Raw genomic sequence first — 247,150 nt, 5'->3', positions numbered from 1 at the left:
GGTTAAAGGAATACAGGACAGATATAAACTGATCAGGGTTTTGCATATTCCTTATTTTAGCACAACATATAATAGCACATGCACACACACATACACTGCAGAATATTCTATGCTATTTTAGTAAACAGAATCTGTGGGTCTACTTGGCAGTACAATCTGCAGTTTTCATGACCAAGACTTCCTACTAAGACCATAAGAAAGGCCCTGCTGGATCATACTAAAGGTCCAACTAGTCCAGCATCCTGTTCTCATGGTGGCCAACCAGATGCCTACGGGAAGCCCACAAGCAGAACATGAGTGTACATATTGTTTTATGCTGTAACTTAATCCTTTATTGTCGACTGTATTGTATTGCTATGTATTTTAAATTGTATTTTAAATTGTATTTTACTGGAATTTAATTGTGTACGTCGCCTAGAGTGGCTTTGGCCAGATAGGCGACACAAAAATTAAATTATTATTATTATTATTATTATTATTATTATTATTATTATTTAACAGGGCTCTCCTGATGTTGTTCCCCATTAACTAATATTCAAAGGCATATTGCCTCTAAAGTGGACATAGAACAAAGCCATCATGGCTAGTAGCCATGAATAGCTTTATCTTCCATGAATGTGTCTAATCCTCTTTTAAAGTCATCCAAGTTGGTGGCCATCATGACATCTTGTGGGAGCAAATTCCAGTTTGACTATGATCTGTTTAACACACAGTTTAACTACACTGCATTTATAAGATGGAAGGATTGATCAAACAATCATTGTAATCACTTGGTGACTACAGTATCAAGGGATGGCTTCACCCATCATCCATCACAGAACAAGCACCATAGGCAGAATTCTCATATCGTCACCAATGGCACCTCAACTGGCATCTTTTCAATTGTGTCAGTTCCTGTTCCTACATCAGCTTCAAAACTCACCAAATGAGGAGAGACATTTATGTGTGAATCAGACTTAAATAAGGCAACAGGGTATGTCACGAATGATTTGCCAGAAGAAAGTTGGCATAGGTGGACATTTCATTTAATGTAGAAAGGGAAGAAAAGGGCAAATTATGATGGTCCAAGAAAAAAACTTTTCAAAATTAAGATTTGAGGAAAAAGAAGAAAGGAGATCTGCTTAAACAGAGGGAGAGTTGGACTTCCTTAAGATTAAAATTACTCACCACTGCAGAATCGGTGCTGATAAAGCTCATGTGCCATTCTTTCTGATAATGTCCTGAGCGTCAGCCATTTCTCCTGTTCCACATTCTGTGCTGTGTTGGCATAATGGCTGCCATTATCCTCCTATCTAGGAGAAAGTCCTATTGCTTTCCATTACGCTATGCTGGGGCACCAGTATTCACAAATTCTCTTGACATATCAGATATAAATCAAGTAACTGCCTCATAAAATAAGACATTAATTTACAGTGCTTCATTTTTGGATATCATGGCTCAGAACTATCAAACTATGCCATATTTCTGGGCTGTTTCTGGGAGGGTGGGGTTTAAAATTAATAAATAATAGTCAGTGATGAGTCTACTTGTTTTTTAAAAAATGGTTGTCATACCCCCTCATAATCAGGAGTGTGATGTGTGGGGAAGTGGGACTTAATATTTCTTCAGGTACTATAATCCTGCCAAAAATCAACCTCGAAGCAGCTGTTCCCACTGTGGAGGAAAGCTGTTGTTGGTGGGGTGCACATATCCTTCCAGGACAAATAGCAACTTTGGGGTTGGCACTATGGTGTGAGTGTGTTGTGGAACATAGGAAGCTGGCTTGTACAGAGTCAGACCATTGGTCCATCTAGCTGTCTATTGTCTACACTGACTGGCAGCAGTGTAGGGAAACCCTAGATTGTCTAGGGCTTCAGGATAGCTGGGGATGGCATAGCTGGTGATGGCAAGGACTGAACGTGGGACCTTCTGCATGCAAAGCAGATGCTCTGTCACTGAGCTACAGTCCTCCAGTTCCTGTTTAAAAAAGCAGATATGTAATTTAACGTATTTCCTAGTTTGACCCTTACTGTTGGCCCAACAGGCAAAACGGTTTCACAACTGGCATGGTTGGTTCAATTTTCTGTCATTGTGTCACACACGCAGAGAGATGACACACCTTCCCCTTTTCTTGGGGTCAGCAGTGGCAGACCCTACCAGTTCTTAGGCTGACTCTTTCAGTGTCTCAGGTGAGCTGGCTAGGACCCTAGATTCAACCCAGGGTTTGATCGACTTTTGGCCTAGGTCTACTAAGAGGAAATATCTTCTTGGGTGTTCACACCAATGTGAGTTTGCAAACAGTATAGGCATTTAAATAGGCAATACCCATTCTGTGTGTGTGTGTGTGGGGAAACACCACAGCTGGTTTTATATTTACTCTAAGGTGCTCAGAGAAATTTCTGTTATGGATTTTGTTTTTTGAGATTGCTATATTTTTTGGCATTGACGAAAGGAGAATTAACTGTCCTTTCTATGGTACGCCACTAACATTTTGAGAAACATTTTGAGAAACAAACATGCTGGTATTTAGTATTACATATCTGGATTTGTGGGGAAGAAACCCTGGGGCAATTTCTGGTTGGTTGTTTTTTCAGTGTGCCAATCCAACTTCTTTTTTTCCCCTTAGCCAGTTCCCTGGCTAGTTGGATACTGGTGAAAAGATTATCGGACTGTAAACTAGACTTCATCTTTATTGGATTTGAAATTGTTTTTATATATGAGGTTGTTTTAATTGTTGATGTTTTTACCATTAAATTGCTTTGAGATATTTTACAGGAAGTGATTAATAAATGGAATGACATAAATAAATAGATTTGGAACTGCTGGGGCATACTTATACATGTCTGCATCAGAAATATACAGGGTGATGTCCAGTGTTAGTCATACTTGGCGACCCACTGAAACAAGAGGTTCTACTCTGAATATGATTCATCTACTCTACTCAGAGTTTGATATCACTGTAATGTTTTGGAATCGCAACACAGCCAGAATTTTATACCACACCTTGTGGGTTTGGATGGCCTTATTAGGAACCTTCCACTGAACTGTACTAAGTGTTCATCAATTGCAGTTATCTTACATGGTATGAAGGACTGTGGGAGAGCCTCACAACTGAGATTAGACTGACTCCAAAAGCTGAATTGGTAAGCTTTGTTCACTAAAAATGCTATAATGAAAAATCCAGTTTTATTGGCTCACTAGTTTAGTTCACATTAAAAAAAAAGAGAGGTTTGTAACTGAATTTTATAAACCTGAGGGAGTGGATTCCTGCAATGTGCTCTACATGGGGCTGCCCACGAGGACAGTCCAGAGACTGCAACTAATGCAGACTGAAGCAGCCAGAATGCTAAGTGGCATATCTACATGAGACCATATTGACAGATTCTCAAAAATTTGCACTGCCTGCCTGTTTGTCACTAGGCCAAACGCAAGATGTAAGTATTGATGTATAAAGCCCTAAGTGCCATCTGAGGGATCATCTCTCCCCATATAATCTTGTCTTGGTTTTGGGATCATCTGGAAAGTCTCTTCCCATAGTGCCGTCATTGCAGAAGATGAGATCAGTGACTTACTAGACCAGTCTCAGCAATAACACTGCAGTTATGAAATTCCATCCCCTCCAAGCTTTGACTGATTCCAACTTTGACTATTTTTTCTCTTCTGCAAGGCCTCTTGAACAGAGCTTGGAAGCAATTACTTATAAGTAAATAATTACTCGTAATTCATTACTTTTTTGAGGAACAAGTGGGTAATTCCTTTACATTTTGATTGTAATAGAACGAGGAGTAATTTTATTACTTTTGTGGAGTAATTGTAATGTTTCCAGCATTACTTTGGGGCATTACTTGGAGGGGAGCAGGGAAAGTCTTCTGCTCCTCTGATTTGTGGATGAAAATCATGTGCCTCAAACTGGGCTTCTGTGCAGCTTCGCTCTTCCCTCATGTTCTGTGGGTGGGTAGGAGGCGACGAGGGAGGAGGTGGAGAGTGAGACGGGGTGGAGAAGGTGGAGAAAACAATTGTTTAAAAAAATGGATGGTGGTGGTGAAGAATGGAGTGGAGGGAAAAAGGAACAGAGGGTAATAACATGGATAAAGCAGAAGGAGGCAGCAGCAGAATGGAGATAAAGAACTGTGAAGGTGAAAGATGACAATGTGTGTGTGTGTGTGTGTGTGTGTGTGTGTGTGTGTGAATACTGTGTTTGCACTTGGCACACAAAGTGGCTTCCACCACCCAGTCTGGCTACTGTGCTGCATTTGCAGTATTTTAACATTTTTGCATCTCAGGGGAAAATGTTTGCTTGAGTTGAGTGTCCCTTAGTTGGTGGCAGGGCAGGGTCTGGGAGGTGGTTAAGTGAGAGAGATACGCTTGCTGGCTGAGGGGGGGGGTGCACTTGGTTTGATGTGCAAAGGTCTGAGTAGTGGCCTCTGCCTCCCTCCCCACCTCCCTTACCAGCGGAGAGACCACCATTGCTATCTTATGGATAAAAAGTATGATTCTACTACCTCTGTATGTGTGTTTATTTTTAATGTTGTTTTAGGCTACTTAGATGTGCAGCAGCAAAGGCCAGCGCCTTGTAGGCGTTTTTTAAAAAAAGTAACTGAAATGTAATTGTAGTGATTACTTTTGAGAAAAAGGAATCAGTTACTTTCAGAACAATTGTTATTATAACGGTAATTACTACTTTTTTGGGCCATGTAATTGTAGCTGTAATTTATTACTTTTTAAAAGTAATCTTCCAAGCTCTGTTCTTGAATGAGCTGTTATGTGCCCAAGAGTTACTTGGCTGTGTACTGAGTGATAAATATTGGGTTTTCCATGCTTATGACCTGCCCCAAGATAGCGTGTGATGATGTGCTGGATATAAATTCCATATCTAACTAGCTAACTAAGATACTGCCCCCCCAATAGTGAATTTACACATATATTAAATAGTGATATTAAGAAAGGTGGGTAATTCAATGCTCTTTTCTCAAAAGGGATTAAAAGAACAGATTCTCATCTAAGTATATGTAGACTTGAAGAGTATCTAATTAATCTGAGGGCACTGTGATCTCTACCACTTTATGTGCTGTTTTCCAGTCACTGCAATAGGGGTAGAATTGACCCCAAAAGATGTAAGAATAAAAACATCAAATTTTACCTAGATTTATGAGAGGAGCTTCTGAAACATTGCATGGTAATTCAGACCCCATCGCCATTGAGGAATATCTAGAATACAGAGCTGTAGGACACAGATACAAAAGTGTAATGCAGTGTAATGCAGAACAAGTGCTATGTGACACCTCATCTGTACCATGGAAAGGACACCTTGAACTTGGGCTGGTAGCAAATCGACAACCAGTGCAGATTTCAGAGCAGAGGTGTTATGTGCTGACAGGGTCTCACTCAGGTCAGCAATAGTGCTGCAGCATTCTGCACTAACTGCAGTGTTATACTCCCCCTCCCCCACTGCTATCAGCATACATTTGACCCACATCTAAGAATGAGACGACAAACATCAGTCTCCCAGTACAGCTCACAACATCCCCAATTATCTTGAATGTCCTGTGCAATCCTAAGCATGTCAATTCAGAAGTAAACCCACTGAGTTCAACTGGACTTATTCCCAGGGACGTGTGTATAGGATTGCAGCCAAAGATGCTAATTCAGTCATGGCCACTATTGCATGTCTCAGTATTGCTTCACATATGTATACATAATAACCTTTTTGTGACTCTACTCATGTAATCAGTGTATAAGAACAGAAAAATTGCCAGAGCTCCAGGAACAATTTTAATCCCCCTCCCATTTGGCATAAAATTGTAAGAAATCAGTACTTAGGTGTCATATGGAATTGACATGTTATTGTTATATGCCTTCAAGTCAATTACCACTTATGGTGACTCTATGAATCAGTGACTTCCAATAGCATCTGTTATAAACCACCTTGTTCAGATCTTGTAAATTCAGGTCTGTGGCTTCCTTTACGGAATCAGTCCATCTCTTGTTTGGGCTTCCTCTTTTTCCTCTCCCTTCTGTTTTTCCCAGCATTATTGTCTTTTCTAGTGAATCCTGTCTTCTCATTATGTGTCCAAAGTATGACAACTTCAGTTTCATAATTTTAGCTTCTAATGACAGTTCTGGTTTAATTTGCTCTAACACCCAATTATTTGACTTTTTTGCAGTCCATGGTATGCACAAAGCTCTCCTCCAACACCACATTTCAGATGAGTTGATTTTTCTCTTATCTGCTTTTTTCACTGTCCAACTTTTACATCCATACATAGAGATCGGGCATACCATGGTCTGAATGATCCTGACTTTAGTGTTCAGTGATACATCTTTGCATTTGAGGACCTTTTCTAGTTCTCTCATAGTTGCCCTCCCCAGTCCTAGCCTTCTTCCAATTTCTTGACTATTGTCTCCATTTTGGTTAATGACTGTGCCAAGGTATTGATAATCCTTGACAAGTTCAATGGCCTCATTGTCAACTTTAAAGTTACATAAATCTTCTGTTGTCATTACTTTAGTCTTCTTGATGTTCAGCTGTAGTCCTGCTTTTGTGCTTTCCTCTTGAACTTTCATCAGCATTCATCTCAAATGGTTTCTGGTTTCTGCTAATAGTATGGTATTGTCAGCATATCTCAAATTATTGATATTTCCCCCTCAAGTTTTCACACCTCCTTCATCTTGGTCCAATCCTGCTTTCTGTATGATATGTTCTGCGTATAGATTAAACAAATAGGGTGATAAAATACGCCCCTGTCTCACACTGTTTCCGACTGGGAACTAATTGGGTTCTCCATATTCTGTCCTTACAGTTGCCTCTTGTTGAGAGTATAGGTTGTGCATCAGGACAATCAGATGCTGTGGCACCCCCATTTCTTTTAAAGCATTCCATAGTTTTTCATGATCTACACAATCAAAGGCTTTGCTGTAATCTATAAAGCACAGGGTGATTTCCTTCTGAAATTCCTTGGTCCATTCCATTATCCAACGTATGTTTGCGATATGATCTCTGGTATGGTAAGAACCTTTGTTGTAGAATTTTGAGCATTAGTTTACTTGCATGGGATATTAAGGCAATAGTTTGATAATTACTGCATTCCCGGGGATCCCCTTTCTTTGGAATTGGGATGTATATTGAATGCTTTCAGTCTGTGGGCCATTGTTTTCTTTACCATATTTGTTGACAATTTTTTGTCAAATTTTGGACAGATTCAGTCACAGTAGCTTGAAGCAACTCTAATAGTATGCCATCTGTTTCTGGTGATTTGTTTCCAAGTATTTTAAGAGCCGCTTTCACCTCACATTCTAAAATTTCTGGTTCTTTATCATACGGTTCCTCTATTAATGAATCTGTCATCCTTGCATTTCTTTTATATAGTTCTTCAGTGTACTGCTTCCATCTTCCTTTTATTCTGTCTTGGTCAATCAGTGTGCTCCCCTGTTGATTATTCAACATCCCTACTCGTGGTTTAAATTTCCCTTTAATTTCTCCAATTCTTTGGAACAGGGCTCTTGTTCTAGCCTTTTTGTTGTCCTCTTCTATTTCTATACAATAACTATTGTAATAGTTCTCTTTGTCCCTATGTACTAGTCGCTGTATAGTTGCATTTAGGGTTCCAACCATGTTTCTATCTCCTTTTGCTTTTGCTTTCCTTCTTTCTTTAACCATTTTAAGAGTTTCTTCAGTCATCCATTGAGGTCTTTCTCTCTTTTTAACAAGAGGTATTGTCTTTTTGCATTCTTCTCTGATAATGTCTCTGACTTAATTCCATAGTTTTTCTGGTTTTCTATCAACTAAGTTTAAAACCTAAAATCTGTTCCTTATTTGATTTTTATATTCTTCTGGAATGTTATTTAAATTGTATTTTGGCATTATGATTGCTTTGTTGTTCTTCTTTAGCTTTACTCTGATTTTTGATATGACCAGTTCATGATCTGTACCACAGTCTGCTCCTGGTCTTGTTTTTGCCGAAAGTATGGAACTTCTCCATCTTCTGCTACCAATTATATAATCAGAAATTAATAACTATAGGCCGGTAGCAAATGCTCTATTCCTGGGCAAGTTCCTAGAACAAGTGGTGGCAGGCCAGCTCCAGACACTCTTGGATGAGACCGATTATCTGGATCCATTTCAGTCGGGTTTCAGGCCTGGTTTTGGCACGGAACAGCCTTGGTCACCCTGTATGATGACCTCTGTCGGGAGAGAGACAGGCGGAGTGTGACTCTATTGATTCTCCTTGATCTCTCAGCAGCTTTTGATACCATTGACCATGGTATCCTTCTGGGAAGACTGGCTGAGTTGGGAGTGGGAGGTACTGCATGGCAGTGGTTCCACTCCTTTTTGGTGGGCTGGCTCTAGAAGGTGGTCCTTGGGGAACATTGCTCAGCACCCTGGACTCTCCAGTATGGGGTTTCGCAGGGGTCAGTTCTGTCCCCCATGCTGTTCAACATCTACATGAAACTGTTGGGTGTGGTCATCTGTATGCTGATGACATGCAACTCTATTTCTCCTTTTCATCTTCTTCAGGTGAGGCTGTCAATGTGCTGAACCAGTGCCTGGCTGTGACAATGGACTGGATGAGGGCTAATAAACTGAGGCTCAATCCAGACAAGACTGAGATGCTGCTAGTGGGTGGTTCTTCTGACTGGATGGTGGATGTCCAACCTGTCCTGGATGGGGTTACACTCCCCTTGAAGGAGCAGGTTTGTAGCTTGGGGGTTCTCCTAGAACCATCGCTGTCACTTGAGGCTCAGGTAGCCTTGGTGGCACAGAGTGCCTTCTACCAACTTCGGTTGGTGGCCCAGCTGCGCTCCTGTCTGGACAGGGATAACCTGGCTTCAGTTGTCCATGCTCTGGTAACCTCCAAGTTAGATTACTGTAATGCACTGTACGTGGAGCTGCCTTTGAAGATGGTTCGGAAACTGCAGCTTGTGCAAAATGCAGTGGCCAGATTGGTAACAGGGACCAGATGGTTCGAACATATAAAACTGATTCTGGCCCTGCCTGTATGTTTTCGAGCTTGATTCAAGGTGCTGGTTTTAACCTATAAAGCCTTACATGGCTTAGGACCACAATACCTGATAGAATGCCTCTCCCGACACGAACCCACCTGTACACTCCACTTAACATCCAAGGCCCACCTCCGGGTGCCTACTCAGTGGGAAGCTGGGAGTCTGGCAACAAGGGAGAGGGCCTTCTCAGTGGTGGCCCCCAAATTATGGAATGATTTGTCTGACGAGGTGAGCCTGGCGCCAGCACTGTTATCTTTTCAGTGCCAGGTCAAGACTTTCCTCTTCTCCCAGGCATTTTAGCATGTGTCTTTAAATTACTCTTTAAAAATGTGTTTTTAAATTTATATATTTGTTTTTAATATTTTAATTGTTGTAAACCACCAGAGAGCTTTGGCTATGGGACAGTATACAAATGCAATAAATAAGTAAATAAATAAATAATCAATTTGATTCCTATATTGACCATTTGGTGATGTCCACGTCTTTTCGGTTGCTCAAAAATGTTTGCAAGAAACAAATTATTGGCTTTACAGAATTCAATAAGTCTTTCTCCTGCTTCATTTCTGTCACCTAAGCCCCATTTCCCCACAATTCCTAGTTCTTCTGTGTTCCCTACTTTTGCATTCCAGTCCTCCATGATTATCAGCACATCTTGTTTTGGTGTATGATCAATTTCTTTCTGTACTTCTGCATAAAATCTTTGCAATTCCTCTTCTTCTGCATTTGCCGTTGGAGCATTGTAATGTTGATACGTTACATTTCTTGTTTGACAATTTCTAACTTTTCCTGGTTCATGCTTCTCAGATTCCATGTTCCTAAATTGTGTATATTGTACACAATAGGTACATGGAATTAACATGTTTTGGTGAAGAAAATGCTTAGTGTAACTCCTGGGCCCAGGTAATTCAGCTCTCCAATTTATTTGCATATGATACTCCTGTATTAAAGATTAAGAAAAAAATGCAAAAGCTTATTTATCATAACCACTAGAGGGCCATTTTTGGCTTTATTTTTATCCATCTGAGAAATCTTGCCAACTTGCCTGGTTTTAATTTTATCCTCACAATGTGCTAGAAATGAAATGATTTGAGGAGGGGAGATGGCTCAAATTATCCTTTGAATTTCCTTACTACAATTCTAGTTTATATTTTTCTATTAATTAATTAATTCATCATTAATGAATTAATGATCAGCCTTTTACGTGTGTGTCAAGGCTATCTACAAACATAAAAACAGTTTTTAAGAGAGTACAAAAATCAATGAAGATAAATGAACAATACAAGAGAAACATTTTGTTTATTTTGGAGGGAGGAACTGGGGAAAAGTCACATTGTGCAAGCAGGAATCCTTGGGCTGGCTTCTGCTAGTCAGTGCAATGAGTTAGTTGAATATGGCCCCTATATCATGGATTTAGGGAGTGGGGAGCAGGATTAGTAGCCTTTATTAATATCATATTTGATGGTAGGATAGTAGAGCTTTTTTGTGTGCTTTGACGATTCACTGCAGTCCAAGATATGGAAGGCGTATAGAAGAAAGAAGCCTTTTCAGTGGCAGCCCCCTGGGGACCCCTCCCCAAGAAGGCTCGCCTGGCACCTACTTCAGTGTCTTCCTAGCAGCAGGCAAAGACCCTTTTAGTTTCTCAGGCCTTTTAAACCAAATTTATTATTAACATTTTAACCTCTGAATTTCACAATGGTGGTTTTGCCTTTAGGAGGATTTTATGGTCCACTGTATTATGTGACTGCTGCTGCATTTGTTGAGCAGTGTTAATCTGGTTTTACTGGAACTATGATTTTGTCATGTTTAGTTTGGTGTCCAGAGACCCTTAGTTACTCACCATCTGATAACCATACCGTGCCATACCATGCCACACCACACCATATTGAACCAGGCCACTTGATAGTGCATGATAAAGTTTTATGAAGACCTTGGTGCATTCATTACTTAGAATAATAAAAATAATAGTAAAATAGATACCTGACTTTTTGCCCCTATTTCAGGATCCCAAATCGTTGAAAAACAGGAAAACGATTTTATGCCCCTGAAATTAGCTAAGCAATTTCACTAATTCTTCTAAACGTATGTCACCAAGACAATCTTGCTTTCTCTCTTTAATGTGGGAGGGATAACTCAAGTTTCTGGAAAAAGTAATCTGTTCTATGTTTTATTCCCCCGCCCTCTGCTACCCAGACAGGACTTTAAATATGTATAACAGAGCCATATAAAAACACAAGTAGCATGTTGCTGCATATTCACAAAATGAAGTTGCCCTCTAGTGGCTAATGAGAGTAAAGCCGTTCAAACCCCATTCCCTTCTGGGAAAGAGAATGGATTTGTTCCACGTCTGTCCCCTCCTCCCTCTCCCCAACTCTATTCCCCAAATAGCTCAGAGGAAAATTCTGCACTGCTACTAAAATGAAGACACTTCTGGGATAAGCAGCCCCAAAGGCAAAGAGGACCTTTAGAGAAGAGCATTTGTACATTCGGCCTCAACCTTCTCATATTTATGTTTAGGAATTCAGAGCAGCTTTCATAAAGGATCTCTCTCTTTGTGCATACTAGTGCTGGTCATGTGACTGCCATCTGGAATCAATGAGGATCCCATTCACTGGCTGAAATACAGGCGGTGGTGTGTTCTTTTTGTCCTGAACTGTTTTCCCAGAGATAACTGGAGGATTATTTCATCAGCAAAATATTTTCAGGACGGGAATGGACTGGAACTGATCTGAAGCTCCTTCTTTCCACACCCTTTCAAACTCAAGTAATATCCTCCCACCAACAAACTCCTCACTTCTAGCGTTGCCTGAAGAATGTAAGATGAATCACCCGTGTTTGAGCCAAGAAGATTGTGGTAAGACACAAAGGCCATATGAACAGTGCAAAATGGGAAGAGCCTCTGAGTATATACAAAATACATTTCCTTCACCATTGATGGGCAGCGTACACTTCATGTGGTAGATGAGCTTGTCTTTCATAGGACACCCTAATGAAGATGTGCATCTGTAAAAAGAAGTGAATACACAGTGTCATTCTGTATGTGCCAAGGAACTGGGCTTAGCCCATGATCTCTGGGACATGTCCACTATATATTTATGGACAAATGTGTTCTCTTAACATATTATGGGCATAATATAAGTGTAAAAGTGTCTAACTGGGGTCTCCAACATGGGACCCATGGACACCTTGGCACCCTCAGACACCCCCTTGGTGCCCACAAAGGCCCCCTGTCCCATTTTTTTAACATTAAGGGTTTTTTCCCTTCTTGTTGTGATATTTGGGAGGGTTTCCAGGTTTTTGGTTGTGTTTTATTTGTTCTGGGGAGAAATAGGTGTTTTGCCCGTTAAGGAGGGACAAAGTTAAGAGACGTTGCCAGTGTTTATGCTATTGAAATGGGTGCCCAAAACTTTTCAAATGTGCCCCTGGGCCCAAAAACGTTGTGGACCACTAATCTGTCTCTTGTAGAAAGTGTAAAAGCGTTTTCATATCCTGCTTTGCTCCATTCAGGAGATAACACACTTGTATGGTTTGAAGGCACTCAGGAGATGAGGTTGTCTTGGTGGAATTAAGATGCTGCTGAACAATTCAGATGAGTCCTTGCCTTGGAGCTGATCTTGCTTCCCAAAGAATGCAAAGGTGTTAATTCCCCAAGTGGTTGATAGAATGAACCAAAATGGGAAGATGGGTTGCTCATTCAGAAGAAGCACAGCAGTGCACTGTTACATGCCTACATAAAACTTTAAACACTTGGATTCTTCGAACATCCCCCATTAATATTAGGCAGGTGCTTTTGTTGTACTGTTTTTGATGCCTGCTTAAAGCTTGTGCTAACAGAAGGTTAGGATGAGGGTCTTCTTGGTGGTTGCTCCATGGCTCTGGAACTCCTTGCCAAGGGAGGCTTGGCTAGCCCGTTTCTGATTACATTCCAACAGCAGCAACTAATTTTTATTTAGTCTTTTCACCCATAAACTGACCTGAAAATACATTGTAATTGGGTTTAACTGGTTTTGTTTTAGCAATGTTTTCTTTACCTTGGTTTTATATTTTTTCCTTTGTATTTTACTCCTGTTTAATAGTATTTTTATTATATTTTATTTGTATTACTTTTGTTAGTTGCCTTGAGCACCAGATGGTGGAAAGGCAGGCGACAAAGGGTATTCTGCTTATATCACTGGTCTTTCTCTTTCTCTCCTCTTCCTGTGTGCCCCCCAAATCTGCTTCAGAAGAGCTACGGAGGGGGGAAGGTGAGGAGAGGAGGGGAAACTTCTGTTGTTGCATGAGCAGAATTTTGTTGCACGAATGGCACAGCAGCATTGGATACAGCCCAAATTTAACAAAGAAAGTAGTAGTAAAATTATCCATAGCACACATTTGGAAGTAAATTAACAATTAACAACAATCTCTTTATACTTTACGCAGAAGAGTTGCAGCTCCGCAGTAGAGCACCTGTTTTGTAAGCAAAGAATTCATTTCTCAGTATCTCCAGATATGGCTGGGAGACGCTTTTGCGTGAAACCCTGGCGAGCCACTGCCAGTCAGTGCTGACCGCACTAGGCTAGACAGTTAAATGGTCTGATTTGGTATAAGGCAGCTTCCTATCCATGAGGTGCACTTTACATGAAAACATGTTTGTGAAAGCAAGCACAAGCTAGGCTGACTATCCGAAGTATTTAATGAACATATGCCAAACCCCAAAATGTTCAAAAGCACTAAAAAAAGTTTTATGTAAAAGCTTGCTGTGGTAGCTGAAGTTGAGCAAATAGGTCATGCAGCGTGATCCTGTGTCATAAGTCCCATTACATTCAGTGGGTTTTACTGCCTGGTAAACCTGCCTAGGATTGGAGCCTTAAGCCATTTTCAATGTGATACGTTGTATTGTTCTATATAGTTCAGTATTGGCATCCAGGACACTCTAGGCATGGTATAAAAGTTAAGCGGAAACGGGACATTATTAGCCTTTGAAGGATTTCAGGGTAAAAAACTAAAAGGTGAATAAAATAATATACAAAGTACAAGGTCTACTTTAAAAAAACAAACCAGATTTGAAGATTGGTCAGAGCCAGCTCCATGTTTCTGCCCCCCTCCCAAAAGCAGAAGCCTCTTCCCATTTTTGCCTAATGCTTCTGTGATGCATCTCTGCCATCATTGCCTCCCTACCGATCAGGTGGGCCAAATAAGGCAACTTCTGCTTCCCACCTCTGCAGCATGCCTGCCCATTCCTGGCCTAGGCTATTTATTTCCAGCTAGGCTGCATTAGCTGGAGGAGGAGGCATCACATGGCAAGCAGTAGCAGCTTCTGCTATTGACGGAAAGTGAGACTGATGGAAAGAGAGAGAGCGATGAGCAACCAGTGATAGCAGAGCCATGATTGTCTCCAGCTTCTTTTGGGCTGACACAAACCCAAAATTCTGGTCAGGATTAGCATAGCTAAATCTTAACACTCAGAATCCCATTTTTAAAAAGGAAAGCCCAAGAACAACAGAGGAAGCAGGGCACAAATTGCATGCTGTCCTTTCTCATCTTCTACAACCTACTCACTAAGGGAAAGGAACGATGTCCCGGTATCTCCTGTCAGCAGTGAGATTTAACAGGAATCTGGCCATGCCAGCTGGTAATGTCAGGTCTGAGACTGACCATGCCCTCTACCAGCACAAGTGTACTTAGCACAGTCATAATCTAAGGGTAATTTGTAAAGCAAGGGGGGGGGATCGCTGGATCGTCACCTTGTAGCGGTGAGTGGGCTTGCATGTTCCAATGAACTCTGTGAGGGATGCCGTCGGGAGTCACGTACTCCCAGCAGGGTCACCCTTGGCGGTAAGGTCAAGGGAGAGGAACCAGACAAAGAACAATCTAAGAAAGTCCTCAACGGCAGAACAGGCGGAGGATAACAATGTGTATGTTACAATGGCTGTGAAGGCGGATGAAGGCTGCAGCAGATAAAAACTTCCAATCGTCGTGGTGTCCGTGCCATTGGATCAAAGCATTTTCTGTCAAGATTGTGTGTTGATCGTCATGCACCGATCTCCCCACATAAAACAAATTCACGCACAGGTGTCTTCCAAGCAAAGACCTTATCTTGGAAGACAATCTTACTCGGCCACGAGTGATTGCCAATGAATGAAAAGAATGAATTTGTAAAATGGTTCAGCTATGGCACATGCAGGAGTATTATTCATTTAGCACAAGGATATAACTTATTAGATTAAGGGCAAAGGAATAGAAGCACTTGAGAAGAACTGATTTACCCTGATCCTCTGTTCAAACAGTAACTATTGTAAAATCAATACAAAGCAAAAAAAACCTATGAACGTAAAGATTCCTTTCCTATTAGGATGAACAGGATCTCAAGATTCCCAGTGACTTTGCTGAGCCAGGGAAAAGTAATTGTTCTGCTTGTTTGAAAGTCAATGATTGACTCCAAAGGAAGTGTCTTAGCCAGCAAGTTTTTTTTTTTGGGGGGGGGGATTCTTCTAGTATGGTAGTCCTGAGAAAATAGACCTTATTTCTACAAGGATCAACTTAGATGAGCTATACATAGTAATGGAGTTCTGAGGAATCAATGCCTTGGAGTGGGAAGCTAGGAAGCACTTCCTGTTAATAAATTTATATTGCCAGTTTTCAATGTACACGGTGTTCCAAATTTGTTAGAATCTTGTTTTAAACCATTCATCAAATCCCAGTGCAGCTGTTCTACAACTGCCCACAACAGTTAAAGCTGTAAATGTGTTCAACACCTGTGCAATGCCAACTCCTCTACCGCCCCATCATACTTTTCTGGATAGATCCCATTTTGCAGCGAGTGGGGAGATAAAACATTTTAAGGCAGGACACTTCTGTGATAGGTTTATCTTCTGGCAGGTAGCAACTGTCCTATCAAGTCAGTTCCTGTAAGATGACACAGAGACAATTCAGCAGGACTAGCTTCAGGTGCCCAGAGAACTTCCCTCACACACTTGCCAAACCAATCCTGATTGAACATGCTCTCTGATCTCAGGACAGCTAAAAGGTGCATCTGAATCTGTCACTCCTCTTCTGACTTGCCTTCCAGACTGCCATTTTAGGCATGGTTGTAGGAAAAGTGGGCTGTAAACTTGTGGTAGCATCTGCCTAGAAAGTGGGCCGGAAGAGAGCTCTTCTTCAATCTTATCTGCTCTCCATCTACTCAAAGGCTAGAGAAAAGCAGCAAAGCAAGAAATCCTTTTTCTTTCTTTGTAGCTGAGCTCAGAAACTGAGAGGAAAAAAATCTGTAATGAGTGCTAGAACATGCTTTGTGGAGCACACTCAGTTCACTGGGGGAAGCTGCTAGATTCCTCTTTGTCCTGTCTGCCTGAGTGACTTAAGTGTGTCCCGTATTATTATTTGATTTCTTACCCTTTTCCCATGAGGTCCCAGGCCAGATTAAAAACACAATTATTAGAAATAGGGTGGGCCCTAAAATATGTATCTCAGGTGTCAAAGGCCAGGTAAAAAGGTGCATTTTCAGCATCTGATGGAAACTATATAATGAATATGCCAGTTACATCTATGAGGTGAAGGAATTCCACAACTTAGGGGCTGCCACAGAGGTTGCTTTCTACCCAAGGGGTTCTATATCCTGCTGCAAAACTCCCAGTTCATTCAAGGAACCAGTGAGGGTAGAAACAGCCTAGCTAGCTCTCCAAATGAGTTGAAGGCAGTGGATGTGATTGCAGGAGTCAGGAAATGGGAAGAAAACTCCTATATTTGGCCAACACCCTTTGCTGGGAATTTTACTAGTATAACAAAGAGAGAACTTTGTCTCTATTCTAGTAGACAGTATTTTACCAGGGGCTGCATATGGTGGAGTTATTGGTGCCATATCTTCCAAGAAACCTCTGGGCCTGGTGCAGATGGACACTAAAAAGCCAAATACTGCTCATTTCATTTATGCTAGCTAGGCATTTATGTTTGTTACATTTAATCTTTTTCCTTGAAAAGAATATATCACAGTTTGAGAAAGTTGATATCAGTTTCAACAAAGCATAAGCAAACCCAGTCAAGACAAAAGTATTATTTATTATTTATTTATTAAACTTCTATCCTGCCCTTCTTCACAGTAAGAGCCCGGGGCACCTAGGATGATAATATATTTTCTAAGCCTTTTTGAGAATTATAAAGTTTAAAAATAAGCTGCTTGATTCCTCCCACTGTTAAAAACAGACACACACACACTGAAAAAGGTTTTGGTTTTTTTTATTCAAAAGTTTTCAAAAGAAACAAAACAGAAAAAAGCTAACGATCTAATCAAATTTACAGTTCAAAAATGTCTTTTGGCATTTAACAACAAGTCCTAGGAAACAAAATGACAGAGTATCTTGAACCGGACAAATAAGTTACCACTGGCAAGTTTGTGGCACTAGTAAAACAAAAATAAAAAATTAACTCTCTTGATCATATAGATATCTCTATGAAAATCTTTTTTTTTCAATCTGTACAAAAAGGTCTTTCTTCATAAATTATTTTTTTTATAATTTAATGGCTGTCTACTATGTGATGTTTAAGTAACTGATTATTTCTTTATGTACAGAGGTTACATTTTGCAAATCTTACCCAGATAATGAGTATGGCACTTAGTTCAGACTTTTCCAGCAGCATCTATTCCCGCCCTCTAACTCAATGTTCAGCTAATTGAAAGAAAATATCAAGTAGCAAATACCCCCTGCCCCCCATCTTCTTCCCCAGCTATAGGGAAATACACTGGCTATAGGAAATGAGTTGCAAGAAGTCTGAACTCCGACAAAGCAGTCAATTCCAGGGAGCGTAGAACCAATACCACCACAACTTTTTTCTTTTTAAAAAACAAAAAAGAAACAAAAAGAAACAAAAACACATTTCCTATGACTATGTAATTTACTAGAATCTACACTTCTCAGAGCAGCATTGACTTTTGAAACTATGAAATGTCACTGACATCTGTACTTGAATACTCGCATAAAATTTAAAAACTAAAAAAAGTGAAAAGAAAGAATTGCTTAGGCCTAGCTCCTGAGCTAGGATGATTTGGTCTGTGGTAACAGGGAGGGCCAGCAACCTGTCCCATTACAAAAGGAAATAAGCCTTGAGGTAGATAACTGATCATACACAGTTGACCAGACAAGTACACGGTTTTGGAAGACAACTTAATTTACCATTTGATTTAATACACATGCAATCATAATAAAATGAGCTTTAATAGCAGTGAGTTTATTATCTAATATGTAAAAGTACAAATAACAGTGTATTTGTGAAATCAGGAATTTCATAGTTTCAAAATTGTTTTTCTTCTTCTTTACATTTAACACTTGTAGTGATGACGTAAAGTGTGGCACTGCTTGGATCCAAGTCTTCCTTCATGCTTTTTTTGTTTGTGTCCATACATCAATTAAAAATTATAAAAACCTAAATGCAAATGTACAAAAAAAGGCACATTCTTCTAACCGCAAACTGGTCCGGCAAAAAAAATTAAAAGAGTACAGAAGACGTAACTGCTGAGACAAATCAGGATTATTGGTTACTGGCTCTTTGTTCTTTGGTAAAGTTACCTTTAAAAAGTGCCAAGTCTTTATTTACCTAATATAGAGAGCTAGTACCCAATCTAGTATGTTTTCTACTTACATCTCAGCTTATGTTTTGAAAAAGGAAAGTCTTTTAGCTTTTGCCTTTGCTGTAAAAGCAAATGCTTCTATTTGCTGCTTTTCTGCACAGCATCATTCTAAAGCACTATCATTACTAGAAAAGAAGGACAGAAACATTCTGTGGATTTCCCACCCCCAAAACACCCCCACCCTAAAACTAGAACATCAATTAGCTTCTGGAAAAAGGCAAAAAGTTTTTTTTTTTACATTGCATCATACAGCAGAGTTCCTAACTAGCAGAGGAAAACTAATCGGCATAAGGCCTTACAAACAATTTATCCTATTAAAATTTCCCCAGTCAGAAAATGTGTTTCACACACAAAACATTTCCCTATCCCCAATCTTGCATTTCACAACCTTACATTATTATGTGAGAAAAAAATCATTAAAAACACCTACTACACATTTTTAAAAAGCCAATTTTTTCAGCAATTTTGACTACCTGTTAAAAGCCCTATCCTGCTGTTTTACAAGGCATAATAGACCAGCTCATTTGGTCAAAAGCATTCTACACCATTAGTTTGGACTACATACTGAAACAGCTACAGCATTAAAAGAGTTAAGGCAAATTGGAATTGATAGAAAAAGGATAAGACAAGTCACACTACCTTAAAAGAAAAAAAAACAGAAAGCTATGAAAATAGACACTACAACTGCAACACTGCACTACAGCAACACTCACACGGCAAGCACAGAACATCGGCATGGATGTTTTACTAGTTTAAACTTCAAAAAAAACCTTATACAATAAAACAAAAATAAACATAAACCAAGAGACTGATTCTGTCATGCACATGGACATGTCTCCATTGCAATCTGTGCATGGCCAGATTTTTAAAATTTATTTATATTTTTTTTGTGTCATAACACTTGATAAAAAATTTCATACTAAAATAAACCTGTTCTAGGGGGGAACGCAGCTACTAGGATGAATTTAAGGATTTTTCTTTTTCTTTATGCACCTTATAGAACTTATAGCAAAAATAGTTTCAGTTGATTTCATTATAAATAACGTTTTCAAGAACCTGTGCAAAACTGTCAATAATTTCTAAAGCACAATTGATCAGTAAAATCCATGATTGTTTCAGCCTTTGCATCCTTCTCTAGGCAAGGTTAACAACACATTTCTGAAAGAAAAAGAAAAAGAAATTAGAATTCAGTTCTACACGTCTCATTCACAACATTCAGCCTGGGTATACTAATTCTGGAAAGACTTTTTTTGAGTTGCAAGTCCAGAAATCAAATTCTGATCTAGAAGATGTCTGCCTATGTATGTATAAGCAAGTTTCTGTGTATGATTATTTTGTCCAAAGGGTCTGTATTGACGTTTCCCAGGGCTGTATGAAGCATGTATAACAGAGGAACTACACTTATCTGAGGCCAGAGACCGAATCCAGGTCTTTCTTTCCCACGTCATCATCCCCTAGTATGCAATCACCATTATTAAAGCAGGCAAGGCCTCCTGTGCAGGCCAGAGCATGTTGTTGTGAGGCAAAGTTACAGTAACAGAAAGCGTTTCAAAAACAAATTTTGCAGTGACAATACTCAAATGTGTTGAAGATGTTTTGAATAATAGGTTAGTTCAGAAGGCAGCAGCCAGATTACTAAATAGGACTGGGCGCATTAGGATTATATTACACTGATGCCATGGAAGTTGCATTTCCAGGCCCAATTCGAAGTGCTGGTCTTGACCTCTAAAGCCCTTCATGACATAGGACAAGGATAACTGAAGGACCACCTGTTTCTGCATGTGCCTACCTATATGTTAAGAGGTTGAATTGAGAGTCCTCTGCAGGATCTCATGCCTTTGGAGGTGAGGTGAGTGGCTACCCAGGGAAAGAGCCTTCTCAGTGGTGGCACTCCAGTTATGAAATGTTCTCAGAGAGATCTGCCTGGTTCCTATTTTATTGTCAATTTGATGACAGGCAAAGACTTTTCTATAGGATCAGCCTTTCCTTTCCCACTCCTGCATTAAAATATCATTTCCATGTTCAATCAGCAGTAAAGTATCTTATATAGTCTTAAACACAAATGGCTGCTATTTAGGTGATACTTTTACCTAACATCTTATTGTAAAAATGATTTAATGACTTAGTAAACTGTTTAAATTCAGATATAATAATATGCCTTTGAAGACAGTTGAGAAACTAAAGCTAGTGCAGAATTAAGTAGTCACATTGACTGGGACCAGAAGGTCTAAACATATTAGTGATTCTGGCTTGACTGCACCAGCTACCAATTAGTTTCTAGGCTCAATTCAAAATGCTGGTTTTGACCTGTGAGGCCTTATGCAGCTCAAGAAGACAATAATACCTCAAGGACCCCTCCCTGTATGAACCAGCCTAGACCCTGCAGTCTTCATCAGAGTATCTTCTCCATATGCCCCACCTGAGGGAGGTGTGCAGCTTGGCCACACACAAACAGTAGTGGCTCCCCATCAACAGGATATTGTTCCTAGGGAAATGTGCCTGGCACCATCATTATCACTTTTTAGGTACCAGGTACCTTTTTATTTACTCAAGCCTTTGATAATTAAGTTTGCCCCTATGGGGGCGTTCATCTGGGTAGGACTCGTCCTTGTTAATGTGTTATTTGATGAGCATTTCATGTAATTTTATATGCATTTGTTTTAATTTTTTTTGTTTTGTTTTATCTGTGGTATTTTATCTTAAGTTGCTTTGGGGACTTTTTTTTTGTACAGACTAACAAATGTAAGAGATGATGATGGTACTCGCTGGAACAGCTGCCACATAGGTATATGGGAATTGGTCAACGATGCCATGAAAATTACAGATCTAGCAGCTCAGACCCCCAAACAATTCATTGAGAATTTGCCGCAAGAGCCATAAACAGAGAACTCAGCAGATCACTTTATCTGGAGTCATTAAGTCACTTTTACAGTAATATTTTTCTGTCATTTACCTGTCATTCTACCTATATTCCGTAGAAGCCAGCTTTAGTAAGTCACAGATGTAGCGAAGATATTCAGTGTTCCATGGCATCCATGGAACATGCACGCAACTTCTTAGTTTGTTGCACCGTTAAGTAAAACTCAAAAATCAAACTGGCTTCAGAAAGTGATTAGTACTGTCTGAATACCCTTACATGAAAACAATTTATTTTCAAAGAAACACAGCACCAACTTTACCTCACAATTACTTGCTTTGCTGATAAGTATATGGCGAATGATCACTGGATGTCTCTACTGTAACTTGCTGTTGACCACTGGCCTCCTGTAAGAGAAAAGACTGTAAGCAGGAAAAGGGATTCCAGCCATCCTTCAAATTTAGGAAAGGATGGTATTGCTCCTAGTCTAGCCTAACATGATCAAGTGTGTGTTCAATGGAAAACATTAGTGTGGTGTCAGAGCACATTTTATACAAGGAAATGCAACAAAATGCATTCTAGTATCTTACATACACAGTGGCAAATTATGAGCTCTGCGATTACAAAGGGTAAATTTGTCTTGAGTCCCATCATTGTCCTTATAGAAGGTTTGCATGTGTACCTGAAGAGTTTTTATCCCACCCTTTCTAACCAAAGTGCTCAGGGTGGCAAATGTAGGATTCCCATCAATGACATTCTTTTGCCTACATTGTAGCACTGATGCTATTTTAGCAAATGAAACACTGAAACAATGTGTATGGTACTTACCTCAACTGGAACAGCTGCTGTCTGAACATGTGTATACTGGGGTATATAGGCTCCTTGCATAGCTGTTGTGGCAGGCATGTACTACAGAAAAACAGATTAATACATTCAGCTAATTGAAACTAATAAGCACAACAGATAGCTGGATCCAAATGAAATGTGAAGAAAAGGAAGGTAAACCACCAGGACCGTTCCACAAATACTTTCACAAAAGTTCAGGCTGTGATATAATAGATAGGTTTGGTCTACAACAAACAGACCATCTTTGGATTCAGGTCCACTTTTCTTGTGCAGTGCTCTAGCATGAAATGTAAAGCAGCCCTTCAATGAGTGCCTTCCTCATGCACTAGGGTGCCCTTGGATACAATCCCACGTTTTCAAAACAAAGCAGCATGGGATTTTGTTTTGCTTTAGAATGTAAGGAGAAAAAGATTGGGTCTTCTCACAATGTTCTTAGAGTGATTTTCTAAAGCTAAAAAAAGATGTTGGCAAAAGAGAGAGGTCCATTTTGCAGTGCCAGTTTTACAAGCAGACAATAGGATGAACCGTCATCCAGTCCCAGATCTCTGTGGATAGAGGAAGATCAGCTAGATTCAGCCTTCAACTCCTCAAACCTGTCAATGACAGCAATGTTCCCCTGTTAAAGATAAGATTGTCCCTAGCAGCTGAAAGGTAAATGGATGTGTTGCACAGAAAAAATGGGTTTATAATGAATGCACAATTACTGGTCAGTGAAAAGACAACATGCCAGATGGAAAACTTTAAATGACTTTCCTATAGATTAAATATATAGTAAATATGTCAGCTCTTTGTGGGGCTTATCATTAGGTCTTATTAGAATTGCTACATACTGTTCCAGTACTGCCCAATGAAAGGTGACTCATCTGCTGTGTCAGTGGACTTATCATTGATGCAGGCTGCAATGACATGGTATGGTCCATAGAAGGAGTTAATACAGCACCCTGTAAGAGTGAAAGAAAAGTATTTCAGAGTACAGCGCTAAAGTTATACATAATTTTTGTTGGTTTACACTTCCTGAACATAAGTTCTTTGTTCTTTTGCAAAGGTGCATACAATTAAAACACTTTTTTGATAGACAGCAAACAGGATGGTGTGACAAATACAGTATTAGCAAGATCCCCCCTGTGGTCAGAAGAGACTTATGGATGTACACAAAAGCCTGCACATACTGGTTTTCAAATGGTTGGCTGGGCTTTTCTTCAGAACGCCCTGTGTTGAAAGAAGCTGAAACTTCTACTCTGATCTGCAGTTCATTAATGGGATAACTGATTACAGTTGACACAATTTAACCCTCTCAAGGTAATAACATTTATTGTATATGGGCTTGTATGTATCCACTGTTACAGAAGTGGATGTCCATAAGTGGAAAAGCTGCTTTGCTTAATTATCAGCAATTCCCCTCACACATTCCAAGTACAGTAGGGTCCTGCTTTACAGCGATTCGCTAATACAGCGGTCTCAATTAGACACAATTAGACTAAAGCGCCACTCATACGGCACTTGTTCCGCTTTTACGGCGGTTTTCGGGCATTGCGCGCCATTCTATTCAATGGGTTCCACTTTACAGCAGTTTTCGCTTTACAGTGGGGGTCCGGAGTGTAACCCGCCATATGAGTGGGGCCCTACTGTATTCAGTGGGGCTCCCCTGACTCTCAGGAAAAGCATGTGTACTGAGAAGGTAGCAAAAAGACCTACTTTTCTCATGTTGGATTCAGCCTGTTATGTGTTACAACGGAGGCATGAATTTTAATTGCTACAGTAGGGCCCCGCTTCTCAGCACCCTGCTTTTTGGTGTTCCGCTAATACGGCGCCAGCGGGGCGATCAGCTGGAGGGGGGGCTGGAGCTCCCTGCACTCCAGCTGATTGCGCCGGAGGAGGGGAAGATCAGCTGAAGTGTGCTACTGACAGTGAGACTGTAGGCACAGACTGTAGGCAGACAAAAACACACATGGTAATTGTATCCATGGCTTAAACTTGCTTTTCTGTGAGCACCTTTCCCCCCAGACAAAATGTAGTAAACAACAACAACAACGTTATTCCTGCTTACAGAGGTTGCTGTCTTTAATACCAGGTGTTTCATGCCCCTGCCTCAAAGGAAAAAGAAAACAGAGGTCATCATCCCCAACCTCCTCAGCCTGGAATAGCTCTCCAAGAGTAAGTGGTTTGAGGGCTGTGACGTTTGTGTCTGTCCTGCCCGTGTGCTTCCCTAAAGCATCCGGCTAGCCAACATGAGAGGCAGGAGGCTGAACTAACTTGAAGTTTGGTCTAACCTGGCAGGGTTGTTAAGTTCTGCCAACAGGACTTTTTCGTGCTAAGTCACTTGAAGATCGCTGAGGTAGAAAGTTAAAACACAAAACACTGTGCTCCACAAATACTGGAAAAATGTTCCTGCCCTATAGAATGCAAGGTTCTTTTAAATTAAATTCAGTGTCAAGAAATGTGCACAGAGTGTTTTTTCTAAACAAGACCCCAAGCATTAGTAGCCACAGACAGGGAGCTTTTGTCTGTCAGAACTACACATCTGGGTGGGGGTGGGGGTGAGGAGCCAACATGTTGTAGCATAATATCCTGGCAATCTTAATGTCTTGGCATTAATTGCCTTGCCTCCCATTTACATATTATTTTGGAACATTTGTTAAGTTCTATCATTGCGTTTGTGAGAGATGAATCAAATTATTCTAATAGAAAGTATCAAAAGAATCTAAGAGTCCAAGACGATCACATCAGCTCTCATAGGTAGAAAAGAGCTGCAAGGAGATTAATGCCAGCACATTTTCTATGCTAGATTCTAAAGTGCTATTGTTTGCAAGATACAAGATACACTGCATACATTAACACAAGAAACCTTTATTTGTATTGTTACTGCTATATGAATACAGCTCTCTTTTTTATCTGCTACGCAGTGGTACAATGCAGGAGACAAATGTATAGTATATGTAATATTTATGTGGTAATGGAGCTTAGTTCTGTATTGCTCTGTACAGGTGCACACATAAGCTTTAACAAGAAATTTTAATTGTCTCTTTTACCTGGGGTAGGGCCATAACTCAGTGGTAGGACACCTGCCCTGCATGCAGAAGGTCCCAGGTTCAATCTCTGGGATCTCCAGGTAGGGCTGGGAGAGGTCTCTGTCCAGGAGAGCTGCTGCTAGTTAATGGAGTCAATACTGAGCTAGAAGGACCAATGAATGGACTCAGTATAAGGCAGCTTCCTTTTTATCTTACCTCTTTCTAGTAAATATGATTTTGTACAACAGGGGTGACCCTTCAGATGTTGTTAGACTCCTATGAGCCCCAACTGACATGGCTAATGGTCAGGGATGATGGGAGAGATGTAGTCCACAACATCTGCAGGGCCACAGGTTCCCTGCCTCAGTTGCACAGCTTTCTACCTCCCCCCCCCATTATTCCTTTGTCTTCCACTGGATGTTGCCAGAATCAATTTACCAGCCAGCTATCAAAATTCTGCTGCTCAGGCAAACCTTTCAGAAGAACTTTTGTGCAGCTGTTACCAGGCTACAGAAAGTCATACTAGCTGCATATTATTTAGTGTGGGGACTAAGAAAGAGTGCTTACCAGGGAAAGAATTAACTAAACAAAAATGGGGTGCAAGAAAGAATATGGACCCAAATCAATTCCAAGCTGACAAAGGAGAAAATATGCAAACTTACAGGATGCTGCATTATATATGGTTGTGGCTGCATCCATGAAGGGCTCTGCACCTAGATTTAAACAAAAAACAAGCAATTTAAAGAAAAAATCTTCAAAACTTTAATGTATATTTTATACAGATTTCAAAGTATCATGCTTTGATCTTAGCAAATTCTTGCACTAGCCTCTATTGTTGGCCAAAAGTGGCAAGACTCCCAAGAACCTTTTTGGTAGCATAATAAGGAGGAAGCTGTAGCTACATCACAGTCTTCCCCCCCACACACACACTTTTTTTTTTTACACTTATTGGTGAAGTTCTTTTGAACTGCTGTTTATAGACCAAAAAGAAGCTCTTAAGATCTGGGATGGAGGTGGTCAAGTACAGAAGAACCGAAACTGAGGAGGTGTTGCCTTTGACTCTTCAAGTTCTTTCTTAGGAAGAGCTGGAATGAAAGGGCTGATCAGTCTGATGCTGGCTTTGACTCAGCATGCAGTGAGCTGAAGAATACTGACAATCCTACTGTGACATCACAAAGACAGCCAGAGTACAGGATGTGATCATCTCTGTATGCTTTTCTAAGAGAGCACGGAGAGGGAGTGGTTCTGTTAAGTGGTAACATCTGTTTCCTCTTTCTCCCACTGACTGAGATTTGCATTATCAGAGACTGCTTGAGCCCTGGTAGAGTGCCCAACTTTGATGGAAGGTTAATGCTAGGAGATTCTTATAAATATGCTCAACAGTCATTCTGCTTCTATTTAGGAAGGAGTGGAAATCTGTCTTAAAGGAACAGCCAGTTGTCAAAAGTAGAGCTGCAAGAAACTGCGGAGAATTGTTCCTGAGGTCTGATAAGGAACATCTAGAATTTTTTTCTGGGGGGGGGGGGGATGAAAAGAAGCTGTTCCATAAAATACAACTGCAGCCCCTGATCCCTCTTTGTCCTAATAACTAAGCCAAGTGTTTATAGACTGGTTTTCTGCTCAATTAAGTACTGATTAGAATTAGAATAATGTACTGAGTTGGCAGTTTGGTAGGTTTAGATCCTGACTGGGAAAGTATGTAGGTAGCACTTGCCTTCAGAAAAACACACACAAATGAGGACCTGAAATAAGAGGACAGCTGTAAATAAGAACATAAGAGCCTGATAGATAAGGCCAACAGTCAGCTAGACCGGCATCCTGTTCTCACAGTGGCCAACCAGATGCCTATGAGAAGTTCGCAAGCAGGACCTGAGCACAAGAGTACTCTCCCCGTCTGCGGTTTCCAACAACTGGTATTCAGAAGCATGCTGCCTCCAACCATTATGGCTAGTAGCCATTGATACCCTTTCCTCCATGAATTTGTTTAATTCTCTTTTAAAGCCATCCAAATTGGTGGCCATCACTGCTTCCTGTGGGAGTGAGTTCCATAGTTTAACTATGCGCTATGTGATGCACCCTTCTACCACTGCCTCCCTCCACCCACCCACCTGTACACACCCCTATGGAGAATAGTGGAGAACTTGAGGTAGAGGGATGGAAACTGTCTTTGGACCTCACCCATCATCTTTCACCACATGCCTGTTCGAGTCCTCCCTTGGGGTGGAACTTATAGGCAGTAGAAGGTTGGGAAAGTTGTCAACATATCTGAATGGGATGTGATTCCGACTTTCTCAGGATTTCCTCACATGTCAACTCCAATGAGGAAAGAAGGATCTACTGTTGTCCTTGGGACCAGCACAGCATTTAACCTATCCCAGCCCTGAGGACAGCAGCAGGATCTTGTGTTGGCTGAGCAAAGCTCCCTTCCCTTAAACCAAAGCTATTTCCTCTTCCAGTGGCCCAAATGTTAACGCACACAACTTTGACCTCTGCTACCACAGCTATTTCCTGGAGGCATGAGGGAAGTGTGCATGTATAATCTTTAGCCACAGCATTTCAACTCCACTTCCCAAACCTTTCCTCTTTCTCATGTTCAGTGTCTACCTGTGTCTACATGGCTTTAGGAGAAAGACAACAAGAGACTCACAGGGGTAGAGAGTGAGCAGAGTAGAAGGATTCCCCTCCCCCTTTTGACAATCCCCCTATGAAGAGTTTGGGGCTAAACGGTATTGGGGTGAGCTTGTTCACCATCTCCTTTGGTTCTGAGCCCTTGTAGTGGCCTTCCTTGGGCTCAGGGGGATAAATACAAGCTCTCTCCCCTTCAATGCTACATCCATTATGGAGTCTTATGCTGAGTCAAAGGAAAGCAAACAGCAGGCCATTTGCTTCCTTGCAGCCATCCATCTTCCAATGCAGACTGGCTGAGGTCTTGAACCTGTGTAGTGCTCTTTAGAGAAAACTGAAGTGTACATTTTGTTTGACCTGAACCAGTTTTGAGGATTTACCCTGCACATGCAGAAAATGTTATAAGGTGTTAAGCAAGCTGTCTTTCACAGAAGCTTGTTTTGCTATTACTCTTCTCCTTACTGAGAAAATGTTCTGAAGATTCCCAGGGTTCTCTGGAACACAGTTCAATTACCTCTGCCTTAGAAATAAAATTAAGCAGCAGGAGCTTTTATTTCATCATCACCCATCAGTTTCAGTTCTACAGGAAAACAAGAACACTTCACCAGCAAGTTTCTTGTTGGGAATTCATGTAGAATTCACATCAAGGCATTGTGGAATGCAGTATCCAGCCATTTTTGTCATTCTACACACATACAGCCAGAACCAGGAAGGAAAACATAAGAATTTTATCACTCATCTTGAAATGCAGACCTGGTATGTAGAAACTGGAGAAGCAATATATGGCGTAATAGATGTCTGAGTGATCATTCTGTTTGTTGCAATACTGTACGGTGAAGGATAAAACCTAAAAAAAACCCCAAACACATTTATTAATATCTTAAATGGATGCCACAGACTATCTTATATTTATTAATATAAATGTCTGATTGTACATACCCATTTTGTAAAGCAGCTGTAGTTGGATCATAAGTAAGTGTCATTCCAGCCTTTAGGGAAGGGAGAAAATATATAATCAATGAGAAGACAGGTTACCACCCCAAACCAAAACATTAGCACCAGCCCATCTGTCTGAAATAGTCAAAGTTGCTGCACTGCCAGCATAGCCTTATGTTTTGTGAAATTTTGTTGGCACAAGCAATATGCACTAAAGCAACCTGCTTTGGAACTTATTTATTTATTAAAGATTATAGATCCAGGCTTCAGGATCCTCACATGGACATGGAGCTTGAATACACAGACGCTTCTCCATTCAGTGCAACATTAGGACAGTTTTGTTTCCTCTACTGCACTGCATTGTCCACTCTGAAAGTATGCACTGGTGTAACCTTGGAACTCTGGATTGGTCGATGTGCGCGCGCGATATATAATGATTTTATCCATTGTACGAGTTTTATTATTTTTATGTACTCTGCTTGGAAACTTCGGTAATTGAATGGCACATAAATCCATTTTGAGGAGGTGTTGATAAAGACTCAAAAAGAGCCTGCATACACAGAAGGTACAAGAATGCAGTCTAAGAGTTAAATTATGCATAATGGCATGAAAGGGTCTAGTAGGAGCAGCAGCAACCTTATAGAATCTCCTTTCCTAGGGAAATCCACCTGGCTCCAATGTTATTTGCCTTCAGATGCAGGTTAAAACCTGGCTTTTAAAACAAGTCTTCTGGAGTCAGTGAAGCTTACACTTTTTTCTTGATAGGGATGATTTCCTGCTTCACAGTGCCTTTTCTGATTAGATTATAGCATGCTGATTTGGTTATAGTTTGACTATTTATCTTCTGTCTTTGCTGATGTTTTTATTGAGTTTGGGTGTGAGCCACTAAAAATTATTTAAGAAAAGGTGTTTTTTTTTAAAAAAAATAGAAAATAAATATGCTCTTAGAAAGTATTAAATACTTAAAATATTTTAATATGCAGTTAAATATATCAAGTAAACAAGTAGAATGAAGGGTTGTAAAATGCTACTGCACAACACAAGTGGGTGTCAAGGCAGTATATCTTTTTGCAACTATTATTTTCTTAATGCACATACACACACACAACTAACTCAAGGTTGAAAGGAGGACTTACAAGTCTCACCTCGCCTTCTCGGTGCCACGCTCTTCCATTCTGTATATATTTGTTTTGATTCTGTCTCTTTTTTTGTCCTCCGTCTGCAAACTTGCACAACAAAGGTTCTGCAGGAGCTAAAAAATGAAACAAAAAACAAATCTCTTAGGATTAACATACATAATAGTCTCTGGGATTTCAAAACGAATCTTAAAAGTTGCTGCCTATCATATGAAAAGATGTTACTACCATCTTCATGTAGCCAATTTCTCCAAATTAATTTGTATGGAAACCGCAATTGTTATGAGGAATCAAATATTGGGAATTTTTAATCTTTGATTCATCTCAGTGAACCAGAGTTTGGAAAGCCGGCAACAGCAAGGATTCCTGGGAGACAGCCCCTCTGTGACCTCTGAGTACGTATCTTGCAACCCTGAAGGTGTAGACTTCCTGACTCCTATGGAAATTTGGGATTTGTCACCCAGTAAGAATAGGTGCTCCTTTCAAACAAACGAAATGTTTATGATAATCTAAGCCTTTGGAGGAGACAGGATTGCAGTCGTTATCTGGGAATCCCTCAGGGAATGGTTTCTGGAAAAAACAACACATTCCCTGACAGGATTATCCTTAATTCTTTCATTATTCTTATTTATCACGTCCACATCCCCCTGGAGACATTTACATTGGGTTTACTTTGGCGTCAGTTTAGTTAGGAAAAGGTATAAAACATGAGGAGTGAGAAGGGGTGGGCAGTTCCTCTTCTGGAGGGCTCCAACCGCTGCTTTTCTTACCAACGCACGCTAGCATCTTTGGGACAATTTCAGAGCTATGGATTTGGGTGAGAACTTTCAAATCTGGCGCTGGTTACAAAGGGCGGAGCTTTTGCTCATTGGGCTAGATACGAAAGTCTCTCTCTCTCAGCTTGAGGCTTGCAGCAACTCTCCAGGAAAGGTATATGCAACTATCTGGGCCTTTTTCTTTTCTTTTTTCTTTCTTTCTGTGTGGGTGAGCTTAATGTGAAAGTGTTCATAGGGTTAGTCTCTTTGCTTTAGTCTATCCAGTGTTGCTGAATGAATGAATAATAGTTAGAAAGCTGCTCATTGTTAACTGCAATTGTAAACTGCAATATTTTTCCTTGTTTCTTCTCTTAATAAAACCACTCTTTATTTTACTTTCAGTGTGTGTCACTGGGTTAAGGGTAAATTTATACATGCTCTGGGGGTGACGTGCGGGTAACTCCAGCAAAAGATCGCTTGATAGGGGAACTTGCATTTCTAGTGAGCTCTGCTCATGAGGAAGTTCAAGGTCCCTTCGTAACACAATGTTTCGATACACTGGATTGCACCCAGTGTTCCTTATTCACAGTGTACGTTTTTTGCTTTATTTTAGTAGGCAAAGGTGCTCCATAACATCCATATGTGAACGTTCCTCAGTTATTTCAGTGAAGGTCCAGAGTTGCAGAGGGATGGATATACACAGCTGCCCCATTCACTGATTTGATTTGGGAAACCTGATTTCCTATGAGCTCCACAGATGCATCAGATCAGAGAAAAATCTCTAAGCTAAAGGAAAGGTCTGCAGTGCTGAATCAGTTTTGATGTTACGATCCAGAAATGAGCTGGACAAATAGTTCTCACAGAACTTTCCCCTTTTAATAAGCTTCTGGTACTAGATACATTGTAAACCACTTCACACATACACTTTCCATCACTTTATAACTAGCAGTTATTCCAATTCAACTCCATCCAAAAATACTGAGAGAAAAAAAGTTCTACCTCTGGTATTAAAACTGCATTGGCTTATTCATGCATGCACTTACGTGAAAAGTGCATGCGTGCAACAACCCTTACCTGATAGTTCTACTGAAATCAGTGGGGGTTATTTGCAAACATATAGTTTTAGAGTATGGCTGATGCCAGTCACTGAAATGAAACTTAAACCTGTATGGGAAGACCTAGGACTGACATAAAATGGCAATTTCAAGCTACAAGTTCAGTTTTTAGCTACAGGTTTATAGTGCTAGAGGAAGGCCTGGAGGGGGTGTGGCTCCCTGATTAGCCAAGCCAATCAGCTGTGAGTCTGGCTTTTAGAACACTGACAGTTGGTTCTTACTGAGCATGCCCGATGTTATAATAGACGTCAATATTAAATTTCTTTAAATTATTTATAATCAGCCATGCACTTTTTAAAACTTTTAAACTGCAGAAGATGAAGGTCAGAGTATGGGGCAAGGCCAGTAATAGGATTACAGGTACTTTGTGAACATGGCTGATTTTTAATTAATTTCAACAAATGATGAGACTAATGACAGAAAAAAGTCCAACAGGGGTCTGGATTTCCCCCCTCTTGTTTTATACTTTGAACTCTCGATTCTCTCTGAGTGTTTTGGGTATTGCCATGAAAACTTAGAGGGTTAAGCGTTTCTGAGTTTAGGGCTATAACTTTTGTTATAAGGTTTTGTTTTGAAATGAGCTTATGGGAAGCAGCAGAATGGCATGGGGGGTATTTCAATTTAACATTGCTTAATGCAAAAAATCCATGCTGGCTATAGCATACAGCCACTCTTGTGGGTGTATCAAAAAGGGGATTAGATGTGGCAGGTAACAGTAATAGGACATACCATATTTAGTCTCCCCTGCCCTTCTTTACTATATCTGCTCCTGCACCTGGAGTACTGCAGCTTGTTGAGGAGCCAGAAGGTTAAGCCAGTCCGCCCTGCCCCGGAGAGCAACTGTAAAAAATTTGCTACAGCTATAGCTGCTTCCAGGGAGAATCCAGTTGTATGGGATCTTGTTTGTGGATAGCAGCTGTGTTTGTGGTTGAACACAAATGCAACTCATGAATGTATAAAGTGTGATTTATGGTGTGCCTGGGTTTCTTTGTTTGTTATTTTACATTTTTATTTATTTATTGTAGTTTTGAATTTGCATTGACTGTAAGTTTATTATATTTTCTTCTGTATTATTCTGTTCCTTGCTTTGGGGGCCTTGGCCAAAAAGTGATATAAAGATAAACTGGTGATGATGATTAGATGAATTAATGGGGGATAACGCTATCAGTGGCTACTAGTTAAGATGGGGAAGAGCATTACAGCAAAAAATCCTAGTTCCTCATATACACTGATGAGGCCTGAACTGGTGGTAAATGATGATTGGTGGGGAAGAACAGTGGGAGACAGTTGTGGAGCTCAGATGATCCTGCGTTTCCTATAGGCATCTGGTTAGCCAATGCAGGAAACAGGATGTAATCCAAAACATTCAGAGAACACCTGGTTGGGGAAGGCTGCTTTAACGTTATCTTGTAGCTACTATGTGCTGTACCCGAGAGTATGGCCTGAGAATGAAACATTCAGAGTGCTTCAATTAGTGCGCTCCTGGTGATAATGCAATGTATCCATGCCTCTAAGAAATTCTAAAACTGAAGTATCCATATATTTTCAAAACCAGTTGGGCTAGCTACCTTAGGTCTGTTTGCATAAGCATTTCCTGATCTGCTTCCCGCTATCCTGGAGGCCTGACTACCTTTCCTATAAAACTATTCAGCTAAGCTGCACTATGACAACATGCTTTTCTTAAACATATGCTCTTCCACCCACACCTATTCAATGCCATCTTCTGGCTTCTCAGTCCTTATAATGTTTTCCCCACTGAACCTAAATTCAACAATTTACCCTAGTTTCTGTGGGCTGCACATTTAGTTTGTGCATTGTGTGCATTTATCACTTGTCCTTCACCCATGAAAAGCTTTGCTAATGGTACAGATAGATCAGCACCCACCTTTCCTGAACATGGAGTGGTGCAATGCCAAGAAACAGAGGTAAGACCAAACAAGACAGATGATGGGAGCCAGACATCAGGCTCCATAAGCAGAACAAGGTAGGCTAAAGGTAATGTGTATGCACACACATGTAGGTATAAAGGTAAGGAATATGGTGCCACAGAAAGTGGCTTTGATGACCTGAACTGAGGACAAGCTTATGCTGGATAGAACTCTTATTATGGTGGTTACACCGCATAGGCTTCCAAGGGGGAAAATCTGCAAGCGCCAAGTCAACCACAAATAACCAACCATTCAAAATACACTGGGGTTTTTGTCCCATAACATCTGGGAAACTGCTACAGTTCAGTGGCAGAGTGTCTGCTTTGCATGCCGAAAGTCGGCATCTCCAGGTAGGCTGGGAGAAAATGCTACCTGAAACCCTGGAGAGCCACTGGCAGTCAGTTGACAATACTGAGCTAGGTGACCCAAAGGTAGCTTCCTGTGTTCCTATCTGCCAACAGATATAAATTCTCTGCATTTATGACTTTCTGAGTCTCACTCTAGAAGGAGAAGCTCTGTATAACTAGTCAATTCGTTTGGACCTTTAAGCACAAAATTATAGACACATAAAAACAGCAGTCCAACTTAATGCTGGAACCCCTTCTTTGCAATTAAAAACTTGGGTCTACACAGGTTCTTTATATATTAGCAAATACTTATTTTCATGATGGGCAGGGTGGAGAAATTGCCCATAACACATGCAGGGCCTAGGGTAGGGTAGGGTGGGGTGGGGCCAAGAGGGCCATTTGGCCTGGGCTTCAACCGCAAAGGGAGCCTCAAATTTAGACCCTTGTTAATTTTTTTGTCATTTAAGTTTCACAACTTGTTTTTATGTGCTTCAGATCAAGATGTGACACACACTGTCAGCTAGAAAAGCATTTTTTAAATAAAAAATTCAAATTATGTCACACTTTGTTTGGTGCCTTATTTTGTTCTTGTGTGTCACCATTGTTTTATTTTTATTATGGCTAGGGGCCTCACTGGACCTCTGAGAGGGTTTGACCGCATGGACATGTGATAGCCAAGTCTCTTAATGTCAGGGAAACGAAGTGAGGGCCCTACTACAGTATTCACAAGTGCTGAACTTCTTCCTTCCCAGCCCCCCTGAATGAACAGAAAGGGAAACAGAAAGGTAGAGAAACATCTTCAGAGCTACTCATGGGCACCATTTAAAATATGACAGAAACTGCCCTCACCTTCCTGGTGTCCTAGTTTGAACTATTAGCGTTGTCCTTCCTAACAGCGATACTAACTTGAAACCATATTTGTCACTAAGCCTGCTGCTTATTTATATATACCAATTGCCTTCTAAGGACAAGGACGCTGATCAAGGTTAACTCCTTAATAGGAGAACTCACCGTTTCTTAGTATCATAGCAAAGATTCATTTACCTTTCCCCACCAAACCGCATTCTCTTGGTCCGAGTCAGACCCCTCAAACATGGCTGACTGTTTCAGTTAACCCTGCATCTAAGCAACAGGCATTTGTAGTAACATGGAAAAAGAAAACGTACTGAGAGGATCACGGGAAATTCTACACTGGAAGCCCATTTCAAAGGGTGTGTGGCTACCAGCCATACCCTGCAGAGCTAAACAAAAAGCAAGCATGTGATATGGGCCCCAGGATATAGGCTGAAGGCACGTGAGGCCATGACCTTGCTGAAGCTAAGCAAATCTGGGAGATTGCCTGGGAAATTGCATGTATGCTGCCTTGGGTTCCATGATAGAGGAAAGGCAGGATATAGATGATAACAAATAAATATTTATATACTACCTTTACTTAGATTCTTACTTCACCTAAATCCTGCCATGATGTTACTATGTCTCTTTCTTCCTATAGTATACAAGTTTACTATCCCCAAAAAGTGGAAGAGAAGCACTTTTTAATTGGATAGTAAATTTCCCCTCTCACCCTGCTCTTCTCTTCTGGCTCTTTGGTCATATTAATTTAATCCTCTGCTACCTGGCACAGGTTGATAGTGAAAGGTATAAACTCCTGGCTTCAAAAGGGCCCACAGTAAGAAGTGTGATAAATTATCATTAGCTGAAGCTTTCCATAATAAGATGGGTTGGGACTCTCACAGTAAGCAAATGAATAAAAGAAACTGCATTAGCAGCAGGTCCTATGGGTTTTCTAAAAGCTAGTTTTTGCACTGGAAACACAAATTTTAGATTGTGTGTGTGTGGAATTGTAGATTATCAGCTTCATCTGATTCTATATTTGGGTATCAGCTCTTCTAATGAAGGTTCACATACAGTGCTACTGAACAAGCTCACAAACCCACAGGGAAAGGTGACTAATTAAAAACAGAAGCCTTATTTGTTCCCCTCCCTGCACACCTTATTAAGAGCAATGTATAGCAGTTGTGAAGGTGTCTCCCCCAAACCAGAAACTGAGTGTAACATACTCCTTTAAAGCACAGGAATGGTCAAAGTAGCAATGGCCCAAATTCATGTCTTTAGCCTGGCCTCATTTGGTTTTTCAGAAAATGGGATAATGCTTGACTAACGAATGGCTATTCAGCTATCTCAATAGTCTAGGGATGGATAGGGTGACTTGGATGTTCATGCAAAGGTGTATGAAATAATCTTGGGGCTAAAAGCCCTCTAGCACAAAAGGGGAAGGATTCAAGGGGAGGAGAATAAAGAAAGCTTCCTTTTCCTGAAACTTCTCCCTCACAATTCCCCCAAAGGCCTGAACAAGGGTCCTGATCCAGATTAGAACAGATGGTTCCTGTTCAGGGCTCCAGACAATCTGCAACAGGACCCTCGTACTGCTGTTCACACTCCTTTCAGATTTGAGGATGTTGAGCCTCAGCTAACCCAGAATGGACAGGGAGGGGGGAGGCATGAGTTTCAGGCACCTCCGCTGCCAGAGGAAGCAGAGTTGGGAATTGTTGAGTCTGAGCAGGACCTTGCGGGAGGGGGTCAGCCTGCACACCAGCCCGTTCCCACGGGTACCGCACTCTCCGAGGAACAGAGCGCGCCGCCCCCAGCTGATGCAGAAGACTTGTTGGGGGAAGCTCCAGAGACAGTGCCAGCTCCTCCCTTGCCAAGCAGTTCCCAGGAGGATACCAGTGTGGCACAGCCCCCTGATCTTGAGCTTGTTGCTCAGGAGCAGGTGTCTTCCGATGAGCCGTTTACTTGCACCCACGCTTCAGCCTTGTCCTTCCGGCTCTGGACGGGACAGAGGATTACGCAAGTTCCACTTGTATAGTCATGTTACAGGAATCATTAATTTGTAATTTTTCAGAAGAATACAAGAAACCTACCAGAAACTCCTGATGGTGTTTTAATGAATTTTCCATTAAAATGAGCAATCACTGCTTCACATTTTTCTGTTGATTCCATCCTGCGTAAAAGATGAAAAGAGATAACTGTATATTATTAACGTGCACATTTTTGTTACTGATTAGGACACCACAAAGGTTTGTGCACCCCCTTTCTCCCTTTACATGCTGCAACAGAAGAAGAGCCTGTTGGATCAGGCCAGTTGATCTAGTCAGTCCAGCATCCTGTTCTCACAGTGTCCAACCAGATGCCCATGGGAAGCCCACAAGCAGGACCTGAGTGCAAGAACACTCTTCCCTCCTGTGGCTTCCGGCAACTGGTTTTCAGAAGTATACTGCCTCTCTGTCGTGGCAATGCCTTTCCTAGTAGTTTGTTGGGAAATCATAGTTTACGATCACATGCAAACTGGGCCCACTATAGTTTTCTGACAGATAGGGAGTAAACACCACATGAGCGCAAGGCTTATGCATGTGATGTCAAACCATGCTCTGAATGCAAAAGGTCCTAGGTTCAGTCCCTAAGATCTCCATGCATGGCTGGAAAATCTCATGTCTAAAATTCTGGAGAGCTCTGGAGATAGCAGACAATGCTGAACTGGATGCACCAGTGGTCTGACTCAGTATAAAGCTTTCAATGGTTTGGAATTATGCCTAAATGCCTCAGTCTCTCCCTCTCTCTCTGTATAGCACATCTGCATAGGAACTTTTCATGTCCTTACAATGATGCTATAACACTACAGGTTGGGTTTCCTCCTTGTTCTGCTATGCAAAGTATGCTACCCAGCCCCTGCTCCTACACGCTCCATGCAGTGCTTGCACATTTGGCATGTGTGTGAGAAGGCTGTTTTAACTGCAAGTTTGGAAAAGATACATTTGGGGTGAGATTGATGCTTTCCCCCATTCCACATGGTTTCCCCCCCAGTGGTCAGCCTTCACATATCAGGAAAATTAAAGACTGAAAGTAGGCATTCCAATACAAATGTTTTTCTTGTCACAAAGGGCAACCATCTAAAAAGAAAATTCAGTCTGTCATAGCTATCATGTTCTAATACAGTTTTCTTTATTCTGATTAACAGGATTCCTGTGTATGTGTTTACTAATTTAATTCAACACCATACATTACTTCTGGATACAAATGTCAATACCGGGCTTTTAGAATAAAAGGTGGTTAGGACAGTTCGTTGAGAGGTTGCTGCATTGTCTATTGCTTAATTGCACTATTTTAATTTGTTTTATTAATTTATTTTAAGTGGATGTTAAATGTTTTAATCTTGCTAATGGTTTAATCTTATTTTAATGTAGAATTTTGAATGTTTTAATCACATGTATTTATGTTGTTGTAAGCCGCCCTGAGTTCCACTGGAAAAAGGGCGGGGTATAAATAAAGATAATAATAATAATAATGATTATTTCTGAGATTTTATTTTTGCAAGAACCCTCACCAGATCTGAGCTACTATCAACATGCCAAGAATACAGCAGCAATATTAGGGTTGGGATACTAGGCAACAGACTACTGGTTTGATTGCAATCCAATGTTGTTGAATATTCCAAGAAACCAAGATTGCCCTCATGTAAGTGGTGTCTTACCTTTTAATTATAAGGGAGCAATAACATTTTAATTGCACCTTAAAGCAAACGAAGTGTGAGAACCTCTTGTTCTTTGGGAGCCAAGGCCCCACACTCATAACAGCAGTACTCTCCAGCCTGGTGCCCTGCACTGTAACTAACATCAGCCCCAGCCATCATGGCCATGCTGGTTTAGAGGATACATCTGATACTCTGTAGTCACAACCAACTTTAAACACGTATGTTTGTCTTTCACGGTTGCTATATATCTCTTTAATGTTAACAGTAAAAATGCCATTGATAATAAAAAAATGTTTATAGTATTTGTAGTTAGCTCAGTTCTCTATTACAGTACCAACAGATGTGCATTACACATGTTTGAACATTATTTGACCAGTTAGTATTTTGGTTAAATGACCAATTGTAGCATTTTTGTTTTGAGGTCCTTTTCGCCATAAGGTTTGGTATGTTTTCCACTGCTAAGCGTCTACATTTTACTTGAACCATCATTGTTATGGAAATAATATTCATGAAACACAACATATCAAAAGTGATATAAAAGACAGCTACCACAGTACCTTGCAAAACCAACCCCACGACTTGTGCCATTAGAATCACGAAGTATTCTTGTAGAGATAACTTGTCCAAAGGGTTTCAGCATATTCTCTAGCTCTTGCTCATCCATTGAAAGTGGCAAATTGGAAATATATAGATTAGTTGGGTCCTGCTCTTGTTGCTGAAAAAGCAATCAAAAATTAACATTAACTTTCAGAAGAATACTGGAAATTTTGAACATAAAATTGTATCCATGAGACTTACTCTCTTGTGGAAGTCTCCACAATAAAGTGTTTCCAACAATTGTCTAGGCTGCAACCAATAAACATGTAATTCTGAAGTCACTAAGCAGCAGCCTCTCAAGACTTCACTGGGAGATCAATGAAACTCTTCTAGAGAAATGGCTATGGCCAAAATATATGATTACATCTGTTCACGTAGCATTCACAACATGAAACCCTTCCTCTGACAACGTAAGCCATGACTATCTCTACAATTACATACATAGGGGGAAATGAAATTAAAAATCTGTATTTGCTGGACAATGGAAGGCCTATTGTCATGCTGGATCCCCCCATCTCCCCAAATTGTCCCAATTGTCAGAGTTAATGAATCTGGTTCACATGAAAGTCTGAGACAGAACATGGCCACATTTGTGGCCGCCTTCCTAAATTTTGCATTTAAAAGTGATTTGGGAGGAACACCCACCCTGTGTTCAGAGTTGGTCAAAATCCATTACTTGGGTTCAAACATTCTGGTGTGCAAGCAGGAGACACTTCCGCTCATAAGTTTTTTGTTGCCAATTTCACCTCCAGAATCTCATTCTAGTATTTTGCAGGTCTTCTTTGCTCCCTAGAGGAGTTTGAACTCACATATGACAGCAAGACAGTGAGAGATACAGACAGTGCACACACCATTAGAATCTCTCTTTCTGTTTCCTGAAGGTGCCTTCCATATTCATGTATGCCATCTCATTCTCTTTTTGTCAGGGTAGACTAAGAAAATATTGGCTCCATTTAAACATTATATAGAGATGCAGATTATGAATTCACCTGTGGTATCTGAATAGTACATGCACTTCAACTATTTCATACAAAGCTTTAACAAATCTAAGTGAGGGTAACTTCCATACATGATCAAGCTCTGAATCCATTTAGCAAAGAGACATGAGCTGCATGTGCTTCTCCTCAAAAGGTGAGACAATTAAACTAAATACAGGATACAAAATTATTCAGATTTCATAGGTTTCATCTCAGCAATTTGAAGCAGATCCTGTCTAGTAAAAATAAAAGCACAGCAGCAGCACTTTTAAATGCTTAGCAATCATGAAGTTCACTGGAAGATGCCTTGCTGCCTGTGCAGTGACGTACACAAATTCATCTGGCAGCAACACAGCAGTGGGCTTCCCCATGGTGGCATGACCCCCCCCGATACAACAGGTACCAACAACACTTTGTTTCTGTTGCCTTTTAAAGACCTATCTTTTGTCTATAGGAGTTCTCAGATCACCGATGACAGCTTTTAACTGATCTCTGCGCTGCACTGTGGATATTTTATGATATCTTACAACACTGTTGTTTTATTGCTGTTTTCAAATACTAATTTGAGATTTTTTAGAAATGTTTTAAAATAAATAAATAAAAGACACCTGCACCTTATAGGAGGAGATCTCCTATACTGGGCTTTTGCTATTTAAAATAAAAAAAAAAGGAAGAAGGTAACTTAGAATGTTGGCTTTGCAGTCCTTAGAAATAATTCAAAGGGGGAAAAAAGCTTTAAATAAATAATTCACTCATTTGTTTTTCCTCAAACATAACCAACCAAGGCTGGTTTCAAGTTTGTATTTTATATGTATGCATGTTATTCTTCCTTAGGTACTTGAGGCATTATTTAATAAGCATAACACTATGTTCAGCATTTATTAGGACATTAGAATAGCCAGCCATAAGCATCCACTTCAGCAGGAAAAAAAAAGTAGTAACTGAAGGTCCTACATGGTGTAAAACTCCAGTCATCATCTGAAACAAATTAACAAAAACTCCCTGCGTGAGTGGAACTGTTCCTAACATGCAACGGGAGGGGGAAGCCCCAACAACTTGGCAGCATGATGAGACATCTGTTTTCTGTTGCTCTGCAAAGAGCCGCAGCTAATAGACAGCCATTCAGAAAACATGTGACTGGGGACTGCTTACAGTATGGAAGGCCCTTTGGCAAAAGAGATTAAATCCTGGTTGGCCTGCCTTTCCATGGGAGCAGGGTTCAGGTGTATCACTGAAGATGCACCTACTGTTAAAAGTTAACTTTGTAGATTTAGCTACGGTAGTGCCAGTTCTTTCTTGGACCCATTCAGCACATTTAAATAAGTTTAACAAGGCATCCATATATGGCAAAATGTCACTGCTTGATTTCTAGTTGGGAACAACCACTGAAGAAAGTCTGTTTAAAAACAACAACAAACCACACTAGCTAGCTAATTATCTGGGTCCTTGCTTCTCAAAAATACTGCAGTTACTGTTTTTATTCATTGATCACAAGGAACTATTTAAAGGTACTTTGTTACGATGAACACTGTAGTAATGCTAATAGCAGGGTTAATTGTTTAATCATATGGTTTTTGTTTTCATGCACATCCCATGTGTCCTTTTAAACAACTATACTAAGCATGACCCTGAAATAATTGTGCTGCAAGACTGCTTAGAATACAGAGCTAACTCCTGAAATCACAATCTCTATAATTAGAAGCTCCTTTTTTTCTTGAACAAGTTTCAGGACTAACTTTTTTTTAAAGAATGCATTTAGCTTGGACTGGTGCCGTATATTACTTGTATTGTACAATACGTGCACAAAATGGTAAAAAAAATAATTAATCAGCTGGGGCCAGAAGCATTATAGTTACAGCAGAATTCATGTACTGTATACATTCATATGAATAAATTGCAGCCACCATGCATATAACTCCCTGGAGTTTGAGGTCTGTGGCTGAATTCTTCATTCATATTTACACATTTGTAGAGCCAGGTTATGATACAAAGCTAGGCTTTTGTTGTTGTTGTTATTGTGGAGCCCATTCTCTGCCAAGGAATTCTCTGCCAAGGAAAATTGGCTGTGTAGTCTCTCCTATACAGCTTTTGAAGACAGAAGGTCATACGCAAGAGTAAACCCACTGAAATCAATGGATCTCACCGTAGTGATGACTAACATAGCAATCCAACTCAGGGGAAGCCAGTGTAAGTTGTGCTGGAGCAAGAGAAGCCGGCGTAAAGTTCCATCGCATCCAACTGCCATTCAAGAGACTCTAGGTTGGCTGACACCAGCTCAGCTGGGAGCTGCATTCAGGGACAAGAAAGTAAAAGCCTGCTCTCCCAAATACCCCTACGGGGAGTAAGCCCTCTCCATTGACTTCTGTTGCAATTATTTTCTCAGACTGACCTTTTTCCTGGTGTAACTTTTGCCTGGATTGGGACCTGCAGGGGAACTCCAAACAGGGCTAAGGCCCCTTACCTCAGCCCCTCCCTGACATGCCCCTTTTTCAGGGCTTACACTGGTTCCATTTGCCAGTCACGGCTGAGCTGAGGGACTTACACCAGCTGAGCCTGGACTGAGCTGGAGATCCGCCACATCCATCTCCCTTCAGCCTGGTGTAAATGCAAGTTGGATTGCACAATAACTTTATATACTATTGATTTCAGTGGGTGTACTCTAAATATGACTAAATCTGGACTCAGCTCAATCTGATTGCTGGCATATAAATTTTTTTAAACCAACTTGGTATTTTAAAAACAACTGTTGGTTTCACAACATTTGTTATGTTTTTATACTTGTAAACGGCTTTGCATTCTTTTTGTTCTGCAGAAAAGCTGTGACCTCCCCCAAAGGTTCAGGAGAATTAATAGGGCTTATTACAGATTTCTTTAAAAGGCTGTATTAGTGGAAGCTCTTGGTATGCTGGGAGCACCGAAGCAATATCCCAATCTGTGGGAGTGCATCACTCCAGCTCTCTCTGTGAAAACTGTAGAGTGAGAGAAGGAAATTAGTAGCTGGTCATCATTTATTGATCTGAATTTTTATCCTGCCCTTTGCAGCTTAAACTCCCCTCATAAAATAAATGTTGAATATAGAATATAAAAGAACAAATCAGTGTTTCTTCCCTCCACTATTCTAAGATTAAAATCCTCTCTCTAGAGCATGCCTAGTGCCTCTAAGGACACATCTGCATATGGTTTGCTGGTTTAAGAACTTTGCTGTGCTGCTTTTTTGATTATTTAGTATTAGGCAGCACATCCTTGAAACCAACCTAAGCACACCAAACTTCTCCAATACTTCTATTACTTTAAGTGATCAAAAGCCTATCAGTTTGTTAACATGGCAACAGAATTATTTGCTTCCTCCCTTCTCAAGGAATGCAAACTCTGGTTGTCTGTCTAGTAGGCTGCCAAAGTGACGATTAGTGAAAGGGGCCAGGGGGGAATCCATGATAGCTTCATAGGAAAGGGTGACGAGAACTAGGCTGAGAGGAAGGACATCTCAGCTCCCCTCCTCCATCATTTAAACTATAGAGGGAAATTCTACTTTTCAAATTAAACATTCTCTTAGTGAGAACAAATCAGGCTGAGGGCATGAACCCCATAAAATGTTTCCTTAAAGCCCAATTCTCTCTCTCCACCTTTAAGCCAGCCTTGGCCTGTTGAGCAGTACACTTCAACAATCCTCACTCTTTGAGGATTTCGAGGGGAGGGTATCTCAAACAATCAATATTTTTCTGATACATTTCTTAATGGTAGACACCCTCTCCTGCTTTGGGCTCTCTGTCATTTCAGTATGGAGATCCATCAACTAGTTTGCCGATATAGGGAACTCGATTGCCAGCATCAAGATAGTTACAGTTGCACAAGTTATTACAAAATAGCCCTTTTTTGCACATCTTTCGTTGCTTTAATTGTTATTTTAAAATAATTTTTACTGCATAATCGTATACATGTCTACTCAGAAGTCATTCTCATTGAGTTCCATGGGGCTTGCTCCCAGTTAAGTGGGTACAGGACCGCAGCTTTAATGTGAACCAAGTAACAACTAATTAGAAAAAGTGGGAAATTAAAAACAACACAACATACATCTTGTATATCTGGTAAAATATAAAAATGCCAACAGAAGGAAAGTTAATATTGCATGGAAACACTTTCTTTAGGAATGGCAGACACCATTCTTCTTCACAGAACTAGCTTGACTTGGAATGAGAGGAAAAAAGTGCCATGTATATCATATTTGCTTGGGTGGAATACAGTAGGGTTCAGTATGTTACTTGCTTCAGAGCATGGAATATACATAGGTACTGAAAAGAAATGATGCTCGTGTAATCCTTTCAAACCCTTGCCAATTGAGGAAACATTGCCCCAGTCCCAGGGATCTGAGTACTATAGGAAGAAATGCATGAAGCAGCCCTCACTAATGTCAGAGTCTTTGGCACATTAGTGCATTTATGATCAAACTGTTCCTCAGCTTGCAAATATCACTGACCATCATAATCTAGTACTGTAGACAAGTCTTAACCCTGGAGCATTAACCCAAGATCCCTCCATTCAATTTCATTGTGGGATTTTCAGCACTGCTGCTGGAAAGCCTCATTAAAACAGAAAAATTGTGTGCCTTTCATACTATTCTTATATCTATGTATGTAACACAAAAGACAGTATTTGATTCCTGATTACAGTAGCATTCAAACAAGACAAGCAGCATGGCTGAAAGGAGCCTTTATTTCTTGGCAGACCATGGTACAAGAGCATATTTGAGAAAATGTTAAACAGGGTTTCTTTTTAATTCATGAGAATGGAGACATTCTTAAGTGCCTTTTGGACAAGAGGACAATCCTTTGTATGAAGATGTTCAGGGCTTTGTTAAGAAAACAATGCAATGAGACCTATTAGAAGCTCTAGATCTCTTCCATTAACCTTATTTGAGGGGGCCACAACAAGCCAAGAGTTCTAATTAAATTACATTAATTGTTTTATGGACATGTATGATAGGCAAGTACAATCAGCTGTATAGGTCTTCAGACCCTATTTTAACATCACATTGAGATCACAGAAGCAAAATGGGTCTGGGGATGGGCAGACACACCAACACTATAGAGGTACATGTTTGCAAGGGTATTTAAGTTCACGCCAATAGGAAGCCAAGAAACCAAGCAGTAGTCCCAAGTCAAGAACTCTAAAAACAAAGAAACGTGGCTCTACCGTCCACATGTTACAAAATGCATGGCTAAATGCAGACTAAAATCAGGAAATTAGTCTACCAGAAGACACAAGCAACATAGGAACAGGACAGAAGCTGCTAGGTTTCCATAGGTAAGACTACTTACATCTGTAGACCATATAATAAATATTTTGTTTATAAAAGCACATATACATATTTTAAGAAAACTGCACAGCAAACCCAGATATTAAGACACAGCATTAATAGTCTTTATTAAAAACAGCAAACTGTTTTGTTTAAGAGCAAGCACTTGGACAGAGCAACTCGGGGGAAGGTGGCGTAAGTTGTGCTGGAGCAAGAGAAACCGGCGATCCAATTGCCATTCAGGAGTCTCTGGGTTGGATGAACACTGGCTCAGCTGGGAGCTCTGCGCAGGAAGGAGAAAGTAAAAGCCTGCTCTCCCAAATACCCCTATAGGGGAGTAAGCCCTCTCCATTGACTTCTATTGCAATTATTTTCTTAGAATGACTTTTGCTTGGATTGGGACCTGCAGGAGCGCTCTGAAGAAGAGATGGATGTGTCCTAAGTCCCCTCACCTCAGCCCCTCCCCTAACACCCCCCAACACCCCCCTTTTTGGGGCCTTATGCTGGTTCCACTTGTGCCAGTTTTGGCTGGGTCCCAGCTGAGCTGGGCTGCTGGGGTAACTGAGCCAGGACCCAGCCAGCTCAACTGGAGATCTGCCGCATCCAAAGCCCCTAAACCCAGGGTAATTGCAAGTTGGATTGCGCCCTAAGCTGTTATTTCACATTTATGTAACAGTGTTGCCTAACTGCCTATCCTCAAAGTCCTAACACTGTAAGTTATAGTCCCTTCCATTACACAAATAATTTAATCAAATCTATGGTGTGGTGTAGTGGTTAAGGTGTTGGACTACAACCTGGGAGACCAGGGCTCGAATCCCCACACAGTCATGAAGCTCACTGGGTGACCTTGGGCCAGTCACTGCCTCTCAGCCTCAGAGGGAGGCAATGGTAAACCCCCTCTGAATATCGCTTACCATGAAAACCCTATTCATAGAGTCGCCATAAGTCGGGATCGACTTGAAGGCAGTACATCATCATCATGGGGTAAAACTAATTTGTTTCTTGATGCAGGGTAGTAAACATAGTGCTAAGTCTGAAGGCATCTTCCCATGATACCTTTTTTAAGGTGTACATCTAAGAAAAACACACACTCAAAACACTGAAGTGCTAATGTACGAAATCGGTGTTTGAAAACAGATGCATCATTCTAGTACATTCAAGACAGCAGGGATTGGGTATGGATCCCTTGGGTGTGCCCTCTATGGGCAAACTTGGGCTTGTTGCATTGTAATGTGTGGAAACAGCCCTGATTAAAAAATACTTTAATAACAAAGAACAACCTCACTCAATAGGTGAGCAGTATATTTAGAAATTTATATTTAAAATGTTAGCCTAATTTGGTTGGGAACAGTTGTGCACTGCTGATGAAAAAAATAAAGACAGAAGTTAAAAAATGTTTGATACCACTAAAACACCCAGGGTATGGTCTAAAGGCCCATGAGGTCATCACCTTGCTGAAGCTAAGCCAGTATGGTCAGTGTCTGGAAGGGAGACCTCCTGGGAATCACAGGTATGATGCCTTGAGTTCCATGAAGGAAGAAAGGTCAAATATAAATGTAGTAAAAATAAATATTTCCAAAGCTTGTTTTGGTAAGCAAGAAACACTAAAAGTTCTCATGTTGCCCACCATGTTTGCTTACATGACAGTCCACTTCTCTTGCACATCACAGTGATCTAATCAATGTAGTTAGCATATTCAAAAAGTGAGATCATCTCCACACACAAGATACTTGATTCATCATTAGTATTAGTCTACACACGTGCACACACACAAAATGCTACCTGAATTAGATTTTACCATCTTTGGCTGGGTTCTTATATCAAGTCACTGTTTTGGGAGCTGCAGCAGTGTTGTCTGTCCCATGCCAGTTCCTCATCACACCAGTGCCAACACTCTGAAAACTTGGATAATAGTGGGGGGGGGGTAGTGGGGATAAGCTGCATTATGGGATCACCTTGCATGGTCCAGGAGAGAACAGAGTTGCTTATGTTTTTATACCACTTAGATATCTTAAGAACCCAGTCTCAGAGGCACACTGTTATTTAATACATAGAGCATTCAAAGATTTGTGCCATAAAGCTGAACTGATTGCAGTGTTCTCACTGAGGAGGTAAATGTGTGTCTGGTTTATACCGCTTGAGACTGCAGATGTGAGTTTACATTACTGAATGTTCCTCCATACTAAAAGTCCCTTATCATAGCACACTAGATGTCAAGGATATGTTCTAAGTTAGCCTTTTCTGTGACATGCTAGCTTTCTATGTGAGATGGTTTTAAAAAGCGAGCAAGCAAAGGAGCACTGAATCTTGTGAGCTTCTATCTGCAGTGGTTCAAACCTCACACAGGTTTATCCTCTCAGTAAGATTAGGCCCAAGCCACTATATTGTCTAGAAATGTGATCTCTGCATGCCAGAAACAAGATGACGTATCTACTTTGCTAACTCTATACATAATTTCCCCTCTCTTCCCTTTGCTGACAGCAACTCTATTCATGCTAAATACTATGGAATGAGTTGTTCATCACTGATCAAAAGTAATAAGAGTGATCAAAATGTAGCCATCACATTTGCCACTAAAATTGAATTATATAGCGTGCACACCCTTGTTACCTTTTCATCTCACGCACCACATGAACACTACATATTGTTTAAATTATACATATTCATATGCTACTTTATACTTAGACACTACATATACAATGGATATACTTGAATTCTAACAATCTTACATACATGGAGATAGTGATAGTAAAAATAAATTGCCTACATTTTTTAATTTATTGGAGGGCAGGCAGACCCTGATTCCACACACACACACTCACTTCACAGCAATGTTGCTTTTTCAGATTTCTATCATATATTTTCAACTTCAGTCTGAAAGGAGACTTAAGGACATACAAAACACACAGTTGTTTTTAAACGCATTGCTACCCAAATTCACATGAAGGGGAGGGGGCTCATTACCACTGGAGACAAATGTGCAATATTTCTTGTTTCTGTTTAGTGTGCGCCTCTCAGCATCATGTGCATAGATATTAAATATTATGACACCACTATTAACACAGAGACCCACAGAACAACCATAATCCAGTAAGAGCAAGTGTACATGCATGTGATACAATGTGCATTAAGTAATAAACATATGGTTTTTATTTGCTGTCCTGGAACTAATCCAAGGACGTTTCATGTTATTAGCTTCACTGTTCCTCAGTTGAGAAACGGGGGGGGGGGAAGAGTCTAAGCTGAAAAAGCTACCCTGGTTTACACAATACTCAAGTACAGGCAGAATTGACACTATAGGAGTGCCAGATATGTTTCAAGTTTAATAATTCTAAAGGTCTCTCGTGTTATTTAATCACTTGAATATTTTAAATAGCCCAGAGTTTTCAAACTTGGAAGGATGACTTTTAAAGAATGACTGCAAAGTATATGCACAAGACGTGGATTACTTTCATTTTACAACATTGCCCATTTGCCCCTCTCCCCATATGTCCCTTCCTTTGTACAGTTCACTAGTTTTATGAGAGTATGACATACAAATAAAGGCTACTTGAACTGGACTATTCTGACTACAAAGATTCACACTCATCGACCATTTTCCATTTATTTCACTTTATATGACACAGATGCAAAAAGGTAAATAATGAATTACCATTGGGAAGAAAATATGCTATACAAAAATATAATTTTTCTGCTACAACCAGTTCAAAATTTTCCAGGAAATGACGGGGCTTTCTATTTAATGGAATTCGGATTTTGAAGGAAGCTTGCTTTTTTCCACGTGTTCTTCAATTATTTTGGTAATCAAGAGTGGCCTTTCTCTTAATTTACATGCATTCTGATGCAACCTTTAGCCTTTGTAAGATGGAAGGATTTGCAGTATTTCTTGGGTTGACTTGGGTTTTATCAGATTACATTTCCTTTGATGGCTGAAGAGGCCAATTCTAGATTAGTGGGACCTGACAAAACACCACAGCTTATTTTATAGTGAATGGAATACACCTGATATTTCCCTTTTTACACTCAGTTCCTATAGCTCCAAAACAGGTCAATTCCTTGTCAGGTTCCATGTGCCAAACCACAGTCTGTGATGGTTGGAGTATCTTTTATTTACAAGAATTTGCCACTCATTATAAGATTTATTTATTTAGTTAGTTTATTTGTATGCCACTTTCATCACCAGGTGACCTCAAAGCGGCTTCCACAGCAAGAACAAAACAGTATTATAAAAATAAATCAGAACATAATAACAACAACAAAACTACAATAGTATCAATAAATAGCACCACAAAATATCACAAAACAGGCTCAAATCTCAAATCAATCTAGTCATCTAGAATCTTTATACTGGAAAACTATATGACCACAGAGCTTTGGTTGTCCTACTGAAGAACTTGATCCTTTTGTTTCTATCTTACATATTATGCACGTACCCAAATCAACTTTAAGAGGAGGATGAGGATGGGTAAACACTAGTCATCTTGCCAAAAAGATATGGATGCAGCATAAACAGCAGAGTTGAAAACTGTGAACACAACCCTTTTCTTTTGAAAAATAGGAACAGTCCATGCTTCATTGTCATAGCAAGCCGTTGAGAATATGTGCTTGACAGATCAATAATTTTTGTCTTGATGGTTAGCTTGGTATTACAAGTGGTATCTGTAACACAATGTTGCAATATGGAGTGCTGCTATTGCTAGAAGTCAGCCAGCCAGCCATGCCCTCCTCCAAGATACGCCATTCCATTCCTCCTCTCACCTGCTCTTCTGTTTTCCCTACCACCAAATGAGCATTCTGTGGCCACTGCACATGCTTTGTCTATATTGGGCTGTTTGGAGGTTTCACACCCCCCATCTCAGTTTTTTTCCCCTAAACGTTTTTTTTGTACTTCTGCAAAACCTGGGGTCCTCCCTCCCTCCTCTGCATGGTTCTGCTGTTCTGGCTACAAAAGCAACAGCACTTATGCCTGAAAACTAGAAACAGAAGAAATGGTTCCAGGTATGCTCTGTAAGTCTGCCAAAAGTGATGAATACTTCCTGAGGACAGTATTCAGTTATCTTCAAGTTATCACTGTAGATCCATGGTAAGAAAATCTAACCATCCTAAGGAGAGTACTGTCAAAAGTCATCCTTGGTGACTCTTTTGCCCCATGGACATTGTTCTTAAAAAAAAAAACCCTATCATGATGGAGCACTTCAAGTACACATGAGAAGGTCCATTATACAGATTTCATGCCAGCTGTATGCATGCCAGAATCTGTTATCGCCAGAGCATAGGTCAGGGATAAGGAATCTGTGGCCCTCCAGAGGTTGCTGGACTACAACGCCTATCATGCCCAGCCAGCACAGCCAACAGTCAGAGATGATGGGGTGGGGTTAGAGTCCAACAACACCTGGAGGGTCACAGTTTTATGTGGTTACTCTTTCAGTGGTCAATGTACATTTATCTTACCTTTGCCATCTGTGCTTGGACTCCAGTGGCCTTCAGAGCAGATACTGCTTTTTGAGCTGCAGCTGGACTGTCAAAGTCTACAAAACCATAACCTGAAATTTAAAGCATAGCTTATTTATTGGGTAGGAAAAGCTGAAATATTCACTTTCCATTTCACCTGAAATCTCAGGAGCGGCTGCTCATAACATACACACTTCATTTGAATACCGACTTACCCAATCAATGCTGGTAAGTGGGGATTTGAAGCTGGCTCTCCCATATCCTAGCTCTCTTTTAAACTAAGTTTATTGTGTTTGCCTAAGAAATTTGTTTTGCATCTTAAAAGTTGTTCACACATAATTATATAGGTCTTAAAGTTATTCTACCTTCACTTAACATTAATTTGGATTGTGGAGGTAAGGACAAATGGATGGGCATCTTTTAAGAGCTGGTTTGGAATAAAAAGTTCCTCTCTTAACAAGCTTGAAACATACTTCTTTTGTGTTATGTGCATTCTCCCTTGCCTTTCCTCCACTCCTCATGTGCCAACTTTGGTGCTGTGTTCCTGGAAATGCTACATCGAAATGGGGAACTGTGGTTTAATGTTGGTTTCCTAATGAGGGTCTGAATGTTTGGTCTGCAGTCCTAGTTAGCAAAACAAACATTAAACCACAATTGCCATTACATCTGCCATTTCTATATTATATAAATATAAGCTATAGTTTAACAGATAACAGGATTGAAGCACCAAAAGTCAGTATGCAATTCAAGGTGGTGAGGAGGAAGTCTGGTTTTGATGCTCATTTCCAGATGAATAAACCATTATATCTGCTTAAAGAGGACCATGTATTTCTATGCCATAGGCTCATTTATATGTGACAAATTCCCTGTATTAACAAAAAAAGGTAGCAGTCAATGGCTCATAGTGGAGTACCTAATTACATACTAGGTTCAAGACACTTTAGCTTGTGAGGAAATTCACAGTGTCTATGAAAACACCCCCTGTACAGTCTTCCTTAGCTTCCAGGAGGCATTTGATGTCTGTCATTATGAGTTTTAATTTATTAAGACTATAGATTGCATTTTGATTTTAATGTTATTGTCGATTGTGTATCATATTTTATATTGTTATTGTACATCAACCTGGAGATGCTTGATGACAGGTCGTATATAAATATTATGATTATTATTATATTATCATTATAGCAGAAATGTTGGACATCCTCTGCTCATTTTCTGGGATGTTTTCTGGCTACAGATCACAAGGGATAGCAAGCAGCAATAATTAACACTGCTGGCTACCAGTGATGTAGGGTTTCTGGAGAAATTTGGATTAGATTTTTTTTACAGGAAAAAAGTTTCAAATACCTAAATCAATTGGATGTAGAAGTTGACTTCTATCTTGTAAATAAAAACTACAGTGCGTCAGTTTTACATTCCAGATACGTATCTCAAATGTTTACCCAATAGTCAGAACTATTTGAATGCAAAATTTGATTAAGGGGAGGGGAGTCAATAAAGCATTTTTATAAACAATTAAAAAATGGGAAAGCTTTATTTAGAAATTCCTTTTATTACAATGGGTGGTATCAACAAATTAGTTCTATTAGTGCAAGGATTTTCCTTTGCACAATAGAACTTCCCCTCCTCCCCTTCTCCCTGTGCACCCTCCCCAAATCTGCTCCAGAGAGTTGGGAGAATCTCCAGAACAGATAAAGGGGTAGTGAGGGAGGAAGAGAGGGAGGTAAAGTTCCACTGCAGAGCCAGAAGTCCTTGCGCTAACAGAACTGCTTTGCTGGATATTACCCAATACTTGTACATATATTAAGTTCTACTTAAATTCATTGCTTATGTTTTATTTTCTTAAGAAAAATGAAGATACTATGTTGTATCCAATGGTGCCCTTCAGCAAATGAAAAGTCTTTCCCATTCATGGAAGAGTATTTCATCCAACAGATGCCTCTGCTAATGGAAGAGAAGAGGCAGTTTTTGCTGTTTCCACCTTCCTCTTGCAGCTTCCTTCCATACTGTTCTGGAGGGTCCCCCAACCTTCGGGAGCAGAGAAGGGGGAGGGAAATTGGCAAATATTCTCTCCTTCCCACCAAAACATTTGTACGAAGCATAAAAAACTGAAACATGTTGCTTGCATAAGTATTCAAGCCCCACCAATAATATTTGGTAGAGCCACATTTTGCTGCAGTAACAGCTTTAAGTCTTTTGCGGTGGGTATGTACCAGCGTTCCACACAGTGTCAGAGGGATTTTGGCCCATTCTTCTGGGCAGATTCACTCCAGGTTGTTCAGGTTGGTTGGATGTTGCTTATAGTCTGCAATTTTCATAGAGGGGCACAGATTCTCAATGGGATTGAGATCAGGACTTTGACTGGGCCACCATAGGACATTCACCTTTTTGTTCTTGAGCCACTCCAGTGTTGCTTTGGCCTTGTGCTTGGGATCATTGCCTGCTGAAAAGTGAATTTCCTCCCAAGCTTCAGTTTTTCAGTGGACTGAAGCAGGTTTTCTTGCAGCATTTCCCTGTAGTTTGCTCCATCCATTCTTCCTTCGATTTTAACGACATGACCAGTTCCTGCTGAAGAGAAGCCTCACCACAGCATGATGCTGCCACCAGCATACTTCACTGTAGGGATGGTGTGTCTAGAGGCATGGGCAGTGTTAGGTTTGCGCCACACATAGCCCTTTGAGTTTTGGCCAAAAAGCTCTATCTTGGCCTCATCTGACCACAAAAACTTTTCCCACATTGCAGCTGCGGCACTCTCATGCTTTCTGGCAAACTCTAGACATATTTTCAGATGGTACTTTTTGAGTAAGGGCTTCTATCTTGCCACCTTCCCATACAAGCCAGTGTTATGCAGAGCTCTCGATATGGTTGACTGGTGCACCATTACTCCACTCCCAGCCACTGAACTCTGTAGCTCCTTCAAAGTGATGGTTGGCCTATCTGTGGCTTCTCTCACAAGTCTACTCCTTGGTCGAGCACTGAGTTTTGAGGGACGGCCTTTTCTTGGCAGTGCCTGGGTGGTGTGATGCAGCGTCTACTTCCTGATTATTGCTCTAACTGTGCTCACTGGGATATCCAAACAACTTGATATTAGTTTGTACCCTTTTCCTAATCTATGCATTTGTATTACATTATCTCTCACTTCTGTAGAATGCTCTTTGGTCTTCATTTTCATTTCAGATCCACAGCCTGAAGGATCATTGGATCCTTCAACAGTGGGGGTTAATGTCACAGCAACTTTAATGGTTCACAGGTGGAGGCCAATGGTAAAGTAACTGTGTCCCTAATAGGGCAATTTCTTCCATCTGTGTAAACTGGGAGCTTCCATAGCACAGGGGTCGAATACTTACTCATATTTCAGTTTTTTATGTTTCTTACACGCATTTCCCAACATAAAACCAATGTCACCTTGCAGTAATTGATTTTGAGTCTCAGTGTTTCAAAATAAAATATAATACAGAACAAAATTACAATGTACCATTTGTAATTCAGTAATATGAGAACACTGGTCAGGGGTCTGATTATTTTTGCAAGGCACTGTACATATATACACACTTTCATATTTCCTTGGGGTAGTCACCTGGTATTGTATCCAGTCATTATATTTCTAATTAATTTTATGAAACAATGCATTTTAGCTTAAAATAGGGCTCTGATTTATAGTATTTCCAATGTGACTCTTAGTGTAAAACAAACTGTATGTTTAACATAATTTTCTCTATACAGAAAATAACATTTGACAGATTTTCTTTCCTAATTTTTCCAAGCATATTCCTATAACATTTTATTGAACATTTAACAAATTTAATTCTTGCAAGGGATTCATATAAGAAAAAAAAGATGTGAAATTGCCTCCCTGATAAACTGAACCATACACAAAAGCCCTACGAAAGTGTAAAATGTACTGAGGATAAAATTGGGTGGTGGAGGAACATGACTATGGCAAAACATTTATTTATCTAAAATGTTTATGCACCACCTCTTACTAAAATAATACCAAGGTGGTGTACAATAAAACAGTTTAGTACAAAAACTCAGAAACAATCCAATATACAAGAAAAATAATATATCACAATTACAGTAACCAAGATTCATTCAATTAGTATCAAAGGCCAGGAAAAGCTTGAATTAATATATTATTTTCACAGCCAGCAGAAGCAAACCATAGTAGATGTCTGGTGTATATCACTGGGTGGGGTGGGCTCATTCCATAGGCTGTGGACCACCATGGAGAAGGCCCTCTCTCCAAGTTGTTGCAAACAGAGGAAATGTTTATGTTACAGTGCAATCCTACACATGTCTATTCAGAAGTTAAGGCCCATTGAGTTCAGTGGGGTATGCTCATAAGTGCAGCCTAATTTATATAAAGTAACTCCCTTCTATTTCCACAAACAACCATCTGACAGTGGATACATTTGAGCATAATGCTTGGCCTCAGCATGAAATTAATGTTGACAAATGTAAGTTTTAGATTAATATCATCTCCTTTGAGATTAAAATCCTCTCCATGTGTCCTGGAAATCTGGCTTCTTACCACCAGCCTCTGAATAAAATGTTTGGGTTCAACTAATGATGGATTTTTAACTTCCTTTGTTCTTGCTTATCAGCTTTGTCCCTGATCATGGAGGGAGTCAATATTAACATTGCTAAGTTGGCGAAAAGATGTTTTCGTGTGCTTAGAAAGTGTTCCTCCTCTTTTGGAAAGAAGGGCTGAAACCTGATATACCAGTGTTTGCCATTATGCTCGACCCACCACTCATTTTGTTAGGAAATGATCTAATCATAATTACACTGAAGGTCACCAAACTAAATTAATGCACCCGGTGCCTCAAAAAGAAGTTTATTATTTTTTCTAGCTATAATTATGTTAGTGAAAATGAAACCCTTTCCCCCTTTTCTCCATTATATTCAAAAAGGAACAGAACACAAACACAATTAGGGGATTGGAACATGCAATTAAGAACTGCTTAACACTAGTTCATTCTAATTAATAAAGCCAATTTACACAATATATAATCTTTTCATATACTTTGTGCCATCAAATGGTCTTTTGTAAAGAGTTCTCATCTTGGCAGGCAAGGGAAAAATATTTGAAACTTCCTTTTCTTCTTTGAAGCAGAGGCTAAATGCCAAACTGTGCCACGCATGTTAAATGTGACTGAAGTCATCTGAAGTTCTGGCACTTGGTTTTAGTGCTGGGTACATTCCAAATCTACTAGGGACAAATGCTCCAATGTAATGCCCTGCTCTTTTTGTTGTTCTTAAAGGAAATTAAAAGTGATTTTAAAACAAAAATGGAAAAAGAATTAACAATGAACATACCTTTGCATTTGTTTGTCGTTTTATCCAAAATAGCTTTCGTGGACACAATTTTCCCATATCTAAATTTTTTTTTTAAGAAAGGAAGAAAGCAGAAGTTATGCTTACAAAATTTCAGTACCAAGAATGAAACCGCAATACTACTATGCAACCTTGCACTTTTAAAAATGCATTTTACTCAATGTTTTAACATTAAAAAAACAAAAAAGAATAAAGGACAGTACTGACTTGTCCAGCAGCCTAATTGTACCCATGGCTGCAGTGACCAGAGTACAGAACAGAGCTTTGCCCTAGAACAGCAATAGTGGCATCCTGTAAGAGACAAATGGTCAGACCTGGTCAGCTCTGCCTACTGTCTATTAAAGAGAAGGTGGGGACCTCTGTGTTATAACTCCTTAAGATCATCTAATACTGCACCAGTGCTTGGTATTCTGAACTAACTGCTCAAGCAGGCCTGTGAACAGAATGTAAGCTGCCAGCAGAAACACCACTGTCCCTATCCGCTTCTTCCCACTCTAAAAAAAGTCAAACCAGGGCAGTAGCAGCAGCAGTCACAGCTGGCTCTCAGTACCAGAGCATGGTCAGAGCTGCTTTGGAAAGCTTAGCACAGGATCCTATATTTTGCTGTCTCTGCACAGTGGAAGTAGAAGAAAAGGATAAGGTTCTTGGAAGTGATACACACTGTAAACATAGTTTTGTACTTAAAATAATTTTGGGTTGTATCCAGTTGTGCCGAATGGCAGCAATACAACTTTGGGTTGTATTCAACTAAATCCTACTTAGAGTAGATCCAGTGAAATTAATGGACTTAAATTAGTCATGTCTTAACTTCAGTAGGCCTACTCTGAGTAGGACTCACATTAAATACCATATCTTATGTTTGCAGGAGTTTTTGATTTGGCAGATGCCGTCACTAAGAGAAGGGAGAAAGCAACTGATTTTCATCAACTTCACCTTGTAGCCTCCTGCATCACATCCCATACTGTTCAGGAGGGTCTCCCAAACTTCAGAGCAGATTTTCAGAAGGCGGAGAGGGCTGCAGGAGGTGGGGTGGGGAAGAGGAATTGGCAAATACTGCCTCTTCCTTCTTTTCATAAGCACAGGCGTATGCTGTCCCAAAAGCTCTCCTTTGTGGATCAGAACAATTGGATTCCATTCTTAAATTTTATCTGTGGAACTCCAAACCATTTCATTTTTGCTTTATTGGTCCCATTTTTCACAACAGATACTTGATCCACACCTTATAGATGGGTATCCACACTGCAGAATACTCTGATCTTACTGCATGTGGTTTACATTCTTTTACATTGTTTCCCACTTATATCCTGCTTTTTACCTTCCATTTTCAGGTAAGACTAAGAACATTTCCTGACTGAAAAAAGGGAGTGCAACTGCTAGATAGTGCATACTCGGGGTAGCCAACATGGCACCCTCTAGATGTTTCAGAGTACAGTTCCCATCAGCCCCAGCCAGCCTGGCCAAAGGTTGGGAATGATAGAAGTGGTCCACAACATTTAGAAGATGTGGCTACCCCTGGTGCAGACAATACTTAGCTAGATGGACTAATGGCCTGGCTTGGTAGAAGGCAAATTCCTTCTTATGTTCCAGACCCAATCAGACTTGGATCTGGGCTTCAATCAGTCTTTAGCTTTATGTGCTCTCAGACAGAGCACATAAATGTTTCATGTGGCTGTGGTATACAAGTTGCACATTAGGTTTCTAGTACACTGTGCTAAGATGCAGTACAACACAGCTTAAACTTCCCTTTTGTTTCCTGATAAATATACTTATCAAGAAACAGGCAGACTAAAAATATGAACTCTATAACAATCCTGCAACACAAAGCTGTGTTTTGAGAGCTATAAGCCAACAAGGCTTTTAAAAACCTATTTTATCTTGTGGCAAAATAATACCCACTTTTAGTCCTCCTCAAGCAATTATTTCCCACGGACAATTTTCCCAGGATAATGAAAATGGAAATGGGACTGCCTTCAAGTCAATTCCGACTTATGGCGATCCTATGACTAGGGTTTTCATGGTAAGCAGTATTCAGAGGGGGTTTACCATTGCCTTCCTCTGAGGCTGAGAGGCAGTGACTGGCCCAAGGTCATTCAGTGAGCTTTATGGCTGTGTGGGGATTCGAACCCTGGTCTCCCAGAAGAAAAAGCACAAGTCACCTTCAAGAGATGTGCAAGTGTGTATGCTGACAGAACACCCCACACAGAGTCAGTTCTTGACCTTGCCCAGTTTGTTGTCTAGAGCCATCAAGACAGGTTTTCTAGCTCCTTTTCAGTCCTATACAGTCTCCCCACCTATTGAAAAGGGTGGCTACTGTGCTCTCTAACCATTCAGATATTAGAAGAGATTAGGCATTAATGCCAGTCTCATCCAACCATTTTACCTTGCCCAAGTGAGAGACTTAATGGGAGAGTGAATGGAATTATAGCTAGGCAAGAATAGGGAGTGTAGTATCATTCTTTGGGACTTTCACATGTTTCCATCTTTTAAAAATTGCTTCAAAGGAGCAGCACAGATTTCTAAGAAGCAACTCTGTGCCCTTGTTAGTGGGAAGCAGAACTGGGAGGCAGAAGGTGCCACGTCAGCAGTTGCTGACTGGCCAACAGCACCCCACATGGACCCAGACTTATGATGTCATGAGCCCACACCCTCATGGGATGCTGCTGTCCAGTCAAAAGCTGTGTGCCTGCACAATGCAGAAGCTGTGTGCCTGCACAATGCTGACCTGTCTGCCCTCTATCACCACTACAAAACACTGGCTAGTAATGCCATGTCACCCATTCCTTTTGGTTGTTTCTCAGTTCTAATGGCAAATTCTTACCTGCCACACCACCTCACTAGCTACCTGTCTTCATTCTCTCTCAGTAGTTTTTAATATATATATATTTTAAATTCCACAAGCCTAAACAATAAATTAAATATACAGATAATAACAGTAAATATTAAGTCACAATAAATCAAGTATGCCCAGCATTTTTTTTACATTTGTTCTCTAAATATTTTAAAACATATTATAGTTTTCTTCTTTCTCTGGTTTGTACATAATGTGTTGATTTTGAAAAGAGCAGAAGATTCATGCATTTTGTTTTCCTACTCATTGACTCTTGGGATTTCCTTCAGTCTCTTTTACCACTAAGTTTCTTTCTGCCATAATCATGTATGATTATGTCTCATCGTCATCTCTTTCTTCAGTTAATTTTTTAAAATAAATTGGAAAGAAAACAGGATCCAAGTACATATCAGATTATTCTACAAACTGTATTCCTAATTACTACACCAATGTTTTTCTTAAAAGACAGTATGTCCCCATCTCAAGGAGATTGCCATCTAAATTTTAGCAGTGGGAGACAACCGAGGCAGGGAAGGAAAGAAAGAGAGAGGCAATGGTAACAGGGGATAAAGGTGTGCAAATAAAATTACCTAAATGTATGCTTCATTTCAGTTGGGGATGGGAACTTAAAGGGTTAAACCAAAGGCTTTCTAGAAGATCAGAAAGCAAATGATATTTAGTGAAAATTTTAGGAAAGCTGTTTTGGAAAAAATGGATTCTTCACCTGTCTTTTCAATTATTCTCATACAGCCAACATTTTCACACCTCTTTTTGCATTTCACAACTCAATTTTACATAGTGTCTATACAACTTTTATGAATTATTTCATATTCTACATCCCTTACAATTAAAAAGGAAGGGAAGGCTGTATGCAAGAACACTTTCTAATGGATGTAACACAACACAACAGCAACATAAGCAACTCTTTCTGCCTACTATATTTCTGCTGTTTTCAAGTCCACATCACTTAAGGTATTTTACTTGAAATTAGATACTTTAATAAGCATAGTGTCTTGGAATGTGTTTATCACACAAGAAATACAAGTCGAACCAGTTTCTCTGGATTAAAAAAAATTATGAATCGGAAGTCTCTGGGAGAGATTCACATCCCTAGCTCTATTCCTTTCACAATGAAAATATCCAGAGCAGGCTGAGAACAACGGATGCAGACTTCAATCACTCATGACCAAATAATCCAGCAGAAAAATTGTGTCCAGTCAGGAGTATGTCAGATGTGGTCAGAATACTATGGATTATCATCCCACTTTTCATTTAAGAAGGTCAAGTTGATAGAGATGTTCTCTCACATTAACCACAACAACCACCCTATGAGGCAAGCAGGCTATGTCACCACAATGTATCCAAGGCCACCCAGTGAGCTTGACAGCTCAGCAAGGATTTAATCTCAGCTTCAAAACCAGAGACTCTAACCACTGCACCATACTAATTAATTGGTTTATCATGCAAAGTACTGCAAGAAACACATACAAAATTCAGGCAACTTTATAAAGAAGCCTCAGCTCTCATTCTTCATTTCTTTGCCAGCAGGAGTATGTGCTAAAATGGCCAGAACTCACCCTATATTTGAGATTTAGTCCAAACAGGAGTAAGCAGCAGCAGTTTACTTCCAGTTTGCAATGTATAACTGACTTGTTTATATAGTTTTCAGTTTATTCTAGTAACTTCCATACTATCTTTTGTAAGCCACTCATTCTCCATTACCTTCACAAATGACAAAGAACTCTCATAACTATGTTCCACTTCAGGAAAGGGCAGAGGAGCTACAATCCTATGCACACTAACTATTAATTTGTACTCTTAATCAAAATTGGCATTAATTGAAAGGGCAATGGAAAAGGGAACTTGGAATTCCCATCACCGAGAAAAAAATGGCTCCCCATATTTCATTCTATAAATCCATGCCACCAATTCTTTCAGTACACAAGTTCCATATAAACTGTTGATTCCGTAGTACTTAAATTTAGTGAATCACTAAATTCAAATGCCAGAATGTAAAGCATCCAGGGTAGATCACCTTATCTGATGGGGATGCCAATATTCTCAGGTGAATTAGCAGCAAATATTACACCATATCTCACATAGGAGGGCAAACATTTGGTTCACACCATCTCATTGATATTCAGGGCCGGCTTCAGGCATGCGGGAGCCCTTGGGCATCAGCTTGCCCTGGCCCCCCGGTGGGTGGGTAGGTGTGCGCATATGCACACGTGTGTGCCCCCACGCACCCCCCACAGCCCCCCTACTACCTGTCTAGTCTTTACCATTGCCCTTAATGAAGATGGTGACCGCAGTTTCCCTAAGGGGAATGAAGCCTCCACCGCCATCTTTGTTGATGGCACACATGCGTGCTACGCGCACACATCTCTGCCATCAACTAAGATGGCGGCAGCGGCTTCAGTACCTTAGGGAAGCTGCAGCCACCATCTTCATTAAGGGCAACGCTAAAAAGTCAGCTGACAGGTAAGTGGGGGCATGGGGGGGCACGGATCGCGGAAGGGGAGCGGAGGGCCCCTCAGGGGCTCCTGTAGCTCCAGGGCCCTCGGCCAGTGCCCAACCTAGCCGCCCTTTAGAACCGTTGATATTATTTAATGTGATAGACACACATTTAATTACCCCAGTGGAACTGATCATGAATCTATTGATTTTTGGTAAGTTTATATGTGCAAGACATTGGAAAGACTCTCAACCTACAATGTCAGAATGGTTACTAAAACATGTTTAGACCTAACTGATATGGATAAATTAACCTAAGAAATACACAGAAAAGTAGGCTTACAACAAGCACACAGTGCAGCAGATAAAGGGATGGACTATATTGTATATTGGAATACACACAGCAGTAATATATATCAGCAAAATTGTGTTACGTTTTTTAAAAACACCTTTAAAAGTAAAAAAAAAGAGCAAGGGAAAAAGTACAGACCGATTAAAATGGGTCAAACTGTGAGAAAGGGAGAGCTTTAAAAGTCTTTAAAGATGATAGTTTATGGATAACTCTGAACAAACGGCATTCCATTGCTAGTGCCAATTCATTATGAAATATGTTTAAAGACAAGGAAGCCATCTTTCTAAAGAGACATAGGTTTGGACAGAGAAAGGGACTGAGCCTATAAGTAAGGAAAAGAGGATGCTGTTCCTCTTTAGGGACAAGGAACATTGGTATAAAACCTTCTGTATTTTGTACCCCCTCCCACACACACACAATATCCCTCTTATCTCATACTCTTGTCAAAAAATGGCTAGCCAGGAGGTGGTGCCAACCCATGTCCAATCACTGTTCACTGAGGAAGGTGCACAGATACATATTTTTTTCAAGTCATTTGGATTAGGATATAATAAATAAATCTCTTTATGCTTTACATTCTGGCGTTTAAATACTTGTTGCTCCAATTTCTTGGTTCTGTGTTGGAAAACTCAGGAATCAGTTTTGCAATCACATTTTAAGGAGCTGGAAAAAGAAGACTGCTTGAATACAGGATTTACCTCACTGTCAGTACTCAAAGTCAAGCTTAGAATGGGGCTGGGGGGGGGGAGAATGAGAATGTCCTTTTGTTTGCAGGCCAGATTTCTCGGTTATTTTTGAATTCTTCCCTGCTTCTCATTCAAGTGACAATGTTGACAGCTGTTCATAGAAACCCTGAACTATCACTGCAGACCGAGGAAAGAAGAAACAAAGGCAGAAGTTCATACTAATTCAAAGTCCTGTCATCTTATTTCATGAAAACGTCAGTGTCAAAGCATTACTCTGTGTGTGTGTTTTCAAAAGGCTCTGTGGTGCTGGAGGGAAAGGATACATGTGCATCCCGCTTTGATAGAGATGTTCACATCACCTGGTGGATGGCAGCATTAGGGAGAAAACAAAGCAGATTCCATTCTGGAGTGTTGTGACATATGCTTGCATGCATCTTTGGGACAAATCTGTTCAAGGTCTTGAAGAGGATTCAATTATTTTCATAAGATGAACTAACTTCATTTTGTACTTTTAAAAACATTTTAAATTATATTTCAGGGACTAGGTAAATCTAACTATATGCTTCATGATTTCACACAAAATTAAAGTTCATCATTACTTTCTGTGAAGTACTTATGATGAATTATACTAGTATGTCAGTCATATAAAGATTAATAATTTACAAGGACAGGCTACTGTAAGGACAGAATATGGAGAAACCGATTGGTTCCCAATCAGAAAGGGTATGAAGATATGCAGACAATACCACACTACTAGCAGAAACCAGTAATGATTTGAAATGAATGCTGTTGAAAGTTAAAGGGGAAAGCACAAAAGCAGGACTACAGCTGAACGTCAAGAAGACTAAAGCAATGACAACAGAAGATTTATGTAACTTTAAAGTTGACAATGAGGACATTGAACTTGTCAAGGATTATCAGTACCTTGGCACAGTCATTAACCAAAATGGAGACAATAGTCAAGAACTTAGAAAAAGGCTAGGACTGGGATGGCAGCTATGAGAGAACTAGAAAAGGTCCTCCAATGCAAAGATGTGTCACTGAACACTAAAGTCAGGATCATTCAGACCATGGTATTCCTGATCTCTATGTATGGATGTGAAAGTTGGTCAGTGAAAAAAGCAGAAAACAGAAAAATCAACTCATTTGATATGTGGTGTTGGAGGAGAGCTTTGCACATACCATGGAATGCAAAAAAGACAAATAATTGGGTGTTAGAACAAATTAAACCAGAACTATCATTAGAAGCTAAAATGATGAAATTGAGGTTATCATACTTTGGACATACAATGAGAAGACATAATTCACCAGAAAAGACAATAATGGTGGGAAAAACAGAAGGGAGTAGAAAAAGAGGAAGACCAAACAAGAGATGGATTGACTCCATAAAGGACCAAAGACCTGAACTTACAAGGGTGGTTTATAACAGATGCTTTTGGAGGTAGCCGATTCATAGGGTCGCCTGAAGTTGTAATCAACTTGAAGGCACATAACAACAACAATTTACAAGAGGGAGTTCTCTTACACAGAGTCACCCAATGGCTATGTCTGCACATCATGATAAGTCATAGACCATGCCTTACTGTGCACAAGCCAGCTGTATCCACTTTGGTCCTCCCTATGAGCTCGAAGTGGAAACAAACCTAGATCAGTAAGCCAAGAACAAACTTTGGCTTACCAATCATGGTTTATCACTTATTGTGACGTGAGAATGTGGCCAATGCCTTTTGCTAGCTCTTTCATAACAGTCCGCATTGCTGCCAGAACTTATTTTGCTGGCACATCTCTGGACCCAGCTCATGCCATTTAAACTGCCTTGTGTATGCAAAGCTTGCTATGGAAGAATTTAGCCGCACAATAATTTCTGCATAGGAAATCAAGGCTATACGAACAAGAGGAAAGGGGAAAAATGTTTCAGAAGTCAGGAAATGTTTATTTCCTCCTGTTTGAGAAGATTGGGTACACATCTGTGTATTCCAAAATCCAAATGCAAGTGCAGGAACTCTCATATTCTGTTAGCCTTGAACTGGTATTTTTGGTCAAAGTTAAATTTAGTTGTTTTAATATGGGGAGTGCATTTTGGTATACTAAGAGAATAAGGAATTAAGAGAATTATAGCTGTGTCATCTCTAGGACATTTTGGATAAACACACCAAAGAGCATTTCCTAATTGTGGATATAAGATCTGTTTCAAGTTTAGAGAGAGGAAAGCAACAGTTTTTGATATAGGAAAAAAAGTTTCAATGTGAAAGTTTCCAGCACATAGAAGACACAATCTGGCAAGATACATCAAAGCATAGTTGAACTATTTTAAGAATAACATATTCTGTGAAAACACATGATTCAGTGTATGGATATGACACCACACTCTGGTCACTGGGTTGGATCCAAAGAACTATGAGTGGAAGTAAAATAGTCACTGGCTCTGTTTGCAACACTTTCAACAGATCACACTGCGGGAGGGACTGCATCTCAGTGGCACAGCACACTCTTTGCTTGTGGAATATCCCAGGTTTAAGCCTCAGCATTTACAGTTAAAAGGTTCAAGTGGCAGGTGATGGGAAAGACCTCTGCCTAACCCTACGATGCCACTGCCAGCTAGAATAGAAAACACTGGGCTTGATGGGATAAGGTAGTTTGCCAACGTTCTTGTTATAGGTAAGTTCTATATCATTTTCAATCTCGGATCATCACAGTTAAGGATGGACAGACCAGCCTATTTCTGTTCTGTCAGTTCTGCTTGTGTTCAATCAAAGGTCCATTCTGTACCTTTTTTGTGGATGTTTTTTAAAAAAGCAAATCAAATTAGTATTTAAATTGCATGCATTTTGTATACATTCCAATAGTTTTCCTACAATATTTATTTTTAGAACAAAAACTATGGGGTGTGTCAACTAAGTCCGACTCAGAGTAGACCCACTGAAATTAATGACCGTAAATTAATCATGTCAATTAACGTCAATGGATTTACCCTGAGTAGGACTAGCACTGAATACCACCCAGTATCACAAAATTCAAAGAAGTGTATAATATGACTGATAGCTACATTCTGATCTGCACATAAGTCCAGGACTGATGAATTAGGTCAGTTCACTCCAAAATGTGGGGCAATGAATTTCTCCTCCATCCCTATTCATACCTGCATTTAGTCCCACTTTTCTTACACAACACTCTAGTGCAGCTTCCCCAACCTGGTGCCCTCCAGATGTTCTGGGCATGCTGGTTGACTGATGGGAGTTGTAGTCTAAAACATCTAGAGGGTACTAAGTTGGGGCCAAAACCAGGAAGTATTCCAAAATCTCTCCAACTAGGTCAAAGAGGAGTGAACTAGGTAAAACAAGCAACCAGAGTTCTACACTACTGCTTAAACTATTCTACTGAGGTGTCTAGAGTGCAGTCTTTTAAGATTGTGAGTGTAGCATGTCCAGTCAGCCACCTGACAATCTTCTACCATTTGAGATGGATGCAGATCCCTTTCATTCTTCTTATTTTTTGGGGGGGGGAGGGTCCATTAGCAGATATGCCATTTATGTTTTTAATTTAGATGGTTACAGGATTGACTTTACATACTGAAGCTGCAAGAATAAGGTTGCAATCCTAACCTCACTTATCTGGGAGTAAGCCCTCATGAATTCAATAGGACTTACTTCCAAGTAGACACAGTTAGGACTTTGTTGTAAGTTTTCCAGGAAATCTTGTTCAAAGGACTCCATATAAGGCCAATACTGTAGCCCAATTACACTCTTGAACAGAGAGAGAGAGAAATTCTGACAAGAGTAACACTATTATTTAATGAAGGTTCTCCGTTCTGCAGAATATTTTAAGGCAAATATTAAAAGATGCCAATATTTGTGGGGTTTTAATAAATGTATTTTAATAATTAGTTTATGCAATTTGAATTTATTTTCTACTAGTAATTACTATGCATGTGATTTAGAAAATGATCAATAATTGTTCTATTCTTCTAACAAGAAGAACTGAAAATTTACAGAATCTGAGTGCCTCTCCATAAACACACTCTTGGAGCTGAATCACTCAGTCACTATTTCTCATTCTCAAAAAGCCACCAAAACAGTTTTTAGCCAAATCTTTTCTCCAAATGCCAGTGAACGAAAGAAAGATAAATACAAGGGTTTAAAATGCACATTATTTTTATTTAGTTGACACCAAGAACCATTCCCCATCCTCAAAGTCTTGAGTCTGTTTCAGAAGTGTTGACTAAGTATCAGGGCTGTGGAGTCGGAGTCATAAGCAATTTTGGGTGGTGTCGGAGTCGGTAGAAATGTACTGACTCCGGCTTCAAAATAAAATTAATATTTTAATATTAATATTAATTTATTAATATTAATACATTAATATACATTTGCCATTTATGAAGGAGACAGAGTCGGAGTCAGACAGTAGAAAAATAGAGGAGTTAAAGTCAGAGTCGGACAGTAGAAAAACAGGAGTCGGAGTCAAAGGTTTGACATACTGACTCCACAGCCCTGCTAAGTATGAATTAGCTCTATGAAAAACACTAAATGGCATAGAGAGATATAAATCAAGCATTTTATAAAATGTAGGCAGCAATTTAGAGTTGTATTCAATGTAGCACTAAGTCAGGGTCCTATAAGTGCAAAGATTACCGTTAGAGCAATGGGACATCCCTCCCCTCTCCTTTCCCCCCACATTCCCTATATCTGTTCTAGGGGTTCCCCTAACTCTCCAGAGCAGATTTGGGGAGGAAAGGGGGAAGTCCCATTGCACTAGCAGTAATCCTTGTACTGTCAGGATGAGTCAGCAGAATACTGCCCACCATACATGGTTGTTGTAAGGGGGGGAATGCTCTACCTGAATCTTTTTACATGTTATATTTGCATACAATACATTCTTGTGATTATTTAGTGCTAGGCTAATACTGAAGATGGTAAGCTATTTACAGTGGTGGCTGCTGATGCCCATGGTAGCAAGCAAGGCAACTATCAGCAGGGGGAGATAAGGGTCGTCAGAGCCAGAGGTCACAATAAGAAGTGCATACTTGACACAAACACACACACAGAATTTAAGTGGTGGTGTGAGGGGAGAAAGAGGACGGCTAGGGGCTGGGAGGGAGAAGAAATTGAGAGGCTAAGGGGTGGTGGTGGGGAAGAGCTCTTCTGTGCTGCACTACAAGAAAGGAAGCCCTTTTCACCCAATGAAGCACAAAATCCAACCAATCTTATCATAGTTGCCTGCCCCTGCTTTAAACCAAAGCAACACAATCAGTCATCTGCTTCCCACCCAGTCAAGTGGTGTGTTGGCTAAGCTCCTCTCCCTTGGAAATACAGCAGTAGCAGCAATGTGATTAGTTCAAAGGATCCTGAATGAATTCTGATTGGTCCAGGAACACCCATGAGAATAGAATGGGATGGGGGTATTTTGAAAGGCTTGCAACAGATTGGTTGTGGGTGGAGATTTGGAACAAACAATTTTATGCAAATTGCAGCAAATAACTGTGTCCTGGTTGGCTAGACAATCAGTGAGTGTTGTTACCCTGTCTGAACTGTTTTGTTTTCTCACTCTCTCTTTCTGGAGCAATACAGACTCAAAGCAGGAAGGCAGACAGAGTGAATGGTTACAATGGAGAAAAGTACAGAGTGAGCTCAAGCTCTGGGGGGATCTGGAGCTGGGGAACTGGCAGCTAATGGTATGTTGCTGCCCCCTTTCCCTTAATGGACCAGCAACCTCTGGCTATTTATTGAATTACAATGGGCTCAATCCAATTAAAATGAGTACTCCGACATCCCATTTACTTCAACTGTGAAATTTAAATGTGTGTCTAAGTATCTCCCGTGGAACCAAGAAGGCTTCAGTGTGACTAACTTTGCAAAATGCCCAGTATGGTTTTCATTATGGACTACATTATTTAAATAACACATTATTCCTATTTATTAACAGTGAAAGGAAACAGTTTCAGAACTACAATTTTAGTTTTGTTCTGTGCTCTAGAAGTAGAGCAGAGAAGCCAGGAGCAATTAATGTATGAAAGAAAATTAAGAAGCCTATTTGAACATGCTAATACATATTTATAAATGATAAAACGATGCATGTTCCATATATGCATTGTCACTGAGAAGAAATACCACTGCCTTAACTCTTACAGTGAGTGGAAAGGGGTCTACTATAATTGACTAGTTGTACCTATTTGCCTTATTTTTAGTACTTGCATGATTATCTGGATTTATTCTAATTGGTATCCTGTTCAGGAATTGCACTCACAAGAAACAGCAGGTAAGAAATGTTTTAAATAAAGAACATAATGTTCCACGTTAAAGCCTCAGGAAGGGTGGGGCTCCACAAGGGAGGCATTGGTAGAGTGAATGTCAATGAGCAATATAATCCTGTCCGCTTATGGTAGAAAGTCATCATACTGGCATGACAAATCTGGGTTACCATACCAATTCCTGCCAAATACCAATGTGGGTAAGTACTATGAAAAAGCTATCAGTTGCATCTAATTCAAATCATGGGCTTGATAAAAACTGTGGAGAAAAATCAAGAAACAAAAACAGCATATAATAGAAAAACACATTAAGGGTAGTCTAATCAGGTGTGAATCATGTAAAAAAAGTTTCCTCTGAAGAGATGGAGAGTTAAGGAAAATACCCTACTCAGCAATATACACTTTTTAATATAAAGCGCATAATATATATGCTCTAAGCACAACTGTGGGTCCACACACCAAATCTCAGTATGTATCACCTGTACCCTGAACTTGATTTTGTGTATCTATTTAAGCCTTGCTGCAGATGTTGTTGGACTCCAACTCCCATCAACTCTAGCCAGCACTGGTAATGGTTAGGAATTACAGTTGTTGTCCAGCAATAACTGGAGGGCCACAGGTACTCCACCTATGCCTTACTGGAAAGGCCATGTATTGCTGTCATGTATACACATGGTTACAGAAATTACTTTTTTTGGTATATAAAGTGAGGCCACAAGGTTAAACAAAGCAAACAATTACCATGCTTCATAGTACTGACCAGAGCACAAATGAAAACAAAATCCAATATTCAAGCCTGGATGTCATCCTTTTCTGACCAAGAGTCTCTAGTAATGAATTGGAATAGCAAGATTAATAGTATAGACCAGCCTTTCCCAACTAGTGGGCCACCAGATGTTGTTGGACCACAACTCCCATCAGCCTCAGCCAGCATTGCCAATGGTCAGGAAAGATGGGAATTGTGCTCCAACATAATCTGGTGGCCCACTAGTTGGGAAAGGCTGGTATAGACAAATATATCTAAAAAGAGCCAATTTCACTGAGTAGTAATTGTGAAGCACTAATGTGACGTTCATACAAGCAAAATTCATAGCTTGCTTATTGTAATTTAGCAAAAGGAGAGCATAGCAATTACTTATTTCAAACTTTGATTACTTTGGCATGATGTTGAGGAATGTTCCTTATTGCCTATCCATGATTAGGAGCATCCCACAGGATCGGAAGTATAACATGCTATGTCCTTCCACATCCCACAAAGATTTCTCTCCCTTCTATGACTTGTTTTCACCTGGTGTAGTATTTACATCAGCATTAGTTTAACAAGAACATTAGCAGCTAGCAAGAATATCCTCATGACTAGATTTTGAAACCAAGATTGTAAATGAGTATGTAAACGTGGTTGTAAGAAAATCTGGTTAGCGTTACCAAAATTAGCAAGAGTTTTAACTATGGCTAGGTGTTATGTGTGAACCCAGCACTATTCCTTAACCATGGATGCTCACCAGTTGCCGACCAAGCTACAAAAGCATGAGGCAAGGGCAACTAGAAAACAACCCAAACAAGTCATGGGTTATTTGCTCATCTGTGGGGCAAGTCATGCTTAACTCATGGTTTGTTAAACAAAGCACGACTGAGTATTATCTGTGAACCAGATCTCTCTGGGAGGGCTTACCATTTGAAGGACATGCCATCAGTGCCAGGCATCAGGGGTAGTCAAAGTGGTGTCCTCCAGATGTTGTGCACTACAATTCCCATAATCTCTGATCATTGGCCATGCCAGCAGCATCCCATGTGGGCATGCTTATTTTAGTTTTCAAAATCTATACTTTTACTAGGCCAACCAAAGTAACACAAAAGAGTGTGAGCTTTCAAGTTATCCAGAACTCTTCATCTATTTTAGCTGGCCTATTAAAGGTATTGCCTGATATGGATTTTGCATTTTTCTTAAGGGCCAGTCCACCTACCTTTCCTTTCCCCCCTTTTAGTTTTGCTTTCTAATTGCAAGTCAAACAAACAAGCTAAATCTGATCTTCCTCAAATTAGGGAAGTGAAAAATGTTCCAATTAAATAATTTCTAGAAAAGCTCCAACGCTGGGCTGAAGTTAAAACTGTTTCATTAGAGAAACAACTATAAGCGATAACAGAAAAACATTGAAGTTTCATTTTCAGAGTATTAATTTAACAAAAAATTTGAAAGATTTGCGACTGAGATTTTTTAAAAAGGTTAATATGTAACTTGAAGCACAGTCCTGTGTTTACTCCAAAGTAAGTCCCATTGAACTTACTTCCTGTCAGTATGTATAGGATCACTAAAGTTTCAAATCTTTTAGTGTATAGGATCACTAAAGTTTCAAATACCTTCAAGTGTATCAGTTTACCATTTTTTACAGTTAAATTTCACTGACAATATATAACAAGGACATTGAACTTGTCAAGGATTATCAATACCTTGGCACAGTCATTAACCAAAATGGAGACAAGAGTCAAGAAATCAGAAGAAGGCTAGGACCGGGGAGGGCAGTTATGAGGGAACTAGAAAAGGTCCTCAAATGCAAAGATATATCACTGAACGCTAAAGTCAGGATCATTCAGACCATGGTATTCCCTATTTCTGTGTATGGATGTGAAAGTTGGACAGTGAAAAAAGTGTGTAAGAGAAAAATCAACTCATTTGAAATGTGGTGTTGGACAGCTTTGCACATACCATGGACTGTTAAAAAGACAAATAATTAGGTGTTAGAACAAATTAAACCAGAACTATCATTAGAAGCTAAAATGATGAAACTGAGGTTATCATACTTTGGACACATAATGAGAAGACACGATTCACTAGAAAAGGCAATAATGCTGGGAACAACAGAAGGGAGGAGAAAAAGAGGAAGACTGAACAAGAAGAGATGGATTGATTCCATAAAGGAAGCCACAGACCTGAACTTGCAAGATCTGAACAGGGTGGTTTATAACAGATGCTATTGGAAGTTGCTGATTCATAGGGTCTCCATAAGTCATAATCGACTTGAAGACATATAACAACAACATAACAATTGAAGAAATCAATTTAAGAGCCAAAGTCAAACAAAGTATTGACAATGCAGGATTCTAGCCTCAAAATATTAAGTATGCATAAAAGGAGGAGCACAAGGAAATTCAAACCAATGCCAAAACCAATTTAAAGCAGAATGCCAGTTGTGGTGGGGACAAAAGCCTGAAGCTTTGATCTAGAGTACCACATGTGCAGCTCCATGCATACATAGCAGGGCTTTTGACCTTTCTTCTTTTCTTTGCAGTAGCAGACCCCATGCTCTGCAGTATGCTGGTCTTAAAAGTAGTTGTTGGTAGGGAGAATATAGGAAGTTGCCTTATACGCAATCAGACCATTGGTCCATCTAGCTCAGTATTATCTACTACACTGACTGGCAGCAGCTCTCTCAGGTTTCAGGCAGGGGACATTTCCAGCACTATGTGGAGATGCCACGGTCCATCTGCATGCAAAGTAGTTGGTCTACCACTGAACTACAGTTCTTCCCCAAACTCTGGCAGCGCCTCTGTAAACATGAGGAGTTGGAGCTAGCCTAAAAGAAAAAAATGGAACCATAGGGTACAAACAGAAGAGCCTGAATACACCTAAGCTGCAATCTTTATTAGGAAAAAATCATTTATCTCTTTTAATAAAGTATTATTAGAATCCCTGATTAATTTATTCCTCATCACAAGGTAGTAAAAATTACAAAACAAATTACCAGGAATAGACAAGATAACCTCCAATTACAAAAATCTAATAACATGAATGTCAGGTATGGGGAGCCTGTGCACCTCCAAATATTGTTGGACTCCAACTCACATCAGCATGGCCAACCATCAAGGATGATCGGAATTGTAGACCAACAACCCTGATATATGGAGTGCACAACCCTGCCACCAGGGTCATTTCCAACCTTCACTGTACTGGACTGTACTGATGTGGAAGTGAGAATGTGATTTACAATAGAAGACGGGAATCAAATATGGTGCAAAACTCCATTTAAATTTATATCAGCCCAGACTAGAGAAACAGGTCTTAAAATTCTGCGCAAGTGGTATCTAACATATTAGCTGAAACAACAAACAAGCTTAATGGATGAGCCCAGTTAGGAGCAGCACCACATTACTGGGAAGATGCCAAAGTAATTTCAGTTGAAAGAACAAGAGGTCTCTTCTATTTTGAATCTCACTGACCAGTATAATTACTCAACCAAGTCTTCAAAGCAAGTACTTCAGTATTAGTTGCAACACTGAGTAAGACTATATTTAAATACATTAATTAAGATCAAAACAGGATCCATATAAACCAGGAAAAATTTACACCACAAAGGAGTTCACTTCTTGGGCTATTTAAATAAAAGAGATCAGCATTTTTCTCCTGTTGCTGGAAAGAGTTGTTATCTGGTTAGAGAAAAGCTGTATTATATTTGATGAGGAGGAGGAAGATTAAATTGAAGTCACTAGAGACATTTAATCAGAATGATAAATTTAAAAACACTGGAATAATTTAAAGAAATCCTCCTTCTAAAGCCTGAATCAATGGTTAGGTTTCTGAAATAGTTAATGTTGAAAGACCACAAAACAGTGCAGTCTTCTCTCCACAATGTTTAGTATTTCTGAACATTACGGGTAGCCAACATGATGCCTTCCAGATTGGCCCACATCTCCCGTGATCCCTGGCCACCTGAGTGGAGTTGCAATCCAACAACATATGGAAGGCACCATGTTGGCTATCCCTGCTGTACAGGTATACAGTAGGGCCCCACTCATACGGCGGGTTATGTTCCAGATCCCCACTTAAAAGAGAAACCCACCGAAAAGCCGAACTCCATCAATAAAATGGTGCCTGACGCCCAAAAAACGCCATAAAAGCAGAACAAGTGCCATATGAGTGGGGCCTTACTCTAATTGAAAGCCACCGTATTAGCGGAATGCCGAAAAGCGGGCCACTGAAGAGCAGGGCCCTACTGTATATTTTTAAAAAATAAAATGATGTGTACGTGAATTACTTAAGAGCTGTAGCTCATTGGCAGACCACATGCTTTGCAAGCAGAAGGTCCTAGGTTCAATCCCTAGCATCACCAGATAGAGTTGTGAAAGACTCCTGTCTCAGATGCTGGATACCTGCTGCCAGTCAGTGTAAATAATACTGAGCTAGATGGATCTAGTTGCATAAGATAGCTAGATTCATTCTGTATAAGGCAGCTTCCTATGATCCTAAAACACAGGATCATGCACATTTTACACATTTCCCTTTGGTGTTCAGAAATCTATACAGAGAGATCTTTAGAATTATTGTTCGATAGTGCATTAAGAAAATTTGCTCCTACACAGAGAGGACCATCTTTCCAATTCCCAGATCACAGAAGATGATAAGTGCACACAAATCTGCTAATCAGGTGAAGTACCCTCATTTCTAACTAGTATCTTCCATTACTATCCAGAAAGCATGTGTGTATGCATGTGTGGGGAATGGTGGGCTGCAGTGGCAAATCAATCTCTTCAGAGCCCTTCAGTAATCCCAGATCAATTAAGGAGAAGCAGATTAATAGGTCCGCCATCCTGTCCATCAGTGGCTGTTGTTTGGAAGGAGAAGACAAACAAGATTAATTCCCTGCCACCTCATTCTCTACTGACATGTCCTACTTTTAAGGACAGCCAGTGAGGGATATGGAGCAGAGAGAGTAAGTTGTTTAAGCAAGTATCTGTACTAGTGGTGGTGAACAATGCATTTCTGCACAGAACACAACACTGAACACTTTGTTCCCCAAGTTCCTCTGATGGAATCAAGATCTTGTTAGTTCAGAGGTGAGTGTTCCATGAAGCAGTCAATGCCATACCACCACTGGCACAAAATTAGGAGGCTTAATTGTGAGACTACTACATCACTTAGGTAAGAACAGTAGTAAGATCAGCAATGGTGACAATTATGATCAGGGTTGCTGACTCAAGCATAACTAGCAACATTTTAGCCCAAATGGAATTCACACGCTCTAACCCTCTACACAAAGCACTCAGCCCTGATCTGAAGGGGCAATCTCTTCTTAATGGGACTCAGAAGAATGGAAATAATTTAGAAAGCGGAGGAAACTATCAGTCAGGCCGTCTGTGCTCTTCTTGCCAATTAAGCACTTAGATTTTGCTACAATTTCTTTCCTCGTATGTTCATCTGAGAATCAGTGGTGCCAAGAAAAACTGCCATTACATTTGGCATGCATTTTTAAAACTGCTTTGCTAGTGCTTCACACTCATGGAAAGGTTCTGTCAAACATTCAAATATTTGTTTTAATCTTATTTATTTTAACCTTTTATAACCCACTTTTCCAGCTTTTATGAGTGGCCAAAATTAGCTCGCAACTAAAATATTTGAAAAAAATCACCACCACCACCAGATAAGCAACAATGCAGCATGCCAAGCATTCCAAAGAATAAATGGAAAAACAAAGCATGGGGCCAAACATCAACAGGTGCTGATACAAACCAGTTTTCAGGTGACATTTCAACACCACCAGAGTAGGAACCAAACAGTACTGAAGGGCAGGGTTCCAGCCATTCAATCAACCATGCCTTCTTTCAGGATACTCCATTTCATTTCTTCTCTCCTACAGGTGTTCTGTTTTGTCACCTCTCTAACAGTTATTATTAAATCATTAAAAGGCTCCTGTAACTCTGAAATACCCACCTACAGAGGAAGTGTGTGCTACTCTGTCTGAGTTGCTGCTTTGGCCATCCTTTGTTTCTACCAGTCTCTGTCAGGGGCAGGTATTTCTGCTGCTTCTCTGCACCGGCATGCTTTATCCTTTCGCTACCAGAGATGCAGCAGAATCACCAACTTTCAGAGAAGGTGACTCACTGTCTCTGCATGAGTTACTACAAGAATGACTCAATCAGGAAGCATGCCCAAATCGATGACTCATGTAGAAACACAGCGATTTGCAATGATAATAGCAGGACCAGTAAATCTGACATAGTATACTGACTTACCTGGGAGTAAGCCCTGCTCAACTTAATAAAATTAATTTCTGAAATGTACAACACTGTACTGTTAGGAATTACTATCTAAGAACAATGCATGCATGATGATATTGGAAGCAAATGAAGAAACCTAAGGTTATTAATTTAGTTATGCCTGCAGAAGTGAAGACATTGTGTAGTTAAATGAATTGTCTCAATGATGTAGAAATACTTGCAATTTGTTGTGGTGCTACCTAAATATACAGAAATAGGCTAGTAATACCGTAGAAAAGCTGACTGCTAGATTGCAACAGCTGCTATAAATATACAGCTATCAAATTAACTACTTCATGGATTTTGCTAAAACTACCTGCCTACAAAAACTGTTTTGTTTTTTTGGTGCTAAAGTGTTTAGCTAAAGCTGAATGCACGTTTCTGAAGTTCAACACGGTTATAAAAGCATAATTTTAAATGATTTACAGTTTCTTAAGTTACTGTACTACAAAGCCAGTCTTTACAATATAGCAATCCATTATTCCATCCATCCTGGAACAGCACAGTGATCTGCAGTGGAAATTATATCACTAATTTTATTATCTTAAAAACAGCTGCTTTTCTAATTGCAATCCAGTTTAATGTCTGTGTGTGGCAGCAATAACAGCAATGTTACAATAAGAGGAAGAACTTAAGTGAAGCTTTGTTTTCAATATTTTATTATATAGGTTTGTCAGGATTTTAAAAGCAAACAAACCAAATTGATTTTGAATATGCTCAAAAGAAGACTGATTTAAAACCAGACTATCACTTAACGATCTAAAAGATAAATGTGAAAAGTTTTATCATGCAATATCTCAAACCAATGAACCTCTGGCCTAGACATGTGTAAGTTAGTTCAAGAGTGGGAAAACTATGGATCTCCAGATATTGTTGGACTCCAATTCCCCTCAACCTCAACCAGCATGGCCAATTGTCAGAGATGACAGGACTTGGAGTCCAACAACTTCTGGAGGGCTTCAAGTTCCCCATCCTTGCTCTAAGATACCAACTATAGAGTGGATGGTGGGCAGCCCAGAAAAGCGCATCATCACAAAAAAGTACCATGCATAAATATTCTAGCCTTCAGTCAAAGTATAATGGGTTCTTAGGTTCCGAATCTAGTTGGGCTTGTATAGACATTCACCTCAGCCATCTTTTGTTTTAGTGAGATGCTCAAATCCCGGCAATATTTTTGTACATCAAGAGTTTATATGATAATATGAAAATGCAAAGCACTGGCTGTATGAAAGTATCTGTACGAAAAGTCCAATTCAACACAATCCACAAATCACTCTGCATTCTCAGCATTCACCTCCAAAACAGCAGGAAGAGGACTTGGCTCTCCTAAAGCACACCAACACTGGTACATTTGTGTTCCAGAGTTCTGTCCCCCACTTTCAGTGAGAGTTCCACTAATGCCATCTGAAAACATCTGCTCTCCCAAGCAAGTATTTGACATACACTATAAAGAAGTCTGTTCCAATCTGGCAGGGGAAAGCATAAGCAATACCTCAGTTAGAAAGACCAGATGAATAGAGGTGAAAAATAAAAGATATCCAAAGAGGAAACATACTGGCAATGAGAAATGAGTCTCCCCAACAAAAGCAAGTTTCCACATTAATCTGTTAAAAAAAAAACACCCAGTGACCAAAGCAGTAAAAAACAAAACAAAACAACATGCCTGAGGCAGTACACAAATTGCAAAAATTATCTGTATTGCTACAAATAAGGAGACACAAGCACATTTCTGTAGTTAAGATAAGACCTCTCTTAAGCAACTTTGTAGAATAATATAATCATCAAAATAAAAACATGTCTATCACTGCCAGAAGCACCATGCCAAAAACTGAGTTGAATGCAGTGCATGAAGCATTGAGGCACAGAAACAAAGGGACACGGAAGTGTAAGATCCACACAAATTAGGAATGGTGTAGAATATTCGCAAAATCAGATTTGGTATCGAATTCTGGGGAAATCCACAAGTTTGTCTCATTGTCGAAAAGGCTCCCATTCGCGGTTGTTAGCGACAATGTAATTGTAAAAAAAGAATCCTGTGAGAATTACGTAATTATTTATGTTATGTTGGTCGCAATAACTTATGTTAGTCGCAATAATTAGCGGAACACAATTTATAGCGAATAGGAACTGGCTGCCCATTTGACTAACTGAAAAATGGAATGGAATCAGATCGCGAACCCCATCCCTAACACAAATATAGAAAAAGTTCCTTCTGAATCCAAGCTGGTTATTTCATGATTAGCTGTTTATTTCTATTAGATTATTATTTAAATTTATATCCTGCACCTCCCCCAGAAAGAGCCCAGACCAGCAAACAAAACTGGAAACATCTTAAAAACATTTTAAAAACAAATCTTTAAAAAATCTTTTAAAAAATCCTAAAAACAATTCCAAAACAGAGGCAAAGTTGGATAAGGTCTCTACTTAAAAGGCCTGTTGAGAGAAGAAGGTGGTTACAGAATCCAGTGGTGTAATGGTTTTGCAGATGGGGAAATAAGAACTTATCCTCATGTAGCACATTACTAAAATTATGGGTAAGTACACATAGAGTTGTGTGAAACTGGCCTTAGCAGGTGAACTATCAAGATTAGAAAGCATTGTTAATGCAAGCCAACATTCAACACTGAGCATCTCGAAACGCCAAACATTTTCTAACTTCCCATACTCAAACAGAGCAGTAGTGAGAGTCTTTGAATCAAAGCAGGAAATTTTCTTTAGAAGCCAGTTTTGTAGCTGTACTGCTTTCCCACCTTAGAAACCAAAGCTGCAATCCTAACCTCATTTATCTGGGAGTTAAGCCCCACTGAATTCAATAGGATTTATTTCTTAGCAGGCATAGTTAGGATTGTATCGTAAGCAGCTTATTGTGACATGAGTTTTCATAGGCAATAACTCTTGCCATAATACACCAGTCAGTCTCCATGGAGCCACACCACTTTTTGTTTTCTAAGCATCATTAAAAATGGTAACCTTTCAGACTGCCATGCAATAATAATATAAGACAAGAAAACGTGTTCCTCTACATATAGCACTGAAAAGGGAATATGAGTAGTCAGCAGAGTTTAGTATTCAGTTTAAGCAATAAAATATATAAGCATTTCTTACAGCACTGAAAAGGTTTTGCTCAATGGGAGCGCAAACTTAAATATGTATTTAATGTACAACCCTTATCCCCTAAGATTTATCCCCTAAGATAAAGGACCCAAGTACTGATGAAAAGTACAATTGCCTGCTCGACTTCATGTATTCCACAGAACCTGCCAATTACACACAAACCACAAAACCAGTCTGCTTCCACAACATCTTAAGGATATGATGAAGCCAGAACAGAAATACAAATAATCTATTTATTTGTAATTTTTAAGTCACACTGGGAAGAGTTGTATCACTTTGCCCCACTTGTCAAATGCAGGATACAACATTCATTGCTGTGGTATAAAAACATTTTGTATGCCACTGCAGCTGTCCGAAAGAGAAATTTAACAGGGAACAGCACTGTCCGAAGAGAAATTTAGCAGGAAAACTTGGCACATTTCACTTTCCACAATCCATAAAAAAAAAAAATAGTAACATCCTGACAACTTGGCAAAGGCCAGTCAGGTTTTATTTGCTTGAACCATTTGCTTCAGTTGTTAAGGACTATGTTGAAAGAAGTTAGCTTTCACAGACCTATATATTTTGCCTGCATATATTTGGCTCATGCAGCAATCTGAAGATCTTCCTTAGAAAAATCTACCTAGTTGCCACTTGATTCAGTTATAAACTCAGTGGGCTAGATCCACATGGTAGGAAAATAGCCACTAGCTCTGTTCTGCAAATATTTATCCAAGAGCTTGCACGACAGTACACATAGTGCTACAATAAGTAGGTTCTGTTGTAGTTATACTTCCATTTGGATTTGTCCTAACTTTGCTCATGCAACACTTTTGTGTGAGTGTAAAAAGCAGCTATTCCATGAGAGGAACACACCTTCTGCATATCACGGGACACTTTTGGATCCAACCGAACACAGGGTACAATCCAATACTTGTCTCACAAAAATAAGCTCCATTGGGTTCAATGGGACTTACTCCAAGGTAAGTGTATATTGGATTGCAGCCACAGTGTCTTTAAAAATGAGCAGCACAAATGTTTTACTAGTTTATACTCAATTAAGTTCTGCAAAGTTAAGAGCATCCCTTTTATACAAAGTTGACTGACAACAGCCATATATTGTAAGAGGTCCTTGCAAATGAATAGCTTGCCAGACGCCATGTGCAAGATGCTCTGCAACATACAGGTGCCCACGAGCAGGCTCAAAAGTTTGGACTTACCAACCTCAGAATTTATTTATTTAAAAGTCTAGGTGCAAATTGTCTCCTCCCTTACTTGTTTGAGCAAAATGGTTACTTAAAGCATCTTACTTTAACAACATACTTCTCAATGAATTTTCAAAACGTATACTTACGGTTGGCATAGTTTTACTAAGTCCTGGTCAGTGGTATTTGGAGGCAGCCCTCTGATATAAAGGTTTGTTTTACTTAATTGATCCCATCCTGAGTTGCTACTACTGCTGCTGTTGTTATTGCTGCTGGTGATGCTGGGGCTAGGAGGAGCCATTGGATGGGCAGGCACAATGGGCTGCTGAAAAATAAAGGAGGAACAGGAAAACTGATTTAGCACAGACAATATGAACTTCACAGCACCTTAAGAGCATCTGAATCACTCTGAAAACACTGAACTTTGGTGCTATTACTCTGTGTTCCAAGTATAACTGCTTCCACAGTACTCCTAAATGTTCCTTGGAAGTCTATAGAGCTTGGCCACAGTAGTTCAGGCATTGATGAATTCAAGACTGGATTACTTTAATGTACTCTATGTGGGGCTCCCCTTGCACCTGACCCAAAACCTGCAGTTAGTGCACATGCTGCAGCCAGATTGCTGACAGGAGTGAGGCCCTGTCAGCATATAACACCACTGCTCAGGGATCTGCACTGGTTGCTGATTTGTTACTGGGCCAAGTTCAGGGTGTTACTACTGGCATATAAAGTCCTTAACAGCTTAGGACCAGTTTACTTGGGGGACCGCCTTACCCCGTATGTGCCCCCTTGAGTGCTTTGATATGTGGAGCAGGCCCTGTTAAAGATGACACATAGTATTTGTTCTGGACTTGTAAGAAATTGTTCTTTTAGTGTGGCAGCACCTACTCTTTGGAACTCCCTGCCTATTGACATCAGGCAGGCACCTTTGCTGTATTCTTTTTGGTGCCTGCTTAAAACCTTTTTGTTTAGGCAAGCCTATCCAGGCACATAGATATTGATCTGTTTTAATTTTTTTTAGTTAATAGCTGTTTTGTTTTAAATACATATTTAATTACTTGATTTTAACTGTTTCATTGATTTTTAAATAATATTTCTTATCAATTTTCTAACAAAAACATAACAAATAAATCTTAGGTATATACCTTACACACTTTCACTCAAAACTGAGTAAAAGGGCATTAAAATGGCAAATGTGATTGAATGTAAGTAAATTATGCACATTGGGGGGGAAATCCTGATTTAAAATATACATCTTATGTTCTTATGGTCTAAAATCCAAGAGCTTGTAATCTCACCTGTAAGGAGGCTGTTTTATTTTAACTCTAGAATTGGAGCCAGAGTTAGACTTCAGTCTTCTAGTTTTTAAATAGAATATCATGTTTGCTACTTTCTGCTGTCTTTGTCCTTCAAATTTCCAATTGTTTTAGAACAGTGCCCAAGGAACCTAGCTGCCTTGCCTTCTGGAACCAGAGAACAAGATTCTTAGATAAGCAACAGCTAGCCAACGTTTAGGGGTGGGCTAGCTAGCATGTGTTTGTTATTTTCTTCTGTGTTTATTCTTGGCCTCATATTTATCCAAATCATTTTAAGTTTCAAGTCGGCAATATGCTTCTTATGTCTTTTCTTTGGCCAGAATAATCATTCCAATAGCAAAGCCTAAAAGTACAATCTCCCTGATAATAAAAATATTATCTGGTAACACGTGCCTCTGATCATTTGGTAAGTGGTGGCAACACCTGCCATCAGTCCAAATAACAGAAGCAAGACGTGCTGTGCTGATCTTGTTTTAGCAGGGAGGAAGCAACAACATTAAAATAGTTGATATAGTTCAGATAATCACTTTAAATATGTTTGATTTACTTTGTAATTTTAGTGACGTTTCCTATAGTAAATCATTTTCTTTTGCTTCTGTTTCTGTGAATATTTGAAGGACAGCAACACTTTGCAACACTAAAACAAAATGCTCCAAAAACAATTGTGGAATAACGGCACTGACTGTTCTGCAGAATAGTCTCCAGTGGACATGAGGACTGTCTCAGTTTGCACAAGATAAAACAGTGGGGGGTGAAATACATTCTAGCAAAATTCTAGGTGTGCTCTGTTTTTAATTGACCACATTCGCCTTTCCTTAAGTGGAGTGGTTTAAGCATAGCAGGCTGAAAACATGTATCTTGGTCAGGCCAAGTTTGTTTTTTCCAACAGCTAGAGTCATTGCTTAAGTAGCAACATATTGTAATCCGTCTGATTTTACATCAAACTGCAGTTTCAGATTCCACTGTTAATGCACCCAAAATAGAAATAGAGCATAACCTCCAGTTTGAAACAAAAAAGTCTGTCTTCACCATCATATGACACTGACCAATAAAAAGGCTTTTTTTTTTTTTTTCAATAATTTTTATTCAGATTTTCATAAAACATACAAGACAAAATCATAAAACATTCAAAGACAAAAAACAAAATCAAAAATAGTTAAACAAAAAGAAAAAAAGAAAAAAAAAACAAAAATAAAAAATAAAGAGTAAAATATTGACTTCCCATTTGTCAAAGATCAAATCAGTTATAAGTCTATAATATATAACAATCCTGTCTCTTAAGTCATATTATAAAATCACTTTCCTCCAGTAGTTATCTTACTTAATCATCAAATCTCATAAACATTACTTTATTCTTTCCACAAAAAGTCAAAGAGAGGTTTCAATTCTTTAAGAAATATATCTATCAATTTTTTTTTCCAGATAAGCATATCGATTAATCCATCTCATTACTAATTATGATAATCTTATTGTCATAACCATAGTCAAAATAAACATTTCAATTAATCCATCACATCAGAATCTGTTAGGTTCAATAATTTCAGTAGCCATTGTTCTATTATCTCTATTAGTTCCATTTTCCATCTTCCATCTTCAGTAGTCTTGTTAAGTCCAGTAATTTCAATATCCAATCTTCCATTATCAGTATTCCATAATAATCTTGCTGTCAAAGCCATAGTCATATAATAAGAGTCTGATGGGGATTACCTCTATCCCAAATATTTTCTTGCCATCCATTCTGAATAGGTTGCTGAAATACTGCTGTAAAATCATATCTCTGTTCTTTTTTTCAAAATACACTGGGTCATCTCTTAAAAGTTTTTCCATTGTCACATGGCTGCAGTTAATTCCATAGATTTTCTCTATATTGGGCTCCATCACATCATTCCAGTCCAGAAGATTATCCATGCCATTGATAACTTTATCTCTAGAATCTTCATTCATTTCTTCAGAGATAACATTGAGTTCCAAACAATAGATTTTATTTCTAAAGTCCATAGACTCCAAATCTTGTTCCTGTTCCACGTTGGTTCCAATCTCCGGGATCTCCTCTCTCACAGGGACCCCTATTCCAGTCTCCAGGGTCACCTCTCTCACAGGGACCCCTGTTCCAATCTCCGGGGTCTCCTCTCTCACAGGGACCCCTTCCAGGGTCACCTCTCTCACAGGGACCCTTATATCTTTAATCTCCTGCTTCATTTTACTCAATTCAATTTTCATTATCTCAATCTCATCCATTATTTTCTGAAACATAGTTATTTCCAGATTTTCAGCCACTTTCTTAATTGCCATTTTAAAAGAAAAATATAGGAAAACCACTTCTTATTTCAGCAACAATTGGGTTAATACTCCAAACTTGGTGACATCACAGTATAAACAGAGCAGACAGCCTTATCTCTCCAATAGTTAAGTAAACAAAATGCAGTTCCCAGGATCGAAACAATTAATGGCAATCGTCAAGAAACAGATTCGTCAAAATAAAATAGACCAAAAAGAGAGTAGTCTCAGAACAGTATAATATTTTTCAAAATAAAAATCTGGAATAGAAATCCCTCTTCTGTGTATATCTTTAGAATGCAAATCCAGGACAGCTTTTTGCAACAAAAACAGAGATAAGCTATTAATTAGTGCGTAGCAGAGAGAAGTTATGGCTCCCCAGTGAGATGTCAAAAACTGATCAATCTGGCAAATCTCTTTTAAACAGCAACAATTTAAGTCAAGTAAAAGAAAAATATAGAAAGAAGGGTGCTTGCCTGTTAGTGCGTTCTCTCTTAGAAGATAAGATGAACGTTCGCTTTAACAGATAGAGCTTGCTGTTGAAAATCCGTCCCACCTTCGTCGGCTGGACCTCGTCCCATAAATTAATGAGATCTGGTCGTCCCAACAAAAATAGGCTTTGAGGTTAATCTCTTCGTTTCTCCCTACCCGGGAGAAGTTTAATCAGTCAAAAAAAAAAGAAAAAACTGACTGATATATCTGAATAAGCTTCTTTTGAGGCAGGAGCCCGTCTCAAAAGCAGGCACAGGCTAAGTCACCCTTCCCGGAAGTCCTCACCAATAAAAAAAAAAAAAAAAAAAAAAGGCTTTGAAATGAGTAAAAATAAATTTGACACAGATTTCTAGGATGAATAATGAGAGAAATATAATCGTCTAGGTTACATCACTTTAAATATGTTTGATTTACTTTGTAATTTTAGTGACGTTTCCTATAGTAAATCATTTTCTTTTGCTTCTGTTTCTGTGAATATTTGAAGGACAGCAACACTTTGCAACACTAAAACAAAATGCTCCAAAAACAATTGTGGAATAACGGCACTGACTGTTCTGCAGAATAGTCTCCAGTGGACATGAGGACTGTCTCAGTTTGCACAAGATAAAACAGTGGGGGGTGAAATACATTCTAGCAAAATTCTAGGTGTGCTCTGTTTTTAATTGACCACATTCGCCTTTCCTTAAGTGGAGTGGTTTAAGCATAGCAGGCTGAAAACATGTATCTTGGTCAGGCCAAGTTTGTTTTTTCCAACAGCTAGAGTCATTGCTTAAGTAGCAACATATTGTAATCCGTCTGATTTTACATCAAACTGCAGTTTCAGATTCCACTGTTAATGCACCCAAAATAGAAATAGAGCATAACCTCCAGTTTGAAACAAAAAAGTCTGTCTTCACCATCATATGACACTGACCAATAAAAAGGCTTTGAAATGAGTAAAAATAAATTTGACACAGATTTCTAGGATGAATAATGAGAGAAATATAATCGTCTAGGTTACATTCTCTGTAGAAACAGTAACACAGAAAAGAAGCAAAGTAAGAACACCGACAAGCATACAAAAATGTAATTCTCCATCTTTGGGAATGGCAGGTATTGCCACCACTCACCATATGCTGAGGCACATATTACCAAATTCTTCCAAGCTACACAGGAAGTGGATGGGACTGTGAAAGATCAACCCAAATTGTGTTTGCATTTTTACAAATTTGTAGGGTGGTTCAGTATCTCAGAGAGGAGGTCTCCTGCTCCCCTGGTGCATTCACTATAGCTGCCCAATCTCCCTGCTTTTTAAAATTTGATAGAAATATCTGTTGGCTATAGGTACGTTCTTAACCTGCAAGGTTTTTTGCCTATTAGTGAATATATATATATATATAAGCCACTCAGCATATTAAAGACAATGGGTTGTATACAATGCTAGCCCTACTCAGAGCAGACCCATTAAAATTAATGGGCATGCATTAAAATTAATGGACATGCTCATTAATTTTAGTGAGTCGACTGAGTAAGACTTACTTGGATACAACCCAACTATTTCTACAATAAATATTTATATTACCAAATGAGGGGGCAAGTTTAGAGGACTAGCCAAATGTTCTAACTAAAGTTAAACCGTTTTAAGCTCAAAGAAGACAATAAAGCAGATGCTTAAATCATTCCCATTGAAATGAATGAAACTAAGATTTTGACTTGAGCTGGCTGGTGCCCTGGTATGAGCTCTTCAAAACCACTGGTGCTTGGCACTCAAAGCCAGCCGCAAATACAAAGCATGCAAGTTTGGTAATGGAAATACAGTAGGGCCCCACTCATACAGCGGGTTATGTTCTGGACCCCCGCTGAAAAGCAGAACTCATTGAATAGAATGGTGTGTGATGCCCGAAAACCGCCGTAAAAGCGGAACAAGAGGCGTATGAGTGGGGCTTTAGTCTAACTGCGTCTAATTGAGACCGCCGTATTAGCGAAGTGCCATAAAGCGGGGCCCTACTGTACTGAAAGATTCTTAATTCCAAGAGTACCATATATATTGCTAGAATGCATTGCTTCAAGGAAAGGTTTTAGAATTGCAGAAACTATTCACCCCAAGAGCCAGTAGATACTATCTAAATTTGAAGCTTGAAAAGAGTAAAATGGTGTAGTGCTTTGTCCTAAGACAGGGGATTATTAACCTATGTTTAAAATGGTATCTTTCCCCTCAATTGTTTATGTACACATAACTACTTAACATTGGAGAAATGCTGGCATGCACCTAAAGCTGTACTATAAAAATTAGTATGGCATTTACTAATGGCAGCTTAGAGTCAAACCTATGTAAGTGTCTCAATAAAAAGGGATAGAGAATTTTAAAAAGGTAGAGCCAGTTTCTACTCTAACCGTACTAATTTGCTGAAGGGGGCATGATGTTTTCTAAAACTTCTGACATTTTGTATGGAATAGTGCAAAAGCTCCACCACCACACACATAAATGCTTCCACTGCACAAGAGTCAGCCATACATTCAAGGGGGAAAAAATAGCACCTCAAGAAATATCCATATTCATGGGAGGGTGATTGGAATGCCATATTATGGTTTCATTAAGATGAAAGAATCTTCTTACAAAAAAACTCTTCAAGCACAAAATATGTTTGGTCAAGACCAGGGTTCGAATCCCCACACAGCCATGAAGCTCACTGGGTAACACTGGGACAGTCACTACCTCTCAGCCTCAGAGGAAGGCAATGGTAAACCACCTCAAACCACCTCTGAATACCGCTTACCATGAAAACCCTATTCATAGGTCAGCATAAGTCGGGATCGACTTGAAGGCAGTCCAGTCCAATAAAGAACAGATTTGATGCCTGTTTGAACACTTGCAAGTAATCCATTTCCAGATGGCTCTTATCCAAAGTACCATGTACAAAACATTTTAAAACCGGAATGTTAGGACACACAATAGGGCAGGAGAGTGGAAAAACTCAACCAACTTTATGCTATGTTATCCCAAGTCCATCACTGTGGACAGCACCTATGTAATACTGATGAACTCTTTAATCAGGAACTAGGGTCATTTTTATGCTCCCATCAGTCCCTTGATACTGCAGCAAGAATCCCCTGACCATAGTTAAGCATTACCATACCTATGTTAACAAGGTGAAACAAGAATCTCTGTAAACTAGGATTAGCAAACTGTGAGAATCATGGAACCAATGATGATGTTATGCTTAAGGACCATGATAAGGCCAGCAGGGAAAAGGAAGGGAGAAGTCATGCTGGTGAGAAGAGGGAACACACGAGTATAGGTAAGAGTCCACCAGTGTTGCATCTTCACTGTCCCTATGTTACATCACAGCGTATTTGATTTCCCATACTCCATTTTTATATATGGTTCATAAGCAGTCCTCTCCTTTCAGAAGCAGAACATGTATAATAGGCCTTCAACCCATTCTCTGGCCAGACTCTGTCAATCGTGGATCCTCAGTTCATTGTGGAGTCCATTATTTTTATTTTATGCATTTGTCAATTTTATATCCCACCCTTCCTCCCAAAAAGAAGCACAGGGCAGCTAGAAACATAAAATAATACATTAATCATAAAACATAAGAAAATTGTTTTGATTATCCTTAGTCAGGTCTTCTTACACATGGCAATTAAGAGTGCTATTTCCAGATCAAAATAGTAGGTATGTGCCAAGTATGAAAACCTTGCATCGGTGGAGTTTTGCAGATGAAGTTTAAATGCTTCTAGTGTTTCTTCATTAACTGTATTAAACCAAGACTGCCACAACCACTGCCTCCTCTATGATTTAACTTTTAAAATAAATCAGTACCACTCCCTTAACAATGATCAGTCACATATATAAAAACTTCTAAACCTACGCAACAGGAATGGTTCACTTAAGTTCTCAATGGTGATCTTTTACAACAGCCAGGATTTCCCCCAGCCATCTGATGAAAAAAGAGAGAAAGCTATTCCCTTTTCACACAGGGGCATTACTACCAACAGGTACCAAAGCAGAAAGGATGGCAGCAGTACAGACTTTTTAAACACCAACATGCTCCAAGTAAGGGCAAGCCACCTGTGGTGGCCCTCAAACCTAATTTTATGCATATAAGCAAGATGCATTAATTTTAATTTTAATTAATTTTTAATTAATTTAAGAATTTTTGGCTTGAACTCAATGATGTCAGGCATGCAAGAACCAACTGTCTGTATTCTAAAAGCCAGACTCCCAACTACTGTACTTGCCTAATCAGGGGGCCACATCCACACCAGATCTTTATTTCACTTGAAACAGTCATGGCTTCCCCCAAAGGATCATGGGAAGTATAGTTTGTGAAGGGTGCTGAGACTCCTATTCCCCTGACAGAGCTACAGTGACCAGAGTGGTTTAACAGTCAGCCGCTCTGATTGAAGCTCTGTGAGTGGAACAGGGCATCTCCTAGCAACTCTCAGCACTCTTCACTAACTACACTTCCCAGGATTCTTTGGGAGAAGCCATGACTACCTAAAATGAAATAACAGTCTGGTGTGGATGTGGCCAGGGAGAGCTTTGGTTTAAATCTGGGTGGGAGGTGACATGTGCCTGCTGTAGAATAAAAAAAAAAGGGGGGGGGAACCCTGGAAAAAGAATGATACTGTTCAGTTTTCCTTTTGAAAAGGAAAGGGGCTTCCACTTTGCCCATTGCCCACCCACCCAATCCCCTCCCCTTCCTGCCCTCCTCCTCCCCCTCCCCTCCCCCAGGTCAGTTTCACCTATCCTAAATCCCACTGAACTCAAAATGCATGCAAACGATCAAACCTGCCCTCCCCTCCTCCCCCTCCTTCTTGCCCTTCCCTCTCCCTTCTCCATCCCCTTCCAATCCCCTCCTCCCCCTGGCCTCCCCCTCCCCCCTCCCCCCTCCCCCTCCCCAATGGTCAATTTTACCTATCCTAGGACTACGACCTGGGAGACCAGGGTTCAAATCCCCACACAGCCATGAAGCTCACTGGGTGACCTTGGGTCAGACACTGCCTCTCAGCCTCAGAGGAAGGCAATGGGAAACCACCTCTGAATACCACTTACCACAAAAACCCTATTCATAGGGTCGCCATAAGTCAGAATCAACTTGAAGGCAGTCCATTTCATTTTCAAGCATGATTGCATGGGAGTAAATCCCATTGAACTCAATAAGTATGCAAATGATCAGACCTGCCCTCCCTCCCTCCTCCCTCCCATCACCTCCCTTTGCCCCTCCCCTCCCCCTTCCTTCACCCCTCCCTCTCCTCTTCCAATCCCCTCCTTCCCCCATCTTCCTTCCCTCTACTCTCCCCCCTCTTCCCCCATGGTCAGTTCTACCTATCCTAGCCATGATTGCACAGGAGTAAATCCCATTAAACTCAATAAGGATGCAAATGATCAGACCTGCCTTTCCCTTCCTCCCCGTCCTCTCCCTTCCTCTTCTCCTCCCCTCTTCCTTCTCCCTCCTCCCCTGGCCACTCTAGGCTTCCCTTCTCATGATCAGTTTTACTCATCCTAAGCATGATTGCAGGGGAGTAAATTCCACTGAACTCAATAAGCAGGCAAATGATCAATCCATTCTCAGCAAACTTGCACAGGATCCCATTTCTTACCTCCCGAACTAAAAAGGAGGGAAATTCACTAATAGGCAAAAAACTTTGTGGTTTAAGAACGTACCTATAGCGAACAGATATTTCTATCAAACTTTAAAAAGCAGGGAAATTGGGCAGCTATAGTGAATGCACCAGGGGAGCAGGAGACCTGACCTCCTCTCTGAGATATTGTACTGCCCTACAAATTGGTCAAAACGCAAACACAATTTGGGTTGGTCTTTCACAGTCCCATCTACTTCCTGTGTAGCTTGGAAGAATTTGGTAATATGTGCCTCTAGTCCTATGAACACTTGCTTGGGTGTAAGCCTCGTTGATCTTAATCGGACTTACTTCCTAGCTTAGGGTGCATAGTGTAATATGTTTGGGTTCGATATATAGAGCCAACAGTTAACAAGGTAGATTTATTAAGTAGTAGATACAACAACACCGTGTTTTCCCTTCAAGCTCCTCCAGTCAGCCAGGCTCCACCCCCTCACCCCATTCTTCAGGGATCATCTCTATACTCCCATCCCAATGTTTCTTGTATGGAAACATCTCTAAATTACTACAATCACTACATCTTTCCTTTTCTCAACCAAAGTAGGAAACACCAACAGACAAACAAGAACTAAATTCTGTAGAGGAGACGTTACTAGCACATCTAGAGTGAGTCTTTACCACACACTTCCCTGTTTTATCCCAGGCTTCTCAGCAAGTTTCTTTACATCTCTGTGGAGCTCTCACCTTCCTTTCTGACCACCAAGGCATCTCATATTCCTTCACCTTATCTTCCATAATGTCATTGTGGGGAACCACTTGTTTTCTTTCTGCCCCTTGTGAACATACAAGAGATATTGATGTAGAGTCTGTCCCATTTCCAACTGCTGGAATATCTGGATCACTCTTTGGGAGCGCTAGGAGATCCCGACAATTACGTCAAAAAGTCTCTCCTTGAGTTGTCTGAACTGAATAGGATCGTGGGTGCACTAGCTGTTGGACTGTGATCCCAGAGATTGGAGGTGTAATTTCGCAAGCACACTTTGTCACCTGGTTTCAGTCCAGGGAGCTCCTTTGCTCTTTTGTCAAAATACTGTTTAGTGTAGAGCATATCCTTCTTCCCATGAGTAACTGTGCTGGAGACCAGCCGTAGTCCAATGGTGTACTGCAGTAAGCCAGTAAAGCCTTATATAAATCTCCACTACTGTCAGCTGCCTTTTTCATCAGGTTTTTAAGTGTTTGGATGGACTTTTCCACAAGGCCATTGGACTGGGGGATAATGGGGACTGGATGTACTGTGACGGAAGTCCCAATCCTTTGCAAATTGCTTAAACTCCGAACTGGAAAACTGAGGCGCACTGTCACTAAAAAGTTCACATTCTATTCCATGTCTTGCAAACACTGCTTTCAGGCTGGCTATTACTGATGCACTGCTTGTACCATTCAGATTGCAGATCTCTGGATACAGAGAGTAATAATCAGTAACTATCAAGTATGCATGTGAATTCCAAATAAAGAGATCAGTGCCTACCTACTCATATGCCCTCTGTGGAACAAGGTGTGGATGCAGAGGTTCCATCTGCTGGGATGGCTGGAACTTTAAACAAGTGAAACAGTTTGCTACTGTGTTAGCAATATCCTGATTGATCCGTGGCCAATACATTGCCTCCTGTGCCCTCTTCTTACATTTTTCAATTTCAAGATGATCTTCATGCATCTTTTTGAGCATTTCATGCTGGAGGGTCCTTGGAATCACTACCTTGCTGCCTTTGAAAATCAGCCCATCTATCACTGAGAGGTCATGCCTGCAGTTCCAGTACTCCCATAGGCTTGGATCACAGCTGCTGCGGTCCTGTGGCCAACAGGTATATGCTTTTTCAGGAGGCACATGGCATCATCGTTCTGTTTCTGCTAAAATTTGCTGTAATTTCCTATCAGCTATTGGAAGTGACTGTACTATCAGGTCTACATATGTCTGCACCTCCATATCTGAAATATGCTCTGGGTACAATGAAGGTTGCATTGCCCTGGACAGTGCATCTGCTGTAAACATCAATTTGCCTGGTGTGTAGGACACTATCAAGTCATATTTTTGTAATTTGAGCATCATCCTTTGGATTCTCAAAGTACAATCATCTAATGGCTTTTCAAAAAATGCTATCTGAGGGTTATGGTCAGTTTCTACTTGCACTTTTTGTCCATCGATAAACTGGTGGAATCTCTGGCAAGCAAACAAGACACCTAGCAGCTCTTTTTCATATGCATAGCTGGTTTCTGCCTAAGTCAATGCCTTAGATGCATACGCCACTGACTGCCAGTTACCGCCATGGTACTGCATAATCACTGCACCCAGCCAGACTGTGAGGCATCTGAAGAAATCTTGAATGACTTACCAGGATCACAGAACTTTAACACAGGGGCTCTGCTAAGTTCCTTTTTCAAGATGGCCCATGCTTCCTCCTGTGGTGCATCCCAGTAGCACTCATGTTTGTGTTCAAGAAGTGTCCCGAGGGGTATTGCTTTAGATGACAAATTCAGTATAAATTTCCCAAGGTAATTAACCATCCCCAGGAATCGATGTACATCTTTCTTAGATTGGGGCCATGGCATCATTTCAATAGCCTCAACCTTTCTCTTGTCAGGTTTTACTCCCTCTGTAGATATCACATCTCCCAAAAATGTCAGTTCAGTGACTCCAAATACACATTTTTCTTTATTTAATTTCAGATTTGCTACTTTTGTTGCACCTAAGACCTTCCGAAGCCGCAGATCATGTTCAGCTTTGATAGAACCCCACACAACGATATCATCCACTGAGGTGTCAATTCCATCAATGTGCTCGTATAACGTGTGTATGGTTCTATAGCACACTTCAGGTGCTGAAGCCACACCAAATGGGAGCCATAGAAAGCGATACCTCCCAAAGGGGGTATTGAGCGTGCAGAGCTTAGAACTGTCCTCTGTGAGGAGGCATCAAGTTTGCTGAAAATGCAAGCATTTGCAAATTGTGCCATGATTTCCTCCCTAGTGGGTAGTTTGAAATGCTCCCTCTTTATAGCTTTGTTAAGGCTTCTGGGATCAAGACAAACCCGTAACTTGCCATTAGGTTTCTCTATAATAACTAGAGAGCTCACCCATTCTGTGGCTTCCTCGATCTTCTCAATGACCTGTAAAGCCTCCATCCTTGATAGCTCCTCTCTGAGTTTGTCATGAAGTACAAAAGGCACTTTTCTGCATGGATGGATCACTGGGGAAACTGATTTATTTATCTGGATTGTATGTTCACCTGGTAAACAGCCAAGTCCTTCAAATATATTGTGATAACTCAAAGCAATGTCTCATATTCCTGTTCCCCATTGGCTTGCATGGCCAGTACCCGTTTAATCAGATGAAGCTTCTCACATGCTGCGAAACCCAGAACTGAAGTCACCTGTTTAGGAACTATATAATAAATGCCAGGTTGTACACATGGTCTTTGTATCCGATGCTGGCAATAATGTCCCTTTACCGATATCTTCACTCCAGAATACCCAGTTAGTTTAATACTTGTTGGATGTATTTTTGGCCTGACTTGGAGTCTTTCATAATCCTCTTCAGGCAACCCCTGAGCACCTGTATCGAGCTCATTGTTCCTTGTACTTCTTTCTATCCGATTCCACTACATCCACAAATAACTGTTCCTCCTGCATCTGCTCAACAGCATGCACTTGGGATTTCAGGACTTGTGACCTGCAACATTTTGCGAAGTGGTTGTGCGAAGTGGTTGTGTTTGCCACAGTTGTAACAGCCCTACCCAAATGCAACACACTGTTTCTGACCATGCTGCCTGCCAGTTTCTGCAAGCTTGGCTTTCCTTTCCTAGGTGGCTGCTGCACTCTCTGATCTGGCTTCTGCTGTCCCTGTTGCTGCTTGCTTAGTACACAGTCTCTTCAGCTGGCCTCAGTTCTTTTGCTTGGGCTCTCACTACTCTTCTTATGTTCTTATGTACCTCTGCTGCTCTACATATTTTCAGAGTTTTTTCTAGTGTGAGATCTTCTACATGCAACAGCCTTTCCCTTATTGCGTTCTCCCTAATGCCACAAATAATCCTGTCTCTGATCAGAGAGTCTGTTAGGATCCCAAAAGCACAGATCTTGCTAAGGGTTTTCAGCTCTGTAGCATATTGCTCTATGCTTTCATCCATTTTCTGCATTCACGTAAAGAACCTATGCCTTTCAAAGGTTCCATTCTTTCTGGGTATACAATATTCCTCAAATTTTGCCATTACTGCACTGAACTTATTTTCTCCCTCTGCAAACTGGAAGTTATTGTAACTCTCCAATGCTTCCTCCCCCACCACATGTAACAGTATTGATGATTTCACTATATCAGGATTCCCTTCAGCCCCTGTGGCTGCCAGATAAGAGTCCAAATCTTTGCTTGAGTTTTCTCCAGTTTTCTGCAATATTTCCAGACATTTTCAGGCTTGATGGAGGTTATAAAAGTTCCATAATGAGCTTTGTGCTGAGGAAGCTAGTGGCTCTTCTGCTGTTAAATTTAGACCAGGCCTCAGGCCTCTGGGTGGGGTCCTTCTTTCCTACAGCACTCAGCTGCCCCAAGACAGGAGAAAGCTACACACTGCTACAGAAACCTTGTAGCTTCCACTTCTGACACCATGTAATAAGTTTGGGTTCGATATGTAGAGCCAACAGTTAACAAGGTAGTTTTATTAAGCAGTAGATGCAACAACACGTTTCCCCCTCAAGCTCCTCCAGTCAGCCAGGCTCCACCCCCTCACCCCATTCTTCAGGGATGATATCTAAATTTGCATCCCAATGTTTCTTTTAAGGAAATGTCTTTAAATTGCTACAATCACTACACTTTGCCACTTTGTACCTAGAACTGCAGTCTACAGATCTAATAGTATTCTCAACATGCTGACAAAATAACAATTTCTAAGCTTTTAAAGGTATGACAGTTAAAAACTATAACAAAGTCAATATAGGTTTGTAGTAAATTATGCCATGTATTCCTAAAATGAAATATAGGTTAGGAGGATGCACCAGACATTCCTAAAAGTACCAGACAAATTCATCATTACAGCAAGACCACCTTCTTCAAATCATAAAGACAATGTTAAATGTCCAGATGTAATAGATTCACTAAGTTAACAAAGATAATCAGCTAATGATTTATGACTCCTGCTTTTTTCTAGGTAAAGGTAAAGGTGTCCCCGCACTTGTAGTGTGAGTTGTTTCCGACTCTTAGGGTGACGTCTTGCGACGTTTACTAGGCAGACCGTATATATGGGTGGGATTGCCAGTTCCTTCCCCAGCCTTTCTTTGCCCCCCAGCATATGCCGGGTACTCATTTTACCGACCACGGATGGGTTAAAGGCTGAGTGGACCTCGACCCCTTTTACCGGAGATTTGACTTCCTTCTTCCATTGAAATCAAACTCTGGCCGTGAGCAGAGCTTCGGCTGCGTTACCGCCGCTTACCACTCTGCGCCACGGAGGGAATTAAATCTAAAATGTTGCATACTAGCATAGACAGATAACAATCTACCCTTCTGTAAAAGCAAGTGCTAGTTTATTACATTTAAGAAACTGGATATAAAGCCTAATTCTCTTTTCTAAACTTTGGTAAGGAGGAGATTGGATATTGAAAACAAGTAATCTAATACATGATTTTGTTTATGGAGAGTCTGCACAGGACTTGCACTATGTGGAAATTGTCTCAAGACTGAAGTGCTAGTTAGATATTTGGATGATTTGAACAATCTTGCCATTGGCATTCAGCTTGCGACAAGGAATTAAATATGAAGTATCAGCTTTAATCGACTTAACTTCCATGACTTTCATTAAACCAGTGTTCTGACATAAAAAGACCAGCAAGTATTGCTGTAAGATGTATGCATGAGAGGCCACCCCGATGAGGTAAGTTGCTTACACTCAAGAGACCTACGCAGTGATTAAATTAGGGTAAGTGTCTGTATGTCCATAATGCCCCTGAATTTGAGAAAAGTTTGAAGAAAGATAGTAATTGCCCTTTACTTAAATGCCACATTATTATTATTAATAATAATTATAGTAACAATAATTATTAATATTAATTACATTTATACACCACCTTTCCTCCAAGGAGCTCAAAGTGGTGTACATGATTTACCGCTCTCCATTTTATCCTCACAACAACCCTATGAGGTAGGTAAGGCTGAAAGAAGATGACTGACCCAAGGTCACCCAGTAAGCTTCATGGCCAAGTGGGGATTTGCTGCCCTGCACTCCTGCTAGAAATAAGGGCGGGATATAAATAAAATAATAAATAAATAAATAATAGTCTCCCAGGTCCCAGTCCAACTCTCTAACTACTACACCCCACTGACTCTTACATCACTTCATAAGGTTTACACAGTTTGCTAGGACACTTAAGGTTTGCAGACATAGCTTGAATCACAGGGTTTTTTTTTTTTTTTTAGAAAAAGTACTGAACCCATGGGGGGCGGGAATTAAGAAAACTCTGTATATGCGATAGTTGTCAACCCTGAGTTTCATGTTTGTAAAAATATTAAATAAGAAGTGTATTATATAAAATAAATTCTACTTTCTTTACAGGGCAATTCGCTGATCCACACTGTGGAGGGGGGTTAGGATGTAACTGAGGTTTCTTTTCACCTGGCTCAACCAAGCTCTGCCAGCAAGTGGGGCGGGGGAGGATCCTGTTGTCAGAATTCAATAACATGGATATTGACAGGGTACTGCTTACAGGAACACCATCAGCAGTAGGCTGTGTAAGGCCCCAAAATGGGGTGGAATGGCGGGGGTGGGTGGGTGAAGGGAGCAGAGGTGGTCTGAGCCCTGGCCAAAGATTTGCTGCATCATAAGCTGGTCTAGCAGTTAGAGAGGAGCCTGATCGAGGCCTCCCTGTTGTGCCAGTCTGGAGCTGGCACAGCAAATATCAATGCACCCTCACCTTCCTCCCTGGCCAGTGCAAGTGGCAGGGCTTCAGATGCAGTGGTAGCTCCTCTATTCCATTCAGCCCTGCTGCTCCCTGACCAGGAGTTAGGGTTGCTCCCTTTGTTTTTAGCATAAATAAATAAAACAGAGGTGGAATTGCAAGCAGTAGTATGTAAACATATTGTTTTGCTAGTTGGCAAATAACAAAAATAACTATTGTATTGAAACAAGAACAAAAACATTTCTATCTGGGCTTCAAAATAGCACAAAGCAATATTTATAACCCAAACCTTACTTTATGAATTTATGAATATTAAGCACCTCCTCATTTTATCCTTTCAACAACTCCATGAGGTAGGTTGGACTAAGAGATAGTGATTGGCCCAAGGCCATCCTGGGAACTTCATGGCAAGGTGGGGACTTGAACCTGGGTCTTCCCACTCTTTATCCAAATACTTTTACCCAGCCTCTCCCAACCTTTCGTTCCTTAGATGCTGCTGGACTACAGTTCCCATAATTCCTGACCATTGGCCATTCTGGCTGGGGCTGATGGGAGTTGTAATTCAGCAACATCTGGGGACGCAAAGGTTGGGAGAGGCTGCTCTGACCACTACATTTCATAGTAACTATGACTTGTTAGAAAGCATTTTCAGGGAATGAAAGGAATTAGTAGCAACTTCAGTAAGTATGTTCCTGATAAATAAATTTGAAATCAGGGTCAAAATAAAAATATGTTTTAGTTTGTTAAAGAGACAGACAGGGAGAGAGACACAGAGAGAATCTTTTTCTCAGTTTGCTTCTACTTACGAGGCAGTGTTTACATTAGGGCTGAAAGGTTTAACACATTTAAAGAAAAACCAACTAAACCTCTAACCACAGAAATGCTAAGCAACCCACCCCCAATAATTGTCCTGGATACAGTTCAAGGCAAACTGCTGAACTACAAACTCACTGGCTTAGACAGAACAGTAACCTGTGTGAGTAGAAAACATTTCTGCTTGTTCAAGTTTTATTTTTCTATTCCCGATTTCCACAGACACTTGTGTCCCGTCCCCCCTGCCATGACTCCTGTCACACAGTTGCATGAACAGGAAGTAGAGAAAAACCTTGTTTTCTGAGCTGAAGTCTACTCATAATTTGTAGGACCCAACTCAGTTATTCCCTGTACCTTGCTGTCCATGCAATATTAAGTTACTGCATAGCAGAACTTCAAATCATTAGAATCTATTTTAATTAAATTATTTATTTAAAATAAATAAAAATTTATTTAGAAAGCATTTATAAACGATTTAATAAAAAAATAAGCTGTGCACATAAAATATAAAATTATTGATAATACACAGATAGAATTAGCAAAGCTTTAAAAAAGTGACTAAGAATAATAATACATAACTAAATTATATTGTAATTGACTAACATCCAGAGCAGCTGTCATGCAGGTCTGTGTCACAGCCTTGTGACATCTTAAAGACTAACATTTATTGCGGCATAAGCTTTTGTAGGCTACGGTCAACTCACAGAGTCCTCACTGCTATTGGGAGCAATTTAAAGCAATGTCCATTTGGCAGGTATTGCAAATGCATTGGCCACTAACAAATGGGAGGTGTGCATGTAATAGCTATGCCTTATAATTATGAGGGGGAAACCAGAAACAAGAAGACAGAGTTCTACTTCACAGATTTTTCAAAATTTCAAATAACTGTTTGGATCTAAAGCTTCTGCTAGTGGAATTTTGCTCATGGAATGTTGCTGCTGCTGGAAGAGGCAGAGGGTGGTGGGAATGATTCTCACCGATTCGTCTTTCCTCTTGCAGCACCCTGTAAAACTTCCCTGGGGGGTTGAGTAACTGTCCAGAACAGTGTAGGAGACGGAGGACTTCAGGGACAGATAAGGGGGAAATTGCCTCTCCTGTTTTCCTCTAGTGGGAATTTCTGAGCTGCCATCCTAACCCCAAATACATGGGAGTATGCCCCAGAGAATTAAATAGACATGGTTAGGATTGCACTGTAAGATGGCTAGCAAACGACAAATAAAACAACTTTTAAAAGTTTACATAAAGTACCAATTAAAAACTAATACCAAAAATAAAACAGCATATAAAAAAATAAAAGCAGCCATAAAACAAAACAATTAAAATTATTATAAAAGAGAAAATAAAAAATGTATTCACCTGTCAGTTTTGTGCCAGTGAATTCAGTGCCATCTGAGGGTCTCTGGACAACACAACCAGGGCACCATACCTGAGAAGGCCTATCTCTGGTTGCCACTCACGTCATTTTTGCAGGTGACAACACCCACAGAAGAGCCTCTGAAGTTGATCTTAATGAGCGTGCAAGCTCTATGTATCCTTCAGATACAGCATATTAACTGGATCACTGAAGAAGCAATGGGAATAAATAGACCAGCAAAGGCTTTGTGCATAGATGCAAATGTATCCCCATATGTTCAGGCAAAGAAAAATTTCGATCATAAACAAAATAGAGACATGGCAGATCCTGTGGCAGTCAGAAAATCCATCTGTGGTCTAATCCTGTGACAAAATAACCTAGCAACAATCCCAGTGCAACCAACACTAGAGTTTGCCAAAGTAGCAAATATATCTTATAATAGATATCCTTGACATATATCATAAGGGCCGTTTTAAGAGGAAATAGAAGAATAACAGGATGTGCAGTTTGATAAGGCCAGTCATTCATAAAAAAACCTATACTAATTAATGCAGGACTATTTGTAGTCATCATAGGACTTCCCACTGATGACTGTGTGGCTCATACTATCTGAATTCTTTCAAAGGCAATTCCAACACAAACTTCAAAACTAAGATACTCTGAATCAATCATGTTTGCTTGCACTGTACTAAACGTGGAACTTTTGCCTCTTCCTAATAGTCCCAGAAAAGACTTAACACTTTTGACATTTTTTAAAGAAAATCTGTTAGTTACTCAGAACAATCAGGACTTGGTAAACATTACTACTGAATTTCATATTAGGCAGGTGTAACACATTTTAAATTTAACCACACACTTATGGTGCTTAAGGGGAACCCCAGAACAAATTTTAGTCAATTTTAGCATGATCCCAGTGCATGCTAAATGCTTTCACCATTTTGAAAAACAAACTACTTTTTCCATCTTCCACTCTGTTAAGGGATGGTAGGGCATTAGTTTACATTTAAATCTTGGATCCAGAGTTAAAAATTCAAAGAAAATGAAATGTTTTAGAGAGCATGCCAGAGGAATTTCTCCAATTTTCCCCATAGATTTATCACTTAAAATTTGATGCTTGTCTTAAACCAAGGGGTTCATAGCTATGCTGGTCACATAGAATGGGAAGTTATTTAGGTGAAATTATATTATTTCTCTGGCACTGTATAGTTTCACTGGAAAGCAAGTTGCTCAAAAGGGTTTGCAAAGCTCTGAATTGTGTAAGATCCTACTTACAGCCTAAGTATAAACTGAAACTTGTAGCTTTCAAAATGTTACATGACCAAACATGATTTTTTTTGGCCTGACTTGCTTTTTTGGGTACTAATTATTTTTGGTACTAGCTAACAAATGTTTTGAGAATTGCCTGTCCTAGTGACATCTTGGCTTCTAAAGAGGCATTACAACAATTTCTGTTTCCTCTGAAATTATGAACCACAAATAGCAAAAGAGCTGGAAATTCTACACAAGGACACTATCCAAACTGTGCCAACTATGCACAGTTTAAATGAATGCTTGTGAGAGAATAATGCTTTGATAGAGTGCACCACAGATTAGCAGAATCTTGCCCAAAGATAATGCTATTTCATTATGACAGCAAATATTTAGTAATTTTCCAGCCATCACCCCATTTTTAGAATATATTGAGCTGTTCTAAAGGCACTGTTCAGATGACTGTATCTCAACATGTTGTTGTTTATTTGAACAGATTGCTTGAATTTTATCATTCACTTGAAAAATATATTTAGTATTAAAATTTTAAAAAAACCCATACATTTGGGAAGTTACAGGCTAGTTCCTTTGGTTCAGAGTCCTTTTTTTGTGTTATCTGAAAATACACTACCTGAAGCAAAAGCACACAAAATAAATCAGCTGAGCAGAAGCAGATGGGGATGGTGTGATCTTATTAGCACCAAGCAAGTCCTGTATACATCTGTGAACTGCATACGATTACAAATGGGATTCCCAGAAGTATTAGGAAAAGCAGTGATCTAGCAACTACAGTCATTATAATTGCAGCAGGGTTCACGTTGGTCTTCCCCATGCACTGCATTCTGCGTTAGCTTGCTATGTCACTGTGCCTGCTATCCTATTTTGCATTTTTGTAATAAGAATTTATTACAAATACATAAAACAGCATTTTAAAGTACTACAGGAGAGAATGGATGATGTGGTTTAAAAGAGGCAGACTTATAATTAAACAAACTAGAAATAGAATGGTCAAGTATCACTGAATTATAGACTGGCTTTGGTACCAAACATTTTATCTATAGCCTCACCAATATATGCAGTTTATGACAGCAAAACAATGGATAGGAACTTATTTAGATTATTGCGAGTTGTTTAGTAGTAAGCATGTCCTAACCATTAAAATTAAACATAACCTTCAAGAAGGACTGAGTTACTCTGCCCCCTCAGTGAGCTACATCCAAAGGTTCCCTTCCCCTGGAAAAGGGACCTCTGCCTAGAAATGTAAAATGACCAAGTATGTTGATGCTTTGGGAAAAGAACCTGTTTTTTTTCTGGTTATTATTTTGGGATAAATTGAAAACTATGCAGTACTTGTTTTTAAGTGCCTTTTACAGATCAAAAGTCTCTTTTTTACTTTAGGAACTTAAAATGTGTTATGTGTAACTTGGTTTGACATTAAATTATCATGTTTGGTATATTTAAAGCATAGTTTATTCAGACAATAATTACAAATTGAATTTACTTTTTAAAATGTTTAAGATTTTTGTTATGAATGGAGCTACAAGCTGCTGAACTATAAGGAAACTGGCATCTCTATGGTTTTGCCAGTTTATGAGCAGCAGGCAAAAAGCAATAAAAAACAGGATAAACCATCAATATTGTGTATTTTGAAAAGTATTCCATCTCCTCTAATCCTCCATAGTATCAAGCAGACATGAAGAACTCATTTCCATAGAAAGACTGAGAAAAAGAGTGGGCGGGGGAACCAAGACTCAATAAAGGCTACATGAACTTTAATCAGTCCCATTTTCTGAGCTATCACTATCACTTTCTGCTACTGATTCTTCATATTTCTCATGGACTTTGAAAAACTGAAGGTTTGTCAGGGTTGAATCAAACTTCGACATGCTTTTATAATTCACAGCCCTAATTTTTTTTGGGGGGGGGGAAGGCTTAAAAAAAAAAAGAACAGAAAAAGTTTTCCCCCCGGAATTTTCCCAGGCATTCATATCTCTACTCCTTCCCTCTGGAGAAGGGAACCGTTGGATGCAACTCAATATATACAATTAAAATCACATGCTTAAAAACTCCTAAGCAATATAAGCATTGTAAATGGCCAACATATTTGGAATCATTAATATTTAATAAAAGAAGGTTGTATCATCAGAAAGGTATTCAGTATTAATTAACTTGGACTCCTCTACCAAAAAGTTTCAAAATGTCTGTAAAAAAGGATAATGTTTACTAATGAAAATTAGTAGCATAGTTTTTGTTTTAAAAAATCCCTCAATTTTGCAATTAAAGAGAATTGTTATAAACTTGCTTACTGATGGCATTATACACCAATTAGATTAAGGAAAATGCTTAACCGTAATACTATGAAATTCTGGAGATGCACTGTCGAGTATGTGGTCTTATGGAACTATGACGGGGCTGCTCCAGAATAATTTTTGTTAAAGCTCTGGAAAGTACCCAAGAAAATACAGAAAATAATTTTATACTCTGCTAAAATGGGTCTTCTTATGGAGCACTGTTGATGGGCTAAAAATGAAAAAATTAACAGGAAATGGCAAATTGGTATCTAACAAGCATTTTCTTGACTTCTAAGATGCTCATTGCACAAAATGTGAGGACAATTAAGACATAAAGAGATGATTAAGATTTTGCAAGAATGGCTTCAGATAATTAGGGAAATCATAACATACAAGATTACCTGCACATGTTATAAGGAACACAGTGCAATCCTATATACATCTACTTAGAAGTTAGGACTCACTAAATTCAATGGGACTTTATTCCCATGTAAGTGTTTATTTTACTGCAGCCTAAGTGATATAAATGCTATTGATAGGTCAGGTTGGAATTTGCTCATTTGATATTGGAAAAACAGATACAAAAACATAATCGGTCCTATTAAAAAAAAACCCTCATAATCAAACTCATTTTTTTTAGGTACATTCCAGAAATAATATTGCAGCAAACCTTTGCCACATAGCATACACACAACAGGGAGTCCACAGCCAATTCTGGTGTGTTCTCATTAAGTGAACATCTTAATATACCGTATCATCATGCCCGAGCACGGCCAATGCATATAACAATTATATACATTTGCTGTAGTTTATGGTGAATTTGCATGCTGATGCTCTGCTCTTTTTGTTTTTATGTGATTTTATCTGCCTAATAAGCTGCTGTTTAGCATAACAGGCTTAAAACTTATTTTACATTTCAATAAAGAGTGCAATGCTTCTCCACAAAAACTCTTGCTACAATGAGCAACAAATTCTAATATATGTGATACAGATGGACCAGAAGCAACATTCAGTGAGATCAACTTGTGCTTCATTTAACTAAGTACAAGAAAGCAATTACACTGAAGCGGCTGGGTTCATACTTTCACTGAGTAACATGGGGGACCTAGTTGCTCAGGGATAGGCAGCCATAAGCACAAACAAGGTCTAGATACACATGTTCAATCAGAAACTGGCATAACTGACAATCCACATGATCCCAACACTTGCCCCAAATTGCAGTCAACTGTAACTTAAGACTTTATAGCATCTGATGCAAATAAACAAAATCTGAAATTCTAGAATACCATCTTGAAGCCAGGGCTGTCTGCAAACAACATTTTATTCTAGAATCAATGGAGACTGAGAACTTGTTTTTTTCAATGTAGTCCACACACAATCTAGATCTATTGCATATTTTTTGCTCCTGAAAACGCTTCTTGAGAAACTAGTTTCATTCCAAAAATAAAAGTTCATTGCAGATTGATTCTACATTACTCCAGTATGTCCATTTGAAAACAGATGTAGGCGGCCCTGGCAATTCGCACCTGCCCAAAGACACTGTGGGTAGGCATATGCCAAGATCATAATCAGCACTTCTTCATTTACTTGGGGCATGTGCAGGGAGGAAAAGGTGTGGATAAACTAATCAAGGGGAAGGTTTTCAAATGTGTACCAAGTAACCACACCCATCCTTGTGGACGGCAGGATCTAGAACCAATCTAGACTGAAAGCAGCATGTTGAGGACAAGTATGAACAATTCTGAATTGAGAAAAACTACATTTTTGTGCTACAAATCATCCATACTTTAAATAAATGGCATTTCAGAACTTTCCCAACACTGATTAGTGCTGCAACCCTGAACACACTTACCACCAGATGATTTGACCACAGCATATAGCCAAAATATGTTGAACATATGATGTTCAGTAAATGTCACATAAAAGTAATAAAAATGTAATGCATGATAAACACAGTGGCAAATGGTTAGTGTCAAGCAAAAATAGATTAACATGACAATGAAACCTATCTATCTCTAAATGATTTTTAAAAAGGCGTTTAAAGCAAAAAAAGAAAGAAAAAAAAGAAATGCCTTACTGTGAACTCTCTCTGGTCACCCTAGGAAACCAGCTGAACTTGCAGGTTGCAAAATTGGTGGCCTACTTTAATATGCCAATTAAAAGCCACATGTTGGTGGGGGCTAACTCTTCAGAAATTACTGAAGTATATAAGATACTTGACTGAAAATGTATTTATTTAGGACAAGAAGTAACAAGATCTCTAGCCCTTAAGGACAAATGAAAACATACTTGACAAGAATATTTACTACATGAACAAATTGTGTAAGAGGACTTGTGGACCTGCGATAAACAAGAAGTATATTATACTAGCTTCTCATCTTCAGGTTATATTTGTGGATTTCTCAATATGTGTCTCTTGCACATGAAGCATCATCTGGCTCGGCTTCCATGAAGCACTTCCACATAATTTTACTAATTATTAGTTGTACTCAACATTTACAGAAAAGGTGCCAGTAACATGCCACTGAAACTGATATAAAGTCATTGTAAATACCAAATACTGGGGTGAGCACCCATCAGGGTGCTATATATAATATATTAAAACACTTCTCATAATTTTATTTTTAGAACATTTTTATACCACTTAATCATTAGCATTTCTAATACTAATCAACATATTAAAAACATACAAGGGCAGCTTTGTGGCCTAACAGGCTTGTTTTCTAGAGAATTTGTACCCTATTAAAATTGCAGACACTACTACTTCTGCTGTTTCTGTCCATCTTCCATCGACAGCCCAATCATGCCCAATCAAGGGTTGCAAATCTGATTTTGTAATTTTATCAGGGTTTCCATCAGAACACTTTGCCTGCTATAGTTTAAGAGTGGGAAGCCTGTGGACCTCCAGATGTTATTGGACTCCAACTCCCATCAGCCGCAGCCAGCAAGGCCAGTGGTGAGGGATCACGGGAGTTGCAGTCCAACAACTTCTAGAGGGCCACAAATTTCCCACAGCTGGTATAGCACAGTGGGGAGGAGAGCATGGCTGGGAGTCCAGAGTCTGTGAGTTCAAATCCCCGCTTGTGTCTCCGTCAACTTAAGATCACCCCCACAGTGAGTGGCTCAGGGGTTACGTGTCCTGCCACCTGTGCAGCCGTGGGGAAGCTGCATAGTTCCAAGGAGCCCAGTTGTCCCCTAGCTGGCAGTTGCAGACAAGGAAGGGGCTGGCTTGTGCAGCTGTGGCAAGCTGAGCAGGCCCTAGCCAGCTGGGGAGGACTAGCCTCAGAGGGAAGCAATGGTAAACCCCCTCTGAATACCGCTTACCATGAAATCCCTGTTCATAGGGTCGCCATAAGGCGGTATTGACATGAAGGCAGTCCATTTCCATTTTTTCCACAAATTTCCCAGCCCTGCTATAGTCCTTTTTGACAGGCTGAAATCTGGTCATGTAAGGAAGACTTCCATAGCAGGTCCCTGCAGAAGCCTGAGGCTGCAGTAATCAGTTAAGAGGGGACAAAGGCTGCAGCATCAGATAATTAAAAAAAAAAAACACAGGGGGGGGGGCTCTGCCTCCCTGCTTGCTCTGCTCATCTTACTCATCAATCCCACCCCCTCAGGCACCCCTTCTCCCCTCGCCAACCCACTTGATTCATCTGTTCCTTCCCCACTGCTCCAAGCAGTCCCAGACAAACACTACCACTGCGCAGTGTACTTAGACTGCATGCTAGCCTCCTGCCTACCTGCCCAGACTGCTGTCGCCACCACCTTCCCTAAAGGAACTCTTCCGCCACCTAGGCTGCACACTGGCCTCTTGTGTGCCCATTCATCCAGGCCACCCGCTCTCTCAGCAAGGCTGCCACTGCAGCCTTGCCTGCGTGCATGGTGTGAGAGGTGTGTAGGTGGATAGGAGGAAGCGATCATGATAATCAGCAGTGCCACCTGTCTGTGGCACTGCAAACTGCAGTGTGACATGTACATTTTTATGTAGATAAAAACCCTTTAAACTGGCGACATAGAAGCTGCCTTATACCAAGACAGACTTTTGGTCCATCTAGCTCAGCACCATCTACAATGACAGGGACTCTCCAGGGTTTCAGACAGGAGTCTTTCCCAGCCGTACCTGGAGACACCAGAGATTGAACCTGGGACTTTCTGTGTACAAAGCTATGTGATCTACTGCTAAGTGTAAAGGATTCCTTGGAGAAAGTAACTGCCCTTGGAGAACACATGCTTCACATTGCAAGTTTCCTAAACAAAAAACCACAACCTTCAGGCCTCAGTCTGAAGATTAAGTTTTCACTGGTAGGAGGTACAAGACTTCGTCCTGCCCAGGAGGGAGGTGGTGTTGTTGTTTTAAGGTGAGGGAGGCAACTTCTTTAAGATAAAGATTTTCCAGCAAACCTCACGTGCTCCCTTATATGTATAGGGAATATTTCATACACCAGTTGTCTTATTTTGGCACCCAACACAACCACAAGTAACACAAATAGTGTCTAAAAAGCAAGTGTTGGGGCTGACGGGCATGAAGGGAGTCAACTGTGAGCAAAATTGTAACTATACAAGAGAAAGCTAACATGTTGCCAAGTTGAAAGTATTTCTTCACATCTGCAAAACAAACAAGGCATCCAGGCACGTTTGCCCAGGTGCCTAGATATTTGGTGTTGGGAGCCTGCAAAAGGCAAAGCAATCCTCTTTTCTCCAAAAAAGGAGCTGAAGATGTACACTGGCAGCAAGAACACACAATGCAGTTACTGGCCTGTAAAGAGAGACTAGCCTGGCAACCAGTGCCAAGAAAGGATTGCCATCAGGTGACCCTGAAGGAGCTTTTGTAATCTGAAAGGAAACATGGTTCCCCACCATCCTGCTCAAACAAAACAGTCCTTCCAATGTGTTACACAATTGCCAACAGAGTTTTGTGTTTACAGACAGGTGAGTAATTATTCTTTATAGCATAGCAACTTTTGTTGGCTTATTGGCAATGATTCAATAAAGTCCTGATGAACAGGAGTGTGTCAGTGGTTGCTCTGCACTTGTGAATTCCATCCCCTTACAGCTTTCCAAATATCAAAAATGTAAAACAGTAGTGAATAAATAATTTGTTTTGGCTGCGTCTTCATCTTGTTAAGACCCTGACACATTTTTAAAATGTTACAATTTTGATGTAGAACAGGATAAAGTTCAAATAAGCTAACATCAAGCTCAGACTCAACTAACAGTTTGCACCATCTAAAACCCTGCATTGTGCCAAATAGTTCGGATGCTTTTAAAGCAACTTAGGTTATATGTTTTAATCAGATTCCTTGCTACCTTTATCTAGATCTCATTAGAACAAGGACGAATAGGTAGTTTAGGAGGAGAGAACAGTGTAAGCATGAATGCAGCTTTAGAACCACACTAATTAAACTTGTATGAGGAAGCCTGCAGTATTCTAGGTAAAGACCATGCTGGTTTTACATTCCCTGCTGAATTACCAAATCATTCTCCACCCACTTCTCTAGCCTGTCTGCAGCACATCCCTTCTCTTTCCTGTTGCATCAGGAAACTGCAAATTGAGAGGCTTCTGCAGGGTGCAGCTAAATTTACCACAGTGCAATGCAATAATCAAATGTATCCTTCCCCTATGGCATCAACTTCTTCTTTCCATTCAGTCAAGTACAAACCCCCAGACACATTTCCTTATGGAGAAAATATTCACGATTTTGGAAAAATATTCCTCCAGAAAAATGCTCTTTTGTTTGAGATTCTCTCTCTATAAAGTGAAAGCAGCTGCTTAAGAGAGCAAGACAGAGGCAGAGCCATACATGAAAACTTCCTTGACTTTTGTTAGGTATGGCTGTATTTCACCAGTGGTCACTCCTGTGAGGAGTGTTTACCTGATTACAGAGCAATAGCTGTACACAACATTGTGGTACACACATCCTTGCTTATTAGATACATCTTTCTAAGTACATTTGCACACATGTTAATATTCATGCCTTATAAAGTGTGAATAAAACAGTGTTAAAAATAGCCTTTCCCAACTTTTGGGTCCTCAGAGGTTGTTAGGCTACAACTCCCATCAGCCCCAGCCAGCATGGCCAATGGTCAGGAGTGATGGGAATTGGGGACCCAAAGGTTGGGAAAGGCTAGTCTAGAGTAAAGATATTTGAACAGATGCTCTTAGAAGACATCAACTGCAAGCTTCTACTGATCAGAACGGCAACTTACAAATCTACCTGAAACAGCAAGAATTTCAAACAAGGGAATTACTAACACGTTTTTAAAACATGTAAGCATGGATTGACAAAAACACCAAAACAAGAACATCACTATAACTTACTTCAAGTGTGCGCATGTAAGATCTATCATAGTTGTCCTGTCAAAGATGAAGAGATCCTTATCAGCATGTCTAAAGGCCTGATCTTGTCCAACATTTTGTTCTCTAAGAGGCCAACCTGATGCCTATGGGAAGTCCACAGAGTATGAGTACACAGGCATCAAGTTGGCCTCTTGGAGAACTTAAAAACAAAATGTCTAATATAATGGATGTTTCGCAAAACTGTAGCCAATACAGTAATAGCTCAGTTAACAAATCCTCCAGGAAAGAAGCTCCTTTTATCAAAGTCGTTTTTGAGTGCAGGGGGCTCCTTGTCTATTGACTGCGGCTGCTGTAGGCAGCTCTCTCATGCTTGGCTTGAATTGCACTCCTTGCCAGGTGGCACAGGTGCCTCTGCAATAAACAATGCTTTGGGTGCCCTGGAAGCACTGTTTACTGCAGACGCGTCTGCTCGAGTGTAGGAAAGGATGGCAGAGAAAGAGAGAGACCAAGCTCAGGATGGTGGTGGTGACTTGCTCTTTGCCTGCCTGCTCAAGTGTATGGAAAGGAGAACTGTGCTCAGAGCTTTAGATTGCTATAGCAGGATGCTACATGATAAAAGAAAAAAAGGCACGGCAGGCATCCCTGGATGCGTTTTGGAAGAAGTCATTAGGTGGTCTGTATGCAAGGGTTACTTGACCTGGTTGTTTCATTTTAGACATGCGTATTGTTAGTTTTGAATAAAAGGTTCGGTAAAAGATGTTGAACTGCTTTTTTTATTTGTGGTGTAGGAACCTAGCCCTATTCCTTCCATGTTATTCCTTTTGTACCAAAGTTTCTGTTAAAGAAGTAACGCCCAGGAAAGCAGGTACTTCGTTAACTGGGGTATTACTGTATTTCCATACCAACACTTCCCTTGGCACAGTTCTGGTTGTTCAGGTTTTTTTACTTTTGCATTAAGTCTTAAAGCCATTGTCAGTAAGAGTAGACAATAATGGGACAGATGGACCAAACAGTCTGATTTAATCTAAGGCAACTTCATTCATTCAGTGAAGATTCAGAACAATAATATGTTCAGAACTGTTCCTTAGAAAGAAAAATTGACAGAGAGAAACTACTCTGCACATCGTAAATTACCTACATTATATAGAAATGCAGGATAAAGCATGAAAACTACAAGTAGATAATGATGCATATATTTCGCTCCATGTTTACATGGGAAGCTGTAACTGGCCATAGCTTCCAGTGCAAAGTATGCCGTGTGCATATGCAGCAACAGATGCATGTGCAATTAATGCATATCCTGAGCAACATCATTCCATACCTAGAACTACTCAGTGTACAGGAAATCGATGTTTGAAGCATCTCTTACTCCCCAACTCTAATTTTTAATAGGATTATTCCTGAGTAAATTAGCCTTGGGCTGATGCCTAAAAAAGCTAATCCAGAAGGTGTTTGTATACGCGTGCTTTTACAAGTTCCAACCTAACTACAAAAATGTAAGAGTGTGCGGGGGGGGGGGAGGGGCTTTTAAATGTTTAGCTTCCTGCAAGTTACCAAGCTAAAATGGATCACAGAGTTGCTTCCCTTCCCTTGTACAAGGAGTTTTATGTTCCGGATCGATATGAAATATCCAATATCTAAAGCAAAATGTGTTTACTGAACATACGATCTATGCTCGTTAGAAAAAATATCAAAATTGAAGAAGGAACTTTACAAAGGTAAGAATGGCAAGCAGATGTGACACTTTGATGATGCTGTAATTTAAAAACAATTTTTTGAGAAACAAACATTAAATATTTTAAACTGGTATCCCAAAATAGTTTTTCATTGCTTCTATATGACAAAGCCAGTCTTCGGAATTTTAGCAAAATTTACAATTCAGGATACAAATTCTGTTGTGAACAGACCTGTAATCAACAGCTTTATATGTCAGCGGCTAAACAAGGCCAAGTGCTGAATCAGTGTTAAATTCCTCACATGCAGCTACGCCCAGTTAACCTGCTTTAAAGTAGCAAACTATGTAAATCTACTTATGCTGGTAAGATAAATATTACAGTCATCAAAAATGTAACAACATGCAGCAAGAATGGATGTTACTTGGCAAAGCTGACGTGGGGGGGGAATCAAACCTCACAAAACATGTTATCTTACAACCAACTTGTTTTCAGGCAGAATCTAAAGGCAAAAAAAAAGAAAAGACTGGGGTATTTTATCCCATCCACCTTCCTTTGTCACCTGCCTTCCTTCCCCCCTCCCCGCAAATATCTGTGTAAGGGGTGAAACTTCAGCACCTCTAATGGTTTTAAAAAATCTGTAGTCAAGTTTCTCCACCATCTCTGCAGATATCAACTGCATACAGAATGGACAGCGAACCTTGTTTTCTTAAATAAAGCTTAAATCAGTTTTTGCATTTTTCACATTTGTAATTCAAATACAAGGCCTACATCTGAGAAACTGCTCTCTGTCTCACAGTAACATTCACAAGAAGAGACAAAATTCCAGGCTAAATTTGCATTACCTGTGAAAACACCCCAATTCTCTATTCATATAGACTCAAGAGTCTCAAAGAAATGTTTCTGATTTACACAAAATGAGAAAGGAAATCAGACTATGTAAACAGTTTTCTAGCACTGTTTGATAAAAGGTACCTTTGGAAAGAGTTCAAATGGGATGATGCTCCTATTTTTGTTGGTAAAATACCCTTTCAATTTTTAATATTATCTAAAGGAAAGCATCAACTTTCAGAAACTTTTGTCTGGAAGATTACTGTTTAATCGTAACTGGATATTCTAGAAAAACAGAACATACGTGCATTTCAACTGCATTACATTGATAAGTATTAGGCACTGAGCTACCATTAACTTCAACAGCTTCTATAGTAGTTCTCACCAGAGCCAAAAAGAAGTATTTTAGTGTGCTCCATTCTGTCCCTGATGCAGGAAAATCCTGTTTAAACAGCTGACTTCCCAGATCAGTATTCACTGCTCATCATAACAGTAGAGTACAGGAAAAGATTAGGCACCACCTATCTCTTTCTCACCTGAAGAATAAAAAAAAGAGCTAGCTGACTGGCTTCCATGACTAACATAGAAGAGAAAAACAGAAAGAAGTACTGTATAGCAGATCTTTACTCAAAGTACTGTAATTACACATTCTTTTGTTAACATGAACAGGTTATTTAAAGCAGCAATAAGTTCATGCACATATGGAAGACACATGGGCATTTTTTCAACATTTTAGAATTGAAAGAATGTGCAATTTCTTTCTACTAAAGCTGACAGAAGATGTCTTTCTTTTGGCTTGTGCATTGTCCCTTCTCCATCTCTTCAGTGGGAGCCCACTGAACTGAATGGGATTTGCCTTCCAAGTAGACATGTATGGGACTGCACTGTAAGTTCTAGTAAAATTGTATCAAAGATTGTTTAATAGATTTTAGAATCCAGACTTGTAGAATGATAACCATATATGCTTTGTTTTTGTTAATTTGATTCCATTATTTGATTTATAAATAAAAGAAAAAGCTTCATGAAAAGTTTTGTTTCCTTTCTATTACTTGCCTATATATAATATGGCAAAAATGTGGGGATTTCATTTTAATGTATTTTTCAGCATTTTTCTAAATTAATTAAATAATCTGGAAAAAACACAGGGGGACCTATGTTGAAAATTTTAATACAGGCCATTTAATTTTCTAAAAGGTTTAGTACAATTTTAGTACAAATAAAATTGCATGTTAAAATCAGATTGCCAAGTCAACTTCACACAACTTTTTATCATATGGACTAATAAAGACATCAGCAAAAATGAGAAAATAAAAACCAGTTTGAGTGACCAAGAGACACAGTTGGCCCAAATTAAAATCAACAGGAGCTTATACAGGCGAGAATGCAGACACGCTCAGCCTTCCCTGTATGGGAAGTGTTTCACCAAAGAATGGCCTGATGCCAATAAAAGAAATCTTTGGTACTCAGGGTCTTAGGACCACATAATGACCACACATTCATTTATTCCTCTCTCCATTGAAAAAGAAGTCTGTTTGTTTTTCCGATTCAGTCAGCCCTTTTAGCTCTTTGAATTCAAGGAGTGCACTGTGAAAAGAAGAGCATCTTATCAGTGCGTTCCAGACCAGCAGGCCGACTCACATCCACATGCAAAACATACAGCCCTTCCAAGTAAAAGGCTTACCCTCTGTGCTCTCCACCTTTCATCACTAACACCCCATGGTGCCACTGACAAATCAATGTACACACAGAATCTAAAAAGTGCCTGGCTTCATTAACTAGCTTTTCAGATTTCAGCACCCCCAAGTATTTGTTTACATTTGTTTACTATTTGCAGAATGGTGCTGAAATGCTGTATCATCCATTTAGTATAGTTCTTTCTGAAAAGTGGGGTACCCAATAACTAAAAGTACTCACTAACTATGCTAACTAATATATTTACCAGGAATATTAACCAAAATAAATTAGTATTTTCAACATTCAAAATACATTATAAAATTAATAATATCCTCAAAGACTACCAAAGGGGGAATTAAAAAAATTAAATCTGTATTCCACAAAATCCTTAGAAGTATATATTATGTATTAACTATTCCTTCTCTACAATAAATTCAAAGAAATGCCAATTCTGTAGTATTACTTCAATAATAAAATATTTTAACCACTTGTATTTATTACATTGTAATAATCATCTCATTAAAGTCATCACAATCACCGATTCACTTCCAGGAAAAAGGCCCAACTCACCTCTCCAAGAAACCCACCAAATTTTATTTTCCAACCAAATTTCTTCCTGATCACTTCTAATACAGAACACCCACCCACCCACAATATAGCTTTGTAGAATGGGGCAAAGCCAAATTGAATGAAACACAATTTCTTTTTAATGAATAATATAGTGTTGAGAAGATGGCTGGAGAGAACACTTCCCATTGTCCTCTTATTTTTTAAAACAGTTTTAGGAGCATGGCCTACTATAATGTGCCTTTTTTGGTACAATTAAATCAACATGTCAGATTGAGGCAGGTTCATCATATTTATTAGAACCCAATTTTCCTAGTCTGAGACCAGGTGGAGAAGGCAGGGGAAAATAAATAAATAATCCCTTAACATATTTTAAACATTGTTCCCTAAGACTAAAGAATGGTAAAGGACATAGCTGCACACTTTTTAATTACATGTCTTCATTGAGCTTTTTACTAAAGAAAGGGATTCTTATCCCAAATGACTTTTAACTTGAGCCAACATTCCCAAAAAGTATGGGTCATCAAACCCCGTGACAGCAACATTTTTCGGTGGTGTTTTTTTAAGCATATAAGCGGAGTTGTTTTGCGTTAGGGATTCCGACTCCTCCTTGGCTGTTTCAGTAAAAACGGAAACGGTCGGCCTTAAAGTTTCGATTTCCAAATCATGTCGTCGTTTTCAAACAAAGCAAAACCCCAACTTGTTGCGGGAGCCCAGAGCCTGATCGTGAGCTCCTCCGGCTGCAGAGATACAACACTGTTGCACCTCCTCTTAACAAAGTTACCCAAGCGAGCAGGCACCTCCAGCCCAGCCTATTACAATGAGATAAGATGTCCTTTCTTAAATCTCCCGGGGAGGGGGGGGGAGGAGGATGTTAAAGAGGATCACACATGACACAAATTTGAGAGTAAAAGGCTGGAGACTGGGAAGGAGGAAAAAGAGACTATAACGAGGGGGGGGGGAGAGAGAGAGAGAAGAGAGACGTTTCTTTCACAGAATGTCCAAGAGCAAATCCCAGCTACTTCCAAGTCCCCACCCATCTTCCTCTCCCCGACACCTCCCCCGTCTCTTCCCCTCCCAAATCTACCCACCCACAAATATTGTAACTTGATTTCCCCTTTTTTCTTTTTACCTGCTTTCTGTAAGGAGGCCTGCCAGTGCCCGCAGAGTTACTGCTGCTATTGGGGAAAATCATTGCCCAGCCTAAGCCCGAGCTTCCCCTCCGGACGGGAAGCAACTTTTGAGGCAACTTGGCTGGCGCGCGATTCAGGGAGGCGGCTACTGGAAACTGCCTCTCCCTCCCCGGCTGCTGGGACTGGGCTCCTCTTCTCTTGCCGCTGGCTGGCTCGATGCCTCTTCCTCCGCCTCCACCCCCTTCTCCCTTGGCTGAGTCTCTCATGCAACGCTTCTGTCGTCCTCCTTCCCTTCTCTTGGGATCACCCGCGGCAGCAAAACCGACCTGAACCTATACAACTAGCCACCCAGACTGCCATAAAAGTCACTTCATTGATCTGTCTACTGTCCGCGTTGGTAGTGGCGACTTCTCCGGCAACAGAGTCGGTCCCACCTACTATCGGCCGCAACCACCGCCCAGAGAGAGAAACACACACAGAGGGCGCGCAAGCGGGCGGAGGGGGGGAAGAGGAACAGCCCAGCGTAGGCACTGTACCGTCTACACGCCTCCAGGCTGCGGCGGCGACGGTAAAATCTTGAGCTGTTGGCGCCGCTTGCCTTTGTTCCCGGAGGGGCGGGCTGCTCCCCCAAGTGTGCGGGGTTCTGCGTCTGCAGCAGGCGTCGGCCGCTCCCTTCCCCCCTCCCAGTCCCGTCGAATGGTTGCTTCTGGCTCCTGCATACCGCGCATTCCTCGGGGCAGCCAGTCAGTCGGCGCGCGCTCTCTCTGGGCTCCGTGTGCCCCAGCGGCGGCAGCACTGCGTTCTACGCCCCAGGCAAAGAGCACTCCGGAGGTGGGCAGGGGAGGCGGGAGAGCGAGCGTGTATGTATATATGTGATATATACACACACATATAAGTCCCCCGCCTACACCTTCATTTACCTCCTTTTGAAACAAAGAATCAATAACTTGGCAAAAGGACTTGCGCTCTTCATGTTGTAATATCACAGGAAGGGCTCCAAAGTATGTGTTTGTATTAGAGAGGGAAAGAAGACAGCCAAGCGAGCGCCCTTCAAACCTCTCATTGTGCTTTCAGAGGCGAGGCAGTGGGCGCGGAAGAACGCGCACCATTTTAGTTTCTTGGTTCAAGGAGTTGCGCCGTGTGCAGAGGCCCAACTGTGTCTCTTGGGGATGGCTCTTACCCTAGTGGCAGAATAGCGAATGTGCGTGCATAAAAACTTGACAGAGAACGCCAAAGCTTGTGCCAAAGCCTTGTGATCTCTAGTAATATGATCCCTCACACAGGCGCATACAGAGATTGTGAAACCGCTATTAAAGCGCCGAATCCCTTCTTCAAGTAAGTAGGTTCTTATTAACTACTACACAATTTTTTTTAAGTGACCCAATTTTGATATACAAAACTGCCCTGGATAGGGCTCGGGTGGCCAGCAACAGTCCAAAGATAAATAAATCTATACAGATACATTCGTTTTATTTCATTTTATGCTGTCTTGCTGTGGATTTGATTTGTTGAATGAATTAGATGATAGGGCAGAAGGAGAGGTATTCAGAAATCTAACTTAGAATGTGTTAGAACTTGGGAGTGGGGGGAGCTTAAAAATCTAAACCTTCCACATAAAAAATAACTCCAATAACAAGAATATATAAGAGCATGGGAGTGTCTGTAATGGCTACAAAATTGGATGCTTGGATTGCAGACAACCACTAATGTGAATAAGATTACTCTGGAAATTTCTGCTGAGTAAGGGCCATAGACTGCAGCCTTGGTTCTTTTCTTTTTTTTCTCAGGGGACTGACTATGGCTGCAAAGTCTACACGGAAACGTTACACAGCAAGATTACTTCTACTCCAGTACCAGAGTTTCAGCTTAGTAACCCTGCAGCCAGAAAGTCTTTCTAGTATGGGAACTTAGGAGGAAATCAGAGTTTAAAAGCCTATTGGCTTCAAGAGAGTAAAAGCTGCATCTCTGGCACCTGGCTCTATGCTTGTTTACTTGGAAGTTTACTCCCAATGGAGTTTGCACAGGAGTACAGCACTGGTTTTCAAAACTTGGCTAGATGAGCTGCTACATCTATGGACATCTAGGTTTGCTCATTCACCACTACCCTGCACTATTTCACAGCTGAGTAATTATACAAACTTCACGGTTTGACATCTTGGAAAGTGTCATCTCATTTGCCAGACAATTACTCTGTACAATGAAGAATCACAAACACTGGCAACTATATGTTTTGTCTCTGGTCCTACTGTCTGACCAGCTATCGGTGCAACTGAAACATGCCACAACTAAACCTCAAATATATGAAGAACTGCTAAATATGGAATATACACTTCTGTTCTAAAATAAAATTAAATTTGATCTTATGTATTGCATAATCTAGCTGCTTCTAAACAATGGCTACATACACATACTCATATGAAAAAGACTCCACATTTTAATTTTACTATAGTATCACATATATAGATGCCCTGAATCAGTAGACACATTTCCAGTGAGGAGGAAAAGAAAATGGGGTTTGCTGCTCACTCCTGAATAGTGCTGCATCAAAAATGTAAGATCCTGATGTCATGACTTCTTTTACTGTTCTGGCAAGTCAAACAATCCTTGCACATTAACATTACACTTACTAACCTTCACCATCAGCAGATGCAATATTTTGTACAGCTCTTATCACAGAAATAACCAAAAGCAAAAAAAAAGGATGGGGTCGAAACTAGTAAGTCTTCAGACTGAGTTAATCTGCATAATATTTAAAAGTAATTGGGGACAACATTAGTGAAACCTTTACCTATCTAATATTTGGAAGGATGATGTTACAAGAGGATTTAAATTGGTACTGGTGTTTAGAACTAATCCCACATGCTGCTACTGCTCTGACTTTGTAGATTACACAGCTCTAGTGCTGGGGTGCAAGGTTGTGACTGTGCACTACAAAATATTAAGACTATTTATTTTTAGGTTCATGCACATTTTTACTGAGTAGTAATATAAAATGCTTCCCCCCCTAATTGTTACAGGTGCATGCTTTGATTACCAATGTTTTGTAAGTCAAATTACAAAGGCAAGGCTGTAGCCTGTAGTGAATTCCTTCGGCACTTACACATTTGTTAAAAAATATCAGTGGATTGCTTTACTGGTTTTTCCTCTTCCTTTAAAAATGAACCAGTTGTAACCCATAACACAAAGGGGGAAAAGTGAAAAAAATTACACGCTTTGTGGCACATGACAGAATGCAACAAAATGATTTAGGGTACAATGCAACTTGCATTTGCACTAGGCTGGGGGAGTTGGATATGGCAGACCCCTGGCTGAGCTGGCAGGGTCCTGGCTTTGTCAACAGAAGCCCTCACCCCAGCTCAGCCATGGTTAAGCCAGGGAAGCCCAGTCTGGCAGAAGGGGTCCTGGTAGAAGGCCCAAAAAGGGGCATTCCAGGAGCATGTCAGAGGAGGGGGCAACTCATGCAACATCCAACTCCTGTTTGGAGCGCTCCTGCAGATCCCAGTCTGAGCCAATGATATGCTGAGAAAAAGGTCGGTCTAAGAAAAGAATTACAATGGAAGTCTATAGGGAATGCTTATTCCCCGGTAAGGGTATTCTTGAAAGTCAGCTTTTACTTTCCAGTCAGTACGCATGTCCCAGCTGAGCCCACATTCAGCTGGCTTAGCAACTCCTGAATGTGAAATGGATGCCATAGATTTTCCCACCAGCTCCTCTTCTACTGGCACCCCTTCCGCTGGTTTCCCATGAGTTGGATTGCTCTTCCCACTATGATGACATTAACAGTTATCTTGCATGTAGTTTCACATGTGTACAAACTTAGTTTAAATTTCACAAAGTTTGCTAAACATGCAAACCATTTATATGTGCTCTTACAAACTTATATTAAAAACCTTCAAGAATACACCCTCTTAATTTTTTATGCAAATTAAAAATATATTAGATTTATAACATTATTCATTGTGGCCTGCTTACAATATGATAGACTCTGTGGTCTCTGATAATAATAATAATAATAATAATAAATTTAATTTCTTCGTCGCCTATCTGGCCAATGGCCACTCTAGGCGACTTACAAAATTGTTAAAATACAATTAATAAAATACAGTAATACAATATAAAAAACAACACATCTGCAGCAACAATATTAAAACTGGGCAGGAGGCATTTCAGTTATAACAATTAACCCTCCCCGGATACCCCGAAGGCCTGCTGAAAGAGCCAGGTCTTTAAGGCTTTCCGAAACACATTTAGGGAAGAGGCGTGCCGGAGATCTTGTGGGAGGGAGTTCCAAAGAGTGGGGCCGCCACTGAGAATGCCCTCTCTCTTGTACCCGCCAATCTGGCTGTTTTTGTTGGCGGGATTGAGAGAAGGCCCTGTGTGGCCGATCTTGTCGGGCGGCATAATTGGTGGCGTTGAAGGCGCTCCGTGAGATAAACTGGGCTGTCAGTTCAATTTCTGATTACTGAAAATTCAGATATGTTGTTTTTATTGTATATTGAATTACTTTGTGGTTGTTTTGTACTGAATTGCTCTGTTGTGTATCACCTTGGTATTATTTTAATGACAGGTGGTATATAAAAATTTTAAATAAATAATAAATAAATAAAATAAAATAAAGCCCATTTAGCTGCTTTATGCTTTTCCGCTGTGTACAATTAGAATTTGGAGAAAGGCAACCATTTTATATATAATTCTAGGTATTTTTTTAAAGCTCCAGTCTCTGTAGTATCCAGATTCAATTACAGGAAATAAAGGATTATGGGAAATTCTGAAACGAATACTATGCTTCCCTTTGTGTCTCAGGTGGCTATTACTTCGAAGTCATGCATTCCATGGTTTAAGAAATCCTTATTTTCTACACATCCCAGTAAGACCTACTGGTTTTGAAATAAAACACTTTCATAAGTTATGTGTGGAAAAACATGCATTTGATTATATTCATATGTAAAAAAATGGAATGGATTAGGCTGCAGTCCTAACCCCATTGCCCTAGGTGTAAGCCCCACTGAATTCAATAGGACTTACTTCTCTAGAGATATGGTTAGGATTGCATTGTAAGAAAGTTAATATTTATACCACTAAGTTCCATATTAGTCATAATTTTGGTCAGATTACTATGATAGCATTATAACCACCACCATTTGTACCAGGTTATAGCAATTGTCTTCAATTGTTTTATTAAACTGAACTGATCTGGTTTTGTTAAAGCTTTCCAAGAACTGACAGTGGCATTTTGTGCAGTACAGTGGTAAATGGACTGATATTTCAGCATATGCATCAGTTTAAGGGAAGTGAAGAGAATTAAAAGGACCCCCATTAAGATGTTGTTCATTATTTCCTACATTTATTTTAAATTTAAAGGAGCATTTGCCAATATAGGTCTTATCTTTAGTATGACAACAGAGAGAGAGAAACAAAGTTGTTAATACATACAATGCATAAATCCAATACATACAGCCCATTCCTATTCATGGAAGTAAATTTCATTAAGTTGTGGTATTTACTTTCAGCTAGGTGTGCACAGGATTACTACCTCAGCTTCAGTCCTATGCAGACTTAACTTGGAATAGGACCTATTGACATTATAGGGTCTTCTGAATAATATAGACTGGATCCAGAGAAACACCCTATCATGGAAGATGCCTCTGTCCAATTTTTGGTGATTTCCACTTTCCCTCCAAGCCTCCTGAGCCACAGCCAACTCCATTTAGTCAGCAGGGTCCCCTGGCCCTTAGGAGAGCCTCTTCAGCAGGGAGGAAGGGGTGGGAACTCCCTAAAAGGCATTTTGCTGGCTAAAGCTAATTTATAAACAATTTGCAATTTCTTTTTCTAGTAATGCATGCTTGTTTAGTTATATGTCATTGATCAAGAGAATTTGGAGCTGAACATGTTGAACTGGTGAACAGTTTAGTAAGTATTCAACATGCAGGGTGCTAGATTTCTTAGGGGGGTGGAGATGGGGAAACTAGAAAGCAAAGCATCTGGGTGTTAGTACATAAATTCTTAAAAGATAGACATTAGGATAGTTTTTATTGAATAAAAAGGAACTAAATTACAGTGACTTGTCTTTCAGATGTTGGTTCATGTGAGAACTGAAAGTATCTGGATGATAACAGAAAGGACAAGTTTGTGAAACTTAAAAATAGTACTACTAAAAAACAAAAGAGGACTATCTAAGGAACATCTAAGGAACTAACATCTGGGGAGTGTCTAAGTAATAATAATATACACTATCTAATAAACCACATCAATGGAAAAACAAGTCTTTGGGTAAGGAAGGGAGTGTTAAAGAAACCACTGCCTCATTAATCCCTTTTAAAACTTTATTTAACATTAATAAAATACACAAGAACCAAAAAAATTTGCAAAAGCAGGTTCTTCCTTGTCAAGAAAATAATGCATAAGAGGATAATTAAGGAGAAAGGAAATAAGCGAACACTGAAAGATACAAACAATAAATAATCATATAAGGGAGGTAAAAACCAAATAGCCCCGACCACAAAAAAAATAATGAAAAAACACACACATGGTCTCTATAAATATCTCCATACAAAGTCTCAATTGGCAGGAATCAGATTTTGCTGAGGACAATAAGAAATGAAACTTATTAAAAAAAGAAAAAAAATGTAAATTATAAAAGTCCTTCATACTGAAGCAAGGTCATCTGGTTGTGCATCTCGTGCCACCTTAAGGTAATGCTTGCATTTTTCTAAAAGGGCAACGGGCCACACCTTTTGAAACCAGTATCATTTATGGTAATGCTGGTGGCATCCTTGCAGCACTGAGCTACCACAAGCTTTGCAGCTACGGGCAGAGCAATCCATCTTGTTGGAAGCTGGCAGGAGCGGAGCCAGTGGATGCAGAGCTGGCAGAAGGGGCCACCACATTCAGCTGCCATTCAGGGGCCTCTGGAAGGATGTTGGCTGCACTAGCAGGGATAAGTCCCCCTTGGTCCCTCCCTGACACCCCCCCGAAAGCCCCTTTTTGGGGCCTTGCACCAGCTTCCACTGGCTTTCTTATGCTGGGCTGGGCTTCTCCATCAGATCCCTGGCTGAGCCAGGTTGGGTTGGCTGCCCTGTGGCTGTGCTGATATATATATGTGTGTGTGTGTGTGCGCGTGTGTGTGCGTGCGTACGCGCGCACATGCGCTTCTACTGTGGCAGCATCCCTGAGCTGGGACCCAGCTGGCTTAGTCAGGGATCTGCAGTATACACCTCTCCTCAGCTTGGCATATATATGACCTGGATTGCGCCCTAAATCATGAAAGTTTTTAAACTATGTAGAACTGGCAAAGGGCTGGGTCAGGATGGATTATTTGACTGGTAATAATACTTACAAGGAACATCTAAGAAATCAAAATCCAAGGAATATCTAAGAAATCATAGTATACACTGTTTATGGTTTTTATGAACCCTTGTGGTTGATAAGAGATAGGCAGGGGAATCCAAATGCCGGGGAGCTAGCAGAAGGGGGGCTGGTGGAGGAGGAGCTGTCAGAAAGCTCCGCAGGAACCTTCTCCTGCTTGGGAGCTGCTGGCCCGCCTGAATGCTCCGTTGGGAAACATGTGCATGAGCCACCTGGGAAGCACTGGCTCCAATGAACAGGTCTCCCAGGGGTAAGCCCTCCCCATAAGCCATAATGGAAATTTAAGAAAGCTACTTTACTGTGCTGGCCTTTTGGCTGCTAGAGTTTGCAGGGGACCTGTGGGAGAAGTCTGAATGTGAGGAGGATCTTGCTTAAGTCCCCCCCCCCCAGCTCCTCTCCTGCCATGTTCCTGGAACGCCTCATTATCATCGCTTCCACCAGCTCTCTGTCAGCTAGGCTGGCCAGCCCTGTGCCATGGCTCAGCCATGGCAGAGGGCTGCTGCCAGCTGAGGCCAGAGATCTGCGGCATCCACTGCAGCCTGGCAGAAAGGTAGGCTGGATTATGCCCTTTTACTTCGAGCCTGGGAAGATAAACACAACTGTTTGAAGACCTTAATACCCTTGCTGTATTTCTATAAACACCCATTTCATTTGGATATCTATTTGTATGTGTAAATTAAGATGGATGTATTTATATTTGTATTGTTAACGTAAGCTGATGTGGTTTTTTTCTTTTCCCTTTCCCTCCTTTTTTCTTTTTTCTCTTCTGTTTAATAAATTTGCAACAAAAATCAATAAAATAAAAATAAAACAACCTGCAGTTTTGTGACAAGATACATGTTTCGGAGGTCTAATATTTACTTTGCACTTCCTTACCTGTTATAGCTATCAACCACTTTTAATATCATTGTGTGAATGGATTAATTTTTATACATACAAGGAAAATGCAGGATGCAATTGCAGTTAATTCCAGTTATCTATGTGAAAGTAAAGGCCATGATAAAGTATGATGATGACACCTTAAAACAACAGTTTGCATGGATGCAAGTAAGGGACAAAAAACTAAACTGATAACTATACATCAATTACTGGGAAGGTTTTGAACTACAAAAATACTGAGTTGCTAACTTACAATGCTATGATTAACATTTCCTGAATATATACTACCAAATGTTTTTCACTTAAAATTATAGAGTAGTAGAGTTGGAAGGGGCCTCAAAGGCCATCAAGTCCAACCGCTTGCTCAATGCAGGAATCCAACTTAAAGTATACTTGACAGATGGCTATCCAGCTGCCTCTTGAATGCCTCCAGTGTTGGACAGCCCACCACCTCCCTAGGTAATTGGTTCCATTGTTGTAATGCTCTAACAGTTAGGACGTTTTTCCTGATGTTCAGTTGAAATCTGCCTTCCTGTAACTTGAGCCCATTATTCTGTGTTCTGCATTCTGGGATGACTGAGAAGAAATCCTGCCCCTCCTCTGTGGGACAAACATAGTAGTAGTATCATAGGTGAGGGGAACTCGGCCCAGGCAGTTAACGGCTGTGCCATGTTCCGGTCCTCCACACAACCACAGGTCTGTTGGTTACCCTATCAGCCAGCTCTCTGATCTCTGGATGCTGCTTTTAAATGCCAGATCGGTACATAATAAGACCTCCCTCATCCACGATTTAATTGTGGATGAGGCAGCCGATTTGGCATGTATAACTGAGACCTGGGTGGGTGAGCAGGGAGGAGTTAGTCTCTCCCGGCTGTGCCCACCAGGGTACAGGGTTCAGCATCACGGTAGATCTGAGGGCCGGGGAGGGGGGGTTGCGGTGGTCTATAGGAGTTCCATCTCTCTCTCCAAGCACCATGTCCATGTAACCACTGGTCTGGAGTGTTTGCATCTTATGTTGGGTCAGGGGGACAGACTGGGGATTCTGTTGGTGTACCGTCCACCCCGCTGCCCAACAGACTCCCTAACTGAGCTGGTGGAGGTGGTCTCGGATGTTCTGCTGAGATCCCCTAGACTGTTGATGCTGGGAGATGTCAACATTCATGCTGAGGCCGTCCTATCTGGAGCAGCTCAGGACTTCATGGTCTCCATAACAACCATGGGGCTGTCCCAATGCGCTACTGGCCCAACCCATGTAGCAGGACATACTCTAGACCTGATTTTTGTGACTGGACATGGAGATGGTGATATGCATGTAGGGAATCTTACATCAATCCCTTTGTCATGGACAGATCACCGCTTGTTGCAGTTTAGACTTACATCGGCTTTTCCCCTCTGCAAGGGTGGGGGACCTATTAAGATGCCCCCCCCAGAGACTAATGAATCCGGATGGTTTTCAAAAGGCTCTGGGGAGTTTTCCGGCTGATAGGGCGGGCGCTCCTGTCGAAACCCTGGTCGAATTGTGGAATACTGAAATGACCCGGGCAGCTGACATGATCGCTCCTGTGTAGAGCTCATACAGCTCCATGGTATACTCCAGAGCGGAAAGCGATGAAACAGTATAGGAGACGGCTTGAGTGCAGATGGAGGCAGACTCCTGATGGATGCAACTGTGCTCTGGTTAGTGCTTATACCAAGTTGTATTTTGGAGCAGTGCAGGCAGCAAAAAAACAATATTTTGTTGCCACTATTAAATCTTCTATCTGCTGTCCGGCGGAGCTTTTTCAAATTGTCAGAGGGCTATTACATTCTAGCCCTAGGGACATGATAGAATCATCCGAAGCACGCTGTAACGAATTTGCTAGGCACTTCCAGGACAAAGTCTCTTGCATCTGTCAGGACTTGGACTCCAATGTTTTAGCAGTTGAATCAAATGAGGTATCCGGAGCACAGCCTGGTCGTGATTTTTTGGATGAGTTTCAATTGGTGCAGCTTGAGGACGTTGACAAGGTGCTTGGACGGATGCGAGCAACCACTTCTGTGTTGGATCCTTGCCCCTCTTGGCTAATAAAAGCCAGCAGGGATAGTACCGCTAGTTGGGCCAGGGAAGTGATTAATGCCTCACTGCGTGAGGGAGTGGTCCCTGGCTGCCTGAAGGCGGCAGTCCCTGGAAAACTGGTAGAAAGTATGATTAAAGCTAGATTAACTAAGCACATAGAAGAACAAGCCTTGCTGAAGCAGAACCAGCATGGCTTCTGCAAGGGAAAGTCCTGTCTCAGTAACCTATTAGAATTCTTTGAGAGTGTCAACAAGCATATAGATAGAGGTGATCCAGTGGACAAAGTGTACTTAGACTTTCAAAAAGCATTTGACAAGGTACCTCACCAAAGGCTTCTGAGGACGCTTAGCAGTCATGGAATAAGAGGAGAGGTCCTCTTGTGGATAAGGAATTGGTTAAGAAGCAGAAAGCAGAGAGTAGGAATAAACGGACAGTTCTCCCAATGGAGGGCTGTAGAAAGTGGAGTCCCTCAAGGATCGGTATTGGGACCTGTACTTTTCAACTTGTTCATTAATGACCTAGAATTAGGAGTGAGCAGTGAAATGGCCAAGTTTGCTGACGACACTAAATTGTTCAGGGTTGTTAAAACAAAAAGGGATTGCGAAGAGCTCCAAAAAGACCTGTCCAAACTGAGTGAATGGGCAGAAAAATGGCAAATGCAATTCAATATAAACAAGTGTAAAATTATGCATATTGGAGCAAAAAATCTTAATTTCACATATACGCTCATGGGGTCTGAACTGGCGGTGACCGACCAGGAGAGAGACCTCGGGGTTGTAGTGGACAGCATGATGAAAATGTCGACCCAGTGTGCGGCAGCTGTGAAAAAGGCAAATTCCATGCTAGCGATAATTAGGAAAGGTATTGAAAATAAAACAGCCGATATCATCATGCCGTTGTATAAATCTATGGTGCGGCCGCATTTGGAATACTGTGTACAGTTCTGGTCGCCTCATCTCAAAAAGGATATTATAGAGTTGGAAAAGGTTCAGAAGAGGGCAACCAGAATGATCAAGGGGATGGAGCGACTCCCTTACGAGGAAAGGTTGCAGCATTTGGGGCTTTTTAGTTTAGAGAAAAGGCGGGTCAGAGGAGACATGATAGAAGTGTATAAAATTATGCATGGCATTGAGAAAGTGGATAGAGAAAAGTTCTTCTCCCTCTCTCATAATACTAGAACTCGTGGACATTCAAAGAAGCTGAATGTTGGAAGATTCAGGACAGACAAAAGGAAGTACTTCTTTACTCAGCGCATAGTTAAACTATGGAATTTGCTCCCACAAGATGCAGTAATGGCCACCAGCTTGGACGGCTTTAAAAGAAGATTAGACAAATTCATGGAGGACAGGGCTATAATGGCTACTAGCCATGATGGCTGTGCTGTGCCACCCTAGTCAGAGGCAGCATGCTTCTGAAAACCAGTTGCCGGAAGCCTCAGGAGGGGAGAGTGTTCTTGCACTCGGGTCCTGCTTGGGGGCTTCCCCCAGGCACCTGGTTGGCCACTGTGAGAACAGGATGCTGGACTAGATGGGCCACTGGCCTGATCCAGCAGGCTCTTCTTATGTTCTTATGTTCTTATGTTCAGTAGTGAGACCACTTTTGAAGAAATCTTCCCTGGACCCAGAAAACAACAATTACAGGCCAGCAGCAAACGTTCCATTCTTGGGCAAGGTCCTCAAAAGAGTGGTTGCGGACCAGCTCCAGACACTCTTGGATGAGACCGATTATCTGGATCCATTTCAATCGGGTTTCAGGCCCGGTTTTGGCACGGAGACGGCCTTGGTCGCCCTGTATGATGACCTTTGTCGGGAGAAAGACGGGGGAGTGTAACTCTGTTGGTTCTCCTTGACCTCTCAGCGGCTTTCGATACCATCGACCATGGTATTCTTCTGGGGAGACTTGCGGATTTGGGAGTTGGAGGTACTGCTTGGCAGTGGTTCTGCTCCTACCTGGTGGGTCATCTCCAGAAGGTAGTGCTTGGGAAGCATTGCTCAGCACCCTGGGCTCTCCAATATGGAGTTCTGCAGGGGTCAGTTCTGTCCCCCATGCTCTTTAATATCTATATGAAGCCGCTGGGTGCCATCATCAGGAGTTTTAGAGTGCGTTGCCACCAGTATGCTGATGACACGCAGCTCTACTTCTCCTTTTCATCTTGTTCAGGTGAGGCTATCAAGGTGCTGAACCGATGTCTGGCTGCGATAATGGACTGGATGAGAGTGAATAAATTGAAGCTCAATCCAGACAAGACTGAGATGCTGTTAATAGGTGGTCCTTCTGACCAGATGGTGGATGTTCAACCTGTTCTGGATGGGGTTGCACTCCCCCTGAAGGAGCAGGTTCGTAGCTTGGGAGTTCTTTTAGAACCATCCCTGTCACAAGAGGCCCAGGTAGCCTCGGTGGCACGGAGTGCTTTCTACCAACTTCGGCTGGTGGCCCAGCTATGCCCCTATCTGGAAAACCTTGCTTCAGTTGTTCATGCTCTGGTAACCTCTAAATTAGGCTACTGCAATGCACTCTACGTGGGGCTGCCCTTGAAGACAGTTCGGAAACTACAGCTCGTGCAGAATGCAGCGGCCAGACTGATAACTGGCACCGGGCAGTCCGAGCATATAACACCGATTCTGGCCCGCTTCCACTGGTTGCCTATATGTTTCCGGGCTCGATTCAAGGTGCTGGTTTTAACCTATAAAGCCTTGCACGGCACGGGGCCACAATACCTGATGGAACGTCTCTCCTGATACGAACCTACCCGTACACTCCGCTCAACATCGAAGGCCCTCCTCTTGGTGCCTACTCAGAGAGAAGCCTGGAAGGTGACAACAAGAAAAAGGGCCTTCTCAGTGGCGGCCCCCGAACTATGGAATATTCTTCCTGATGAGGTACGCCTGGCGCCAACATTACTATCTTTTCGGCGCCAGGTAAAAACCTTCCTCTTCTCCCAGGCATTTTAGTTTTAGTTTTTTAGCTTTTTAGTATTTTAGTATTTCAGCTTTTAATATTTAATATGCATTTGTATGTGTATACATATGCTTTAATTTCTGATATCATTAATGTATGTTTAAATTGCTTGATATGTGGTTTTAATTGTATATCAGATGTTTTACTTGTTGTGAACTGCCCAGGGAGCTTCAGCTATGGGGTGGTATATAAACTGAATAAATAAATAAATAAATAAATAAATAAATAAATAGTAGAGTTGGAAGGGGCCTAAAAGGCCATTGAGTCCAATTCCCTGCTCAATGCAGGAATCCACATTAAAGCATATCCGACAGGTAGCTGTCCAGCTGCCACTTGAATGCCTCCAATGTTGGAGAGCCCACCATCTCCCTAGATAATTGGTTCCATTGCCGTACTGCTCTAACAGTTAGGAAGTTTTTCCTGATGTTCAGTTGAAATCTGGCTTCCTCTAACTTGAGCCAATTATTCCATGTCCTGCACTCTGGGACAACCTAGAACAGATCCTGGCCTTCCTCTGTGTGGCAACCTTTCAAGTACTTGAACAGTTTTATCATATCTCCCCTCAGTCTTCTCTTCTCAGGGCTAGACATGCCCAGTTCTTTCAGTCTCTCCTCATAGGGCTTTGTTTCCAGTCCCCAAATCACCCTTGTTGCCCTCCTCTGAACTTGTTCCAGTTTGTCTGCATCCTCCTTAAAGTGCAGGTTCCAGAACTCGAGGCAGTACTTAAGATGAGGCCTAACCAGTGCCAAAAAGTGGGGAAGAAATACTTCATGGGATTTGGAAACTATACTTCTGTTAATGTAGCCTAAAATAGCATTTGCCTTTTTTGCAGCCACATCACACTGCTGGCTTATATTCAGCTTGTGAGTAACAACAATTCCAAGATCCTTCTTGCATGTAGTGTTGCTGAGCCAAGTATCCTCCATTTCTTTTTCCTGGGTGTAGAACTTTGCACTTATCCCTGTTAAATTTCATTCTGTTTTCAGCCCAGTGCTCCAGCCTATCGGAATCCCTTTGAATTTTGTTTCTGTCTTCCAGGGTATTACTATCCCTCCCAATTTGTATCATCTGCAAATATGATAAGCTTTCCTTGCATTTTCTCATCCAAGTCACCAATGTAAATCTTAAAGAGAACTGGGTCCAGGACTGCATCCTGAGGTACCCCACTCGTTACCTCCCCCCAGTTTGAGAAGGAACCATTGATAAGCACTCTTTGAGTACAATTCTGCAGCCAACTGTGGATCTACCTGATAGTTGTTCCATCCAGCCCACATTTAGCTAGCTTGCTAATCAGAATATCATTGAGCAGTTTTTCAAAAGCTTTGCTGAAGTCAAGATATATTATGTCCACAGCATTGCCACAGTCTACCAGGGAGGTTACCCAATGAAAAAATGAGATAAGATTAGTCTGGCAGGATTTGTTCTTGACAAATCCATGTTGGCTTCTAGTATTCATTGCATTGTTTTCAAGGTGCTTACAGATTGACTGCTTTATAATCTGCTTCAGGCTTTCCCCAGGAATTGATGTCTTACTGACTACTTTGCAGTTCCCAGGCTCCTCCTTCCCCCTCTTTTGAAGATAGCACTCCTCCAGTCATCTGGCACTTCACCCACCATCCATGATTTTGCATAGATAACAGTGGTTCTGAGAACTAGAATGCTCACACAGTGATCATTAATATGTTAGTGCTTCTGAAGTACAAACTTTTCTTTCAAGTATTATTCCACAAAAGCCTTTCCTTTGTTTAAATATACTGGACTGATTATCACATAAACCAAATTATGGCTTCACAAGAATGACCAAATATATATGTATCCCAAATTATGTGTGCTTTACCTGTCTACCAGTCCTGCTGCAACCACACAACCCAGAACTAAGCCATGGTTTTAGATTACAGTTTTGTGTGACCCTGGGCTCCTGGTGTGTCTCCCCAGATAAACCACAAATGGTAACACCAGGAACAAACCTTGGCTACAGCTCATGGATTGTGTTGAGCAAGACAAACCACAAACCCAGGTTTGCACATAACACCAAGCCAAACCATGGCTTAGCTTTGAGTAGTGTGGTTGCAGCAGGACTGAGGAAAGAATGAGGTGGCTGCAATTTTCACTTTAGATACCCACAAACTTGCTTGTTCTTGACATGTCTTGGTTTGTCTTAGCATTATGTGCGAACAAGGCCCTGTGTCCATGAATATATATTCTGAGAGAATATATAAATCTGAGAGAACATTAGGTAGTTATACCAGAAAATTGAATAGGTTATTTATTTATTTATTTGATTTATATCCCGCCCTTTCTCCCAGTAGGAGCCCAATTGAGGACATGACATTTGCATGTAAATGCAGCCATAGGATTTTGAAAGGTTTAGACTAGCACATTAGTAAACTACCTCTAAACATTCTGCAGTTAAGAGTTCAATATTAATTCTTTTAGCGTGCCAGAAAAATTTTGTATACATGTTCCTATAGGCAGTCCTAAGAGTGACTGCCAGGAAAGATAAGGCATTGACTGAAAGGTTGTAACAGGACAGGCAGATGAAGATGATCAGGCCAAGGAGTAAGAATAGTGTAGTTACACTAACTCGGTTTTGCCCTATCCAAATCTTTTTGAGGATAGAGAAATGCTCAAAAGGTATTCCTCATTTACTGTTTCCTTTTACGTTGCTTGTGAAAAGGTTTAGGGGGTAAAAAAAATCCAAGGCCTTGCACTGTTTCTCAAGGAAAACCTGCTGTTCAGTTAGCAGTGGTCACAGTCCAGAATGCCACTTTGGCTTGCCATGAACCCTATAGCTATTTCAGGGTGTGTTTGAACAGCAGGCTTTCTCTTACTGCGTCTCTTGAATCTTCCTGGGTGTTTTTAAAGTGCTACACTATGTGGCATGAGGAGCTACAATGAAAAAGAATCGAAGCAGCAAGCTAGAACACAAAGATAGTTATGTAGCACAGGCGAGCTATCAGGTAGAAGAATGTGTTAATAAGCAGGATAGCTGGCTGAATAACACATATGTGATTTAGGACAGGGATGGGCGGAAGGTAGCTCTTTGGCTAATTCAAAGTAGATTGGCAAATATGTCTGACTCCCAATTGTTTAACAATGCCAACAAAATACCTCTCCTCTGAATTATATTGCTGCAATGAAGAAAGCATTGGGGGGGAGGGTAGCAGAAATGATTTTTTGTGTGAAAAGACTGCAAGCTCTGTTCAGTTCTGATACTCAGAACAAATTCCCAAGCTCAGAATTATTTTTGAAAACTAATTTTTATTGATTTTACTAAATCTACAAGAAATCATTACTGAACTCACAAAGGACCAAAGGAATACATACCCTTAAAACATCTCCAAATTCTTTAATTCTCAAAGTATATCTTTTGCACCAGACTTTGTATCTCGGGGTTCTCGTAAAAACAATTTAGGAAACAGGCATGGCTTCTCCTGAAAGAAGCCCCATAAAGTGATAAGCCCTCTTAGAGGAAGGGAAAGACCCGAAGCAAGCAGGAGCCATTTGAGTGGCGATAGCATCCTCTAATTGTGTATATAGTTCTTCTTAATAGGCATACAATAATATACTCTTAAGTCCAACACAACTATAGAATATTCACCACAAGCAGTTCTCTGATTGTGGCCATTGTCTGACCTTATTTGCTGTTGCCAACTTTTTTTAAACTGAGTCATTTAATAAAAGCTTGATCTGTTGATATTACACAATGTTTATCTCAACACTACTAAATAAAAAAAACCACCTGTGGATCAAGTTCTGTTAAAGAAAAAGGCCATTTGGCAGACAATTTAGCAATTCTATATTCACTGCCTATTATCTCTAAGCCTAATACCCCACTACCCAGCCACTGATCTGGACATGCTACAAAGCCACTGGCCTGGACATGCTGCAAAGCCTTGGAATATTGAACAATATGATATAGAACTGCTCCATTACATGATATGGTTCCTAAGGTATACACATATCTGCACTACAAATTGATCTACACACTTGCACTAAAAACTTAATGGTTTCCTTAAGCTTGTAGCTCAAGGTTAACAGAATTGTTACTAACCTCAAAAGTGTAGCTCCCAGAATACTTTGGGCTTCACTATGCTAGTCAAAATATAGGTTCACATTATTTCCAAACTGACTGAAATTTGCAGAGCAGATTTGTTTCTGGGTGGCTTATGGTCCATACATTCACCTTTACTGTTCTAATCTAGGTTTCCACACAAAACTTAAGAGAAACATTCTAGGTCATTTTCTGGAAGCAGCTGCATCCATATCTGTTATACAGGATTTTTTTTAAAGCAGCACAAATCCTTTTCTGGTATGCTCCACCATCAGCAAGATATGGCCTTATTTCATAAAGAAATGCCTCCTCAATATCAGCAATATTGTTTTTGACAAATGTTAATGATCAAGTAAAGAGGTGACACCTGTGACCGACTTTCTTATTTACATCTGCCAAATGTGTTTTTCCTGGCCTGATAATATTTCTGTGTTTAAACTTTCTTGAGTAGACTGGAATAGTTCCATAATATGGACATGATGTGTGTCATTTCTAAAGGTGAGAAGTATTATTGTTTCCTGTCATAATGCGAAGTCTCATGCATCTGTCCCAATTGCAAACCCTCTTATTTCTATTTGATAGAGTTACTAGTGTAGAACTGGCACCTACTAGCAAAAGTTTGATTGGCAGCACTTAGCAGGTGATGATTAGATTTATGCCATGAAAAGCCTTGCCTGCAGGTTTCTGTATATAAAACTTCTGTTAAAAGGCCAGACTGTCCCCTCTCCCTATTGGCAACCCTGCCTGTCACTGCTAACTTCTCAGTACTTCAGAAGGGGTACAGCAGTGAGTACTGTGCTTGCTAGTCTACATCTGCAGTTACGGAAAATAATGGACCAATCCACACATCATAGTAAACTATAGTTAGTGGGCTATAAACCATAGGATTGTTTTGCATCTGTCCACTAGCACGAGGGGAAAACAAACCACGATCTCTGGCTTAGTGTTATATCCAAACCATGGATTGTGGTTTGTTTTCGCTCAAGCAAATCGTGAACAACCTTTGGCTTATCATTGTAGTTTGTTTGGTATGAAACAAACAACAATCCCTAATTTGGATGTAATGCTAAGCTGGAGATTCTGGTTTGTTTCTCTCCAACACTTTTGGGAAGGAGGGAAATGAAAGAGAAGGAAGTGAATGGGATCAGTTTACAGTATGTATGGTAAACGGTTTGCAGGGGTGGGAGATAGGCATGAACTTTAAAAAGCACCAACATTTTTATGCAAAGAAAATATTAGGGGGTGTACTTACAGTGTGTTCCTGATTATTTTTCCTTTTAGTTGTACCTCAAACCTTTCCACACCTGACATCATATATAACATGAATGATGTACAGGCCAGGAAAGGATGGACCTGCTTTGCTCAAAATGGCCTGGTAGGCCAACCTCTGAGGCCTGTGGTTCTAATGAGGCCCATGGGCTGAAAGTTCTCTAATTATACAGCCACGATTTTTCACATTCTGCAATGTTAAATTGAAAATACCCCCATGCCATTCTGATGCTTCCCATAAGCTCATTTCAAAACAAAACCTTACAAAACTTATAGTCCTGAACTCAGAAATGCTTGCTTAACAACCCTCTCAATTTTCACGGCGATACACAAAACAGTCAGAGAGAACAAACAGAGAGTTTAAAGTGTAAAAAGAGAGGAAAAAACCCCAGAGCCCTTTTGGACTTCTTTCTCTGAGAGTTCTCATAATCTGTTGAAATTCATTAAAAATCTGCCATGTTCACAGAGTACCTGTAATCCTAATACTGACCTTGCCCCCATACTCTGACCTTCATCTTCTGCAGTTTAAAAGTTAAAAAAAAATGCCTGGCTGATTTTTAATTAGTTTAAGAAATTCTGGCTGGAACCCTATGATAACGTGGGTCATGCTCAGTAAGAACCAATTGTCAGTATTCTAAAAGCCTCACAGCTGCTGGGCTTGCCTAATCAGGGGGCCACACCCACACCAGACTTTGATTTCACGTGACACAGTCATGGCTTCCCTCAGAGAATCCTGGGAAGTGTGGTTTGTGAAGGGTGCTGAGAGGAGACTCCTATTCCACTTACAGAGCTCCAGTGGCCAAACTGGTTTAACAGTCAGCCACTCTGACTGAAGGTCTGTGAGCGGAACAGGGTGTCTCCTAGCAACTCTCATCACCCTTCACTAACTACACTTCCCAGGATTCTTTGAGAGAAGCCATGACTCTCCAAAGTGAAATAAAGGCCTGGTGTGGCTGTGGCCAGGGACAGCTTTGGTTTAAATTTGTGTGGGAGGCTACATGTGCCTGCTGTAGAATAAAAAGGTGGGGGAAACGCTGAAAAGCAATGATACTATTCACAATATTTTCCTTTTGGAAAGGAAAAGGTTTTCCCCTCTGCCCAGTGCCCACCCACCCAATCTCCTCCCCTTCCCCTCCCTACCCCTCCTCTGGGTCAGTGTTGGACTATGACCTGGGAGACCAGGGTTTGAATCCCCACAGCCATGAAGCTGACTGGGTGACCTTGGGCCAGTCACTGCCTCTCAACATCAGAGGAAGGCAATAGTAAAACCACCTCTGAATACCATTTACCATGAAAACCCTACTCAAAGGGTCGCCATAAGTTCGGTCAACTTGAAGGCCATCCATTTCCATTTTCTTTTCTTTTTTTTTATCATTAATTTTTATTCAAATTTTCAAAAACAGAACAAAACAAAACAAAAATACAAATTAAACAATAAAATAAAATGTTGACTTCCGATTTGTCGCAGATCAGTTATAGGTCTACAATATATAACAAACCTGTCTCTTAAATTATATTACAAAATCACTTTCCTCCAGTAGTTATCTTAATTAATCATCAAATCTCATAAACATCACCTTATTCTTTCCACAAAAAGTCAAAGAGAGGTTTCAACTCCTTGAGAAATATATCTATCAATTTTTCTCCAAATAAACATGTCAATTAATCCATCTTATCAAATCTGTTAGGTCCAATAATTTCAATAGCCATTCTTCCATTATCAATGCTAATTCCATCTTCCATCCTTGCACCCATAATAATCCTGTTAGGTCCAATAATTTCAGTAGCCATTCTTCCATTATCAGTGTCCCATAATAATCTTGCTGTCATAGCCATAGTCATATAATAAGAGTCTGATATGAATTTCCTTTATCACAAATATTTCCTTGCCATCAATTCTGAATGTGTTGCTGAAATATTGTTGCAAAGTCATATCTCTATTCTTTTTTACGAAATGCACTGGCACATCTCTTGAAAGTTTTTCCATTGTCACATATCTGTAATTAATTCTATAGATTGTTTCTATGTCAAACTCCATCACATCATTCCAGTCCAGAAATTTATCCAAGACATTGATAACTTTATCTCTGATATCTTCATTAATTTCTTTGGAGACAATGCTGAATTCCAAACAGTAAACTTTATCTCTAATATCCATAAACTCTTTTTCCAGTTCCACATTTGTTCCAATCTCCAGGGCTTGCATCTTCCCTTTAATTTTTCTTTTTTCATCTTCTAATGCTTGACCATTTGTATCTCTGATCTCATCAACCTCCTCTCTCACAAAATCACCTATTTGTTTAAGCTCCTGCTTCATTTTGCCAAATTCAATTTTCATCTCCTGTCTACCCTGTCTCAGGGTTTGTTTCATTATCTCAATCTCATCCATTATTTTCTGAAACATAGTTACTTCCAGATTCTCAGTCACTTTCTTGATTGCCATTCTTAAAACCACGAAGAAAAAAAAAACTTCTTATTCCAGCAACAAAGGGGTTAATATTCCAAGCCTGATGACATCACAGTGTAGCCAACACAGCCTGCCTTATCTCTTATATGCTCAGGAATGCAAAACAAATTTAGTTCACAGCATCAAAACAGTTAGTGGCATCCAGAACAAGCAGATTCGTCAGAATGAAATAGACCAGAAAAAATAGTCCCAGACATATAATACTCAAAAGCTCATAAATCAGATTTATTATTTTTTTTCTCCTCAGAATAGAAATCCCTCATCCGTTTGTATCTTTAAAATGTACAATTCCAGGCCAGCTTTTTGCAATAAAAAACAAAGATAAGCTATTACGATTTCTTTCCTCCTTAATTTTGTGAATGAAAGAGAAGAGTTATAACTCACCCAGGGATTCTTTATAGCTGATTCATTGACAAATCTCTTTTTGTTGCAACAATTTAAGCCAGATGATAAAAATAGAAAGAAGGATGCTTGCCTGTTAAAATCCGTTTATCTTTAAAGAAAAGATAAACGTCTCGCTTAATCAGTTAGAGCTTGGTTGGAAGTCCGTCCGGCGTTGCTGGCTGAACCTTCTTTCATAAACTAATGAAATCCAGTCCCCCCAACAAACACAAGCTTTTGTGGTTAATCTCTAGGTTTCTCCCTGCCCGGGAGAAAGTCTTTACCAGTCAAAAAAAATGTTCTGACTGATTTTAAAACTGAAAAAGCTTCTTCTGAGACGAGAGCTCGTCTCAAAGGCAGGCACAGGCGAAGTCACCCTTCCCGGAAGTCAGTCCATTTCCATTTTCAAACATGATTGCACAGAAATAAGTCCCACTAAACTCAAAAAATATGCAAATGATCAAACTAGGGTTGCCAGGCCCAGCCTCCAAGAGGTCTTCTATATCTTTAAAAGTTGTGCAGTGAGAAGGGAGAATTTCACCTTGTGGTTTTTCCCATTACAGTGTTGCAAGAAAACCTGTACTTGGCTGAATTTTCTCTTCTCTTAAAGATACAGAATCATTCTCAGGCCCTGAGCCTGGCAACCCTAGATCGAACCCACCCTCCCTTCTCCCTCCTATCTCCTCCCTCTTGCCCCTTCCCTTCCCCTTCCTTTGACCCTCCCTCCCCATCCCCTTCCAATCCCCTCCTTCCCCTTCCTGTACTGTGGCTTCCTGTGGCTGCTGTACTGTAGGCTTTATTTTAGCTACGCAAACATCAGAGGTTTACACATACTCTCTTTTTCTCCATCCTGGAAAAAAAAAGCAGCATTATCATAGTTCAAGGACACATTCCAGCCAGGGAAAAGCAACTGAGGAGAGTGCGGAGCACTCTGTACACTAATATACACACTATGTATATTGCTTTCTGCAAATGTCTGAAGCAGACTAGGGAAGTTTGCATGTTAAGATATAGACAACAACAAAGCTTCATAAATGTATGTTCAAATGAATTCTAGAAAAGTTATTTAAGTTTTCTATTCAAAAAAATACATGGTTTAGAAATCAGCCTGCCACACAGCTACTGCAGCAAAGAATTCTGTGGATTTTATCAGTATTTATTATTCATATGGCAACACCATGGTCCATGACAACACTCTGCTCTACCATAAAAGTGAAACTGTAGCTGAGATGTACTTATTACAAAATGCTTATAACCTTATGTCCAAACTTGATCTTATCTCAGCAAACACCTGTTTCCTATGTCACATTTGCTGAAATAGTGGGACTAAGAGTTGTGGAGCACTTGCCAGACAATCAATTGGCAGGCACTCACTTTCAGTTTTGGAGCCCCTGAGGGGTGGGCGGGCCTTACAAGGGCAAAGTACCAGGCAGGTGTAATAGAGGGAGAAAAACTTTTGTCTAACTACTTTCTCCATGCACTTCTATCATGCCTCTTACTTGCTTTTTCTCTAAACTAAAAAAACTCCCAAATGCTTCAACCTTTCCTCATAGGGGAGTTGCTCCATGCCCTTGATCATCTCGGTTGCCCTTTTCTGAACCTTTTCCAACTCTGTTGAGATGAGGCGACCAGAACTATACACAGTATTTGTATACATAGATTTGTAAAACAGAATTATGATATGCCATTTTATTTTCAATTCCTTTCCTAATGATCTCAAGCATGGAATTTGCTTTTCTCACAGCTGCCTCTGTATCATTAAACACTAATGTATCAATAAAAAATGATGTTGAGATTCTTGGTGCAAGGAACATCACTGAAAGGATACCACTTGTAATTTTTTTAAAAAAATACTGATACAAATCTGTTACTCTTATCTGTGATTTTAATTTGTATTATCACTATACAAATTTAAAAATTGTGTCATCATTATGCACAAATCCTAAAATAAAACAATAATTCTATCAAAATTAATTAATGGTACTGTTTACAATGGCAATAATGTTTCCAGATGGCTCCTAAAACCTGGAAATGTTTCTGTAGTTGAAGGCAAGGACACTCCAGAGAGCAGCTACATAATGCCATTGAAAAAAATGTAGGGATATTTTTCCTGCAACTTTTTTTTTGCTCCTTAACTTTTGATATGAGTGTTGTGCTGGTCCATAAAATGCTTCAAGACTGCCATTTTAGTGTTACATGTTTTATTTATACATGTAAACAATGCTTTGAAATAAATGAATAAATAAATGGCAACAGAAGGAAGACTTCAACACAATTGCACCAATTTAGTTATGTTGTAATTTGGACAAAAATTTACCTGCCAGACTCTCAAGGTAAGTATTTAACAAAATAAATAGCTCCCTTCAACGGGTTTTTTTTTCTATGAAGGTTTTATGAATGTATTTTTAACAAACAAAACAATCTAGCTGATTGTATTCTTTTCAAGATTGTTAATGTACTCATAAATTGCTTTGAGATATATTGGTTACATCCAAACATCAAATGATGGTTTGGCACTATGTCTAAACTATGCCAGCTTATAAACTATGGGTTGCAAAGTAATGTTCAGAGCCATCCCTACCATTACGAAGAGGGAGGCAGCTGCCTTAGTCAGCAGATTTTGGGTGTCATGAAACAGAAGCCAATTTTTACTTAATTTGTTGTGATCGTATTTTTATTGCCAGTGAGGAGCAGAAGGGCATGATCGGTTTTCTGTCTCAGGTGTCAAAATAACTTGATAGGCCTTGGTTTTATGCAGCTTGGCATGATGGGAGGGCGAGGAGCCATATGCTGCTCTGCCTCAGGCAGCAAGATGTCTGGGCCAGCCCTGAGGATTTGAAACCATAGTTTCAAGCTAATTTGCAAACCACTGAGACGAAATACTATGATTTATTTATTTATTTATTTATTTTATTTCATTTATATACCGCCCTAAGCCTGACGGCTCTCTGGGCGGTGTACATAAGAGATAAAAAACAACACAATATATAACTACAATAAATATAATAAAGTAAAAACCAAAAACAAACAAAATAACAACAAAAAGCAAACAGTATCATAATACAACACTAAAAGTACAGTTAAAATACACTTTAAAAACAGATTAAAATACACTTTAAAATGCCTGGGAGAATAAAAAGGTTTTCACCTGATGCCGAAAGGATAGTAGCGTCGGCGCCAGGCGCACCTCATCGGGGAGACTGTTCCACAATTCGGGGGCCACCACCGAAAAGGCCCTAGATCTAGTCGCCACCCTCCGAGCTTCTCGATGAGATGGCACTCGGAGGAGGGCCTTAGATGTTGAGCGCAGTGTACGGGTAGGTTCATATTGGGAGAGGCGTTCCACCAGGTATTGCGGTCCCATGCCGTGTAAGGCTTTATAGGTCAAAACCAGCACTTTGAATCTAGCCCGGAAACAAATAGGGAGCCAGTGCAGACGAGCCAGAACAGGTGTTATATGAGCGGACCTTCTGGTCCGCGTCAACAGTCTGGCCGCTGCATTCTGGACTAGCTGTAGTTTCCGAATTATCTTCAAGAGCAGCCCAACGTAGAGCGCATTGCAGTAGTCCAATCTAGAAGTTACCAGAGCATGAACAACAGAGGTGAGGTCATCACTGTCCAGATAGGGACAATGGAAGGGTGTTGCAGAGGACTTTTTAGATTTCCTTCTGTGTGTGTGTGTGTGTGTGTGAGTGTGAGTGAGTGAGTAGGTAGTGAGTGAGTGAGTGAGTGAGTGAGAGAGAGAGAGAGAGAGAGAGAGAGAGATATGCCCTCAAAGAGGAAGACCAATATTGTAAGCCTGAGGCCGCAAGAACTACGATTTGTACCTCTCTGACATCGGGGGGGGGGCATGATGGGGATATGCCAAAAGGGGCTGTGGACCTAAAGTTCTCCCATTCCTCTGTCATACCCACAGAATGGGGAACAAAATACACCAGCCCTGGAGCTGGTGTAGTCTATTCTCTCACCCTCACATGAAAACAACAGAGGGAAACCATTTTTAGGGGGAAATGGAATGGGGTGGGGAGGGAAAACATCTCATACATACTCCTGTCGGTGAAAACCTGGCATGGCTTGGATATGGTGGATTCTCCATCTTTGGTTCTTCTTCCATCACTCCCTTTGGATTGCTAAACACGAATGTACTAACTGTGGTTGCTGTTATGCTTGAATTCACGAACTGCAGTGAGTGTCACCGCTCCACCAAGATGCTGCTGCACCACAGACATAGGAAACTAAATTATGAACAGATGGAAGACTAATGCAGACAAGCAGCAAACCATGCTTTGCCTACTGCGGGTTGCATCCAATGAAGTCCTGTTCATGCAGGGACTTCCATTTGTGAAACAGAATTTCCCCTAACACCACCACCCCCAATCTGTTCTGGGAGTCTCCCCCAACCATCTGGAACAGATACGGGGATTGCACCGGGCGCAAGGGGAGAAGAGAAATAAGGGAAGTTCTGTTGCGCAAGCAAAAGTCCTTGTGCAAAGAGGACAATGTCTTTGGATACAACCTATATGTCTGGAAGCTCAAACCATAGAGTGATTTTAGTTAGCAAACCTATGGTTTGGTGTTTTGCCTAAACTGAGCCACTGTTGCTTTCTTTTATGGTCAAAATATTAACTAAGTTGTGGCATCTATTCCCATTTATTGTCCAGGCAAAACTTTTGTTAAAATGAGTTGTGTGGATGGGGCTTGAAGCCTTCTGAATTGTAATTCTAGTTTTTCTTACCATAAGTAGATGACAATTTGAAAAAACAATCATATGTTCTTATATGTTTATTTCAAGCAGTTACACCTCACTGCTGTAAATTATAATACAGAATGAAAGGAATGCGTAAGAATCATGTTGTATCATGTCAACTGAGTTTTATAAAACTATTTTGTTTACATAGTGAAAAAATAATTTTGAAAACAGGCAATGTGAGCTTCTTCAATGAACAGAGCATTCTGTTGCTCTATTTCTGGGCCCTTAAGAAACAATTCCCATCAGAAGATACCAAAAGAGTTTCCATATGTCTCACCGCTATTTTTTGTTTGTTTGTCCTGCTGTTGTGCCATTGAGAGCAGCTGTATACCACAGCTGTATACTACGGAATTAAGCAAGTAAATCTTTTCATGGCATGTGGATAAAGTAGTGGGGTAACGCTTTGCCCATTTAATTTCTGTGGGTCAGGCTGCTGTTAAAAAGGTGCAAGAGCAGGACCAGTGAGCAAGGATCAGAGCATGCGTTGAGGTGTTTTTTCATTTTATAATGAGAGGCAAAAAAGCATGCATAAGGTTACTTTTCAACCAAAGTCGTATTTCAAAGTTTGAATTATGAAGCACTCTCAAATACATAAAAAAAATTAAAAAATCCTGTAATTATTTTCCTTCATATCACTATAGATGTATTTTGAAATTCAAGGGAATTTATGGCTGAAGAACTGTGTAAATTCAGCTTCTGAGAATAGCATAATTTAAAACATATACATTGCAACATAAATAAAGTGGGCTAGCAGCTATTAGCCTTTGAGCATATTCAGTAGTATTTTTTTCTTCTTGATGTGCATCAAGTCTGGATGCAACTTGTCAGACATTCAAGTATTGTTGCCTTACACCCCCATTTGTTGCAGTTTTATTCAACCCTCAACAGAATAAATGGAGGTTGCACTGCAGCAGTGGAACATGACCTGCCCCCTATATCTGTCAAGGATTACCAAATCTTCTTAAGAGCATATTAATAAAACAATGGTGATAAAGGAGCCATTAAGCAACAGGCTAGATTATAGATTCTTTTTCTATGTTGAGATTCTTTTTCTATGTCTCTTGGGGTGAAAGGAATATTTTACATTTGTTCATTTTTTCAACAATACCAATTCTATATTCATGTTTAATTATCAAAAAAATGTTAATTCTAGTTATTTCTTTTATCTTTCTGGCACCCCCCCCCACAAAAACAAGCAAGCACTAAATCCATGTATGTTACACCTAGTTTCCCCACCTGGCAAAATATATCAGCCTTACAATGCAATCCTAAGCATGTTTACTGAGAATTAAGTCTCATTGGGATCAATGGGGCTTACTCCCTTGAGTTTAGTTAAAGAGCTAATTAATGGCCAAACAATGTGTAAAGGTGCTCTTCCCATATGCTAACCCCATTTTACCCATGACTCTTCAACATTTTAGATATTCCACCAGCATGGGCACATATTTCTCTGCACTTGAACTTCTGATTTAATTAGTTGGATTGATTGTTTTTAGCTATTTTAATTGTCATGTTTTAAACTGGTTTGTATATGTTAATAAAGGTTGTTTTAATATTCTTTTTAATTTTTTTAAATGAACAACAAATAAAATTACATCAAAAAGAAACACAATATCCACTAACCCACACAAATACGATGACTTCTTATAATAAAGTAAACAATCCAGCTGAATGTTTTAGGATTTTAGGATGTTTTAATGTTCTAACTGAATTGTAATTTGGAATTTTAATTATGTCTGCTTTTTGTAATTGACTTTGTGTTGTAAACTGCTTAGAAGCCATTTTGGCATATAAGCAGTATACAAATCAATAAGATATCATCATCATCACCACCACCATATTTACTGGAATAACATCTCTGTCCCTGCATTTTTAATGGCAGGGGTGTATCATGTGTTCTGCCAGCATAGTGGAGCTTCCACTAAGTGCTACAGACCCTCATTCAGTATATCATCAGTATAGTATTATGCCCAACTCTGTAAACTCTTACTTCAAACTACTTAGTTACGACAGATGGACCAGTTCAGAAAAAAAATACACCACAAAAATCAACCTAAAATCTTTAACTGGCTAGAGCTGCAGCATGATTTTTAATACAATAACATGCACTCCTATGCATGTTTACTGAGAGGTAAGTCCCACTGTATTCAGTTAGGTTTACTCCCTAATAAATGTGTTTAGGACCGGAGCCAGAGTTTGGAATGTTGATTTTTAAATGCATTTACACAATCATAGAATAGTAAGGGTCAGAAGGGGCCGTCAAGCCATCAAGTCCAACCCCCTGTTCAATGCAGGAATCCAAGTTAACATTTATTTACTGAAATCAACACACCAAGAAACAACTTTTTTTTAAAGGGTTTTTTTTTTAAGGAGACTGTCTAGGTGTAGATTGAAGGAAAATGGTAGATATGTTTAAAGCATACAAATCCTTAGCTTTAAAAATTGTGACATTAAGTATTTTCATAGTGAACTGTTTATAAGAAATTATCTCAACAGGGTGCAGGTGTTCTTTCATAATCACACAGGCTCCCTTGCTCTACAGTATTGTATTCCAAACAAGTTTGCATATTAAGTTGAATTTCACTCTTTCCACGAAATGACTTTAGTCCAGATTGAATACAGCTTTAAAAGGGTTCACCGCTGTCAAGAAAAGGTTTCACAAACAGCTGATTTTTGCTTCTGTAAAACAAACGCAAACCCCTACAGAAACAGAATATTTTTAATAGAAATCCTTAGAACCCCATTCTTCCGAGAACTGTAGAAAATGCACTGTTTCCAAACAAATAATGCAACAATCATAAATGTTTTAATGTTTTCTACCAGCTATTTTTCATGTTATTTTCTAAGTGCAAGGAGATCCAGAATAATGGAGTATATCATACTTAGGGTTGCCAGGTCAGAAGCATCCCAAACCCTGAAATTTCAGTGGTGGGCCCTAGTGATGTCATGGAGCAGCCCCTAATGAAGTCATTAAGCATGATATATTAAGCATCAACCACAGTTGCTTGGAGCACACCACTCAAAAAAAAAATCTCTGATTGGAAATTAAGGTAGATATCTTAGCTAAATGAGGGTGTTCCCAGGTCCAGCTGAACTGATGGGATCATTCCTTCTCACTTGCTTAGGGAGCCTGGGTAGGGAACATTTAATCTAGCCTACTTGCTTCTGGCAAGAAGGGTTTAAGTGCCCTCAGGCCAAGCTGGTCACCAGAAGGCCATTGTAGGAAGAAGGGAGCCTAGTGTTGTGGAGATCATAGTTGAGAGCACTCAGGAGTAAAGATGAATGCCCCACAAAGCTGCAATTCTAAGCACAATTACTAAGGGCCTAAGCACCATAGAACTCCACGTGACTTACTTCTGAGTAGATATGGTTAGCATTGTGCTGTTTGTAAAGCTTGACTAGGGATCCTCCACAAATATATCAGTATCAAAGCAGGGTTGGCAACCCCTGCCTGGAATGCCCTGCCTGCCTTTTAATATGGCTGCTCCAAATTTCCTTACAGATTTGACTCTTCACTGCAGAGAGAGGCTTGAGAAATGAGTAAGAGCTAAGAAGATTGTCCACCCTTTCCTGTCTAGCCAACCCAATTCCAGTGAGTAATAATGGATAGAGATAAAACACACATGTTTGGGTCTACCTTCACAGGCAGTAGCTTGGGAACAACAGCAATTGCAGCCACACTTCCCAGTGTGTGAATTCTTTTACCACTATTGGGCAAGAAACAAACCATCATGCAAACAACAAGGTGCATCATCAGTGGGTTTAAGAGGGTTGAGCTGGCTACATGGAACCACTGTTGTTGCTTCTATGGATGTAAGGGAGTGAGGTCAGAGGTACATTAAATGCAAACAGAAAAACAAAAACAAAAGACAGGGATGATTTCCTAAATGCAATCCCATGCCAACCACAACAAGATTTCTACAAGTAAGGTAGAAAATTCAGCATCCCACAACCTGCAGCCAAGATCACAAAAATCCCCATGTAGCACAACCTGACCCTGGGGCTGCAGTTAATGCAGAATGCTGCAGCATGATTGCTAACGTGAGTGGGACCCTGTCAGAACATAATATCTCTGCTCTGAAATCTATACTGGTTGCCGATTGCTACTAGGCCAAGTTCAAGGTGTGCTTTCCGTGTTGTGGGTGCCATATTGTAGTAGTTCTGCTCTTGTAATAAATCAGTCCTATAGTGTGGCAGCACCTACGCTTTGGAACTCCCTGCCTATTGACATTAGGCAGACACCTTCATTGTACTCTTTTTGGCACCTGCTAAAAACATTTTTGTTTAGTCAAGCCTACCCGAGCCTGTAGAATCTATTATTTTTTTTAACTGTTTTTAACTCTCTGTTGGTTTTATTATTTTAAATGTTTTAAATACCTGTTTTTAACTGTTTTTGCCAATAATTTTATTGTTTTAATTTCTTCTGTAAACCACACTGAGGTTTTTTACAATAAAGCGGTATATAAATGTTGTAAATAAAATACATAAATAAATAAAGGAGTCACCCTTGGGTCTCTTTCCACTTTTAGTAACAAATGAATCTGCCTTATACTGACACAGGCCATTTAGTACCATCTAGTTCAAAACTGATGACATAGACTGGACCTTTATATGCAAAGCATGTTCCTTACAACTGTGCTACAGCCCTTCCCGTTTAAAAAAGTATCCTTTAAACCTTTTCTTTTCAGTTCACTAATGAATGGACAGCATACCTAGGGCAGATCCACACCATTCATTTAAAGCACATTGAACACACATTTGAAGCACATGAATCACACCACAGAATCATGGGAACTGCAATTTGTTAAGGGTGGTGGGAACTATAACTGTGAGGGGGAAACTACACTTCCCAGGATTCTTTGGGGGAAATCATGTGCTTTAAATGTGAGTCGGATGTGCTTTAAATATATTGTGTGGATCTACTTCATACACTTTGCCTGCATGTAAACCATTTTAATTATTATTTTTTAAGTGGAAATCAGCTACAAAGTTTACAGAGTGACCATGAGCTACTCACAATCTCTTAGCCAAATCTGTCCCTCAGAGTAGAAACAACAGAGGGGACCATGACCACCCCAAGGAAGAAGGGCACACTTAAAATGTAGAGGAAATAATAATGTACAATCATAGTGTTAAATCAGATACTTATCGGGACATAGTATGAAGAAATATTTATATAAGCATGACTGTCAAAGATGTTTATTATTTACACAACTTGCAAAGATATTTATAGTGCAAACCTATGCATGTTTACTTAGAATCAAGTCCCAATATATTCATTGAGGTTTACTTAGGGAAGTGTGCAACAGGACTGCAATCTCAAGCAATAAGGAATTTCACTCACCCAGTCCAAAATTCAGAATCATGCCACTTTAAACTGTTTTGCAACTGTTTTATACTTGTTTTATGGTTACTGGATTTTAAATGGTTTTATTTCTTGTTGTGAGCTGCCTTGGTTTCTAGTCAGCCACCCTACCTCCAGGATTGTTGGAAAGACTCCTTATACATACACACATAAGAGATGTAAAAATGCATATAATAGTTTATTGTCAAAACCAGTTGGTCAATGCAGAACATTTTTTTAAAAAAATCAGTATTAGTTTCCCACCAAATAAAGCAGTGACACCTAAGTAAGCCCTGCCTAATTGCTTTAAAAATAGGATTGGAGGGGGAGAGAAAGCTTTACAACACAAACACAATCCTTTGCTATGTTCACTCAAAAGTCCCATTGATTTACAGCACACTCCTAACCTTGTCTACTCAAAAGTAAGTCTTATTGAATTCAATGGGGTTTACTCCTGGTATGTGGGATTAGCATTACAACTTTACTCCCAGAAAAGCAAGTATAGAATTAAAGCTTCATATTGGGAAGGTTTTCAAAGCAGGCTATGAATTAGACAAAAAAATCCTGCCCTCTTCAACAGCCCAGGAAAATTTAAACTTGTTTGACTCCTCATAATTAGAAAAGTATAGCACACTGTAATGACATCATAAACTGCATGTACACTTCTTTCAAATTTCTGTTCAAAAATTATTTGAAAGTTAAGATATATAATATGCTATTTTTGCAAGTAATTAAAAAAATCTATATACACTTTTATTATAATCATAACTGAACTTGTTTATAGTAAACAATTGCCTACCAAGATTCTGCTGTGATTTTTTGTTCTACGTCTCCTGCACACAGAGAGAAAGGGATGTTTACTACTGCTGAAAGCTATAAACATACTCAATTTCTGAAAATTTCAGAGAAGCAGCAAAAGACAACAGTTTTCTGGTCTTGCAATGGGTTCTAGCTGTTGCCTGGAGGTCAACAAATCCCTTGTCAATCACAACCCTGACTTAACGTATTGGTTACAAACCTAAAAGGGTAGGATTAGAGCAGTTAGCTACGAGTTTATTTAACCAAAGTTGCAGGGTGGCGGTGGCTGACATTTTGGTGTATCTCTTGAACCAGACCACCTAGAAACTTTTTTTAAAAAATGAAAGCTGAGAGTCTGGAGATTGAGGTGACTCACCTGGAGAGGACCCCAAAAACCCAGAGTCTCTGGGCAAACACCAGAGATCTGACAACCCTAATCACAGTCCTACTTTTTTCCCAATCTATTCTCTTCATATGTGTAGAAATGCACCCTGACAAACAGTGGGGCCTTTAGAGAGGAAATGCTGCCAGCTACTAACACAGGATGTAATTGAGACCACAAGAAACACATACTCTTTTAACTGTTGAGCTGGAAATTCAGAGAACTCCCCCCCCCATCCTCTGGTTGTTTCATTTAAACAATTAAAATAATCTCACAATCTTCAATCAAGTTTTAAAATGATGCACAAATTCATATTTTAGCCTGTGTAACATCTAATCATCAGTGCAGGCCTCAACATTTTATGCACTCATCCCCATCTGGACCAGAGCTTGCTTTTATTTTACTTTAAAGACATACGGACTAGAAGCAGAAAAGCAGTAACCTGTCTAGAATCTAGAGTCCAAGGTGACCATTTCACCTTAGTGCAAGGTAAGGTCAGTCTTGCAGTTATTCTCCTTGAAACCTTATTGGGCTAGGGAGTGCTTATAATAACCAGAGCACTATTCTTACAATTGAAATTAATGGACATGACCAATGTAGGGCACAATCCAACTCCTATTTATGCCAGGCTGAGGGGAGTTGTATATGGTGGATCTTTGCTGAGTCAGCTGGGCCCCAGCTCAGCCGGGCTATGCCAGCAGAAGCCCCTCATCCCAGCTCAGCCGCAGCAGAGCTGGGACCCAGCCACCTCAGCCAGGGACCCACCGGGGAAGACCAGCCCAGCAGAAGGGGAGCCAGTTGAAGCCAGCAGAAGGCCCAAAGAAGGGGTGTTCCAGGGGCGTGTTGGAGGAAAGGCAGGGGGGAACTAGGCCACATGCAACTCATGTCTGGAGCACTCCTTCAGGTCCTGATCCAGACAAAACGACAGGAAAAAGGTTGGTCTAAGAAAATAATTGCAATAGAAGTCAATGGAGAACACTTACTCCCTGTAGGAGTATCTGTGAGAACCAGCTTTTACCTTCCAGTCCCTGCACACAGGTCCCAGCTGAGCTGGCGTTCCGCCAGCCTGGGGCCTTCCAAATGGTAATTGGATGTCACCGACCTTCCTGCCAGCTCCTCTTGCACCAGCTCCCCTTCCACGGGCTTCCTGAGTTGGATTGCTCTGCCCAATCCAATAATATATGGGTCTGTTTTGATTAGAATTTAATTTGATAAACCTCAGAATTTATATCCCGCCCATTATCACAAGCGATTTCAGTGTGGGTTACAATTTTAAACAAAACAAAAAATATAAAAACAAAGATACATCTAAAACCATTGCCATGTTTCATTCAGATTTCCTGTACCTAATCCTCATGGCAACTATAATCTCTAAAATGCTCAGACAAAAAGAAAAGTATTCAACTAATATCTAAAAATAGCCAAAGGAAGGCACCTGCAGGATCTGGAGGGGAGAGGGGTGTTCCAGAGCTAGAGTGCCATGTGGCCAACAAGACCCCTTGGTGAGTTACAGCTCTTCTAACCTCACTTACTGATGATAATGCCAAGAGGGCCACCCTTGCTGATCTCAAAACTCTGGCTAGACATTATAGGGAGAGGCACCCCCTCAAGCATGCACTTGTACTATGCTTTATTTCATGTACAATCACTACCTTCAGCAGCGACTCAACTCAACCACTAGCAACACAAGCCTATTCATGTCTTCTCAGAAGTAAGTCTGATTGTTTTCAATGACTTTTACTTCATAAGAACATAAGAAGAGCCTGCTGGATCAGGCCAGTGGCCCATCTAGTCCAGCATCCTGTTCTCACAGTGGCCAACCAGGTGCCTGGAGGAAGCCCGCAAGCAGGACCCGAGTGCAAGAACACTCTCCCCTCCTGAGGCTTCCGGCAACTGGTTTTCAGAAGCATGCTGCCTCTGACTAGGGTGGCACAGCACAGCCATCATGGCTAGTAGCCATTGATAGCCCTGTCCTCCATGAATTTGTCTAATCTTCTTTTAAAGCCGTCCAAGCTGGTGGCCATTACTGCATCTTGTGGGAGCAAATTCCATAGTTTAACTATGCGCTGAGTAAAGAAGTACTTCCTTTTGTCTGTCCTGAATCTTCCAACATTCAGCTTCTTTGAATGTCCACGAGTTCTAGTATTATGAGAGAGGGAGAAGAACTTTTCTCTATCCACTTTCTCAATGCCATGCATAATTTTATACACTTCTATCATGTCTCCTCTGACCCTTTTCTCTAAACTAAAAAGCCCCAAATGCTGCAACCTTTCCTCGTAAGGGAGTCGCTCCATCCCCTTGATCATTCTGGTTGCCCTCCTCTGAACCTTTTCCAACTCTATAATATCCTTTTTGAGATGAGGCGACCAGAACTGTATTCCAAATGCGGCCGCACCATAGATTTATACAACAGCATTATGATATCAGCTGTTTTATTTTCAATACCTTTCCTAATTATCGCTAGCATGGAATTTGCCTTTTTCACAGCTGCCGCACACTGGGTCGACATTTTCATCATGCTGTCCACTACAACCCCGAGGTCTCTCTCCTGGTCGGTCACCACCAGTTCAGACCCCACGAGCGTATATGTGAAATTAAGATTTTTTGCTCCAATATGCATAATTTTACACTTGTTTATATTGAATTGCATTTGCCATTTTTCCGCCCATTCACTCAGTTTGGAGAGATCTTTTTGGAGCTCTTCACAATCCCTTTTTGTTTTAACAACCCTGAACAATTTAGTGTCGTCAGCAAACTTGGCCACTTCACTGCTCACTCCTAATTCTAGGTCATTAATGAACAAGTTGAAAAGTACAGGTCCCAATACCGATCCTTGAGGGATTCCACTTTCTACAGCCCTCCATTGGGAGAACTGTCCGTTTATTCCTACTCTCTGCTTTCTGCTTCTTAACCAATTCCTTATCCACAAGAGGACCTCTCCTCTTATTCCATGACTGCTAAGCGTCCTCAGAAGTCTTTGGTGAGGTACCTTGTCAAATGCTTTTTGAAAGTCTAAGTACACTATGTCCACTGGATCACCTCTATCTATATGCTTGTTGACACTCTCAAAGAATTCTAATAGGTTACTGAGACAGGACTTTCCCTTGCAGAAGCCATGCTGGCTCTGCTTCAGCAAGGCTTGTTCTTCTATGTGCTTAGTTAATCTAGCTTTAATCATACTTTCTACCAGTTTTCCAGGGACAGAAGTTAAGCTAACTGGCCTGTAATTTCCGGGATCCCCTCTGGATCCCTTTTTGAAGATTGGCGTTACATTTGCCACTTTCCAGTCCTCAGGCATGGAGGAGGACCCGAGGGACAAGTTACATATTTTAGTTAGCAGATCAGCAATTTCACATTTGAGTTCTTTGAGAACTCTCGGGTGGATGCCATCCGGGCCCGGTGATTTGTCAGTTTTTATATTGTCCATTAAGCCTAGAACTTCCTCTCTCGTTACCACTATTTGTCTCAGTTCCTCAGAATCCCTTCCTGCAAATGTTAGTTCAGGTTCAGGGATCTGCCCTATATCTTCCACTGTGAAGACAGATGCAAAGAATTCATTTAGCTTCTCTGCAATCTCCTTATCGTTCTTTAGTACACCTTTGACTCCCTTATCATCCAAGGGTCCAATCGCCTCCCTAGATGGTCTCCTGCTTTGAATGTATTTATAGAATTTTTTGTTGTTGGTTTTTATGTTCTTAGCAATGTGCTCCTCAAATTCTTTTTTAGCATCCCTTATTGTCTTCTTGCATTTCTTTTGCCAGAGTTTGTGTTCTTTTTTATTTTCTTCATTCGGACAAGACTTCCATTTTCTGAAGGAAGACTTTTTGCCTCTAAGAGCTTCCTTGACTGCTCGTTAACCATGCTGGCATCTTCTTGGCCCTGGCGGTACCTTTTCTGATCTGCGGTATGCACTCCAGTTGAGCTTCTAATATAGTGTTTTTAAACAACTTCCAAGCATTTTCGAGTGATGTGACCCTCTGGATTTTGTTTTTCAGCTTTCTTTTTACCAGTCCCCTCATTTTTGTGAAGTTTCCTCTTTTGAAGTCAAATGTGACCGTGTTGGATTTTCTTGGCAATTGGCCAGTTACATGTATGTTTAATTTAATAGCACTGTGGTCACTGCTCCCAATCGGTTCAACAACACTTACATCTCGCACCAGGTCCCGGTCCCCACTGAGGATTAAGTCCAGGGTTGCCGTCCCTCTGGTTGGTTCCATGACCAACTGGTCTAGGGAATAGTCATTTAGAATATCTAGAAACTTTGCTTCTTTGTCATGACTGGAACAGATATGCGGCCAATCTATGTCCGGGTAGCTGAAGTCACCCATTACTACCACATTTCCTAGTTTGGATGCTTCCTCAATTTCATATCTCATCTCAAGGTCTCCCTGAGCATTTTGATCTGGGGGACAATAGATCTTCCCAGGTTAAGTGTAGATAGGATTGCAGCCTAACATAGACTAAAAGCTGTACTTTACCCATAGGTATTCTTGGAAAAGGTAAGGATATCAACCCATTTATCACTCTTTAATCACTCTGATTGTAAGAACTGGAGGCAAATTTACATTAAATTATAGTGACTTCATCTATCTTACTTACAGATGCTCTTAATAATTGAAGTAGAGTAAAAGTATGGGCTTAACCTGACGCTCAAATGCAGGAGTCCACAAATTTTGATCCTGAGTATTAGCCAGCCATTTGTTGTGGTTGTCACTAACTCAGCTCAGCCTTGCACATGTCCAAGGACTCACGAGAACAGTCTGACTTTGATTTTTCTAGAAAGCAGAAGCAGTGTGTCATTTCTATCTTCTGCAAAAGCCCTACAACACCTTTACAAGTTTTCAGAATTCAGAGAATTAAGGGGAAAGGAGGGATGGCAGCATATTTGCTGAGCTATTTTCTAGTTGTGCATGATTCTAAATAATGACCATGTTTTCAGATAAGCTAGTTTTGAACATGAATATGCCACTAAGAAAAAAATATTAAGGCTTTATGCAGGTTTACTCATAAGTAAGTCCCACTGAGTTCAGTGGAGTGTTACCCCAAGTAATTGTTCACAAAATTGTAACTCTAATACAGTGAAAGCTTGTTAAAACACAGGGATTGGGGGACAAAGAATGCACCAGTGCTACAGGGGTTCTGTGTAATAATGAAAACTGCACTGAAAGGGTTAAAGCCAGCAAGGACTACTGGTTCCTAGAGAGGCAAAAAAAAATGATACCACTATGGCTGAGGGTCAGAGCAGGAGTAGGATGAAGTAGGAAGGGCAAAAGAGAGAGGGGAAAATAAGTTAATACAAATAAAGCTCCACAGACAATAATGAAAGAACTCGGAAAAGGCTCGAGAGATAAGCATCCCTTAGGGAAAAAACACCAGGAAGGAAAAGGGCAGGATGGAGGGGGATGTCAGGAAAGAGATTTTTAAAAGAACACCAAGAGGAAAAAAGGCTCAGAAACACTCAGGGGAAGGAAACAGAGGATTCACTAGGGACAAGGAGCACAGAAGGCAAAAAATACCCCCAAGGTATAACAAAAAGAAAAGTAGGGTACACAGTATTTTACTTGGGGATATTGTTATGTCCACAGTATATCTGATTCTGTAGTATACTGAGATGCATTATGGCAAGTTTCCACTGTAATTCTTTCTGCCATGTTGGCATCTTTTATTTTATTTAAGTTATTTATATACCACTTAATTACCAACGTTTCTAAGCAATGTATAAATAGCTCAAATAAATAAATAGGGTTTACTTAGGCAAAACATGTTCTGACTGCTTTGTTTAAACACTTCATATGCACATATGATGGAAGAACAGAAATGGATTTCTGACAGTTCAGTCAATGGTAGGTCATTCCATGATCAAATAAAATGAAAACTTTGACACTAAATCATTAGGGCTGTGATCCATAGACCAGTTCGGTTGACACCCAGCCCATTCCCACAAATTGCTGCACAACAAATAATTGGTTATGACTTCACACTAGTCTCAGCTTGTGATGTTGTGCTGGTTGTACTGAACCAAATCCAAGGTGCTACTCTTAAAGACCTGCAGGCTATGTGGCCTGGGGCTTACATACTGGAATGGCCCCTCTCCCTAAATCAGTTTATGTACCAGTGTGGGCTGGATCAGCAGTCCCTCCCAAATAGCAAGGCTTTTGCCACTATGGAATACTGAGAATGTAAGGAGATTTGAATCTGTTCTCAGTTTTTCTCAAGTATGTAAAAGTTTCCTTTCTGAAAATGCCTTTTATTATTATTATTTATTACTTTTGTATACCGCCCCATAGCCAATTTACAACAATTAAAAACATTAAAAACAAATATACAAATATAAAAATGTAAAAATACTTAAAAAAACAATTTAAAAACACATACTAAAATGCATGGGAGAAGAGGAAAGTCTTGACCTGGCACTGAAAAGATAACAGTGTTGGTGCCAGGCGCACCTCGTCATCAACATCATTCCATAATTTGGGGGCCACCACTGAGAAAGCCCTCTCCCTTGTTGTCATCCTCCAAGCTTTCCTTGCAGTAGGCACCCAGAGGGCCTTTGATGTTGAGCATAGTGTACGGGTGGGCTCGTGTTAGAAGATGCATTCCATCAGGTATTGTGGTCCCAAGCCGTGTAAGGCTTTATAGATTAAAACCAACACTTTGAATCGAGCTCGGAAACATACAGGCAGCCAATGCACAAGCTGCAGTTTCCGAACCGTCTTCAAAGGTAGCCCCACGTAGAGTGCATTGCAGTAATCTAGCTTGGAGGTTACCAGAGCATGGACAACTGAAGCCAGGTTATCCCTGTCCAGATAGGGGTGTAGCCGGGCCACCAATCGAAGTTGGTAGAAGGCACTCCGTGCCACAGAGGCTACCTGAGCCTCAAGTGACAGAGATGGTTCTAGGAGAACCCCCAAGCTACAAACCTGCTCCTTCAGGGGAAGTGCAACCCCATCCAGGACAGGTTGGACATCCACCATCCGGTCAGAAGAACCACCCACTAGCAGCATCTCAGTCTTGTCTGGATTGAGCCTCAGTTTATTAGTCCTCATCCAGTCCATTGTCGCAGCCAGGTTCAGCACATTGACAGCCTCACCTGATGAAGATGAGAAGGAGAAATAGAGCTGCATGTCATCAGTACACTAATGGCAGCACACTCCAAAGCTCCGGATGACCGCACCCAATGGTTTCATGTAGATGTTGAACAGCATGAGGGACAGAACTGACCCCTGCGGAACCCCATACTGGAGAGTCCAGATGCCAAGCAATGCTCCCCAAGCACCACCTTCTGGAGGCGATCTGCCAAGTAGGAGTGGAACCACTGCCATGCAGTCCCTCCCACTCCCAACTCAGCCAGTCTTCCCAGAAGGATACCATGGTCGATGGTATCGAAAGCCACTAAGAGATCAAGGAGAATCAACACAGTCACACTCCCCCTGTCTCTCTTCCGACAGAGGTCATCATACAGGGCGACCAAGGCTGTTTCCGTGCCAAAACCAGGCCTGAAACCCGACTGAAATGGATCCAGATAATCGGTCTCATCCAAGAGTGTCTGGAGCTGTCCTGCCACCACTCATTCAAGGACCTTGCCCAGGAATGGAACATTTGCTTTTGGTGTCTTGTTTAGGTTTATGATTTTCAGTGATCCTGATTTGTGTTATGTTTACATTTTTGTAACCTGCCTTGAGACTTTGTGAACTGTAGTTAATAAATATTCCAAAAAACCTGAACATATTTCCAGCTGTGGCTATCTCTAAGAACACGGGGGGAAATGATGCCTAACTTCATTAGGTCAAATAAAACTCAGAAAGTAGTATTCCTCATAAATATATCCAGTCCACTTTTACATACTAGTGGATATTTTACATGTAATTCTTAACATTAAATAAATCAGCTTAATAGTTGAATCTACTGCTTAGTGTAAACCTGTGTATACTTGAAAGTCTTTGTTAAGATTAGGGATATGGTCCAAATATGTTCTGTATGTACTGGCTCTTTTGAAGCTACTAATGTGAACATAAAAGTTTAAACACTGGATAAGTAATATGGCTGTTGTTAATTAATTAATTAAATTTATATCATTTCCTTCCTTTCAAAGGAGCGCAGGGCAGCAATTAACAAGCAATAAAACAATAAAAATATCTTAGAAACAATTCCAGTACAGATGCAGACTGGGACAAAAGGACTTGTTGAAAGAGGAAGATCTTCAATAGGTCCCGAAAAGGCAACAGAGGCAACATCTGTCTAATATTTAAGGGGAGGGAATTCCAAAGGGGTAGGTGCAACAGCACTAAAAGCTTGATTCCCAAGTTATGTGGATCTCCTGAGAAGATGATTGTGGCAAACCCATTCTTCACCAGGGATTATCCCTCCTGACACCCCATACTCAGTTCAGGAAATCCCCACCCAGTGAGATGCTGGCACAGCCTGGGTCAGATATGTTCTCTGCACCACAAGCTTCAGCCCTTCCACCTTTTGTCCCATCCAAAACGTGACCACTGGAGTGCCCTGTTAGCATAATAGGATGTAGGTAAAGGAACTGAATAGGACCTTGATATGGTGGCACACATGAGCAGGCAGACATGTAAAAAATTAAATGAATAAAAGATGTTAAAGACAAGATGTTAAATAGTATATTGATGTATAGTCCCTAACTTCCCTACCTGTCCTACTCTCCTCCAACTAATATGTAATCCACCCTTTTCCACCCAGCTCACTCCCACAACACAACCTCCCTCCTTCCACTCCAAATCCCAACAATTGATTGCTGTAAACCGCCCAGAGAGCTTCGGCTATGGAGCGGTATAAAAGTGCAATAAAATAAAATAAAATAAAATAAATAAAAACTCCTAACTGTCAAAAACGACTGTCTTTTTTACTCAAACCTCCTTAGAACTAGGGTTGCCTGGTTCAGGGCCTGAGACTGATCCTGTATCTTTAGGAGAAGAGAAAGTCAGCCAAGTGCAGCACTTGGCTGACTTTCTTTTCTCCTAAAGATACAGGATCAGTCTCAGGCCCTGAACCAGGCAACCCTACTTAGAACTCTCACTCACACACCCCTCCCACCTGGCAGTCTTACATCACTCATACTCCCAGGCATTCCATTAACTCCTTCAAACTCGTAACACATTTAATAACAGTTCCCAACAAGTGGTTTCATTATAATGATATCTGCAGGAAGCCCTCATCTGCAGAGCACAGTTATCAATTGGGTATATAAGGGGTGAGATGATCTTTCAGGCCTCCTGGTCCCAAGCTAGATAAGGCTTTATACTCCCAGCCGTCACCGTGAATTTACCTCGGTAGGTAATTGGCAGCCAGTGCAATTCTTTCAGCAGCAGAGTAACATGCTGGAGATATTCTGCCACAGTGAGCACCAGCTGCAGCTTCCACATATGGCACATTACAGTAATACAGCCTGGAGGTTATCAGAACATGGACTATTCTAAGATACACTAAATGAGCAAGTGAACAAACATTGATCATGTATCACTTGACCCACCATGGAGTTTACGTATGTATGCATTTATTTAATTTAGCTATGTAAATATTTGTATATTGCTATTTCATTAAAAACATCAAAGCAGTTTATAACATGTTTAAAACAACCACAGAATAAAAAAGCATAAAAAATACAATAAAAACAAAGGTCAACTGCTGTGAAAAAAAGCATAGTCTTAATTGCCTGCATAAGCCTGGGGGAACAGAAAGGTTGTCAGCAGGCACTTAAAAGTTAAAACAGAAGGCACCTGCTGAATCTCTGTTGGCAGAGCATTCTAGAGAACTGGGCGGATGACAGTGAAGGCTCAATTTTATGTCGATGTTAAATGAACCTCACCAACTCAGTAGATGACCAAAGCCGCTCCTGCAAATGATCTCAGTGATCGAACTGGGATATAAGGATTCAGGTGGTCCCTAAAATACTCTGGACCTAAGCTGTTCAGGGCTTTGTAAATTAATACAAGGACCTTGAACCTGGTTCAGTAGTGGATGGGCAGCCAGTGCAGATGTTTTAAAAGTAGTGTCACATGTTGTCGGCCATGTGATCCCATCAGCAATCTGGCTGCTGCATTTTGCACCAGCTGAAGCTTCCAATCCAGGGCCAAGGGCAGCCCCACATAGATTGCATTGCAGTAATCCAGCCTCGAGGTTACCGACACATGGACTACAAAGACTACAGAGATTAGGCTGTCTGTGTCCAGGAACGGCCTTAGCTGATAAATCGGACAAAGTTGGTAAAAGACACTCCTAGACACTGAAGATACTTGGGCCTCTAGTGGCAAAGATGAATTCAGGAGTACCTCAAGGCTATGGACCTGGTCCTTCAGAGGGAGTGCGACCCCATCCAGAACAGGTAACCTGCTTATCTCCTGGACATGGGAACCACCTACCCAAACAGCCTCCGTCTTCCCAGGATTCAAGCACAGTTTATTGGCCCTCATCCAGTCCACTACATCAAACAAAGAAAAATATAAACAAACAAAATCTAGCTATTGAAGATGATACTCAAGATATAGATCCAGTTCATATAGAAGTTTAAGTCAAATCATGGCTTAGCCATGAGCAAACGTGTGGGTCCCTGAAGCGAAGACTGCAGCTGCTTTGCTCTTTTTCTAGTCCTCCTGCTGCCACACTGCTGTGAGCTAAGACATGGTTGGGCTTGGCATTAAATCCAAGTCTGAGCTTGTGACTTATCTCCCCCAGACAAACCATGAATGGAAAGCCATAGAACACACCTTGGCTAGAGTTCGTGGTTTGTGTGGAATGAGATAAGCCACAAGCTCAGGTTCAGACAGTACACTAAGCCAAACTATGCCTTAGCTCACAGCCGCATGGCAGAAGCAAGACTGAAGGAGCAAAGTAGGCATGATCTCCCCAGAAAATGGCATGCTTGCTAGTTCATGCTAGAGTGGAAGTGGTGCAAAATCCTGCCGACAGAACAGTGATTAGAGTGCATAACCATGCCTATCATATAGTGATGAAGGCAGCAAAGAAGATCCATATTGCTGCCTCCATTGTGTCCTCAAGCTGCTCAGCAGAGCTCTTTCGTGTAGTTAAAAAGTTGTTATCAACTGCTCCAATTACTGGGGGGCTAGAACAATATCAAAGGTCTGCTAGGCACTTTGAGGACAAAATCACTCACCATCATGCTGATATTGATCCAGTGTTCTATCTTATTTGATTTTGTGGGGTCTGTTCCAGTTATTGATGTCTGAAGATGTGGACAATGTGTTTTTGGCTGTCCATCCCACTACTTGCCCTCTCAACCCTTGCCCATCCTGGCTTGTTCATCCAGGCTGGGGGGGGGGGGAGATGGCTGTGTAGATCCAGGGAGCGGTTAACACGTCCTTGTGTGAGGGATTGGTCCTCACCGTCTTGAAAGAGACGGTGGTGTGCCCACTCCTGAAAAATGTTCCCTGGACCCTCAAATATTTGACAACCACCCATCAGTCTTTTTTGGACAAGGTATTTGAGAGGGTGGTTCATGTGTCACCACAAGGAGGGGCCCTGTAGATGACTGCAGTGAACAAGCAGGGTGTCCCATCCAGAGCTGGAACCACGAGACGGAGACGCGGGTGAAATTAAATCTTGCTTTATTAAAGTAATGGATACATCAAAGACATTGCGCTTCATATAGAAACCTGCCTTACTCACTAGAAATCCCTGTCTGCACTCTAGACATGTTCTGCAGCATGTAAAAGAAGTTGACTCAGCGACTCCCCTCTGTGAGCTGCCAGTTTAAGTAGGGAATGTTTTCGATCGTAATCTCTGGCTCCTTCGCAAGTCCTGTCTCTGCCCTGTCCGTTTCTCACGGCAGCAGGCACGAGGCAAAGGGGTGTGTGTTTCCAATGGCTCATCAGAAGACACCTGCTCTTAGGCTGCAGGCTCGAGGTCAGGAGGGGCGTCACGCTGGAAGCGTCCTGGGAAAGGCTTGGCAAGTGAGGAGTTGGCACGATCTCTGGGGCGTCCCCTGACGGGTCCTCGGGAGCAACTGGAGGCGGCGCACTCTCCTCTTCGGAGCTCACACCACCTGTGGGAACTGGCTGGAGTTCAGGCTCACTGCCCCCCCCAAGGTCCAGAGCAGACTCAACAACTCCTGGGCCTTCCACGCCTTCTGGCAGCTGAGGTGCCTGAAACTCATGCCTCTCCCCTCCCTGCTCCTTCAGGAAGAGCCGAGGCTCAACACAGGGATATAAGGTGACCCCTCATATATCCCGGTCCCAAATTATTTAGGGCTTTCTATACTAATCTTCGATCTGACCGGGTAGCATATTGGCAGCCAGTGCAATGCCGTCAGCGCTGACATTATATGTTGAAGGAAAGCAACCCCAGCCACAAGCTATGCAGCATTCTCCACTAGCTGCAGCTTCTGAACCAAATAGAAGGGTAGCCTCACATAAAGTGCATTGCAATACAGGTGGGCCCCGCTTATACAGCAGGTTCCATTCCGGACCCTCGCCGTAAAGCAGAAATCGCCGTAAAGCGGAACCCCATTGAATATAATGGGGCGCATCGTGCAAAAATGACACGAAAATGCAGCAAAAGGGCAAAATCGGCTTTAAAAACGGGGAATCAAAGCCGCCGCATTAGCGGAACGCCAGGAAGCGAAGCGGGGCCCTACTGTAATGTAATCACAAGGTTACCAATGCGGTTCCCACTGTAGGTAAGCTATCCCTGTCCAGGAATGACCATAGTGCACCATTTGCATCTGGAAGAAATCACTCCTAGCCATTGAGGCCACTTGAGCCTCCAGTGACAATGGCAGCTCAAGGAATGCTGTTGTTGTTATGTGCCTTCAAGTCGATTACGACTTATGGCGACCCTATGAATCAGTGACCAACAGCATCTGTCATGAACCACCCTGTTCAGATCTTATAAGTTCAGGTCTGTGGCTTCCCCTTTATGGAATCAATCCATCTCTTATTTGGCCTTCCTCTTTTTCTACTCCCTTCTGTTTTTCCCACCATTATTGTCTTTTCTAGTGAATCATGTCTTCTCATGATGTGTCCAAAGTACGATAATCTCAGTTTCATCATTTTAGCTTCTAATGACAGGTCTGGTTTAATTTGTTCTAACACCCAATTACTGGTCTTTTTCGCAGTCCATGGTATCCACAAAGCTCTCCTCCAACACCACATTTCAAATGAGTTGATTTTTCTCTTATCCGCTTTTTTCACTGTCCGACTTTCACATCCATACATAGAAATCGGGAATACCATGGTCTGAATGATCCTGACTTTAGTGTTCAGTGATACATCTTTGCATTTGAGGATCTTTTCTAGTTCTCTCATAGCTGCCCTCCCCAGTCCTAGCCGCCTTCTGATTTCTTTACTATTGTGTCCATTTTGGTTGATGACTGTGCCGAAGTATTGATAATCCTTGACAAGTTCAATGGCCTCATTGTCAACTTTAAAGTTACATAAATCTTCTGTTGTCATTACTTTAACCTTTTTGACGTTCAGCTGTAGTCCTGCTTTTGTGCTTTCCTCTTTAACTTTCATCAGCATTCTTTTCAAATCATTACTAGTTTCTGCTAATAGTATGGTGTCGTCTGCATATCTCAAATTATTGATATTTCTCCCTCCGATTTTCACACCTCCTTCATCTTGGTCCAATCCCGCTTTCCGTATGTTATGTTCTGTGTATAGATTAAACAAATAGGGTGATAAAATACACCCCTGTCTCACACCCTTTCCAATGGGGAACCAATCGGTTTCTCCATATTCTGTCCTTACAGTAGCCTCTTGTCCAGACTATAGGTTGCGCATCAAGACAGTCAGATTCTGTGGCACCCCCATTTCTTTTAAAGCATTTCATAGTTTTTCATGATCTACACAGTCAAAGGCTTTGCTGTAATCTATAAAGCACAGGGTGATTATCTTCTGAAATTCCTTGCTCCGTTCCATTATCCAACGTATGTTTGTGATATGATCTCTGGTGCCTCTTCCTTTTCTAAATCCAGCTTGGACGTCTGGTATTTCTCGCTCCATATATGGTAAGAGCCTTTGTTGTAGAATCTTGAGTATTACTTTACTTGCATGGGATATTAAGGCAATAGTTCGATAATTACTGCATTCCCTGGGATCCCCTTTCTTTGGAATTGGGATATATATTGAATGCTTCCAGTCTGTAGGCCATTGTTTAGTTTTCCATATTGTTTGACAAATCTTTGTCAAAATTTGGACAGATTCAGTCTCAAGCTCAAGGAATAGTCCCAGACTAAAAGAACAGGTGTATTCTTTTCTTTTCTTTTTTTTAAAAGGAGTACAACTCCATCCAGAACATATAACTGACCTATATATCAGGGAGTAGAATCACTCATCCTCCAAGCCTTCATCTTACCAGGAATTAGCTTTATACAGCCCACTGCTGCATCCAGATACTAGCTTTGGGCTTGCACAGCCATCCCTGATTCAGTTGTCACAGAGAATCAGAACTGGGTATCATCAGCATACTGGTGACACTTTACCCAGTTCTACTAATCAACGCACTCAACAGCAAACAGTTAATTGTTAAACAGCATGGGGCACAAGATAGTACTCTGTGGAGTCCCATAGCATAGTTGCCAGGGAGGCAACAGATAGTCCCCAGCACTATTCTCTGAAACAGACCCAGCAGATAGCAATGTAAATACTGAATAACAGCATTTCCCAAATTAACCTCTCTCACACACACACATTCTGTCAGACTCACCCAGCAATCAAACACATTACAATTCACAGGAAATCAAAAGGAAATCAAGACCACTGAACACTAACAACTGTTCAGTTGTTAATGAACATTAACGCAGGAATTCTTATTAAATTGTGTAAAAGCCTTGTTTTCCACTTTTTTTTAAAAAAAAGGGCCCAATCATTAGTTAATACAGCATCATATTTTCCTCCACAATATAAAAAGCTGGATGTATTTTATAATGCTACTTTCAACACATGTATTTTGTACTGTTTGAAACAAAATTGCAACACCATTGCAACCCCAGTGTTTTATTAGAATGGAAGAAGTTAAACATAAACTTTGTTATCCAAAGATTTACTTTAAATCTGGCACACAGCAATATTTGTAATTATTGACTTTAAGCAAAAGCCCATAAAATGTATGGTTAAAAGAATTATGAGTGCCTCTTATCAAATGATGGAAGAGCATAATCCACATTGTATATTGTCATCTAGTAGAAGCATATTCATGCCTCAAATGTTGTGATTTCTTTGTATTTGATCTGACTTTTTTAAACAAAAGAGACATATTAACAAGCCTCTAACTGCATTTATCAAATTGCTGCTGTGCATACTATACACACAAGAATAAAAAGCTCTTGAATTTTTAAATTATTATCTAATTTTGGTGCACTGAGAGATCCAGAAAACAAAAGTTTATATTCTTTCAATTTAAAGGCTAGAAGGAAGCCCCTCAGCAGTGGAAGAAGACCCTCAGTAGTTAAAGTGAATATTCTGTTTATATTCTGTTACGCATTTAAGTACTTTCTGATTGCTTGCACTATGCAAGGTTCTAAGATGCCAACAGCCAATGCTGCCATCAAACAAAGAGAAATCGATGCACAGCCCCAGGCTTATCGACAATAACAGGCATGACCAGACAAAGCCAAGGAGAATGCCAACAAGTAGGCAGGCAATCAACCAGAGCTACTCTGCCTGCTAGACTGGTCCATTGAGGTGCTGTTGCTGCTGAAGTACGTTTCCTCACCTAGGGGTCAAACCAGCCCCTTGATCTTCCACCTTTATCAATAGCGAAGTGGGGAGAACTCACAGTTTCGCCCTTAGAAAAACATCATCTGGTCCTTCAGTAAACTCATGTACTGAAAGACAGCCACTGGTTAAGAAAGTTTCCCCATACCTTTGCAGTTAAGCAGAGTATATAAACAAAGTATGTACACTGTATATAAATAGTACAGTAGGGTCCCGCTTTACGGCACTTCGCTTTATGGCGCTTCACTAATGCGGCAGTCTCAATTAGACGCAATTAGACTAAAGCCCCACTCATATGGCACTTGTTCTGCTTTTACGGCGGTTTTCGAGCATCGCACACCATTCTATTCAATGCGTTCCGCTTTTCAGCGGTTTTTGCTTTTCAGCGGGTGTCCGGAACGTAACCTGCCATATGAGTGGGGCCCTACTGTATATAAACAAAGATTTAGATTTATTTATCTCTTTTGTGCCCTGCTCTTTCTGCAATGAACTTAAGAAGGAATTCATATTATTTTCTTTATCCAGATAGGCAGGTTAGGCTGAGAGGCTGTTATCTGCCCACGACTGTCCATTGAGCTACATGGCTGAGTAGGGATTTGAACCAGTTCAACCCAAGGCTCCACCCACTGTGACTATGCTATACTGACTCAAAGTCCATTTTCTTTGCTGTTACCAGAAACAGCAGAAAGGGAAGAAGTCCCCACTGCCTTCTTGACTAGAAGGAAGCTATGGAAACATTCAATGGTGGCAGCCTGCTTGTGCAACAGAGTTCCACTTGCACATTGAGATTTCCCCTTTCTATCTCCCTGCAGACTCCCCTCCTGATCTGTTCTGGAGGGTTAGGGCAGAAGTGGATAGTAGGTAGACTGGGATCTATTCAGGCTCCCAATTGTTTATTCAGAAGGGTGTGGTGTGCTAATTTTTGACTATATATTTTATTGTCTTTAATTTGTCAATTTTAATTTTTAAACTGTCCAGAACACATTAAAAATGTATTCTATATTTTAAAGCCACCAGGATAGTCATAAATAGAACACATTTAATTAATATTAGGGTTTCTCTCCTATAATCAGATGATTCCTCTTCTAGTACTGGAGTGGGGGAAGGTGTTTAGCCACTTATTTTGTTGTGCTGTTCTTGTTGTATGGTTGCAATGCATTGTTTTTAACATTGTATTATAAGTCACCTAAAGGCTGTGACACAGGATGTCTAATACATTGCCAGCCCCATTCCAGTCCTTTAAATCAGTTATAATAAGAGTGCTGAGCTCCATAGAAAGGAAGTCACCCTTCTCTTTATGGTAGAGGCAGCATAGAAAAAGTTGGAGCATACCCTGTTCTTGTAATGATTACAAGAACTCAGCATTCAGGAGCAATTTCTTCTCCCTAAAAGTCTTGTTAGGCACATAAATTAAACTGTGTTAAGAGCTTGATAAACTGGTGAAAAAGCTCATAGCTTCAGGGAATGCCAACCCTTTCCATGATTTTGAAAGGGGCAAGTATAAGCTCAGTGTTACTATTTTGGTCACAGTGGTCACTTGCAAGACCACTTCTGTGGGCAAAAATAGTAACATTGGAAGCTGCCACTAGCAGACAACTTATGCCATACTAGACACATAGAGATAAATTTCCTTTTTCTTTATCTTCCTATGAAACCAGCATGATCGCTTAATTTATATATTACATGAGTGTAAGATATTGTACTTTTGTTACAGATGATTCTCCCATGGAAAAAATATTAAGGAACATATACATTATCCCATGACCCCAAAGGCCTACATCTAGACAAGCATCCTGTTCTCACAGTGGCAAACCAGATGCCTATAGGAAACCTATGAGCATGACCAGAGAGTACAACTTGTGAATCCAGCAACTGCTTCACAGAAATACACTGCCTCTGGTAATGGAGCTAGAACACAGCTATCATGGCTAGTAGCCATTGATAACCCTATCCTACATGAATTTTCTAATCTCTTTAAGAACCACCCAGGTTGGTGGGCATCATTACGTCTTGTAGGACTGAATACCACAGTCTAACCATTAGCTGTGTGAAGAATACTTTTTCTTTATTTTTTGTTGACTCCAACATTCAGCTTCAATGGGTGGCCCTGAGTATTATAAAAATGGGGAGAAGTTTTCTATTGATTTTCTCTACACTAGGTATAATCTTAAAAGCTTCTCCTCTGCCCAGTGCCCACCCACCCAATCTTTTCCCTTCCCCTTCCTGCCCTCCTCCTCCCCTCCCTGCCCCTCCCCTCGGTCAGTTTCACCTATCCTAAGCATGCTTGCACAGGAGTAAATCCCACTGAACTCAAAAAGCATACAAATGATCAAACCTACTCTCCCCTCCTCCTCCCTCTTATCCCTCTTGCCCTTTCTCTCCCCTTCCCCCTTCCCCTTCCAATCCCCTCCTTCCCCCTCCTCCTTTCCCCTCCCCCTCCTCCTCCCCATGCTCAATTTTACCTATCTTAAGCATGACTGCATGAGAGTAAATCCCACTGAACTCAATAAGCATGCAAATGATCAAACCTGCCCTCCCCTCCTCCTCCCTCCATCACCTCCCATTTGCCCCTTTCCTCCCCCTTCCTTTAACCCTCCCCCTGCTTCTACTCCCCTTTCCCTCTTCTCCTCCTCCCCCCCCCGGTCAGTTTTACCTAACCTAAGCATGATTGCACGGGAGTAAATCCCACTGAACTCAATAAGCATGCAAATGATCAACCCATTCTCAGCAAACTTGCACAGGATCCCATTTCTTACCTCCCAGACAAAAAAGCAGAGAAATTCACTAATAGAGAAAAAACCTTGCAGTTTAAGAACGTTCCCATAGCCCACAGATATTTCTATCAAACTTTAAAAAGCAGGGAAATAGGGCAGCTATAGTGAATGCACCAGGGGAGCAGGAGACCTTACCTCCTCTCTGAGATATTGGACTGCCCTACAAATTTGTCAGATGCAAACACAATTTGGGTTGGTCTTTCACAGTCCAATTCACTTCCTGTGTGGCTTGGAATAATTTGATAACATGTGCCTCTGAGCATATGGTGAGTGGTGGCAACACCTGCAAGCAGCCCAAATAATAGAAACAAGACATGTGCTGTGCTGATCTTGTTTTAGCAGGGAGGAAGCAACAATATTAAGATACAGTTGATATAGTTCAGATAGTCACTTTAAATATGTTTAAAATTGCAAAGTAAATCAGTAAAGTTTCCTACCGTAAATCATTTCTTTTGTTTCTGGTTCTGTGAATATGTGAAGTACAGCAACACCTTGCAACATGAAAAAAACTCCAAAACAATTGTGGAATAACGGCACTGACTATTCTGCAGAATAGTCTCCAGTGGATATCAGGAGTGCCTCAATTTGCACAAGATAAAACAGTGGGAGGTGAAATATATTCTAGCAAAATTCTAAGTGTACTCTACATTTTTAATTGACCATGTTCACCTTTCCTTAAGTGGAGTGGTTTAATCATAGCAGGCTGAAAACATGCAGCTTGGGCAGGTCAAGTTTGGTTTTTTTTCCAACAGTTAGAGTCATTGTTTAAGTAGCAACATATTGTAATCAGTCTGATTTGACATCAAACTGCAGTTTAAGATTCAACTGTTAATGCACCCAAAATAGAAATAGAACATAACCTCCAGTTTGAAACACAAAAGGTTGTCTTCACCATCATATGACATTGACCAATAAAAAGGCTTTGAAATTAATAAAAATAAATTTGACACAGATTTCTAGGATGAATAATGAGAGAAATATAATTTTCTAGGTTAGAGTCTCTATAGAAACAGTAACAACACAGGAAAGAAGCAAAGAAGAACACCAACAAACATATAAAAAGGTATTTCTCCATCTTTGGAGATGGCAGGTGTTGCCACCAGTCACCATATGCTTAGAGGCACATGTTACCAAATTCTTCCAAGAGACACAGGAAGTAGATTGGACTGTGAAAGACCAACCCAAATTGTGTTTGCATTTTGACAAATTTGTAGGGCAGTACAATATCTCAGAGAGGAGGTCAGGTCTCCTGCTCCCCTGGTGCATTCACTATAGCTGCCCAATTTCCCTGCTTTTTAAAGTTTGATAGAAATATGTGTTGGCTATAGGTATGTTCTTAAATTGCAAGGGTTTTTGCCTATTAGTGATAAATATATAAATATGTTACACTTTATAACATCTGATGTTTTACTTTATTGTAAAAAAAAATGTATGCCTGTTGAATTGCTAACAAATGTACTAAAACACCAACTCAATCGGGACTTCCGGGAAGGGTGACTTAGCCTGTGCCTGCTTTTGAGACGGGCTCCTGCCTCAAAAGAAGCTTATTCAGATATATCAGTCAGATTTTTTCTTTTTTTGACTGATTAAACTTCTCCCGGGTAGGGAGAAACGAAGAGATTAACCTCAAAGCCTATTTTTGTTGGGACGACCAGATCTCATTAATTTATGGGACGAGGTCCAGCCGACGAAGGTGGGACGGATTTTTAACAACAAGCTCTATCTGGAAAAGCGAACGTTCATCTTATCTTCTAAGAGAGAACGCACTAACAGGCAAGCACCCTTCTTTCTATATTTTTCTTTTACTTGACTTAAATTGTTGCTGTTTAAAAGAGATTTGCCAGATTGATCGGTTTTTGACATCTCACTGGGGAGCCATAACTTCTCTCTGCTACTCACTAATTAATAGCTTATCTCTGTTTTTGTTGCAAAAAGCTGTCCTGGATTTGCATTCTAAAGATATACACAGAAGAGGGATTTCTATTCCAGATTTTTATTTTGAAGAATATTATATTGTCTGAGACTACTCTCTTTTTGGTCTATTTTATTTTGACGAATCTGTTTTCTGACGACCGCCATTAATTGTTTCGATCCTGGGAACTGCATTTTGTTTACTTAAGCATGGAGAGATAAGGCTGTCTGCTCTGTTTATACTGTGATGTCACCAAGTTTGGAGTATTAACCCAATTGTTGCTGAAATAAGAAGTGGTTTTCCTATATTTTTCTTTTAAAATGGCAATTAAGAAAGTGGCTGAGAAGCTGGAAATAACTATGTTTCAGAAAATAATGGATGAGATTGAGATAACGAAACAAAACCTGCGACAGGGTTGTAAGGAGCTGAAAATTGAATTGAGTAAAATGAAGCAGGAGATTAAAGATATAGGGGTCCCTGTGAGAGAGGTGACCCTGGAAGGGGTCCCTGTGAGAGAGGAGACCCCGGAGATTGGAACAAACGTGGAACAAGAAAAAGATTTGGAGTCTATGGACTTTAGAAACAAAATTTATTGTTTGGAGACACAGGAGATTAAAGACATAGGGGTCCTTGTGAGAGAGGAGACCCTGGAGACTGGAACAGGGGTCCCTGTGAGAGAGGAGACCCTGGAGACTGGAACAGGGGTCCCTGTGAGAGAGGAGATCCCGGAGATTGGAACAAACGTGGAACAGGAACAAGATTTGGAGTCTATGGACTTTAGAAATAAAATCTATTGTTTGGAACTCAATGTTATCTCTGAAGAAATTAATGAAGATTCTAGAGATAAAGTTATCAATGGCATGGATAATCTTCTGGACTGGAATGATGTGATGGAGCCCAATATAGAGAAAATCTATGGAATTAACTGCAGCCATGTGACAATGGAAAAACTTTCAAGAGATGACCCAGTGTATTTTGAAAAAAAGAACAGAGATATGATTTTACAGCAGTATTTCAGCAACCTATTCAGAATGGATGGCAAGAAAATATTTGGGATAGAGGTAACTCCCATCAGACTCTTACTATATGACTATGGCTTTGACAGCAAGATTATTATGGAATACTGATAATGGAAGATTGGATACTGAAATTACTGGACTTAACAAGACTACTGAAGATGGAAGATGGAAAATGGAACTAATAGGGATAATAGAACAATGGCTACTGAAATTACTGAACCTAACAGATTCTGATGTGATGGATTAATTGAAATGTTTATTTTGACTATGGTTATGACAACAAGATTATCATAATTAGTAATGAGATGGATTAATCGATATGCTTATCTGGAAAAAAAAAATTGATAGATATATTTCTTAAAGAATTGAAACCTCTCTTTGACTTTTTGTGGAAAGAATAAAGTAATGTTTATGAGATTTGATGATTAAGTAAGATAACTACTGGAGGAAAGTGATTTTATAATATGACTTAAGAGACAGGATTGTTATATATTATAGACTTATAACTGATTTGATCTTTGACAAATGGGAAGTCAATATTTTACTCTTTATTTTTTATTTTTGTTTTTTTTTTTCTTTTTTTCTTTTTGTTTAACTATTTTTGATTTTGTTTTTTGTCTTTGAATGTTTTATGATTTTGTCTTGTATGTTTTATGAAAATCTGAATAAAAATTATTGAAAAAATAAAATAAAACATCAACTCAATCAACTCCAATGAAATGCCAGGCTTGTTGCTAAGGTCTATTTTACAGTGGCTTTTTCCTTGCAAAGTTTCAGCAGAATGCACCACTACAGGAAAGGTTGGCAACAGTACCTTGAGTGTAGGAGGAAAGGAACTCTCCCTTTGCCACAGTGCCTCATTATGTATCAAAAGCATGCCTATATCTCACACAGCCACACTCTGCAATGAAGATAGGAAGCTCAGCATTCTAGATCCTATTTCTGTTAACCAAGAGAGCAATTTACACATACCTTTGGTGGGAATTTTCAGGTTTTATTTTGCTTCTGTACAGAACAGTCGTCCCTCAGGCTAAATACCACTTACTTGCTTCTTCCACCAAAAACCAAGTAGCCCTACTTTGCTCAGAAGCCATAATGGCAGAGTACATGCTTTGCATGCAAAAAGTCCCAGGTTCAATCTGTAGCACCTCCACTTAATAGGATCTGAGATTAGCCAATCTGAGAGAGATCTTGGAGAATTGCTGCCAGTAAAAATATAATGCATTGAGACCAGGGGTCCCATTCCGTGCAAGACAGCTTTATATGTAAAATAAACAACAGTAGATAAATTATATATGCCAGGGAAACCTGTGGCCCCCTAGATCTTGTTGGACTACTGTCATTCTTGACTATTGGTCATGCTGGCTGGGGCTGATGTGAGTCAGAATGTCCCACATCTGGAGAGTGACGGGCTCCATACTCCCGAGGCTTATACCATGATACTTGAACTTATTTTTAAATATAAAGAAAATCTGTTCTCTGTTTATGCTCATCTTCAAAATCTTCTGGCAATTTTTCATACTAGAAAAAATGTACTAAGAACAAGAAATTGAGTCCTCATCCACAAACATTTACAACAGCAGATTTAAGTTCACAGTAGTGGTTATCATCTGCATCAATTTAAGAAGAGCATAACCCTGAACTTGTTCATAAAATTTTGCCTCTTTTATTTATTCATTCATTTATTATTTAAGTATTTATAAGCCACACTTTCATTCATTCATTCATTCATTCATTCATTCATTCATTTGATTTATATCCCACCTTTCCTCCCACCAGGAGTCCAGGGTGGCAAGACACTTACATCAAGACACTTACAGCATAGAAGACACAATAAAATTTAACAACCAATAAAAATATCATTAAAATGGATTTTTCTAGAAGCTGGAAAACTGCTTCTGATCTCATTATTTTGGAAATTAATTACTCTGACTTTAGGGTACAATCCAACTTGTATTTGCACCAGGCTAGGGGGAGTTAAAGATGTGGTGGACCCCTGGCTGAGCCGGTAGGTTCCCGGCTCTGCCGGGCTCCACCAGCAGAAGCCCCTTGTCCTGGCTGAGCCACGGTGCCACCGGGACCCTGCTGGCTCAGCCAGGGGTCTGCCAGGGATGGCAAGCCTGTTGGACAGCTGATGGAAGGTCCAAAAATGGGGCTTTGTGGGGGTGTGGTGGAGGAGGGGCTGAGGGGGGACTTACATGACATCCTACACATGTTTGGGGCACTCCCACGAGACCCAATCAGCACAAAAGTTCAGTCAGCATAATCGTCAGCGCAGGAAAATAATTGCAATGGCGCTCAATGGAGAACACTTACTCGCCAGTAGGGGCATTAGTCAGAGCCAGCGTTTGCTTTTCCATTTATGCAAGCAGCTCCCAACTGAACAAGTGTTCAGCCAGCCTGGCGGCTCCCGAACAGTAAGTGGATGCTGCGGAGCTTCCAGCTGGCTCCTCCTCCTGCCGGCTTCGCATGACTTGGATTACTCTGCCCGTGAGACTTACTTCTATATAACAGTCTAAAACATAGCAGTTTATGTGATAAATCTGAACAAATACCAGAGTTTTTCCATTCATTTCCCCATAGGCTAAAAACAATGTATATATTACTTTACTGTGCGTCTTTAAGAGTCCATGTGATTCTTGAACTACTCAACTCTTCTACCCTTGCTTTAATGAATTTCTTCCTTCGTTTATTATATTGGAAATTGACTTTTTATTGCATTTATTTATTTTTGATCATTTATATCACACCTTCCAGTTAAAAATTTGCTTACAATAAAACACAGTAATAAGAACAATTAAACATAATTTAATCCATAAAAGAATAAACATCAATAAAGCAGCACAATAAAAGATCTAAATTAAAAAGCAGGTTAAAAAAGGAATTATGATTAAAAGTCCAGGCCTTTTATAAAAATCTTCCCATCTGGTTCTTAATAAAGATAGTGCCCAGCAAACAGCCTTAGGGAGGGTGTTCCAAAGCCAGGATATCACCACAAAGAAGACCCTATCTAATGATTTTAGAGAATGGGCAAGTTCGTAAAGAACAGACAGGAAAGTCTGGTTTACATTCTACTTCTGTCAGTTTTTACCAGAAACTAGATATCAATAGGACTGTCATCTGTAACAGTAACTGGAATAGAATTTAATTATAACTTCTGTCATAAAACATTAATATTTTGCCCCAGTGGTCTCATATTTTATATTCTGAGAACTCATGGGGACAAATGTGCTAGACATTTAATTGTACCTAATAGGGTCTGGTGGGTTTGAGCAGAAGAATATAACATTAATTTTAAAGTAGAAGTAGCAGATGATACTGGCTGCAGACCTACAGACCAGCTACCAAATGCAAGCATAGACCCACTACCCTGGGGTATAAATCCATTAGTACAGTAATTCATAGTACTGTACATAGTATTTCATTATTCTGCATTACTTGATTTTTAGTTTCTATTTGATCACATCCAAAACTTTATTCTCTATATACTCAGGAAGCACAGGAAACAGTGACAGATTACTGTTTTCTGCTCTTGTTTATGTGAAAAGTTCCAAGAACGACTATCATATGAGCACAATCGAGGTCTTTTAGTAGAGTGCTGACACAAGAAAGCCATGGAACTAAGTTGTTTAATTGTGTATTCTCCAGTGCTAGGCAACTCTCCAAAACCTTATTGTAAACGTTGTATAAGATTTGCCACAATCAGCACAATAATGGGGCTTATGCTGTTATATGCTTAACCACAAGTGACAGTTACTTCTTTAGGATTTATATTTCTCTTACTCTGGATTGTAGATTGTGATTTTATGCCTCCGACTGACCTTTTCCATGGACATGATGAAAATGTGCCATTTACAGCACCAGTCTCATGCCATACTCATGTGCTGGCATTTATTTTTTTAAACAGAAGTACTCATCAGTTATCTTGGGATTGCCTGTCTCTTTACTCCTGGCAAAATATTCATTTCTAAGGTAATACAAGACAACCTGAAATAGATTAAAGGTGAATGTGCATATTTTTGCAATTATTTCTATTGCAGTTGGAAACGTGCAGTTCTTTCACAGCATACATGTTGTCAGAGCTTGGAAAAGTTACTTTTTTGAACTACAACTCCCATCAGCCCAATCCAGTGGCCATGCTGGCTGGGGCTGATGGGAGCTGTAGTTCAAAAAAGTAACTTTTCCAAGCTCTGCATGTTGTCATGTTTTAGCTAGTATTCATCCACATTAAAAAATAATCACTATTAACTACAATGGTTTGTTCTGAAATCTATCATGTTGCAGCCAAAAATGCAATAAGAGGTACATGCCTTGTAATTAGCTGTTATTAGAAATTGCATACAGGGCGTGTAGGTAGAGGGTTATAGGGAAAAAAGAAGTGCAGTTTAGAAATAATAATAAACACAATTTACTTTTCAAAAAATGTCATGTATACATTTGAAATTTCCATTACCTAGTTGCTCTGATAACTGCAGAAAACAACAACAACAAAATCTAGTATGGCTGTGAAATTTATTACCCCCAAATCACTACTATCTATAATCAACATAAAATCCCTGACTTTACTTTCTTCTGTGTGTGATAATTGCATGGCATTTGTTTTTACAAATGCCAATCAAGATATATTTTAATATAAATAAGTAACCAACCTCTCATCTTCCAACTTTTTATGTGATTTCTTAATTGAAATATTGCAATTTATATGAAGGTTTTCAGCTACAAACTGTCTCAGGCTTTGCAAGTTACGAGGAAAAACAAAAAGGTTCCACATGGTATGATCAGCAGCTATTCCCACAATTACATGTTTTAGAGTCCCATGGCTAGTTGGTAGAAACAACAAAAACACATCACCCGATTAGTAAGAATCAAAACAGCCAAACCTGGTTCATTCTTCTACATTCTGCAGTAAAAAGTGGTTGCCAACCAGGACAAAAATTGTTTGGGCTGCGATTTTGCAGTATCTCCCTTAAAATCAAGAAAGCCAAAATCTTCATTGTTACCAGGCTGTGTATTCAATATATTATTTTCTTCTACTCTTTCAATGATCAATTCATGTTTTTGTTACCCCACCCTGATTCAAGAAGTCAATTGCCAACAAGCCAGAACCAGTCCCGTAAGAGCATTTCATTCATTCATTCATTCATTTATTTAACCTATCCTGCTTTTCCTCCCAAAAGGAACACAACGCAGCAAAGGTCAAATCACTAAAAACATCTTAAAACATCTCAAAAACAAAACATCTTAAAACACATTTTAAAAATAAAAAATGTTGAAAATGAAATGAACTGCTTTTAAGTCGATCCCGACTTATGGCTACCCTGTGAACAGGGTTTTCATGGTAAGCAATATTCAGAAAGGGTTTACCGTTGCCCCCCTCTGAGGCTAGTCCTCCCCAGCTGGCTAGGGCCTGCTCAGCTTGCCACACCTGCACAAGCCAGCCCCTTCCTTGTCCGCAACTGCCAGCTGGGGGGCAACTGGGCTCCCTGGGACTGTGCAGCGTGCCCATTGCTGCACAGGTGGCAGGGCACATAACAGCTGAGCCACTCACTGTGGGGTGATCTTTACTTGGCCCTTGACACCCAGGAGACACGATCGGGGATTTGAACTCACAGACTCTGGACTCCCAGTCAGGCTCTTTCTCCACTGTGCATCTTAAAAACTTCTTTTAAAACATCTTAAAAAGCAATTTCAAAACAGATACAGACTGGTATGAGGTCTCTACTTAAAAGGTTTGTTGAAAGAGGAAGGTCTTCAGTAGGGACCAAAAGGATAACAGAGATGGTGCCTGTCTAATATTTAAGGGGAGGGAATTCCAAAGGCTAGGTGTCACAACATTAAAGGTCTGCTTCCTATGTTGTGCGGAATGGATCTCCTGATAAGATGGTATCTGCAGGAGGCCCTCACCTGCAGAGCGCAGTGATCGACTGGGTGCATAAGGGGTAAGATGGTCTTTCAGGTATCCTGGTCCAAAGCAGCATAGGACTTTGTACTCCAAAACCACTTAGCCAGACAGCTAATGGCAGCCAGTGCAATTATTTCAGCAGCGGGGTAACATGTTGGTGATATGTCCCAATGAGCAGCTGCGCTGCCACATTTTGCACCAACTGCAGCTTCTGACCAATATCAAGGGCAGCCCCACATAGAGTGCATTAATTAGTAATCCAGCCTGGAGGTTACTAGTGCATGGACAATAGTGGTCAGGCTATCCCAGACAAGAAACAGCTGCAGCTGTCTTACCAGCCAAAGCTGGTAAAAGGCACTCCTAGCCACTGAGGTCATCTGAGCCTCTAGTGACAAAGATGGATCCGAGAGCACCCCCAGACTATGAACCTGTTCTTTCAGAGGGAGTACGACCCCATCCAAAGCAGGCAACTGACTAATTATCCCAACTTGGGAACCACCTACCCACAGCACCTCCATCTTGCTAAGATTCAGATTCAGTTTATTGGTCCAAATCAAGGGTATGCTCTGTACTGTCTCTCAGACCTGTGACAACTTGAGGCAGCCCCATGGACATCATGAATGCCATGAAGTCTCAAGGCAAAACACTAGAAGCAGCCTCAGCAGGGACATTGAAATCATCCAGGACTATCATCCTGGACTCCTCCATCAACACAGCTGACATGGCCTCCACCAGCTCAGTCAGAGAAGTTTCTGGGCAGCAGGTGGACAGTACACCAGCAACAACTCTAGTTTACTGTCTCCTTGACCCAACATCAGGTACAGGTCCTCACAGCCAGCTCCACGACAGAGTGGTTTCCTGGTGACAGAGAAGGAAGTTCTGTAGACCACAGCCACCCCTTCCCTGTGTCTCTGCAGCCTATGCTGGTGTTGCACCAAGTATCCAGGTGGACAAAGCCGGGTCAGATCAGCTCCTCCTAGCTCACCCACCCAGGTCTCAGTAATACACACCAGATCAGCACCCTTATCCATGATGAAGTCATGGATGACTGTGGTCTTGTTGTGTACCCATCTGGTGTTAAACAACAGCACACACAGGCCTGTGGGCATAGCAGAGGATGTGGCTATTTTGGTTACCTCAAAAAAGAGATTCACTGATTATATTAATAATGAAATTACAGAATTATAACAAATGGGATCTGCAACAAAATATTGTAGTGTATCCTCACCTGCAAGCAGAAGTGTTCCTATTCTGGGTTCCAGCCAGCCAGCCATGCCCTCCTGCAAGGATACCAGGGCCTCAGGCAAACCAATACAATTATTTTCCCCGGTTTTCTATATTTCTTTTCCAGCTGACGCTCAACATTCTGTATTGTGGGGCCAATCCTGTTAGCACTCATCCACCAATCTTTTAAGTTTGCCATTAGAGAATTTAGTTATGCAACATCAATAAAAACAGTCAATTTGACTAAGATACAGTGTGCATAATTTCCTGTTACCATATGCTCAATACAACAGAATCCAAAATATTTATATCAGTGTGTCCTTGTTGCACTTGCCCTATGTTACACTTTCTCTTAGAGTATAAACCTCTTGGACTTTATGATACATACAAGTGCTTCTAGGCTCACAGTCTTCCTTTTGTAACTTTGTTCTGCCTTGTGTGCCACTACAAACCTTCAAGACACGGGCTAAGTTCCGGTGAGCAAAACTGCAGTTTATAGCAAACCTTTCAAATGATCAGTTTTCCATCTTTATAAAGCAACAATGAGAGCGGGAGAAAAAGAAACTTCTGCTGGGCATACATCGTTGCTGGCTCAGCACATATGAGATCATCTGGAGGAGTCTCATCAGTGACCAATATGCAACCAATGTATCACAAACAGCAAGGGTCTGTGTCATAGCTGGACAGGTGCTGGAGAGTTATGGACCTAGAAATAGGGGAGGAAAAGGAGGCCTACACTTCTGTCTGAATCGTATGTGCTGCTCTGCTCCTTGGCTCAACAGACTATAGGCAAAATCACTCCAAGCATGAATATTCACTCACATATGCTTGGCAGTGGCAGTCTGTCATATTTTGGGATGTGACTTGTGGCCCACTGACAAAAAGGCGGAACAATAGTGGGTTAAGCCATTTATCAACAACTTTTCATCCATGAATCTGGTTTATCAAGACAACAAACAAGATGAACAAGTATTGCGATTCTTCTTGTGAATAACCTCCGGTTGTGGATTAAAACTAACACAGATATATTACTTTTACTGATCTCATAGCAATAAGTAGATAAAATAAAAATGATGTGATGTGGTTCTAAGTTGATGGGTGAATGCTAATGCCAATTAAAAATTAGGACTATTCATTTTCTTCCTCAAAGAAAAAAATGTTAATTTATTTTAATGCTAACATCAGAGACATACTTTTTACTGGCAGTATAATTAAAATGATAACACCACACATTAATCAAACTATGTGTTTATTCCTTTATCTCACCCTTGTAACCTAGGCTTTCCATGAAGTACATGGCTTTCAGAAGAAAGAACTAGACAGCATTCATCATTTACATAGTGCAATATGTTTCCCTGAAAAAGTGTGCTTAAATCATTCCTACTGCATCATTTGATGTGAATTCCTTGTAACATGTTAGTCATGAGACACATTCCATTCTTATGAAGTGCTTTGTTGAGAAAAATGTATGCTTCCTAGCATCATGATGAATTCTGTCCTTTCACAGAAATAATACTCCATATTGTTCATGTGTGAGTGAAATCAAACCTTTAAAGATGCTTATTTAATTCAGCTATCTGTAGTGAGGCTGTCCCACTGAATGGGAAGCTCCTTGCCATTTCCATTTGCTTAACCTATAGTGGACATGTGTCCTACTTTACAGAGAACATCCCTCTATCTGAAAGGCTATCAGAGGACAATTCTTTATTTGGAGGAGTCCTCTGTTTGAAGAGGTGCCTGGTCCAAGTTCAGTTTATAAATAACCATATGAAGGGAGATCAAGGCCTTGAAATTGCCCATCAGCAGTTAGCACTAGGACAACAGATTGAGCAAGCACACAACCTGGTCACAGTCTTCACTACCGTGGTTAGATGCACTGCATTTTTATTTAAATTATAGTAATTATTTCTAAATTCGCATTATACTAGGGTTGCCAGGTTCAATCCCTGAGACTGATCCTGTATCTTTAGGAGAAGAGAAAGTCCGCCAAGTGCATGTGTTCTCGCAACCCTGTAATGGGAAAAAACACAAGGTGGAATTCTCCCTCCCCCCTGCACAACTTTTAAAGATACAAAACACCTCTTGGAGGCTGGGCCTGGCAACCAAGAGGTCTTTTGTATCTTTAAAAGTTGCGCAGGGGGAAAGGAGAATTCCACCTTGTGGTTTTTCCTATTACAGGGTTGCAAGAACACCTGCATTTGGCTGACTTTCTCTTCTCCTGAAGATACAGGATCAGTCTCAGGGATTGAACCTGGCAACCCTAATTTATACATATACATTACCATATATAAATTTTATCTTTTGTCCTCATTTTTAGGTGATGTATTTCCTCTTTTTTTGGTGATGTGCAAATGGTCACCCTGGCTCAACCTCTCTACCCTAGTAGACCAGAGAAAGAACGGGAGCAAGTCAGGGCTGGAAACAACAAAAAGGAAGAATAGCCATAATTTCGTGCTCACTTGCCTGTTCTTTCTCTCTGGGTGGTGAAGATTCAGACCAAAAGGAAAGTTAGAATGAGTCAGTAATATTGGTGAGGTGGAGAGGGGGCCCCTGAGGGCATCTTCCTCAAGGATTCCCCACCCCATTCCCCAAAACTGGAGCTGATACTATTAACAGCCTTTTATTCAACATGACCAATGGTCAATGGAACTCTATTTAACATGCACCTCATTGTTTGTCTGTCTTACTTTTCTCATTAGATCATGTGACTTTGTCCAAATAAACTTCATAAAACAAGATTCTTCAAATGTAGGGTATGATAAAACATGTAATCCGGGTAGACTTCAGTGAGCCTTAGCACACAACAGTGCAAGCAATCTATAAATCACCATATTAAGGTAGTGAAATGCTGTGTGAGTGGGTGTACATTCCAGTTTAATGCCAATTGTACTGGGAGCAAATCAGGGCTGGTGCCAGAGGGTGGCCACGTAGGGCCCTGGCTAAGAGGCCCTGCAGCCCAGATGGGCCCCTAAAGGACCCATCCTTAGGATGGGAGAGTAGTGGTCCTGTTCTGCGATCCGCGGCAGTGTTGGCTCACGACTCTGTGGCAAATAGCAGAAAGGGGGCTCCCAGGCACACACACCACAATACAATCAGCATGGCCTTCATTAAGCCCACATGCATGCCACACCCACCTCTCCTATCCCTGTGAATGATGTGCCTAAGTGGCTGATGCCCCTGCCACCATCTTGGTTAATGGCAGGCAAGTGCATACAGTGTGCACGTCATTCACAGGAGTGGGAGAGGTAAGTGGGATGCACGGGCAGGCTTATTAACCTGTGCCACCTGTATGGGGGTTGGGCTACAGTGCCACAGGCCCAGGGCAGGCTGGTGCCCAAGGACCCAGTCATGCTTGGCATCAGCCCTGGGGCAAATCATCCCAAAAAAGGTTAAAAGGAAGGGCTGTTAACTTTGGGACTAGGTTATGAAGATCATTGGCTGGTATTCTTAAAAAAGTTAGAAACATAGGTAGTTAAGATCCAGAGGGGAAAATAGCTATTTAAGAGGTTGAATAAGCTGTCTGTAGCAAACAATATGCTTGGTTCAGCACACTGTCTTCACTCAATTCAAAAACTCCTTCAGATGTCAATGCGCTCTCTGATTCACAAAGAACTCCTGTACACTGAGGTTAAAAAAGGTAAAGGTGTCCCCGCACTTGTAGTGCGAGCCATTTCCGACTCTTAGGGTGACGTCTTGCGACGTTTACTAGGCAGACTATATATATGGGGTGGGATTGCCAAATCGTATTGGAAACTCATTCATAAAGGACTATTCTAGGGAAAAAAGGGATGCATCTGAAAATATGTTATGAAGGCACATGAAGCTTGCTGAAGGTAACTAGGTCTGGATATGGTCAGTACCTAGGTGGGTGTTCACCTGGGAATCACATGAAGATTGCCTTGGAATCCACAATGGCAGCAAGTTGGGATATAAATGAAAGAAAATGAATCAATGAATTTTCCCACCAGGAGTGTGCACTCCCTGTTATGCACTGTCAGCATGTAACACTTTCTGAAAACTGAGATGTACTTTTCTTAGACACAATAATATAATGGTGTCATCAAATAAAGCATACTTTTACAAGCTATTACACTGAATTACAAAATGAGCTGCTGATGGCCTCCAGACATTTCATGAACTTTCACAAAACACTGACACCCCAACATATACTTGCATGTCGTTTATTAGATCAGGAATCACAGACATAAATTCGATGTGCACCAAATGCACTTTGGAATGCATACTGCATTGTGGATGCAACCTATCAGCATTGCATTGCTTTCAATGGGATGTACAGAGACTGTGAAATGAGCGGAATAGAGACAAAAGGAAGTATTTCTTTACTCAGCACATAGTTAAACTATGGAATTTGCTCCCACCAGCTTGGATGGCTTTAAAAGAAGATTAGACAAATTCATGGAGGACAGGGCTATCAATGGCTACTAGCCATGATGGCTGTGCTCTGCCACCCTAGTCAGAGGCAGTATGTTTCTGAAAACCAGTTGCCAGAAGCCTCAGGAGGGGAGAGTGTTCTTGCACTCAGGTCCTGCTTGTGGGCTTCCCCCAGGCACCTGGTTGGCCACTGTGAGAACAGGATGCTGGACTAGATGGGCCACTGGCCTGATCCAGCAGGCTCTTCTTATGCTCTTATGTTCTTAACACATTTACTGGCTGGTTTCTTATCCAGAAAGGAACTGTAATTTTTTTAACTATAGAAGGCTTCCGTGCAAACTGAAGCACTATAAAGGTATAACTTTTCCATACTCTTGCCCGCTTAGGAACATAGGTATCTCCCTTACACCAAGTCAGACCATGGGTCCATCTAGGTCAGTACTGTTTACACTGACCGACAGCAGCTCTCCAGAGTTTCAGGCAGGAGTCTTTCATAGCAGTACCTGGAGATGTTGGGATTGAACCTGGACCTTTCTGCATGCAAAACAGCTGAACGTGCAGCACTCTGGCCATCCATCCTCAGTATATTCAGTTTCCAAATGACACAAGATATTTACAAGCAGAAGAGACCTCAGCAAAGGCTTTGTCACAGTAACTTGCATTTGGCCCTCTCTACACAGTTCACATTATGTAGGTAGGGCTTGCTAACACAAGGGAAGGGCTGTAGGTTAGTGGCAAAACCATAAGAAAATATTTAATTGAGTTAATTAAACTCCAGACAGATACAATTGCTGTACTATATAGCTGTTTACTATCTGTTTAATGAAACCAGAGTGGTATGATATCTCACTCCTTGGGTTTGCATCGTCACCCAAGATATAGTTAGACAGAGAAGTATGTTAGTACACTTTGGGAATCATTCTGTTTTTGTTTTCGCTGACATTTGCTAAATTTTGTTTCCTATTATTTACGTTTAAAATATCCTTAAATCCAGAATTTTCAGTCTGTACCACTGTAGGTCTCCCAAAGTACAAACAAACCTGCTCCAGCTTCCTTGTTTTTAAACAGAAAAGACATGACAAACACAGATGGAGTACTGTCTTTGTGTGTGTTAGCTATGATGCTTGTATTCTTTTTTCTTTTCTTTTGAGAGCTCTGGGGCAAGGAGACACTTCACCTTGGCAGAATCAGATGACAAACTCCAGCACTGGATAGTGACAAGCCAGTATAAGCCAAGTTGTTCTCACAGGTGAAGGCAAATACAGTAGGGCCCTGCTTTACAGCGCTTCACTAATACAGCAGTCTCAATTAGACACAATTAGACTAAAGCCCCACTCATATGGCACTTGTTCTGCTTTTACAGCGGTTTTCTGGCATTGTGCACCATTCTATTCAATGGGTTCCGCTTTACAGCAGTTTTCACTTTACAATGGAGGTCCGGAACGTAACCCACTGTATGAGTGGGGCCCTACTGTACAACATCAACAGCAACATATTTTCATGCAGTATGCTTCAAAGATTGAGTGGAAGATCCCTGGCAAGTGAGTTGTTCCATTTTCCATTAGAACCACACCAAGGCGTCTTATAGTCCCATTCCCACCTGTGAAGATTAGGTGTACTCTAACAGCAGGAAAAGAGCATTGTTTTTAAAAAATTGTGGCCAGTTTGGTACCTTCTTTAATATGTACTACTAAAAGTAATTTAGAATAATGCTGGAATAGTTAGCCCTGAATATTTAGTAATTATTATCCTTCTTTTGTTGCATTGATCTTTATATTCATATATTTTAAAATTATTAAAACAAAAAAGATCTACATCGCCCATTAAACAAGTGCTGGACCTGGATCTAGAGGCAGGAATGGGCTGGATGAGGGCCAATAAACTAAGAATAAATTCCTACAAGATGGAGGCCCTGTGGATGAGTGGTTCTTAGGCAGCCTGTTCTAGATGGGGTTGCACACTCTTCCAGAAAGAACAGGTACACAGTCTGGTGGTACTCCTTGATTGAACTCTGTCACTGCAGGCTGAGGTGGATTCAGTGGCACAGATTGCCTTTGTCCAGCTCTGGTTGAGTCACCAGCTACAGCCGTTCCTAGACAGAGATAACCTAGCCCCAAAAACCCATGCTGTCTGGTTTACTATAATATATCTAACTGGGGCTGCCCTTCAAAATGGTTTGGATGCTACAATTAATGCAGAATGCAGCTGTGGAAATGATGACTGGGGCAGCTAGCTAGGATCATATAACACCAACCCTGAAAAATGTGCATTGGTTGCCTATATGTTTCTGGGCTGAATTTAAAGTGTTGGTACTGAGTTACAAAGCCCAAAACAACTTGAGACCCAAGTATCTGAAAGAACACCTCTCCCTCAATCAGCCTGCTTAGATCCTTAGGTCGAGGTATGAGACCCTTCTCAAGACATCGTGTAGTAGAATATGAGAAGTACATTGTGTGGTGACATGTGGTGCCCGAATGATGGAATGCCCTCCCACTGGAAGTACACTGCTGGTGTTTCAGCACTCAGCCATTTATGGGATATTAATCTTCTACTGCAAATAGGAGACATAGGAGCTTCCATAAGTGTTTTAATAACTGGATTTTTTTTGGTATGTGTTACACTTTTATGCGCTCTTAACTGTATTGGAATTGTTTGCCTTTTAATTGTATTGTATCCTGTCTGGGCTCATATTATGAAGGACCAGTGATATGTGTTTTCTGGTAAACAAAGCTAAAAACTTTGAAACTGCCAAGCTTGCTTAAGATTGTACTTGCATTTGGCACCAACTTATTATTACTAGTGAACTTATGAAACTAAAAAAATTCTGTGGAAAAATAAAGCACTGGAAAATTTCCCAGAATATTTCCCACCTCAAATTAACATGAATGGCGGACTAAAAATAACTTGAATGAATAAATAAATGAAACACAGTATGACAAAAATACAGTTCTAGAAGAGTAACCAAGAGCTCCTGCTATGACTGAATCCTGCTAATGATGATCCAGACAGGATCCAGACCTACAGCTTTCCAGCCAGTATACAAAGCAGATATGATTCCACCCTTATAGCATGATCCTAAGGCCCATTTAGTTCAATACAACTTTCTCTCTAGTAATTCCGCATAGAAGTACAAACTTACGGAGAAATCCTATGCATAAGCCCAGTGCTAGTGGGCGGCCAGGTGGGGCACTGGCTGAGGGCCCAGGAGCTCACAGGGGCCACTCACCCTCATGGGTTTTCTTTTTTGCCCCTGGACTGCCTGCGCTATGACTCTGATCTCCAGGTGACTCATGGCCCAGGCCCCAATTGGCAGCACACAGATGCCAACAGTCACAGAAGATGGGGGTAGGAGAAAAAGATCCTGCTGTTGTTGTCTGGTGCGGAAGTGAGTCAGAATGAGTGATGAGAGGCTAAGGGGGTGGGGCCAGAATGATTTGGAGAGTGAAGTGAAGGGAGGAGTGGTTGTGGCATCAGGAGCTGGAGAAGAATGTGGGAGTGAAGGTAGCAGCAGCTGCTGCAAAAAGACAGAAAGGGGTTCCTTCAAGGGAGTGCAGCACTGGGAGCCAGCCAGCTCTTCTGCCTGGCTGAGGTGTGTGTGTGTGAAAGAAAGAGAGAGACAGAGAGAGAAGTGGAAGTGGGAGAATGTGCAGCAACAGTGGCAGCCCTAGCATGTCTCCTTTTCTGTCCCATTTGTAGCCCTCCTTCCCATTCATTCTCTTCCCTTCCTCACACTCCAAGGGCCCCTCTGACTGTCCGCACTGTCCATTTCCTCCTCTCCAGCTTTGCTTCCTGCAGCCTCACTCTCACCTCACTCTAACCAATCCTAACCACACTTATCTGCGTTTCAGCCCCATTGATTTTATGCGGTTGCCTTCTGGGTAAACATGCTTAAGTTTTCAGTGTAAAGTGTTAGATCACAACACTTATCTCATTTCCCATCCCGCTTACTTCTTTGCTGGCATATTCTGAAAAATAGGACAGAGATAGGGGGGGGTGGACTTTGGGGCTGGTGGCTGATGCTTCCCACAGTCACTTCTGACTGCACTGCAAAGTCCATCAAACATTCAGCTCTATGCTCTACATAGATTTTTTTTGCATATTTTCCCCTACCCTTCCCTCTCCCTCATCATTTTATCCCTTTGATTTCCCAGTTTTCCATCTTCTCTCTGCAACCCTCCCACTTTCCCAAATTAGAGAAACCAGGCAGATTATCTGCATTTTATTTTATTTTTATTTTATTTTGGGTGGGGGGGGGAAGCAAGGACATAGGAGCACAAGAAGCTGCCTTATACCCAGTCAGACCTAGCGTAATATTGTCAGCACTGACTGGCAGTGGCTGTCCAGGGTTTCAGGAAGGGGGCATTTCCAGCCCTGCTTGGAGATGCCAGAGACTGAACCTGGGGTTTCCTGCATGCAAAGCAGGTGCTCTACCATTGAACTATGGCCCTCCCCCAAAATGATTTTTGAACCACTGAGACTTTGCTACAGAGAAGAGGGGTTATCCGCATTTTGCTCCCCAATTTGGATTACTAAAAGAAAGAAAGAATCCTAATAAATGACATGCCTACTCAGAAGTAAGCCCCACTGAGTTCAATGGGACTTACTTCTAGGTAAGGAAGTACAGGATTATTGATTAACCTACAGCTACAAATTATATTGTTCACAAAAAAGTTAAAAAGGCAACCAGTGATTATCAAAAGCTTATATTGTTTTCCTTTGACAACAGGGGGTTTCCATATTGGTCAATATTTGTTTTACTTAAAAGGGCTGGGCCAAGAGGGAAGAGGAGTGTGATATGAGGAGGAAAGGGTCAAGGGGCCCACTGCCATGGGCAGGGCCAGCACCAGGCATGACTTGGCCTTGGGCACCAGCCTCCCCAGGCCTGTGGCATCCTAGCCCAACCATACAGGCAGGGGAAGCCCCACCACCATCTTGGTTGATGGCAGGCATATGAATGCAGCACACATGTCATTCACAGGGACGGAAGAGGTAGATGGTAGTCTTACTGAAGCCCACACCGACTGCATTGGGGTGTGTGTGTGCCTGGGAACTCCCTTTCCACAATCCGCAGCAGGGTTGGGAGTCAACACTGCCGTGGATTGTGGAACCTGAGCACTACCCGCCCATCCTAAGGAGGAGCCCTTCAGGGGCCTCTCTGGGTTGCAGGGGCCCTTGGCCAGGGCCATACCTGGCCTCCCTCTGGAGCCAGTCCTGCCCATAGGCCCTCAGACACCTGGAACTGGCACTGCCTATGCACCACAGATGGGCAATCTGTGTCCCCAGCCTCATTTTATGCAATACCCCAATATCTCCTGAAAGTGCCCCATTCTTTCATCCCATCTGAGTTCCTTCCTTCTTGTTCATTTCCTCCTTATTTTTCCTGGGTGGTAACGTGTTTTCCCCCTCATTCTATTTATTTTCAGAAAACTGAAAGAGGCAGTATTTTATTTGATAAAAATACACTATTCTTTGTTTCTTTTTTTTCCTGGTTGCATAGCTTGGAGGAAAATAAGTTTTCTCCCAACAGTATGAGAACAGATAGGTAGGAACAGATTCTGCAATACAGTATATCTGTGTGAATATATCAGAAGCAGCTCACCAGTGGGGCAGAGCCACAATGCTAGCTTCCCTCAGCAGCATCGCTGAAGCTGACCAGGAGGGAGAGGCCATCTGGCAGAGAGGTTGGGGCTGTATGAGTGTACCAGAGGAGCCAATCAAGCACTGCTCCATCCACTGACAGCATACAGCCTGACAGATTACCCCAAGAGAATCTGGCTCTCTAGCAACCTTTTCTTGTTAACTCTACGTAGGGATAAAGGATAAATTCAGGCTGGCTTATATTTTAATGTACATCTACTTAATTTGCACTCCCTGAAACAACATGCAAATGGACATGCAGCCATTCTTCAAAATTTGCACTTATCTGAATATTGCAATGCAGTTCTCCATCCAAAAAGTGTGTACAGAAATGCATATGCTAGGGGAAAGTGTGCATAAAATGCATATATGAATGAAAATAATATTAGAATATGCATTACACTAGAAGAAACTACTTGCAAAAACGTATAATTAGGCAAAATTGTATTAAAAACATATATATTTATACATTTTTCAGTGGTGGCTCCCCGTTTGTGGAATGCCCTCCTCAGTGAGATGCATCTCTCTACATCACTATTAACTTGCAGGAGGAATGTGAAAATATTCCTGCTTACCCAGGCATTTGATTGCTGAAGGAGACTGGCCCCGGAAATCTGAAGATCTCTGATAAAAAAATGTTTTTAAGAGTTTGTTTTAGAATATTTGTACTGTGTTTTACAATAAACTGGGTTTCAGAATGATTTTAATTGTAATTGTGTTTTAATTGATTTTACTATATTTTTCTTTGTCTTGTTAAATTGTCTTGTTCATGTTTGCTGCCATGGGCTCCTTCAGAAGAGTGAAATATAAATTTAATTAAAAACAACAACAACAACAACAATATATTAGGAGAAGTGAACACTAACAACCCACACAACTTGATGTGGAAATGTCAAAAACTGAATTTAAGACTGAAAAATTAGAAACTGATATTGATATAGTTGTCCATTCCTATGGCCTTACTATACATGTACAAGATTTCAGCCTTAGTCTTTCCAGCCGACCTCTGTCACATTACAGATTAACACATTTATTGTTGTATGAGCTTTTGATTAGGTAGGCTCCAACCTATGAAAGAATATTTAAAAAAACTAAGAGTTGCAATTGGGAAGAAATGCATCAAATTGAAGGCAGTGATAAGACTGTTTTTTTTACACATGAAATACGAGTCTCATTTATTTGACTGATTAATTTAAATCAGGGATGGGGAACCTGTGGCCCTTCAGATGCTGTTAGACTACAGCTCCCATCATCCCTGACATTTGGCCTTGCTGGCTAAGGCTGAAAGGAGCTGGAATCCAATAACATCTGAAGAACCACACATTCCCCATCTCTGATTTACTGCAATAAAAGGCCTTCAAAAAATTTCAAGGCAGGTCACAACATTTGTTAAAATGCTACAACTCAATAAAAAAATAAAATGAGAACAACAAAAAGTCAACATATACCATAAATGGGAACCATTCTCCCAACAAATCATTCTTGAAATTAGGGTGTAATTAAATTGTAGTTAATATTTTATTTTTGCATATGTTTAACAGTTGTTATAATATGCGTAAGAATAGTTTTTTTACAGACATGCTAAATAGTAAGAAGTCAAGGAGGTGAGATGATATTTCTCAACAACAGACAGTGCCTCCAAAGTAGGCAACATCATAGCATGACTATGATATAATGTCTTAGGCAGATTTGTTAATACTGATAAAACTTGTTATTTCCTAAGCCTCCCTCACTTTTCTTTTAAAGGCTTACATTGTAAGAATATTTCTTTCACATTTTGACTCCCTTGCCTTCATGGTCATTCCCACTCTGAAGTAGTAGAAACAAACAAGGAAATCCTAAATATAAACTACAGGAAGTAAATAGAAATGGAGCCATCAGTTCTGAGCAAGGATTTAGATAGAAACTGCTCTCAAACATAAGCACAAATTCTCACAGTATGGATACAATGGTTCAATCTATCTATGAAACCCCTGCAATGTTCCTTGTCTCAGGGCATTTTACCCTCTTTGGGAAAGAAGGGCTCTTAAAATGCAGAAATTCTGGTTTTCTAGTTAACCCAAAAGTTAACTTTTGAAACATAAAACTGAGATTAATTTCCACTATTACAAAGTCATGTGCCAAACAGTACTTCTACTGGTTTTTGCTCCTGCAGTCATTCCTCATTTCCATATCAATTATGCACTGCGCACATTGCCTTCTGGCCCTCGAAGGAATCAGGGATTTATTTTACTGTTTGTTCACCCTGAACTATCATCACGTTCTGGCCATGTGGTTTGCTTGAGTGCTGCAGAAATACCTACAACCCAAGTAGCCCCATGAGGTGTCACTGAGAAGCTTTAGAGCCTGGGTTCCTTCTATGTGTGAACATGCCCCTCCCAGAACTACCTCTTCCTTCAGTGCATGTGATTAGACCCCATTGGCTGTAGCCTTTTTTACTTAAGAAATATATGAATGGCTGTCAGCCTGAAGAATAATAATAATTATATAGCACTTTCAAACATTCAGTGCTTCATGGGCATTATTCAGTTGTAACCCTTATAACAAAAGCTATGTCAGCTTTATTATCACCCAGTGGTGCACCTAGCGTATTTGACACCCAGAGCGGATCATTTTTTTAACATCCCCCTCCTCTATACGACAAAATTATTTCCAGTAATACTCAAGAAATAAAACTAAGAAGAAGAAGAAGAAGAAGAAGAAGAAGAAGAAGAAGAAGAAGTCTGGCAGAGCTTCATAAAAATCCCATTCTCCCACTCTGAGGTGCGGCTCATTGTTATTTCACACACAGTCCTCAGGTGTGCCTCCAGAGGTTGTTGGACCACAACTCCCATCAGCCTCAGCCATTGGCAATGCTGGCTGAGGCTGATGGGAGTTGTGGTCCAACAACCTCTGGAGGCACACCAGTTGGGAAAGGCTGCCTACCTTGGGATGATTTCACACATTACTTGGCAGCAAGTGTACATTCAATAGGAAATTGTGGCTCTTCGAGTCACAGTAGATGTTTAACAGCGTGGGCTTATGTGTTGTTATTAAATTAAAGCATCAACATCCCACTCTTCAGTTTGTAAAGCTTTCCACAAGAAAGGTTTTTAAAGCACAGCATGGGCAAATTGGGGGGGGGGGCTGAATCCTTCCTTCACCTTGCTTCTTCCCATTACTTCTAACCCACTGTGGTTGTTTTTCCCGGTGGGGCTCCAAGACCAACACTAATACCCAATGGGAGATAAGGGGGAGAGAGGTACAGGTTGTGGAAGGCTTCAGGCCCATTATCTCGCCCACCCATGGTGAGCTTTACATGCCTTCTCCTTTACAAGAAAGAGATGCTGCCAGTGTTTTTCCAGCAGTGGCCCCATTCGTCACCTCATCCCGAACTTGAACTGTAGGCTCAAGACACCCAGCCCAGCACCGTCCGGGTTTGCTCTAGCTCCACTGAGCTGGAGCCACCCCGCCCGTCAGGCTAACCTGGCCACTTGCATGAGCGGGCACCAGCTGCAATGGTTCTGGGTCTGCACTGAGGCTCGCCTACGCAGCTGGAAGCCCACCAGCTCCTCATGGCCCTCTGCTGCCACAAACTGCAGCCCCATGTTGCTGGCCTCATCTGTGCAGTCCACAGGCACCGAGCTGGGAGGGAGGTCTGCTGCAGCTCCAGCCCCACCAGACGTGCAGTTGCTGGGTTCCACCGATGTCACCGCCTCTTCGCTTGACCCGGCGGCCGGCGGGGGTCCCAACAGGAATAGCCGGCACTCTTGCAGTCGCCCTGGTCACAAGCGCGGAGCAGCAGCTGGACGCCAGCCAGCAGCCCACACTCCCCCACCAGTGGCCCTGCACTCTGCCAACTGCCTCTGTTGTTGTCCTCCACTCTGCCCGTTGGAAAGGAGGAGGGAGGGACCCGGCCAGAATGTGGACAAACTGGCGCTCTGGCTGGGGAGGGAGGGAAGGGCTGCATTGCTAAGGTCTTCCAGCAAGACGGGGAGCGGGGGAGAGAACGATGAGTGGCTCCAATTAATGAGGGAAAAGGAACGATCTGCTTCAGAGGCTCTTTCAGGTTGCATCGGGGCTTATATTCAGAGAGCCAGCACTAACAGTAGCTCTTCATTAAAATATTCCCATTCCGGATATTCTCACCCTATACAATGCACCCCCTTATTGCCTGCACCCAGGGCAGACCGCACCTCTTCACCCTTGGTACGCCACTGTTATCACCCATATTACTCAGGCTGCATTCAGACATGGACTTTATGTGTTAGCTTTACTGATTATTCACTAATAGGCAAAAAAACCTTGTAGTTTAAGAACATACCTATAGTCAACAGATATTTCTATCAAACTTTAAAAAGCAGGGAAATTGGGCAGCTATAGTGAATGCACCAGGAGAGCATAAAACCTGACCTCATCTCTGAGATACTGTACTGCCCTACAAAGTTGTCAAAATGCAAACACAATTTGGGTTGGTCTTTCACAGTCCAATCCACTTCCTGTAGAGCTTGGAAGAACTGGGTAACATGTGCCTCTGAGCATATGATGAATGGTGGCAATACCTGCAATCTCCAAAGATGGAGAATTACATTTTTGTATGTTTGTTGGTGTTCTTACTTTGCTTCTTTCCTGTGTTACTAATGTTTCTACAGAGAATCTAATCTAGAAAATTTTATTTCCCTCATTATTCGTCCTAGAAATCTGTGTCAAATTTATTTTTATTACTTTCAAAGCCTTTTTATTGGTCAACGTCATATGATGGTGAAGACAGCCTTTTGTGTTTCAAATTGGAGGTTATCTTCTATTTCTATTTTGGGTGCATTAACAGTGGAATCTGAAACTGCAGTTTGATGTAAAATCAGATTGATTCTAATATGTTGCTACTTCAGGAATGACTCTAGCTGTTGGAAAAAAGAGGATGCATGTTTTGAGCTTGCTATGTTTAAACCACTTCATTGAAGGCAAGGTAGGCATGGTCAATTAAAAACATAGAGCACACCTAGAATTTTGCTAGAATGTATTTCACCTCCCACTGTTTTATCTTGTGCAAATTGAGACACTCCTCAGGTCCACTGGAGACTATTCTGCAGAAATCAGTGCCATTATACCACAATTACGTTTGGAGTTTTTTTAGTGTAAATTTTGCAAAGTGTTGCTGTACTTCACATATTCATAAAACAAAAGCAAAAGAAAATGATTTCCTATAGAAAACATCACTAAAATTGCAAAGTAAATCAGACATATTTAAAGTGACCATCTGAACTATATCAACTGTCTTAATAATGTTGCTTCCTCCCAGCTAAAACAAGATCAGCACAGGACATATCTTCTTTCTATTGTTTGGGCTGATTACAGGTGTTGCCACCACTCACCATATGCTCAGAGGCACAGGTGACCAAATTCTTCCAAGCTACACAGCAAGTGGATTGGACTGTGAAAGACCAACCCAAATGGTGTTTGCATTTTGACAACTTTGTAGGGCAGTACAATATCTCAGAAAGGAGGTCAGGTCTCCTGCTACCCTGGTGCATTCACTATAGCTGCCCAATTTCCCCGCTTTTTAAAGTTGGATAGAAAAATCTGTGGGCTATAGGTACATTCTATAGGTACATACACCACAACCAAGAAGAAAAAGTGTTGGTAAAGGTATATGAAATTGCTGTGTTTGTTTTAATGTCCCTCTTTATTCCAGGGATCAGGTGCTACACAGCATTAGTAATAAACAATTCTTTTAAAGGCTATTATCATACCAAAATGTCATAGCACAATGTGGACAGAGTTGGCTTATGTATCCTTCATAATGTTGAGATATAAAGGCAAAATTAAAGTTTCAAAATGTCATAAACCATGAGTTAAAATTTAAATTTGAGAGTTGGCCTTAGCCAGTGTTTTCCCACTGAACATTTTGTCATAGTGTCAACAAGGAGAGGCATGGCCAATATTTTATTTCAGCTAGTAGTTATCTGCATTCCTGGTAGCTTTAGCCATTGTTGGGAAGTTCTGTATTAAAAGACATGCAAGAACCCAAACCATTCATCTTTAGATTTCTGCACTTGTACTGTATTCCAATTTTTGCTTACTAGTGTAGGTCAGCTGGGCAAATATACATGTTAAAATGCTCTGTTTTACATGAATGTGGACTCAGCCTCAATCATATATTAATAATGTTTTTACTGTAAAACTGGATACTTATTTTGTAATAATATAAACATTATGGACAGAATCCAGCCACAGAGAAGTCCCATTGACTTCAATGAGAAAGATTTAAGCATACACTCAGTATTCCCATTGAAATAAACAGTTTAACTTTGGCTGAATGATTACCAATGAAATCCTCCCTCTTCCCAATAACTTATTTAAAAATAAATTGTTTTTATTTATAGCAATAGACAAAGGAGAATTCAAATTCAAAATCTATTCTATACATGATAGTTCTTTCTATTTTGGGGAAAGTCATTGTGTCCTTGATCCACAAAATTTACAATCTAAGTGTGGAGAATGGAACAGAGAGGACACTGAATCATAGCAACTTATACTACTCCCTGCTTCCATCTCAAGACTATACTGCAGAAATAATGAGAATGTTTCATGACTAGTTACAATGAAGACATTAAATATGGAGATTGAGTCATTTCAATTACTTCATGCATTTTGAATCTGATGAACTCATTTACAATTATTAAAATATCATATAGGAATATTTGGCCTTACAACCCCATTAGATTTTTTTAATTGAAGTTTATCATAAATATTTTTGCTAGTTTAAAGATGGGGATCTTTAAACTCATTCTGGACATCTGTTGACCATAGGTTGTAATTTATTTATTTAGATAGCTATGTAATTTTTATTTGGATGTGCTAAAAAAACTCTCATTAGGTCTCATATTTAAATGTGCTATATAAAACCTGTGGAGCACTTCTGTTGCTGCTATCTAACAAAACCTCAAGGTACTTGCACTGGAGTATTTAAACCTATTTGGGTGAATGTGTGCTTTTAAACTAAACTATAGGCTAGATTAGCTTTTGTGTATGGAAGCAACTTGCCTACATATCCAGACTAGATTTATGGAGAGACAAGAAATTGCTTACTTATTCCACTGAATTATATAAAGTAGCTGTCTGTTCTTTTTCAACTGGAACCATCTATAATTTTCTTTCCCCCTTAATAAAACAAAATAAAATAAAAGGATGTCACTAAAACAGGAAATTTGGATACAATCAAATCTAGCAAAGCAGTTCATATATGTAGGTCAAACTGATGTGTGTGCCTCCCTTATGAAACAAAGACTAATGTGATTTCGGACTATAATTTTATAGAAATGACTGCAAGACATGTTTTGAAGATGTCACTGACTATACAATAAATCAATATTAAATACTTTATACAGGAAGCACACTTTCAGAAGATGGTCCTTGAGGCTTTTCTCTAGATGATAGCCTAATTACAAGTGCAAGCTTATTACAGTTTATCTCTCTGTTCAATTATTTACAGAGCAAAAAAGGCAAGAAGTACTGCATTAGATATATTAAAATATTGTGTGCTTGGTTTCTCTATTATTAATAACACACAAAAATAGCTCAGGTAAACATTCCCATGCAGACATTTGTTTCTCCCACCTGAGCATATTCATATATTATTCATAATGTTATGTGCTGAAAAGTAAAAAAAAACAAAACACCAATGCCTTTAGGCTTCTACTCTGCATTACTGAAATAATGAAGGGTGCACTCCATGAAAGCTGCAATCATAACCCATAATACTTAGAAGTCCCACTGAAATCCATGACTTTATGATCTTATATGCATGTGTCATCTTAAACCTGAGTCCACACAGAATTTATAAACACCATCCATATCCAAGGGTCTACAGTGGCTTTAACTCAAGGTATCAGAAATTGCATTTACAAACTTGAGGTTACTTTTGATGAAATATTGCTATTCACAGTTTCATGTGGAACATTTCTAATAAATAGGTAAGAAGTTCAAAGAGAGCATGAACGTCTGCTGCCAAAGACACCAAGCCAAAGATATTTCAGGAATCCATGCCTCTCAAAATGGGAGGCCAAAGCTTCCTAATGAGACACACATAGCTGCTACAAGTGTGAGGTTCTTCCCATTCCCTCTTCTCATAAGCTCAGCACTCCTGCCAACTGACCCCTGCCTGGTCACTGCTCCATCTTATAACTTACAGCATTAGATTGCTTCCCTCTATCAGCACGAAGATACTCTTTAAAAACTATGAACTAGCATAAGAACTCTTCTAGTTTACATACAAAAAACCCTCAGATTTGTAGATTGTTGGCATACACATATGAACACTAGTAGTCACAGATGAATTTCATGAATGCCTGACAACAGATGTGAAGCAGTAGGTGCTGACAATCCCATTTAGGTGATAGACCTGCGTAAAATTGAAGACACTCTCAAAATTTGTCAGAGATTGTCAGTATTCACAACTGAATTTTCAGCACTGACCACATTTTGAATACTTACAGTTTGGATACCCTATTAACTAGAAATCCATCATTATGACTGCCAAAGTTCACATATGAGCCAATTTGTGTATTGTATGCAATGCTGGTTAGCTGAAGAACATTTAGGATGCCAAATATTCCAGACAGTTGATGCAACCAGCAGTGTATTTGCAGTGTGATGTACTGACTAGCCTTAGAGATTCTACAGACATCCATAAACACAGACATATGCATAGCAAGAGATGTCAAATGCACTTGAACAAAAAGCAACAAATCCATCTGCAATCAAACTAACGTTGAGTGTGTACTTTTACTGAAAGAGTTCCACCCAACTCCAATACTTCCTCTTTTGATAATGCAAATGAGAGATAAATCTGAGCTTCATTAAAATGTAAACCACAAACACGGACAACAAATTTGACTTTAAAGCCCCAAGCTAATATTTTACATTTTCCAAAAGCAAACTTTCAAATGCACATTTTATTTATTTATTTAAAAAGAATTTTCAATTACAATCCAGCTGTTTCCAGACTTAAAAGTATCCTTAAGGTTAGAAGTTACAATTTAGGGGAAAGGCAAAAAAATGTTGATGAGAGTTGGATAAACTTAATCCCATTTTGTTTCTGTAACAGAATAGAGAGGGAAGGAGCGAAAGTGGGAAGGCTTCACTGAAATGCCCAAGGGAAGCCCAAGAACCCATCACTGCCCCATCTCTATTTAACATTGGGGAGGGGGAGAAAAGAGGGCTGTAGCTGAGGCTATGTCTCAGAAGAAAGCAGAAAAATCGAATGGATGAAGGAAGTAAGAGGGGGGCAAAGAGGAGGGATGAAGAGAATGGGAAAAGACAGCTGACCTGAGACAAGGAGAAAACAGGAGGAGAGGGGTCAAGAGTAGGAAATATAACTAAGGAACGGGGGAAGGCTGTGAGATGACAACAAGACAAGAGGAGACGGGTACAGGAAGCAGTTCTGATAGTTCAATAACCCAGCCAGCTTCAGAGGGAAAGCCTGCCACATTTCTTTCTCAAACAAACGCACATATATTCCGCGAGGGAGCTGAAGAGGCAGAATCAGGAAGGGGCTGCAGGCTCTTTCCTCTCTCCCTCTGTGTGTGTGTGTGCGTGCGTGAGAGAGAGTGAGAGTGCGAGCCTGTAATCCGATGCCATCCCCCAGAGCCCCCCTCCTCTCCTCCCTCCCTCCTTCCTGGCTATAGTTAGCAAGCCTGCAAAACTGCAGCCCAGCCCTGCCCTGCTGCCCCCCTGTGCCCTTCCCTGGCAAGAAAAGAAGGCGAGAGGGAGCAACCCGGCGGTAGTACCATACCTTAGCCTGCAGATACTGGGGGTAGTAGTAGGTGGTGTACTGGGGGTACATCTGCTGTTTCCACACTTTGCCCATGAAGCTGGAATAAGAGAGCCCGCAGCGCAGGGATGAGGGAGGGCACTTGACAAGGGAAGGGGGGGGAGGAGAGGAAAGAAAAGGAGACGGAGAAAGGAAGGGGAGGCTCTCCCTTGCGCGCGCTCTCTCTCCCTCCAAATGTCCCCGGCTTTGCTTCTTTCTTCCTGGCGACTGCAGCTGCTGCGCTCCTCCTTCCTTAGCTGAGGCTAGACCTTCCTCCTCCTGCACTGAAAGGAGGCGGCGCGGCGGCAGAAAGAGGCTGCAGAGGGCACCAAGGACGACAAGAGCGCTCCCTTTTCTCTCTCTTTCGGGTGTGTGGTGTGTGTGTGAGAGAGAGAGAGAGAGAGAGGAGTGCGCGCGCGCGCGCCAGGGGTTCCCCCCTCCCCCTCACAGTCCAAGCACAACCAGGGAGCAGCTGCTAGTGCCCGGCCGGTGGGGAGAGCCCCGCGCGCTGCCTGGAAAGCGGTCAAGAAGACGAATGTGAACTGCGGCTGCGGCAATGGTCGGTGCCAGGTGCGAAAAGGAAAGAGCCGGGGTGCGGAGGGGTGGGAGGAGACAAGAAGAGAGGCGCGCGGGGAGGGCAAGGTGGGCGGTGCTTAATCCCTACTCTGGGCTTCAAGGGTGGGATGGGCTTCCAGGACTCCTGACTTGGGCAAAGCAGCAGCAGCAGGTCCGGAAAGGAGCGCAGTACGAGCGCTGTGGAGAAGCGTAGAGCTTGTCGCTGTGCGGGAGGTGAAAGAGCCACAGTCGGGCTAGAAGGTGACGGGCAAAAGCAGCAGGGGAAGCTCGTTGGCTTGGACTCGCCTTCTGTAAGAGTAGCTCAAAGGAAGGTTCCAAGGTTGCGCCGAAAGGGCATTGCAGCGTTGGCACATTGTGCTCTGGCTGGACGTTTTACGGCAAGAGACTGAAGAAAAGAAAAGAAAAGAAAAGAAAGGGGTGGTCGTATGAAGCACCTGCCTGCAAGGATATGTCCTTCCATGGCTTCTCGTCAGGAGAGTGCCCAGCTTGCCCTTGTCGTTTTAGGAGAATTGATCGGGCCTTAATGTGCTTCCTAGGAATTTGCAAAGCACGTTCCCGGCGTTGCTAGAGGAGATTTGGCCATTTTTTAAAAAGTGTCGGCTCCCCCCCCCCATGAATACGCAACTCAAGCTTTAACAGGGGGTGCCTCGAGCGTATATTATCAAATGGACTTAAATCACAGGTGCAATCGTAGAATACAAGGGAACCCCCAAATCCATTTCAGCAGGTTATATAATTGGCAGGCTTGTGCTTCTAGCTCATTCCCCAGGTGAAATTCAGAGCGTCAATAGCTTGCATTTTGTAAAAAGTAACTTTCCCCTTGTTTACTCCTGCTCAAGACATTTGCGTCTATCTAGGCTATATTTGCCACTGTACCATTAAGGTATTCTCAGGTATAATGCAATCAAGGAATTACAGCCATTATGGGAACAGATGTTGTTTACAATTCTTTTCATGACTCTGTTTGTTTCTACCATTCAGCTCCCCATTTCCTCCCATTTCTGTCTTCCTAAACTCATCCTGAGTTAACTTTCCTGTACAATCCCCGTTGTTTCAGGGTTGATCCTTTTCACTTAATAATCACCAGTTACAGTCGCCACATACTGTGGCTGTAGCTGTCACTTGGAAAGAGTTAGGAAATGAATAATTCATAATGAAGTATGTCTACGTGCAGCACAGAAGGAAATCCATATTAGCATTCCTAAACTGAAAAACCATCAACTTTTTCTGGTACCACAATGGAAAGATGCAGGTACATTATGTTGTAACCCTATGCGCACTTACATGAGAATAAGCCCCACTACTTATTGAGTATACATGCACAGAATTTGACTGTTGGAAGCTTTGGAGAATAACAACAAATTAGATGAAGGGTTTAGAAAGCACATCACTTTACTGGTGGTGATGATTTACAACATTTCCATACTGTGTTCACACACACCCCACACACATGCATATCAAGCCTCAAGGTGGTGTTCAACAGTATTAACATACATGTTAAAATAAAATGCAGGAAGCAAATGGAACTGAAAAACTAGGACAATTAAAATGACAATACAATGAAATCAAGTGCCTGCGAAGACCTGGAAGGAGAAGTGTTTTTTAAAAAAGTCAATGAACATCATTCATATGAACACTCAATTCATTAGCTCAGAGGGAAAGTAGTTCCATAGTGTGGGCACTGTGATGTTCCTGCTTATATTGTAAATATGGTAAGTGCTGTTTATATAGAAGACATATGGTAAGTGGAGTGAAAGAGGAGGGGGGAATACATGAGCAGTAAAATGCTGGATGATTGGCTGAGCGTTTGAATGGCTGGGAGTATAAATGGAAGAATGACAGTTGAATCTGGGTGGTGTTAGAGGAGGTTGTGGTTGAGGTGGTGTTTAGAAGGTGTAAGGAGGTGGTGGTTGAGAGGGAGGTTGGAGGTGGATGGTCGGTGTTGTTGTTGAGAGTGAGTTGGAGTTCTGAGGCAATTAGTAAGAAGTCAAGTACCTAACAGAATATAGATGAAACCATACGCTTGTGAAACATTCCTTCAGTAATCTTGTTATTTCTAATATTAAATAAATACTTTCTTGGTTAAACATAAGCCTGATTCACATACCAGGGGGAATAGCAAAGTAACCAAGGCTGAACAGTTGTATCGAATGGTGGCAGCGGCGGATCGGAGGAAAGTGTATCCAGTCCCACAGAGAAACCCAGGGCTGTATGCTTCAGAGACAAGAGGCTGCAGGGTGGTGGTGGTTGTGAATTACCTATACCCATAGACACAAGGTATCGAGATAGCCTGGCAGAGACTAAGGCACAGTCTATTGGCTAAAAGGGATACAGAGTGTGGGGTAGTAAGGCCTAGCACGGGGATTTGTTGAAATCTGTGCTAGAGCTATAAAGGGTAAGAAGAAAACCTGATGTTCCTGTCTGCTGGCAGCCACAAGTGAGAGCTTCACTGGTGGTGCTGGGGAAGGACATCACATGTGGTGGTAGCGGTGAGATACGAACAACAGAGAGTCCCTAAAAGTGGTGTGGCTAAAAGAAATAACAAATATTACTTGTGAGAGTGACTGGCAAAGTGTGTGTGGCAAAGTGTGAGTGAACTCCTAAAACATGGCTGAATATATAAAGATGAAAAGAGAGGAGCTGGTGGAGAAGTGCATAACATTCAATTTACCTTACGAGGGTAAAGGGGTAGATGAACTGCAAGTAGCATTGATAGCATTCGCATCTGTCCAACAAAAACAACCTGTCAGAGAAGAGAACCCAGAAGGGTACTCAAGCAATCCCGCTTATATAGAGTATTGAAGAGAGAAGTTAAGATGGGAACGTGAGTTGGGAACTGAAAAGTTGAGGATGGAGGCTGATGAGAAAGAAAAACAGCGGGAGTTGGAAACTGAGAGATTGAGGATGGAGGCTGAAAGAATGAGAATGGATACTGAAAGAATGAGAGTGAATGCTGAAATACAAGTGGAAAAGTTAAAATTTGAAAGAGAGAAGTTTCAGTCGGATGAAACAAGAAAAGACAGGAATGAAACAAAGATAAAGGTTACGCCAAAAGATTTTGTGGTGTTTGAACCTGGACGATATCCACAAATTTACCTCAACACCTTCGAAAAGGCAGCTCAGATGTGGGGGCTACCGGAGGATAAACATATGCAATATTTATCAAATCTAATCAAAGGGGAATTGGCAGAGGTATACGAATATTTCCCCTCAGACAGGCCCGTCACATATGCTGAGTTTAAAGAGGCAGTGTACAAAAGATTCAGACTGGGACCTGACTATTTCAGAACGTTATTTCGAAACTGCCAGATCCAGGCAGGAAGGTCTTTCGTTGAACTGGGAGCAAAATTGGTGGACATATTTGGAAAGTGGATGGGAAGTGCAAAAGCTCAGTCAGTGGAAGAGGTGAAAAGCCTCATGATACTGGACCAACTATACCATCAGTTACCACCAGAAATAAGGCTCCTTGTCAAAGACCGTTCCCCTAAATCTGTTCAAGAGGCAGCAGAGTTGGCAGATCACTTTGCCTCAAACAGAACTGGCTGGGTGAGCAAAACCTCAAGAGAGTTTAAACCCAGACCATATAATGGTGGCAGAAAGGATGTGGTACCACAGCAAGTGAGTCCTTCAATAAAGTCTGAAGGGCACAGGACACCCCAGAGTGGATCTGTGTACCCCAAAATGGAGGAGAAATTATGTTACAAATGTGGTAGACCGGGGCACTTACGTTTTCAATGTGAGGTCGCCAACCCCATTGGTAATCCTGCTCAGGGAAGGGCAGTGAAAACAGAACCAAGGAAGTTAGAAACAAAGAAAGTTCAGTTCTGCCAGATAAACTGGACAAGTACAAGACTTTGATTCGAGTCTGAGGGAAGAAGTGAGTGTGCAAGGGGCAAATTATTGGGCATTGCTGGATACTGGTGCCACAGACGTTACTGAGGCCAGATTTGATAAAATCTGAGGAAATATTACCTCAGGAAATGGTGACAATCCAAGGAGTGAGGGGTGAACCAGAAAGCATACCCATGGCCCTGATAAAATTAAAGTGGAGAGGAAAGGAGGAGATCTGTAAAGTAGGTATTAATGCCCAACAACAAGAACCAGTGATACTGGGAAGAGATGTTATGGGGGCATAAGGAAAAATATATGTGGTGACCAGACAACAACTTGGCAAAGCAACAGAAGCCATTTCAACAGAGGCTGAAGAAAACAGGGTGGAACCTGTTATCGAGCCTGAGGTCGCCATAGCAACCCCTAGCAGGCCTGCTGAGAGAGATACACTGTTTCGAATGGTCTCTGACACAGAGACACAGCAATTCAGGGAGGAGCTGAAAAATGATAGCAGTTTGGATATAATAAAGGGAAAAGCCCTCCAACACAGAATCCCCTTTACAGAAACTTTGAGGGATCAAACTGTGTGTGTGGGAGAATGGTGTGCTGTACAGACTGTGGATGCCTGCTGAGAGAGGGAATGAATGTGAACCAGTGAAACAATTGGTGGTACCTAGCAAATACAGAGCCAGATTGCTAGAGGTAGCCCATGATGTCCCATGTTCAGGGCATCTTGGAATAAAGAAGACCAAGAAAAGATTGGCTGCACACTATTATTGGCCAAATATTTCTAAAGATGTAAAACAATATTGTTTATCTTGTGACATATGTCATAAAGAGGGAAAAAGTGGGGTAAAAACAAAAGCTCCACTGAGATTTCCTATTCCATTGGTGTGCTATGTTGTGAAAGAAACCTCACCCATTTGGTACTTTTATGGGGGGAAGGACTTTGGAAGTGCACCACCTACATTTTTGGTTAAAAACTACATTAGTCTTCAGAGTTTTCCTTCTCATACATCCACGAGGTATGGGTGTAATACATACTGTGGGGAAAGAGGAAGGAACCCAGATTTCTTGATGGAAATACAATTAAGCAGGGTGAGATTCAAGCCTGAAGTATATCCATCTGGCGAATCAGAATGTGAGGTCAACTTGTTAAAGCAACCAGTTTCTTGTCAAGTGGTTGTGGTTCAAGGTCTTGAGAACAGAGATCGTTTGGATACATCTCAGATGAATAAATTTCTATACCTTTACTGTAGTAAAGAAATGTTTAGAAAGGCACATTCTAATATGTTGACAGTCAAAGTGTTGCAGGTGTGTCCTGAGTCGGGCAGATCACAAGAGTGTTGTTTAAAAGTGTCATTAGTGCCACTTTGTCTCAATATTGATCAGGATACCCTGGGGTTCTTGAAGGATTTCTTCACTAGTCTGTCTACAGAAGCAAAAATCCTAATGACTCTAGATCATGGGGTTAAAAAGCCTCATGGTGCAGACATAACATGTACCTTACCCAAGCATCCCAGTAGTTTAAAGGAGTCAAGCCTGATTATTTCTTTCTCATTACACAAACGAGTGAGTCAGAATGAAAGAGTGCTTGAGGAAATCAGGAAACAAGGGAGAGCATTTTTAGGTGTGGCTGGTTTCTACTGTAAATTTATAAAAGATTTTGGGGAAATAGTAACCCCTTTGCATGAGCTAACAAGAAAAAAGTGTGCTGAGTGTGTGGTGTGGACGGATGAATGTCAAAAGGCTTTTGACCTTCTAAAGCAAGCCTTGTGCCAAGGGCCTGTATTGATAGCATCAGATTTCGAGCAACCATTTATCGTGGTCACGGATGCGTCGGACCTAGCGCTGGGAGTTGTGTTGCTGCAAGAGAGGGGAGGCACCAGACATCCAGTGGCATATCTTAGTCGCAAGCTGACATCGAAGGAGAAGAATTATTCGTCGGTCCAAAAGGAGTGCCTAGAGGTCGTGTGGGGACTGAGCAAGTTGCGCCCATACGTGTGGGGACGAAGATTTACAGTGACAACAGATCATCGAGCATTGCTATGGTTAGAGACCATGAGAAATAATAACGCCATGCTGCAGAGGTGGTCCTGGGCTTTACAAGAATACCAGGTGGACTTTAAGTTCATAAAAGGCAAGGACAATGTATTAGCCGATGGATTTTCAAGACAGATGGCTGGGACTGCAGTGACGTGACCCAGGCATGGGTGTGAAAAGACATTTTCCCCTAGAGACTTGTTTTTTTTATTATTAACGCGTCATATGAATCCTAGAGTAGGAATAATACTTTGCTGTTATTTTAAGGGGGGGGATGTGATGTTCCTGCTTATATTGTAAATATGGTAAGTGCTGTTTATATAGAAGACATATGGTAAGTGGAGTGAAAGAGGAGGGGGGAGTACATGAGCAGTAGAATGCTGGATGATTGGCTGAGCGTTTGAATGGCTGGGAGTATAAATGGAAGAATGACAGTTGAATCTGGGTGGTGTTAGAGGAGGTTGTGGTTGGGTGGTGTTTAGAAGGTGTAAGGAGGTGGTGTTTGAGAGGTTGAGAGGGAGGTTGGAGGTGGATGGTCGGTGTTGTTGTTGAGAGTGAGTTGGAGTTCTGAGGCAATTAGTAAGAAGTCAAGTACCTAACAGAATATAGATGAAACCATATGCTTGTGAAACATTCCTTCAGTAATCTTGTTATTTCTAATATTAAATAAATACTTTCTTGGTTAAACATAAGCCTGATTCCTTCAGCTGGGAACACATACCAGGGGGAATAGCAAAGTAACCAAGGCTGAACAGTTGTATCGAATGGTGGCAGCGGCGGATCGGAGGAAAGTGTATCCAGTCCCACAGAGAAACCCAGGGCTGTATGCTTCAGAGACAAGAGGCTGCAGGGGTGGGTGGGTTGTGAATTACCTATACCCATAGACACAAGGTATTGAGATAGCCTGGCAGAGACTAAGGCACAGTCTATTGGCTAAAAGGGATACAGAGTGTGGGGTAGTAAGGCCTAGCACGGGGATTTGTTGAAATCTGTGCTAGAGCTATAAAGGGTAAGAAGAAAACTTGATGTTCCTGTCTGCTGGCAGCCACAAGTGAGAGCTTCACTGGTGGTGCTGGGGAAGGACATCACAGGCACCACCACAGAAAATGCCCTCCTTCTAGTGGCTGCTAGCCATACTTTCCTAGGCTGTGACACTGCCTGAGGAGCCTCATCAGCTGATCATAGTGATAGTGTAAGTAGGGCAATAGAGAGAAAGGTGTTCTTTTAGGTATCCTGGTTCCAAGTCGTTTAGTGCTTTATAGGTCAATAGCAAAACCTAACACCAGGCTGGGTAGCTTATTAGCATCTAGTGTAACTTGTAATGCAGAACAGCTAGACAAAATGGCTAGCGAAGAAAATGGCTATGAGGCTGGAGGGCTGTATGAGTACATAGTCCCGTTTGTACATCATGGTAACCCATAGTTAATTATTTTCCTTGGATGCAAATATTGCTTTTGTTTTGCTCCTCCCCCGGTGCAAGCAGGTGCATCCAACCATGATCCCTGGCTTAAGTTCTACATCCAAACAAAACACAATGGGGAAGCCGAGAACAAACTTTTATTTGTTTATTAAGATATGTATAGACTGCACCCATATAAAACATAATGATTTGCTTTGAGTGAAATAAACTTGACTGGATTTCAGATACAGATACATAGTGCTTTCCTTTTATATCAAATGCATTGAAGCAGACTTACTTTGACCAATAAGCAACAGGAGTGTCATTGCCATCAGTGCGATCACATAAGGACATAAGAGCCTGCTGGATCAGGCCAATGGCCCATCTAGTCCAGCATCCTGTTCTCACAGTGGCCAACCAGATGCTCATGGGAAGCCCGCAAGCAGGACCTGAGCACAAGAGCACTCTCCCACCACCACATGGTTTCCAGCAGCTGGTATTCAGAAGCATACTGGCTCCAACTATGGAGGCAGAGCATAGCTATCATGGATACTAGCCTTTAATACCGTTATCCTCTATAAAGTTTCTAATCCTCTTCTAAAGCCATCCAAGTTGGTGGCGAGTTCCATAGCTTAACTATGAACTGTGTGAAGAAGTACTTTCTTTTATCTGTCCTTAATCTTCCAGCAATCGGCTCCAATGGATGTCCACAACTTCTAGTGTTATAAGAAAAGGAGAAAAACTTTTCTGTTTCCACTCTCTCCATGCCATGCATAATTTTATAAACTTCTATCATGTCAGCTCTTACCATTTCTCTCAACTAAAAGGACTCAAATTGTTTTATTGTTATTATTGTTGTTGTTGTTGTTGTTTCAATATATATCCCGCCCTGCAACCTGTAACCAAATGTTGCAACCTTTGTTCATAGGAAAGTTGCTCCAACCATTGATTCATCTTGGTGCCCTTTTCTGAGCCTTTTCCAACTGTAACATATCCTTTTTGAGGTGAGGTTACCAGAACTGTACACAGTATTCCAAATGCAGCCACACCACACATTTGTATAACAGCATTATTATATCAGCAATTTTATTTTCAATACCTTTCCTAATGATCCCTAGCAAGGAATTTGCCTTTTTCACAGCTGCCATGCCCTGGGTCAACATCTTCATTGAGCTATCCCCCAAGGTCTCATTCCTGGTCCATCACTGCCAGTTGAGACCCCAGGAGCATATATGTCAAATTAGGATTTTTTACCCCAACATGCATCATTTTATACTTGCTCACATTAAATTGCATTTGCCATTTTACTGCCCGTTCACTCAGTTTGGAGAAGTCAGCAAACTTGGCCACCTCGCTGCTCACCCTAACTCTCTCGCCCAGTGGAGCTTTTTAAAACTGTACGAGGGCTTTTACATCTTGGCCCTCGGGATACTATAGATTCATCTGTAGCCCGCTGTGATGAGTTCGCTGGACACTTCCAAGACAAGATCGCTAGCATTCGTCGGGACTTAGACTCCAATATTATAGCAGTTGGATTCAATGAAGCATCCAGACCACGGTCTTGTCTTCATTTATTGGATGAGTTTCAGTTGGTGCAGCTTGAGGATGTTGACAAGATCCTTGGACTGGTGCGGGCAACCACGTCTGTGCTGGATCCTTGCCCCTCTTGGCTGGTGAAAGCTGGTAGGACCGGAACCGCTGACTGGGCCAAGGAGGTAATCAATGCCTCTTTGCGAGAGGAAGTGGTCCCTGACTGCCTAAAAGCGGCGGTAGTGAGACCACTCCTGAAGAAACCCTCCTTGGACCCAGATAACTTGAACAACTATAGACCTGTGGCGAATGTTCCGTTCCTGGGCAAGGTTCTGGAGCGGGTGGTGGCCGGCCAGCTCCAGGGGCTCTTGGATGACACTGATTATCTTGATCCGTTTCAATCCGGTTTTAGGCCTGGGTTTGGTACCGAAACAGCCTTGGTCGCCCTGTATGATGACCTTTTGTCGGGAGAGGGACAGGGGGAGTGTGACCCTGTTGATTCTCCTTGATCTCTCAGCTGCTTTTGATACCATCGACCATGGTATCCTTCTGGGGAGACTCACGGAGTTGGGAGTTGGGGGTACTGCTTGGCAGTGGCTCCGCTCCTACTTGGTGGGTTGTCAACAGAAGGTAGTGCTTGGGGAACACTGTTCGACACCCTGGACTCTCCATTGTGGAGTCCCACAGGGATCGGTACTGTCCCCCATGCTTTTCAACATCTATATGAAGCCGCTGGGTACGGTCATCAGGAGTTTTGGAGTGCGTTGTCACCAGTACGCTGATGACACACAACTCTATTTCTCCTTTTCATCTTCTTCAGGTAAGGCTGTTAACGTACTAAACCCGTTGCCTGGCCGCGATAATGGATTGGATGGGAGCTAACAGACTGAAGCTTAATCCAGACAAGACCGAGACGCTGTTAGTGAGTGCCTTCTCTGCCCAGATGGTGGATGTTCACCCTGTTCTGGATGGGGTTACACTCCCCTTAAAAGAACAGGTTCGTAGCTTGGGAGTTCTTTTCGACTCTTCCTTGTCTGTTGAGGCTCAGGTAGCCTCAGTGGCAAGGAATGCTTTTTACCATCTCCGATTGGTAGCCCAGCTACGTCCCTATCTGGACAGTGACGACCTCGCCTCAGTCGTTCATGCTCTGGTAACTTCTAGATTGGACTACTGCAATGCGCTCTACGTTGGGCTGCCCTTGAAGACAGTTCAGAAACTACAGTTAGTCCAGAATGCAGCGGCCAGATTGTTGACGAGGACAAGAAGGTCCGCTCATATCACACCTGTTCTGGCTCGTCTGCACTGGCTTCCTATTTGTTTCCGGGCTAAATTCAAAGTGCTGGTTTTGACCTATAAAGCCTTACACGGCATGGGACCGCAATACCTGGTGGAGCGCCTCTCCCAATATGAAACTACCCATACACTGCGCTCAACATCTAAGGCCCTCCTCCGAGTACCATCCCATCAAGAAGCTCGGAGGGTGGTGACTAGAAATAGGGCCTTTTCGGTTGTGGCTCCCGAACTGTGGAATGGTCTTTCCGATGAGGTGCGCCTGGCGCCAACGCTGCTATCTTTTCGGCGCCAGGTGAAAACCTTTTTATATTCCCAGGCATTTTAATGCGTATTAGTATATGTATTTGATGTATTTTGCTACTGTTTGATTATTTTGTTTATCTTTGTTGGTTTGATTTTATTGTATTATTGTATTTATATATTTTGATTGCTTTATTGTATGTACACCGCCCAGAGAGCCCTTGGGCTTAGGGCGGTATATAAATAAAATAAAATAAAATAAAATAAAAAATAAACTCTAGATTGTTCATGAACAAGTTAAAAAGCAGAGGTCCCAATACCAATCTTTGGGGAACCCCACTTTCTGCATTCCCCCTTTGGGAAAACTGCCCATTTATTCCTGCTCTCTGCTTTCTATTTCCTAGCCAGTTCCTGATCCATAAGAGGACCTCACCTTTTATTCCATGACTCCTAAGCTTACTCAGGAGTCTTTGATGAGGTCAAAGACTTGTCAAAAGCTTTTTGAAAGTCCATGTACGCTATGACAACTGGATCACCATTATCTATATGCTTGTTGACACTCTCAAAGAGCTACAATAGGATGGTGACACAAGACTTACCCTTGAAGAAGCCATGCTGGTATTTGTGCAATATATATACAATCTATATTGATTTGTTGATTTATTTAAGTTCCTACCCTGTCCCATTCCAAAAGGGTGAGGGACACTGAAGTACAATTAATAGCATAACCTGAAACATATTATGCACAAATGTTTCATTTTTGTGCAGGTATGGAATGAAACATGTACCTCTACATCAGGGGTTCTTAACCTAGGGGATCCATAGATGGGCTTCATGGGGTGCATGAACTAGGCACAATTTTTTTTAAAAAAAATCCAATGCAATATTTATTTATTTATTGTATTTATTGTATTTATTTATTTATTATATTTATATACCACCCCATAGCCAAAGCTGTCTGGGCGGTTTACAGTAACTAAAAACATTAAAACAAATATACAAATTTAAAACACATCTTTTAAAAACAATTTATAACACAATTTAAAAAACACATGCTAAAATGCCTGGAAGAAGAGGAAAGTCTTGACCTGGCACTGAAAAGATAACAGTGTTGGTGCCAGGTGCACCTCATCAGGAAGGTCATTCCATAATTTGGGGGCCACTACTGAGAAGGCCCTCTCCCTTGTTGCCAGCCTCCCAGCTTCCCTTGGAGTAGGCACCCGCAGGAGAGCCTTGGATGTTAAGCGTCGTGTACGGGTGGGTTCGTACCGAGTGGCGTTCCATCAGATATTGTGGTCCCAAGCCGTGTAAAGCTTTATAGGTTAAAACTAGCACCTTGAATCGAGCTTGGAAACATACAGGCAGCCAATGCAAGTGGGCCAGAATCGGTTTTATATGTTCGGACCGTGTGGCCCCTGTTACCAATCTGGCCGCTGCATTTTGCACAAGCTGCAGTTTCCGAACCATCTTCAAAGGCAGCCCCATGTAGAGTGCATTGCAGTAATCTAACTTGGAGGTTACCAGAGCATGGACAACTGAAGCCAGGTTATCCCTGTCCAGATAAGGGCACAGCTAGGCCACCAAACAAAGTTGGTAGAAGGCACTCCGTGCCACCGAGGCTACCTGAACCTCAAGTGACAGAGATGGTTCTAGGAGAACCCCCAAGCTACAAACCTGCTCCTTCAGGGGGAGTGTAACCCCATCTAGAACAGGTTGGACATCCACCATCCAATCAGAAGAACCACCCACTAGCAGGATCTCAGTCTTGTCTGGATTTAGCCTCAGTTTATTAGCCCTCATCCAGTCCATTGTCACAGCCAGGCACTGGTTCAGCAGATTGACAGCCTCATCTGATGAAGATGAAAAGGAGAAATACAGCTGCGTACTGATGGCAACGCACTCCAAAGCTCCGGATGACCGAGCCCAACGGATTCATGTAGATGTTGAACAGCATGGGGGACAGAACTGACCCCTGCAGAACCCCATACTGGAGAGTCCAGGGTGCCGAGCAGTGTTCCCCAAGCACCACCTTCTGGAGCTGACCCGCCAAGTAGGAGCAGAACCACTGCCATGCAGTCACTCCCACTCCCAACTCAGCTAGTCTCCCCAGAAGGATACCATGGTCGATGGTATCGAAAGCTGCTGAGAGATCAAGAAGAATCAACAGAGTCACACTCCCCTGTCTCTCTCCTGACAAAGGTCATCATACAAGATGACCAAGGCTGTTTCCATGCCAAAACCAGGCCTGAAACCCAACTGAAATGGATCCAGATAATCAGTCTCATCCAAGAGTGTCTGGAGCTGGCCCACAACCACTCGTTCAAGGACCTTGCCCAGGAATGGAACATTTGCCACCAGCCTATAGTTATTAAGATTTTCTGGGTCCAGGGAGGGTCTCTTCAGGAGTGGTCTTACTACCGCCTCTTTCAGAGAGCCAGGGACCACCCCCTCTCGCAGAAAAGCATTAATCATTTCCCTGGCCCAGCCATGTTCCATCCCTGCTAGCTTTTATTAGCCAAGAAGGCCAAGGATCCAGCACAGAAGTGGTTGCACGAACCTGTCCAAGCACCTTGTGAACGTCCTCAAGCGGTACCAACTGAAACTCATCCAAGTAATCGGGACAAGGCTGTGCTCTGGATACCTCGCTTGATTCACCTGCTATAACACTGGAGTCTAAGCCCTGGCAGATGCTAAAGATTTTATCCTAGAAGTGCCTAGCAAATTCATTACAGTGGGCCTCAGATGGTTCTACCATGTCCTTGGGGCCAGAGTGTAATAGCCCCTGGACAATTCTGAAGAGCTCCGCTGGATGGTAGATTGATGATTTGATAGTGACAGCAAAATATTGTGTTTTTGCTGCCCTCACTGCCCCTAAATACAGCTTACCATAGGCACTTACCAGTGTATAATTGCATCCACCAGGAGTTCGTCTCCATCTGCACTCAAGCCGTCTCCTATATTGTTTCATCGCTCTCAGCTCTGGGGTATACCATGGAGCCGTACTAGCTCTACACAGGAGAGGGCTCTCAGGAGCAATCATGTCAACCACCCGGGTCATTTCTGTATTCCACAGTTCAACCAGGGTTTCAACAGGAGCGCCAGCCCTATCAGCCGGAAAACTCCCCAGAGCCCTTTGGAAACCATCCAGATCCACTAGTCTCTGGGGGCGGACCAACTTAATAGCCCCCCCACCCTTGCAGAGGTGAAAAGCCACTGTAAGTCTAAACTTCAGCAAGCAGTGATCTGCCCATGACAGAGGGACTGATGTAAGGCCCCCCACATTCAGATCACCAACTCCATGTCCAGTTCCAAAAAACAAATATAGAGTATGCCCTGCTACATGTGTTGGGCCAATGGCATATTGGGACAGTCCCATGGTTGTCACGGAGACCATGAAATCCTGAGCTGCCCCGGATAAGGTGGCCTCGGCATGGATAAACCAACAGTCTGGGGGATGTCAACAGTACACCCCTCCATCAGCTCAGCTAGGGAGTCTGTTGGGCAGCGGGGTGGGCGGTACACCAACAGAATCCCCAGTTTGTCCTGCTGACCCAACATAAGGTGCAAACACTCCAGACCAGTAGTCACATGGACAGGGTGCTTGCAGAGGGAGATGGAGCTCCTATAGACCACAGCAACCCCCCCCTTCCCGACCCTCAGGTCTACCCTGATGCTGAACCAGGTACCCTGGCGGACATAGCTGGGAGAGACTGACTCCTCCCTGCTCACCCACCCTGGTCTTCATTGTACATGCTGCATCAGCTGCCTCATCCACTATTAAATCGTGAATGAGGGAGATCTTATTATGCACCGATCTGGCGTTTAGGAGCAGCATCCGGAGGTCTGAGAGCTGGCTGATAGGGCAACCAACAAACCTGTGGGTGTGGGGAGGACCGGAACAAGGCACAGTCGTTAACTGCCTGGGCCGCGTTCCCCTTACCTGGCAAGTCCTCCTCACAATGCCATATCTCTCTCTACCTGTCACCACACTAATTGGGGGCCCCTCAGGTCTCCTCACTTGGCTCTGAGTCCTCTCTCCCAGGCACATGACTCAAAACCCAGTAAAAGGCAGACAAAGCAGGAGCCACCTCAGCCAGCCAGCTTATGTATCCTATCCAGAGAAGCGACAGGTGGAAGAAAGCAACAGCTGGCTGAGTACCTGGGGCCTGGTCCTGGAAGGCGTGGCACCTGCAGAGCAGAATAAAATTAATTGTATGCAAAAAAATTTTGTGTGTGGGTTCATACGCATTTTTCTGGAGGGAGAGTCCATAGCTTTCATCAGATTCTCAAAAGGGTTCCTTGACTCAAAAAAGGTTAAGAACCATTGCTGTAGATTCAGTTTAAAAGCAACAGAATAAAACTTGCTAGCAACCTATCTAAAAAGCATAGGTATGAAGAAATTTTCCAGACTCTTTTCTGTCTGTTTCCTGTTCTAAGATAGAAAGCTATTGAAATGGGCAGTTAATATTTTGTCACATTTAACATTCAAGCTGGCATTTATTTCAGTGCAACACTGCAATGCCAATCGACTTTCACAGCTCCCATTTAGGGTTGCCAGGTTTCTGGCCTGAGACTGATCCTGTATCTTTAGGAGAAGAGAAAGTCAGCCAAGTGCAGGTGTTCTTGCAACCCTGTAATGAGAAAAACCACAAGTTGAAATTCTCCCTTCCCCCTGCACAACTTTTAAAGATACAGAAGACCTCTTGGAGGCTGGGCCTGGCAACCCAGAGGTCTTCTGCATCTTTAAAAGTTCTACAGGGAGAAGGGAGAATTCCACCTTGTGGTTTTTCTCATTATAGTGTTGCAGGAACACCTGCACTTGGCTGACTTTCTCTTCTCCTAAAGATACAGGATCAGTCTCAGGCCAGGAACCTGGCAACCCTACTCCCATTATATTCAATGGGCCTTCAGATAAGTTTCCATTGTTTTCAGTGGGCATTTTTATCATACATTTTAGTATGTCACCAGTCTTTGCGGTGCTCTGAATGACACATTTTGGAGTGGGCAGGGTGTAAAGGGCACTTGAGAGAGGAGGATTTGAATTTTGGGGAAGAGCTGTAGCTCAGTGGTGGAGCATCTGTCATGTATGCAGAAGGTCCCAAGTTCAATCCCCAATATCCCCAGGTAGGGTGATGAGAGATTTCTGCCTGAAAACCCTGGAGAGCTGCTGCCAGTCAGTGTAGACAGAGCTGAGCTAGATGCAGGTCTGACTCGGTATGAGGCAGCTTCCTCTGTTCCTCATTTACTGAGAAGGGGCAGGTGATGGAGCAGATGAGCACAGGAGCAAAGGGACCCACGTCCTCATGTTTGTTTGTTTAGAAAAGTATTTCTATACTACCATATCATAAAACATTGGGCAGTTTACAATGTTAACACATAAAACACCATTTTAACAAAATATAGATAATAATTAAGGTGACTGAGAAAGAAGCTGAAGTGAATTAAAGAGGGCCCTTTACTTGCTGGGAAGTTTGAGTTCATTGTTGAGGAATTCATGAGCACTGATGGGAGATTTACCTGCTACTTTACATGTTATGAAATACTCTGAAAGGGGGACAAGGAATGGAGAGGCAGAGATGAATGGTCAAAGCCTTGAGCGATGAGGTGCGGTTTCAAGTGCTGCCCCAACAATTAGGGTGAAGGAGAGATGCAGGCAATGTCTGGGCACTGAATTACATAGAATAAATCTCACTGAAACAAATGGGGATTACTTCAGAGTAGATACGATGGGGATTGGGTTGTTAGTCACAGCTCAAAGATCTCTCTTATCTGGTGGGTCAGTAATAAAGTCAGGCACCCAAACAACAAAACAAAAAAATGTCCATGACTTTGGGTAGTATTTATGGGTCCCAAAGAACAGCAGAGATATCTGTGTCCTTCCCATTTTTAAATTGCCCTGTGTTGTTCTGAGTGTCCTGACTTAAAAGGCAATGCATTGAAAAGCTAACAGTGATGAAGCCAGGAAGACCTCTATTGCCAGAGCATTTCACGTTCTAGCTGCTGCTACAGAAAAGGCACTGACTTTTGTGAATAGCCACCAGGGGGACCTGGAGCAGGGATTATAGCAGTGGATCTCAGTGTTTAAATAGGTTCATATGGAAGGAGGGAATTCTTTTGATACTCTGATCCTAGACTACTTTGAGTTGTAAATGACCCCAGAAACAAACTGGTAACTGGTGCAGACGATATAAGAGTGGAATAGCATGATCCAATTAACATCCTAGGGGTCATATTTGGACTAACTAGAGTTTCTGAACCATCTCCAAGGGCAGTCCTTTGTAGAGCACATTGCAGTAATATAGCCTGGAGGTAATTTGGGCATGTGTGCTTGAGTGAGATTAGGTCTAAATTCTCAGGCCAGAAACCAGATAGAAAGGGATCTAAATAACTAAACGCTCATGGCATCTCAGATTACAAAAACAGGAAGCTGCTTTATACTGAGTCAGACCACTGGTCCATCTAGGTCAGTATTGACTGGCAGCAGCTCCAGTCTAGACCAGAGTTTCAAGCACGCTAACCTTGTTATAATAACTCACACAATGAAATCAAGCATTCTATTTGTTTGCATTTACTAGCATGTAATAGTCTCATAATACCATGGCACCAAAAGAAAACAATTTTATAAAAGTGTGTACAATGTTCGATACAAGGAGCTAGTTTTGGCCATTACATCCCCTTAGAGTTAAATGAGACTTCGAGCGCAATGGTTTGCAGCCTAACACCCTGAACAAGGGCACTCCATACTACAAATTTTCTTGCAGGCCCCACTTGTTTTATTTAATTTTATTTAGACAATTTAACAACCCACTTCTCCAGTCAATAAGACTCTCAGGGCAGTTTACAGTATGAATTTTAAAACAATAAAACCAAAAAGTGAATAGCAAATAAAGCACAACTAAGCAGCACAACATTGAAGTCGATGAAGCTTCCTGGGTGAGCCATTCATTCTCTCTCTCTCTTTTTCTCAGCCTAACGCATCCTCACAAGTTATTGTGTGATAAAACATGTTGGGGGAGAGCCATGTATGCTGCCCTGTGTCCTTGGAGGAGGAGACTGGGATAAAAACAAAATAATCTTCATCAGATAAAGAATCTAAAAGGTCTAGGAGAGAAAACAATAGTTTCATATGGTGCTAAAAAGATGATAGACTTGCCATCAGGCAAATCTCACTAAGATAATTCCAAAGCTGGGATGCCACCCCTGAAAAGGAGCTCTCTGATCACCACCTGCCTCACCTCAGATAATAGTGGAACTCTGAAAGACCTTCAAAAGTCTCATATAGGAGAAGAGTGTCCTTAACGAACTGAGGTCCCTCTCAAAGACATTTAAGACTTTGAGGCTACAATCCTATATCTCTTTTCTTGGGAGAAAGACTTATTGAACTCAGTGGAGATTACTTCTGAGTAGACAGGTATAGATCTGTGTTGTGAATGTCAATATCAGCAGTCTAAATTGTGCTTGGTAACAGATTGGGAGCCAATGCAGTTGGTTTAAGACTGGTGAGATATGTTCCCAGTAAGTAACCTAGCTGCTGTATTTTTTACCATGTGTTAGTGGCAGCCTCGCTTTGCAATAGTTCAAATGAAATGTTACCAGAGCATGGATAACTGTGGCCAGGTTTATGATTTCAGTAGATGCCCTCTACAGTGTTTAGATTGTCACTGAAATATTGTATGTAATTTGAAGTTGTTGTTGTTGTTATTTAAATCCTACCCTTCCTCCCAGTAGGAGCTCAGGGCGGCAAACAAAAGCATTAAAAACACTCTAAAACATCACAAAAACAAACTTTAAAATATATTAAAACAAAACATCCTCAAAAACATTTTAAAACAAAAATCTTTAAAAACATCTTTTTTAAAAAAAGCTTTAAAAACATCTTAAAAAAAACCTTTAAAAAGCAATTCCAGCACAGACGCAGACTGGGATAAGGTCTCTACTTAAAAGGCTTGTTGAAAGAGGAAGGTCTTCAGTAGGCACCAAAAAGATACTGTGCCTGTGTAATATTTAAAAGGAGGGAATTCCAAAGGGTAGGTGCCACTACACTAAAGGTCCACTTCCTATGTTGTGCGGAATGGACCTCCTCATAAGATGGTATCTGCAGGAGGCCCTCGCCTGCAGAGCACAATGATCGACTGAGTATATAAGGGGTAAGACAGTCTTCCAGGTTTCCTGGTCCCAAGATGTATAGGTCTTTGTACACCAAAACCAGCACCTTGAACATAGCCTGGTAGCTAATAGGGAGCCAGTGTAATTCATTCAGCAGCGGGATGACATGTTGGCAATACCCTGCCCCAGTGAGCAGTCTCCCTGCTCCATTTTGCATCAGCTGCAGCTTCTGGACCAACCTCAAGGGCAGCCCCACATATAACACATTGCAGTAATCCAGCCTGGAGGTTACCAGTGCATGGACAACAGTGGTCAGGCTATCCCGGTCCAGAAACGGCCGCAGCTGTCTTACCAGCCAAAGCTGGTAAAAGGCACTCCTTACCCCTAAGATCACCTGTGCCTCTAGAGACAAAGATGGATCCAGGAACCACCAGACTATGGACTTGCTCTTTCAGAGGAAGTACAACCCCATCCAAAGCAGGCAACTGACCAATTATCCAAACTCAATGTCCTGCCCAAATTTGAAGAACCCAGATGCAGACACAGCTATGGTTTTTTCTTTTATTGAAGTAAGAGAAAGTTTAAGTTCAGTGCATGAATCTACCTACAGCTTACCATAGTGCATCCATAAAGTTACTGGACACCCCTAAATCGACTATAGCAAACACTTGGATGCTTTGGCCCAAGGGCAAGCCTAGATGGATTGGTAGCTGTAAAGTAGACTTTGGTGGGATGGGTCCAACTTTAGGTCCCTGGCTTACAGTCAGTCCCAGCTCATGGACCTCTACTAAAGCTGGAATTTGGAGTTTTCATAGAATCATATAATAGTAGAGTTGGAAGGGGTCTATAAGGCCATCAAGTCCAACCCCCCTTGGGGTTGTGCACTGGGGTCTTCTCTGACATGGAGGGGCATGCCTTTGTGAGGTGTCCTGCCTTCCCTCAGTAGAGACACAACCCCTTTCTGTGATGCTTCTTCTCCACCTCTGTCAGGCGTGACCACGCCCTCCATCTGCATGGGCTCCGCCCCTGATTGGGTGGAGGTTCCTACGCTGGGTGAGAAGCTCATGCAAGAGAGTGGTGTGGGAGGCAATGTTCAGGCCACTTCAGCCTTGCTTTCTAGGTGACAACCTTCAAGTCTGCTGTCTAACTGCAGGCACGGCTGGATGAGCTCTGATAAGGTGTTCGGTGGTGGGGTTCATGCCAATTCATTGACGATCTCTCTGCTGAGGCCATTATGGTATTGGTACATCAAAGAGGACTCATTCAAATCCATCTGTAAAACAGTGCTTCTGATACCCATCTCAGCCAGTCAGTCCAGAAGGATACCATGGTCAATGACATCAAAAGCAGCTGAGAAATCAAGTAAGAACAACAGGGTTGCACTCCCCCTGCTCTTCTCCTGATAGAGGTCATCTGTCAGGGCAACCAAGGCCAATTCAATCCCATAACCAGACCTTAACACAGATTGGAATGGGTCAAGATAATCTGTTTCATCCAAGAGTACTTGCAATTGCTGTGCCACAACCATCTCAATCACCTTCCCTAAGAAGGGGGTATTTGCTACCGGTCGGTAGTTGTCACAAACCAATGGGTCCAGGGTGGGCTTTTTCAAGAGCGGCAAGATCACCACCTCTTTCAGGGTGGCTGGAACCACTCCCTCCCACAATGACATGTTGACCACATTCTGGATCCACTCGGTCAATCCTCCTCAGCAAGCTTTAAGAAGGGCAAGGGTCAAGAGGACACATTGCTGGCCACATCATCACAAGCCACATCAACTGAAACCAATCCCAAGAAGTTGCAGCAGATGTTGCACTGGACACTGGACATCTCACTTGGGACTACAGTAGATGTGGATGGGGCATCAAGATTGCTACGGAGGCAAGCAACATTACCCTCAAAGTTTTGTAGTTGTGTTTAGTTGTGGGTGGTGTAGTCCTGGATATAGCTAATCAATTGCTGATTTGTCTTATTTATGAGAAGATAAGTCACAGTATCTGATGTCTGCTCTATGGTATTGATTACTGATTAGACCAACAACAAATTTGTTTTATGTTGACTAGCAGAAGCAGGCATATAATTGAAAAAGTAGCTTCCTTTGGTTGTGCAGCAATGCACGTATGTAATATTCTAATGGATGGTTTCTATTTTTTTTCTTTTATGGTCTATTTTTAAATTTAGTTTATTTGTTGTTATGGCCTATGTATAATATCCACCAGTTTTATCCTGGTGGAAAGTAGTAGCATATGCAGAATGAGATAATTGCTTTCATGCTCATATTCAGATTTTTTTTATTAAGGATTTTTATTAAGTGGTAGCACTGATCCATCCCCCCCCCAGTCTCAGCATGATCATCACACTCACAGCATGAGAACAGCATGTCTCTATAGCTGGCATTTACAAAGGTCAGCAGATGTACAACGCTATGTCTGAAGTGGCACCATAGAACTTCATGAAGATTATATGTGTGGAACATGAAGCATGTCTAGAACGAAAAATATCAGACATTGAAGGATTTTTAAAAAAAGATTTTACAGTATTTAATTTAATTATGTTTCCTGTAAAATATGAATAGAATCCCATTTATCCTTGAATATAGTTTCAGCTGAATCTAATTCTGCAATGCTTCACTTGTAGGCATTGCAAACTTGAGGTCAGGCAAGGATGTCCTTTTCAATCCATTTTATAGGTTCACTGGAACGCCCTCTCTCCTCACCCTTACTATGCTGTGTTCCTCTTCCTGACAAGACATAAATTAATCCATGTTTATAAGGTTTAATGATGGGAACTTTATTGCTTCAATGAGATACAAAGGAATATTTTGGAGCAAGAAACAAATAATTGTACTTTTTCCATTTCATTACCATCAAACACCACCTTGTAAAAATATTTTTCCTCTGCAGTACAATACAGACTACACCTATGTGAATATATACCTGCCAAGGGAGAATAACATTTCAAGTGTCTTATGAAGTAAACTCAAATCCACAAAACCGAATGTCATACTAAATTTGTTATTCTTCAAGGTGCTACAAGATTCTTGGGGTGGGGGGGTTGGCGCAAGGACTAACACAGCTACCATCCTTGAAAAGAATGTTTATTATTCTTCACAGTTCAGGCATCTGACAATTCATGCTTCTTTTTCTTACTTACTGAGGTTGTTTTTAAATTGTTTTTAATATCGTATTTTAAAATTGTTGAGACCTGTCCTGGAACCTTTGGGTGGGTAGTAAACGATGATGATGATAGATACTTAGCAAAGCCATAGTCAGTTGTGTGTTCTTTTGTTGTGCTAGTATTTGCACTTTTCTCCCATGCATTCTAATTCTTTGACTTTTCCAGCTTTGTTTTTCAACCTACCAAGCAGGACAGCTAGGGTAGGTAGATTAAAGTGACCATACATTCCTGCCCATGTAAATATTTGACTGATATCATAAAATTGCTTCTTGCCATTTTGCCTTCCCCCACGTAACCCCCAGTGTAAAAAGAGAAGGCTAGGAATTTTAAAAATTGAATGATCAAATCACTTCAGGCTGTACAAATAAATTTGCAGGTGGCAGGCTGGCAGAACAAAGGTCTGCTTTTGGTCCCTGTTCTGTAACCCAAGAAAATTTGTGGGTTCTGGGAATTATTTCTGTGTATGAAGACATTCCTTAGCTACAATACCAATCTTGTACAGTATACTAACAGGAAATTCATCTTCCAAGTGTGGATCTTCATGTAGTATACTCTATCCATACACAAAAGGGTGGCATTGGCAAGTGTGGGGAACCCCAGGTTTTGCTGAAGTCCAAAAAAAGTCTTTATGGGAAAAAATACTAAGGGGAGGAAACATATATTAAAAAGATCAATGAGGATTCAGTGTTGAGAGGGGAAAAGCTGGGAAAAATTGGTAAGGAGGAACATGGAATGGAGGATCCTGGAAGACAGGATGACTGACTGGCCGGCTCATACCCTGAACAGCAGCACTTCACACTGCAATATTTTGTTGTACTTATTTAAAAGAATATTCAAAGAACTATGATGAATACCAATTATGATATGCCAAGGTTATGTGAATATAGGGTATGCGAATAAAACTGAACTATAGGCACCTACATAACTCCTTTAAAAGCCTCCCTTTCCTTGAGTTGCTTCCTATCGGGATTTTTGTCTCCTAAATAGATTGCATGCTGTCAAGGTCACTTGTTAATTTCATAAAACACTGGTCTGTTTTGTATAAGAAAGGATACAATCCAGCCAAAGTTAAGCACTTTTAAGTCCTACTGATTTCAATAATTTCAGTTCATTGTGTAATTAAATCTCTTGTATTTAAGTCAACAGGACATAAAAACACACATACCTTTAGTATTTATTTAATTTTTTAAAAACCCAACCAAATATGATGTGGCAAGCATTCAATGTACACAAAGGATACTATGAAGGTCTGGAAAATAGACAGCATTTTCTCAAGGGATATGCCATTGCACTAAGACAGACATCATAAAATATAAGGCATAATTAACACCTTTCTATTACAAAATCAAAACATCTGCCAAGTGAAAAGAAGGTTAATTATTTTTCCCAGCAAATGTGCACATTAAAATAAATTTCTGTAACTTAAACAGTGATTTAGAAACATTAATCAAGGCATCAGACTGTATTTGGATCTGTGGCTAAGAAATGACAAGATGCTGAAGCTGTTCAGGGTTTGTTTGTGGGCCAGAACCAATCTAAAGCCAAATTACATGTGACAGTGACTTCACAGACTCAAGTACAGTAGGGCCCCGCTTACCAGCGCTTTGCATTCCGGCGTTCTGCTAATGTGGCGGCTTTCAATTAGGGGAAATTCCCCATTTTAAAGCCGTTTTTGCGCTTTTGCGGCATTTTCGCAGCATTTTCGTGCGACACACCCCATTATACTCAATGGGTTCCACTTTATGGCGATTTCCGCTTTATAGCGGCAGTATACAACTGGATCTGCCACCAAATCCCTATAAAGCAGTGGGATGGAGATGATTTTAATCAGGGCTTGTAGATATCACGACACAGTGAGACACGGTGAGACCAGAGTTCAATTTCGGAGCCCCCCTCGTAATTCTGGTCTCCGCTTTTATTTTACCTCCGCCTGGAGGCGTGGATTATTTTTTCTCCATAAACAGCCTATGACCTTTAACTATTGTATAACATCACGTACATACATAGTACAACAGCATTATCTACGTGGCAATATGCAGGCAGTTATTTAACCACTACAGATGTCAGTATCGTTTACAGCCATAAAGTTAACCACATCCTGTTTTTCCACTGGTCAGATCGCAATGTCTTGAGAGATAGTGTACTGAGAACAGCAGCGTGGTTTGCCAACGTATGCTGTTCATTCAGTCCACCCCACATCTCCCCCTTTTTTATTTTTTAGCAAAAAGTAATTACTACGTAATGGTCGCGGAGCAACAGGTGTACACGTTTGGAAAAGGTATTGTAAAAAACAGCATAAGCCTATACTTAAAATGAGTAAAAGAATAGCATATCTAAGAATCTGACTTAGCCATCCAGTGGGCAGCCAACTCCAAAGCCACTGCCACCAAGTTGTAGGGGCGTCCTGCAAAATGTTATTAGCTAGATCCTTCAAGTTTTTTACCTGTGCTCTGATTTCAAAACTGTTGTCAGTTAAATTAAAACAGCACATATTCTTTATAGTTTCGCACCCCAACTGATGTTGTAATAGCAGGTAATCTATAGCTGCACGATTATCCAAGATAGCTTGTCTTAATATACCCTGCTCTTCATTTAACAAAGCAATGGCTCGAGAGGTGGCATTTATCATCTTAACATAATTACAGGCTAATTTATGTAATTGATTGCTGTTACTTACTGCCAATGCAGGAAGTCCAACAAGGGAGATGGCTAGTGATACACTTTCTGCTTTATTAAGCAATTCCACCTTGTCATTACAATCAGCCGGCATGGCAACAGCTTCTCTTTTCCTACGTTGGGCTAGCAACTCCCTTTTATGAAGGAAAATGGGAACCAGTCGACTCAGGCAACAGATGGTATCAGAAATATTAGCGGGAACATAATTAAAAGTGGTTTCTCCACATGTCCAAAACCATCCACCTGGTAAAGGAATGTGTCCGTACATACTGGATATGTTAATGTGCTGTGTACAATTCCATGTGGGTCTCCCAACCTTTAGACATCCCTTCTGCACCTTATGTCGACTACAATTAACCATCCGAGCACACGTATTATTAATGGAATTTGCAACATGTGATGTAAATAATTGAAAAGCATTAACAGGCAGCTGGAAGGTTGGAGTTCCCCAATTCGAAACAGTATGATATTTAATCTCTGAAGTATTCATGAACCGCCCAAGTCCTGTAATGTTCCCAATATCCCCAGGTGCTTTGCATACGGGTATTAAACATGTTCCCAACATACCCATTTCCTGTACATGTTCAGTCATGCAAAAGTCACTCACATTTGTCATTCTTGCTAACTGAACCCAGATATTGTGTTGAAACCGCATCCCCAACTCCTGCCCCAACCTGTCAGCCCCGGCGCTTCCTAAAATCCAACAAATGCAAAGTACAAAAATAGAATTTGTATTTAAAGACGCAATTAAAGCAAGAATGGTATTCTCAGTTGTCTTGTCCACCCCGGCTTGTTCCATTGCTTTTTCTGCTTGTGTTGCTAAGTTCTTTATTTGGCCCCAAGTCACGGGAGGTTGCGGAACATTCCGACCACGCTTCCTGGAAGACATCCCAGTATCCTGAAGTTGCAGAGAAAAATTAGGGATGGGATTCTTAAGATTATCGTGCCAGGACATCGTCTTTCCAGGGCCGGATACACCTAGCAGGTACCCACACAGGACCGTCAGGCGTAGACACAGCCGCGTAACCTCGACCCCACGTTATAAGCGGAACTGGGCCTTTCCACTCTGGATTTGGTAGTTGCCGAAACTGCACCCGCGGGGCAGGTAGAGACTCCGACTGCTGAAAATGCCGCTGCGCTCGAGTAGAAAAGGAAAAATGAGTATTGGGAGATTGAGACAAATTTAAATGATTAATGGTAAACAACACTTGTGCCAGCCACTCCTCTTTGGTGGCCAATCCCAGTGGTACTCCTCCTTTTTGTTTTTGTTTAAGCAAATGCTCTTTAAGGGTACGATTGGTACGTTCGACGACAGCTTGACCTGTAGAATTATAAGGAATACCAAACAAATGTGTAATGGACCACTTAGTGCAAAACTGTGCAAATTGCTGTGAAACATATGCAGGGCCATTATCAGTTTTTATCGTCTGAGGTTGGCCCATGATGGCAATAGAACGAATGACATGATTAATAACATTCTTAGTTTTTTCCCCTTTCTGAGGAGTTACCCATATGTATCCGGAATATGTATCTACTGTAACATGCAAATACTTCCATGGGGAGAAAGTAGGAAAATGTGTAACATCCATTTGCCACAACTGGTTAACTATGAGACCTCGTGGGTTCACTCCTGGTTCTGGGGATAGAGTTAACTGTGTGCATTGGGGACATTGTTGAATAATGGCAGAGGCTTCCTGGGCAGTAAGATGGAATTGCTTCTGGAGTGCTTTAGCATTTTGATGATGAAGGGCATGACTTTCTATGGGTGTGCAAAGGAGGGCACGAAGAGCCTGATCAGCATATTGATTACCTTCTGTTAACAATCCTGGGAAAGGTTGATGACTGCGAATATGAAATATAGCAAATCGACAAGACCGAGTATGTATGAGTTTTTGAAGTGTAAGCATAAGAGCAAGTAGATTAGTGTCCAGCATGGGAGAGACATAACTACCGGGTAATGCAAGTACAACATTCTTAACATAAAGACTATCGGTAATAATGTTAACCTCCTGATTTGCAAAAGTCAACAGCGCCATACTAACAGCGGCCAACTCAGATCTCTGAGCGGAAGTTTGGGGTAAGGTGAAAATTGTCTTCCAAACCCCCTGCTCGTGCCATGCAACAACCCCTCTAGTTGGACTGCCATCAGTATAGACCGTGACCGCAGGTAAGGGTTGTAAACTGATTACAGATTGAAACTGGATAGGAATTTTTTGTGTAATTTGAAGCCGTGGATCTGATGAGGAACGACATGAAATTGTGCCCAAATAAGAGACTAAAGCCCATTGAAGGTCATCAGAAAGTGCAACAGCATTTTCCCATGTGTAAAGTTTAAGAGGCAACGAAATTTCAACCGGATCGATACCTAATAATTGCCTTGATCGTAATCGTGCTTTTTGGATTATTTCTGCTGCTTGCATTGGCAAAGTTGTGATAGATGACTTTGGTGTATGGGCTAAGTAAAGCCACTCTATTATATGTGTAGCATTGGAGCCTGACTCCTGAGTGAGTGCAGCAAAAAGTTGGCTTCCATCAAATAAAACAAATAAAATCAGTGGTTTATTCAATATTTGTCGATCCACCCAAATAGCTTTTAACGTTGTAGAAACTAATTCTAGGGATTGCCTTGCCTGTTCCGTTAAAGTAATAATATCTGCAGGTTGACGTCCTTGTTTTAAACATTCAAATAAAGGCCCCATGTCTTGAGTGGTAAGTTTACAATATGGTCGAATCCAATTAATAGAACCCAAGAATTGTTGTAGTTCTACATAAGTTGGCTTCATTGACAAAGTAAGACAGGGCAATACAGGAGTGGAGTAGGATTGCATTAATTTATGTCCTAAATACAGAAATGGTTCTTTGAGTTGTACCTTTTCAGGGGCAATCTGCAACCCTGACTGTGACAAATGATCAGTAAGGTGTTGTTGCCACATAGATGGGAGGGTTCTCCCAGCCACCAAGATGTCATCCATATAATGGTAGACCAATAATGTAGGGTATTGAGCCCGAAAGGGTCGCAGGGCCATGTCTACAAACTGTTGACATAGGGTTGGACTATTTAACATGCCCTGAGGTAGCACTTTCCATTGATATCGTTGCGCAGGGCCAGAGTTATTATATACGGGAACAGTAAACGCAAATTTCGGTGCGTCTTGCGCTTGTAACGGTATTGTGAAAAAGCAATCTTTCAGGTCTATAATAGCTAAGGAATAGTCATATGGAATTAAATTTGGATTAGGCGTCCCACATTGTAGCGGACCCATGGGCACAATTAATTTATTTATTTCTCGTAAATCATGTAAGAGCCTCCACTTTCCAGATTTCTTTTTAATCACAAACACTGGGGTGTTATAAGGGCTATTACTTTCTGCTATATGATCAGCTTCCAGTTGCTCCTTTACCAGTTGGTGCAGAGCTTCTAATTTTTCTTTGGGTAAGGGCCATTGTTCTACCCAAATGGGTATGTCTGTCTTCCATTGTAAAGGAAGAGCTGCCTTTTGTTGGCTAATCATTAATAACAATGGTGGTCTGGAATTGCTCCAGTAAATCCCTTCCCCACAGATTTACTGAAATGTCCAAAATACAAGGGCGAATGTGGGCTATACGATCACCATCAAGAGCAACAACTTGTATCCAATCCTTACTCCGTTTTGAATCCTGAGCTCCGCCCACTCCCCACACAGAAGGGGCCACTTCTACTGGCCAAGAGGATGGCCAGTTATGTTCAGCAATTACTGTGACATCTGCCCCAGAATCTATAATACCTTCAAAAAGAACATTGTTTAAACAATACTTACGAACCGGTTTCTCCCTGGTCACTTCTGCCAGTACTGCAGCTACCTGTGGATGGAAAGGATTACCTGAAATACTCACACTCGGCGATTTCGTCCTTGTAGATCCGAATCCACCAGTACGTTTTTGGGAGGAAGTGTTCGATGTGAAAAGACGATATGGCAATAACAATAGTTGCGCAAAAGAATCTCCCTTCTTCAACTGAAGGGGAAGGTGACTCCAATACTGAATATAAATAATTCCCTGATAATCAGAATCAATAACACCAGGTACCACCATTATATTATTCTTGGAAGCAGAGGATCGCGGTAGTACAAGGCCTACGGTGCCTTCTGGTAAAGGGCCAGTGAGTGTGGTAGGCATTAAAAGAACTGCTCCAGGCAAAGGAACATCTTTTGACTCTGCATGTATTAAATCAATTCCAGCGCTTCCTTGAGTAGCAGGGGTGGGTACACTTCCTTGAGATTCGGGGCTGGAAGCCTGCCCCAAGTTCAGTTTCCCTCAATAGGACGGGAAGACACATTGGTATTGGTAGTGGGAGCTGAACGACACTGATTAGCCCAATGATAACCCTTTTTACATTTCGGACAGATCTTCTTTGGCCGGTTTGTAACAGTGCCCCCACCTTTAAATGCTCCTCCGCCAGGAGCCCGACATTCCCTTCTGAAATGACCAGGCTTTTGACAATTAAAACAATTGCCTGTAGGTTTGTTACCCTGTCTTAATGCCCCAGCTAACAATGTCATGGCATGAACATGTGTACCTACCTCTGCACAAGCTTGAATCATGTCTCCCAATTCATATTGCGGTCTATGAATAATGTTTTTCAAAATCTTTTTACAGTCTGTGTTAGAATTCTCGTAAGCTAATTTTAACAATAATTCCCCTTGTGCCTGAGGGTTATCAACCTGCCGTGTCAGAGCCTCTTTCAAACGGTCAACAAACTGAAAATAGGGCTCTGTTGCTTGCTGCCGTACATTCGTAAAAGAACGTAAGGGTTCTTTCCCAGCAGGCACCTTTTTAAATGCTTTCTGTATACACTCAGCAGTTCGATGAAATGCGGCTTCAGGCAATACCCCTTGTTGTGCTATGGTAGCAAAATTACCTGACCCATAAATTTGCTCGGGAATGATATTAGCATCCCCAGCTGCTATAGCAGCATGTCTAAATTCTTGGTCCCAAACTACATATTGCGAAGGAGTCAAAATCATCCTAAAGAGATCCTTCCAATCTTGAGGGATCATGTTATATCCAGTAGCTACTCCTTCCAACATCCCTTGTACATAATTAGCCGTAATCCCATATTCTCTTACTGCCTTATTTATTTCTCTAATAACAGAAAACGGAAGAGCTGTCCAAGTTGCTATGCGATTATTAGCATTATTAGGATCTGGCTGATATGTAACGGGAAAAGCTGAAATTGTACCCTCCCAGTCTCCCATTTCTTCCATAGATAATAATCCTGAGGCTGCAGCCTGAGCTATGGCTGCTTTAACCTTCCCAGTAACCTGTTCTTGTTGGACTGGAGGGCTATATGGAGGAGCATTTACAAATTTCTCAATATCCTTTTCAGGTGTAGGTAAAGAAAGTTGGGGATAAAGAGGAGTTTTCTGGTCAGAATTGGCAAACAGCGATGTCTCTTTTATCCCTAAATGACTAATGGCCTCAGCACACTTTTGCCATAATAAGAGATGGTGAATAGGTGCTCTTGGTTCTTCATGTAATTTTCTCCCTATCTTTATCCAATCTGACTGACGTAGCGATCCTTGCTCTGGATACCATGGACATTGACATTGAATTGTTTTTAACAATGATTCAATGTGAGAACGACTTACAAAAGCTGAGGTATCCTGTTTTAAAATTTTTTGTAGCTCTTGTGCATGAACCTTCTGCTGAGCTGACAATTCCCCCCCCATACTCACGAATGGGAGCTGTACGCTGAGGTGCACCGTTGGCTGATCCTGCCAGTGGGTACGAGGGTGTTTGTTCTGAATCACGTCGGGGTCACCAGATGTAGATATCACGACACAGTGAGACACGGTGAGACCAGAGTTCAATTTCGGAGCCCCCCTCGTAATTCTGGTCTCCGCTTTTATTTTACCTCCGCCTGGAGGCGTGGATTATTTTTTCTCCATAAACAGCCTATGACCTTTAACTATTGTATAACATCACGTACATACATAGTACAACAGCATTATCTACGTGGCAATATGCAGGCAGTTATTTAACCACTACAGATGTCAGTATCGTTTACAGCCATAAAGTTAACCACATCCTGTTTTTCCACTGGTCAGATCGCAATGTCTTGAGAGATAGTGTACTGAGAACAGCAGCGTGGTTTGCCAACGTATGCTGTTCATTCAGTCCACCCCACAAGGGCTGGTAAATGGTGACCCTCCAGGTGTTGTTAGACTCCAACTACCATCAGTCCTAGCCAGCATGGCCAATTGTCAAGGATGATGGGAGCTGGAGTCCTCCCTGGAGAGTGACAGGTTCCCTGCTCCTGATACCTGGAGGGTGACAGGTTCTCTGCTCCTGATTTAAAGTGAAACAGGGTCAATGGGAAGAGAGAGATTAACTGTCTCTCATTTAAGCATTTCCCTCTGAAGCTGCTATTAAAACAACAACAACAAATGCTTCTTTGGGTGAAGTCACTGAGAATGGGGTGATGGCCTCCTGCATGCCATCAATGCATTTTGAATTACCCCACCCTTGTTTTATAGGGAATTGGTACAATCTAGGCTGAGTCCTGTCACTGCTATCATGTTTAGCTGTGCCCTGTAATGCATTTAGGGCCAAGGAGATTTCTGACATATTTCCTCTTTTAAAAGTACTTCCAACGCACACAGAGTTTTGACTGAGGGAATGAAAGAAGTGTGTGTGTGTGTGTTTTAACTTTTCCTTCTGTGCCAGTTTGTGCAAATTGTTCCCTAAAGGTGCAATTAATTGTGGACAGAAAAATACAAATCTACTTAAATTGTACTGCATGTGTCCCCCTTGCTGGCTAACAGAGGTTTCAGGTAAGCAACATACATTGGAGAATCAACAACAGGGGTGGGCTGGGGAGAAGGGTGAATGAAGCCTGACCAGGCCCTCTCAGAGGGCCCAAGGGGCCTGAGCAAATGTTGGCAACTCTAGCTACAATAAAAATAAAAAATGATGACACAGCACACACACATAAAAAGAATTAGTGATTTCTTTATATAATCAGCTGATCTGACAGGACATATTCATAATGGTATAACCTTATATGTTAATATATTTTAATTAATATTTATGAACACATTACATCTTTAATATGACAAAATCTATATCAGTTAACAAAAAATATGGCTTTCATCAAATCATTTCTCTTATTTGCTTACATTTGAGCCCTAAACAGAGAGACTGTGTCATGTTTTGGTCTAATGCACATAAAAAGTTGCAAAACTTATCAAATGCCAAAAAAATTAATAAGCATCTAAATCTGAGGCTGCCAAATGGCCCTCCTGGCCTCCCTCTGATTGGCCCCGAGTCTGACCCAATTTGGACTCTCCCACAGCTGTGTTTTACATCGGGAGATCCAACCATGAATCCTCTGTGTAAGTTTAGTTTGTTCAGTTCTGCCTTTTGCTCAAGAAGGATCCATGGAAGATAGTTTACATAAAACAATGCACTACAATAACATTGGGACTGCTGTTACTCTCTTTGGCACACGGCTTTGGAGTAAGCATATCCTCTGAGATTGTAGGTCTTTCCACTGCCGAGGGCAGAGAAGGAGGAATGGGGGTACAGCTGCTCAGCCTCAGATGAGGGCAAACCTTGGCTACCATTGTGGTTTCAGAAGACAAACAAGCCACAAGCACTACTTCACACATAATGGCAAGCCAGCCTTCTGGTTTGTTTCTTCCTCTGCAAGCTGAAGAAATGAATGGGGAAAGGAGTGAAGTGAGGTCGTTTGAGCAGTGTGTGCACCAACTTGCTGCTTATTCACTTCAAACCATTGTTTAAGTTTAAACTACGGTTTAAGGTGACATATGAACCAAGTCAGTGGTGGAATGTAGATATATGAAGCATTTCCCGCCCTCTTATGTTAGACTGTGGTTTTGGTCATTTGGAAATACATGGATGAGCATCAAAAGAACTGAATATGTTGTTCCATGACTCAAAGGGAACATTGTCTCTGTGTTTCTCAGTCAGTAATTGACTCATACTATGTAGCAAATTGTTTTGGAATTGAAGAGACCTTTAAAAGGAATTTATGATATACTGTAGCAGGAGTATCTAATGTGCAAACAAAAAGTTTTTAAAATTTCTCAGTGAATACACCTAAACTCTTGGGTGTGACTAAAGTAGCTCTTTGGATCCTGGCCATAAATATTTGGGCCACAATCCAAATGTAGAGTTAAGTGCACTGGGGCCAACTGATTTAAATGGGTTTAAGTGCAGAGGATCTTAATCTGATGTCCTTTGAAAGCAATGGAATAACTTGTGCTACAGGTTATTGAACTGATGTGTCTGTGACTCCAGTCTATCAGTCCTTTGCTCCAAGGATGTATCCAAACTGGATGAATGGGCATTGAATGGGCATTGAAATGGCAAAAGTGGTTCAATGTAAGTAAATCTTAAGAGATGAATATTGGTTCAAAAAAACAACACAACAACCCCTAACTTTGTATACATACTGATGGGGTCTGAGCTGCTGGCAGTGACTAACCAGGGAGCTTGGGGTTATAGTGGATAGCTTAATTTAGACTGGAATGTGTGGCTGCTGTGAAAAAGGTGAATTCCACTTTATAGATCATTATGAAGGGAACTGAAAATAAAATTGCCGGTATCCTAATGCCTTTTTCCAATCTATGTGATGGATATATTTAGAATACTGTGTGCATTTCTGGTTGCCAAACCTTTTAAAAACAGATATTGTAGAGTTGGACAAGGTATAGGAAAGGATGACAAAAATGCTATGGGGATTAGTGGAAACTAAGTTTGGGGCTATTTAATTTAGAAAAAAGGTCAGTAAGGGGGACATGACATAAAGTATGCATGTTGTGGTGAAGGGGCTAGAGAGTTTTTCTCCCTCTCTCACAATACTAGAGCATGAGATCATCCAGTGAAGTTGAATTGCAGGAGGTTCAGGAAGGATAGATAAAAAGAAGTACAGTACTTCTTCATACAGCACATAAAGTATGGAACTCGCTTCCATAAGTTAGCCACCAACTTCTTAATGCAAGTAGATGCACTGACAATTAAACAATTACCTCTGGTATCTGTGGATGTATCATGAGTTGTAAATAAATGATTTTTTTGGGGGGGGGGAAATCACAACTTCTTTTTTTACTGACATTACATGATTTTTATTGCTCCCAATTTAAATGGTCACGCTATTGTTTATTCCCCTTTTAAATATGTTTCTTGCAGGAGAGATATAGCTACAATTTCTTGTTTTAGAAGTTTATAATATCTAAATTTCTTTGATGTTTGACAAACTTAGTTGGCATTAAGGGCATTGTTTTATTCGGTTATATCATTTTATAAAATTGTGTATAGTCTAAGAAAAGGAACGGGGAGAGAAAAGTAAACATATTATGTCATACTATTGCATAATAAAGTAATATCATGACCAGGTGGAAAGGCCATTGTAGAAAACACTTCTGGGAAGAGAGGAACCAAATAGCAATTTGTCCCTCTTGAGTTAATGAAGAGGGGCCATGTGCCCTCTCTCTAAGATGCAGCTGGTGGCTGACTAGAAGGAAAACAAACAATTCTGAAGTTCCACATTTTGCTTCCATCCTCTTCTCCTGCTGGCCTCTCTCTTCCTAATGCCAATGAACTTATTCACTATCTTCTAACTTCAAACTTGTTTCATATATGCATGGTTAAATGCAGGGGTGATGTCAGGGTTCAGTATTGTTGGGCACCTGCCAAGGCTATGCTCCAGGAGAAGCTTGCTGCCAATCTGTGGAGCCTCCTGGTCCTTTTGCTCATTCTTCTTGCCGTTACGTCCCGTTTACCTGCCTTTTCCAAGCAAACAGTAACAGGAGCAAGGAGCAGTGTTACATTCTGTATTATCCTCATCCTCTGGTAGGAAGTGTGGATTGGGCCCATAGAGATAGGTAAGAAAATGGGCAGTGGCAACAATGGAACAGAAGTGGCGGCACTCAGGAACAGGGGAGCACTGACGGCATCTTGCCCAAGGCTCCCCAAAATCTGGAACCAGCACTTAAGTACCTTACAGATGAGATTAGTACCCATCAACTCATGGCTACAAAACAGTGCGTCATTACACTGACACTAGATGTTTTTGCATCCTTCTAGTTTTGCAGATGATAAATGAGCTTTTTGAGGGACATCAACAACAGAGAATGCTGAAGAGTAAGCCCCACACAAGTTAATATAAAGAGCTTGAACATGCACTAGCCCCTAATGTGAGCACCTATACAGATAAGGTATTGTTTTGGTTATGTCATTTATTTAACAGTTGAATGCATAGATAACATTGTTGTATTTGAGGAGAATATACTGCATCCCTGGCATTTGAAGCCCACATAGGAGTAGTTAGAATAAAAAGGCAGTTTGTAGCCTGTTTCCACATGTATGTGTGTGTGTATATATCCCTATCCTAAGCTTTATTAATTAAAAGGAAAATAGATTAATGATCACACCAATGCTCCTGTGTTAATTAAACGTGGCAAAGACTGATCTGTTTTCTTTTTCATCTCTCTACAATAAAGAATAGTAACAATGCCTCATTGCTGTAAAGTACAATGGATTTCCCGACGCAAGAGATCTCTGTTTTTGTTTGGTCTTGTATCTTTCTGTTACTTTTTCTACACGCCTGTAACAGAATTCCATTTACTATTGTTGTTGTTGTTGTTTTCTTGAATGAGTTGGTGTTCTTTTTCTTCATTGCTGTAAAACAATGAGATGTCCAACACATAATACAGATGTTTTAAGAGTAACCAGAGTTTGCAGTCCTAGCACAAGCTTAAATCTCACAGAAGTCAATACGATTTCAGCTGCCTGTTTCAGCATTAGAGCCAAAGTGAGATTTGTGTCAGCTGGAATGACACTTTAGCTGGTGAGCGGGCAGGTACTCTTCAGCCATTTGCTGAGGTGGGAAACCTGTGGCCCAGAAGTTGTTGGACTACAACTCCCATCATCATTGACCCTTGACAATACTGGCTGGGGCTCATTGGAGTTGAACTCCAACAACATGAAGAGGGCCACAGGTTCCCTATCTGTGCTTTAAGGAATCACTATGTAGAGAGACACTGTCAGGCCCAGGATGGGACTCAGGAACCAGGCTTGTGGTTGAAAGCAATTCAGTTTTTATTAAGGTAACATCCAAACATAAACTGCGCCTTCTCATGAAGCAACACAGAGTTACAGATCCTGCGACGTGGAAGAAAGTTGACAGAGCAAGGGACTGCTTTCCCGCCTGTCTCTTAAGAAGGGGGCAAACGGGCGCGGAGTCTTTCATTCCTCCTTACCGGACCCTCAGTTGCCACCCTCCCTCTCCTCCCCCTTTCTTGCCTCTTCAACTGTCTTCGAGTACGTGGCGAGGGGGGAAGCATGGGCCCCTCCCCTTCTGAAGTCTCCGACTCCGGTATGGGGGAAAGGGAGGGGGCAGGCTGTGAACTTGCTTCAGGCTTCTCTGTCTCGGGCAGCCCTCCCTCTTCCCCCGTTTGTCTGAGCTTCGGAGCAGAGGAGGCGTGGGAACTTCCAAGGGAGATTTTACAACTGTAAAATCTTCAAGGTTCCCGTTGCTAGGTAACTCTATCTCTGGAATGTCCTCTGCTTCGTCTTCGCTCCACTCGGGCGAGGTGACCCCCTCCCTTCTCTCCAGTTCTTGTGAATCCCATTGATCTAAATCCCCGGGACCCCAACCCTGCGTCCCGACATCATCCTCTCTCCCAGGCTGTGCTCCCCCCCCCCGACTGGCTTGGGGCGATGGGGAAAAGTTGGTGAAAAAGTTTTACCAATTCTGGAGCATGCACATCAGTTTCAGCTTCCCAAGATCTATCTGCTGGTCCATAACCCTTCCAGTGAATCAAATACTGCAATTTGTTGCGCCTTATTCTGGAGTCCAGGATTTCCTCAACTTCAAACTCAGTCTGCTCATTTATCAGAAGCGGAGCCCCTGGAGCCTCCTCTGGCCGTAATTCACTGGGAGGGGCTGCTTTCGTTAGCAGAGATCGATGAAACACAGGGTGCATTTTAAACGTGTCTGGTAACTTCAGTCGGTACGCCATGGGATTGATCTGAGCCTCTATTTCAAAAGGCCCCTGAACAAGGGAGAAAATGCGCCATTTTGGTGAGTAAATCTACCACTACTAGGATGGCCGTCATTCCTTGTGACTTTGGTAGATGTTATAAAATCCATGGAAAGGTCCTTCCAGGGTTCGTTTGGGACAGGTAGCGGTTGTAACAGCCCTGCTGGTTTTCCTGTTTGTGTTTTTGCTCGCATACAGACAGAACAGGATTTTACGTAGTCTTCAATATCCCGACGCATTTTAGGCCACCAAAAGTCCTTGGCCACGTTCTGAATGGTTTTGTAAATACCAAAGTGCCCTGCGGCGACGGAGTCATGGCATTGACGTAGGACTCTGAGTCTTAATTCCCCTTCTGGCACATACCTGGCTGCTTTAAACCATAACAATCCATCTTGCCAGTGGAAGCTTACTTCAGGGTCTTGATCCTGTCCCGCCTCCTGAATATATCGTTGCATGCCTGCATCTTCCTGCTGGGCTCTTTTGAGTTCTTCTTCCCATGAAGGCTGACATGATCCCAACGTTAATTTCTCTGGTGGGATCACGTACTGAGGCTGGTCCTCGGACTCGCTTCTTTTGAATTGTGGCTGTCTGGATAAGGCATCTGCTCTCTGGTTTTTGGCTTGGGCATGATAAGTAATCTTGAAGTTGAACCTAGTGAAGAACTGGGACCATCTTATCTGTCTCTGGTTCAACTTTCTGGCTGTTTGTAGGCTTTCTAGGTTCTTGTGGTCGGAGCACACTTCGATCTGATGAGAGGCCCCCTCCAAATATTGTCTCCAGTTCTCAAAAGAATCCTTGATGGCTAGTAGCTCCTTCTCCCACACTGTATAGTTTTTCTCTGCCGGCTTTAACTTTCGAGAGAAGTACGCGCAGGGGTGCAGATCCTTCCCTTCTTGATCTAATTGGAGAAGGACCCCCCCGATGGCAAAATCCAAAGCATCTGCTTCCACGACGAAAGGGCGGGTTGGATCGGCGAAGCGCAGAATGGGCTCAGTAGCGAATCTTCTTTTCAGCTCCTCAAAGGCATTGGTAGCGTTCTCTGTCCATTGAAATTTCTTCTTTCCCCTTAAACAGTCAGTCAGAGGAGCTGTTAATTTGGAAAACCCTGGGATGAACTTTCTGTAATAATTAGCAAACCCTAGAAAATGTTGTACATCCTTTTTGGTAACAGGTTGGCCCCAATCCAATATACAACTCACTTTCCCTGGGTCCATCTCCACTCCCCCCGCTGAGATTCGGTACCCAAGGAAGTCCAGAGACTTGAGGTCAAATCCACATTTCTCTAGCTTAGCATACAGATATTTTCTCTCAGTCTCCTCAACACAGTTTTTATGTGCTGGTCATGGTCTTCTTGATTCTTTGAGAACACTAGGATATCATCCAAGTAACAAATTACATACGTGTCCAACAGGTCTCTAAACACGTCGTTCATGAACTTTTGAAACACGCCTGGACTCTCCGAAAGCCCGAACGGCATGACCAAATATTCAAACTGACCGTAAGAAGTCAGAAATCCTGTTTTCCATTCATGTCCCTCCTTCATTCTAACCAGATTGTACGCTCCTCTTAAATCCAGCTTCGTGAAGATTTTTGCTGAGCGCAGGCGGTCTAGTAGCTCTGATATCAAGGGCAGTGGGTAACTGTTAGGGATGGTGATCTGATTCAATGCACGGTAGTCGTTACAAGGTCTGAGCTCCCCCCCTTCTTCTTCACAAACAACAGGGGCGCTCCAGGAGGGGACTGTGAGGGACGTATGAATCCTCGCTTCAGGTTCTTTTCCAGAAATTCCTTCAGGGCCTCCCTCTCAATCTCTGTGAGAGAGTAAATTCTCCCCGATGGGATGCTGGCTCCTGGCACGAGATCAATCGCACAGTCATAAGGGCGGTGGGGGGGGTAGAGTCTCTGCCTCTTTTTCATCAAATACGTCTTTGAATTCCTCATACTTTGAAGGGAGGGTCACTTGTTCGCTCTCTTGTACTGCCCCCGCTAAGGTGTTCTTGATTCCTTCGGGTTGACAATTCTCCTGACAATACTGAGAGGTGAACCACACCACCGCCTCCTTCCAACCTATTTTGGGTTCGTGCTTGGCTAGCCAGGGCATTCCCAGAATCACCTCAAAGTTCGAGAGATCTGACACGTACAGCGAAATGAGCTCCTCATGCCCAGGAATTTGAAGTTTCAATTCCTCCGTGGTGTGTGTCACCCCTCCTGACTTCAGGGGTCTCCCATCGATGGTCTCCACAGATAGGGGAACGTCCAGTTTCCACCTAGAAATTCCATAACGCTTGGCTAACTTTGCATCCATAAAATTTGTGGAGGCCCCACTGTCAATTAATGCAGTAGAGTTAAACATTACTCCTTGGGAAGTTGTAATCCGAATAGGTAGAACCAACACTCCTTTGGAGGGGGGTTGGGTCATTGGAGGGCCTTTATACAATGCTGCCCCCAGTCCACTGGCCTGCACTTGGACTGGGTGTTCTAGTTTCCCGACGGCTCTGCCTTCCCCCCTTTCAGTCCACAATCTCTGGCCACATGGCCCGGTTTCGAACAAAAAAAACATAGATGCTCTCGGCGGCGTCTCTCTTTTTCTTCTTCTGACAGTCTCGGCCTAGACCCCCCCTGTCCCTCGGGTGCATTACCTGCCGTTCCTGAAGTGGAAAGGACCTTGCTGCGGGATGCCGAGGCTGAATATCTCGGGACCTCCTGTTTCTTTTCCAGGCGCCTTCCTTCCAGCCTGTGATCGATCTGTAAACATAGCCGGATTAGCCCAGGCAGGTCAGGGGGGGGGGAGGTCCTGACCAGCTCATCCAGGATTTCAGCATTCAGTCCACTTCGGTACATAAACAGCAAGGCTGCCTCATTATAACCAGTTTCCTGGGACAAAATTTTAAAAGCATTAGTGTACTCGGAAACAGTTCCTTTGGCTTGTTTCAGTGTGCCTAGCTGTCGCGCTACTGTTTCAGCTCGTTGCGGGTCTTGAAACATCTCGGTCATTTCTTGTATAAATCCTCTGTATCTTCCTAGGAGGGTATCCTTTCTCACCAGGTACGGGGTCACCCATTTTGCAGCTTCTCCCTCCAGGAGGCTGATCACGAATGCCACTTTAGCCCCATCACTCGGAAATTCTGCATTCCTGACATCCAAGTATAATTCACATTGAGCCACAAAAGTTGCCAACTGATCACTTTGCCCTGCATAGTTTGGGGGTAATCCAATGGGAACCTTCACCGCCGCGGCTGGAGGGGCTGCCCGCATCCGATCGACCGTGGCTTGCAAGGCCTGATTATCCGTTTTCAGCGCCTTGACTGCTGCCAGCAAGGTTTGAACATCCATCTGCAGATCAGCCACATTAGTCCTCAAAAGTCTCACTTCTTCCGTCTCAGAAGTGGGATTTGTTCCCCCTGCCGCTCCCTTTGACATCTTGTCACGGTCAAGTGAAAAAAGCGTAGAGGGTGATTTAGGTGGCTCTGTCAAGCTGTCAGGCCCAGGATGGGACTCAGGAACCAGGCTTGTGGTTGAAAGCAATTCAGTTTTTATTAAGGTAACATCCAAACATAAACTGCGCCTTCTCATGAAGCAACACAGAGTTACAGATCCTGCGACGTGGAAGAAAGTTGACAGAGCAAGGGACTGCTTTCCCGCCTGTCTCTTAAGAAGGGGGCAAACGGGCGCGGAGTCTTTCGCTCCTCCTTACCGGACCCTCAGTTGCCACCCTCCCTCTCCTCCCCCTTTCTTGCCTCTTCAACTGTCTTCGAGTACGCGGCGAGGGGGGAAGCATGGGCCCCTCCTCTTCTGAAGTCTCCGACTCCGGTATGGGGGAAAGGGAGGGGGCAGGCTGTGAACTTGCTTCAGGCTTCTCTGTCTTGGGCAGCCCTCCCTCTTCCCCCATTTGTTCTGAGCTTTGGAGCAGAGGAGGCGTGGGAACTTCCAAGGGAGATTTTACAACTGTAAAATCTTCAAGGTTCCCGTTGCTAGGTAACTCTATCTCTGGAATGTCCTCTGCTTCGTCTTCGCTCCACTTGGGCGAGGTGACCCCCTCCCTTCTCTCCAGTTCTTGTGAATCCCATTGATTTAAATCCCTGGGACCCCAACCCTGCGTCCCGACAGACACAGAGTGTGGCTGAAACATAAGTTCATGTAGTGCATATGGGAAGAGAATTACCCCTTGCCCTACCTAAATAACAAAGCATTCCAAGATTTTAAAGAAATATATATTTATGTGAACAGATTAAAACAGTCAATAATCATTATGTACAGTATCTTTTATATGTGGTTCATATTTTTCATTTGGGAGGGAGATGTTGCAACAAATGCCCTGTGTGACTGCTGACTTAGCTGGGCCTCAGAGGCAAGGGTGTGTGTGCTGAAACCTGTTGTCCTCCTTCTTTCTCACTGAACCCTCTTCCAACCAGCTCTCATGTGCAGTGCTACCAGATCCTCCTTGGTTAGTGCCTGGCTAGCAGGCTTCACAGGAGCTTCTCGCTGATCACACTTTCAGCCCATCCAGACTTCCTGGCATGACAGGAAGCATTCCTGGCATGGCAGTAGCAGAGGCATGCCTTGCTGTCATCTTGCTCTCCCTCCCAGTTCACCTTAGCTAGCTCTGACTTTCATCACTGGAATACCCTGGCAGGTTGTAAGAGTGGCCTTCTACCTCATCATTAGCCCAGGTCATGGTACCATCATACTGTCACTGGACCCTTGACATTTTCTTTTTTCTTTTCCCCAGATATGAACATCCCCATGGATGCTTTCAAAAGCAGGCAATTTAGGATTGTATTCGACATTGTGCTAAGGCAAATGTTCTGTCAGGATTTTAACGGAACATTCTCCCCTTCTCCTCTCCCCACATGCCATCTAAATCTGTTCTGGGTTTTTGCCCCAACCCTCAAGAGCAGATCTGGGGACAGTGCGAGGTGCACACAGGGGGTAGGGGAGGGGAAAAATTCTGTTGCAAAAGCAGAAGTCTTCCAGCTCACACAGTTATTTAGCTGAATACTGTATACATTTTAATGCATGAACAAATATATTTTGAGACTAGTGCTGCTTTTGATTAAGTCACTTGTCAACCTCATTGGAAGTTTAGAGACAAAAACAGAAGGACAAACTCAATAAAAGAGCTGCTGGTGAATGTAGACATGATATTTTGACTTGTACAATTCATGAATGCTACATCCTTATCAAAGCATCTCATCAAGAGATGAAGGACACACAAGTATCATTCAGCCTCTAGCTGGAGTCTTGCTATGGCATATGTCAGAAACTCAGTAAATTCCTGGGTCATGTTTAACCAGAAATTCTCAAGATGTTAGGAGGCTGATGTTACATTCTGAAATTGACTTTCCCCCCATTTCTTTATGTGATTTACAAAGTTGTATCTAGATCAGCCTTACGTTTTGTTTTAATATATTGTAAAGTCTGTTTTTAAGATGTTTCGGACTGTTTTTAGTGTTTTGTTTGCTGCCCTGGGCTCCTTCTGGGAGGAAGGGTGGAATATAAATTTAACAAGCAAACAAACAAACAAATAATAACCTGGCACCTTCCAAATGTTTTGAAGTTCAACTGAGAAACAGTGTGGTATAGTGGTTAGAGTATTGGATGAGGACCTGCGAGACCAGGGTTCAACTCTCAATTAAGCCATGAAGCTTCTCTCAGTCTAACACAGCGTTTCCCAACCAGTGGGCCACCAGATGTTGTTGGACCACAATTCCCATCTTTCCTGACCATTGGCAATGCTGGCTGAGGCTGATGGGAGTTGTGGTCCAACAACATCTGGAGGCACACTGGTCGGGAAAGGCTGGTCTAACATATCTCACAGGGTTGTTGTGAAGATAAAATGGAGAGGGAAGGGAAACGTATATGCCACCTTCAGCTTCTTGAAGGATATACATGTCATCATCATCACCATCATCTCCTTACCTCCTCCCATCAGCCCCAGTCACTATGGCCGTGCTGGCTGGGACTAATGGTTGTCATATTCCAAAACATCAGGAAAGCATCAGGTTGAGGAAAGCTGCTTTAGATATTCCTCTTGCCTTGTAGGTCCTCTAGTATGTAGAAATTGTGTCCATAATTCCATGCGCACACACACACACACACATTTTGCATGAACCATAATGTAAAAAGATTACAAGCATTTTAGATACTGTTTCTCCTTTAGAAAGATAAGATTGCATTTAAAAATTAAATAAATTGTCTACCAATTTATTGTTTTCCAAGGGAGTCATAAAAAAGCTCTGACATGTTTTGACTAAATCCTGTATAAAATTCATTCTGTGAAGAAATTAGATAGCCAGCTTATTAAATACCGAATAGCGCCTCCCTACCACACCCATCCTTGCATCCAAATAAAAAATAACAAACACTGTATTTGCTCAAATCCCAAATCAGCAAAGTGGAATCAGTATGGAAAAAGAAAAGAAAAATAATGCTCTCTTCAGGTTCAAGTGGGAAAGTGCCAGCAGAGTTTTCTCCTCACCACTGTATGCCCGGGGGAGAGCCTGACTACACAGCTGCTGTAATGAATACAGACCAGAGCCAGATAGTCTTTCCCAGAGCAGAACTCGCAGGAGAGTAGAAATTACTCTAAGGACACCACACTGTTCTGCTCTCTGTGTGCCTCATTCTTTTCTCAAATTTAGAAGTCCTGAAGGCTCCTGCTACATCTTTAGAATCTCAACTTTCATTTTTAAAGAAGCACATTCCAAGACTACTCAGGCACATTCACAGTACTCACTATGATGTTTATCATCAGGGCTGGCTCTACTATTAGGCAGAATGAAGCAGCTGTCTTAGGAGGCAATGCGGGATATGATTTTGTCTGTCCTTTAACTGTGATAATGCCTCTTGCTAGCCTAGAAGAAGGATAGAAAGATGTGTGACATGTGTATTTTGGTGTGTGCATGTAGACTCCTGAGAGCCAGTGTGGTATAGTGGTGAGAGTGTTGGACTACGACCTGGGAGACCAGGGTTCGAATCCCCACACAGCCATGATGCTCACTGGGTAACCTTGGGCCAGTCACTGCCTCTCAGCCTCAGAGGAAGGCAATGGTAAACCCCTCTGAATACCACTTACCAATGAAAACCCTATTCATAGGGGTCACCATAAGTCAGACTCCTATTACTTTTGCATGGCTGGAATGTAGGGATGGACAGATTTGTCAGTTTTGGTTCTCCCAGCTTCTCATTTTTCCTGTCTTAAATTTGTTTCTCTGCACTTCTGCAGCAATTTGCTTTTTTAAAAAATCCTCCGGAAAATTCTTCAGCATTTAGTGTGAATTTCTCCTAATAAATGCATTTTTGTAGGCAGTTCTGACTAATGAACACATTTTTGCAAGCTGTGTCTCATATAATGTATTTTTGCATCCTATTTTCACTGATACCTGTATATTCATTTTTATGTACATTTTTCTTGATGCATTTTTGTAAACATTGTTTGGTTAGCGAATAAATGCAAATTTCGAAGGATGGCTGTGTTTCGGTTCTCATATTGTTCCGGAAAGTGTGAATTTGATAGATTTGTCTTGAAATGCGAACTGAATTGAAATTCTCATCCACCCCTACCAGAATGTAATCTGTTGTACAAAGGTAAGATTCACAACTGTTACTCTGCCAATTTTTGCATCTGGCTATAAGCCCACCAGTGGTATGTAGCTCCAGAAGGGTGCCCACGGGGGAAAAATTGGCTGAAAAATGTACCCCACCCCTTCTGGATCAAGATGTTTCAGCTTCTCTGACCATCCCAGTGCCTACTGCTGGCATGCAGCCCTCAGAGAGTTGGCCAGTTGCCAATATAGCTCTTGGGCCAAAAAAGGTTAAATGATTCAATGAATGCAGTTCTTACAGCATACTGCGGTACGCTAGTATGCCCTTGGCACAAAATCTGGGACTTAACTGCCTTAAAACTTTAATATTTTAAAATAAAGCAAAAGTTTCAAGTTGTCAGTAAGACCATTTTCACAAAGTCACCTCGAGGGGGTTTGTTCATTTGTTGTGTCAATGTTGTTTTTAATTTCGCTTTTAGGATTGCTCCATTCATTGTCTTTGAGGCTGGGAACATTGCAAACCTGTAAAAAATATTTTTAGCACTTCCTGATTTTGACATAGTCAGAAGTGCTAAAAAATGTCCTTTTTTTTCTTTTCTTTTTTTTAGAAAGAAGTGCTTTTAATTCCTATAAAATTTCACGTTCAAAAGTCAAGCAAGCAAATGAAATACACTGGCTTACTATAAGATAGAAAAAATGAGTTCTGTAGTATGTTACATTATTTTACTCTCTCTCTCTCTCTCTCTCTCTCTCTCTCACACACACACACACACACACACACACACTACACACACACACACACCCCTATCAGCAAAAGAATTTCTCATGCATATTTCCATAACAGGCCTATCTTGAAGGAATACCTTACCCAGCCTGTATTTTGTTGCAACTAGTACACAGTAAGTACATTTTAAAACAAAACACAACTGATAACACAGCTAAGACAATAAACAATACACTATTTTACAGTCCAACCTACACATTTCATATGCATAATAATGTAATTGTTATGCTCTATGCTACTGAAGAAGGTATGTCTACAAAGAAATCATGAAAACCTTTAAAACAATCATGTATATTTTTGTGACTCCCTCAGGGACAAGAATCTTTCTCTACATATAAGATTACTACTACTGACTGACTTCCAGGCTTTTGGGGGGGGGAGAAATCTAGGGGTCATGACAGAACTGCAGGTAATTTAAATCAGGTCAGAACAGGCAACTTGGAGTCCAACAGTCTCCAAGCCTCATTTACATAGTGCTAAATGATGTTTTAGTGTTACATCTGAACTGGGCAATTTTTATTGCAGATAATGCAAGTAAGAACCATATTACAATAAAGAAAAGCAGGATAAGATGTGTGCTGCAGGTAGCTCTGATCTACTGACCAAAAGCAGGAGACATTTACTTATTTTAATAAGGGGAATATTTGAATGCTAACTGTTAAGGAAACCAATTAAAACAACCTCTGATATTCACCACTTTTGTCATGCAAGATAAAAGGCCAAAGTAGTTTATTACCTTTTTCAGCAGTAGCAGCACTAAGAAAACTGCACTGGTGTCGTACCTGTAGTGTGGGTGACTCAGAAATTTTCCCGTGGTGGTGGCAATTCATCAGAAAGGTAGACAGCAAACATCTTGTTTTACAACAGCATCAGGTTAGTAGAAGCAGCTAAAAATGTCCCTATAACCTTTTATGTGGTTTGTTCTGAAGGCAAAATAGAGTGATAGCCAGGACAAATAGAGCAGGGATGGGGAGCCTGTGGCCTTCCAGATGTTAATGGACTACATCTCCCATCATCCCTGACTATTAGCTATGCTGGTTGGGTCTGATGGATGCTGGAGTCCAACAACATCTGGAGAGACGCAGGTTAACCATGCTTGTAGGCCTTCTCCAGCTGAACTGTTAATAAAAAATAAGTCTCTTATTCAGAGTGGTTTAGGGTATAAAGTGCTCAGGACGTTGTCAGAGTTTAGCCATGGCCAGACCCTGAACCTGACGTCTCCTTGGGACAGCAGGACCCTCCAGTCAACCCCATCATCACCACCACCAACAACTCTGAGGAGCCTGCCATTCTTGCAAAGTCTTTGCAGCCTAGTCTTTCAGCCAAAGCACTGGAGGAAGCTACACTTGTTACTTTGGCTTACTGTCTTATCTGACCCAGTGTTTATTTTTCACTATGTTTTATTTTGGTTGTCCTTTTCCTTTTTAATTGTAGCTTTTGGCCAGCATTATGCAGTGTTGTTTTGTTCATTTTGAGCAAATATATGCATGTATTTGTTGATATTTCAGGATTTACTCTGTAATTGATTTTAATGGTGTTTATTTTATTTTATTTGCAGATTGCTCTTGACAAAGGGTTGCATCAACACTCGAAACACATTGGGCTGCAATAATAATTTCTGCTTTTACTCTCTTCTATCTGCTGGTTTGACACCTTGAGGGTTTTCCTCTCTTTGGCTGGAGTGTTTTTGGGTGTTTCCCTCCTTGCTTTTCTGCTGATCTAACCCATACCATCACCCCCAGAGGTTGTAAGGTTGTTTTAACTGATTTTGATATTGCATTTTTGCATTGTTGTAACCTACTCTGGGACCTCATGGTGAAGGATGAATAAGAAATCTAATTAACTCCTCCTCGGACACTATTAACATGCCCAGTAGTCTGTTTACATGAGACTACTTGGGAGGAAGGAGGAGCCCATGTAAGTGTTTGACTGAGTCAGGGCCTTTCTCAGAGCCAGGAAAAGCCTCCAGTTCCTGGGACACTCACTCAAGCAAACATTTTCCCCTGAGATGCAAAAAAGTTAAAATACTGCAATGTAGCACAGTAGCCAGAGAGGGTGCTGGAGGCCACTTTGTGTGCCAAGTGCAAACACAGTATTCACACACACACACACACGTTGTCATCGTTCACCTCCACATTTCTTTATCTCCATTCTGCTGCTGCCTCCTTCTCCTCCTTTATCCATATTCTTGACCTCTGGATCCTTTTTCCCTCCACTCCATTCTTCACCACCACTATCTGTTTTTTTAAACAATTGTTTTCTCCACTCCACCCCGTCTCACTCTCCACCTCCTCCCTCGTCGCCTCCTGCCCATCCACAGAGCATGAGGAAAGAGCGACACTGCACAGAAGCCCAGTTTGAGGCACCTGATTTTCATCAACAAATCAGAGGAGCAGAAGACTTCCCCTGCTCCCCTCCCCCAAGTAATGCCCAAAAGTAATTCTGGAAACGTTACAATTACGCCACAAAAGTAGTAAAATTACTCCTAGTTCTATTACAATCAAAATGTAAAGGAATTACCCACTCGTTACTCAAAAAAGTAATGAATTACAAGTAATTCGTTACTTGTAACTAGTTACTTCCAAGCTCTGGCGCATAGGTAATTGCCCTATACTGTCAGATCATTGGTCCACCTGGCTCGTATGGTCTCTACTGACTGGCATGAGGTCTCCAGGCTTTCAGGCAGGGTTCTCTCCCGGTCCTACGTGGAGGTGCTGGGGATTGAAGCTGGGACCTTCTGCACACAAAGCAAATGCTCTGCCACCAAGCTACAACCCCTCCTGTAGTTGGGATAGGGTGGTGTTAAATCCCCAGTTAACCTTAAGCATCAACTCACAAAGTAGCCTTAAGAAAGCCACTTTTCTCTCAGCTCCATTCCTCATCTGCAGCATGATAATAGCAATACTGATCCACCTTTCACAGTACTGTTATATGGATTGCTGAGCTCATACCTGTGAACTGCTTTGAACATTTAAAGGCAATATGTGAATTATGTCCATTATATGAGTGAAATATTTGTCAGCATTAAAAAAAAATCATGCTTAAAGTTGCATAATAGTCATAGTTAATTATTCAGTTGTGAGTTTATATGTGTTCTACCAGTGTGCACAATTCATTCAAACAATTCTTAAATGTTTTTTGAGAAATCACATTCTGTAATGGAGCACAAGTATTTTAGTCCCAAAACAATTAGAATGCTAGTATCTTCGGTTGTGTTTGTTTTAAAGTACCGCTCCAGCCTGTCGACAAGCATTCTGGCATTACACTGTGCATCTCCATGGTCAAACCACAGCAAAAAAATTCATGAGCACTCACTGAAAAAGGCTTGAAAATATTATTAGAATTAAAGCAGCACTTCTCATAGCTCCTGTGTGAATATGACCAACACCAACAATTGTTTTTAATTTTTTAAAATTGCTTTAGGAATCACTTCCTATGAAGCATCTCAAGGTGATTTCACAATACAATAAAAATCATATACAAAACAACTGCATATATAAAAGCACTGAAAACAATTGCATATATAAAACAATTTCAAATCAATTCATATTCTGCCTCAGATAAAAATCTGGGATAATTATGAGACTAGAAAGTTCACAGGCAGGGAACATCACCAAATTCCCCACCATAAAACAGCCATCTCTGGTAATAGGTTGAGATCAAAATTTAGTACAAGGGAATGGATAATGGACCGAGTTTGGGTGTGGAGGTCTCAGGATCAAATGGCAGCTTATGACCACTCCAGATGCGATGTGCAGATCTGTGACTAGTGTCCTGTCCAGACTGGTCTTTTATTGCTGGTGTATTTGGCAACATGCATTTGGGTGCATTTTAATTGTCTGTTTGTTTTGTCTGTTGTGTGTATGAATGAGATTGTGTGGACGTGTTTGTGTATATTTATGTGTATTTTTATGCGTTGTTGTGTGAATGTGTTTGTTTGTATTTAAATATTTTTAAAATGTGCCTGGGAGAGCATGCTTTGTATTTAACGGGGGGGCTTCCGGGGCCCCCAATTAGCGTAGTGACGGGTAATGGGAGGTATGGCGTTAGGAGGAGAACATGCCAGGTAAGGAGAACTCGCCCCAGACAAGTTGTGTCTGTGCCTTGTTCCGGTTCTCCTCAAGACCACAGAACTGCTGGTTGTTCTATCAGCCAGCCCTTAGATCTCCAGGTGCTGCTTTTGAATGCCAGGTCGGTATATAATAAAACCTCCCTTGTCCATGATTTAATTGTGGATGAGGATGCCAACCTGGCGTGTATAACCGAGACCTGGGTGGGTGAGCAGGGAGGAGTTGCCCTCTCTCAGCTTTGCCCACCTGGGTATACGGTGCAGCACTATGGCAGACCTGAGGGCCGGGGAGGTGGGGTCGCTGTGGTCTATAGGAGTATTTTCTCTCTCACCAGGCATCCTGTCCAGATGACGACTGGTCTAGAGTGCCTCCACCTTGTACTGGGCCAAGGAGACAGACTGGGAATCTTGTTGGTGTACCGCCCACCTTGCTGCCCAACAGCTTCCCTAGCTGAGCTGACAGAGATAGTCTCGGAGGTGTTGTTGAGGTCCCCCAAACTTGTGGTGTTGGGGGATATCAACGTTCATGCTGAGACTGTCTTATCTGGAGCGGCTCAGGACTTCATGGCCTCCATGACAACCATGGGGCTGTCTCAATTTGTTACTGGCCCAACGCATGTGTCGGGTCACACTCTTGATTTGATCTTCGCCACTGGTCATGGAGATGGTGATCTGGAGGTGGGGTATTTTTCATCTACTCCATTGTCATGGACAGATCACCGCCTGCTGAGTTTTAGACTTACAACGACTCTTTCCCTCTGCAAGGGTGGGGGACCTATTAAGTTGGTCCGCTCCCGGAGGCTTATGGATCCTATGGGTTTTCAGAGGGTTCTGGGAGTTTTTCCAGCTGATAGTACTGGCGCTCCTGTCGAGGCCTTGGTCGAACTGTGGAATACAGAGATGGCCCGGGCTATCGACACGATTGCTCCCGCGTGCCCTCTTCGATGCAGAGCTCATACAGCTCCGTGGTATACCCCAGAGCTGAGAGTGATGAAGCAAGAGAGAAGGAGGCTGGAGTGCAGATGGAGACGAACTCCAGACGGATGCAATTATGCTTTGGTAAGTGCCTCTACTAAGTCGTACATAAAAGCGGTAAGGGCGGCGAAGAAGTCCTACTTCGCTGCCTCTATCAAGACATCTCTCTGCCGCCCAGCAGAGCTTTTTAGGGTTGTACGAGGACTCTTACATTCTGGTCCTCAAGATACCATTGAAACATCTGAAGCTCGCTGTAACGACATTGCAGGGCACTTCCAAAATAAAATCGCATGCATCCGTAGGGACCTAGACTCTGATGTTACGACAGATGAATCCATTGAAGTGTCCAGAACACGGTCTTGTCTTTCATTATTGGATGAGTTTCAGTTGGTGCAGCTTGAGGAAGTGGACAAGGTGCTTGGAATGGTGCGGGCGACCACGTCTGCTCTAGATCCTTGTCCATCTTGGCTGGTCAAGGCTAGCAGGACTGGTACCACCGGCTGGGCCAAGGAAGTGATAAATGCCTCCTTGAGTGAGGGACTAGTCCCTAGTAGCCTCAAGGAGGCAGTAGTGAGACCTCTTTTGAAGAAACCTTCCTTAGACCCAGATAACTTGAACAATTATAGACCGGTGGCAAATATCCCCTTTTTGGGCAAGGTTCTGGAGCGGGTGGTTGCCAATTAGTTCCAGGTGCTCTTGGATGAGACCGATTATCTGGATCTGTTTCAATCCGGTTTTAGGCCTGGTTTTGGCACTGAAACAGCCTTGGTCGCCCTGTACGATGACCTCTGTCGGGAGAGGGACAGAGGGAGTGTGACCCTGTTGATTCTCCTTGATCTCTCAGCGGCGTTTGATACCATCGACCATGGTATCCTTCTGGGGAGACTCGCGGAGTTGGGAGTTGGAGGCACTGCTTGGCAGTGGTTCTGCTCCTACTTGGCGGATCGTCGCCAGAAGGTAGTACTTGGGGAACATTGCTCGACACCTTGGACTCTCCATTGTGGAGTCCCTCAGGGGTCGATTTTGTCCCCCATGCTTTTTAACATCTACATGCAGCCTCTGGGTGCCGTCATCAGGAGTTTTGGAGTGCGTTGCCACCAGTACGCTGATGACACGCAGCTCTATTTCTCCTT

General features: G+C 41.3%; 1 protein-coding gene and 1 long non-coding RNA gene across 5 annotated transcripts; one reads left to right on the top strand and one right to left on the bottom strand.

Moving 5' to 3' along the window:
* Positions 1-18,364: 18,364 nt before the first annotated feature.
* RBMS1 (RNA binding motif single stranded interacting protein 1) lies at positions 18,365-196,295 on the bottom strand. Of its 4 annotated transcripts, none has more exons than XM_061608660.1 (14): positions 195,710-196,295; positions 80,356-80,531; positions 56,299-56,357; positions 50,980-51,071; positions 39,219-39,376; positions 37,055-37,134; positions 29,986-30,101; positions 28,853-28,902; positions 28,667-28,760; positions 25,951-26,001; positions 23,111-23,221; positions 22,263-22,343; positions 21,757-21,841; positions 18,365-19,735 (listed from the first exon to the last, which is right to left on the bottom strand). In XM_061608660.1, exons 1-13 carry the CDS (start codon positions 195,782-195,784, stop codon positions 21,764-21,766), a joined length of 1,221 nt encoding a protein of 406 aa, XP_061464644.1. In that variant the 5' UTR covers positions 195,785-196,295; the 3' UTR covers positions 18,365-19,735; positions 21,757-21,763. The 4 variants fall into 4 exon arrangements, with proteins under 4 accessions (XP_061464644.1, XP_061464645.1, XP_061464643.1 ...); XM_061608661.1 differs by having other exon boundaries at positions 29,995-30,101; XM_061608659.1 differs by lacking the exon at positions 195,710-196,295 and adding an exon at positions 114,676-115,577 and having other exon boundaries at positions 29,995-30,101.
* Positions 114,687-117,039, top strand: LOC133376475 (uncharacterized). The gene is made up of 2 exons (XR_009760492.1): positions 114,687-116,011; positions 116,464-117,039. It is a non-coding gene; the product is annotated as an uncharacterized LOC133376475 (long non-coding RNA).
* Positions 196,296-247,150: the final 50,855 nt, after the last annotated feature.

The sequence above is a fragment of the Rhineura floridana genome, chromosome 2 (genome assembly GCF_030035675.1).
Source record: "Rhineura floridana isolate rRhiFlo1 chromosome 2, rRhiFlo1.hap2, whole genome shotgun sequence".
NCBI classification, from domain to species: Eukaryota; Metazoa; Chordata; class Lepidosauria; order Squamata; family Rhineuridae; genus Rhineura; species Rhineura floridana.
The sequence above is the reverse complement of the archived record's forward strand: the minus strand, read 5'-3'. Positions and strand labels throughout refer to the sequence as shown.

Bases quoted from the DNA above. Each gene is read 5' to 3' on its own strand.
- RBMS1 (XM_061608658.1), bottom strand. From the start codon at position 114,942: ATGAGAGACTCAGCCAAGGGAGAAGGGGGTGGAGGCGGAGGAAGAGGC. The intron at 80,532-114,675 runs GTAAAAAGAAAA...TTTATTTTTCAG, and splicing joins GGCCTCCTTACAGAAAGCAG to CAGCCCATTGTGCCTGCCCA. The intron at 26,002-28,666 runs GTCTGCATTTCA...GTTTAAATCTAG, and splicing joins CTCCAGTTTCTACATACCAG to GTGCAGAGCCCTTCATGGAT.